General features: G+C 38.7%; 1 protein-coding gene across 4 annotated transcripts; it reads left to right on the top strand.

Moving 5' to 3' along the window:
• Positions 1-32,410: 32,410 nt before the first annotated feature.
• On the top strand, positions 32,411-244,054 carry LOC136886332 (cyclin-dependent kinase 12). Of its 4 annotated transcripts, none has more exons than XM_068230699.1 (13): positions 32,411-32,753; positions 106,092-106,220; positions 133,657-135,529; positions 151,536-153,091; positions 162,155-162,451; positions 162,812-162,975; positions 168,361-168,557; positions 176,682-176,886; positions 184,363-184,634; positions 197,792-197,971; positions 209,606-210,062; positions 224,808-224,940; positions 242,242-244,054. In XM_068230699.1, exons 3-13 carry the CDS (start codon positions 133,662-133,664, stop codon positions 243,075-243,077), a joined length of 6,165 nt encoding a protein of 2,054 aa, XP_068086800.1. In that variant the 5' UTR covers positions 32,411-32,753; positions 106,092-106,220; positions 133,657-133,661; the 3' UTR covers positions 243,078-244,054. The 4 variants fall into 4 exon arrangements, with proteins under 4 accessions (XP_068086800.1, XP_067015166.2, XP_067015168.2 ...); XM_067159065.2 differs by having other exon boundaries at positions 162,149-162,451; XM_067159067.2 differs by lacking the exon at positions 32,411-32,753 and adding an exon at positions 105,032-105,088 and having other exon boundaries at positions 162,149-162,451.
• Positions 244,055-273,028: the final 28,974 nt, after the last annotated feature.

The following is a 273,028-nucleotide window of genomic DNA, read 5'->3' as shown; positions in this document are numbered from 1 at the left end:
CAAGCCATTGCTACCTCAGACATCCAAGTCATTTCCCATCTACTTGCAAAGTAAAACCAGTCCCTGCCACTGTTGCTGCTTCTGCTTCTGCCCAAGGCACATGCCCATACAAGCTTAGAAGAGTTTTTCTCGCCACTCCATATTGCCTGCGAACTTTGCCATTTGTGATATGATTATGAAGTGCAGGCCTTTAACCCCATGTTGGCATGTCCCCAGATGGTGCATGTGTGCCAAATATGAGCAACTGGAGGGAACGGACCATAGGTGGATATTGGCGTATCAACAACTAGGCCCACAACTTAATACTTTGGATCGTCGACAGGCCAACTGATATACAACTTCCGTCACATCGTTCTGGCTCGGTGTCGAAAAACAAAATGAAACGTGATAAAATCCTTCTAGCCAGTCATACAATCTATTTTTGCTAGGATTTCTTTCACTCATATTTTAGGCCTAGGCAAATTATATGCAATAAAATTTTGTTAAGACGTTTCTGCAGGGGACAACAAAAAAGAACTGTTAAGCGAGAAAACGTACTACTGAATATCTGAACAAAAACTATCCAACAGGGATATGGAAACACTAGATACAGTTTTTTTCCCGACTTGAGAGCATTTTACGTCCTGTGTCTGCAGGTACAGTGAGAACTGTATCTATCATTTCTAAACATGAGAGGAAAGGTGAAAGGTGTGAACCGAGCTCGATAGTTGCAGTCGCTTAAGTGCGGCCAGTATCCAGTATTCGGGAGATAGTAGGTTCGAACCCCACTGTCGGCAGCCCTGAAGATGGTTTTCCGTGGTTTCCCATTTTCACACCAGGCAAATGCTGGGGCTGTACCTTAATTAAGGCCACGGCCGCTTCCTTCCCAATCCTAGCCCTCCCCTGTCCCATCATCGCCATAAGACCTATCTGTGTCGGTGCGACGTAAAGCAACTAGCAAAAAAAAAAAGAAAGGTGTGAAAAACACGAGAGAACACATATGAAAACCTTTTCCACTGGGGCTTATAAAATAACAAGTGCACTGAAATGTGTGAAACACACCAGACCACATGAGCACGGGGGCCAGTAAAAATATCTGAGCATTATTGCAGATCACACTCTTTCTAAAAAAATGTTAATAGAAGTCTTTTATTTCAGAGCAGTTCGTTATTAAGCATTATTTTCTGGTCATACTCTTAGACAATGAATTGGAGGTTACACTCTACCATGTGCGACTGGGAGGAATGACTTTGGCTGCCATTTTGCATAAACTTCAACCTGGTCTTGTATTGTAGTTGACTGGGCGAGTTGGCCGTGCAGTTAGGGGCGCGCGGCTGTGAGCTTGCATCCGGGAGATAGTGGGTTCGAATCCCACTGTCGGCAGCCCTAAGATTGTTTTCCGTGGTTTCCCATTTTCACACCAGGCAAATGCCGGGGCTGTACCTTAATTAAGGCCATGGCCGTTTCCTTTCAACTTCTAGGCCTTTCCTATCCCATCGTCGCCATAAGACCTATCTGTGTCGGTGCGACGTAAAGCCACTAGCAAAAAGAAGTATTGTAGTTGGTCTTGGACCAACTTGAAACTCGAAGGTGTGAGTTCAACATTCGCGACCTATGCGCTCTTTAAGATGCGGACACCAGTCCACTTTCTGACAGATTTTAATTTTGTCTTCATTAGTAAGGGATTTCACTGTACCACTCTACGCAAAATAAATTTCTAACCAGTGAATGGAATGCGATATACAAGCACAAATAGGCTCACTGTGTTATCCAGCCATATCACTGTTAACCGGCAAGCAACACTGAACATTCCTGAGGCTAACAGCTTGCTCCCCAAGGGTGAAACTTATCCTGTGAAATTCAGGAATTCAAGGCCTTTTCCTGCAATCACGCAACTGTGGCGATGGCTATTACCCGAGTTGGAAATCACATTTCTTTCATAAGGGATGACAAATCAGAATGGAATGCGAAATACAAGTACGAATAGGTTCACTGTGTTAACCAGCCATCTTCCTGCTAACTGGCAAGCAAAACTGAACATTCCTGAGGCTAACGGCTTGCTCCACGAAGGTGCAACTTGCCTTGTGAAGTTTAGGAATTTAAGGCTTTTTTCCATATTCATGCAACTGTAGTGACGGCTCTTACCTGAGTTGGAAATCATATTTCTTTCAGGGCTAGGAAAACATGATCGTACTAAGCGGTAATAGGAGAAATTCGTGACGCAATAAGTGAGGTATTTTAATATGGATTTAATATGATGAGAATCGAGACTTCAAATTTATGCTGTGCTAAGCGGGAAAACGTGTTAATGAGGAATGCACCAAGGAGGTTTCGCTGTATAAAAAATTAAATGTAAACTACACTTATGCTAACAAACATTCACAAAACTGGCTTATAAACATATAACAACTCCGAAGTTCAAGGCAATCATCAATTATGTTGGGCCAGTTTTTAACTTATCCATTTCCATAGCTGAGTAATCCTCGAGGCTCCAGGTTCTATTCCAGGCTGGGTTGAGGGATTTGAATCTTAAAATGTGACTTCCCTTGGCTTAGAGACTTGTGTTCATACTGCCCCCAACTTTCTGAACCTCATACACCACACACAACACTATCCTCTGCAGCAAATACACACAGTTCGCTACACACGGCAGATGCCGTCCACCCTCGCTCGAGAGTCTGCCTTACAAGGGTTCCACCAGGCTAGCAATAGCCACGTGAAATTATTATATTATTATAGTTCACTTGGTTTTTCACATATGGAGAATCAAAACTATGGATAATATTCTGCAGTGAGTTTTCTTATACCTGTAGGAACTCAAAATAGGGCACTCACGCTATCTGTTAGCAGGTATTAGTACCTAAATGAAAATATGGAAATGAATGGGTAGGTCGACATTGCCGGTAGAGAGCGGGGTGAAGAGTTGATTCATCAATGGTTGCTGGTTCCTGGGTTAGCCCAGTAACTGCTGTATGTGGTGATGAATTATTGAAATGGAAGAAAGGTTAAAAGTTACTCAGCGTATAATTGCAGTCAATTTGTCTCTTCATAAGACGAGTAGCATGTTTACTCATGTGTTGAATCCACATTCAAGTGCAGTAAATAGAAAACTGAGTGCTTTGTTTGAGCCAAATATATTTTTAAAGACAGGATTGAAGTAATGTTGACAAACTGAGAATGTGTGTATATGTGTGTGCAGTATGAAGTTATATTGTTACGGGAAACTTCTTTGTTTATGTTCCAGTTGTTTCTGAGATTATGATAAATCCACCACTATGTTTGTTACAGAATTCAGTAGCTCATTTGTGACTTACATACACTGGAAGAATGACATGACAGCTTTCTTAACTTTGTAAAAATATCTGAAATGTGACTCTTCAGACTGAGTGAATGGCTGCACGTTTTGGGTCATGCAACTCGATTTGCGTTCGGGAGGTGGTGGATTTGAACCCCACTGTCGGCAGCTAGTCTAATTTAATAGATATCCATCTGATGATGGAATTATGTTTTGTATTGAATTAGGAGGATACATTTAATTTTTCGTTTGTATAGCCCTGAAGATGGTTTTCTCTGGTTTCCCATTTTCTAACTTGGCAAATGTTGGGGCTTTACCTTAATTAAGGCCACGGTCACTTCCTTCCCAATCTTAGCCCTTTCCTATCCCATCGTTGCCATAAGACCAATCTGTGTTGGTGCTACATAAAGAAAACTGTTCTGATTCTTCATCCTTTTCACAGCTGGATTATCAGAGCCCCTAGTACTGTTCATAAAATCTGTTAGTTACGTCCACAACATTAGTTGAACTTTTCTCGTTCACAATGTTTCATCAAGAATGCTCTTTGAAAAATATTGGGTTAAGAATGAAACGGTTATAGTTTTATTCTTAAGAGAAGTAATTTAACCATATAGCATGTAAGCACTTATGGGAATGTCTGAGGTGTAAACAAGTGCATGTGAGTTAAACAACTCTATTGAAATAAAGAGCTGTGTTCCAATTCAAGGAGGCAGGTCAAGCTATCAAGGGCGGAGTCCAGCAAGGAAGTTGTCTATCACCACTTTTCTACCCTATGAGGGCTATGCTGAAAGTGTTCAGCAGAGTGTGAGAAAAAGAATTATTTGCAAAACAACAATTACAACTTTTCAAAATACTCTCCATTAGCACGTATACATTTTCCCATTCTCTGAAACCACTTAAAAAATGTCTCAGTCCAAGCTTCTTTCAGGATGTCACTTAGTGCACTCTTGTACGTTGCAGTGGCCTTTTCATCTGATGAAAACCACTGCCCACAAATTTTTTCCTTGGTCTTAGGTAACAGAAAGAAGTCGCATGGGGCCAGGTCAGGTGAATAGGGAGGATAAGGTAACACTCGCACTTTCTCCTTTTCCAAAAATCCATTATTCTGGCAGCCCTGTGTGCAGATGTATTATCGTGATGCAGCAGAAGGTACTCTTGGACTTCAGGTACTGTGACCTCCATGTGACGAGGACTTTGAGAAGATAATCATTCACGTACCATTCAGCATTGACTGTATGACGTGTGTCCAAGGTCACAGAGGTGAGATGCCCCATTTTCGTTTTAAAAAAAAAAAGTTGCCACCATCTTCTTTCCAGAGCTCCGACTTCGTTGAACTTTTGTGGGTGGTTCCTCCCCTGGAACGGGCACATCTCTTGGTAAGGCCTAAATAATTGTGAACAATGGTCTGCGCTGCTGTTGACCCAATATTTAATGTCCCTTCAATGTCACAAAATGTAAGATGTGGATGTTCTTTGATCATTTTCCCCACGGCATCAATGTTTTCCTGAGCTGTTGCTGGGTAACCAGGATGAGATTTATCTTCAGTTGACTGCCGACCCCTTGAAAACTTGCAAAACCAATTTCCAACTGTGGCCCCAGAAGGAAAAGCCTCACCAAAAACTTGCAGCAAAGAAGAATGGCATTCTTCGGCACTTAAATTATTTTTATAATCGTAGAAAGTCATTGCGCAAAAATTGCGGCGCAACAGATCCATCTTGCACCGTGTCCAACTCAGCACTGCCTGTGCTTTCTTCCCGTGCTGTGGAGGAACCACCACTCGGAGGGGTTTAGTGCGCATGTTCCAAGGTCTAGAAACATCACTCTTACAATTGAAAAGAATCCCCTTGTCCTCAGAATTACGGTTTTGAAAAAAAACTTTCGGCATAGCCCTCATATTATAAGGGATTATAAGGGGTTTTAAAAGCAGTATAAATGTAGGATCGGATGAGTGCACTCGTATTTGCTAATGATGTTTTGCTATGGGGTCAGATAGAAGGAGAAATACAGAAATACAAGCTAAACTAGGTCTTTGGCAAGAAGGATTTGAAAGAACGAGACTGATCATCAGCCAAACTAAAACAGTTGGTTTGATGACGAGTTGAAATCCCAAAGCAGTCCCCCTGCGAGTACGAAATGAAGAAGTAGATATTATTATTGTTGGTGTTGTTTGAGTCATCAGTCCATAGACTGTTTTGATGCAGCTCTCCATGTCACCCTATCCTGTGCTAACCTTTTCATCTCTACGTAACTACTGCATCCTGCATCTGCTCTAATCTGCTAGTCATATTCAAACCTTGGTCTACCCCTGTTATTAACTTCAAATGCTCAGGGAGCTGTGGTTCTTCTGACAATACTATAAAGCAATAAATAGGCAATAGGATACATGCTGCATCAAAATTTGACCACCCCCATTCGTTAATTATCATGGGATGACGCATTTCCTCAAGCTTCCAAGACCACATTGTACAAAACATATCTTGTACCAGTTCTAACTTACGGACTGAAAGGGGGGGAGGGGACGTATGCAAAATAGCACTTCATTAAAAGAATTATTGTAACTCCCAGAGTTTTAAAGATAATGATAGAATTTGATATGCATGGTTATCAGTGTTCTGGACATATGTTTGTTGATTTTTATGGTGATCACTTAAATGGTTCCTATACTAGGAATATTTGAACTTTCTGAGACATGTACCCTAAAAATGTACCCTGTTTAGAAAACCATCGAATTCTAAGTTCCCAAATTTGGCACATAATATCTAAAGAATAATTTGAAGATATGTGTGTAACAAATGTGTGATATCTTGTTTATTTTTAGAGCACCGGGAGAGTTGGCCGTGCCGTTAGGCACGCGCAGCTGTGTGCTTGCATCTGGGAGATAGTGGGTTCGAACCCTACTGTTGGCAACCCTGAAGATGGTTTTTTGTGGTTTCCCATTTTCACACCAGGCAAATGCTGGGGCTGTACCTTAATTAAGGCCATGGCCGCTTCCTTCCCACTCCCAGACCATTCCTATCCCATCATCGTCATAAGACCTATCTGTGTTGGTGTGACGTAAAGGAAATTGTTGTATTTTTAGAGCAATTCAAATTTGGCGGACTAAATTTGGAAAAAATATAGCGACTTGTTACCCCATAAAATCTGAAATGAAAAATGAAAATCCACAGCCTGTTTCCAGTCATTCAACCCGGTCAGGAATGGAATGAATGAAGCCCCTATCTAGCGGCGAGGATAGGAAATATGCCAGCTGCCGAAGCCTGTCACACTCCTCTGGGGCAGTTATTAATGACTGACAGATGAAATGAAATGATATTGGAAAATGTTGCTGGAATGAAAGATGATAGGGAAAACCAGAGTACCCGGAGAAAAACCTGTCCTGTCTCCACTTTGTCCAGCACAATTCTCACATGGTGTGACCGGGATTTGAACCATGGTATCCAGTGGTGAGAGGCCGGCACGCCTGCCGCCTGTGCCACGGAGGCTAAAATCTGAAATATATTCTTAAAAAAAATGGTTTTTTTTTCCAGGAAGTTATTTATAATAATGGTTTATAGCAGCATACGGAATTTCATCACTGTATTTTGAAAAATGTAGTAGGAAAGGTACATTAAACTTACAAATATGTAAGTTACGGAAAACTTGATCAAAGATTTGATGTTGTTTATATTGTTTTACCATTCATCTAATGAATTAGTGCAGACCATATCCATATTCCTCGGTTTCCTCTTCCTCCTCCAGCTGTTCCTCTTTGAATTTCTCCTTCGATGAGCCTTAGTTTCCAATTTCATCACTGTGGAGTCAGCTGTAGCGATTCGCCTGTCATCTATGTCCTTTAGTATTGACACTGTGAAAGCTTCTGGCTGCAACCCTAATCTCTTTAGAGTCTTTATCCCCTTACATTTCCATTGTTAAACACTAAACAAGCATCATACACTGCTATTTTCTCCACATTTGAAGAGACAAATACAGTTTTGGGACATCTCTTCCATATAAGGGAGTTGAAACTTTCGTGAGGATTCTGGGTTCCGCCATGCAAACACGTATGTGGCTGAACATGAAGTACAGGTTTGATGGTTGAACGTGCTGACGACTCGTTTCTCTGATGTATTGAACTAACTGACCAGCATTTTCTATAATTATTTCTTGTGATATTGTGTGCGAGAAAAATTGATTTCCTCTGACTCTGAAACATTGTATAAAAAAAAAAAAAGGTCTCAAGCAAGGAAATGCACTGTTGGCATCATTGTTTATTATAATGATGGACAAAATCATAAAACTTGGGAGTATCAGTAGTGATGAAGTGAATGCTTTGGTATTTGCAGATGATATGGTGATTGGGGGAAAGGGAGAAAAGGAAGTACAAAGGAGACTGGACGTTTGGAATGAAAATCTGAAGGAGTTTGGAATGGTAATTAGTAAAAAGAAAACTGTAGTCATGCACTGTGGAAAAGAGAAAAAGAAAAGCCAAGTGCACATAGACAGAGAACGGTTAGAGAATGTAGAACAGTTTACATATCTAGGTAGCATCATTAATGGAAGTAATGAAATTCAACCCTGAAATTAATAACAGACTAAGTAAGAGTACAACATTTTATCATCAAGTCAGAGAGCTTTTATGGGATGACAAAGTACCCAAGAGAACGAAATTAACATTATGTAAACAGTGTTTCATAAATTATAACATACGGACTAGAAATGCTGGTAATTAATAAAGAGACAAGATAGTAAGATCCAAGTAGCAGAAATGAAATTTTTAAGAACATAGGTTAAAAGACAAGAAGGGATAGAAATCAAAATATTAAAATCAGAGAAGAGCTAAATATAGAACCGTTAGTACAGAACATAGAGAAAGCAAGACTGAGATGGTTTGGACATGTAAAAAGGAATGGGAAAGGAACGGGTAGCAAGAAGGGAATCAGAAAGAGAAGTTGTGGGAAAGAGACCAGTTGGAAGACCGAGAAGAAGGTGAGTGGATCAGATTTGGAAGGACATTAGAGAAGCTGGATTGGATGTGGCGGAAGTAATGGAGCAGGAAAAGTGGAAGGACAGAAAAGAGTGGAGGCGGCTTGTTAACCACACCCAGGGCGACTGGAGTGGGACATTGATGATGATGACAATATTTAAGCAAACATTCTGACAGCATAGATCATCCAACTCCTGACATATCAGGACCATTGATATTCAACTGAAGAACCAATCCTGTGTTGCAGATACAGGACTAATAGTTAGAGATAGTGACTTTTCAGTAAGCAAACTGCAGATTTCATTTGAAAGATATTGCAAATTTTGATGAATATCTTGTCACAAAGTGTAATTTTGTCATTATTTTGTATTATATACTGTAATGATTTCTTTTCCTAATTGCTTTACGTCGCACCAACACAGATAGGTCTTGTGGCGACGATGGGACAGGAAAAGCATAGGAATAGGAAAGAAGTGGCCGTGGCCTTAAGTAAGGTACAGCCCCAGCATTTGCCTGGTGTAAAAATGGGAAGCCACGGAAAACCATCTTCATGGCTGCCGACAGTGGGATTCGAACCCACTATCTGCCGGACGCGAGCTCGCAGCCCCTAACCGCACAGCCAACTCGCCTGGTCTTTAATAATTTATCCTTCAAACTGGTATGTAAATATAGCCCAGCCCTGCAATTAAAAAAAAAAGATAAACCTCCACATCCAAAATAACAGATTTTTCCCAAATTTATTCAATTAGCAGTGAAACAGTGATTTAAAACTAGAAATATACGTTCAGCTTATTAGTTTGTGGTGTTGAGTATATTCAGTACACGCCAAAGAGATGTTGAGTACAGAATAAAAGTAGTCAGCCTTATTTCACCAGGAACCAAATGTACACCCACCCAATTGAGCTACGGTGGCCAGGTCATGTTCAGTACATAATAGTAAATGCCAGAGTGACGTTAAGTACAGGCCACCATAGCTCAATCGCAAGAGCATCCGGCGCAAAGTCAGAAAGTTGTGGGTTCAGTTTCACCCATGTCTGGTTGGTTATTTTTGTTCTGTGCTTAACATCCCTTTGTAGCAGGGAGGCCCAGCAAAAGTTGGACAGCATCTGGAGAGGATTGAGGGGATTCACCTTTGACCACTGTACTATACCCCAGTACCTGGACATCAAACTGGATCACACCCCTCTCTCTCAGAAATAGTGCCAAGAACTGAAAGGCAAAGTCAGTTCAAGGAACAGTATTGTGCAGAAGCTGGTGGAAGCTGATGGGCTTAACAAAGGGAGCAGACTCGCAGGTCCAGCATTCATCAGCCTTGGGACTCTGCTTCGCAGCAGGATAGTATGGGGCACCAGTTTGGAAAGCATAAGCATCTGCTCATGCCTAGCTAGTGAACTTGGCTCTGAATGAGTCGCTGGCTGCTGAGATCGACTTGAGTGCAGAAGATATACCTTCTTGCCAGTATCGTGCCTCCAACCATTTGTCGTGTTGTAGCAGGGAAGTTGTCCATCTCTTTCCACTTGTTAATGAACAACTCCTGCATAAAGGAAGATCTCATACTCACCACAGATGGAGGGAAAAGAGCTGCTGAGTTCTGGACTGGAAAAATTTAGTGTGTCACCCAGACAAGGGAAGTAAATATGTCTTTGGCTTGTTCTATGTGTACTCGACTAGATCTAATAAGCTGAAAGTATGTTTTAATTACAATGCAGGTGTGATAGCTAAATATTGATCATGAAACATATTGGGCCGATTGCAGAAACGATGACTGCCTTTAAGCCTTGGACAACGTCTAAGTTTCATACGATGTTCCATTGCATGAACAATATTCAGCCAGTGTTTAGCTGGACGTCTTTTAAAGTTTCCATATTGGTTTGAAATGGAAGTAGAAGTATCTTCCTGGCAACTCTTTGCTTGTCGCAACCAATGAAATTCGTCGGGGCACGCACCAAACGTTAGTCAGCTGTCGCCTTGCTGCACATTACTAAAATGTGGCTAAGCATGAGCATGACTTGCCCACAGATAAGAATATTGCTTTCGGTGGAAATGAATCTCATGTAATATTATCGACACTAAAGCGACATACCACCGTACAAGGAATTGTAGCTTTGATTATAGTGTTGTTATGGTGAGTGTAATCTAAATAGCTTTGGCGAAGTGAAGATGAATTGGTTTACGTCCCACTAACTACTTTTTTTAATGGTTTTCGGAGGCGCAGAGGTGCCAGAATTTAGTCCTGCAGGAGTTCTTTTACGTGCCAGTAAATCTACCGACATGAGGCTGACGTATTTGAGCACCTTCAAATACCACCGGACTGAGCCAGGATCGAATCTGCCAAGTTGGGGTCAGAAGGCCAGTGCCTCAACCGTCTGAGCCACTCAGCCCTGTGAAGATGAAACTATAGTACTGTGCAACCGAATGAGTTGTACGGGCAATATAGATGTAGCTTGCATTCTGGAGATGATAGGTTTGAAACGCACCATCGGCAGCCTTGAAGATTGTTTTCTGTAGTTTCCCGATTTGTACATCAGGCAAATAATGTGGCTGTTATTATGTCGCTTTTTAGACAGTGTCGCAGTCATAAATAACGTCTTTGTAATACAGCAGCCATACTTAGACATTGTTTAACCGTAAACTTTGTCTAAGTACCATTTCATAAGTCGGCCCATTGTTGATAAAATAGGTTAAACATTTTTTTTCTAGCTTCACTTTCCTTTAATCCTGTATGTTTCTTAACAACTTTTTCACTACTTAGGAAAGCTTCCCTATCCATTTTAATGCCTAACAAAAACAAATTTACTACACTAAACTGAGAAGCAATCAACACAGTGCAGGCATCTGTAACAGCATGCTTCATATACAGATCACACAGAGTTGCAAGGTGGTCATGAACCTAGCACCACTGCCATCAGCTGTTGTACTTTAAAAACAGGAGGCAACCCTGAAGATGGTTTTCCGTAGTTTCCCATTTTCACACCAGGCAAATGCTGGGGCTGTACCTTAATTAAGGCCACGGCCACTTCCTTCCCACTCCTAGCCCCTTCCTGTCCCATCGTCGCCATAAGACCTATCTGAGTTGGTGTGACGTAAAGCAACTTGTAATAAAAAAATAAATAAATAAAAAAACAGGAGGAGAAAACATGTCACTTGCACTGCAAAAGTTTCTTCTGGAGATTAATTTGTCAAATTGACAGAAAAGGAACTATCCCGTTATGTTGCAAGTGTAAACATAGTCAAATCTCAGTATATTTCAAATCTTGTGTATGTATGCCCTTTTAGGAGATTTTGTGCTCTCTGATAACTCGCTACATATATTAAGATATATTATTACAAGTGATGTGCCAAATATGGATTCATGATCTAAACGTGATAACATGACATGTCTCGTGCCATTAAGGAAAGACTAGTTTCACTGTTCTATTGAGATTATGATACAGACGAACCTCCATATATAAAGGATCGATATAGTGATAAGTCTGCAATAAGCAATATTTTTGTATGGTCCCGGCAAATTGCCTGTCTTAATTTTTAATTGTTAGTGATGTAGCAACTTCTGAAATACCCTTTGTAACGATATATGTATCTTACGTAAATGGTTCTTCAAAAGCAATAAGCTGGTTCCTGTGGATGGTAACTACAGATCGGAGGATGGGAATTTCTGTGAATTGGAGGAAGCGTGTAATACCCACCTTTAAAAATAGCCAGCCTTTCCAGTTATTTTCTAATGCATGGATGCAACATGGGTATGCCCTTTGTTGATTGTATGGTAAGTCAATAAGTTTGATTGGAAACAAAATTAGCAGCTTTTCAAAGTTTTCATGGTGGCATGAAACAGATTAGTAGTGTAAAAAAAAAAAAGTGTGAATTTTTGCCATCTACATTGGCAGCATTTAGAATTACCTGGACAAATAAAACATATTGTGTCTTGCAAGTTCATTTTCATGTGTTATAAATGAATAGTTCTTTAGAATCTATAAGGCCAGTATTTATTAAAGAGGCCATCAATCAAGAACATAAAACAACAGAAGTTACTGATTTTTGTCCAAAATCGATGAGTGTGGCAACAGTTTATTTCAGTGCTATTGTGTGATGCATTTATATATTTTATTAATGTAGTTACAGCAGACTAGATAAACAGTACAGTACGTCAGTACCTATTTGTGTTTTTTTGATTTCGAGCCCCTTTACATGTTACCTTGAATTAACCTCTAGGTCAGACATAATCTACATGCAATTTCCTAATCCTCGGTATAACAATAACACTGATATAACAGTATGTTCTGCTTGGGCCCAAAAATATTGTTATACAGAGGTTCGACTGTAATATATTCTTTCGGGACTTAAACCTGAAACCATCTAGTTGCTAGACAAGGGTGCCAGCTTTCAATTTAAATTTAACATGTAAATTTCACCTCATTAGAGCCCACAGTCTTTCTCCTAACAAGCAATAATAAGGCACAAAGAAAGCTCACCAGTCTAGCAATAAGATGAATTCTGGTGCATTTTTCAGTCCACCATTTCCTACTGAATGAATTTGTAACTTTAAAAGCTGATGAAAGTTAAACTCAAAAATTGATTTACATTCTTAGATTCTATTTCAGTCATTTGTGTCCTCGCTCTGAGGTGGTGCAACTCTTTTCTCAGGCACATCCCCAATGGAGGTGAGTTGCATGTATAATTCTAACCACATACCAGCCCTCCTGCCATTCTGACAGTACTGGGAATCGAACCTGACCCATACAGGACGGCAGCTAATAGTCCTAACAGTTATTTACAATGAAAAGTCAAGAGTACTTTTATTTAATCAGTCCTTTAATTACCATGTTTGTTTGTGTTACTCTCACACTTTTTCCCTGAATATTTAAGTTTAAAAATTGAGATGCAACATGTATGCAGAGAATTAGAAAATCAAACTTGATTAAAGCCAATGTGCTTTTTAAGAATCATAAAGATTTGCACTTTGACAACTGGCCTCAGTTCCGTACAGCTAATAACACCCTGTTTCATCGCTATCTCATTTGTTTTAAAATATTGCATTTCTTGTGAAACAATATTTCCATGATCTTGTATAAGATTCACATTTTCGATCTCGAGAAACTTACCCCTTCTCGTCCCCCAAAATGCTTTCCTTGATATGTAGGTACTTTCAAGAGCAACTTTATGTTTTTGCCAGTAGCATACATTAAACTCCATCACGTTAAATTGGTCTTACATCTTAGCACAGGACTGCACAACTGGCTGATAATGGACAATGCGGCCCTTGCGCTACCGAGGGCAAGCTCAAGGCAATTTCCTTCTTGCTATACTTTTGCTTTCACAACTAAATCAATCCTTCCCTCACAGTTGTTGCTGCCCCTCCCTCTCTGCTGACTAAATGCAAGCTCTTCAACTCTACAAAGATCAGCAAATCCAAGAAAAATATTGTGTATCGTGTGAAAGTCTTTACACTTTCTCCCAAAACTTTTTCAGAGAATATTTTCTGAACTTACACGGACTGGCTGCCAAAATCTTGAGAATGTTTGATGCTACATATGTGTGTGAACAGCTGTTTTCTAAAATGAAATGATGTAAAAGCCAGATCCATTCTTCCATGTTCGACGTTCACCTCAGAAACTGCCCGAGACTAACTAGGGTGCAGAACATAACTGAAAAACTCATCCACTAAAAAAGATTCCAGATATCTCGAAGACTCCATGAATAAATGTGACAAATACACCTGTATTTAAAAAGTGTGTTGTGTTGCAATTTTTTTTGTTGTTGTTGTAAAGATTGATCAAACTTTTACAAATATACGTATGTTCATGGTTTTTTTTTTTTCCCATAATGTTCATGTGTTATTGAAATGTTATTATAGTTATAGTTATTTGACTCCTCCATCTCCTGCTGATCTTCCCTGTTGCCCTAGCACAGCCGAGTTGCACATACTGCGTTATACTGAAACTTTAGACATTTCGACAGCATGATATTCAATCTTGCTCATCACACCAGGGAATCATGCAATACTTACGTGTATTTCATCCAAACAAGGGGAGACTGCTGGACTTTCTGCACACAAGCATGCAGAGTAAAGTGTGTAAATTATGTCAGATTTATACTGACACTTGATGATCAACCAATGCAAGATATATAATGGGATTATTTTTCTCTGACTCCTTAACTGAATGGACAGCATCGAGACCTTTAGTTCAGAGGGTCCTGGGTTTGATCCCGGCCTTATCGGGGGATTTTAATCACACCCGGTTAGTTCTTGTGGCTTCGGGCCCTAGGTGTTTGTCCTAACACACTTCTCTTCATATTCAGACAACACTATAGAAACATGCTATAATGAATACATCCCTCCACATAGTGTTGGCATCTGCAAGAGTATCAGGCCATAAAACAGGGTTAAATCCTCATGTGTGACACAGTTTACACCAATATAATACCAATATAAATGGTCCGTTATTGGATATTATAAATTTTCCAGCTAACTCATTCCTGGTTCCCAGCGTTTTGTCCCCGTGTGCTAAGTTGGGCTCATCAGTTGGTACATAGCACACCCACCAAGACGCATGGCTAGTGCATACCGTGGAGGCCACTTGGAGCCACCGGCAGTGCCAATGCACTATGAGAGACTGTGTCTCGTTACCAAAAATTGATGCCTGCTTGGCCATCAGATGATATAGATGTTGATTTCCATAGGGAACCTGAAATATTTGTCCCCGAATGAGTAAATTTATAATACCAATATAAATGGTTTACACCTACGACCCCGCCAGGGAAAAAGCGGTAGAGGAAGATTTTTCTCTCCTAATTCCATAACAAAAATTGGAGTGCACGATAAATACAGTGGTGAGATATGTGCGAGTAAATATCTATCTTCTCCTTCATCATCATCATCATCATCATCATCATTTTACAGTTCCAGTTTCTCAGGTACTTTGATGAACCTCTTCCTCTCCAGCTTATCAAGATAAGTTCTGTTGGTAATGATGTCCTCTAATGTCCTTCCCTGATTTGCAAGGTCCATCTTTACGATGTCCATCCAGTAATTTCTTGGTGTCATCATCATCCGTTTTCCTGCCAAATGCCTCTCCAAGTTGTCATAAGCTGTTGTCGTTGGCTCCATCATCAATACATGCCCAAACCACCTCCATCTGGACATGCTGACCCGATCCCAGCTTCCTTTCTCACCATGTCATTCCTGAACTTGTCCATTTTGGTTTTTAAATTGTGGATCTCAGGAACTTCATCTTGGATGCGTGTAACCATGACAAGTCCTTGTTAGGAAATTACTTTTAAATGCTGAAAAGTTAATGAAAATAAAATGAAGTTGATAATTAAGAGGAGGAATTGTGGAAAATTCTCCTGTTTTGAAGAGGGATAAGGAATGGTGAAGTTTGCCAGGGTAAATCTGTACACCTCCATTATTAGCAAGAACATTTCGAGGAGGGTGGGAAAGTTGAACAGAATTTGAAAAATAATAAAATATGGTAAAAATATTTAATTCTTGAAAAGGATTGGTTTAAGATTTTAATCAGTTTCTCTGTAAAGTAGTTACGGGAACAGAGACATGTCAGATCCTATAAGAATACCAGATATTTATGGGTAGCTGCAGTTTTATTGTTGAAAGGGGCCAGTTCCACAGTAAGCGCTGTAGAATAATATCAGTCTGAAGTGGAAGCTTACGGTACAAGTAGGTTTATAATGGGGAATGAAAGTTATAATCTTACCTTATCTATGACTTAGCTTAAGCTATACTGATCTGAGGATTAAGCTGAGGAATGACCACATTTTCTGAAAATGGTAATGATGAAGAAAAACATGTTATTTAAGCTCATGTCCAGAATAGAAGAAGACCAGGAATGTTTAGAATGGATCAATATCTTTTCTTGTATGGAATGTCAGAGAATTCTGTGAAATATTTTGATCAAGTAAAGAGTCAGCAATGGTTGTACAGAAATTATAGTGATGCAATTAAACATAGAACTGATGTATAATTTAATATTAACATAAATGATTATGGTTGAAGGTTTTTTATTTGGTGTCCCAAAATCGGCGGTATACAGAGCTGTGAAAATTGTTTCACCCCATATTGTTCCGTTGAGGCATAGATTTTATCAAGTTCCCCATGACCCATGAAAGAAGGATTAAAATGAAAATTTCTGTAGAACAGCCCAATTTACTTGTCATCAGAACTATAGACTGTACATATGTTAAATTGTATCACAAGGTATGCATTATGTTAAATTGAAATTATGTAAGAAAATATTAGGTATACAATTGATAATCTGCTACCTAGGCAACCACCCTAAATGCAGATCATGTGATTATTATTTTTCTATTCAAATACATTCAGTGCCACTCATGGGTTTGAATTTAGGTTGTGCCCAGCTCAACAGCTATACAATGAGTACATCAATACACACATTCAATTCGTTTACTTAAGACTAAATTCGGGACTTTAAAAATTTAATTTCCAAGGTTGTACACGTGTAAGGAAGGCTGTGGTAAAGAGTGAATTTTACAGTTAATATTACAGTGGTGGTGGTTATTGTTTTAAGATGAAGTAGCATCCATCATCTATTAACACTAATCAGAGAGAAAAAATGAAGCTATATCGGCCAAAGAAAGGCGAGGGTCACAAAGGGCGAGAAAATGAAAAGCAATGCGGTATGGCGGATTCCATAAGATATCGGAAGCGTGGGAATTTGTACTGTTCTATGACCACTGCACAGCCTTCCATAATACACCGAGATTGTTCAGAGCAATTTCAACAATGCACGCATCTCTTGACAGCATCCTAGATGTGCTCGGTAGGATTGAGGCTGGGTGACCTTAAGAGTCCAGGAAAGCCCAATCTCCATGGAATGTTCATTGAACCAATTAACCACAATTTGGGAGCAGCTGGATAGTGCATTTTCGTACTGTACGGACAGGTCTCCTGCAGTGTGCTGACAGCAGGTCCCTGTATCATTTGTCGGTGAGGGATGTTATGTACGATCCCCTGTGAACAGTCTCTATACGATGATACAGGGTGATTAATTTGAAAGTTCAGAGCGGAAGAGCAGGCATAGTCGGCTCAAAGAAGCGGCATGATTACACTTATAGAAACTAAATGAAACTGAACTCACCGGCTACATAAATGCTCTGGACAAATAAGTAAATGAATAAACAAATAAATAAATCAACTAGGAAATTAAACTGAACTCACCAGTAATAAATAAATAAATAGATAAATAAATAAATAAACTAGGAAATTAAACTGAACTCACTAGTATTTACAGACGATGCTAAAAGTGATCTCCTTCAGCTGCAATGCAAGCTTCACATCTCATAATGATATTTCGAAACACACTTTGTGCGTTCTATCGGTGTCCATGAACTACAATGTTCCTAATTTCAGTTTTTAATTCTTCTGCAGTTTGAGGATTATTCCTGTAAACTTTTCCTTTAAGATTTCCCCTTAGATAAAAATCACATGTGCTTAAATCAGGTGAACGAGGGGGCCATAAGCCTTTACTGATGATCTGATCATCATCGAACATTTCCCGTAACCGTTGCATAGAGCTACGCGCCGTATGGGCCGTTGCACTATCCTGCTGGAAATAGCCGTACCTTTTCTCTTCTTCAATCAGTTCAGCAAAAAATGGTTCCAGAATGTTGTGAATATAACGGTCAGAAGTAATCGTGTCCTGAAAAAATATCGGACCAATAATTCGTTGGGCACTGATGGCGCACCACACACCCACCTTCACGTCGTGCAGAGGTCTCGGCTGTAAAATGTGTGGGTTGTCTGTATCCCAGATTCGATTGTTCTGTGAATTGACATATCCACTCAAATGAAACCAGGCTCTGTCGCTCATAAAAATAAATTTTGGATCCACAATACCATCGTGGACACCATTCATTAGCCAATTGCAAAATCGTATCCTTGCATTGAAATCTGTAGGCAGTATGTTATGGACTAAATGAATCCGATAAGATCATAAATGTAACAATTTTTTTGCATTACGTGCTGAAGAAGGTGAAATACCACTTTCCTGAGCTACTCTCCGAAGCGACTTATGTGGACTGACCTGGAGTCTTGCCTGTATATCTTCTAACCTCTCCCGTGTGAGAGCTGTTCTCCTTCGCTTCTTTTTCTTATTGCTTACGGAACCAGTACTACACCACTTGTAAACGAGCTGATGTACGTAAGGTTTTGATGGTACTGTCGCACCGGGAAATTGTCTACGGAATTTTCGAAGGCACCGTTTAACTAGTTTCTTCTTCTTGTGCAAATAACACTCGACTAAAAATATTCTTTGCTCTATAGTGTATTTAACCATCGTGATAATAACCTCACAACACACCTTAAAAGTCCAACATTTTCTAGCAAACTGAGGGACAGAGTGCTTAACAGCTGCGCGCTGGCAGTGAACACTTCTTATCTCGCTAGTGTTGACAGAAGCCATATGGCGCTCACTCGGGACTTCCCACGGCATGCGAGAAGTCTGAACACTTAAATTATTCTCCCTGTATAACCAATACAACCACGTCCGGCCTGAACTGTACCCTGCTGACAAGAGACACTCCAATGTCTCAAATGCTTGCAGGTGCATTTGTACCCTGCCATCGGCGTGTATAAACTGGTACCATGTCTAATTTGTCCAGATGATCTTTGTCTATGCTTCACAGAATTGGTGGTAGTGTTCCTGTACTAGTGCCATTCTTTGTGCCTTGTGCCATACAGTAAGCATTGGTACCCAAGTGGAATGGTGGCTTTTGTACCTCATTGCAAGGAGCTGGTCCTGAGTGGTATGACTGCTTGCACTTCATTGTTATACAGCATTGGATTTGTGAGCAATCTGTTCTACTGTGACCTGTCTATCTGTTGTTACCTTCCTTAGCAGTGACCCCTGTCAACAACACATTGTACCCCATGACATTTGGCCCTAGTGATGGTGATTTTGCCCGAATCTATGTACTCGTGGTACACTCTGGACATGGTGGCCCATGGAAGGGCCATTGCCTGCATGACTTTGGAGACTGAATAGCCCATACGCATAGCATTGACAATCTGGCTGCGATCAAACGTGTCGAGATATCATGTCTTACATCACCTGTGCTCACCTGATACATGGCCAGTATGAGGTCTGGTGACATTGGAGTCACGTACCACATAGCATTATTACATTTGCTGGGCTGACCACAGTGCCATTGGGCCTGAACGGCAGCTATCTCTTATTCAGTTGCTCGTCAGTGTATATAAATTATGCAGAGAGGTTTTATACTTTTTACCTTGCTTGCTGGCAGGAATACCATTGGTTTAATGTACTCTGTTGCTGAATACCATGCCTCAGTCTCACTAAAAGTCCTCTTCAGAAAAGAACTGACATCCAGCTTGACAACACCACACAGATGATTTTGGAAACATTCAGGTGAATCCCATTTTAGTGGCTTCCAATACAAAGCTATATTCCTCCACCACACCTATGGAGATGCAGCACTGTGATGAAGAAAGGTTTAAATATCCTAAATAACCACCTACTGCCCATTCATGTAAACATTGATCACACATATATTGATAGCCTTTAATCTGTATGGCAGAGAAACGAGCAGCAACCACTTGGATCGCTGCGATGAGTGGTCACATGAATGAAGATCGTTCGTGCCCTCAGTGTGTTGTGAAATACAAGCTTTGAAGATGGTGAACGAAACTGGGTAAGGAGGTGGAAGGAATTGGATGGGGCCTGGAACAGTCCCTGTATTTGCCTGGAAGTGAAAATGGGGAAACCACAGTAAACCATTCTCAAGACAGCCGATGGTGGGGTTCGAACCCACTTGCCTCCCGAATGCAGAGTTTGGCTCCATAGCCATAGCACATTAACACTCACAGCTATTCCACTGTGTAATAATAATAATAATAATAATAATAATAATAATAATAATAATAATAATAATAATAATAATAACTGGTAGATAGATTGGTGACTGGATTGTTAGCTGAATACTAATCTTTTTGGTCCTTAAGTTTCATTCCTTGGTGTCATGTTAGAACAAATTTCCAAACACAAGTTTAATTTCTTAGTTGGAGTGCATCATTGACATTTGTGTCAATGAAGTTCATTAAGGCATTAAGCCATGGTATTGAAGAAAAATCTTTTACAATTCCAATGTATTAAAGCTCGATTATATTGATTGAGTTCACTAGCTGCTAGTAAACTCGCCCAGTGAAATCATGTTTACTAGCTAACTAGCAGACTGTAAACAATCTGTGAGAAAAGTTGAAAGCCGGGCTACTGTGTAGGCTTGAAAGCTAGTAAACTAGCTGTGTGCATCATAGTTCCTAGTGGACTAGCTGCGAGTATCCCGGTGGTTCCTGCAGATGGTAGATGGAATGCTTAAAAATACAAAAATGAGAATGGCAATTCCATTAGCCTCCAATTAACTGTTTTTCATTAAGTTCATTATAAAGATGTTGGGAAATATTACCTTTTAGTTTTGTTGTAATAGTCTGTCTTTTATATTCCATAACACAAGGTACTGCTGGTAGACGTTAAGAAATTCCACAATATTATTTACGTTCCACTCCATTTTTAATGCTAGAATGCCCAGAAAAATTCAGCAAATAAAAGAAAACAACAAACAACTTGCTAGCTAGTTGGTGACTGAGCGAGTGAAAAGTTTTGTGTCACTTCACTATCGCACTAGCTGACTCGCCCGCTTCTAAACTTGCCGGCTAGTTGCTACTAAACTCACTCATTGTAATCGAGTCTTTAACCTTGTCACCGAGCTTGATAGCTGCAGTCGCTTAAGTGCAGCCAGTATCCAGTATTCGGGAGATAGTAGGTTCGAACCCCACTGTCGGCAGCCCTGAAAATGGTTTTCTGTGGTTTCCCATTCTCACACCAGGCAAATGCTGGGGCTGTACCTTAATTAAGGCCACAGCCGCTTCCTTCCCACTCCTAGCCCTTCCCTGTCATATCGTCGCCATAAACCTATCTGTGTTGGTGCGACGTACGGCAAAAAAAAAAAAAACCTTGTTGACTTTGCTAGCAGCTGTAGTCTGGTACTTGAAAGAAGGAACATGAAAGATATGTGTGGGTAAAACAGCTGAGCTGCAATGCCAAATTGGATCAACTGATTTGGGAAGTACTGTTTTCATGTAAAAAAGCAAAGTTATTTCCATGCAGGCCCTTGGACTTAGTGGGGTAGAGTGGTTATCTCTATGCTCGGCCGCCAGCTGTTAACCCAGTACTTGGTGTAAGCTGAATGAATGTCAGGGCCATGTATGAAAATCTAGTTTCTCACTTTTTTTTGTCTTCCTGACGGGCCAATCAATCCCATGTCCTGGGTGAACTGAGTACAACTTTACTGCCTCAGTCAGGCAGCCCCTACTGTTTTCACGTGCTGGTACACAACTCAAGCATATTTTAATAAGTATAATGTTTCAATTAATAAAAAATCATGACCCTTAGCTAATTAAATGTATGATAACAGAAAACTACATAACCATTATGAGTCTATTACACTAGTACAGGGAGAGGCAGCGTAAAATTACCGGTGCTGCCGCACAGGTGGACTACAAAAATGCTTGCTGTGTTCCCAAGTAGCAAGGATGGATTGTCTGATCAGGCAGTGCAGCAAGCATGGTTAGCAGTGTATGTACGGAATGAATATTTAGTTTACAAGTGGAGTTTTTATTGAGCGTGTTATTGGTGTTGCATTCCTGCACTTGTTGAACATTATTTAGCTATCAGTATGATGATGTACAGTATTAGACAACGGGTATTTCTAGTCGAGACATTTCTCCTAAAGAAGAAATCATATGACAGAATTGTTATCTGATTTCTACGGCTTCTGTGTCACTGCAATTCCTTCAAGACAGTACATACCAAGTTATTCATGAAATGGCGGAAAACAGTGTCTGTTTTAAACAGGAAGAAAGAATGAATCACTGGCCATGCAGCTGATCAGTCCATGCATGCATTACAACACTTGTTTGATGAGCAAATAATTAGTCACGGACTTTGGTCCCCCTCATTCGCCTGGTTTAAGTGTCTGTGATTTTCATTTATGGAGAATTTTGAAACTGAAAGTATACAAGAACAAACTATGTACCCTTAAAGCCCTGGGGAAAGAAATCAGACAACTGAAATTTCATGGGTGGAGATAGGATTGTTTCAGAACTTTTTACGCCGATGCAACATTTATATTGAGAATGATGGGCATCATTTGCAACAGCTGCTTTGATGAAAGGTAAGATCTACATTAATTTTGAACTTCATTCATTATTTCCTCTGGGCTAATAATTTAGGTCCTCTTCTTCCTCCATCAGCCTTATCCAGGGAGCTCCTGCATCGAGCTGAGGATCCTTGGTCTCAATCCACTTCTCGCCCCTCCCTGAAGATGTAAGAGATGCGCATTGCTTCACGGGCACTCCTTAGATCATTTTCCTGATCCACTTTGATGCTTCATATAGGCTGTTATTATGATGGGCACCTAAACGCCAAGTTTCAATAAGGCTGCCCCAACCTGGAGAACAGATGTTGCCTGCTGAGTTTTAGTGACATTTCTTCTGCTGTAGGACCAGCACCCAACTAAAGGATCTCCTCCGTCCAAAGCTGTTGGTCTCTTTAGAGAGTCGGGTAGTGGCAAATAACCTAACACTCGGCGTTGAGTCACTGGCTGCTTGGTCTCCATCCCGCAGCATATTAATCCAGGCCAGACAAACAAATTCAGGCTCACTGTAATGAAACTGGAATACCCGCCGATGCTGCTACAGCATACCAGTGAGCCTAGCAATAGTTTGCGAGCAAGCTGTTCCTCTGGCATTCTTGGCATCGTGTGATTACTCCTTGCTGCCTGTATATTCACTAAATACACTAATGGAAAAATAATTACAGTCGTACAGCCACAATTTAGACATAAGACATATAATGGGGGTAGAAATGGGTCCACCTATTCAATACAAAATGTTCATGTATTTATAGCCTTTACTGTTATTAAAAGTTCCTGGGACTATTTTCGACCCTTAGTAATACGGTGGATATCCGACAACAGCTTGGATTGGAAAGCAGCTTGATTTAATTTGGATGATAGTTTGTTGGTAAATTATGTTGCTGTGGTGGAAACGAATGATGAAAGCAGCGATGTTAGCGAGGTGTCTGATTGTGAGCCACATGCTTGCATGTCAGGAATATATGCATTCTAGTGGGAAGGTATGTCTAATTCAATGGCTTAGAGGGAGGTATTTTGTAATGTGGAGTAGGAGTATATTAGACTGTACCAAAATGTTGTGTATGTGCCGAAACTACTGAGTTACAATTCCAATATCTCACAATTTAGGAGGCAAGTAGCAGCTGCCTCCCGCGTTAATGAGTGAGCGATTGAGTGACGCATGCTGCGTCTGTTCCAGCAGAGGAAATATAGAAGAGGACTGACTAAAAGAATGGAGGTATAAGCAAAAGGGAGGGAAGGGCCATGAACTACCTAGGCTTTAAAAAACTAATACTTCAAGGTCAGAAAAGAACGAGTTGACCAAGGGAGTAAGCTAGCAAAGATGAAGCCAAGGAGTCTGGCACAAATAAGCAGAAGTAATAGCAGTCTCTTGGCTTTGGGACCCGTGGTTGTCAACCTGCCCCTGGGGCTCTTTTAGCTGCCTGTAATGAATAACAAATAGCTTTCATAAGCAGTTAGGTTAGGCCTATTGCAGTTCGTGAAAATAAATTTTAGTAAAAAAACCTCTGCTATGCAGTTTCATGATATTCATGCCACCAGTCCACTATGAATAATGAGTAAACAAAAACCTGCCACCGGGCGAGTTGGCCGTGCGCATAGAGGCGCGCGGCTGTGAGCTTGCATCCGGGAGACCGTGGGTTCGAGCCCCACTGTCGGAAGCCCTGAAGATGGTTTTCCGTGGTTTCCCATTTTCACACCAGGCAAATGCTGGGGCTGTACCTTAATTAAGGCCACGGCCGCTTCCTTCCAACTCCTAGGCCTTTCCTATCCCATCGTCGCCATAAGACCTATCTGTGTCGGTGCGACGTAAAGAACTAGAAAAAAAAAAAAAAACCTGCCAACGACACTTGAAATTAAAATACCCCTGTAGGTTTGGGCGGTAGAATATGTCCATGGTATCTCGCGACTGTTATAAGAGGCGAATAAAATAGGATTTTGACCTCGGGACAGCAAGCACGGGGCCCTGGGAGAGTCTGACATTGCTTCCACTTAATTATGCCAGTCTCCTATCTTTCCTATCTCACCTCCCATAGTAAATTTTTTTTTTTTCTGCACCCAACAGTATTAGGTTTTGCAAAGCCTAGGGAGTCTCATTTTCATGTCCTTCTCTTTCTTTTACGATATCTTCATACTTTAAAGAATCGGGCCTCTTTGTCATTTCTCTTCTGGTAGGTGTTCAGAGAAGATGGTTGCCCAGTTGTACATCCTCTTGATAAATAATTGCAACTGCCACTGGAGATTAAAGCATTTCATCTTACAATTTTATTCTGTTAAGTTCCATATTCTGACAGATGCAAATCTCTCTTGTCATATTGTATTGAATATTTTAATAATAATAATGTTATTGGCTTTACTTCCCACTAACTACTTTTATGGTTTTTGGAGAAGCTGAGGTGCCGGAATTTAGTCCTCAGGAGTTCTTTTATGTGCCAGTAAATCTACTGACACGAGGCTGACGTATTTGAGCACCTTCAAAACCAATGGACAGAGCCAGGATCAAACCTGCCAAGTTGGGGTCAGAAAGCCAGCGCCTCAACCGTTGAAGCCAACTCCGCCTGGCACAATATTTTTTAAATAAAATTAAAAAAAACTATGGTTAAAATTCAATTATGCATTATACTGACATGCAGAGTAGAATATAGCTGCCTAGTGCCACACATCACAGGAGAGTGATCAGATGTGAGGTGTATCACTTGGAGGTTGTATGTTGAAAATCTGGTATTGCAAATGTCAGATTTTTCCTATGCATGCTCCGTGAATGTTTAAATAGGCTGTTGTCGAATGACATCACCATGGTGGCCGCAGGTCATATCCCAACCAATGCAGATGAGATTTTTAAAATGAAAAGTTGTGCGTTTGAGGTTCTGATTTCCTATGAGGCTGGAAGTCTCTTGTCTTTGGTCACAATCAAGACGTGTAAAATTACAAGTTTGTTCATTTTCTCTGTATTGAACTATGGAAGACATTATTAATAACCCTATTCCAGTTTCAAAAGCCTGACTGAACATTGTACATATAGGAGGGGTATAGGCCTAGATGTTGATATTCTCTTATAATTCAGAACTTTCTAAATTGTGAATCAGGTCAAGAATTTTGCAGTCTTTACATCTGTCTTGAAGGTTCTGTCCATGAGTCCATGGGATATCTAATCCATAAAACTGATTGTAGCCTACATAACAATTTTATGTTGGGCAGGCTCTATACTGGTAATGGAAACTGCTATAAGTACGATATAACTATTTCCCATTCTGGCAATGGACCCACTATTGTTACATACAAATGTCTATAGGCAAACGGGTAAAAAAATCTGGAATACTTAATGCAACCTAGTCTTTGCAAGGACTTTTGTACACAGTTGTTCAATATGATCATTATTAAAATCAAAGTACTAGTGATCTATACACTAAAGTAATTTTTTACCTGTTCTGCAGAATTTACAGCAGTGGGCGCAAAATATGGATTTCAAGTACGTGCCCCTGGACGCTTGTGCATAACGATTGTATCGCAACTACCTTTCCTTTAGCTAGCTCCCACTCCACACACAGTGAAGGGTTGCAGTTACTTTAGCAGGAACAGATTTACTCTCTTACTCTTGCTTGTAATATGTTATATATTAATTGCTGTGTGATGGCTCCATTAGAAATGTTTGTTTCAAAGTGTAATAATAAAAAAAGATCCACCAAAGTGTACATTTTGGGCAAAATGACGGAACACATACTTATTTCGGGCTCATGGTGGAAAATATTATCAGCAAAATGTATGATTAAATTTTAAGTAATCATGACATTATTGCATGACACTTATGTTCATGGTGTGGGTTACTGTAGTAACGTCCTAGTTCGTGAACCATGGGCAATGGCTGAGTGGCCTAGTAAGTGGTCCTGAGAGTCGGGATACCAGTTGCTATGGAATGGGAGTGGGCATCTCGGATATATTCCGAGTCATGGCCCTCCTTGTGCTTAGGCGGCTAGGACTATACAATCCACTGGTGGTCCATAACCTATTAGAGGAGAGATCCTCATTGGACTATGGGTAAGTAGGGTAGCATCCTGCTTCATGAATTTACCGCGCTCAGAACATTTTAAGCAAGCCTCGGACCTGTGGGAGTAATGGAGTCCCACTCCCATTTGACAGGCAAGGGACTCCTTGGAAACAACTTGGCGAACAAAATGGAATTCAATGGGGAGCTATCAATATTAATGGGGCTTATGGAAGAAAGAAAGTAGAACTGGCTGAGTCAGCAAAGAGAATGCATCTGGATGTGCTGGGAGTAAGTGGTATTTGGGTAAGGGGAGATAACAAGGAAGAGATAGGAGATTATAAAATGTACTTGGCGGGTGTTAGAAAGGGAAGGGCAGAGTATGGGGTAGGGCTGTTTATCAGGAATACCCTTGCACGCAACATAGTTTCTGTTAGGCATGTAAATGAGCAAATGATATGAGTAGATTTGGCAGTTGGAGGAATTAGGACGAGAATTGTCTCAGTGTATTCACCATGCGAGGGTGCAGATGAGGATGAAATTGACAAGTTTTATGAAGCATTGAGTAACATCATGGTCAGAGTCAACAGCAAGGATAGAATAGTGCTAATGGGCGATTTCAAACCGAGAGTTGGAAATAGAACTGAAGGATACAAAAGGGTGATTGGTAAATGTGGGGAAGATATGGAAGCTAATGGGAATGGGAAGCGTTTGCTGGACTTCCGTGCTAGTATGGGTTTAGCTGTTACGAATACATTCTTCAAGCATAAGGCTATTTACCGCTACACATGGGAGGCTAGGGGTACCAGATCCATAATAGACTATATCTTAACCAACTTCGAATTCAGAAAGTCTGTTTGGAATGTACAAGTTTTTCGGGGATTTTACGATGATACAGACAACTATCTGATCTGTAGGTAGGCCTAGGGTAGAGAAAGTGAAATCTATCTGCAAACGAATAAGGGTACAAAATCTCCAGGACGAGGAAATTAGACAGAAGTACATGGATATGATTAGTGAGAAGTTTCAAACAGTAGACAGTAAGCAGGTTCAGGATATAGAAAGTGAATGGGTGGCATACAGGGATGCTGTAGTAGAAACAGCAAGGGAATGCCTAGGAACAACTGTGTGTAAAGATGGGAAAAGGCGAACATCCTGGTGGAATGATGAAGTGAGAGCAGCTTGTAAACGTAAAAAGAAGGCTTATCAGAAATGGCTCCAAACAAGGGCCGAGGCTGACAGGGATTTGTACGTAGATGAAAGAAATAGAGCGAAACAAATAGTTGTTGAATCCAAAAAGAAGTCGTGGGAAGATTTTGGTAATAACCTAGAAAGGCTTGGTCAAGCAGCAGGGAAACCTTTCTGGACAGTAATAAAGAATCTTAGGAAGGGAGGGAAAAAGGAAATGAACAGTGTTTTGAGTAATTCAGGTGAACTCATAATAGATCCCAGGGAATCACTGGAGAGGTGAAGGGAATATTTTGAACATCATCTCAACGTAAAAGGAAATCCTCCTGGTGGTGTTGCGAACAGTCAAGTTCATGTGGAGGAGGAAAATTATGTTGGAAAATTATGCTTGAGGAAGTGGAAACGATGGTAAATAAAGTCCATTGTCATAAAGCAGGAGGAATAGATGAAATTAGAATTGAAATGTGGTTTCAGACCACAGAGGGGCTGTCAGGTTCAAAGTTTAGTACTTTACAAAGGTAAAAAATTTGAGTGTATCCTCCTAATTCAATACATCATATAATTCTATCATTAGATGGAGTAATCAAATTCAAAGATGTTTCGGCTTGTTTGAGCCATCTTCAGTGAAAACAGGGGAGGGGTTGAAATAATTTACATAATACAAGCTAAAAAATGCCAAAAAACATAATGAACAAATGAAAAAACAAAAGAGAGACATGACGGAAACAAAATTAGCACAATATACAATATTTACATCATCATGTGGAGCAAAAAACAACTCGCTGTGATAAAATACAGTGAAAACAGTGGTTAATACAAAACATAAATGAAACTTAAAACTGTGTTAACCTAAGAAGAAAAGAAATGAAAACAAAGGATACAGATGGAACTGAACAATAAGTGCACATAGTAAGGTTGCGGACCTCTTAGTTTACAAAATATTGGTTTTATAACAATTCAAAACAGGATGAAATCACTGTGTCGAAAATTCAGGCCGAAAGTCTGTCTTTGTGGAAACACTTTCACATCAAATGGCTAGGAGGGGAGCGGGAGCGAAAAAATTTGAGAAACCAAGCCTGAGATAACGTGCAGGCAAAATGCTTGTGACAAGCGATGGAAAAACGCCAATGAAATTTAAAACTTTAGAACACCAGCATTCTCAATATCTTCTCAATCTAGCGGTCCCCTTCTTGATTGTTGTTTCATAATGTTGGCTGGTTGGTTTGCCTTTTTATAAAAGGTCGGAAGGGCCGTGACATAAAATGGAGAAGCTGTGTTAGAGGAGATGACAGATGCATGGTAAACTGTAAGTGACCTAGTGGAAACCGAATGAAGTTCCAATCTGTAATGGGAAAAAATGAGGTTGTGTGAGAAACTTGAGCTAATAAATAAAAAGTGTGAAATGGGTGTAAAGAAAGTTTTAAACTTACGGTGTTTAGAAGGTGGTTGTCCTCCCAAACCGCCTGGCCTTCTCAAAGTAATGGTGTCGTTCGCACGAGCAAGTCTATTGTTGGCTCAGCTGTGTTTGTGAGGATGGAAGGAGCGGACGGAGAATGGGTGGTGCAGGGTGGGTGGGGAGGGTAGGTGGGAGTGGTGGTGAGTTGGAGAGATGGAGGCGGGTTTTTTTAATATTATGGAAGTTCTGACAAATATATGGAATGAATGTTTCAAGTAGAATGTTCTTTTTTTCGTTGACTTCATTTAAATTGTGAGAGGTGTTCATAAACTGATTTAAATCGATGTGGATGCTCTCGAGAACGTTGAGCAAGGGGCCTTTTTGCTCATAATGCAAGATCTTAAGATCTTTATCTATTGAAGTGTATTCATGGCTGGATGTTTTATGATGTTCACTCATAGCTGGAAAACGATTATATTTGAGAGCGTTGCGATGTTTGGCGTACCTTATGACAAAATTGTGGCCTGTTTGACCAATATAGCTGAAATTACAGGATTGGCATTCTAATTTGTAAACTCTGGAGTTCAAATATTTACTATTAATGTTGTTATTGTTAACAGTGTTTGGATTGAAAATGAGTTTGGAGTTGGTGTAAGGGTTTTATTATTAATGTTGTTATTGTTATTGCTGGAATAAGACTTTAGTATGCGTCACGTAATTTAAAAATGCTACGAGAGAAGTAACCAGTCGTGTTTGTTTCGTAGATCTAGAGAAAGCATATGACAGGGTACCGAGGGAAAAGATGTTCGCCATACTGGGGGACTATGGAATTAAAGGTAGATTATTAAAATCAAAGGCATTTATGTCGACAATTGGGCTTCAGTGAGAATAGATGGTAGAATGAGTTCTTGGTTCAGGGTACTTACAGGGATTAGACAAGGCTGTAATCTTTCACCTTTGCTGTTTGTAGTTTACATGGATCATCTGCTGAAAGGTATAAAATGGCAGGGAGGGATTCAGTTAGGTGGAAATGTAGTAAGCAGTCTGGCCTATGCTGACGACTTGGTCTTAATGGCAGATTGTGCTGAAAGCCTCCAGTCTAATATCTTGGAACTTAATAATAGGTGTCATGAGTATGGTATGAAAATTAGCCTTTCAAAGACTAAATTGATGTCAGTAGGTAAGAAATTCAACAGAACTGAATGTCAGATTGGTGATACAAAGCTAGAACAGGTCGATAATTTCAAGTATTTAGGTTGTGTGTTCTCCTAGTAATATAGTGAGATTGAATTAAGGTGTAGTAACGCTAATGCAGTGATCTCGCAGTTGCGATAAACAGTATTCTGTAAGAAGGAAGTCAGCTCCCAGACAAAACTTTCTTTACATAGGTCTGTTTTCAGACCAACTTTGCTTTACAGGAGCAAAAGCTGGGTGGACTCAGGATATCTTATTCATAAGTTAGAAGTAACAGACATGGAAGTAGCGAGAATGATTGCTGGTACAAACAGGTGGGAACAATGGCAGGTGGGTACTCCGAATGAGGAGATAAACTCTATTTTAGGAATAAACTCTATTGATGAAGTTGTACGCATAAACCGGCTTAGGTGGTGGAGTCATATGAGGCGAATGGAGAATGATAGGTTACCTAGGAGAATAATGGACTCTGTTATGGAGGGTAAGAGGAGTAGAGGGAGACCAAGATGACAGTGGTTAGACTCAGTTTCTAACGATTTAAAGATAAGAGGTATAGAACTAAATGAGGCCACAGCACTAGTTGCAAATAGAGGACTGTGGCGATGTTTGGTAAATTCAGAGAGGCTTGTAGACGAACGTTGAAAGGCATAAGAGTCTTTAATGATTATGTATGTACAAATGTTAAACCTTAACTGTACATAAATAAGCTATTTAATGAGTATAATTATTATAATTGAAAAAAATGTTGTATTTGTGCCATGTTCTAGAGGCATAATAACAATGTTTTAGATTTAGTACCTATGCGATTTAAGTTGTCTTATGCTAATTTAAGTACACCTATGCCTACTTCTGCCTTTGCTGGCAGGACCTAGTGTTTACAGTGCACTATGTCTTCTGGTATAGGCTAGAGCAATTTTGTTACTTTCATAGATCTGTCTCTGTCTTATCCTTGGCTTTGACAATATGAAAGTTACTGAAGTACGAGCGATGCTAGTAATGCCAATCCTTACGCAGCCAGTCCCTGCTATGAATAGTGTGAAAATGTTGCTCATAGGGTCGGTTGGTGTATGCATTTCAGTGGGCTTGGCAGACTGATATATAATAGCAACTCTGGCTCGGTGAGGAAAGCAACGGGAAACTACCCCACTCCTCATTTCTGTAGTACACCTCTTCAGTGATGCCTAGGCCATCTATGACAACTGATGGCAGAGCTGTTGAGGATCCCACCAGCGTTATCACTGACGGACTGAACATACATACATACATGCCTGCTTGCAAAAACGTGCGGGGAAAAAAAAATGCTGTCAGAACCGGAGCTACGTTGTGGGAAAACGTTATAAAAAATAAAATGACTTTCATTGTTTTATTTCATGATCTGTTCCGAACAGTATACCTACTTGGCCTCCCCTACGATGCCATTTGAGACGTATGCAGCCCCTCTTTTACTCCATTGTGTTGTGCGGGCAGTCTTCTTATTACGTCACGAATTCTTGCCGTTTTGCGACTACAGATCTACACGAATTATGCAATCTAATTTACAGCCCGAGATTTTTTAACTTCCTCTTCTAGAAAATCAGATTACCGCTTGCATTTCCCTTGTTTGAACGTTAAACCATTTTAAGACAAACTTCGAAATTCTTCCAGTAATTTAAGACAATCACTATAGTTTTTTCCTAAAACATCTTCCGCGAGCATTAGAATTTACAAAATCGTCGTACAAAATTATTTCATCATTGCGCTACAACCTTCTGACCACACATCAACTCTTCAATGTTTCATAGCACCATTTTTTAGCTCAGTCCGGCTCAGTGTCTCACCTACCTGTCGATTTGTGTAATAGACGGGTTAAGATAGCTTACTGTACTTCTTCCTTTTTTTTTTTTTTTCCTTTCTTTCTTTTCCCCCTAGTCCCTTTAACAATACAGCAGTAAATTGCCTTGTAGTGATCGGCAAAAAAAAATTCGTCAGATTCCCTTATCAAGAAGTAAAGCCACAAGTATTTTCACTTCGATAGCAAATGTATTAGTGATTCTTAGAAATCACGTCAAAATATTTCTTACGTTATAGATATAATTAATTAAGATGGTCATGAGCTATTTCTCATAGCCTTTACAGGAAAGTATAAGAAATATTTGAGTAGTCGACCATCAATAGTATCTAAGAGTAAACAACAACCACAACCAGCATTTTTACTCTTATACTTCAATGAATGATAATCTGTTGGTGTCAGCGAGCATGTTTGTTTATAATTATATTAAACACATGGCACGGCCGTTTTCCCATTGGATTGTATTAGCTATTAACAAAAACTGAGATTTAGTAATCACACGGAACCAACTTATAGATGTTTTATAACCCGTAGGCGTTGTATTTTGCGTATGTATTGTATGGTACGGACATCGCAAAGAGCATTCGATTACCAACATAAAGGCGAAAGTAATCGTGTGAAGTGAAGTTATCGCCCATTTATTTGCGCGAATTCTAAGTTTACACTTCAAAAGTGAAATCACTCAAGACATCTACACTGGGTATTATTGGAAATCAAGAAAATCTGAACGTAAGTAATATTATAACCTGCTTTGGTGTATTTTGTGAACTGTACCTAACCTATTAAATAGAGAGATGAGTTTAGAAATGTGGGAAGACAAAATGTTCGTTTCCTATGTTATTACGGCGTACCTTTATACATACAAATACTACCAATTACTGTCACTTCAATTTAATTGTACGGCTGTTAACGTTTGAGTAGTTTAGGCATACACTACCAAAAGACTAAGCCTAAGTGGTGGGGGAACACTTGTAAATTGGAGATGAAGGATTTGTAATTGAACACTTGTATGTCACTCAGCTTGTTTACTTTGACTCTCTGTTCACTTCACAGTAGCAGCCACAAAACTCTTATTTTTATAATTTATAACTTTACATGTGTAATTTTCTTCCAACTTGAAGACATGTAAGTGCATTTCTTTACATAATTGATAATCAACAGAAAGAAGTTCTGCACTTTAGTGCTGCTGATCCGACTTAACTACTGTTAAAAAATCAATTTGCTCAGAAGATTTCAAAACAATTTTTCAATTGTCTTCAACCCTGCACTTTCAACAGTATATATATCGATGTAATAAAACAATAATGATTGTATCATAAAATCATACTACTTCACTTTTAATTGACTGACAGAATAAAGGTTTTATAAATTGTCTCTATATTTAGTTCTTGGAACTGATTTGAATTATCTTCAAAGAAAGTATGGTGGGCCTCTGTGAGTATATAATATTTTAATCACCAATTAATTATCAAGACATTGATTGGCATGTCTATCAATGCACTTAGAAATTCTATTACTGTGCTGCTTTGGATGAGAAAGTGTTGCTCTGCTTACAAATTAGATAACAAGGTTTCAAAACGTATGAAGGTAAAGCAATCCCGTTAAGTGGTCAGGTAGTGACATACTTGTGACATTTTCATCTTGAAAGAATACTTCGTCCTTTTTCCTAATGGAACATGCACTGATTGTACTGTGCCTACTGTTTCAGTTTGTTAATCATTAATAAGAGCCATATGGATGTACATACATGTACTGTACTTGTCAAAATATCTTTGTCAGGCATAGACACTTTTTAAATTTATTTATTTATTTACTCTTTTGGTGAGCGTTTCTTTAATTTCAATGACTGTGAAGACAGTAAAAATCATGGATTGCATTTAGTACCTACTGCTGCTAGCATTTGTAAGGTGTTAGTTGTACAAATCTTCCTGTTGATAAATTTTCTTTTGTTGGACAAACGGGTGATTAATGAAGGAAATTGTTTACTTTTAGAGAGGAAGAGATTTAGTGTATATCTTAATCATAGAGTTAGTAAATAATACACTAGAGGTAGCATTGGTGCCACCCTCTACGAGAGAATCACTGTAGCGAGCGGATCATGTTGAAATCGTAGCTGTTTGGCAAAAAGCTCACTCAGCTGTACTCATCAGTGTAAAACTTTTAAAACTGTGTGGATATAGGCCTAGATAAGGTTTAAAAGTGTAAAAATTCTCAGATACTACAGTATAGGCCTACTTGTGATGATTCTCTCTAGTAAAAAAGCATAAATACAGGAGAAATGCATGATGAAAGAGGACGGTGTTCAGGTGCAGTTAAGTAACACAAAATCAATTTACTGTTCATATTAAGTCTTCTAACAACATACGTTTAGAAGGAGGGCATGAATATTTTGCTATCTTTTGTGTAAATGACCAGGACTTTGCTATAATTCTGCCCAACGACCGAAAATCTCCTCTCTCATACGAAGTGGATGACTGAGTTTTTAGGCCTAAAAGCGTTGGCGAGATTTTTGGGTACAGTAGGCAAAATATTGTCATTGCCGGTTTAGACGCTGGCTTTCTGAGCCCAAGTTGGCAGGTTCGAGCCTGGCTCATTCCGGAGATACTTGTAGGTGCTCAAATATGTTAGCCTCTTGTAGATAGATGTAACGGCACATGAAAGAACTCCCGTGAGAAAAAAATTCCAACATCTCAGTGTCTCCGAAAACCGTGCAAGTAGTTTCGTTGGACGTAAAGCCATTATTATTATTATTATTATTATTATTATTATTATTATTATTATTATTATCATAATCATTAATGTTTTCTAAACGCGATCACAAGTGGAAATATGACACTCAGTTGTGGTTTCAGCCTATTATGGAGTTTTTATTTAGTTTTTTCCTGAAATGTATGATTTGCTTTTTAAGATTTTAACTTGCAAAATGATTTCTGTTAATGGAAGGGAGAGTGGTAAATTATATGATTGAAGAGAACTGAAAAAATACAATAATTTTTACAATTTGCTTTACATCGCACCGACCGAGATAGGCTTTATGGCAACGATGGGATAGGAAAGGACTAGGAGTGGGAAGAAAGTGCTGTGGGCTTAATTAAGGTACATCCCCAGCATTTGGCTGGTGTGAAAACGGGAAACCACGGAAAACCATCGTCAGGGCTGCCGGCAGTGGGGTTTGAACCCACTATTTCCCAAAAGCAAGCTTAGAGCTGCGTTTCCCTAACTGCACGGCCAACTTGCTTGGTCAATAATTTATTATGCTTCTATGTAGTCCTAGGTATAGGTATATATGACATTTAAGGGAATAATAATGAAAGTAAAGGACTCAGATGTTCACACGGTGTATCACATGTAGTCTCTAAATATTAAAATCTGGTAAGGTATGAATGGGGAGTTACACGTATTGTACGAAGGGGAAGCAACAAACTGTATATACAGAACATATATTCAGTAGCTTTTAATATTATAAATACACACAGAAAGTGAAAACGGAGCACAATTCCAGGCTATTGTGCACATCTTTTCTTATTTTATTTTTTTTGCACCAATTTGCTTTACGTCGCACCGACACACATAGGTCTTTGGCGACTGTGGGGCAGGAAAGGGCTAGGAATAGGAAGGAAACGACTGTGGCCTTAATTAAGGTACAGCCCCAGCATTTTCCGGGTGTAAAAATTGGAAACCATCTTCAGGGCTACCGACAGTGGGGTTCAAACATACTATCCCCTGAATGCAAGCTGACAGCTACGTGACCTGCAGTCACTCGCTCGGTATCATGCACATAATTTTTCTGGTTATTCGCTTTCAAAGGCATGGCAATTCATTGAAAGGAAAATGTCATCTCTTATATTTCCTAAAACATTAACTTCAATCTTCAAGGGAAGATCCAAATAATCTTATTCATGCCGACAGGGGAATCAGTCACAAAGTCAGCCCAAGTAGGCCAATTCACATGACACGCAAAGTGTTATTTTATACGCACAGAAATGGATTTTAAGGAAACATGCTTGCGAAATTATACGCCACTGCCCTTTATGAACCCCTCTATGCAGCCATAAGCTGCAGAGGAGACTGGCATTTTCCTTCAGGGAAGTATATACTTCAATTTATCGGGAAGCTCCAGTAGTGACAGTGCCAAACAATCCGGCTTTTGCCAAACAGCACACTCGTTCAACTTTGCATGCGACTGTGGCACCAGTGCTACCTCTAGTGTATTATTCACTAACTCTTTGATCTTAATGGCTTGAAAACTAGTTAATAAAAACAACACAGAGGTAAGGAATCACACGAATGCTAGGGTTAATCAGATAGCAGTTGTGTATATGAATGATCTCTCCACTTTCTTCTGTTTGCATAGATCAGAATTCAATTCGGGAAATGTCGATCAATTAAAACTTTTGTGAGTCATGTCTTGGAAAAGCTGAATATTGTGAGAATTTATGAAATTTATTCTACATAACTTGTCAGAATTTAAGTTTTATATTTTGTATGAACTTCCGCAGTTCACTTCCCACAGGGAACTAACAAGTAGGCCTCTAAAAATAAGCAGTAACAGTGTCATTGTATTTATCTTTTGTGCATCCTATCCTGCTCTTCCCTAAACTTCTTTTATGGTTATTTTAAAAACAAGGATATTTAATTGGATAAGACTATATTTGTAATATGCAGTATGTATAGGACTTACATGATGAATAAGAAGTTAAATAAAAGATTTAATAATTATTGTAACCTTTATGATGTTAAAAGGTTTAAGTTATGCCTAAGCTGTCCTCCCAATACTTGTTATGCATAGGACTTGCAAATGTGTTTAGAAAGATATGGTATTGGCTTGACAGGGAGCCCCAGTTCAACTCCTTTGAAAGTGGGTTTTGTGTGAAGTTTCTTGCTTTGCACACTTATTACAGAACACGCTAGACTTAACTAAACTTAAAATGTTGTGCGACAACTTGAAACATTCTTGTCTATAGACTCAACAGGGAATGTCAAACAACAGTTTCACAATACGGACATGAGGTGGTGGCACTTAACTAACGGGTCTGCATGTTTAGGAATGAGAAAAATCATGTGAAAAGATACCTGAAGTAGCAAAGAGGAAAGAGATTATGCTTACCAGGGACCTGCCAACACGCCTCTGGAAGTATTCTTACTTTAATGGAAAGAATTGAAATGAAGACTATTCCAGCCTAGGAAATGCGACTATTTGGTGTGTTCCTATTGACCGGCTGTGATGATGGGAAGTTTGCTATTCTCTCCGTGTGGCCACAAGGCTGCCAAATTATATGAAAATATTGAAACCGCAGAGTATGAAAGTATCATGGCGAGTGCTAAGATGCAAGTGCTGTTATCCATGACATAAATATATCAACAAGGAAGAATTTGATAGAGTTTTCCTTCCTTATTAACACAGTTCTATTTACATAAATGTACTTTATTCAGTACTAAGTTTGGCTCTTTTAGAGCATACCGTTATACACACAAATACTACCAATTACTGTCCCTTCGAATTTAATCGTATGTCAGTTAAAAGTTTGAGTAGTTTTAGCCAGCTAAGAGTATTGTCACTAGCCAGTGTCTAAACAATTCAGACTAATAACCTTGTCACTAGCCAATGCTGCCACAGTGGATACTAGAGGCCTATGGGCTGCTCTGCAGTTCTAACCTTGGGGCTTTTCCCTTTGCTTGCTCCCAGACCAGTGGCTAACCAATCCAGACCAATGGTCGTGTCACTAGCCGCATCCAGCTGGCAGCCTTGTGCAATGCGTTACGACATCGTGTGAGCCGTGCCATATTGGATTCCTAATCTCTCTTTTGCACCCCACTTAGTCAAGTTTTACCCATGAGGTTGATTACCCATAGTCCTTAAACTGCAGCAAGAGTTCTATAAAATTGAGAAGGTAAGTGCACGTAGAGTACGAGTGCTGTCTCAACCATTTTCATGTTCAATTAATCCCAACCTTTCAAATTTAGCAGTTCCATTTTAAACAAGTACTTCCAAGAAATGGATGTAAGATTACGGTACTTATTAACGTGAATATATATTGCCTTTTTAAACAAGTACTGTACTTCTAAAAAAAATACTTATTCACATAAATATTACCAGTGTTAGCAAAACTATTGTAGGATGATGGTCGAACAGTAAAGGTATCTGGGATTAAAGATAGGCTATTAATTTGACAAGTGGTAATGAGTTATAGATTAGGTGAACAGAGTTGTTTTTCTGTTGTGATTACCCTTTGTGATCTAATAGTTGATTGCTGTGAGAAAAACTAGGAATGGCATTCAATCGAAATGCTGTATTAATGTTTTGATTGGCTGGAAGAGGATGATGATGCTTGTTGTTTAAAGGGGCCTAACATCTGGATCATTGGCCCCTAATGGTACAAAATGAGACAAAATGTAATTACAATTTAAAAGTCCAAAATCATCCACTGACCAGAATTCGAAACATAGCTGGAAGAGGACGGAGATGGTTATTTTTCAACATTATTGGAGCTTATTGCAGTAGCCTACTGGAGGCGATTACCAACCACTTTGTGTGCATGTCTTCATACTAAGAAATTCTCTCATGACTTTCTGATAATTATTGTTCTCATACCTCTTGTTGAAAGTTCTGGGTTAATCAATACTGTGTGTACATACTCTTCTTTCAGCAACTCATTCGTCTTAAATCAGAATATCATTTAACAAGGGTTGCCAGGAATGGTATTATTTTCAAGTAATGCTGAAAATAACATAAGTTCATTCTCAGCTTTTCACCCTGGGCAAACCTGAAACACAGTAGTAAAAAATTACCATTAAAAACATGAAAAGAAAAAAGCCTTCGTTCTTTCAAGTGTACAAAAATAAAATATTTTAAGCATTCAGCTGTGTCCCATAAGATATGAAAATGTCCCATAAGATATGAAAATCTGTTATTACATTAACTCGGTCTTGAATGTTCCAGAAATCTTTCAGTCTGAAGGAAGTGCTTGTATGCAATGTGTTTTACTAATTTCAAATTAATATTTTTAAAAGTGTTAAATTGACCAAATATTTTGTCCTGCAGAAGTTCATCTACATGCCAGTAAAGTCTGGCTTATTGAGCACTTTCAGATATCGCCAAAGTGAGGCGGGTTGAACTTTCCAGCTTGGGCTCAGAAGGCTGGCACTCGACTGTTTTAAACATTCAACCTGGCAGTTAGTAGTGGTGCCAGATTTTCCAATCATAGTTGGAAATAAAAATATAACTCTTTGACACTGATTTGTGAAATCAACTCCTTCAGGTTGTGCCCCCCGCCCCCACACACAGTTATTCTTGGCATGATAAATTAAAGGAAAACGACTTGAACATTCCTAAAATACTCTGCCTCTTTCTGCAGTAGGTTAGTTTTATAAATATGAGCCATCAACGTGCACTCAATCTGTGACTTCATACTGGCTCTGCTTAGCTAAAAAGATGATTTCTTTTTGTTGGCGACAGTAAATCAACAGTCAAGCAATTATTCAAGAAAAAAACAAACATGTTAAAGTAATACAGATTGACGAGGTTTTGGAAATGTATGTTTGAAATGAAACACGGTCGTATCACTAATAACCGAGAAATGTTATGGAAGGAATAGTTGGTTTTGTTTAATATATGCTGAGTAACAAGGAAAGTATTTTGTTGTAAAAAGTCTTTATTGGAAATTCCATCTTATACATTTCTTTACCTTGTATAGTCACTGTAGTGAGTCTACTTTGAATGGTTCTGTCTTGCAAAGGTGGAGGCTAGATAGTTGACTGTACTTTCTACTTTGTGAGTGAAATGGCACTGAGGCTAGGGGTGCCAACAGGTCTTTTTGAGTACTGTACACCAGGCTCTGTTCAAGTACATAAGGGACTCGATAATCTGCAGGACGCAGTAGTTCGAACAGGTTAGAGAGACCAAAGATGGCTAAACATAAAAGTTTTTAGTTTGAAAGATAAGGTAGGAATTACAGATATGATCAAGAAAGGTACCAGTTACTCTGTGATTGACGTTTGTGATTGGCAAGTTAGTGATTAGCGACATCAAGAGGAACACAGGTGACATAAGGAAGTTCATAACCACAAGGGAACATGGTCCTGGTAGAAAACAAAAAACCTGAAAATGTCAAGGTAGACAGGCAATGCTGTTTTAATGTGGTTCATTCAAGAGAGACTGCTATACATTCCCACATTTCTGAGAGTGGTGAAATGCTTTGTGAAAAATCTTGAATTTTCCGCTGTTATATGATTAAGAACAACATCAGTTTTAGTGCAAGTGAAGGTTGGTTAGGCAGTTCCGAAAACTGCTATGGCTTGAGGCGGCTCAAAATTACATACATACGTTATCATTATAGACTGTTATGCCTTTCAGCGTTCAGTCTGCAAGCCTCTGTGAATTTATTAAACATTGCCACAATCCTCGATTTGCAACTAGTGTTGTGGCCTCATTTAGTTCTATACCTCTTATCTTTAAATCGTTAGAAACTGAGTCTAACCATCATCATCTTGGTCTACCTCTACTTCTCTTACCCTCCTTAACAGAGTCCATTATTCTCCTAGGTAACCTATCCTCCTCCATTCGCCTCACATGACCCCACCACCGAAGCCGGTTTATGTGTACAGCTTCATCCAAAGAGTTCGTTCCTAAATTAGCCTTTATCTCCTCATTCCGAGTACCCTCCCGCCATTGTTCCCAGCTGTTTGTACCAGAAATCATTCTTGCTACTTTCATGTCAGTTACGTCTAACTTATGAATAACATATTCTGAGTCCACCCACCTTTTGCTCCCGTAAAGCAAAGTTAGTCTGAAAACAGACCGATGTAAAGATAGTTTCGTCTGGGAGCTGACTTCCTTCTTACAGAATACTGTTGATCGCAACTGCAAGCTCACTGCATTAGCTTTACGACACCTTGATTCAATCTCACTTACTATATTACCATCCTGGGAGAACACACTACCTAAATACTTGAAATTATCGAACTGTTCTAGCTTTGTATCCCCAATCTGTCATTCAAATCTGCTGAATTTCTTACCAACTGACATCATTAGTCTTCGAGTCTAATTTTCATACAATACTCATTGCACTTATTTTCAAGTTCCAAGATATTAGACTGCAGGCTTTCGGCACAATCTGCCATTAAGACCAAGTCGTCAGCATAGGCCAAACTGCTTACTACATTTCCACCTAACTGAATCCCTCCCTGCCCTTTTATACCTTTCAGCATATGATCCATGTAAACTATGAACAGCAAAGTTGAAAGATTACAGCCTTGTCTCATTCTACCATCAATTCTCACTGAGGCCCAATTGTCAACATAAATGCCTTTGATTGATTTTAATAATCTACCTTTAATTCCATATTCCCCCAGTATAGCGAACATCTTTTCCCTCGGTACCCTATCATATGCTTTCTCTAGATCTATGAAACATAAACACAACTGCCTATTCCTCTCGTAGCATTTTTCAATTACCTGGCGCATACTGAAAATCTGATTCCGACAGCCTCTCTATGGTCTGAAACCACACTGGTTTTCATCAAACTTCCTCTCAACGACTGATCGCACCCTCGGGGTAGACAAAGTGAAATCTGTCTGCAAACGAATAAGGGTAGAAAATCTTCAGGATGAGGAAATTGGACAGAAGTACATGGATATGATTAGTGATAAGTTTCGAACAGTAGACAGTAAGCAGGTTCAGGATATAGAAAGTGAATGGGTGTCATACAGGGATGCTGTAGTAGAAACAGCAAGGGAATGCCTAGGAACAACTGTATGTAAAGATGGGAAAAGGCAAACATCTTGGTGGAATGATGAAGTGAAAGCAGCTTGTAAACGTAAAAAGAAGGCTTATCAGAAATGGCTCCAAACAAGGGCCGAGGCAGACAGGTATTTGTACGTAGATGAAAGAAACAGAGCGAAACAAATAGTTGTTGAATCCAAAAAGAAGTCATGGGATGATTTTGGTAATAACCTGGAAAAGCTAGGTCAAGCAGCAGGGAAACCTTTCTGGACAGTAATGAAGAATCTTAGGAAGGGAGTGAAAAAGGAAATAGTGTTTTGAGTAATTCAGGTGAACTCATAATAGATCCCAGGGAATCACTGGATAGGTGGAGGGAATATTTTGAACATCTTCTCAATGTAAGAGGAAATCATCCTAGTGGTGTTGTAAACAGCCAAGCTCTTGGGGAGGAGGAAAATGATGGTGAAATTACGCTTGAGGAAGTGGAAAGGATGGTAAATAAACTCCATTGTCATAAATCAGCAGGAATAGATGAAATTAGACCTGAAATGGTGAAGTATAGTGGGAAGGCAGGGATGAAATGGCTTTATAGAGTAGTAAGATTAGCATGGAGTGTTGGTAACGTGCCTTCAGATTGGACAAAAGCAGTAATTGCACCTATCTGTAAGCAAGGGAACAGGAAGGATTGCAACAACTATCGAGGTATCTCGTTGATTAGTATACCAGGCAAAGTATTCAAAATTACAGACAAAAGAATATGTATCAAAGAGGAGCCAATTGAAATGTTTTGAAAAGAGTTTGAAGAATTCATGAGAGAGAGAAACTTGAATGCATAACAGCTCTATAATGCTGATAAATCTGCCCTGTTTTGGTATAGGGGATTGCCTGCTCTCACTCTAGTTTCAGCTGCAGAAAAGGCTACCCCTGGAAGGATTACCATCAAATCTTGCACTAATACAAGAAGCAACCATTAACTTTGTTTGCTTATGGGAATGGTCAACAAACCATACACGTTCAAATCAGTTGCGCTTCCTGTATGGTATCAAGAACATAAGAATGCATAGGTGACAAGGGATTTATTTTTGAACTGGTTCAACAACAAATTCATTCCTGCAGTTTGCCATCATCATTCGCCTGGAAGCTGTCTTGTTGCTGGATAACTGCCTTGGTCACCTATTTGCAGAACAACTTCATAGTCAAGGCGGCAACATTTTCGCGACGATTATACCCCTTAAAAGGCTTCTATCATTCAACCTATGGATCAGAATGTTATCCGAAAGATAAAATAGCTTCATCGCAAAGGTCTTCTAAAAATAAATTTTGCAAACAAAGGTGATGTTAACCTTCTGGCAGCTTTAGAAAAGGTACATTTAAAAGACATTGTTTTCAGTTTAATTTTGCCACATTTGTCATGAAAGTCATAGAAAAATCTTTCTCCAGAATTGTTGTCAGATAATGACATCCCCAGTGTCCAGGATAAGGAGGTTAGTTTCATCCCACTTTTACTTAAATTGGCACAAGAGAACAAAACCGTCACTGAAGAAGCTGTGATGATGCGATGCACTGAGGAGAAAATTGTGCAAGCTCTCAACAGGTAGCAACAAGACAATGACAACATGAACGTCGCTATGAACATGTCTGCTTCAGAAGCTGTGAAAAAAGCTTTGGATATACTGTAGCTCTTCAATGGGCTGAAGAAAACAGCAAAGACAATGTTAAAATTATATTGTTGCAAAATTTGCTAGATTGTGCATTCAGTCAAAGGCTGACTGAATAAGTGTTTTAAAAAACACCTTGCAGACCTTTTTTTGGTAGATAGGAACTGTACATTATGCAGTAAGGAATATTTTGGAGTGTTTTATCATACATAGGCATATATGTGTTATATATACTGTTTTTTTAATAATCATGAAAGGTTTTCCACTTTAAAAATGTAATTCAGTAATCCAAACGATACACTAATGTGCTCGGCCTCTTTCCCCAGTCTGTTTACATTATCAAGAAGCCACTGAACAGTCATTCTTTCTTGTGGCTCACGTTGTTAGATTTCTTTCTATATAGCGTTATGGTAATTTATTGTAACGGTGAAATTTTTCTATGAAGTATCATAACGCTGTTAAGGTTTGGCAATACAGGCTTAATAATGAAATTTATTTTTTGTATTTCTTTCTATATTTCAGTTGCTCTTCAGTTTAAGTATGCAAGCATGTTGCTGTCAGGTGTTAGTCAAAGTATCAGTGTCCTCAGAATTATTTTTATGCTCCAAATTTTTTTAAACTGGCAATTCCTCGCTTTAGTTGAATTGACAGTGGTATTTCAGTACTATGTTGTTTGTCTACATCTTTTCCAGAAGTAAAGATTGTGGTAAAGTCTGAAGCTGGAAACAATGTCTCATGGATCTTTCACTTTGCTTAATTGTTTCATTTTCGATCATTACAATGTTGTACCTATTCCCAAGAAAGCCGGTGCTGACAAGTTTGAAAACGACTGCACCGTTAGTTTAGTATCCCATGCCTGCAAAATTTTAACACACATTATTTACAGAAGAATGGAAAGATAACTTGAAGCTGAGTTGGGAGAAGATCACTTTGGCTTCAGAAGAAATGTATGAACACGTGGAGCAATCCTGACTGACTTTATGTCTGATCTTAGAGGATCGAATTAAGAAGGACAAGCCCACGTACACGGCATTCGAAAATCTAGAAAAGGCATTCAATAATGTTGATTGGACCAAGCTTATTTAAGATTCTGAAGGTGATTGGGATCAGATACCGAGAACGAAGAATTATCTACAATCTGTATGAAAATCAGTCTGCAGTGATAAGAATCGAGGGCTTTGAAAAAGAAGCGGCAATCTGGAAAGGAGTGAGGCAAGGCTGCAGTTTGGCCCCCCCTTCTTTTCAATGTTTACATAGAACAGGCAGTAAAGGAACTCAAAGATGAATTCAGAAAGGGCTCACAATCCAAGGAGAGGAAATTAAAACCTTGAGATTTGCTGATGATATTGTTATTTTATGCGAGACTGCAGAAGATGGAAAATTCTAAATTCCCATACAGGGAATTAGATATTTTTCACCAATAGAGCATTTCAAAAATGTCAAAAACATATCAGATGTAAGGCTTTTCAGGGGTTCGCTCTATTAACCAGCATTTCGTCTTAGGTCTGACACTAGACTCATCAGAGTGGGATGTGTCAGACCCTACCCACTGAAGCTGGAGTGTATGCAGGTGAACTTATCAGAAGCCCTTATAAGAGGCACAGTCTGATAACTGCATACGGGAGATAAAATCTCCACAATGGAATTAGGCCCTATTGCCCGCCTAGCAATTCCGAATGGAAAATTCTAAATTCCCATGGAGGTAATTAGATATTTTTCACCAATAGAGCAAATCAAAAATGTTTAAAAAAGCCTTACATCTGATATGTTTTTGACATTACTGCAGAAGATCTTGAGAAGTTATTGATTGGTATGGACGAAGTCTTGGGTAAGGAGTACAAGATGAAAATAAATAAGTCCAAAATAAAAATAATGGAGTGCAGTCGAATGAAGGCAAGTGATGCAGGAAATATTAGATTAAGAAATGAAGTCTTAAATAACGTAGCTATGAATATTGTTACTTGGGTAGTAAAATAACTAATGATGGCAAAAGTAAGGAGGACATGAAATGTAGACTAGCACAAGCAAGGAAGAGCTGTCTTAAGAAAAGAAGTTTGGTCAATTCAAACTTTGATATAGGAACTAGAAAGACGTTTCTGAAAACTTTCGTCTGGAACGTGCCATTGTATGGAAGTGAAACATAGATGATAACTAGTTCAGAAAGAAAGAGAATAGAAGCTTTTGAAATGTGGAGTTACAGAAGAATGCTGAAGGTGAGGTGGATAGATCGAATCACGAAAGAAGAGATACTGAATCGAATTGGTGAGGGGAGATTGATTTGGCTAAATTTGACGAGAAGAAGAGATATAATGACAGGGCATATCTTAAGACACCCAGGCTTGCTCAGTTGGTTTTTGAAGGAAGTGTAGGCAGTAAGAATGGTAGGACTAGACCAAGGTATGAATATGACAAGCAAATGTAGGATGTAGTAGTTACGTAGAAATGAAAAGGTTACCACAGCATAGGGTGGCATGGAGAGCTGCATCAAACAGGTTTATGGACTGATGACTCAAACAACAACAACATAGAAGATAACATTTTCTTTAGCACTGAAGATCTTTGCTGATTATAGTCGGAGGCTTTTTTTGTTCCGATCTAGTTTGGATATTCTGTAAGGGTGTATGCGGTTGTACCATTTCTGGTATATCCATTTGCTTGAACTTCTGTTGAAAATGTTTTATCTTTTCCACTAAAGATTGAAAAGCGTCATGATTGTTGGGTTATGAAGTCCCCTGTTTAGGTACCAATCTGTACTTACGGGTTTTATGTAGATTATTATGAAAGCAGTCAAGCTCCTTAGCTGAGTGGTTAGCATAGTCTCCTTCGTTTCAGAGGGACCTGCGTCCAATTCTTGGCCAGGTTGGAGAATTTTACCTTAAATGGTTATTTCCCCTGGCTCATGGCCTGTCCCCAACATTCCTGAAACTCTCACAACACACTATCCTCCACTACACCACCACAAAGATCCCATACACGGCAGATGCCGCATAACCTTGTTGGAGGTCAAATAGACCGAAACGTGTTCTTATATATGTATTTGTATCTTTTTAAGTATTGAATGGTGGAAAATATATCATATTCCACACAGAGGAATAATTATTTTGTTATTCAAAGTCAGTATGGACCAAGATGGTATTTATCAATTGTAAGGGCTGCACTACATGACCCGAACATGTCCTCGGACATTCCTGGTACAGAAAGCCATACGATAAATACTGTGAAAGCAGCCCTTGCATCTAATATGAAAATCTCTTTTTCTCCATCCTTGCATATAGCTTGTTGCCTTGGCTTCTGCCATTTGTCTTGATCCAAGGTGTCCTTGGGACCTACACTCGGTGCACTCATGTCTTCAGCGAGCCAGTCAAGCTACCATGCGACTGTCATCTTCGCAACTGTACTTTCATTGCTTCTGGTAGCATGGTCGTACAGAGATAGTCGCTCATCTTGTTGGTAATAGGTGCCACCCCCAATCACTTCTGTATGGCATTATTCCTCGCTATCCAATCACGTGAGGCCCAGGTACCTGCACAGCATCATTTCCATAACATGAAGTGTTTGCTCTTGACTGGCGGTTATAGGTCGGCATTCTGACCCATATCGGGCAGTAGGGTGAACAAGAAACTTGCAAACCTTATACCCTTAAGTGCCGCTGGGATCTTGCAGTTAAAAAGCATTCCTGCAGCTTGTCTCCATGTAAGCCAAGCCATACGACGCATATAGACATCTGGAAGGGACTTGCCATGACTCTAGATAAGTGACCCAAGGTTCTTGAACTTGTAACATTATTCAGTTGTTTCCCACTGAATGTCAACTGCACCATTAGTTTGAGGCCCACATTCCATATCATATACCGTTTTCACTACATTTTAACTACATCCTATATTCTTCCAATCGTACAAACCACTCCTTTGCTGAGTCTCTTTGTTGAGAAAAACATCATTTGCATACAAGAGCGACCATGGATGTTGAACTTTAATGCTATCAGTGACTAGAGACCGTACAAAGAATAAAGAAGAGTGGAGATAATGCTGAGGCCTGGTGTATGCCAAGTGATTGACAACGGCTTGGACAGCCCAGTTGGGCACCTCACAGTGCAAGAAGTATTAGAATAGAGGGGCTGAATCCACTATACATATGCTCCAGGGATGCTGTGAGAGTGCCGGAGGGAGCACTGAAAGTCCTTCTCAAGATCTGGTAATGTCATGTGAATAGGCTCATTCTTCTCTTGGTGTCATTCCAGGAGTAAGCGGATGGTGTTGATAGCATCTTTTGTCCCACTGCCCTTGATGAACTCGCACAGGTGGGACTAATGGAAAGAATCTCTCGGAGTCAAGCGTCGGTCATTCATTCAAAGATCTTTACTGCGTGACTGACACAGCAACCAGATCGTATATTAGTTGATACACCAGTAATGTCACCCTTGCCCTTCCATATTGATACTGTGGTATGAGTTGTCCACTCTTTAGGGTCTGCGTTTTCGGTGATGATCATGTTGAAGAGTTCTGTTAATACTTTGATGCCTTGACTACCAAGCTGCATCTCACATCCAAGTACTGATCGTGCGCAGTATTGCTTAACTGCAGTGATCAGGCGAGATATGGTATATCCTGGTGGCTATGTTTAAGGTCTTTGTGATCTGACGCTGGGGCTAAGCTGATTCGAGTACCAGTGGTGATGGTACCTACTCACTTGGTAAATGTTTGATATATTATTGTGTCAACGTGAACACAAGCATGATTACGTGGTAAATTATATTCCGCTTTTCTTCCTTTCATTAATGCCTAAGGCAAAATAACATGTATTGATTAGGTGGAACAATTTCTCTGCTCAATTTATTGAAGCCTTTAGTCTCAATCCTCCGACACCATAAAGCAGCACCAGTAACACACAAAACTTCTGACTACCCAGCAATTTTCGAATCTGATGTTACAGTTGGAGCAAGGTGTTTTAATTTCTGAAACACAATTCTTGCAGTGCCGATTCTTGTTTTGATTTCTACATCTGGATTCCATTTGTGTGTTTGTCAGCATCGTAAGTACCCGAAATGCAACACCCTTTCAAAGGTGTTTTCGTCTGGGGTGATAACATCAGTGATTTTCTGCATGCCTATTATCCGAATGACAATATCATCAGTAAGTCCTCTCCTTTAACTGCGACTACTTTTCCAAATTTCTCTTTGATGTCCATTACTACATTTCATACAGACACGTTATAGAGTAGGGGAGCATTATGCCTACCCCTGCCCTACCTTCTTTCTTGACAGTTTTGCTTTCATTTGTTATGATCACTGTTTTGACTTTTGTACAGATTGTACAAAAATCTGTCTTTCACTCTTCTTAATCTGAATCTCCTTCAAAACCTCAAAGAGCTAGTGTCTATCAACATTATCAAACACCTTTTTCAGACATGTAAATGCCATCTACATGGGCATACTCTTCTTTATTCAGTCTTCCAAGATCAGATATTTAATACATTTAATTCTGAACAAAAGAGTGTCTTTTATGTGACCAATGGAACAAGTATGCCAAAATAATTTTCTGCTCAGATATTTTTTATGCTACTGGTTTAACATTGCACTAACACATCAAAGTTTTCAGCGATGCAAGGATGGGAAAGGGCTAGGATTGGGAAGGAGATGACCATGGCCTTAATTAAGGTACATCTTCAGCATTTGCACAGTGTAAAAATGGGAAACCACAGACAACCATCTTCAGGGCTGCTGAAGATTTAACATTTATGCTAGTCCACACTCTCATATGTCCATCTCCATGGCTAATTGGTTAGCGTGCTGGCCTTTGGTCACAGCGGTCGTGGGTTCGATTCCCAGTAGGGTTGGGAATTTTAACCATCATTGGTTAATTTTGCTGGCACATAGGCTGGGTGTGTGCATTCTCTCCATCATTACATCCTCATCACGACGCGCAGGTCGCCTATGGGAGTCAAATCGAAAGACCTGCACCTGGCAAGCCGAACATGTCCTCGGACACTCCCGGCACTAAAAGCCATAAGACATTTCATTTCACATCCTCATAAGTGTACTGTCCAGTCAGCTGATAATGTTTACCAAGTTCCTAAACATTCATGCATTCAAAGTTATAAAAATTTGGAGCACTGTGTGAGTTGCGATTGATAAAGTCTTAATCCATTAAAGAAACTATTTAAAATACAGGATTATTACAAATGATTGAAGTGATTTCATAAATTCACTGTAGCTCCATGAATAGACATATGGTCATGAAACTCAGCTGTCATGTAGAAAAACTCAAAAAGTTTTGGTCTGCTGAAGTCTCACTTCAGATTTCTGCCACAAAAGTGTAGCAGCAGCGAGACAAGATAGTGACAGGAACCGAGAAAGCGCTTGTGCTTGAAATGCACTTGCATCAGTTTGCCATAACAGTACGACGACACTTCAGGACGAAGTATCACAAAGATCCACAAACTGCTAACTCCATTCGGTGATGGCATGTACAGTTTAAAACTTCCTTCCGGATGCCTCTGTAAGGGGAAATCAATGGGTCGGCCTGCAGTGACTGAAGAAACAGTTGATTGCATGTGAGCAAGTTTCACGCATAGCCCACAGATGTCGATGGAGATAGCAAGCAGGGAGCTGAACATACCACAGCTGACCGTTTGGAAAATACGGAAGCGACTAAAGCAGAAGCCTTACCGCTTACAATTGCTACAAGCCCTGACTCCTGAAGACAAAGTCAAACACCTTGAATTTTCGGCGCGGTTGCAACAGTGTATGGAAGAGGACGAGTTTAGTACGAAACTTGTCTTCAGTGGAAGCAATTTTTTTTAATGATGCAGTGAACAGACACAATGTGCGAATCTGGGGGGAGGTGGGGTTGTAGAGATTCCTCACGCCATCGTGCAGCACATTCGAAATTCACCAAAAGTTAATGTGTTTTGTGCAGTCTCACGGTTTAAAATATACAGCTCCTTTCTTCTGCAAAAAATCCGTTACTGGACAGGATGGAAAATTGGCTCATGCCGCAACTGGAGGACAGTGCAGACTTCATCTTCCAGCAGGATTGTGTTCCACCCCACTTCTATGGTGATATTCGTCAGTTCTTAAACAGGAGATTGCCAAACCAATGGATTGGTAGGGGTGGAGCTGATGATCAGCAATTTCACGTCATGGCCTCCACGCCCTCCTGACCTAACCCCATGCGATCTATTTGTGTGGGGTTACGTGAAAGTCTCAGTGTTTACACCTCCTCTCACAACAAACCTGCGAGCTCGCATCAACTGTGCTTTCATGTCCTCGGACACTCCCGGCACTAAAAGCCATACCCCATTTCATTTCAACTGTGCTTTCGAATCCACTGATAGGGACATGCTGCACCAAGTGTGGTACGAACTTGATTATAGGCTTAATGTCTGCAGAATCACTAAAGAGGGACATATCGAACATTTGTAAATGCCAAAGAATTTTCTTTTGAGTTTTTCTATGTGTGTGCAGAGCCTTGTGACAATATGTCAAATTATAAAGTTATTGTAGAGCTTTGGAATCGGTCAAATCATTTGTAATAACCCTGTAGTTGGGGTCCGTCCTGTCTCTACAGGATCAAATAAAATACCTATTATGGTTAAGTTTATCAACAGGTTTGTCATTGTGTGATCGTCTTGTCCCTTGAATAGGGTAATGGATTATTGACCTCCATTTCCAGGTGTTTTTCTACCAGTCCTCTCTGAATACTTGCTCTCGTTTCGTCAACTCTTCCTTTCACTTTCTGTATTCTTCCTCTTGGTCTTCTTCCAGTTACTGTCCATTGCTTTTGGAATTCTTATTCCGATATCATCATATGTTTTCAGCCTGTTTCCCTCTGTTCTATTTTGTAGTTTCTCCATTCCCAGTCTATCCTATATCTCTGTGTTCTTTACATGATCCTTGGTTTTTTTGTAGCGTGCTTTGCAGAAACTTAATTTCATTTCTCTACATTTTGTTTTCCTCACTGGCAGTTGTAAGCCTTGTTCCTGCTTCATATGTCAAATTTGGGATAAAATAGGTCTTGTACAACACTTCTTTGTTTCATCTTGGTAGCTGTTCATTCCACACTAGGCCTCTCTCGCTCTGATAGAATTTTCCTGCAAGTTTTACTCTGTTATTGTTTCATTCCATAGACAGTACATTTCCCAGAAAGCTCATTAACTCTTCTAATGGCTCTTTATGTCATTTTGTCACTCCTATTCCTTGTCACTATCATAATTTTCCTCTGGTTGCTGCATAATGTTGACACAAATATGGCGAAGAATCAGTATCATCATTCCTTAACTCCAGTTTCCTGGGTGTGGTATACAAGCGCTCGCCACTTCTTGGTGCATTTTTTGTTTTTGGACAACTTACCACATGAATTTCTTTTCCTCCACCTTCGATTTCATTGTTTCCATTTTCATAGTCTTCCCCTTGTTCTTTTTCCTTCTACTTTGAGGTTGTTGCATTTTCATAAAGTTCTCTTGTATCAGCCTTGTGGGCACTGACATAACAAAACAAAACAATAAAGCAAAGATATAAGAAACTGCTACCAAAATCAAGGATGTGGAAGAAAACAGGCTGAGGCTGTGAGGACTTGAATTTGTAGATTAAGGTGTTCTGCAAAGTAGTCAAGATTTGTGGTATACTAACTATACTAATATTATAAAGAGGAAAAATTTGTATATTTGTTTCCAACGGATAGACTCAATAACTACTGAACCGATTTTAAAAATTACTTCACCTATATAAAGCTACATTGCCAGTAACATGGACTGTATTTTATTTTCAAAAGAATTCGAGAGGGGGGGGGGGTGACGGGGGGATATAAAAATAATAGGCTAAAATAGGCAAAATCAAATTTGTCGTACAAGGACGAGACAAAGCTCATTTTAAGCCCCTTGACGCAAAGAACAAACCTCAGTAAGCCATACGGGCCTTATGGTTTTCAGGCCCTAAAACCAACCGTTACGGAGATGTTGCTCTAGGAATCGGATAAAGAAATGAACCGCCGTAACCATGGCAACGTCAGCTCCAGTATTCTTACAGCAGCGAGATTATCTAAATACCGTATTTACGTGAATAATCCCCGCACCCTAACTTTAGGAAGGCTAATTAAAAAAAAAAAAAATTGCAAACATTGACTCAAAACCCGCATCCCAATTTTATGCATCAATTTTTAAAAAAGAATATGCAGGTATTATTCGGGTAAATACGGTGCATCACAAAAACCTAGCATGTTACAGACATGAAAATTGGTATTTGAAATCTCCTTTAAAAATAAAAGAACACATTTTTTTGTTTTCAGAAAATCCATTTAAGGGGTGATTGAGGGGGGGGGGGGGGGGGTGAAAAGAAGTGAGGAAGGATTTGAATTATTTATACGAGGATACATAATCTCAGAAACTGAAGATGTTACAGATGTTAAAATTGGTACTTGGAATCTCCTTTAAAAATAAATGAACACTCTTTTTTGGAAAATCCAGTTAAGGGGGTGAAATAATAAAAAAAGCGGGTGAATTTTAAAAGTGGCTATCTTCTTCTTCTACTACCGTATTTCCCATACCTGTGGGGTCGCAGGTGCGAATTATGTCGCAAATGTGGATTTTACCCTGTTTTATGGGTGGATACCCTTCCTGACGCCAACCCTATATGTAGGGATGTAATTATTGTTGCGTGTCCTGTTGTGGTTGGTAAAGTGGTGTCGCGATTTAATTCCCCGACTCAGCCCGGAATTGAACCCGTAACCCTGAGAACCGAAGACCTCAACGCTGACCACTCAGTCAAGGAGTGGGGCAGTTTTTAAAATAAGTATATCTCACAAACTATGTTACAGACGTGAAAACTGGTATTTGTAATCTCCTTTAAAAATAAAGAAACACCTACTTTTTGTTTATGGAAAATCAACTTAAGCTGGAGATCAAAAATAAGTGAAGAAGGGGTTGAATTCTCTTTACGAGGATACTTATATCTCAAAAACTAAGATGTTACAGACGTGAAAATTGGTATTTGGAATCTCCTTTAGAAATAAAGGAACCTTTCTTTTTTTCGACTTAGAAGAGGACTGTTTCTCACATGTAGAGTTCCATGTCGCATGATCTAGATTTAGCTCTGCCAGTAGCTGGTCATCTTAGCCCCAAAAGGCAATGCCACAAACGTGGTTTACAAAGTGGTCCTGGGATAAATGAAATGCAATTTTTCAGCAAGTTTTTATACTTTACGGGATTTTTGAATAATGTCTTAGTGCAGTACCGAGGAACAATTATTTTTTATCAACTTACGAAATCCTCGCCAGCGAATCCGTTGGTAACAGCTATTAGAAATGAGCCGCTGAGAGGCAAAGTGGTCTAAGTCAAGAAATGTCATTTTCTGAGTTATACCACTCAGTGCACTCATAACGCATGAAAATTTGTTGTGAAGAAGTGGTATAATGATAACTCCCATGGGAGACGCTTGAGAGCGCTAGATGCGTTCTTCCCATCACGCCAGAGTGGAGCGCATTTACAGGAATAGTGGTATAAGTCAAGCATCACAGCCGCGTGGTTGTGTTGTTCTGTGTTCATTATCATCGTTATTTACGTTCTAAAATCAAAAAGTCCTTGTAACTGTGCTGGTAAGTATCGGTATTGTTTTCATTTAGATTTTTAATATTCAGGTGTTATTAAAGTAAAAATAGTCTTTATAAGGGAAATTTGCTCATAGTTCACGCCATCAGGACACTCCTTTCTTCCAAACGATCAGGATTTTGGAGATATCGAGAGAAAATCGAGAACTGCTCAAATGTTCACTCCTGATGATTGGTGTAATACCATTAAAAAGGCAAGGAGAAAATAACCCTTTGCCGTTTATAGAATGGCTCTGAATGACTTTGTCTAAACAAAAGACATAGAGAAAAGTGTAACATTTAGAAAGCCAAAATGAAAAGTTCAATTGGCTTCATGTTCGATGGCTTCGTTTTCAGAAAGACTCTCCTCATCTCATTCTCTACAAGGAATCCCTTTCAAAACTTTGGACATTACTCCTTCACATCGTGTTCGTGGCTGTCCTCTTTGTCTGGTGTTCAACTCATCCCTCTCAACAACACTGTGCCACCTGTCACCGAGGCTAAGAAGAGAGGCATGATGACCCTTCGCCCATACATGCGTCCGGTACACCACACTTTCTTCAATCAACTGATACTGTGAATTCGGCTGTGGAGTATGGACCTGATTATGTCGACCTATTACAAGAGGAACATGATGTAGATTGTGAAATTGAGTAAAGTGGCATCTTCCATTATTAAGTCTGTTTAAAATTTCAGCATGATAATTTAATTTTCAGAAATTTTTACATTTGGGCAAAAAAATTATTTATAATTCGTGAGTGTCCGTACTGCTGAACTATTAGACCAGATTGCGTAGCTAGCATTTAACAACAGAGCAATTATTTTAACGCAATCTATGAGAGAAAAAGTTGTAATGGAAGTCGTATGTGCAGTTTCACATCTACTGTACAACATTATGTATCGTTAAGAATTATTTTATAAATACATTGCCATATTAGAGGTTAAAACACAACCTATACATTTTCCTTTTATTCAACTTCGCCAAAACATTTATCGGAAGAGTGGTACAACTCTTGATTTGTACCACTTTACCTTTTGCTATGAGTAAACTGCTGACAGGGAAAGTGGTACTCCAAATTTAGGAACGATAAAAAGCAATTTAAGGAACAAATAACTAAAATGTCTTTATTAAATATAATTTTAATATATCATCTGCATATTTCATGAAATGAATCATGAATTCTTGCAAAGCCTGAATTTACATGAAACGAAACGCAAAACCTTTAATTTCTCAGAATTGGAAAAAAATGAACTTAGACCACTTTGGCTCTAAGCAGCTCAAATAAAAAAAACAAGTTTTTTTTTTTGACTTGAGAGAAGACTGTTTCTCACTTGCACAGTTCTGTCACACGGTCATCTTAGCCCCAAAAGGCAATACTACAAACGTTGTTTACAAAGAGTTTCTGTGGAAAATGAAACTCAATTTTTCAGTGAGTTTTTATACTTTAGGGATATTCAGATGTCTTGGTACAGTACCGAGGAACGATTACTTTTATCAAATTACAAAATCAATGCGAGCGAAGCCGTGTGTTACTGCTAGTTAAACTTAAACAGAACAGTAATATCAAGAAACTGAGGTGCATGTTTGCACTTAATTTATGTTATGGCTTCAAAGAAAACGTGGTTAGCTGAAAATGAACAAGGGTGCCTTCAAGGCTAAGTTAAAATACATTAAAAAACAGAATACTTTAAACTATATACAACACCAAGAATATAAAACACTAGAAAACTGAAAGGAAATTACAAAAAGCGACCATCCTTTTTACAATACCGGTATTTATTAAGCCACGCCAGAGTGCATCTGCTTACTATTGTCGTGCTCAATGAAATATCACAAAAGGTTAAACAGAAATCAAAAGGTCGAGAAATGTAGCCTGGAAAAAATGCAAGTTAACAAAATTCTAAATTAGAACATGAAGTCCAAATAATGAAACTCTTACCCATGGAAATGGCTGGCTCTCATTGGAGCCAGAGCCCACTCAGACAACATGTTGCATTTCAACCAAAGACCATCGGAGAAGTATGCCAAGAGAAACAGTGCCTCAGATAAGCTTGCTGGCACAAAGTGTAAACCCTTGCGTCAACAATCCTGGTCAAGGACCAATCAAATTACTCGGTTTTGAACAGGTTGTTTCTCATATATCATTATGGACCGTTATGCCTTTCAGCGTTCAGTCTGCAAGCCTCTGTGAATTTACTAATTGTTTCATGACTAATTAATTTTAAATCATCTTACTCTATGATGTTCTCAAAAGCTCACTTTTACCCCCAAAAGGACCACCGAGAATCTCGAGGTAGCTCGGCGTCTCAGAATTAGTTACATTATTATAAAATACACTTAGAAACTTGTACACTCTCATTGTCCATTCTGATGTGTCCATACCATTGAAGTCTACGCTTCTTAATAACAATGGCATTTAGAACCTTGAGGTCGGCTCCCATCCTGTTCACCTAATTCTGATCTTGTTCTTTCTGATCTTTTGATTTGTAGTTGCAATGAATCTCATTTCTGTTGCTTGAATTCTGCTGAGGTCTTCGTTTAGTAGAGTTGATGTCTCCAAATGTAGTCGATGAAAGTTAGTACAAGGTAGGTTGATACATTGTTATTTGGGCTTTCTTAGGTGTTTTGCGGTCCCAAAGTAGATTCCTGACTGTATTATAAAAGTTCAGATACTTCCTTGCTTCTGCTTGACTGTGCTGTCTTTTGAGATTATACTTATGAGTAGAGACGAGAATTATAGGCACTAAAAACAGTTAAAATAGGCAGGCATATAGGCTCTTAAATTAGCCAAAATAGGCATGTAAATAGGCACTAACGTGTAAAATAGGCAACAAAATAGGCACGAAAAAATACTTGTAATTCAATAACACGCTCAATTACTATAAAATGAATTTACAACAAGCAACGTTTCAATGTTTTCGGGTAACAATCCTGTTCTCCTGTCGAGCAGAATGTTTTGTACTGAGAGAAATCTCTTAACATCACAGGAAGTGATTGGACAAAACTTCAATGAAGCCACTTCATCTGGTTTTAGTTCAACTGCTTCATCTACCTCACCTTGTAGCACCCTGGCTACTTTTGCTATCGTTTTCCATCATGGATTCTGCTGCAGGACTCTTATGGAACATTTTACTGACAGCGGCTACCTTCTCAGAGGTTCGGTCAACATTTCTCCTGACTTCTTCCACAACCCTAAATGACTCCACCGGGGGAAAACCACTCGTCTCCTACTCGGTGATTGCTCCCGGCAGCTTGTTGAAGTCTGAAGATACTCCAGTTTATGCAAGGGGGATACTAGCTCCCATCATTGCAGCGCACAGGTCTATAGAAAATTGTTGTTGGTCGCTGTTCACAGTGGACTGGTAGAAAAGCTGCGATGACAATGCTTTCTGTACTCGTGTCAAATGCATCGCAGTATTTCTATGTAGATCTATATGGTATTTTTTCAAATTTGATCTGAAAAATAATAAAATTGACTTCAGTTACAATATTCTTATATTCCTAAAGCTGGGTTAATTGGCAATAATGCTTAGCATAAACATAATAATGGTGTATGGCCTCCGGAGAGACCTGGTGCGGGTCTTTTTCTCGTAGACATCCTATTAGGCGACGTGCATGTCTGTGATGATTTCTAATGTTGAGTATGCCACACACACCCAGCCCCGGAGCAATTGGAATTAACCAATTAAGGTTAAAATCTCCGACCCGACCGGGAATTGAACCCGGGACCCTGTGAACCTAAGGCCAGTACGCTGACCATTCAGCCAACGAGTCGGACAGTATAACCATGCATTTGTTTCATTAAAAAAAAAGAGAAAGACTATTAGAGGTGATGTTTCTAGAAGTACAAAACTTTAAAGTAGGAACAAGAGAATTCGTAATTTACATGGAAATATGTCCTCAAAATGTTCAGTTATAATCTGGCAGTTTCCTGTCGAGTTCACCGGGTGAAAAAATCATGAAAATGACGTGAAACGATACCTGAGAAGAGTAGAGGAGAGATCCTTCCTACATGCTTGTCAGAAACTCACCAAGCTGCCTCCAGCGATATTCTTACTTATATAGAAAAATTAAAACGGAGACACTATAAATCTCAGACTTGTGAACATTTTATATTTTTCTATTGGCCTGCTTTGGTCACCCGGGTCAGCTGTCATGAAGACTATTTTCTGTTGCCTGCAATAGATCCTGCATCACGTGTGCCCATCTTGTACGTCTAGCCTCTCTGATGTCGTCCTAGCTGCACCACATTCGATCTTCACCCTATTTTTCGCGAAGGCATAGCGGAAGCGTAATAGAGTTTACTAGAGCCTACACATAGTGCTGGTGAAAGTTACTCACGATTTTTAAAAATTACAATTCAGCTGTAGTCCGCTTCTGTGGTGTAGTAGTTAGCGTGATTAGCCGCCACCAACGTAGGCTCGGGTTGGATTCCCGGCTCTGCCACGAAATTTGAAAAGTTGCACGAGGGCTGGAACGGTGTCCACTAAGCCTGGGAGGTCAACTGAGTAAGAGGTGGGTTCGATTCCCACATCACTGGGCGAGTTGGCCGTGCGGTTAGGGGTGCGCAGCTGTGAGATGCCATCCGGGAGATAGTGGGTTCGAATCCCACTGTCGGCAGCCATGAAGATGGTTTTCCGTGGTTTCCTTTTTTCACACCAGGCAAATGCTGGGGCTGTACCTTAATTAAGGCCACGACCGTTTCCTTCCAACACCTAGACCTTTCCTATCCCATCGTCGCCATAAGATCTTTCTGTGTCGGTGCGATGTAAAGCCGCTAGCAAAAAAAAATTAAAATTCCCACCTCAGCCATCCTCGAAGTGCTTTTCTGTTGTTTCCCACTTCTCCTCAGGGAAATGCCGAAATGGTACCTAACTTAAAAACGTGGCCACTTCCTTCCCTCTTATTTGCCTGTCCCTTCCAATCTTCCCATGCCTTCATAAGGCCGCTGTTCAGTATAGAAGGTGAGGCTGTCTGGGAAAGGTACTAGTCCTCCTCCCCGGTTGTATTCCCCGACCCAAAGTCTCACGCTCCAGGACACTGCCTTTGACACGGTAGAGGTGGGATCCTTCGCTGAGTCCGAGTAAAAAACCTACCCCGGAGGGTAAACAGATTTAGAAAGAAAGAAAGACAGACAGAAATAAATTATTTCAGTTGTAAATCTCTATTTTCGCGGGAATTGAATCAGAGTTCAAATGACCGATTTTTAATTTTCATCCACACTATGACAAGAGACTATCGGCGCTCTAACTCCTCATTCAGTAATAAAATGATTATCTACATTTTAGTAATATAAATTATTGAAAATTCCCGACTAATATAGCATTGTAACAAAATTAACTTTCCACAATACTTCAATTAATAGGCCTATAAATGCTACAATGAAATGCGATCGTAGTTCAGTTAAAAAAAAAAAAAAAGGAACAAACGAACTTTCCAAGCTTGGCAGAAGACTACTTTTCCATCCGTAGTGAAATTGGGATCGCCTGTGATCCACCGCTTCAGCCAGTAGGACTTCCGAGATTTTTCTTTGCAGTTACGTTTTTTACGTCACGCCGACACAGATAAGTCTTATGGGGATGATGGGATGGGAAAGGCCTAGGAGTGGGAAGGAAGCGACCATGGCCTTAAATAAGGTACAGCCACAGCATTTGCCTAGTGTGAAAATCGGAAACCATAGAAAACCGTCTTCAGGGCTGCCGACAGTGGGGCTCGAACCCACTATCTCCCGGATGCAAGCTCACAGCTGCGCGCCCCTAAGCGCACATCCAAATCACCCGATGATTTTTCTTCGGGTATTGTCACAGACACCCTTCTTCTTCACAATAAATCGCAACACATTTTGAAGATAAAGCGTACGCGTACAACAATTAACATCGAGAAGGAGGTATAAGGGTTCGACGTTGATTGGTTCTCGTATATGTCTTAGAAAGTTGGAGGGGTTGAAGGCTTCGAGGTCAAATAGTTCCTTGTTTCTTCTGACGGAAATTTCCCAAGAACTATTTCGGGTGACTTCGAAGAATTCCCATTTTTGTTCGTGGGGTAAAGAGATCTTGAGAAATGAGAAGATAATACTGTCGAGCGCATCAGTTGCAATATAATGCACTGGAGGAAAACCGGCTTCTTTAAAATAGATTTAAAAGGCATCAAGTAGGCAATTATACTCCAAATAGGCACAAACCCCTGAAATAGGCATTTATAGGCACAATAAAACCAACTAAATGTAGCTTAAAGGAACCTGAAACGGATTTATATCTCAAAAGCCTACGTTTCTGTGCACAGGAATAAAATAGGCAAATTCCCGTCTCTACTTATGAGATACTTGAAGTGATAGCTGATTTAAATTTGTTTCTCTCCAAGTCGTCGTTTGAATTTGTTTCTCTTTTGTTCATAGTAATTTTCTACATTTTTGTTGTACTTGCTTTCAGTTCAAATTCTTTAAAACTGTTCTTCCTGATAGCCAGTTTTTCGTGTACTATTATTACTACTGCCTCTCCCCATATCCACAGATCATCAGCAAATACCAGGTATTTGGTTCCTTGTCAGTTTCCTTGATAGATTTTATGATTTGGTCACTATTTTGATGAACAGGAGTGGTTATAAGGCACTTCCTTACTGAACTGCATCTTAAACAATTCAGATATTAGATTGCCTTTTTTGACACAGAGGTAACAATTCTGTTAAAGCATGTACACTTTTTCAACCTATTATTTTGGGACCAGAAGACCTTCAAGGCATTCCCAGGCCATATTCCAAGGAAGCACTGTCCTGGGCCTTTCCAGTGTCCTAAGATAACTATGTGAGGTTTCTCTTCATGTTCCCAGAGTTTTTTTTTGTCAGCATTCTCACTGCAAAAGTGAGATCTGTAGGGCTTCTATCTCTCCTGAAACCATACTTGTACTTCCAATGAAGGTTCAGCTAACAAGAGACCAGATGGTAGAACAGAAAACAGCTTACAAACAAATTAAATTATTTTATGATCTGTGGTATTTAAAAGAGAGAGAATGGAGCACTTACAGTTACAAGTGAGATATCCGTAACTTAATTTATATGGATTAATATATGTTATCTTGAAATACTGAAACTGCAGTAGACGAAAGCAAAGCATCGATAACAATAGGAAATACGAATGAGAACAGTCTTAGTAGCAGAAACTACATGGTTACTTAGGAAGTGAATTAATGAAGAATTCTGAACTGGATGTAGAAAAGGGCAAGCATGCAGTTTTATGTTATCATTGATATTGCCTTAAGACGACACTCCTGAGATAAACGGATATTTTTACCTAATACATGGATTTTTACGAAACTATGGGAATGTCACTTATAGAAAAGTAGATATATCACAAACATTTCTAATTGTTGTAATTAGGTAGATACCGGTAATACTTTAAAAAGTGCTACGTGTTTATTTTTCTGTACATAATTTATATAAGAAGATATATAGTGTAATTTTTATGTTCTAAAATTTTGGACTTAGAAATCCCTACTACTAAAAAAAAAATCTGCAAACAAAAATTCCACATGTAGGTTTTGTAATATAGCTGTCATACATATACCATACAAATTTTGTTATATTTGGCAGAATGTTATGGGAGAAAATGGGATTTAAATGTAAAATTACAATTGGCAGGAAAATTAAGCAAAGTTCAAGTGATGTTTTCTTCCAGATTCATTACATAAGAGTCACCAGAGCCATATGTTTTTCCTTCCTTTTCTATCTTAGCAGCTTCTGTACGAATACTGGTAACTCTGGAAGCTTGTCTCTTCTTCTCCAAAGAACGGAAAATGATTCACGTGCATTTTGTTTTTCACAATGCAGCTTTTCCTGAGTCGAAATCATGGGGATTGTATGGCTTGAAGTTGATACGACACTTTCCTGATGAGAACAATCTGATTACGATAACATTTCATCACCTTTTGTCCCTGGTTTCTTCAATGGAGACTTCTGTTTGGTAATAGCTGATGCTCATCTCTTTGCTATAAAAAATTCAGCAATTCGTCGCTTAGCTAAGGCTGATTAATGTTTAATCCCTTGGATACAAGCTATCAGTTATTACAGCACACTATCTTTCATTAATAATAGTATCTTGGTATGCAATTACAAGACGTTACTTGCGCGTGTACAAAAGTCAACAGACTGGCTACCACCACAGAATTCACAAAAGAAGATTAAACATACAATAACAAAACTCACAGTTGTTGGCACTATTGTAGTATCATTAGGAATATCAATACAAGCATACAGTGTTGCTCAATGACAGCCGAGTACTGAAATATTATTCCGTAACAGGCAAAAATTCATTCAGAAATATGGTAGATCTTACAGCTGGATTCTGCACAAATATATCGGGAGGGGGAGGGGAGCTGTTGACCAATCCCATGGATGCGTAATTGCAAAGAACAGGCATATTTGACTGAATGGAAACAAGACAATGACATCATTACCTAACAAAGCAGTTCAGCAGATGTCACACAGTTTCTGCTGTGTGTAGACTGAAAAACAAAGCATTATTAAAGTGATAAATTGTTTGAATTCAACGGAATAACTTTGTGACAGGAAAGAATAAACTCAACTTTCAGTTTTGTCAATAAAAAAATTCCCCAAAATGACCAAAATATAAATTTTTATCTCCAGAGTGTTGCCTTAAATGAATCTTGCATATACTATCTAATCTTTTTGTTTTGTTATAATGGAAGGATCTCACAGTTATATCTTGAATTTTTAACATAATAATAGTTGAGGGGGCCTAAAATACTACTAAGTTTATTTTGATCTGCCTGTATGAAGGGATTTAATTTCTCTAAACATTGGTGATTATTAACAAATTATAATATTCACAGTAATAACATTCATAAGCATGCACATTATTGTCTTAAAATATGTTCACCAGTATGAAAAACAAAATACTCAGTTCTTAAAAACAATTCCAGTCACTTTTATAACCTAATGTACCATTTTTTGATAAAATATTGTGGTACGGACTCCTTCATGTGTGTGACAGTGACAAATAATGATTTCTCATAAACAATTTGATCAAATTAAATCAGAGATTTGGAAGTAACACACATGCATTTACACTTAAAGGAAATTTTGAGGAAGCTCATGAAGTCAATTCACGTTTGTTTTGGTTTTCTACTCTTCGCAGACTTCTTTTCTTGTTCTCCTCATGCTCTAATCATGGCATGCTACTGATTAACACTGCAATGTCCTCTTGAGGAAACATCTTCCATTCCTCCAAGATGGCCTGTAGGGTGTCTGGATAGTGCTTCTTCTCCCCAGGTGGTCCCATGGATGCTCAGTAGGATTCAAATTGGGGTTTCGAGCAGACCAAACCACAGCAGGAATCTGCACTTCATCCAAGAACTGTTGTAAACATCTTGCAACATGCATTACTGTGAAACCATTACCAATAAATGGGGCGGAAGGCACATGCTCCAGAAGGATTTCTTCCACATACCGATGTGCTGCAAAGGTCCCAACCTCCACGAAGATTCAATGTGTCCTTGCAGTCGTGCTAATTCTTGCACAAACCAACAGAGAATGACCCTGAAAGGGCATCTTAAGGGGAGTATGTGCAAGGAGAATACCTCTCTCCAGACCTTTCCTCTGCCATCACGTGATAGCAGGTCAGGTCGCGATTCATCAGTGAACAGCACTTTGTTGTACTGTCCAGCCGCGATTTCCCTTGTGAAAGAATGCAGTCAAGCTGCGCTATGCTGTTTGGCATGTTCTGGACCTTTAGCCGGTATTCTGGATTGAAGATTGGCTTCTTCCAGTCTTCTTCGGACAGTTCTCTCATGAACATCGACCCCTTGAACTCAGTGGAGTCAATTTCGTACTTCAACAACCGTGGTGTGATGGTTGCAGAGAACTTTAAGCCGTAAGAAGAGGTCATCTCGTGCTGATATGCTCTTCTTGGGCTGATTGTGGTCTGCTCAAATAGCATCCAGTTTCCCTGACCTCCTTAAGTTTCTGGATATAGTGGAAGGTAGAGTTACCAACACTTCTGCAATGTAATGTATATTGTGACCGTTTGCCCACAAAGCAACAGCTTAATTTACAGCATCTTCAGGACTTAACAGCATGTTTAATCCCCATTGTGAGTGGATGTGATAAAATATACCCATGGTATCCCTTGCCTTTTGCAAAAGGTGACTGAAAGAGGGACCAGGAACTGAATTCTGAAGCATGCATTGGCAACCATGGTTTCCTTAGCTGAGTCTGGCACTGTCTCTACTTGTGTCAGGCTTTTCATTTTCATCTTTCCTTTGCACAAACTGTCATTTACTTGCCAAGATTTCAAATGTTGACTTCACTAAATCAAACCTGGAATAAAATGGAAAAAGCCATGAGCATTTGCTTTAGGAATGGTCTTGAACTCAGAAAAAACATTTACGTAGCAAATAGATATAAATGATACTCACCAATTTCCAGAATTCCAGAATTGATGTTTGTGCTACTTTGGCCATACAAGATGTTTTGCAATCATAGCAGCAGTTAATATTGGCTTTGAGACAAGTCTGCAGGTCTTCAAGCTCATTTGTGTATGTTTCCAAGGATACCACTATGTTAACCCTTAAATGTGATGATGGTGTGAAACAAATGTTTATCCATGAAGAAGCACATACAGTAAAGTCCGTTATAGTGAGAATTCATAATGGCAAAAAATTTACTTGCTATAACGGATTGTCGTTATATCAGATTCTCCGTAAAAGTCGAGAAAACCTCCATGCATGTCAAAATAGGTATGAAACAGCAATCAGTTTATTCAAAACTTCAGTTTTCGCACATGAAATCCATACTCCGGTTTGCTCATTTGTTATTTTACAAAATCCGATACGAAATGAAAGCATATGTTTAATTTAATTCTGAAAAAAATTGTAGTATCACTCCAGAGGCCTCTGTGGCAAATGTTCCAGTTTTATTCTTCAAACAGTGTCACCTAACCTAACCATATATGTATAATGAAAGCGGATTTCAAGCGCACGTAAAGAATTGATTACCTCCTCGCTACAAATTTACATGGGAACAGCCTTTCCGAAATGTAACTAGACGCAAGAAAATATAAACTATTCTCTGAAATCAGTGATAGAAGTTTAAAATTGGTTTCCCCTGTTATAAAACTTCCAGGAAATACTAAGATATATTTAATTTTCAGCATAAAAATTAATCCATTTATGGGTCCAAGTGTGGGTTTTTTTTTCTCTTTTTCGTAGAAGCAAACTGGTTCTTTTGGCATATCTTCTTTTAAGGCTAGTACACACCTAGCGACAAAGTCGTGGGACATTGTATGGGGACAGTTGCGATACATTGTCCCGCGTCCACATCTATAGAGCCAGTTACACCAACTTAATCGGAGCAAAATGGCGCAAGAAATTGCTTTATGTGCTTTTAATGTTGTGAATCCTTTTCTCCATCTCCTGAATGGACATGGTGAACTTTTTAGCCAGAGACTCCTTTGCTTCCCTCCTTCTGTCTCTGTTTTTATAATCGGTAGACATAACACCCCAAAGACAAGGGAGGGTGTGTAAATTTTCAATGATTTTTAGATTAGTTTCCATCGCAAAACAACAGAACATGAAACACAACACCAACACGTGGCAGCTATCTGCACACTGGCATCGGCGTGTCCCAGGACTTTGTCTCGCGACACGTCCAGACTACATTATGTTGCACAACATTTGTATCATGTATCCCATTTCGAATGGGAGACCAGCGACATACAACTTTTGTATCGCGACAGTCCCAGACACAGAAAAAATGTTGCAGGACATCCCTGGGACTTGTCGTGATACACGTGTTCCGCAACTTTGTCGCTTGGTGTGTACTAGCCTTAAGCAGTCTTCAGACCTTAGTGTAAATATTCATCATTGATTTCCGTCCACACTTGCTCTTTCTTTGAGGGAATGATTCCACATCAAATTAAATTTTCTTCTTTATTTACTTCACAGACGATTCCGATACGCGTGATCTTTGAGAAATTTCCCGTATTGAATAAATCTGGGGCCAACCAGGGTTTTTACCGCTGCAATCTTTCGAGGTGCAAGATAACGTTTTACCAATTATGTTTCATAAACCAGAAGAATATATCATACTCAGTTAAAGATCAGTTTTAGACGAGATTTTAATAACACGGCTATCAAACACATCTGCTCTTGTTATTCCCAGTAAATTTAATTGACACTTGTTCTTAAAAGAATACCCTCACAAGAATGATACATCTCAACAATAATAACTCTCAAACAGTATTCAGCCCACTGCAACAATGATATGGGAACCATATTACAAAGCAAGCCCTCCAAAGGCAATGAATTGTAAAAATATATCGGTTGCGTCTAATAACACGGTCTGGAACTGTTGAGTGTTTTCTATAATAGTCATCATCATCATCATCATCAATGTCCCACTCCAGTCACCCGGGTATGGTTAACAAGCCTCCTTCACTCCTTTCCGTCCTTCCACTTTTCATTCTCCATTACTTCCGCCACATCCAATCCAGCTTCTCTAATGTCCTTCAAGAGCTGCTCCATCACCTTCTCAGTCTTCCAACTGGTCTCTTTCCCTTAACTTCTCTTTCCAATTCCCTTCTTGCTACATATTCCTTTCTCATTCTTTTTACATGTCCGAACCATCTTAGTCTTGCTTTCTGTATGTTTTGTACTAACAGTTCTATATTTAGCTCCTCTCTGATTTTAATATTTTGAATTCTATCTTTTCTTGTCTTTTTAACCGATGTTCTTAAGCAGCGATGGACCGATATTATTGCTACTGCTTGGATCTTACTATCTTGTCTCTTATTAGTTACCGGCGTTTCTAGTCCGTATGTTACAATTACTATGAAATACTGCTTATATAATGTTAATTTCGATCTCTTGGGCACTTTGTCATCCTATAAAAAGCTCTCTTACTTGATGATAAAATGTAGTACCTTTACTTAGTTTGTTATTAATTTCAGGGTTGATTTCATTACTTCCATTAATAATGCTACCCAGATATGTAAACTGTTCTACATTCTCTAACCGGTCTATGTTCACTTTGCTTCTCTTTTTTTCTTTTCCACAGTGCATGACTACAGTTTTCTTTTTACGAATACCATTCCAAACTCCTTCAGATTTTCATTCCAAATGCCCAGTCTCCTTTGTACTTCTTTTTCTCCCTTTCCCTAAATCACCACATCATCTGACAATACCAAAGCATTCACTTCATCACTACTGAAACTCTGTTTTACATGTTTTATGATGGTATACTATAGTTTTATAATAGTATGGAATTTATTATGAAACAGTTCCAAGGGAGGTCAGGTATGCAGGGAAATGCCGCTATTATGAACGCTGAAAATACACCATTCCCTCAGATTGTGGCTGAGCGATTTTATGATTGGCTTATAGTATTTTAGAAATACTGCCAGCATCTTCCTAGGTTTTTAGGGCCGAGGGGCAGGAATTTCCTATCTCAAATCGCTATGGTTTACCCAACAATACTCAGGTGGCTGATTTGCAGTGGTTTTCAACTGGGAGACATATCCCTATGGTGTCACTAAACTAGATTGCATCTCCAACAAAAACATCAGGGAGAGATTTGGCATTGTACCAATTCAAGATAAAATGCACAAGACCTGTCTACGATGGTTTGGACATGTACTAAAGACAGAAGCTGATACTATTGCAAGGACAGGTCATGCGTTAGAAGTTGTTAGGAGACCACAATCAAAGCAGCAATGGACTGATACTCTTCACAAAGATCTGAAGAATGTCAGTCTCCACCTTGACAGGACTTGATAGAGACAACAAATCTATATAGGCGACCCTGCCACCAGGAGGGACAAAAGCTGAAGAAAAAGATGATGGTAAGGCCACCGAGCTCGATAGCTGCAGTCAGTTAAGTGAGGTGAGTATCCAGTATTCGGGAGACAGTGGGTTCGAACCCCACTGTCGGCAGCCCTTAAGATGGTTTTCCATAGTTAGCAAATGCTGGGGCTGTACCTTAATTAACGTCACAGTCCTTTCCTGTCAAATCATCGCCATAAGCCGTATCTGTGTCGGTGCAATGTAAAACAACTTGTATAATAATAGATTTTAAAAAAAGTTGAAGGCCAAACATACAAATTTATATATCTATATGTGCTAAAATGTTCAGTTTAAAGAAATCCAAATTAACAGAATGTTCAGTTAAACATATGATTGTAATTCATCCTGCTACGAAATGAAAATGTCATTTAAGCAAAATTAGAACTAATAAGCAGTTAAAATGTACTTAAAATCACTTTGGAGGTTGACAATTACTTTCATAGATGCAGTGAATAGGACACGAAAGCTTCAATGCTTTGTCATGAGCAAGAAAGATGTGCCAGACTGTGTGCTTGAAAGCTGTGAAATACTCTAGGAATGTTCTGGAAAGAATAATCCAACAATTGACACAGAAGAAACTTGGAACTATTTTACTACAAACTATTAAAATCACTTAAAATAATGTATATGTTTAATCTCGGCTCTCCGGCTCCATGGCTAAATGGTTAGCATACTGCCTTTGTAACAGGGGTTCCGGGTTAGAATCACAAGGTCGGGAATTTTAACCATCATTAGTTAATTTCGCTGGCATGGAGGCTGGGTGTATGTGTCATCTTGATCATCTTTCCATCATCATGACGTGCAGGTAGCCTACGGGAGGCAAATCAAAAGACCTGCACCTGGTGAGTTGAACATGTCCTCGGACACTCCTGGCACGAAAAGCTATATGCCATTTCATCTCGGCTAACATTTTTAGTTACTGACTTGAGAACTCTATCTCGTAATATTTTGAGAAATCTATCTGACAAGATGGCTATCAGACTTTCTGCCATGTAGAACTTTAGTTTTAGTTATTAAAAAGGGCATGAGTATGAAAACTGTTGTAAGAATAATATTCAGTTATCAAATACGAATAATTAACATCATGTGACTGATTCTTATTGAAATTGCACTATAATATGGATACCTATACCATATAACTTAACCCTGGTACAGTAATTGTTATTCCTTATTATAGGAAACAGTTTCTAAGCAAATTTAATCAATTTTCGGTTTAACAAAATTTCACAATGTCAGAAAACCTAACAAGTGCAACAACTCAAATCAATCTCTTGGAAGAAATAGCCAACAAGACAGGTTTGAGAACGATAAACATCAGATAGGTTTGAGAACTTCCGTAGAAGAAAAACAAAATTTATTACAAACATCAGGAATGCTCCAAAATTTTTGGCAACAGATATTGGTCCAGTAGAAAGTAACAAAATTCAAATATCTGAGAGAAATAATTCAAGAAAATTGTTTAGACAAATCTGCAGTAGAAGAAAGATGGAAAGAGCTTATGGTATCACAAAGAATTTTTATAACAAAAAGTGTCTATCTAAAAATCTTAAAATAAGGCACTACACTACAGTGGTGAAACTGGAATGCTTATATGCAAGTGAATGCCTGGTACTAAACTATAGATTAGATAAACTTGAAGTACTAGAAATGAGAATCATGAGAAAAATCTTAGGCCCTGTGAAAAACAACAGAAGTATGGAAATTAAGATCTAATGATGAAATATACATGAACATAGAAACATAACAGAAACCATAAGAAAAAGGAGATTGCAATTTTTTGGACATATTTACAGAATGTATGATTCCAGATTAACAAAAAGGATTTTCAAATACCTTTGGGACAAAAAGGCAACAACTAGCTGGATTCAAGAAGTAAGGAAAGATTTAGAAAGAAATAATTTAAGAGAATAAGAAACTATGGACAGAAATTTTTAGAAAGAGGGTAGTAAGTATGGAAGAATTCCAAGGGAGATTGAACAAGAAGCCTGGTGCGAAGTGGTCCGGGGATAGGAGGAAACAGCATAGTGAAAGGATTAAAGAATATTGGAAGTAGCGGAAGAGAAAACACAGTATGAAGAACTGAATTGAAATTTGCACGGGGTCCTTAGCAGGCCTCATCGGAAAGAAGAAGAAAATAATATTGATAGATTTTGTTATACTGGTATTTTGTCATCACATGTCTGAAACTACATGTAACCGAGGCCTAGCTTTTTACAAAATATTCAAATAGAATATGACAGCAGAGATGACTAGAATTCAAGACATAAGGTCCAAAAATAGGGGGTGTGGCTATTATAAGGAATATTTTCAGATAGCATTTTTAAAAGTCCTGAGGACATATTGTAGCCATTGAAACTACAGGGTTTCCATAAAAGAACTCCAGGGTTTTGAGGCAAAATATTGTAATGAAGTAAGAAACTTATATTAACGTTTAATACATGGTTGGAAAGGTTGCATTTTCAAGTTTTTTTTTGGTAACAATTTAAGAAAGTTCACTATGAGCCCCGTTAGTGGCACGGCACACATTGTAACGGTATTCCACTTCTTCCCATGTCCTGGCCAGCATGTCTGGGGGACGGTTGCCACACAATTGATAATTCGTTCCCTGAGATGACCAACATCACAAATTTTCTCTGCATACACAAGATTCTTGATATGCTTCCAGAAGAAAAAGTCCAACGGAGTGATATCAGGGCTCCTTGGAGGCCACGGAATAGGTCCTTCCCTTCCAATCCGTCTGTTGCTGAGACGAGCGTCAAGTGCCTCCCGCACACGCAAACTGAAGTGTGGCGGTGCCCCATCTTGTTGGAAGTAGACTAAACCCTTCTCCGCCTCAATGTCATCTCAGGAAAAACATAGTCCTCTAACATGTCACAATAGACATCACCATTGATATTTCTGTCAACAAAAATGAAGGGACCTATTACTCTATCATGCATAAGACCACACCAAACATTCACTTTTGTCGTGTCACGTTCATACTCTACGATCTCATGGTGCGGCTCTGATCCCCAAATTCTGCAATTATGTCTGTTTACAGACCCATTCACAGGAAAAGTTGCTTCATCACTAAAAATAACATTTTTAAAAAAACGTTATTTTCATCAATTTCGTGTAGCATAGAAACAGAAAAGTCAAATCTCTTAATCTTGTCTGTCGGTTTAATGTGGTGAAACAGTTGAAGTTTGTAAGCAGTTAAACGAAGTCTTTTATGAACTGTTGATCTTGGTAACCCCAACTCCAGACTGCGTCTTGTTAGTGATTTCTTAGGGCTTCGAAGGCATGAAGCTCGGATTCTGTCCACATTCTCGTGACACACGCGGCCTACTCGGCGACTTTTGTTTTTAAAACACTTCCTGTTTGTTTGAAAGCACTTAACCATTGGTGAATGGTTTTATCCGTAGGCGGGTCAACACCATAATTACGTCGAAAGTTTCTTTGTACCGTAACAAAAAAATGAGTTTCTATTAGCCAAATAACACATTGAGCCTTTTGTTGCGGCGTCGCCATAGCGCGGCAATCCAGACAGCACTGACTGCCACTACGTTGTTTCAAGGTCAACGCTCCGCAGCGCTGCCAACTGTTGATGAAAACATTCCCAATTGGTATGAGTAAAACTTGATGAGCTACTCGTTTCAGAGAAATTAACTACATTTTGCTATCTTCTACAGTTATTAAGATATGAATTTTTAAAACCCCGGAGTTCTTTTACGGAAACCCTGTATTATTAAAGAGGTATTTATACAAGAACAAAAGGTGCCACACTTGCCAATATGGCTTTTGATTAGTACATTATAATAGGCCAAAACCAATTCCTCCACCGTCAGATTAAGCCTGGTAAATATCGCACTAAATCATAGTTAAACTGAGCAGTGATTTCAATAAAGGCCGTAGTGGCATTTAATGGTCTATCGTTATGTACAGCAGACTTGATGCTGTTGCTTTTTAAATCACGTGCTGTAGAAATATTAATTGTAATTTCATAATATCCAGCCCGTTGTGATCAGTACAATTACTTGAAACAGTTACCATGTGCCTTTAAGGCAATAATAACTGAAGGCTACTACATGCCGAAATAATAAGTCGAAACTTACGTTACTCAGGGTAAATGCTCAAAGGACAACTTATTTTGACCACCCAACACTGTGGGCCTTCCACTTGCAGCAATGGCCAATCTCACTGTGCAGTGTAACTTTTCGTTGACCGTAATTTTAATTAGAACACTTGCTGCTTCTTTCTCAGAAACAGTAGTGTTCCTTGGCATGTTAAAATACACAAGGGTTTGGTCATTATGGCCAGTCTACGAGAGGAGATAAAGAGTTCTGCTGCATCAACCTGATCACATGCCAGTGAGACTCAATCTTTATAGCAGTTTTTAGACAGCTTTTGGCACAAAAGATGTTTCCCTGCCACAATGACAGGTTATTACGCCACATAACCCGAGTAACCCACCTGTGACTTGCCCTGAATAAGTTTCCTGGAATATTGGGGGATTGCACAATTTCCTGTGCTTTTAGATGTAACATATTGTGAGAAACGCTGCAACTGCTGTTCCGCATATCTTTTACCCGTTCCAGCAATGCTTCCTCAGTACCCGGGACTTTGCCCCGTTTTGGGCCATGAAATGCCACTTCCAATTCCTCACTTGTTTTTCGTGAACAGAAAACTCGTGGCCTGTTGCTCTGTTGTCATTTTTTCCCCATAAATTTCACCACTTTTAGCAAATGAAGCTGTGTAACTGTTAACCCAACGGCAAGTATTTACTAACAGTGGTTGAGTTCAGGCTGTGCGCGGCAGTAGCCTTTTCCGTTCGTTAATGCAGACGTGCACTCTTGTGACAAACTCACGAATAGGATGTGAGGCTCTTAACCCATTCGCATCATTTGACGACCCTAGCTCGTCATAGTTATTCGTGGCATGTGAATCAAATGACGAGCTCTGCTCGCGGCGATGCACAGCTCTACATCAATCCATGTAGTTCAGTTACTAACCCACAGATGCCACTTGTATGCATTCTGAGCTGAAGTTTGCACATGTGGCTTCGGTTTTTTCCCTTTCACCAGGTTGCAAGTATGAAGAATGAGATTTCCACCTAATCAGTACTTTATTACAAAATGTTTAAAGTTATCTACATTGAAACAGTACCGGTTTCGACCTGTAAATAGGTCATCATCAGCTGTTGGTGAACCTGCTTAATAGCGATAGTACGTAAAACATTACTAAAACTAATTTAACAAGAATGCCTTATTCTAATATAATATTACTTAAGATATATACATATGGTACAATATGGGGCTTAGACTCATTGGAGTTCCATTCAAAAATCTGTGCTGTTGCCAACATTATGTCAAACAATATACATATATACATATATACATATGGTGCAATAAAGGGCTTTGGCTTGCTGGAGTCCCTTGAATGCCACACACTCCAAAAATTGTATAACAGAGGTTGAAAATACAGTTCCTATAGAATAGAGGATCACTGAGGTTTCAGTGTTAAGTTGAAACGTCTTTGCGGCATGTCGGCACTGAGATCAACCGTTGTGAATACACAATCAAGGTGCTTTGTTGGGCCGCAATTTTGCGGGGAGGGTAATCGATTGAGGTTCTGTAGCTTGTTCATTCTTATTGTATGATGTTGCTGATAAATACTAATTTCCAGGTTCCTTGTTGAGGTATGTCATGCTATGTATGAAGTTTTGAAATTAAAGAAAGGTTGATAGAATCCCCTCTTCACACTTGCATTTGTGCTCAGGTAAATTCAAAATGTGTGGGCTGGATATGTCTTCAAGTGTAGCACTTGCAGCACACTCCCGGCTACACTTGAAGACATATCCAGCCCACACATTTTGAATTTACCTGAGCACAAATGCAAGTGTGAAGAGGGGACTCTATCAACCTTTCTTTAATTTCAAAACTTCATCCATAGCATGACATGCCTCAACAAGGAACCTGGAAATTAGTATTTATCAGCAACATCATACAATAAGAATGAACAAGCTACAGAACCTCAGTCGATTACGCTCCCCGCAAAATTGCGGCCCAACAAAGCACCTTGATTGTGTATTCACAACGGTTGATCTCAGTGCCGACATGCCGCAAAGACGTTTCAACTTAACACTGAAACCTCAGTGATCCTCTATTCTATAGGAACTGTATTTTCAACCTCTGTTATACAATTTTTGGAGTGTGTGGCATTCAAGGGACTCCAGCAAGCCAAAGCCCTTTATTGCACCATATGTATATATGTATATTGTTTGACATAATGTTGGCAACAGCACAGATTTTTGAATGGAACTCCAATGAGTCTAAGCCCCATATTGTACCATATGTATATATCTTAAGTAATATTATATTAGAATAAGGCATTCTTGTTAAATTAGTTTTAGTAATGTTTTACGTACTATTGCTAAGGTTCACCAACAGCTGATGATGACCTTTTTACAGGTCGAAACCGGTACTGTTTCAATGTAGATAACTTTAAATATTTTGTAATAAAGTATTGATTAGGTGGAAATCTCATTCTTCATACTTGCATTCTTAATTCATCAATACGGACAATGAAGCTGATAGATTATAGTAACTTTCATCACGTTATCGCACACTTCTGGAACAAGAGATAAGAGAATCTTTTTTCATATAATTTCGCTCGTCAATTGCCATCATGATGATATAGATGTTGATTCCCATAGGAAATCTGAAATACTTGTCCTGAATGAGCAAATTTATAATACCAATATAAATGGTCCATTATTGGACATTATAAATTTTCCAGCTAACTCATTCCTGGTTGCCAGCGTTTCGCCCTCGTGTGCTAGGGTGGGCTCATCGGTTGGTACCTAGCACACCTACCAATACGCTGGCTAGTGCATACCGTGGAGGCCACTGCGTAGGCTAACTGGAGCCACCGGCAGTGCCAATGCACTAAGAGACTTTGTCTCATTATCAAAAATTGATGCCTGCTTGGCCATCAAATGATATAGATGTTGATTCCCATAGGAAATCTGAAATACTTGTCCTGAATGAGCAAATTTATAATACCAATATAAATGGTCCATTATTGGACATTATAAATTTTCCAGCTAACTCATTTAATTTAATTTAAATAAATTTGCTCATTCAGGACAAGTATTTCAGATTTCCTATGGGAATCAACATCTATATCATTTGATGGCCAAGCAGGCATCAATTTTTGATATTGAGACAAAGTCTCTTAGTGCATTGGCACTGCCGGTGGCTCCAGTTAGCCTACGCAGTGGCCTCCACGGTATGCACTAGCCAGCGTATTGGTAGGTGTGCTAGGTACCAACTGATGAGCCCACCCTAGCACACGAGGGCGAAACGCTGGCAACCAGGAATGAGTTAGCTGGAAAATTTATAATGTCCAATAATGGACCATTTATATTGGTATTAATTGCCATCATGGCGTCAAGCAGATGTGCTGGTGTTGATGAAGAAGGAATACAGAAGCTAATAGTGTTTTAGAGAGTGATACTGAAGGCAGTGATGTTTGTGACGACGAAATAGACCCTGCAGTACTTAGTTCGAGTACTAGCGATGCGTATAATAGTTCTGATGACACGGAAAGTGATGGAAATAATGACGGTGTGCCGATTCTTTCTAAACGAGCTCGTACCTCGGCACAGACTAACTTGACTGACTGGAGCTGGACAAAAAGTGACAATAAACCTGTTATACATAAGTTTAGTGAATACAGGGGTTAGTGAAAACTTATTGAAAAAGTTTGAAATGCAGCCACTATCTGAACTCTCAGTTTTTTGTGAATACATGAACCCTTTGTTTGACAAAATATCTGTCGAGATAGATTCATATGCAGCAAAACAGTTGAGCAATCCTGACAGAAAAAAGTTGAGACGATGACAAATGGTTTGAGACTACACCCGACGAAATTAGGGCATATTTTGCGTTAGTTATACTGATGTCACAAGTGCAAAAGTCAAGAATACAGTTATACTGGAGTAAAAACAGGTGTATAAACAATCCTATTTTTCATGAAACCATGAGCAGGGGAAGATTTATTATAATTTCACAATTTTTACATTTTGTTGACGATGAACAAGTCGATAGTAGTGACAAATTAAGAAAGATTAGGCCTATAATACAACATTTCTGCTCCAAATTTTCAGAATTATATTTACCTTCACAAGACATTGCTCTAGATGAAGGTCTAATGAAGTTCAGAGGCCGCCTTTCATATGTCCAGTGTAATAGGTCTAAACGTTCTAGGTTTGGAATAAAAATTTACAAAATTTGTGAATCAAGTTCTGGTTACTGTCTGTCTTTCAGAATTTATGTAGGTGATGATGTAACGGATCCAAGTCTGCCAGCAAGTACAAACGTTGTGCTCAACATGTGTGAATCCTTATTAGGCCGAGGACATATATTGTTTATAGATAACTGGTATTCTTCCCCAGATTTATTCAAAAGGCTACACGACAAGCAGATGAATGTAATTGGAACTGTTAGACAGAAACGAAAAGACATGCCTCGCAATATCAGTAAGACGAAACTAAAACGTGGAGAGTATGAGACGAGGGCTGCCAACAGTATGTTGTGTGTGAAGTGGAAAGATAACAAGGATGTTTGCTTTCTCACCACTAAACACAAATCAGCTGACATGACAGGGACAGGCAAACTCAGACGAAAGAGAGGACAAACCCCGAGGGAAGAAGTGATAAAGCCCAAGTGTGGCCTTAAATATCAGAAAGGGATGGGTGGTGTTGACCTTCAGGATCAGGTTACAGTTCCGTTTCCCGTCATGCGACGCACAGTGAAAGGGTATAGGAAAATATTCTTTTACCTCCTAGATATGTGTATTTTCAATTCCTTCATTGTGTATCACAAGATCGCTGCTAACAGAAAGACGAGCTACACGGACTTCCGAACTAGCATTGCACAGCAGCTACTACAGACTGTTCAGTTGCCGGAGTACTCGGTTCGAGGTCGACCTTCAGCGAGCCACCACACCAACCAGATTACAAGCTAAATCACGGGCCCACTTTCCCATGCATATTCCCCCTACAGAGAAGAAATCAAAAGTCACAAGAAGGTGTGTTGTGTGCTACAGCCAGGGTAAAAGAAGCGAAAGTTGCTGGCAATGCAATAAATGTCTCTGCCTGATCTAAAGGCTGACATACAACGATATGTAGCTCTGATTTCACCCAATTTGCTGCAGGCAATTGTCAGCCGTGCTGTGTTACCACACCCAGCAGACGTACTAAAATAGCGGCATTGGTAAGTTTATTACTTCGTTATCATGCATGCAAATTTTCAGAAAGGAATATTGACTGGTTGCTTTTGTATGATTTTCTAAATAATAGTGTGATGATGACGGCCGTAGAGTGGTATTTAAATGTGATTTTTTAGTGAACTCCTATGGTATTTAAATGTGAGGCGAATGGGTTAAACGGCACAGTAATTTATGTCAATATTAGGTCAAAAATTAGGGGTGCAGCTGATATACCATTAAATACGGTATTAAATGGATGAATGAATATTAAAAAATTTGTCTCGAGGTAGTATGGAAAATTCCACAGGAATATGAAGGTCTAAATAGTCCATCAGCACCAATATTTCAAACTCACAACTCCAAACAGTGCATTGGTAAAGGGTGATTTAATGCTCTAGAGTATGAAGTTAGACTCTGTCCAATGAGTAATCTAATAGTGTTTCGTATAATCGGATATAGTAGCAGTAAAATGGAATTAAATGCCAATTTTTATGAGATGAATTTGATGATATACATGCAAGTTACCAAATGTCTAGTCTAGATGATAAATATTGATAGTAAACTTTAGGGCTTCCATCAGAATAAACAGAAAGAGAACTCAAGGTTTGAGATGGGGTAAAAAGAGATTGTAAAGGTAACTGGGATCAAGTACTATGAAGGAGGGAGAGTTTTCTACAATCACTACAAAATTTAGCCTACACTGATAAGAATCGAGGACTATAAAGAAGAATCAGCTAACCAGAAAAGAATGAGGCAGGGTTTGAGCATGTCTCTGCTCCTTTTCAGTGACCGGGTGTCCACAATTAAACTGATGGTGTTTAGCGTGACACAGCATGGGCTGTAATGATCGTGGGAGTCTGAAAATTCGTAGATATCTTAACAAAGAAATGCACTCGCGAATTATGCCACAAAAATTATTAGTTCCATCTCTTGCCACCAGACAAAAATATGGCGCTGCAATTAGTCAGAATGTGCAATTTTCCGTAACTGATGTCAGAATGTTCTTCCGGCGGAATTTCGTTGTGTTGCAGGAACAACCACTGCTTTTAGCTTATGTGACTATTTGAAGTGGTTTTACAAGCTCCTTTATTCTTGGTCTGCTGGGCTGAGTGGCTCAGGCGGTAGAGGTGCTGGCTTTTTGACCCCAACCTGGCAGGTTTGATCGTGGCTCGGTCTGGTGGTATCTGAAGGTGCTCAAATACTTCAGCCTCATTTTGGTAGATTTACTGGCATGTAAAAGAACTCCCGTGGGACTAAATTCAGACACCTCAGCGTCTCTGAAAACCGTAAGAAAGTAGTTAGATGATCATACAGCCAATAACATTATCAGCATTCTTCGCCAATTTTTTTTTGATGACCCTTCATGAGCCTGTTAGGTATTCAGTCGGGGACCTCCTTGTGAAACACATGATTCCAGCTTCGCAAGAACAAAACTGTGACTACACAGTTATTTTCATGCGAGGTGTGGAAACACCACGTCGGTCACGAGGTGAAAGATTTGCCACGAGAAACCTTTGGTAACGACTGCGTCATCTCTGGGCATTTTCCAGATGTGTGATCTTCAATATCCCCCCCGACTTAAATCCATGTGACTTCTGGTTGTGGGGTTATTTGAAGGATCATGTCTATCAGGGACATATCCGGTCTCTGCCTGATCTAAAGGCTGGCATACAACGATATGTCGCTCTGATTTCACCCAATTTGCTGCAGGCAATTGTCAACTGTGCTGTGTTACTGAGTTGGGAGGTCATATCGAACAGTGTTTGTAACCATAAATCCTAATAAACATCCAGAATCACTGTTATCATGCGTTTGATCTTTCCTGTCTTTTTCTGCAACCATACCACTGATTACAGCATCATTCTTTCTGATTATATTAGACATGTTTGCGAAATTACCAACTGGTTTGATAGAAGGCAGTTCGAGTTTAGGAAAGGTTATTCCACTGAAGCTCAACTTGTAGGATTTAAGTAAGATATAGCAGATATTTTAGATTCAGGAGGTCAGATGGACTGTATCGCTACTGACCTATCCAAGGCTCTTGATAGGGTAGATCACAGGACATTATTGATAAAAATGAGAGCAATTGGACTAGTGTCGCAGCCACCAAATTAGGTGGGTGAAGAAAACTGCGCTGTCGTCAGATATGGGAACGGCGAAGCGACAGATGGTCGATAGTTGCTTACCTCTGAGCACGGATTGCCAACACTGATCGTGCAGTGCTCTCTTGCTGAAGCCCATCCACTTCAGGCCACCTTACCCGAGTCATTCCCTGTCATGCAGCTGTTGAGCTCGCACCGTAAGTGCAGTTAAAGATGGATAGTGAAAGTGAATTGATTTGGGCTCAAGTCAAGAGAGAAGTGGCAGAGAGTAACAAGACATTCAAAATATCACATCAGAAGCCATCGACTGTGTGATTGCTACAGATTAGTAAAAGTGCTTCAATCGCACGGAAAATCTTCAAACAGACGATTAGGCCAAGGAAATAGTAAGGGACGAAAGAATGGAGCCAATTCATCATCAGTGTAAATGACGACTCGACAGATAGTGAGATGAGTAATGACAGTGACTAAGAAATATTAGACTGCCTTGAAAGTAGAAACCGATTCTTAATTCATTGTAAATTATTGTAAACCTATTCATTAAAGTAGTTCTTTTTCTGTATTACTCAGTACAATGTACAGTATTCAAATATTTAATGTTATAATGCAATAAAACTGATACAGATGAATATGTAATCCGAAAGTATTTGCGGCGTCCTGCAGCCTGAGCTGACGCGCGCCCCCCGAACTCTCAGCTAGCGACATTTACATGATTGCTTTCCGGACAGTTTTCCAGGAAAACTGATACAGATGAATATGTAATTCGAAAGTATTTACGGCGTCCTGCAGCCTGTATGTTTCAGATAAAAAATATAAGTCAGGCAATTTTTTACATTTTCCCCCACAGACACAATTTTATTGGCTGAAGAAATAAAAACTTGGCCGCTTACTGACATGATTCTACGGACTTAAATTTACTTGTTCAAGATTTTATTTTTAATAATTATTTAAAGTGGTTTATATGGAAAATAGTCATACCACTGAAATCAGCAGTCTTTTCTGAACCTTGTAGTATATAATTTGTTTTGAAACTTTGTATGAAGTAACATCAGGAGCTTGAGAGAGAACAACTTGCCCCGCGCTCCGAAATGATGTGTTCAATTAGACATTTCTTCGCCAGTTGCTACATAACCTTGGCAACAGCGTAATTTCTCTGACCCGCCTAATTTGGTGGCTGCGACAATAGACAAAAGAGTGGTTAAATGGGTGGCTACCTTTCTAGAAAACAGAACTTGGAGAATTAAGAGAATGTGAAGCATTATCTGATCCTGTAATGATTAAGAGGGCGGATCCCACAGGGCAGTATTATTGGATCTTTATGTTTTGTTATACAGTGGAACCTCGATTCTACGTTTTTGGAGGGACGACCGAAAAAAACATACAATGTGGGAATACGGGAAATCTGGGAATGAATGAACCATGAACAATTTGGCTAAACATTACAAAAAAAGAAATATGTATATTTAAAATCTTACAAACGCCCCTAAACCAAACCAAACTACAGCCCCAATGGGCCTTCCGCCTACCAAGCGACCGCTGCTCGGTCTAAACGCCTGCAGATTATGAGGACGCATGGTTAGTGTGATGAATCCTCTCGGCTGTTATACCTGGCTCTCTAGACCGGGTTGCCATCTCACCATTAAATAGCGCCTCAATTAAAGGTAATCGTAGAATGAGTGAACCTGGAACCAGTCATCATATCCAGGTGAAAATGCCTGACCTGGCCGGGAATCGAACCTGGGTCCTCCGGGTGAGAGGCAGGCAAGTTCGACAGCGGGGCCGGCTTCAAACATTAATTACTGGTACGCGACTTAAAGGTCTCGAAACTTTACATTCAGTTTTACCGGGGAAACTTCGTCGGTTTCCTCTGAAAACTTATTTCAGTTCAGTAACTTTGATCGGTCAAACTGTTCGAAAAACCTAATAACATCAAGCCAAACAATCGACCACAAGTATTTTTCAATTCCCTAATCTAATAAAATAAAGCATATTGGATACCAAAGCGCCCAACATGATGCGAAATCCCTTTTTCTTTAAATCTTCCATTGTAATTTGGTCACCGGTATACTGTTTGTAGTTAGTTTGTGGAAATCTTGTACCGCGCAAATTAGGCCTACGGCGTACATCGACTTTTAAAGGTTATGTTGAACTCGAGAATACTGTTTTGAATGTAAATATAGATTCTCAAGTTTTCGAATGCATTATATTCAGTTATGTCCGTCACTAATAACGATTAAATTGGAAAGAGAAAAAATATCATCAAAACTTCCAAATTTGCGGTTATTCGCGACCTTGACCTCAGCTGGAAAACGCACTCGCTATCGAAGTCGGTACGAGTGCGAAATGATGCAAAGGTTTTTACATGTAACGTGCGCAAATAAAACGACTGTAGTTTTAACAATTTAACACAATAACGTGAAATTCCTAGTCTTACATTAGGACCAAAACAGTAATAGGCAATCCCAAAACCTCCCATGGCTTTATGTACGTAAGAAGGTGCAACATCTGTTCTGGTCTTGATAACGTAATAGTATGAGATAATATTAAAATACTAAATTTGCGTTACTTAAGAAGGAGCAGTTTAGATTCCTGCCTGAAAGCTCGGTGACTATACAGTGCCCTGAGGGAAGTGCCGAAAACCTGTTCGGCGATACACTCGGAGGAAAAAACAAAAAATTAAACCTCTAACCCTGGACATAATGTAGATGCTTTGCAAGTATGAACATTTGATGAAACTCGTTCCGTCTTCAAGTAGAGCTGTCGAAATGCGCTCTGTCTCCTTCCAATTGTTGTGGACACTCTCTGCTTTCTGATTTCGATTCTCTAAACAATACCACTCGAAGATGCCCATAATTAAAGGGCGAAACATGTCCCTATAATTTTGTTTAATTCATTATCTTTTTTTATGTATTGAACAGGTGGAATAAATAAACGTTAATATTTATTTGACTTCATACCACCCGAATGCAATGCTAAGACGGTCCCTTATGCAAGTTCACCACCGATCGCTTTTCCGCTTCCTCGGATTACCGCAATGACTGGACGTTAACACGAAGATCCGCAAGTATGCGTTGCCGTCCTTTTGTGAGATACACTTTCTTTAAAAATGTGTGATCGAGGATTTAGCGTTGATGGGACTGAAATTTCTGAACGGTTGATACGGGAAATCGTTTCTTCGAGGAACGGATAATGCAGGATTTTTACGACGGATAATGCAGGATTTTTACGACGTGATTTAATTGGGATGCTCACGGGACCACGTAATTTGAACGGATAATACGGGAAAACGTAGCTTCCAGGAACGTATAATTGAGGTTCTACTGTATATATAAATGATATAAGTAAAGATCTGGAATCATTGATAAAGATATCTGTGGATGATGTTATACTGTATAGTATAGTAAATGAGTTGCAGAATTGTGAGCGACTGCAGGGGTACTTAAACAATGTAGTGAGATAGACAGGAGATAATGGTATGAATGTAAACGGGATGAAAAGTCAGGATGTAAGTTTCACCATGGGGAAAAGTCCTTTCAGTTTTAAGTATTGTGTTGATGGGGTGATAGTATCTCATGGGGAACAATGCAAGTACCTAGGTGTTAATATAAGGAATGATCTTCATTGGGGTAATCATATTAACAAGGTAGTTAAGAAAGATTAGATCTCTTCATATGGTTATGGGAGTATTTAGCGTTGTAGTAAGTCTGTGGTTAGACCGCAGTTAGAGTATGGCTCCAGTGTATGGGACCCTCACCAGGACTTGATACGAGAACTAGAAAAAATTCAAAGGAAAGCAGCATGATTTGTTCTGGGTGATTTCCGACAAAGGAGTAGTGTTACTAAAATGTTGCAAATTGTGGGCTGGGAAGACTTAGGAGTATGGAAACAAGATTCTCGACATGTGGTGGCTTTTAAAAGTAGGAAAGATTATAATATGAAGATGAATTTGGAATTCAAGAGGACAGATACCCAGTCCCCGAGCCAAGGGAATTAATTATTCATTTATAGGATGAGGAGTAAGGGATTGGAATAAATTATCAAGGGAAATGTTCAATAAATTTCCATGTTTGTTGAAAATATTTAAGAAAAAGCTAGGTAAACAATTATAAATGTACATATGAGGTAAACAATCGGTAGGGAATCTGCCACCTGGGCAACCGTCCTAAATGCAGATCATTGATGATATTTTTGCCTGGTGGCAAGACTTGGAACTAATCATTTTTGTGGCATAATTCGCGAGTGCATTGCTTAGGTAGCATGTCCATAAAATTTCAGACTCCTACGACCATTATAGACCGCGCTGAACACAATCAGTTTAATTGTAGACACTAACTGTGTACGCTTCTTTGGCAGACGCTCTGATGAGGTTGGGTGGCATTATTGTGAATGGCAAGCTGTATGTTAATGTGGTGGAGGATGGAGTTTTGTCTAGTTGCACAGATGTTCTGAATAACACAAATACCCAGTCCCTGAGCCAGAGGAATTAATTAAGATTTAAATACCTCTAACTGTCCAGGAATCTAACCCAGGTTCCCAAGGACTGGAGGTCCAGATGCTGACCATTCTGTCATGGAGCCGGGCAGTACATACAGTATGTAGAAGTAGAGGAAAATAAAAGTGGAATTCAGGAAAGGAATCACAAGTCAAGTAGTGGATACCAAAGCCGTGATATTTGCTGCTGATAGTATTTTATCTGAGTCTACAGAAGGTCTGGGAACTCTGCTGAATGGTAAGGACACGGTCTTGGAAAATGAGTACAAGATGAAAATAAATAAATCTAAAACAGCATGGTCAGATGGCTCGATTGGGTGGCAGATGAAGAGATACTGAATTGACTCGATGGGAAGAGAACAATTTGGCAAAATTTATCCAGAAGAAGAGATAGATTGATGAACTTGCATCAAACCAGTCTACGGACTGATTATCCTAACAGTATTATGCAAAGTTACTACTGAATTAAGTCGGGTTATGCAGGAAGTTTTCAATTAAGAAATGAAGTCTTACAGGAGGTATATGAATATTGTTACTTGAGTAGCAGCACAACTAATGATGGCAAATGTGAGTACGACATAAAAAAACAGACTAGCTCAAGGGAGAAAGGCCTTTCCTAACATAAGAAAATGCTCACATCTAACATACAATAGATATGCATTTAAAATGTTTTTGTGTGAAATGTGGCACTGTATGAAAGTGGACCATGGGCAATAAGTAGAGAAGAAAGATAGATAGATAGATGTTTTTGAAATGTGGTGTTACTTTTTTTGTTGTAATACCTGAAGCAATTTTTTTTGACTCGGTTAATTTTTAATTGTTCGGTTCTTCAGTCTGCTGAAACTAATTTGAGGAATAAATTTATGAACTACCTGAAAAAAAAAAAAAAAAAAAAAAAGAAAGAAAGCAAGCATGTGGTAACAGTCTTCTCTTCTTCATCCATTCCCTTTTCCAGATTCTCTCTTGGTAGGGTAGTGTAGGTATCAGTAACAGTATGATATTTAATTTAGTTGTTTCTTTTTAAAGTATAATACTGTTACCATATGTTTTTCTTTTTGAGGTAGTTTATAAATTTCACCTTCTTCATCATCATCATCACCACCACCACCATTTTCATTTCCCCTTGTCCAACTCCTGCCAGGTCGGGGTGTTGATGGCACTTCTCCATTGTTGCCTCTCCTTCCACCACTCCACTTCGGTAATTGTATTCCAGTCCAGTCTTCTTTTTCTTATACTGTTCTTGACAAGAGTCCGTCGGGTCTTGCTCTAGGTCTCCCTTTTGCCCTCTTTCCTTTTATCTTGACCTCCAACACTTGTTTTGGTATCCCTCCCTCCCTCTTCCATCCTCATAACGTGTCCAAACCGTCTCAATCTAATCTTCCCCATCCTATCACTCAGTTTTTCTACCCCTATTTCCTTTCTGACCTTAACATTTCTTACTCTGTCTCTCAGTCTTTCCTACCATACTCCTCAGGAACTTCATCTCACTGGCCTGAATTTTACTCTCATTTCTTGCTGTCAAGTCCAAGTCACTTATGCATATGTTAATACAGGGCTACAGTACATCTTGTACATTATCTCCTAACATTTCTTACGAACTTCCCTGTTCCACATCAAGAAATTTATAAATTTATTACTAAAAATTAGTTTCGGCATACTGAAGAACCTAACAATTAAAAAGAAAAAAAGGTGGGGTTACAGAAGAATGCTGATGGCCAGAGTGGTGGATTGGATCACAGATGAAGATATACTAAATTGTGTATATGAGAGGAGAATATTTGTCAAAATTTGACCAGGAGATAAGAGATTGATAAACTTGCATCAAACCAGTCTATGGACTGATGATACAAACAGCATTAAATGAGTTACAAATAAAAATGGGATTGTAGGATGTTGAGTGGTTAAAGAAAGATACCTTATTCATTAAGCGGGTGACTCAGCATTTTTGACAAATAAGGAAAATTGTCAATTTCTAGTAAACCAATTATCATGAAATAATCTGCATAATAAAGTAATTAAGTCACTGATTTCTTAGGCATTGTTATGGATACGAGCTTTCATCAGTTACACATTTTTCAAGCACAAAGCACTAGAAAGATGACCACGAATTTTTAATTGGCTTTAAGCCTCTTATATGTCTTTGGCCAGAGATTTCACTACTCTTGAAATGTAGCTTCTTGGATTGTAATTGGTTTACCCAGAATGAAATTCAACCCCCAGGCAAGGCACACATCATGTGCTGATTATTCTTCATCTTTCAAATTAAATTTCAAGGGGAAGAGATCGTTATTTGCCTAACTGCAAACGAATACAGTATCTCCAAAAGTGGCTCTTATTATGAAAAGTGAATAATGAACACCGGACCGGCTGTTGTCTAGCTGATGTATGCTAGAAAGACGAGTCGCATCTTCCAACGATTTCTTGGAGTAAGTAGTCATTCTTGTGATTCAGCATACTCAATGTTGCTGGCTGCTGATTCTTGCAGAATTGTTGAAAGACGTGCTTCTAGAATGGTCAGAATCCTCAACACCTGAAAGAGAGAAATTACAAGTTTAGTACTCACTATTGTTACTAGATGCCAGTTATTGATCATGAAAGGGAAAATTCAGGCAATGAATTAAACTGGATGTGGATTTATCCCTCCTCAATGGTTTCAGTGAAATTTCATTCCAGATTATATCCACCAACCATAGGTAATATCTCCCCTTCATCAATTTTCACCCACTGTTTGGTAAATGCTCTCTGCATTAGAGCTTAGCTGTGTGGTACAAGCAGCTCTATTCTATCTCCATAGCCTTGCAGTGTACTTTTTTTCTAGCAGTTTAGCGAGCTCTGTCAGCCCTGTGGTCTAGCGATAACGAGCCTACCTTTTAATCGGAGGTCCAGGTTCGATTCCTGGCCAAGTCAGGGATTTCTACTTGGATCTGAGGTCCACTCACCCTATGTGAGAACTAGTGCTGAAAACCTTATATGTAAATGCAGATTTTTAATACAATTACGTATCTTAATAAAACTTGGTAGTTATATGTTTCATGTTAAATTAAGACACTTGAAGCATATTTGTTTGTTCACGTATCTGCAGATTTTGTTGTTAAGAGCATATTTAGTGCAAATATGTATTTTCTGGTGGCAAATACCATTTTTGAGTTTTTTTGGACTTGTAACATGTAACAGACTATCTTTAATTGTAAGGTATGTTGCTAGTTTTCTATATATGTAATAATAATAATACAAAGCTTGCAGACTCGAAAGTTTTCAGTGCATTATTGGGGTATTTGTACATATAATTCTCAGCACTAGTGAGAAAAATTGAGGAGCTGCTTCTGCCTTTAGCCTCTTGTTGCATTTCCTCTAGAAGTTTTGCCAACCTATAGCATCACCTAACACTTGGAATATTGTTCTTCACTGATAAAGAATGGATGGAAAGTCTTTGAATACCGTATGTAAGAACACAGTGTGCACAAGTTTTTGTTTGTTTGCATATTCTGATTTAGTGTACTTTTTATTTTGCTATGTGTATGTTCATACATTACACATTACAAAAAGGTACATGCAAAGGAAAACAACATGCCATCAACTGTGGGAAAGCAGCAGAAGTGCAACAACAGCACGAAGTAGGTAATGTTGGATTTTGAACACAAAATTATCATTCATTGTGTGGCAGATCACTATAGTGCATAGCTATCTCCGGCCCCAAGGCATAGTTGAACATGAACTTCACTGAAGATTGTCATAGTCTCTTTGTATTTTCATATTTGCCCTAGTCTTACAATACTGAGTCATTGTGTATTTTCCTTTTGTATAGTATACATATATATCTTTCTGTATGAGATATGAAAATGTATGAGAGTTAAGAGCATCTTAAAAACATAACAAAAAAAAATAATTATAATTCATGTTAACATGAAATCTGGTGTAACGGTTCTATTGTCTCTTTACAGTTTATCAACTCACAAAGAGAATTCTTGGTTTGATAAACTTTCATATATGAAATAGTTTGAGAGAGTGGTTATATGTAATTAGAACTTATACAGACTACATTTGGGATCTCTTTCATTTCATTTTTTATTTTGGTAACCTTTTACTACCTTGTAATTTTAGCAGTATATATGCATCAAGAGCTTTAAAAAAGCATTTTTATTAGGATTGGAAGGTTGTTAGAATATTTATGTATAGATCAGTATAGGACATTACAGTTACCACAAGCATCTTTAATTGCACCGTTCTTCTGCACTTGGACCATTATCTTCCTGCTCACGTCTACAACATTGCCTCTCCTTTCAGTGTAATACTTGTTTTGTGTTTCTTCATCCTGATGTTCTCGTTGAGTGACACAGGTATAAAATATCTGAAACATGAAGCAAATTACAATATCACATTCTGTTGAACTATGCAATATATACACCGTCTGATCAGAAGTACCCGGACACTTCTTTGTACACATACACTAGAGCCTAGATGACTGCTGCTGCTACTATAAAAGATGGCTGTAGGCTCAATGTTTTCAAGTGCTACGAAGTACCTGCAGAATGGGTGGAGCAAGGGTGCTTAGTGAGTTAAAATGTCCAGTTGTTTTTAGTTGTCACATCAGTAAGCAATCCTACAGGACTCAAGTATCAAAAAATATTGACTATTAAATAAAGCTATTCTTTAGTTGGAAAAAATATGTTAGCCTACATAATAAGTATCATAAAATTGAAATGGCATTTTCATTGTAAATCTTAACTGCATTAAAGAATGAGAGTTTTTTATTTGGAAAGTATGGTGATATGTGATGGAAAAATGAATATACAGGTATAGTTACGTTGAGGTTATACAGTACATATTTTGTACCCAGAACAAAAATAATCATGTAAAAGTGAAATGTAAGTTGTTATTATTATTTATTTTCCACTAATTGTAGTTACAATTTAGGGATGGTGAATGGAGAAAGGGCATAGCCCCACATACACAAAAGTGCCTCCATCACCACTTAAAATTATAATATACAAATATACAATTATATTCTACATGGTGTTTTTATATACAGTTACCGTATTTACATTGTTAACGAATTTATATAGCTTAAATATTATATATCCCAAGTTCAGCTCAGTTCCAGTAACACACTACTGGGGCAATGTGGGCCTTGAAATTTCAGGTGTCCATGTTGAGGTTTACTAAGATGCAACGCGATATCTGGAGTTTTAAAAGCTGTTAATGGTGGTTACATTCAAAGGTTGAATTAATGCATTGTGTGCCAGTTATGTGAATGGAAGTTATACCGTTTTTATACTGATGTTCTTGTAGGTGGCAGGGTTTGTTTTTTTATGACGAAGAACAACTGGGCAACCATCCTCCATGTTCTTGTAGGGTAAGATGAACAATCTCAGATGAAGTTATCAGCAGTGAACTCAATTTCTTGTCGGACATCTTAAAAAAAAAAAGTATGTAACCGGGCGAGTTGGCCGTGCGCGTAGAGGCGCGCGGCTGTGAGCTTGCATCCGGGAGATAGTAGGTTCGAATCCCACTATCGGCAGCCCTGAAGATGGTTTTCCGTGGTTTCCCATTTTCACACCAGGCAAATGCTGGGGCTGTACCTTAATTAAGGCCACGGCCGCTTCCTTCCAACTCCTAGGCCTTTCCTATCCCATCGTCGCCATAAGACCTATCTGTGTCGGTGCGACGTAAAGCTCATAGCAAAAAAAAAAAAAAAAAAAAAAAAAAAAAAAAAAAAAAAAAAAGTATGTACTTCATTGAAGAATATAATCTACAAACTAAAATATTGTAGGATATTTGGTTATTTTTATTTAGTGCATGGCTTTTGGTGCCTGAAGACATGATTAGCTTGCCTGGCACCGGTTTTTCTACCTACGACCTGCATGTCTGGGTGAAAGTTAATGGCGATAATGAGGCAGGAGGAGGGTGACACCTGGCGTTAGCACCATTGCCTAGTCCTGTCAAATAACACCAAGGAATTTGCTCAAGGTTTAACGTCCCCATCCAACGGACGAATCACCAAAAGCATCAAATACCCTCACTCTATATGAACACTGCAGAGAAGTTTGGAATTTAATCTAGGCTTTTGGCATGCAATCTAGTGATTAGAAATTGCTAGCTGATGTACCCGTGCTTCACTACAGAATTCTACAGTGCATACAGAATTCTAGGTTACGTAGCAAACATGTTACGAGTAAGATTGTACTAAATTGCTTAGCTCTTAACGTTACCCCAGAAACGTGACGTGAAAGTCACCATACATCTTTTCTCATATGAAGGCTGGGTTAGGGAATTTTCAGTTTATTGGCTGGCCCCCTTGCCTACTATCAGTCACAGTCAAGTTGGGAAGTTCTCATTATGATGGCAGGCCCACTTGCCTACTGCCAGTCAGTCGAGTTGGGCACTTTTCATTATAATGGCAGGCACTCACACTCCACCTGCCTTTTTACATTCTCAGAAAAACTGTCTGTGGTTTTTCCCAACTGAAGTCAACTTAGGTAATTTTACAATGACGTCAGTAGGAATGTCACGATTAAAAGCAATGCTATCATATAAAATACTCAAGGAAATGAAAAACCACACATTTTCTCACTTTTAATGAACAGTACTACGCTGCCGATCTAACTGTTCAAAGTTCCAGAGCTGGAATGACCAGGCCGCAGACAGCCGTAACCCATTGTTCCGTTAAGTGTGCACACTGCTCATTCCAATCAGTGCCTCAGAGCAAGAATCAGATATCCGGAATAGTATGATGAAACAGTGTGTTACGTACCAGTAGTAATAGAAAATGTATGAACCTGAGGAATGGCAAGCTAAAGAAGGGTGTTATCTACTCCTCAGCTACTTCCCGCCAATATACATGCAGGCTGTTATACTCGATACGCAGCAATAATCCCATGTATCGGAGTTGAGTGGCAGCAGAAGACACAAAGCACATCACAGCAAACACTGCTAAATGTAATGTTATTGTTGATCAATTTTATGAGCTTTGTATATTGTAGGCCTTCACATTGTGATAATAGGGCATCGAATGTGAAGTGAGTCGTCCTTCCTTTCATGACTCCCTCTTGCCTTATTATTCAAGCGATCGTTCACAATCATCTTCACAATTCTCCTTGTCGATATGGACCGATGACCATAACTTTTCACACCTCAAGACAATCATGACAAAATCCATCACCATTTAACACTATAGAACAATATTTCCATGCCAGCAATGCTCGGTGTTGATATGGACTAAACAAAAGTCTAAATTCTCTTATTATAGTCGTCCCCCTGTAGTGGTGGCAGTAGCACAACACCCACGGTATCCCCTGTCTAACGTAAGAGGCAACTAAATGTGGCCCCCAGGACTCTATACTTCGGAGGGTGGGTTGGAGACCACGGAGCCCTTTGCCGAGTCCGGGCATTGCTTCCACTTACTTGTGCCAAGCTCCTCACTTTCATCTACCCTATCCGACTTCCCTTGGTCAACTCTTGTCTTTTTCTGACCCCAACAGTATTACGTATGGAGGCCTAGGGAGTATTTGATCTTCATGCTCTTCATGGCCCTCGTCTTTCTTAGACCGATACCTTCATTCTTCAAAGTGTCGGACCTCTTCCATTTTTTCTCTTCTGATTATATAGTGAATGGTTGCCTAGTTGTACTTCCTCTTTAAAAAAAATACCACCACCACCAATCGTATCATAGTCGGTACGGTAATACTGAACGAGACATAAATGATTGGAAATTGTATTCTCTATAACTTTTGTTATGTAGTACTTTTCAATAGGACCCATAACATGGGTGAATTAAATTATTTACAGCCCAGACTGTAGTTCTTTATTTCCTGACTTTACATACCGATTTTCATTAAATTTTGTTTTACCCATTTTTTTTTGGTTCAGCGTTTGAAATGGACTTGGCAACAAAAATCCAAATTCATGAATATCTCTGTTATTATAGCCGGTACGGTAAAGATGTATAAGACGTAAACAATGGAATTTAATACTACATAACTTTAGTTATGTATTATTTAGCGAAAAGACCACTAATAACATAAATATTCAAGATTAAAGTTTAGTCCTTCCCCCTAAACTACCATTTCACTCAGCATGAATAAAATTATTTGTGGCCTAGATTGTAATTACTTATTCCCCGACTTTACACACCAATTTTCATTAAATTCTCTTCAGCCACTTTCTTGTGATGCACGTCCGTACATACCGAGACAGGATTTACGGAAAATTCAAAAGTGCATTTCCTTGTTGCTGTGGACACGGCCGATACAGAAATTACAAGTAACTATTCTCATTTTGGTTCCGTATTGAAGTTGACGTATGTCTCAAGTATTATTACAATATTATAAGTCCACCTGTTCAATACAATACAATATGATCCACTATTTCATATGGTCAAATATTTTTTATACATAATACATAAAAGTCAAAGGTACATGTTTCACCCTCCTTACGGGCATCATCAGCCTATATCAATCTTAAAATAATACATATACTTATAAATTATAGGTTAAAATGTTGAAAAATGGTTTCGTAAAACATTATACAATAACATCTAAAACAACGATAATACACCAAAGTATGTTAAAAGAGAGTGAAATTAACAGTTTTGAAGATTAAAACGTGATTAAACATGAAATTTTGAGAGTCTAAAACTAAAATGGATCCATATTTTTATAATATCATTAAGACTGTGAAGGCCTTGAGTATAAATACAATCATCAAAGGGGGGATGTTTCTTCAATTCCCAAGTTGAATCCAAGGTGGTAAAATCACTTTCAGTTATTTAAAACGGAAGTGTGAATGTAATAAACAAGTTTAAAATGTATATGATTGGGAGATCTGAAAGTCGAGAAGAAAATGGAACTTCTGTAGAGGCGTTGCTTGTGATAAAACGTATGTCAAAGCTAGCGGAGTTCGGAAATTATGGTAGTCGAATGGATCTAAAAGATATAATTCCGTTTGAAACATTTGTTGGAAGAAATGTTCAGGATTTTTCGTACGGAGCGTTGCTGTAACAACCTGACGTAATTAATACGCTCCGTACGAAAAATCCTGAACATTTCTTCCAACAAATGTTTCAAACGGAATTATATATCAACTTGACTATCTTTTAGATCCATTCGACTACCATAATTTCCGAACTCCGCTAGCTTTGACATACGTTTTATCACAAGCAACGCCTCTACAGAAGTTCCATTTTCTTCTCGACTTTCAGATCTCCCAATCATATACATTTTAAACTTGTTTATTACATTCACACTTCCGTTTTAAATAACTGAAAGTGATTTTACCACCTTGGATTCAACTTGGGAATTGAAGAAACATCCCCCTTTGATGATTGTATTTATACTCAAGGCCTTCACAGTCTTAATGATATTATAAAAATATGGATCCATTTTAGTTTTAGACTCTCAAAATTTCATGTTTAATCACGTTTTAATCTTCAAAACTGTTAATTTCACTCTCTTTTAACATACTTTGGTGCATTATCGTTGTTTTAGATGTTATTGTATAATGTTTTACGAAACCATTTTTCAACATTTTAACCTATAATTTATAAGTATATGTATTATTTTAAGATTGATATAGGCTGATGATGCCCGTAAGGAGGGTGAAACATGTACCTTTGACTTTTATGTATTATGTATAAAAAATATTTGACCATATGAAATAGTGGATCATATTGTATTGTATTGAACAGGTGGACTTATAATATTGTAATAATACTTGAGACATACGATACAGAAATACCATTCTCTTTAAATTCTGAACAATGTACAGACAAAACTCTTATTTTATATATATATATGTAGACAGGGCCTATAAATAGCTATATCACCACCTCTCCTACCCTGCCAGCCAACTTTCAAATGGTGATTTTTTTTCCCCTCCACCAATAGGACTTGAAAAGGCTTAACTGCAGTGTCAGGCCATAAAGTCTTGAAGCCTATTTCCTATATGGTACACTCTCACAATATGGGTCATTTTTGTGCAATAATTTTTCTGCTGAGAAGATAGATGGAAAAGTCATTCAGTACATAACTTTCTTCTATCACTTGGGATTAGGTACATGCAAATAAGCAGTATACATTTAGGAGTAAAGGTCTGTAATCAAAGAACCATGTAAATTCACTTTGTAGGTGAGCCATCAAGATTTGGTTGAATTTTCTAAACTGTGGCCAAAACAGGAGATATTTTGGCATTGGACTGTCTTAATGAGTTCTTGACAGACTTTTGCTCATTTGAGCACTTGTTCATTTGTCAGCTGATGAACCCACAACATTTTGCATTGGGTTCATATTTCCAAGGCTTCCAGGCATTTAATTGAAGCATTTTTGAGGGTCCTTGTTTCCATATCAAGCAACCAGATGGACCAAACATATCCTTTGCCTTACTATTAGGTTTAGATCATCATTACAGAACGACTTAATTTATGTGTTGGTGTTTTGTGGCATTGCATATCTCACTTCATTTCCTTTTCAGGATCTAGTTAATAATTGCTAGTCTCTGCCTCTGGATCCGAAGATCACAGGTTCAAACCTGGCAGCAGTATTAAAATTTTTATAGGGCAGGAACAAGTCCATTCTGCACTCAGTGTAGTGCGGTGTTGGTGTCTAAAAGATCTCTGGTGACAAATTTGGTTTTTACCTGACAAAATTAAAACTCTGCCATAGATTGCCCAATAGAGATTGTTTCTTTTCCATATGGTAGAGTAAACTGCAATGTTGGAATTGACAAGCAGGCACCCTACACGGTGTCAGATTAAAATGCCTGCACTTGGTAACTGAGATCATATTATTATTGTTATCATCATCATCACCATCTGTTGATTGCCTAAGTATAACCAATGGTGGTGGCAATTACTGGTTTAAGAAATTTGACTGGGTAACTATCCTTTCTTAATACCAGTCTAAAGAGAAAAAGAGGTGGTTCAATCCTTAAAAAAATTGAAGTATCAGTAAAAGACAGGAAAGGGGCACGAAGGGCACGATAATGAAAAACTCGCGTAGCGCAAACCATATACTGTCTAGTCAGAAGGTTTTTTTTTTTTTTGCTAGTGGCTTTACGTCGCACCGACACAGATAGGTCTTATATCGACGATGGGATAGGAAAGGCCTAGGAGTGGGAAGGAAGCGGCCGTGGCCTTAAGGTACAGCCCCTGCATTTGCCTGGTGTGAAAATGGGAAACCATGGAAAACCATCTTCGGGGCTGCTGACATTGGGATTCGAACCCACTATCTCCCGGTTGCAAGCTCAAAGCCGCGCGCCTCTAACCGCATGGTCAACTCGCCCGGTTCTAGTCATAAGAGAAGACCAAGTGAGCTTGGACAGGGAAAGTTAAAAGTGACTGGTCTGATCTGTGGAAGCAATGCCAGAGTTGGGTAGGAGTCCCATGGTCACCAACCCATGCTCCCAAGTTGAGAGCCCCTGGATATTTACCCCTTTCAGTTACCTTTTGAAAAAGGCAGGAGATACCATAGATGTATTCTATGCTTCCAATACACTAGCATTGAAGTAAGTTTGAGAAAAGGCAAAGACTCTTACATAGCCTTTACAGACTTTATAAAATCAACTGGAACCAATTATTTGTAGTACCGAAAGAAGCGTACATCTGTGATAATGATAGTAGGGTTGTATGGAACTTGTACAGCAAAAAAAAATGTGGAGAACACAATGCGACCAATATCAGATAATGAGCGAGTTGGACACATTCTCATATATTTGTCCTTTTTCAGGATGTTCAGAGAAGATTGGACAACTTGAGAACTGTTACTCAGCTGGCGTAAAGGTACAGGATGGAAAAATAGTAGGGGGTCTTTTTCCTGCAAGTTTTGTTTCGTGAGGCAGATAATCCTGTTGATTTACTTCTCAAAGCAACAGCAAAACCCTCGTGGGCGGGGGCAAGTAGAATACATCCATTGTATCTCCAGCCTTTCGTAAGAGGCAACTGAAAGGGGGAACCCAGGGGCTGTCAATTTGGGAGCATGGATTGGTAATCATGGGACCACTAGCTTAGGCTGGCATTGCTTCCACTTGTGCCAGCCTCCTTCACTTTTAATTTTTTTTTTTCAAGTTGCGCTATGTTGCACCGACACAGATAGGTCTTATGGCGATGATGGGATAGGAAAGGGCTACAAGTGGGAAGGAAGCAGCTGTGGCCTTAATTAAGGAACAGCCTGGTGTGAAAATGGTGGTGGTAGTGATTATTGTTTTAAGAGGAAGTACAACTAGGCAACCATCCTCTATATAACACTAATCAGAGGGAAAAAATGGAAGGGATTTGTCACTTTGAAAAATGAAGGTATCGGCCAAAGGAAGACAAGGATCGCGAAGGGGCATGAAAATGAAAGACTCCCTAGGCCTCCATACGTAATACTGTCGGGGTCTGAAAAGAACAAGAGTTGACCAAGGGATGCCGGATAGGATGAATGATAGTGAGGAGCCCGGCACAAGGAAGTGGAAGCAATGCCAGGAATTAGCTGAGGGCCCCATGGTCGCCAACCCACGCTCTAAAGTTGAGAGTCCCTGAGGCCCCTTTTAGTCGCCTCTTATGACAGGCAGAGGATACCATGGGTATTATTCTACCTCCCCCACCCACAGGGGGATGTGAAAATGGGAAACCATGGAAAACCATCTTCAGGGCTACCGACAGTGGGGTTCGAACCCACTATCTCCCGAATACTGGCCGCAATTAAGCGACTGGAGCTATCAAGCTCGGTCCTTACTTTCATCTTTCCTATCTGAACTCCTTTAGTCAACTCTTCTTCTCTTCCAATCCCACCTGTATTAGGTTTGTGAGTCCTTCATTTTCACCCCCCCCCCCCCCCTTTTCTCTCTCTTTGCTGATACCTTCATTCTTCAGAGAGTGTAGTGGTGGTGATTATTGTTTTAAGAGGAAGGGCAACTGGGCAACTATCCTCTATGAAACACTAATCAGAGAGAAAAATGGAAGGGATCCAACACTTCGAAAAATGAATGTATCGGTCAAAAGAAGGCACGGGCCACGAAAGGCGTGAAAATAACGCCAGGTCGGAAAAGAACAAGAGTTGGCCAAGAGAGGTCGGATAGGATAGATGAAAGTGAGGAGCCTGGCACAAGTATGTGGAAACAATGCCAGGACTCAGCCTCAGGGCCCCGTGGTCGACGACCCACACGCTCCAAAGTTCAGACCCCCTGGGGGCCCTTTTAGTTGCCTCTTATGACAGGTAGAGGATAGCGTGGGTGTTATACTACCACCCCCACCCACAGGGGAAATGCTTCAGAGGGTCAGACTACCTCCTTTACTTTTTTTTTGCACCAAAACCTTTGAGACAGTGTGTCCATGAGAAAGAGTTCATCATCCCTGGAGCTCACTTTTGTCCAACAGATGCTTGTCTACTGGCAGTCTTCCACTGTGCACCTTTCACCAGCTTGACTCAGTACCAGCAACAGCTCTTCAAAGCAGGAAATCATGAAAGCAAGGTAACAGCAGTAGAAATGAAATAGTACAGAAAGAGTGAATAAGCAAGAAGAGATGAGATCAAGAAAAATAATAATGTTAATAGCTTTACGTCCCACTAACTACTTTTACGGTTTTCAGAGATGCCAAGGTGCTGGAATTTTCTCCCACAGATTTCTTTTATGTGCAAATAAATCTACCGACTCGAGGCTGACGTGTTTGAGGACATTCAAATACCACCGGACTGAGCCGGGATCGAACCTCCCAAGTTGGAGTCGGAAGGCCAGCGCCTCAGCCGTCTGAGCCACTCAGCCCGGCTCAGGAAAAATAAGGGAAGAAGTAGCAGTGCAGCCACTTTAAAGACACCTAAACAAGTCAGCTAAGTTGGTTTTGACATTTTGAAGGAATGGATGGTGAATGAAAAGAACAGATTCATGCAGCAAGGCCAGAATGGAGGAAATATACTGGGAAACTGAGATTTATGTATTTAAAGAATGTTGCACAGATTGGAAGGAAATAAAAGAATCAGAGAGTTGAAAATATTAGCTAGGGATCATTGGGAGTGGGTAAAATGGATCAAAGTTGGAGCCTAGACACTGTAAAAGCATTATGGGCAGAGGAAGAAGAGAAGAATGGATTAAAGTTACACGGAAAATGAGGATACTTCAATGGAAATGTGTCCCCACCTCACTCCAAAAGTCCTGGAGATTTGTTTATTTTCATCCAGGAAAAGACCTGGACTTATTCAGACAGAGACAGTAACAAGATCAACATCTTAAAATTTGTTAACTCAGTGACAGGACCTATGTAACATCCCTTCTTAATATTAATCAGAGGAAAATGTAGGAAAAAGACTTTTGACACTTTGCAGAATGATTGACACAGAAAGAGGGCATGAAATTGAAAACTGATTGACACAGAAAGAGGGCATGAAATTGAAAACTCCCTAGGCCTCACATTAACTTGATGATAATGGAGTACCATAAAGCAAAGATGAAAGATAAAATCCAGGTTCAAGAATTTCAATTTTTAGTCTTAACAAGATTTTGTATAACTCTACAAAATTTTTATTACCTGCATAGCGTTGGTGGTAGTCAGAATTTTGACGGGCAGAAAACATTTCACGCTGTCATTGATGTGCAAGCAGCTTAAATGGTATCAAATTAAAATGCCTGCACCCAGTACCTGAGGCCATACAATTATCATAATTTCTAAATGAAAAGAAAAAGCAATCAACATTTTTGAGTGCGTAGTATAAAAATCAACATTTTAAATATGAAAATTATGTTGGTAAATGATACTTCAGAATTATCGCTTGAGACCTTCTCTTATCATCTAGCAAGACATCCAGAGAGAGGTAGTAGCCAGAAAGGAGAGATCAGGCATATACAAAGGTAATCCCAAAAGTAAGGTCTCCTATTTTTTTATAAATACATAGACCTATTTATTTCTACAATGGTTTACATCAATTTACAGCTTGAACATTTAGCTATTTTCTACATAATCACCATTTCGGTCGATGCATTTTTGTAGACCCTGTGACAGTTTTTGTATGCCCATATCATGTTAGCTTGCCGCCACGCTGGTCAGGAAGTTGTGAACCTCATCTTTCACCTCGTCGTCGGTGCTCAATCGCTTTCCAGTCAAATATGTTTGCTTGAATTTCTGCGGCTTTGGTGAAGAGGGATGCCGTCACTGGCGTGATTTGCTTGGTCTCAGGTGTAAAGTGGAATGCCAAGGTTTCGTCACCCGTGACAATTGAGTCCAAAAAGTTGTTCTGTTCGGCTGCAATGTTGAAGAAATGCGCGGGAAGAATCAACTTCAACTCGTTGCCGCATGTGGCCTTCAGTCAGCATGCGTGGTACTCATCTTGTGCACACCTTCCGGTATTTCAACTTTTCCGTTAAAATTCTGTGAGCGGTGCTTCGGGAAACCTCAGGAACCAAAGTGCAGAGGCCATCCAGGGCGATCCGCTGATCTTCATGCATGATTTGCTCTCAACCTTCACGACTGTCTCGACGGAAATTGGCGGTCTCCCGCTCCTTTGTTCGTCGTGAATTACAGTCCAACCGGCTGCAAACTCTCTGCACCACTTACAAACATTTTTGACATCCATGCATGTCACCATACACTTCTGTCAATTGGCGATGGATTTTGATCGGTTCAGTACCTTTTGTGTTAAAAAACCGAATAACTGTGCGCACTCCGTGGTAACATCCAACGGGAGCTATATTCTCAAAGGCTGCCAAGCCAAGACTGAGTTCCTCAGCGTGGCGTGCGCATGTTTATATACAAGCACGGGAAACACTCTTCACAATATTGTGACCAACAGCCACAGGAACAGAGTTCTGTATTTATAAAAAAATAGGAGACCTTATTTTTGGCATTACCCTCGTACTTGCAGAGTTCACCCAGAATACAGGTATCAACCTGCCAATCAGTCTCAGCCTCAAAGAAACACCTGATATAATTAGACTAGCTTTGAGAGAGAACAGGCATGACCATACTGCTGGTACAGTTGGTAATGTCAGTAAAATTTCCATCCCAACATAAACACTGGCCAATTTTGATCTGGAGAAGTCAGGCTTTTCTTGCATCTTTGGTGTTTTTAATGTGACATTGTGCAAATCTTAGACCATAACCTATGTACAGTAGAGAATTTGATAATGCTCATGACATGGCCTAGTGTTGGTCACACCTAACCTTCAGATGCTTCATTCATGTCTAAAGAGCGGTTTCTTTTGTTGTATACAATCTCTTCATTTCTGTATCCATAAATATAAGGGTTGTTCAGCTGGAATATTGACAGAGCTGGCATTACTTCAAATAAATGACAGGGCCAGCCAAAAGACAGCAGCACTGCATGGCTTAGTGTTTGGAGTAACAGCCCAAAACATGGATCAACCCGAGATCTGCATCAAGTGAGCATAGCATCGAAGAGAAATTTGAAGTAACAGTAGCGTGCAATGGATTCGTCCGAACGAGGGCAACAGGCCACATTTCATTTCTTCTACAAAGGCGTATGTACAAGAGAAAGCTAGCTGGTTTAAGTCCCATTGGTGGAAAAAATGTTCAAGCCTGGATTCAATTCCAAATCTCTTTGTAGTTTTCAAATGGAGGGCATGATCTATGTAGCCTACAGTAGATGGCGATTCATCCGTTGGATGGAGATGCAAAGCCTTGGTGTTACTCAACAGTAGGCCATGTGCCTAGCTCATTGTCACCATCTCACCTCCCACCCAGACATGCAGGTTGCCCATGAGAGTCACACAAAGCTCTTGGTATTATACAGCTATAGGCTGTGCTGACACTGGGTTTCACCCTCTCCCCACTTCATTATCATAATCTCACGCCCATGGGCATCACACAGACCTGCACCCGAGGAGCCAAACTTGTCCTGAGACACTACTGGTACTGAAAGCCTTATGCTAAATAAATAAGCTGTAAGCTTGCATTCGGCAGAATGGAGGGTTTGAACTTCACTGTTCACAGCCCTGAAGATGGTTTTCCATTGTTTCCAATTTTTACACTAGGCAAATGTTGGGGCTGTATCTTAATTAAGGCCATGATTGCTTCCTTCTTAATCCTTTCTTCTCCATAAGTCTCTTCTGTTTTGGTGTGACGTGAAGCAAATAGCAAGCTCACTGGGGGCTGCAAAATAGCTTGTTCTTCTGTAATAATAATAGTATGGTATTGGCTACCGTGTGCAGGCATTTTTATATGATGCACTCTCAAGCTCCCTGCATGTCAAAGTTAACATTCACAGAGCAAGTCGGCTGTGCAGTTAGGGGAATGCATCTGCGAGCTTGCATTTGGGTTGAACCCCATTGTCGACAGCCCTGAAGATGGTTTTCTGTCGTGTCTCCTTTTCACATCAGGCAAATGCTGCAGCTGTACCTTAATTAAGGCCACGGCCGCTTCCTTCCCATTCCTAAACCTATCTTGTCCCATTGTCACCATAAGACCTATCTGCATCGGTGCAACATAAAGCCAATTGAAAAAATGAAACATTGTTTTACTTTACCAGATGGCAAAGTAAACCAGACCTCTGTTGAACAATATATAACTTTTAATTATGTCAGGTAAACGCCTAATGTGTCACCAGATGTTTTACATGCCATCATTGTATGATAGTGTCGAATGGACTTCTTTCCACATGTTAAAAATTCTGACTATCTCTGCTGGGTTTAAACCTGCAATCTTTGGATTCGGACACAGACACTCTAGCACTAATCCACAGAGGAAGCTGTTCTTGACCTTATGTTTATTTATGGTATCCCTACCTTTCTTTCTCTCTTGTTCTCGCACAGTCCTATCATGATTTTATCCTTTGCGTTTGTTCCTATCGTTTTTTCTTGATCTATACATTAGTTGGATGTTTTGTACAATTTCTAGATTAAGTGTAGTTAAAGTTAAAACTAGATTGTTCAAGTTGTAAGCCCACTTTTCTGTATGGGAGTAAACAATGAGTAGATTCTAGATATTTTCATATCTAAGAGATGAACAAAAGAAAGAAAAAAAGCAGTACAAAGAAAGATTACGTATAAAACTAGTAGCCAAGTGAGTTGGCTGTGTGGTACAAGCTATGTGTAGCTCTGAACTTGCAATCAGGAGAGGGTTGGTTTAAATTTCATCTTTTTGCAGTACTGAAGATACTTTTCTGTGGTTTTCTCATTTTGACACCAGGTGAATCCTGGAGCTATACGTTAATTCAGATCACAAGCCCTTTCTTATTCCATCGTTGCGCAGGAAACTAGCGAGAACGAGGGCAGGAAGGAAGTGGAACTCAGCTTACCGGATGGTTTTCATTGCCGAGTAGGTAATTTTAACAAGTGGACACTGAATGTGTTACCAGAGACCTCTGAAATTTTATCAGTTTGTGATATGGAATCCATTGTTACTACTGATGCTAAATCAGCTGCAAACCTTGAATGACACACCAACTTTAGTTGGATGAAACGACACGTACTAAGTGGAGTTGTGCGACAGACAGCTGCCAGTCAAATTGAAGGACAGGGCTTATAAATTTTCAGTCTGCTTTTCTGTATGGCCCTGAATATCAGAGCTGGGAAAGCAGCAGCATGAGCAACAAGTGGATGTGACAGAAGCGTGCAGAGGTCTACTGGAGTCACGTTGAATTGGACTGAAAAGAACACCTGCGAGGGAACGTTCAAGCTCAGCTTATCAGTGAAAAGCTTCAAGAGAAGCAGTTCGCAGTCATGTAATGAGATGAGATGAATCCCATCTTGTTCATAGTTCCTTGTACAAGGTGGGTTTTTTTGCTTTACATTGCACCGACACAGATTGGTCTTATGGCGACGATGGAATAGTAAAGGTCTAAGAATAGGAAGGAAGCAGCAATAGCCTTTAAGGTACAGCCCCAGCATTTTCCTGGTGTGAAAATGGGAAACCACGGAAAACCATCTTCATGGCTGTCGACAGTGGGGTTCGAACCCACTATCTCCCGAATGCAAGCTCACAGCTGCACGCTCCTAACCGCATGGCCAACTCGCCCAGTTGTGCAAGGTCTATTCTGCTGTTCAGAAAGAAGTATACCAAAAATCTTATTACAGAAAGAAGAATATACAGTTTCAGCACTAGTTGTGCCCATTGTGAGTAAATTTGGGAGTGCCTAATCGTAAGGTTCACGTACGACTAGTAAATAATTTTGATATGGAATACCAAGATCTTTGGTCTTCAAAAATCTACCACTGGTATTTCAATCAGGGTCAAACTTGATTTTTGGATATTGCCTCTTTTAAACCAAGGCAACATCTGCCTCCATGGCTGAATGGTTAGCATGCTGGCCTTTAGTTCAGAGGGTCCTGGGTTTGATTCCTGGTCGAGCCAGTGATTTTAACTTTCTCCTAACTAATTCTTATGGCTCAGGGGCTGGGTGTTTGCGATGTCTTCAGCATTAGATTTCATCTCAGATAGGGCTCCATCCTCACAGATGTGCAGGTCGCTCATACGACGTCACCTCTAAAGACTGCACTAAGCCTCTCTGGAGGCCACATGCCATTATTATTAACCAAGGCAGGAATCAAAAATAAACAGAAAATCTTTTAGTACCACATTTCAGCTTCTCCCTGTTTGAGCAGCAGTTGTTAGTAAAGATGATTTTAAAACCATGAGCAGATTATCACTGAAAATAATTAATGCTGAATGTATTTCATATTCTATTACAAGACTTCCAAAGACTATTTACATACAATTTGAGTCCATGTGCATGTAGTTAACCTAGCCCTAGCTCAGAAAGGCAATCCACAGCTGAAAGAGAGGAATGGACATTTCAGTTCAAGGATTGAACCTCGTTAAGTGACAGAACCTGTAGTTCCTTCTCGAAAAAGCTTATGTCATGCAATATGTTAGTATTTTCATGTGAAACAGGTGTACACATGCAGTTGGAAAAGTCTAGCATGAAAATTGCACAGAGCATCTGGGGATAGTAAAATGCATATGATCATTCTTAAATTAAACCACCGTTTTTTTTTGCTGATAGGGACTTCTGTTATGGATATAATTACCCTAATACTGAACTGCCTGTGCAGGCAATAGATGGATCGAAATGTATAGCTCAACAATAGTAGGCTAACTTTTGGAATGCTTTCACAATTCTGGAATTATAATTTAAAAATACATAGCATTAAATCTTAAAATTGCTTAAAAATTGAAGAAATGTATATTAAATTAGAATGCTACGCTGGAAAATTGTTATAAGAGTAGCTTATGCAGGAACACCGAACACATCAGTCATTATTATGCCATAGATCTGTAGAAACTAGTGAAAATTACTTGAATACAAGTTTATTAGCCAAGTGTTAATTACTTGAAATATGATGCATTTACTTTTGATTTCTACAGATCTAATTGACATTAACATTATTGACATATGGTTAGCAGAATCAGGTCTACGAGTTCGTATAGTGGTAAATAACGATGTAAACCTGGATGCTTATGAATTACACAGTTCATATTTATCAACTTCATTCATAGAGGATTTGCAATTTTCAAACTTTTTATACCTATAGTCTCAGCATTGAGTCTGTTGTTTACCTGATCGAGTTACACGGTATATCTAAATTTACCTGCTAGTATAGCATTCAGATTGAAACTTAGACCCAGTATGCTTTGTAGCACCTAGAATACAGAAAGCATTTAAAATTTTACTTTTCCCCTTACAACTCGGAATACAGACAACATGGAAATATCCATAAAATGCAGAATAGCATGGAGAATAACGGAGTTCGAGTTGGGCAATTTTAGTTCATTAGTTCATACACATGCCCTTCTGGAATCTTAGTTCCACTTAGTATCCATTTTTCTCTATAATTATTTAATTACAAGTACCGCATACTGGAAAAAGTAAAGCCCCCAAATGTTGATGTTAGCTTATTTGCATTGTTACCGTTATTTTTCCTAAGTTAATACGCAAGCAAGACTGCATTGTAACAAAACCTGGTTTAGCGATATTCCGCATAAGTTAATTCGTGGTGATACCAGCCAGTTACGTAAACCCCAAAACAAGCGTAATTTATATTATTAATCTCGAAAGGAGACAAAAAATACTTCTCCACAGCATCAGTTTCGAATACGATATTCGCCAACACAAAGAACCTTTTCGTTGTAGCTTTGTTCTGTTAGAAACGCTCAACTTAACCGTTAAAAACACCTCAGAACAAAAGTATTTTCTTCAAATGCGGCCGATGATAGAGGGTTAAAATAACGGCATAATAACCCCGAATTAAGAAACAAATCTCCGTACAAGTACTGTACTCGCTCAACGGTGACCATCTTGGATCAATAGTCGTCTTTCTTCTCCTGTCCAGTCCTGTCCTTTTGCTATTCGAGATCTCGAAGTTACTAGTTTCGATTTCAGTTGTATGCATGTTCGACCTGTAGGAGGAGGGCCAAGGTCATAGATAGGCGGTATCAAAGTCATGTATTGATATCGTTCTTTTCAGGAAATTTTGCTATATTTCTGATACAGTTAGGTACTAAATAGGGAATAATAATTAAATTCTGACCTACTTCCCAGCATATCGCCAGAATAACAGAAAATCGGGGCGAATTGTAGCTCTTGTCTTTCAGACAAAATATCAGCAAAGGCTTGCGACGCCATAACCTGGATAAAGGAAATTCTTGTACTAATGTTGCAATAAAGCTTATTTACCTACCGAAATATTTCGTTTTTGCGAATAACTTATTAAACTTGGTTTAATATTCGCTATTAACTCATCTTCGAATGGTCAGGCTAGCTCATTAAGCAATGGGCCGTTCTTCAATTTAATATTTTACATCACGGAAATACTCCATGCCAATGTTATTTGAAGTGAGCTAGCTCATTTTCTCCTTAGTCGATTTGTTGGCTATGGTTGACTAGATTTTCTAATGTCTTTCGTCCTCGCTTCGTGAATATTTATGAGGAAACTACCATACATTATACTATTTAGTAGCTGATACAACTAACATCGATTTCCTGCTCTGCTCCTTGCTACGTCATCTAAATCTCGTGAAGGAAGAATCCATTGCTACCTTTCCCTTTCACATAACTTTAAATTACACCCATTTTCCATTTTAATTGATGGCCGTGATCTTTTGCTGTAAGATCTGTATCAGGATCATAGAAAATATGTTCTTTCCGAACGACATGGGAAATAATTATCATTTGGATATAGCTGAAAAAACCTAGACTTGACAAAGAATTTCTTCCTTGAATAATCAGCCCATCAAAGCGTGGTCTGTGGTTTCTAGCCTTACTGAGAAATTAGGAAAAATAAGGCCTCCCTTTTATTAACATCATCTTATGCCAGAAAAAAAAAAAGTAATTCAATAAAATGTCTTGGATCATTTTTCACTGCTGTAACTTATCTCTCACATTTACAGAAAATTTTGACTGGTCTATACTATGCCCAAAATTAATTTTCAATACTTTTTACTCAAATGGATCATCTTCAGTCTTGGTATTAAAATTGGCAATTTTGTTTTGCAGGACTGAAACATTTTCATATCAATTGGAATTTGTGTGGTTTCACTGGAATCAGTCCAGGAGGAATGACTGTGTTTGGACTCAACATAATACATTGATTTACCTAGTTTGAAACGTGTTCATCCCCTGCCGGTAAGTAATATAATCAGATTTTTCAAAGCATTGTTTTAGAAGTACTAATCCTGCATGAATCTGCTTCATAATCATGTCTAATTAAAAGATCCTTCCCACTTGGGGGGTGTGTAGCTTTCTTAGTAGATGGTTTATCTTATTGTCTTTGCCAAAGGTTGTGATGGAACCCAAGTGGGTGCAGATCGCAAGCAGTTATGAAGTTTGAAATAGGTTTTATGCTTATGGTGCCCAACACATCCCAGTGTTTCAGTAATGAGATCTAACCATTGGCGTCTTTCTGAAGCTTTGAACCTTTTTGGTTCTAAAAGTGGTCTCATAATATATTACATCTTATTTCAGCAATTCAGTTCTTAATTTCATCATTACTAAATTTGTTTCTCAATTGTCTATTCTTGCAGGTACTTTCTTGAATAATTTTATTCTCGAGTATGTTGGAGATTTTTCATTGCATGTAAGTTTACGTGTGATCATTTTCAATCAAGTGAGAAAAGTACAACTTGTAGAAGTATTATAATATGAGAAGGAATGGGATACTTAGAAAGCAGTTTACTGGTGTCATGGTCTACATTCCATACAAAAGAAAAATCCATTCCACTCAACGTATAAATTATGTTCTAGGAAGTGGGTTGTTGGGGCATAATTTTGGGCCTTTCAGGATAAATTGCGTTCTCGTAAACCGTTCCTACTTATGCCATAATACTGTTGCGGTTATTCAGATTTAGGTAGATTGGTATGGATGTCAAGAACTGTTAGTTCTCTGAATGACAAATTTTGTATATTTGCTACCAGCACTTAATTATTAATGCCAGATAGATTTTCCTTCTATTTTGTTGTATATTTGATTTGCAGACTTAAGCTTTTGTTTTGTAGAGGGTGGAATACAGGCTCTACTGTGCAGATCATTATGTTTGTGATTATTCTTTGCTAAAAGATTAATCTAAAATTGATATTCTTGAAACATTAAACATTGCATTTAGGCCTAGATGTTTTTTTAATGCTGATTGTGATGACCTTCCCATTTTGGAAGTTCTCATTTTTGTTTGCAAGTGTTCAGTTGAAATCGTTTAGGTCAAATAGATTTTATTGAATTAAAAGGTTTAATTCCACGTGCTAATAGTTCGTAAATACTTAAGGGGCATATTTGCTGTATGTGTAGTTTGTAAAGATTGCTACTAACCATCTTAAAATAACTGTCAAAGTGGAGGTCAAGAGGCGGTTATGGAGTCTGAATCTGTTGACGAAATCAAGGAGTTGAGAATGTTATTTCAAGCATTGAACCTATTTTGGGAGATATTCTCTCTCCTTGCAGTGTGGTACACCGAGCTCGATAGCTGCAGTCGCTTAAGTGCGGCCAGTATCCAGTAATCGGGAGATAGTGGATTCGAGCCCCACTGTCAGCAGCCCTGAAGATGGTTTTCCGTGGTTTCCCATTTTCACATCAGGCAAATGCCGGGGCTGTACCTTAATTAAGGCCACGGCCGCTTCCTTCCACTTCCTAGGCCTTTCCTATCCCATCGTTGCAATAAGACCTATCTGTGTTGGGGCGACGTAAAGCAAATAGCAGTGTGGCACTTAAGGTTTATAAATCCATCATTTTTTTCTTAATCATCTTCATCCAGTTTGTTCTTGTTTATCTTGAACATCATAATTTTGTCCTGCTAGCTGCACTTACCCATTGTTGACAGGTCTATTCAGTATGCATCAGCCATAGTCTAGGATGACAAATTGTATTGAAAGCTAGTTAGATTATAACAGTACTTTCATGAAAAATAAATAAGATCATTCTTGAACACCACACATCATGCACTCATAAAACACACAAATCACCAGTATATACATTTAGGAGTAAAACTCGTACAAATTCGTGATTGAAGATAAAATTTAAAAATTTGTAGGGGAGTAGGCAACACATTCTCTTTACTTTTTTGTTTGTTTTTGTTTTACTATGTGAACAAATACACAATAAAATTAAACAAAATAACCTCTTCAATTTATTCTTTTAGGCAGATGTGTTGACTAACGTTAAAACTCTGTTACCTTGTTGTTAGCTGGACAGTGCTGCAAAATATGACTTCAGAGCTTTTCAGATATTGGGATTAATTTCTTTTTTTTGGTTGTTGTAACCTGCATAGCAATAGATGATTACATTTTTCTCTAAAATTTGTGAACCTGTAGCTTTCTTTGGCTTTATGAAAAAATTGTATTATTTGTACAATCATTGTTCAGACATATGCCCTAAGAGTTAACATGACCCTCTGATGAAGCTTTCTCAACTGAAAATGTACTTTGTACCATTCTGTCCGTCCATATACTAACAGCATGCATTTGCCCATCCAAGTACTAGCTTTGCCCTTATTAATTTTTACTTCAATGTGACTGATTTGTTAGTTGTATTGTGACCCGTTACGATATTTCAGATTCCTATGGGAATCAATATCTATATCAGCGCTAAACCTACCAGTCGTAATTAATTTACTTGATTTATAACTGCCTCTGTGGATCAGTGATAATGTTGGACTCTGGTTCCCAAGATAGCGGGTTCATACTCAACAGATGTGGTCAGATTTTTTAAGGGCGGAAAAAGTCCATGAGATACTCCATGTCACACTATGTCAACATATGAAAGATCTCAGGTAACACATTCGTTTTAATACCAACATAAATGGTCCGTTATTGGACATTATAAATTTTCCAGCTAACTCATTCCTGGTTGCCACCGTTTTGCCCCCGTGTGCTATGTTGGGCTCATCAGTTGGTATATAGCACACCCACCAAGACACTGGCTAGTGAATACTGTGGAGGCCACTGCGTAGGCTACTTGGAGCCACCGGCATTGCCAATGCTCTTGAGAGGCTTTGTCTCATTACCAAAAAATTGATGCCTGCTTGGCCATCAGATGATATAGATGTTAGATGTTGGTCATTTATGTCCTATAGAGTTTTACCATACCGGTTGTGATAATTTAGACTTTTGTTGCTTAGTCTGTATCAACGCCAAGCATTGCTAAACTGGAAATATTGTTCAATCATATTAACTGAGGATCGTTTTTGTCATGGTTGTCTTAAGGTGTAAAACCGCATGGTCATTGGTTAATATCGACAAGGGAAGAAATGTGAAGATGATTATAAAAATTAGAGAAAAACTGTGAAGGAACGATCGCTTGAAGAATAAGACAAGAGGAAGTCATGAAAGAAGGAAGGACTGCCTTTACATTAGATGCTCTAATATCCCACAGTCGGTGAAATAAAAACTAAATTTGAAGGGCTACAATATCAAAGCTCATAAAACTGATCACTGGGCGAGTTGGCCGTGCTGTTAGGGTCGTGCAGCTGTGAGCATGCATGAGCTGTGGGTTCGAATCTCGCTGCCAGCAGCCCTGAAAATGGTTTTGCGTGGTTTTCCATTTTCACACAGGGATGTATCTCAATTAAGGCCACGGCTGCTTCCTTTCCACTCCTAGGCCTCTTCTATCCCATCGTCGCCATAAGACCTATGTGTGTCAGTGTGACGTAAAGCAAATAACCAGCATAAAACTGATCAACAATAACATTATATTTCCAATGTTGTGTTGTGAGTTGTCTCTTCTGCTGCCACTGATCTCCGATATATGGTATTACTGCTGCATTCTGAGTAAAACAGCATGCCTGAATATTCGCAGAAAGTTGTTAGGGAGTTATATAACCTTGCACATTCTAAATGATTGTCTCATCAACGACAGGTACTGTAGCTAGTCAACTAATATTATTGTGAGAAAACTCCACTCTTAACATATTCCTGGTTTTCCGTGGTTTCCAATTTTCACACCAGGCAGGTGCCGGGGCTGTATCTTAATTAAGGACACGGCCGCTTCCTTACACTTCCTAGGCCTTTCCTATCCCATCGTCACCATAAGACATATCTGTGTCGGTGCGACATAAAGCAAATAGCAAAACCAAAAAAACATATTCCTGTTTGTATTTGGGAGTGTTTTTGAAGTTTTGTTGCTTTGAACACTTCTTACACTTATTAGCATTGAACAGATTACTAGGGCATATTATGACTTGTGACACAATCCCTTTGTTTGAGAAAGCTTTCATGTTTTACGGCAGGATATTGTTAAAGGATGAGCCCAGATATTTCTGATGTACGCAGGGTTTTGCAAAGCACTATGGCTTCTGGTATGGGCCAGAACAAATTTGTTACTTTCGTTGACTTGTCTGGAGCCTCTCGCCGCTGGGTTCCATGGTTCAAATCCTGGTCACTCCATGTGAGATTCGTGTTGGACAAAGCGGAGGCAGGACAGAATTTTTTCCGGGTACCCCAGTTTTCCCTGTCATAATTCACTCCAGTAACACCCTCCAATATAATTTCATTTCATCTGTCATTCATTAACCATCGCCCCAAAGGAGTGTGACAGGCTTCGGCAGCCGGCACAATTCCTATCCTTGCCACTAGATGGGGGCTTCATTCATTCCATTCCTGACCCAGTCGAATAACTGGAAACAAGATGTGGATTTTCATTTTCATTGACTTGTCTGATTCTTATCCTTAGCTTTGACAATGTCAAAGTAGCTGAGGATTGAACACCAAGCTCGATGGCTGCAGTTGCTTAACCCGCGAGTGGTCGCTATATGAGATTTTCTCTCACATTTTTTATTGTGATATTACTTCACAGTGATGAAAGGGAGTTGACTGTTCCCTTGTCTAGCTGAGTTTATAACATTCGTGAGTAGAGCGATTCACATTTGAAGGGTAAACACCCCTTCCCGTAGTCAGAACAAAGGTTCCTATGTGTCCGTGCGCGCTGCGTGAGAGTTTCTCTCATCGCACGACTAATGACGTTGGTGTTATTTTGAAGTGGAGCGGGAACCTTACTCCTGTTATACGTGTTAGTATTTGTATTATGCGCACTTCTTGTTTTTGAAAATGTTATTGTGTTCAGAAACCTTGCTTTGTATGTAAATATTACTAGATATAATGTATGGGCGAGATTTTATTTTTTACAACTTCAGGACGGAAGTTTTTTTATGTATATTCCATATGTTATTTTAAGTGGTAATTTGTGTCTTTAATAAACGGGTAATCAAGTCCGGCTCCATGGCTAAATGGTTAGCGTGCTGGCCTTTGGTCACAGAAGTCCCGGGTTCGATTCCCGGCGGGATCGAGAATTTTATCCTTAATTGGTTAATTTCGCTGACACGGGGGCTGGGTTTATGTGTTGTCTCCATCATCATTTCATCCTCATCATGACGCACAGGTCGCCTACGGGTGTCAAATCAAATGACCAGCATCTGGCGTGCCGAACTTGTCCTCGGACACTCCCGGCGCTAAAAGCCATACGCCACCTGTCTCTCTCTCACAGCTAATCATTTCATTTTATCTAAAATGTATAAGGTAGAACTTACGTTTCATTTCAATAGTAAATTTCAGCCCTTCGCCCCACAAAACAGTGAATTATGTCATATTTATTTTAACGTGAGAGAAAGTCTCACGTGCGACCACTCACATTACATTTTGGCTAGCGACCACTCGCGGGTTAAGTGCGGCCAGTATCCAGTAATTGGGAGATAGTGGGTTCGAGCCCCACTGTCGGCAGCCCTGAATATGGTTTTCCGTGGTTTCCTATTTTCACACCAGACAAATGCTGGGTCTGTACCTTAATTAAGGCCACGGCCACTTCCTTCCACTTCCTAGGCCTTTCCTATCCCATCGTCACCATAAGACATATCTGTGTCGGTGCGACGTAAAACAAATAGCAAAAGAGGATGAGTGGTGCTAATGCCATTCTCAGTGATGTAAAAGTGAAGCTCATAGGGCCATTTGGAACGTATTCATTGGGCTTGATTGATATGTAATAGCTCCTTCTGATACAGCGAGAAAAGCAATGGGAGACTACCGTGCTCATTTTTGTAGTACCTAAACCTTTCAATGATGCCTTAGGCTGCCTGCCTAACTGTTGAGGATCAAACCAGTCTTTGGGCTGTGGACTTGGCATACATTGCTAAGGGTTATAATTCTGATGATTATTTGGGTTTTCAGTGCAATTGTGAAGTTGGATCTGAGTTTGTAAGTAGTTAACAGAACTCTTTGATCTGTGGAGAAATAGTGGAGAGCAGGTGCAGCTTTTTTGGTGTGATTAATGTAATATTGGTGTATGCAACGTATGCATCTGACAGATGAATCACCATCAACAGCATCATATGCCATTTCTCCATATGTGCTGTGGATAGGTCATAATTGAATCCAGCTGGGTTGAGTGCTCAGATGGTTGAGGCACTGGCCTTCTGACCCAAACTGGGCAGGTTAAATCCTGTCTCAGTCTGGTGGTATCTGAAGGTGTTCAAATACGCCATCCTCATGTCTGTAGATTTACTGGCATGTAAAAGAACTCCTGTGGGACTAAATTCCGGCACCTTGGCATCTCCGAAAACCGTAAAAGTAGTTAACAGGTTGTAAAGTGGAAATGAAAATCCACAGCCTGTTTCCAGTCATTTGGCTGGGTCAGGGATGGAATGAATGAAGCTCCCCATCTAGCGTCGAGGATAGGAATCGTGCCGGCTGCCGAAGCCTGGCGCACACTTAGCAGGACGTTAAGTAAATAACATTATTATTGATTGAATCCAGGCTTTTGGCATGCAATCCTAATGATTAGAAATTGTCTGCCACCTCTTCTCCTACCCTTCTGACCAACCTTCTAATGGTAACATTTTTTTCCACCCAACGGTACTTGAACCAGCTAACCACAGTGTCAGACTATATAGACTTGACACCTTAACAGTCGTAGCCACCACACAAAGTATCATTGTATTAGGATTGTGAAAACTAGGTGTCCTGATCATGGGGAATTTCAAAATGATGGTTAAAGAGAGGTGCACTCTGAAAGTCTCAAAGCCAAAGAGGTGTAACAATCCTGTTGTACAAACCACAGCCTCTCTGAAGGATGTAATGGTAGTGAATCACAGGATGATGGCAATAAGATTCAACTCATCACCGGTAGACATAATTATTGTCCGAGGTGTAACAATTCTGTTGGACAAACTACAGCCTCTCTGAAGGATGTAATGGTAGTGAATCACAGGATGATGGCAGTAAGATTAAACTCATCACCAGTAGACACAATCATTGCCCAACTCTGTGCTCCAACATCTAATACTGAAAGTCAGGCAGTGGAGGTTATGTATAGACTTTCTTCAAGAACACACAAGAGCTAGTGACAGTGTCATCATTATGGGAGACAGGAACGCCGTAGTCAGTGATGGGTCTAAAAGCCCACGTGTTGGAGAATTTGGGTTAGGAAGAAGGAATGAGGGAGGTCAGAGACTGAGTGATTTCTGAAAACAAGAAGGTTATGTGAAAATGAACCCTTCTTTAGAGCCCCATGAGGACTTCTATATACAAGGTCTCTCTTATAAACCCAGACCGTCCAGTGGGGTTTCTACTCTGAGACTTAAGCAGCTGTACGGGAGGTGCATGCATAGTTCATGACCACTTTTAATCAGAGATATTTTAATGCAACATATTGCAATATATTTTACTTCCATTTTTCATTAGACATCCGGATGCTCTAACGTAACATCTTTGTAATTTTGTCTAATGACTGTAAATATTGTGTGCTAGCTGATGATGGCCAAGAAAGGCCGAAACCGGTACTAGTGCAATAATTCACTCACAATAAATAGTATTGATCTGTGGAACATTTTTCTTCTCTATTACAAAGAAGTAGGGGTTTCGGTATCTTTTGCACACAGAGCTACAAAGCTGTTGCACATCAAACCGTACGGGTTTACATGGGCCCATTGTTTAAAACCTGATCCAGCCAAAAGAGTGAGATATTGTGAGTGGTATCTTGCATCATTGAATGATCGTTTATTCGACCCACAGCTTGTGTTTTTTTCGGATGAGGCCTGGTTTCATCCTAATAGTCATGTGAACAAGTCATAACTCTCACTATTGGTGTGCAGAAAATCCTAATGGTGTTCATGAAGTCCCTCATTATGAAGGACGACACTTCCAGCATCTTTTGTAAGGTAAGATTTCATATACTGTAAGATTGTATACTCTCTTAAAGCAAGACGGCCGCACGTGACTTAAGTTGGGCTGAGTCAGCTGCTGTAGCACAGAGTACAAACACCGTGCACTCGGTCTTGGCTTATAAGAGAGACCATGTATGTGGAAGAGCCCTGGAGATTGTTATTGATTCCAAATAAATTTCATCCTGGTAAAATGAAGTGGCGTGTGGCTTTTAGTGTCGGGATTGTCCGTGGACAAGTTCAACTCACCAGATGTAGGTCTTTTGATTTGACGTAGGTGACCTAACGTCGTGATGGGGATGAACTGATGATGAAGATGACACACCCACCCACCCACCCACCCTGGCCAGCGAAATTAATTAATTAATTATGGTTAAAAGTCCCAACCCTGCCGGGAATCGAACCCAGGGCCCCTGTGACCAAAGGCCAGCACGCTAACCATTTAGCCATGGAGTCAGACATTTCATCCTGGTGAAACTTTGCTACAGAAATCAAACACGTCCATCCTGGACATGAACTCTGTGCACTCAATGTGTAGACCACCTGATAAATGGTCATTGAAATGTGTGTAATTTAGTTATTTGGTTGCTGCATCAGGAAGGCTCCATGGCTCAGGCGGCAGCGTGCCGGCCTCTCACCGTTTTGTTCCGTGGTTCAAATCCTGGTCACTCCATGTGACTATTGTGCTGGACAGAGGGGAGGCGGGACTGGTTTTCCTCCAGGTACTCTTGTTTTCCCTGTCACATTTTATTCCAGCAACACACTCCAATATCGTTTCATTTCATCTGTCATTCATTAATCATTGCCCCAGAGGAGCTCGACGGGCTTCGGCAGCTGCTAGATTGGGGCTTCATTCATTCCATTCCTGACCCGGTCGATTGACTGGAAGCAGGCTGTGGATTTTCATTTTCATCAGGAAGGTTACCCAGTAACTAGGTTGGAGTGAATGAGAGGGGGGAGGGAATACTCTTGTGATAGCTGGCAAAACTCGGTGACAGTTATTTTTCATATAGCTTTTAGTGTCAGGAGTGTCCAATGACATGTTCGTCTCGCCTGGTGTAGCCCCTGTAAGGCACACCCTACAATGAGGGTAGACGTCATCTGCTGTACAGTATACGGAAACTATGTGGTGTATGAATTGCAGGAATGTTAGGGACAGTGCATATACCCAGTCCCTGAGCCAGGCCTAAAATCTCTGACCCGGCAGGTAACCGAACCTGGGTCCCTCTGAACCAAAGGCAACAATGCTGACCATTCAGCTAAGGAGCTGGACATTCTCCGACATAGAATTGAATCATTCAGCTGCGAATTTCTGGTCAGTTTTAGTGTTCAGCCAGGATTAAGTGATCTGTTTTTCTTTTTCAAAATATCCGCCGTTACGAATAATGAAGTTGAGACTATTGACCAGTGCTTGTATATGAAGATCTTTGGTTTGTGGAATAGGGAAGATGTTTCTTTTTTCCTAGGCTGGCCTATTGAAAATGACACACAAAGTGGGCAACTTGAACTCAATGGGGATAAGTACATACATTAAGTTCTCTGATAATTAAAAATGCAACACATGGTCACAAGTTTTACAAACACTGCAGAAATAAGGATAAAACTTCAGCTTATGTAATCTAGCCCGCCTGATGAACTTTTGCAGTATTTTAGATTATTAATGCTGCTTTGTCGGTTAGCCAAGTTGTACATTTCTTCCTGTGACACCTGTGATTGAAAAGAGATACCACACGTTGATGTTAAAACAAATATAATTATTGTTTGTTTAGAAATCAGGTAATTTAATTTTATCTACATGGAAAGCTGCATCACTCAGGTGCTTTTGAGAAGAATGATGATAAATACAATTGCAGAGAAAGGAGTGCATGGTAGCCTAAAGATCCATTAAAAATGCTTCAAGCACAAGATTTAATTCAGATTATTTTCTACATTTTTCCCCCAGACTTTTTTTTTTTGGCCAGATGAGCAAAAGTATCCCTGCATACTGAAAATTTCAATATGCAGTTTTCTGATTTCAGTTTACTTGATTTTGTTTTTATATTGAACATTTTAAAAGTGGTTTATAAAAAATACACTGCTATTGAAATCTGCAGTTTTTCTTGAAGCTAGTTGAACAGTTTATTTTTCAACAGTTTGTAAAGATGAAACTAGGAGCTTGAAGAAGAACACATTGCCTTCGGCTGCGACTAATGTGTCCAAGTTGACACTTCTTCATAAGTGCGTCGTTTTGTGGCAGATGTTTTACACTCTAGTAGTAGCAGGAAGAGTGGAATGGGGAAAGTGCACTGCTAGCTGCCAGGATCTGTAAATTATTTCGTTTAATCTGTGGTCAGAATTACAACATTATTATTATTATCATCGGTGAAACTGGTGACCACTAAAAGGATATTGACAATGAATTGGGAGCGAGTGATAGGGTACCTGCTGTACAAGCCTTAAAAAATAAATTTTATACCTAATGAAAACAATCTTCTGACTATTGAAACTATCTTGCAACCAGCAGTTTGTTAGAAATGGATTGTACTGGATAAGATCTAAAATATTTCTTCCTCCTCCTACTACTTCTTGGAGCTTCTTGGCCATATGGAGGTAGTTGATAGTTTTGAGTGCTTCATGTGGTATTTAATCCTCGTTCTTCATTCTTCTAGTTGCACTGTGTTTGTGGGACAATAATTGTAGTGCTGTGTGGCAAATATTGAGATTTGTAAAAGAACAACAGTTTCTTGATGCATTTTTAATTTTGTTTAATAATTGCTTTAATTTCATTATGTAGTGCTGTCAGTTGTGCCGTTATCAGGGTGTCCAGTTATGATTGGCCCATCAGTTTGAAAACCGTTAATAACAGATTATAGATTACATCATTTGAGAGAATTGTTTTTGGCTGTGAAGTTTTATTGTAGGTTTTCTACCAAGACTTATGTGGCCTCTTTTCTGTTGATGGTTATGATAGCCAAGTGACATCAGCACTGACTTCTCACCAAGGTGGCTACAGTTTGAATCTTTACCTGTGCATGCAGCATTTAGGAAATTAAAAACCAGGTCCCTTGTGGTTTAGCTTCTGTAATGTTCTGGGGCTGTGGTTATGATATTGTTACATGTTCTTACTTGCATGCAGGCTTTTTTTTTTGTCTCTCTCTTTCTCCTGTCTCCTGTCTTCAGGAAAAACTAGTGACGATGATGATTAAATAGAGGCTTTTGTATTGGGAGACTTGGTGCATATTTCAGGCTATACTGTTTGCTTTTATTGTCAGCAAACTCCTCCTCCACTGCAGCCTTGATTTTTCTATCTTTCCCTGGAGGGATATCTTGTTTAGCATTTCCCAAACTCTCATTTCTTACTCTGTCCATTCTTGTTAAACCTGCTCAACACCTTTGAAACTTCATTTCCACTGCTTGTATTCTACTGTTATCCCTTTCCTTCATCACCCATGTTTCTGATCCATATGTCAAAATTGGTACAAAATAAGTCTTGTAGATAATTCTTTTACATCTCTGTTCCATATCAGTCCTCCCACACTCTTAAAGAATCCATTCGCACACCTTCCTCTTTCATTGATTTCCATCCTGTTTCCTCCATTTTCTTCATTTACACTTCCCAGGTATTTTAAGATTTCAGCTCTTTTCATCTGCTCCCCTCCTAATGTCGTTCTATTATACTCTCAGTTCTTGTTTCCTGTCGTTACCAGCACTTCACCCTCATGGTTTCCCTATATTAGTAGATCATCTGCAAAAAGGACCAAGTCCCTTATGTGAAGAACACCCCTCACAGTGTCACCTACCTCTACCATATTTCACTGTGGGTGATGTATATGTTGACATGTATCATTCGCCTGGCATTTGCCACATCCAAACCCTCCTATCTCACTGCCGTATGGTACGGCATGATTCATCACTCCAAATCACTTGTCTCCAATGATTCACGGACCAGAGGCGGCACTGTTTGCACCGTGGAATGTGGGGCTTAATGTTCACCAGTGAAATATACTGTTTACGGGTGGGTGCCTGAGCCTTGTGCCCCAGTCCTCATATCGCCTGGTGCACAGTTATTTTGCTAGCTGCAGAATTAGTGGCACTGTGAAATTTGCAGGTGATATCACACAACGTCATGCAGTTTTCCCATATCACCTTCTTCAGTGCTTGAAGACTCCTGTTGGTCAGCACTCGTGGCTTGCTTGATCACGGTTTTGTGGTTGTTTTCCTGTTTCCAGTTCACAATCGTGTCCCTGAAAGTGAACTTGGGCAACTTGAGAAGGCCAGAACTAGCCCTGATTCATTGAGTACTGATGTAGAAACCAATAACCATTCCATGTTTGAAATCGCTTTCCTTCTTTACCCATTCTACAGGTATCTGATAGCACTGAGCAACATCAAGCCCTCAGCCACCTGTTATAGCAGCAGCAGACTTTACACGTAAAGAACCGGGCGAGTTGCCCATGCAGTTAGGGGCGTGCATCCGGGAGATAGTGGGTTTGAACCCCACTGTCGGCAGCCCTGAAGATGGTTTCTGTGATTTCCCATTTTCACACCAGGCAAATGCTGGGGCTGTATCTTAATGAAGGCCATAGCCGCTTCCTTCCCACTCCTAGGCCTTTCCTATCCCATCGTTGCCATAAGACCCGTCTGTGTCAGTGTGATGTAAAGCCAATTGTAAAAGGAAAAACTGTAAAGAGGATATCTGCTTACTTTTGATTCAATAATGCATATTCAAAATATTCCACTAATTCACTCTTAAACGAATGGACACTGAACCTTATATGTTTTCATTGAATGTATTTAGAAAAATTTGATGAACAACATCGATGCTCTTTTATAACACTTCCTCTCATACCTTGATATATCACTTTTCCATTTAGGTACCTGTGGATTTAGTTAGTCGACTGTGTTTGTCATTCGCTATGGTTGCTTGACTCCATTTATGTATAAGTGCCTGTGAAGTGACTTGTTTGCCAACAGCATGCTAATGTTTAGAAATTGCTCTGGACACCCTGATTGTATTCTGTACTTTGTTATATACTGGTAGCTCTTTGCATGGGAAAACATTTTATTCAAGCAACAAGAACACATAGGAGGTTTCTTTCCCAACCATCATTTAAAGAGAAGAAAATTATTTTCAAGAGCATTGACCGATTATCTTACTTTGAGAGTTTTGGATAGTTCTATCAAACTAAAAGAACAAATTTTGAAAAACATTTCCAGCCTAAATGCAGTTCCAGAAAAACAGCCTAAAATTGCTTACATCTTTACTAGTATTCTTTTTGATTCAAATCCTAGCCAAATTAACTTATTTACTTAATCTTTCTGTAATGTGTTCCTTGGCTTTACAAAAGAAAATATTTATAAAATCCTCCTATCAATACAATTCAAGTCATCTGTTAGATGAAGCAAAGTCTATACATGTTTCAGCCTAATCTCAAGGCCATCTTCAGTAGTAAAACAATGATTACATAATATACAAACAAATTAAAAAACGTAATGATGTGAAGTGACAGTGATCATGATTAGTGAGTTAAAAACACATTGAGGTGCAAAATCCTCTCGTCTAATAGATCTTGCTGACTGTTAAATAAAACACTATGCTGAGGAGTGTAGTGAGACCGTCAATACTACGAATAAAACGTGTAACATCTGTAATGAGAAAAAAGGAATATATGAGTGGATGAAGAACAAGTTAAAAATGATGTACGAAAAGAAAACTCATATGACTTACTTGTAACTAAAAGTTGTCGTCTCGAATGGAGATGACCTTGTCGGTCTCAAGTCACATTGACAACTAAGCCTGTGTGTGGCTTACTGTGTATCTGTGTCGATGTGGTTGGGAGGGGTAATGGAGGGGGAGGGGCAGGGAGGGAGGGACGTTGTGATTTGCGGAAGGAGGGTGTTGATGGAAGGGCGGGTCTTGTTCTAGAATGTCGGTAGTGAAACTCTTTTTTATTAATGAACTGTTCGCAGATGAGCGGGACAAAGGTTTCCAATAAAATATTTTTCTTTTCGTTGATTTCATTTAAGTTATAGACGGGATTGTTATATTGGTCGATATCTATATATATATTCTCTAATATATTAAGTAAGGGACCTTTCTGTTCGTAATGCAGGATCTTTAAATCTTGATCAATTGTTGTGTATTTATGATTTTTCTCTCTACAATGTTCGCTCATGGCTGAGTAGCGATTATACTTTAGGGCATTAAGATGTTCGGAGTATCTTACATTGAAACTGCGGCCTGTTTGCCCAATATATACGTTGAAAGACATGATTGGCATTTTAATTTGTATATTCCAGAGTTAGAAAATATTTTGCTGTTGACAGTATGAGAATTAAAAAACATTTTTGTATTGGTGTGAACGGTCTTGAAAGCTACTTTTAACTTGTGCTTTTTAAAGACGTTTGAAATAGGATATATATTATTATTATTATTATTATTATTAAAGGTAAATGTGGTGAACTTCTCTTTATGGGAAGATTGTTTTTCTAAGGTGGTCTTGGGTTTATATCTAAATTTATTGAGAATTTTATTCACGAAAGCTTTACTGAAACCATTACCTTCGGCTATTGCATAAATGGTGTTGATTTCCTTTCTAAAATTCTTACGGAATAAAGGAACATTAAGAGCTCTGAAAATCATACTATTGTAAGCTGTCTTCTTCTGTGTCCCTGGGTGTAGAGAAGTTTGATGGATTGTGTTTACTGTGTGAGTGGGCTTCCTGTAAATATTAAAAGAAATGGTTTTATTCTGATTGCGAGTAATAGTTAAATCGAGATAATTAAGGGAATTGTTGTTCTCGGATTCTATCGTAAACTTTATGTGTGGATCCAGGTTATTAAGTAATTCAAGAACGGTGTTGCTATCAGTAATGTGAGAATCCAGGATAATAAAAGTATCATCCACATACCGAGTCCAATGTTTGATCCCATTAATTTTACCTATAATGTGAGTGTATTCGAGGAAATCTACGTAAATATCAGTGAGGATTCCCGAGGCCGGTGACCCCATAGGAAGCCCCTTCTGTTGGTATATGATGTTGTTAAAAGTAAAGAAGCCATTATTTAATGTAAACTTGAGAATCTGAATAAACTCTTCTATCTCCCCTATAGTCAATTTACTGAATTTGGAAAGATTGTTTTTTACTATTTCGATGGTTTTATTGACGGGTACATTCGCGTACATATTTTCTATGTCAAAAGAGTGAAGGGTGTAATGTTTCGGTAACGTGAGATTTTTTATTCTATTGCAGAATTCCAGGGAATTTTTAACTGACGTGTTAGCTTGAAAGGAATAATGTGTTTTAAGAAAATTGTGAATAAATTGGGATATTTTATACGTCGGACTACTTCTGAAGTTAATAACGGGCCTTATGGGGACATCCGTCTTGTGAATCTTCGGTAACGCTTTCGCCGTAGGTAACTTGGGATTCATGATGATCAGTTTTGATTTTTCTACGTCATTAAACAAAAATAAAAAATTCTAAATTAAAGCTTTTAGCTCTCTTTGTATTCTATTGGTAGGATCTTTTTTTAATGCGTTAAAGTTATTATTAGTAAAGAAGAATTGTGTTTTATTTACGTAGTCACTCTTCTCCATAACCACAGTAGCATTACCTTTATCTGCTTTAGTTACTATTAAATCGTTATCTTTAATTTTCTTTTTGAGATTGCGTATGTTGGTGACTTGTTCTTTATTGGGTTTGCCAGAACCGGTATGTTTCTGATCGAAAGATGAAAGTAACTTTCGCTTAACTTCATATCTAACCTCATTTTGAACGTCTGTAGGTAACCTATTAATCGCTAATTCAGATTCAGCCAACGTAATGATTAAATCGTCGTGGTTGAAGGACGTGTCCCAGTTATGTTTTGGTCCCTTATTTAATATCTTGAGGTCCTTAGGATCAAGGTCAACTTGACTGAGGTTCACTACCGGCGGGTGAAAAACGTTCGATTCCGCGTGATTCTGCGTGTTTGGGGTATTATGGGAAGCTATTATTAAGTTATTCCACTTCTTGTCAAGAGTGCTTTGTACGTAGATTTCCTCGAATACACTCACATTATAGGTAAAATTAATGGGATCAAACATTGGACTCGGTATGTGGATGATACTTTTATTATCCTGGATTCTCACATTACTGATAGCAACACCGTTCTTGAATTACTTAATAACCTGGATCCACACATAAAGTTTACGATAGAATCCGAGAACAACAATTCCCTTAATTATCTCGATTTAACTATTACTCGCAATCAGAATAAAACCATTTCTTTTAATATTTACAGGAAGCCCACTCACACAGTAAACACAATCCATCAAACTTCTCTACACCCAGGGACACAGAAGAAGACAGCTTACAATAGTATGATTTTCAGAGCTCTTAATGTTCCTTTATTCCGTAAGAATTTTAGAAAGGAAATCAACACCATTTATGCAATAGCCGAAGGTAATGGTTTCAGTAAAGCTTTCGTGAATAAAATTCTCAATAAATTTAGATATAAACCCAAGACCACCTTAGAAAAACAATCTTCCCATAAAGAGAAGTTCACCACATTTACCTTTAATAATAATAATAATAATAATAATATATATCCTATTTCAAACGTCTTTAAAAAGCACAAGTTAAAAGTAGCTTTCAAGACCGTTCACACCAATACAAAAATGTTTTTTAATTCTCATACTGTCAACAGCAAAATATTTTCTAACTCTGGAATATACAAATTAAAATGCCAATCATGTCTTTCAACGTATATATTGGGCAAACAGGCCGCAGTTTCAATGTAAGATACTCCGAACATCTTAATGCCCTAAAGTATAATCGCTACTCAGCCATGAGCGAACATTGTAGAGAGAAAAATCATAAATACACAACAATTGATCAAGATTTAAAGATCCTGCATTACGAACAGAAAGGTCCCTTACTTAATATACTAGAGAATATATATATAGATATCGACCAATATAACAATCCCATCTATAACTTAAATGAAATCAACGAAAAGAAAAATATTTTATTGGAAACCTTTGTCCCGCTCATCTGCGAACAGTTCATTAATAAAAAAGAGTTTCACTACCGACATTCTAGAACAAGACCCGCCCTTCCATCAACACCCTCCTTCCGCGAATCACAACGTCCCTCCCTCCCTGCCGCTCCCCCTCCATTACCCCTCCCAACCACATCGACACAGATACACAGTAAGCCATACACAGGCTTAGTTGTCAATGTGACTTGAGACCGACAAGGTCATCTCCATTCGAGACGACAACTTTTAGTTACAAGTAAGTCATATGAGTTTTCTTTTCGTACATCATTTTTAACTTGTTCTTCATCCACTCATATATTCCTTTTTTCTCATTACAGATGTTACACGTTTTATTCGTAGTATTGACGGTCTCACTACACTCCTCAGCATAGTGTTTTATTTAACAGTCAGCAAGATCTATTAGACGAGAGGACTTTGCACCTCAATGTGTTTTTAACTCACTAATCATGATCACTGTCACTTCACATCATTACGTTTTTTAATTTGTTTGTATATTATGTAATCATTGTTTTACTACTGAAGATGGCCTTGAGATTAGGCTGAAACATGTATAGACTTTGCTTCATCTAACAGATGACTTGAATTGTATTGATAGGAGGATTTTATAAATATTTTCTTTTGTAAAGTGATAACCGTCAATACGGAATGAGATTCATAACCTGCAATGTGTTCCTTGGTTCAATACCCTCAAGCAGTTTTTGACTTTTTTAAAAATGTCCATACCAAATGTAGTTATAAGGGCATTGATTCACATTAGCGCTCATCTATTACAGAACTATTTAAAATAGTATTACTTGAGTCCGGCTTGTCAATACACCTTATAATGAAAGAAAACTATTAAAGGCATATGCTTATGATCTTCTTGATTAATAAGAACAGAAACACTGAGGTGATAGAAAAGATATTGAGGTTCTTCATTCCACACACAGTCACACAGACTAATGTATCTTTGGTATATCAACTGACCATCTAGGGGAAGTTAGCTGCGAGGTGTGGACATAGTATATAGTAATATCTCCTGCGAACCATGTGACCTTGCCGCGGTGGGGAGGCTTGCGTGTCCCAGTGAAGCAGATAGCCGAGCCGCAGGTGCAACCATATCGGATGGGTATCTGTTGAGAGACCAGACTAAGGAATGGTTCATCGAAAGGGGGGTAGCAACCTTTCAGAAGTTGCAAGGGCGGCAGTCTGGATGATTGACTGATATGACCTTGTAATAATACTCAACATGGCTTCACTGTGTTGATACTGCTACAAGGCTGAAAGCAACGGGAAACTACAGCCGTAACTAACTCCCGAGGACATTCAGCTCTCTCTGTATGAATGATGTACTGATGATGGCTTCCTCCCGGGTAAAATATTCCGGAGGTAAACTAGTCCCCCATTCGGATCTCCAGGTGGGGACTACATGAGAGGAGGCGATCATCAGGAAGATGGATACTGACATTCTGTGAGTCGGAGCGTGGAATGTTAGAAGTTTGAATTGTTGTGGTAGATTAGAGAATCTGAAAAGGGAGATGGATAGACTGAAGTTAGATTTAGTTGGTATAAGTGAAGTACATTGGCAGGAAGAACAGGATTTTTGGTCAGGCGACTACCGAATTATCTACACAGAATCAGAGGAAATGCAGGAGTTGGTTTAATAATGAATAAGAAAATAGGGCAGCGGGTAAGCTACTACGACCAGCATAGTGAAAGAATTATTGTCATCAAGATAGATACCAAATCATTGCCCACCACAATAGTGCAGGTCTATATGCCTACTAGCTCAGCGGACAATGAGGAAATCGAAAGAACATATGAAGAGATAGAAGATTTAATACAAAATGTAAAAGGTGACGAGAATGTAATTGTGCAGGGAGACTGGAATGCAGTGGTAGGCCAAGGAAGAGAAGGTAATACAGTAGGAGAATTTGGATTGAGACAAAGGAACGAAAAAGGAAGTCAGCTGGTTGAATTCTGCACTGATCATAATTTAGTCCTTGCCAATACTTGGTTCAAACACCACAAACGACGGCTTTATACGTGGACGAGACCTGGAGACACTGGAAGGTATCAAATTCACTTCATTATGATTAGGCAGAGATTCAGAAACCAGGTGTTGGATTGCAAAACTTTTCTAGGAGCAGACGTGGACTCTGACCACAATTTGTTGGACATGAAATGCCATCTGAAGCTGAAGAAATTGAAGAAAGGAAAAAATGCAAGAAGATGGGATCTAGACAAGTTGAAAGAGAAGAGTGTGAGGGATTGTTTCAAGGAACATGTTCCAGAAGGACTAAATGAAAAGGCTGAAGGAAACACAATAGAGGAAGAGTGGATAGTTATGAAAAATGAAGTCGGCCGGGCTGCTGAAGAAAAGTTAGGAAGGAAGAAAAGATCAACTAAGAATCTGTGGGTAACTCAGGAGATACTAGACCTGATTGATGAACGACAAAAATACAAAAATTGTAGAAGTGAAGAGGGCAGAAAAGAGTACAGGCAATTAAAGAATGAAGTGGATAGAAAGTGCAAGGTAGCTAAGGAAGAATGGCTGAAGGAGAAGTGCAAGGATGTCGAAGGCTGTCTGGTCCAGGGAAAGGTAGATGCTGCGTACAGAAAAATCAAGGAAACCTTTGGAGAAAGGAAATCTTGGTGTATGAATATTAAGAGCTCAGATGGAAAGCCACTTCTAGGGAAAGAAGACAAAGCAGATAAATGGCAGGAACATATCCAACAGTTGTATCAAGGTGAAGATGTAGATAATTTGGTTCTGGAACAAGAAGAGAGTGTTGATGCTGATGAAATGGGAGACCCAACTTTGAGGTCAGAGTTTGACAGAGCTGTGAGCAACCTAAACAGGAACAAGGCACCTAGAATTGATGACATTCCCTCTGAATTACTGACTGCCTTAGGAGAAACCAGCATGGCAAGGTTATTCCATTTAGTGTGTAACATGTACGAGACAGGAGAAGTCCCATCCGATTTTCGCAGAGTGTTGTTATACCTATTCCCAAAAAAAGCCGGTGCTGACAGGTGTGAAAACTACCACACCATTAGTTTAGTATCTCATGCCTGCAAAATTTTAACACGTATTGTTTACAGAAGAATGGAAAAACAATTTGAATCTGAGTTGGGAGAAGATCAATTTGGCTTCAGAAGAAATGTAGGAACACGTGAAGCAATCCTTACTTTACATCTGATCTTAGAGGATCGAATGAAGAAGGACAAGCCCACATACATGGCATTCATAGATCTAGAAAAGGCATTCGATAATGTTGATTGGACCAAGCTATTTAAGATTCTGAAGGTGATTGGGATCAATACCGAGAACGAAGAATTATCTACAATCTGTATAAAAATCAGTCTGCAGTGATAAGAATCAAGGGCTTTGAAATACAAGCAGCAATCCAGAAAGGAGTGAGGCAAGGCTGCAGTTTGTCCCCTCTCCTTTTCAATGTTTGCATAGAACAAGCAGTAAAGGAAATCAAAGAGGAATTTGGAAAGGGAATCACAATCCAAGGAGAGGAAATCAAAACCTTGAGATTTGCTGATGATGCTGTTATTTTATCTGAGACTGCAGAAGATCTCGAGAAGCTGCTGAATGGTATGGATGAGGTCTTGGGTAAGGAGTACAAGATGAAAATAAATAAGTCCAAAACAAAAGTAATGGAGTGCAGTCGAACGAAGGCAGGTGATGCAGGAAATATTAAATTAGGAAATGAAGTCTTAAAGGAAGTAGATGAATATTGTTACTTGGGTAGTAAAATAACTAATAATGGCAGAAGTAAGGAGGACATAAAATGCAGATTAGCACAAGCAAGAAAGAGCTTCCTTAAGAAAAGAAATTTGCTCACTTCAAACATTGATATAGGAATTAGAAAGATGTTTTTGAAGACTTTCGTGTGGAGCGTGGCATTGTATGGAAGTAAAACATGGGCGATAACTAACTCAGAAAGGAAGAGAATAGAAGCTTTTGAAATGTGGTGTTACAGAAGAATGCTGAAGGTGAGATGGATAGATCGAATCACAAATGAAGAGATACTGAATTGAATTGGCGAGAGGAGATCGATTTGGCTAAATTTGACGAGAAGAAGAGATAGAATGATAGGACACACATTAAGACACCCAGGACTTGTTCAATTGGTTTTTGAAGGAAGTGTAGTTGGTAAGAACGGTAGGGGTAGACCAAGGTATGAATATGACGTAGAAATGAAAATGTTAGCACAGGATAGGGTAGCATGGAGAGCTGCATCAAACCAGTCTATGGACTGATGACTCAAATAACAATATCTTGGACTGGAAATCAGCATTCCAGGTTCGGCAATTATACAGGTTCACTGACTCAAAAAGGTGAGAAAAATGCCTGGATGATCACTAACTTTTAGCTGAAGATGCAGTGAAAGAATACGAAATTATAAATGGAACAATTGTGATTATTTTTTGTATAGATATTAAAAATTGCCAGACCCTGTATTTTTTTAATGTTGCTTGAATAAACTGGTTTAATATGCACAGTCATATTTTGCCTGTAGTAAGTTTTTGTCTTGTCTTTGATAGCTTCACATTTCAGGTACAATTTGCAATGTAGAGATTGAAAATTTTCACTTTGTTTTTCCAAGTTAGTGGGACCAAATCGAGTTGAATAATTTATTATTATGATTATGATTATTATTATTATTATTATTATTATTATTATTATTATTATTTTCTGATGGTCTTGGCTAGAGGCCGAGAGGATTGTCGTAGCAGTTGCTTGGTAGGCCAAGGCCAGTCAGGGATGTAGTGCCATGAGGTTTGGTTTGGATTAGTTTGAATCTTGTGATGACTGTGTGTTGCCTTTGGCTTGGTGGTTTTTAGACTGCCTGCATGTGGATTTTGACATTGTTTTAATCTGTCATACCACAGAGAAATTGGAGCTCTGTTGGATGACTTATTGCTGAGATTTAATATTAATTTTGTTGGGTAAACACCGTATGTGTTGCGAGGAATCTTTTATATGCCGACATTGTATGGCATTTGGACTTATTTTTACTCTTCAAAATCTGACTGCCTCCACTGGGTTTAAACTTGCAATCTTGGGATCCAGAGGCTGACACTCAACAAGTGATCCTTGAATTTCCCGTAAAGGAATACAATAAAAGGTTCCACGTTAGTAATACAAATTAGGTGTTCAAGAACTTTAAGAACTAGGACAAGAAATGGTACATGTTTTGGCCTTTAATTGCCTTCTTCAGCCATAGAAACAAAATTATGATTTTTTTTAAATTTGTATTTTTTTTACAAGTTGCTTTACATACACTGACACAGATAGGTCTTATGGCAACGGTGGGACAGGAAAAGGCTAGGAGTAGGAAGGAAGTGGGTATGGCCTTAATTACGGTACAGCCTTAGCATTTGCCTGGTGTGAAAATGGGAAACCATGGAAAACCATCTTCAAGGCTCCCAACAGTGGGGTTTGAACCCACTCTCTCCCGAATACTGGATACCCGGTACTAGATGCGCTTATGCGACTGCAGCTATCAAGCTTGGTTAATAAAGATAAAAGCAGTTCAAATGACACTGACATTAAAACATAACTCTGAAGAGAACTTAGTAGTATTAACATTTTGGTTGTCTTAATTGTAAAAAGTTCCAATAAAAATGAGCCATTAGCTACGTACAGAAACATGAAAAGCAATCATTCTTAAAATCTCATTCTTAAAATGTTTTTCACATATGCCATCTTCAAATCTCTATATGCCATCTTGACGAGGAGGAGTTTGTATGTAGTCATACTATATTAAAACTCGTAGATTGGAAAATATATCATTGGGATTGAAGTGCTTGAGCACATTTAATGGAGAAATCAAAGATGTAATAGCTTAAAATAGGATAACTTGGAAAGGTGGGGTGTGGATGCAAGTGATTGGATTATTTTCTAATGAGCTGCAAGCGATAGTCCACTGTATCTGATGTTTCAAGTGAGCCATGGTTTTGCACGTCCCATACACTGCAAAAGTCTGATTTCTCGCCAATGTCCACTGTTCTGTTAATGAAACGGATACTGTATCTTATTCACTGATCCCTGAGTGCACCGCTATCTGCTGAATTACGTAGGTTTCTGTGATTTGATTCACTTGAACAGTTGAGCACTCGGTATTCAACATTATTGTGGTCATCTGTCCAGTTTGCACCACCTAAATATGACTCTGATTATAATTTATTGACAAGTGTGGCTCTAGTCAAATAGGTAATGAATCGTGGAGGTGTTTGGTTAGCTTGTAGAAAGTACCAGACCTAAAGCTCCCTTTTTGGATTGGTGGTGGAGTACTGGCCTTTGGTTTCGAAATTCAACTGAAACCAAGCATAGATAGTTGGATTTTTGAAGGTCAGAAAAAAGTCCATTCAGCTCTCCTTGCCGTAGGATATCGACATATGAAAGATCTCTGGTGATACATTCAATGTTTGTCCAGCAAAATTATTAAAATCTCAGTAGTCAACAGAACCACGGTCAACTACCCTAAATCCAGTTTCTTTGTCGTCTGTTTGAACAAACTGGAACTTCAGAATTGATGCACATGCAACTCAAATGGTGCCAAATCCAAAATTTTGCATGTGGTAATTGGGGCCATTATTAATTATTAATGATTATTATTATTAATAATAATAATAATAATAATAATAATAATAATAATAATAATAATAATAATAGAAGAATTTTACTCTTTAACAAAACTTTTTTGTTCTACTTCTTTTAGTATGTTTTGCTTGTGTAGTTAGCATTCTGTAATTTTTAGTGTTAGGTGTGTTGGACCTCAGCTTTTATCTTCACTCTTATCAAACCTTGAGCTCTTGTAGTAACATCTTCCTTAATTATTGGTATTTAACTGACATGTATTACTATGTGGCATTGAATGTTTAATGATTGAATTCAAGTGGAATTTAGAAAATGTACTTTGAAGACCAGCTCAGATCCCCAGCCATGAGTATATACGAAATCTATGATTTAATGTAATTTGTTCTTCATTGCAGGTAAGTACTTTAATTTGAAAAATCTGAGGTATCGCTTTATTTCCATTTTATATCATTTTAAAATTTAAAACATGCTAATGTTCAGCTCCTTAGGTGTGTGGTCAGTGTTCTGGTCTTTGGTTCGCAGAACTGTGGGTTCATTTCCTGGCTGAGCCTCTGATTTTAACTGTGAATGGTTTATTTCACTGGCTTGGGGGTTAGATATTTACACTTCTCTTCATCTGTACATATGCTTTACTACCAGTTACCACAGAAGACACACTGGTAAATACATTCCTGCTCATAGGGTTGACATCAGGAAGGGCATCTGGCCATAAAACAGGACCAGATTTGCACGAAGTGCCGACCTTGGTAAATTGGGAAAAGGCCAGGAAGAAGAAATGAAAAATATGCTGATGCTTGATAAAAATAATGGATAGTCATAATTTTCCAACTTCAATTTCATGGAGGTGACGTACAAGTGTTCGCCATCTCCTCCTGTCTGTATACGTCTTCTGTAACAGTTCTGGCATAACATCGTTACTTTGTCAGTAGGTGCTTTGGCACCTTGAGGTCTTCCAGACATCCTTTTATCTTGTACCAAGGGACACTATTGTAGCCCTTTTAAATGTCCAAATGATAATGGATATCTCTTCAAAATGTTGAAACAATCCTGCTCTGAAATATGTTGTGCAGGGCAGTATTTTCCAACCCTTTTGTTGACGTAGGCCTACCTTTTTTCATGTTCTGATCTTTTCAAGTACCTGTTATAGGTAGCTAAAAATCAAGGGATATTATAGACGTAAAAGGAGCATGAGGCAGTCATCAATATAGTCTTCATGTGTTCACCATTACTACCTAGAAGCCTATTCAAGAAACTTACCCTTAGGCAGCCAACAGCCTGAACATGTTCTTAGCTTCGCAGCAACTATAGTTCCGTTTCCAGTACCAGCACAATTCTATACTACTTTTCTCTTCCACCTAGGCAGCGTTCCATCATCCTTAAACATAGCTTCAACTTCTTCTTATTCTGAAAATATGAGATATCTAATGTGATCCTTTTACTTACAATTAAACATCGATTTTTAAATCTTGTCATTGCCTAAAAGAAAATATGGTGAGTACGAAACACTGACTCTGGCTCAGAAGTAAAAGTTATAAAGTACGGAGGGTTTTAAATAAAAAATTTGGATAAATATGGTGTGATAGAACAGCAAGGGAGTGCCTAGGAACAACTGTGTGTAAAGATGGGGAAAAATGAACATCTTGATGGAATGATAAATTGAGAGCAGCTTATAAATGCAAAAGGAAAGCAGATCAGGAATGGCTCCAAACAAGGACTGATGCAGGCAGAATTGTATGTAGATGAAAGAAACAGTGAAACAAAAATAGTTATTGAATTGAAAAAGAAGTCATGGGAGGACATTATTAACAACCTGGAAAGGCTAGGTCAAGCAGCAGGGAAGCCTTTCTGGATAGTAATAAAGAATCTTAGGAAGGGAGGGAAAAAGAAATGAATAGTGTTTTGGGTGATTCAGATGAACTCATAATAGATCCCAGGGAATCACTAGACGGGTGGAAGGAGTATTTTGAAAATCTTCGCAGCATAAAAGGAAATCTTTCTGGTGACGTCGTGAACAACCAAGCTCAATGGGAGGAGGACAATGATATTGGTGAAATTACACTGAATGAAGTGGAAAGGATGGTAAATATACTCTGTTGTCATAAAACAGCAGGAATAGATGATATTAGACCTGAAATGGTGAAATACAGTGGGAAGGCAGTGACGAAATGGCTTCATAGAGCAATAAGGTTAGCATGGAGTGTTAATAAGGTACCTTCAGATTGGACAAAAGCAGTAATTGCACCTATCTATAAGCAAGAGAACAGGAAGGATTACAGCAGCTATTGAAGTATCTCATTGATCATTATACCAGGCAAGGTGTTCACTGGCATTTTGGAAGGAAAGGTGTGAACAGTGGTTGAGAGGAAGTCGTATGAAAGCCAGTGTTGTTTCAGACCATAGAAGGGGTGTTAGGATCAGATTTTCAGTTTGCACAAGTAATTGAAAAATGCATTACGTTATGTTTATGTTTTGTAGATCTAAATAAGGCATATAACCAAGTACTTGGGGGGGGGGGAGTGCTAGCCATACTGGAGGACTATGCAGTTAAGAGTAGATTATTAAAAACAGTCAAAGTAATTTATGTTGACAATTGTCCTGCAATGATAATTGATGGTAGAATGAGTTCTTTGTTCAAGAAACTTACATGGGTTTACCTTTGTTGTTCTTAGTTATCATGGATCAGGTATTGAAAGGTATAGACAGGGAGAGATTCAGTTAGTTTGAAATGTACTAAGTGAACTATGTACTCTGCAAGCGATGTCGTCTTAACGGCAGATTGTGCCGAAAGTCTGCATTCTAATATCTTGGCACTTGAAAATAGGAGCAGTGAGTATGATATGAAAATTAGCCTTTCCAACACTAAATTGATGTCAGTAGGTAAGAAATCCAAGAAAACTGAATGTCAGATTGAGGATACAAAGCTGGAACAATCAGATCATCAAGTATTTAGAATGTGTGTTCTCCCAGCTAATGCAGTGATCTCACAGTTGCGATCAACAGTATTCTGTTAGAAGGAAGTCAACTCACGGAAAAAACAATCTTTACATCATTGCTGTACAGGAGTGAAAGCTGGGTGGACTCAGGATATCTTATTCATAAGTTACAAGTAACAGGCATGAAAGTAGCAGGAATGATTGCTGGTACAAACAGGTGGGAACAATGGCAGGAGTGTACTCAGAATGAGGAGATAAAGACTAAATTAGAAATGAACTCTATGGATGAAGCTGTATGCATAAACTGTCTTTGGTGGTGGGGTTATGTGAGGCGAATGGAGGAGGGAGGATAGGTTACCTAGGAGAATAATGGACTCTTTTATGGAGGGTAAGAGAAGTAGAGGGATACCAAGGTGGCTATGGTTAGACTCGGTTTCTAACTACTCAAAGATAAGAGGTATAGAACTAAACGAGGCCACAGCACTAATTACAAACAGAGGATCGTGCCGCTGTTTAGTAAATTCACAGAGGCTTGTAGACTGAACACTGAAAGGCATAATGTTTTATAATGAAGATGTATGTATTGTTTACTTTGAATTAGTGGTTTATTCAACTATTTTTTTTCTCTTTTTCCTGGACCCTTCAGTTTCGAATTAATCAGGTTTTACTCGCTCTCTCTCTCTTTCTGTGTGTGTGTGTGTTGATGTTAACCAAACATACTTTGGCTTTGTTGTTGGTGATTTAAAGTGTCTTTCTTTTTGTGAACACTGTCCTATTATGAACCTTGCATGTAGTGAATTATTATGGCAATGATTATATATAATTAGAATGATTGAAATAAGAATAATTTAGATGTGTTTTTTCTTTACCAGGTGGCATGCCAAGAGAGCGCGATGCAGACGAAAGTAGGAGATACCGTGCCCGACGTCGATCTGGCAGCAACCATGCACATTCGAATTCATCGGGAAGTGACCTAGACGAGCCAGTCAATAAGGATAATGGCAATAGTACTGAGAAGAAGAGCAGACATAGTCAGGACAATGGGAGTGAAAGTGGGGAAATAAAAAGCAAAAGGGACCATGAGAGAGATGATAGTTCGGGTTGTGAGAACAGTAGAGACCCCATAGTGAAGCCTTTAGTTGAATATTCAGATGTTAGTTCGGAGGAACTGTCTGCTCACGAGGGCAATGACGTTAAGGCCGGTGAGGAGGGTGAGCACGTTAGTTTGAGTGAAGGTGAGCTTAGTCCGCAATCCGCCCGTACGTCTCACCATAAAGAGCAGCATAATCATTCAAGATCCAGTAAAGTGATAGACGTGGAGAGAGAGGATTTGTACAGGCACCATTCGGATAGGAAGTCTCGCTCTCGCCTGTCGAAGAGTCGTGAACAGCGACATGGCATGTCCCCTCCTCCGGCGATGATGAGATCGCCCTCTCCCTCGATGTATAACAGTAGTGGAATGGTTGGTAACAAGCGCAGAGAAAGGCATTCCTCGGTATCTTCAGTTGACTCGAAAACTAGTGATATGGTGCACCGTCGTATAAGGTCTCCTCCCCCTAAGAAACAGCGATACATGTCTCCTTTTGAAGAGAAACACCCTCATAGTAAAAGGAACGCTTCTCCTTCCACAGCTTTAGAAGTCTATCGCAAGATGAAGGACAAACTACATCGATCTGGCAGTCTAGAGAGATCTAGCAGCTCCAGCAAACGAAAAGAAAAGAAACATAAACGAGATAGGGAGAAGAAATCTAAAGGAAGTCGTCGGAGCCGAAGTCCCGTATCAAATAATGGCAAAAAGAAGAAAAAGAAAAAATATGTGCGTTCAAGAAGTTCCAGCTCTGAGTCTGTTAAAGGTAGCTTTGTTTCTCCTCCTGTTAGGTCGAAGCCTGCGCCTGTAGATTCAAGGCCTCCAATGGAGACGTGGAGTCAACCTGCTTCACCGGAAGAAGAAATGGTTGCCTCTCCTTCCCCAGAGCCTTGCAATAAGAGCAATGGAGGTTCTATGGAATCTTTGCGCATCATCGGCACTCCAGTCAGTCCTCCCGATAGTGAGGATGAAAACGTTTCAGAGGATGATCGCAGGACTACTTCGCAAATTAGGACTCCCCCTCATCCTCCTCCTAGTATGATGGTTCGAAGGACTGCTTCACCCCACACACCACCCATGCCCCCCAAAAAAATGGGCATGTCCCGTCTTGTAGAGTCGGAAATGAGTGTAAGCAGTTTTTCACGCTTAGCTGATAGGAGGAGTCCTAGTCCTCCTGTTAGGCGCTCTATTGCTCAGGAGAGAGAAATGACAAGAACAAAAACGCTTATTATAGATGATGATGACGATGATGATGACGACGATGATGATGAAGAAGATTGGTCGCATGGTCCACGTTCTCCACCACACCAACTGCGAAGTCATCGTTCTTCAGTCCAACTCCATTCCTCTAGCCAGCATCACTCTGTTCAGCACCTTTCGTCTTCGTCTCAGCGTCGTAGCTCTAGGCAGAGGCATTCTGCATCCGGTCAGAGACATTCCTCGAGCCAGCATCGATCATCAGTCTCCAGCCAACACCTTCCTTCATCAATGAAGCATCATCTTCCCTCCCAGCGTGGCGACACTCCATCACATCGCAAGAAGAGGAAGTCGTCGAGGACTGAAAGAGACCGCTGCTCTCACAGGAGAGATCGAGACCGGGAAAGACAGCGGAAGACTAAGCCGTTGAAGACTAGAACAAGGAGTAGGACTCCTGTCAGGTAAGATAGAAACTTACTTCTTATTAGACTATTTTCAGCTCCAGGCAATAACAGCTTTTGCTGTTTTGAGAATGATTATGTTTACAATGTACAGCAGCATATACAAGAAATTGCCTCCAGTTAATGAGCTGATTGTTCTGAAGATATTTTGAATAAAGATGTTGATGCATTTACTGAGCTACAGCTGTTCAGTTTAAAGAAAGTATTCAAGAGTATAAGTAGAAATAGAAAATTAATGTTTCAGAATTAATTTTCTTTAATTGGCTAGTATTCTGAAGATGATGTATGTTTCATAAGAACTTCATATGAGGTGTAGCTGTTAATAAACAGGATTGACATCATAAATATCATTTATTGCAGAAATCTTACAACTTTCCCTAATCACCTTCAAAAACGCCCCTTCTCTCTCTATACATTGCTGCTTGCAGATCTTCCACTGTTCATAACAATGCTGAAAGCCATTAACTGTTAACCTGTGCATTATCTGTGCTTTTAACTTATCCATGAACTGAAATCAACACACTTTTCGTTGGGGAAAACTAAAAGTGGAATCTAGTGAGAATGGAGGATGCTCTAGAACTGGAATGTGTTTACACTCAAAAATGTCTTCACAGAAAGGGCATTGTGAGCTGATATGTTGGTCCTGATCTGGAATCCATGTGTAGTTTTCCCAGAGATCTGGCTGCTTCTTTCTCACTCATTCTCTTATCTTCCCAAAACTTCAATATATTGTGTTCGTTAACTGTTTGACCCTCAGGCACCCATTCAACCATAATAGTACCCCAGATATCCAGTGTGAGATTTCTAGCGACCAGCTGTAAACACTTTCCTCTTGTTCATTTTGACAAGCATAATTTCTCGTACATCCTCTTTATCAATGTTCACCATATCTACTATCATCCTGATACTCAGTCGTCGATCTCCACACACATTTTCATTCATTTTTTGATTGTTTTAACTCTACACAGGCGTAAGCGTTTTGTGTGTCTATGCGGACCAAAAGTATGGCAAATTAAAACTCATCCAGAATTATTGAACACCGGCTATAAACATGCATATGTACAGAATATCAACCCTGGAGTGGTCGCGAGGTGTCAGAGAGACACCACACTAGTTTATTTCTGTCATTGCTAGGAAACTACCAAGGCCAGTGACCGGAAATGTCATCTACCTTTCATATAACTGTTCATAACCAACATAATAAGGCATCAACACACTTGTGTTAGTCTAATTCCTGTGGTGGTGATTCATTGTTACACAAGTATCAAAGGTGGCTGATAGACACCACACGAACTTCACCACTACATAGTAAGTTCCTGGTTTGAAGTATTATCGCAGCAATTATTCTTCATAATATCTCAGATTACATAGTTTCTTGCCAAAAGGTAAAGTTTTCAAATTTTTAGAACTGAAAATGAGTGGAAAAGAGTTGAGATCTAACCTTATCACCTTGAAGACAGAATAATTGTGCTGAGTTTGCTTGAGGAACATGAGAACGTTGATGATGATGAAGATGGTGAATTGTATAGTGATAAGGAGATGATCTAGAAACCAGAAGCAAAAATAGGCACTGAACAAGACACAGACAGTAGTGAAGAAACAGGAGAAAATGACATTATTTCCTTTGGCGAAATGGAGTTTCTAAGTTGTGTAAAGCTAATTCCCCAGAAGTGTTCAAACCCAGAGACAAAATAAAATTTAAAACACAATAAAATATCAGCACACATTATCTGGTGTGAAAGGTGTTGGAAAGCTTGCTTAAACTCCTAAAGAATGCTGGGAACTATTTGTTGATGAGACAATGCTGGAGTGCACAAACGGGAAAATTGAAGAGGTTCCAATGATTTACAGCAGAGAAAGGGGTGCGTGATCCACCAAAATGTGTGAAATAAATGCTTTAGTTGGCAAACTGTACCCATGTGCTGCAAGGAAAGATAGTCACACAAATACCAAGGACATCTGGGCTACTGGAAAGACGGCTATAGGACTGTGTTGCTTGGTTTTAGGTCCCTACTTTATTATCTAATACCCATTGTTAGTTGCTTTTATATCAATAAATTTGATTCATTAATTTATATTCATCCTTTCAAAATATTCTGAGATTAATGTAAATCCTTATTCGAAACTTGGGATAGTATAATATCTTTAGAAACAAAATGGTGTCTCTCTAACACCATGCAACCTTTATGACATATAATTGAGTGCTACCACTGCAGGGTTAATGACCTAACTTGAATATTGGATGTACTCCGTCGCAGAGGTGCATAGGATATTATCCCCTTTTTGTTTTTCGTGGCTGCATGTTGGCACATAAAAGATAAGATTCATTCCACAAATAAGTTATTAGTCATGAAGTTATCACTGGTGAACACTTTCACAATTATTGTATTCCTGTAACAACTTTCTACACTTGTCCCTGTTATTACATATTTACACTTGAGATAGAATTTAGTTACATATTTCTATAAGGGCACTAATACCAATTCGTAGAAAGTTCCACAGTTTATGACACGGGAAGATCTTTCTCTGAGTGATCGATTTTGAAACATTTGTCAGGATGGAGATATGGTTTGGCTGCGCAGGTTTCACAAAAGTAGATGGTGCATTTCCTTGCCCCTTATTTTCCTATATATCACACAAGGAATTGCACCAGTTTTCTGGTCCCTCCTATCCTTAAAATGCTGCATCCCGTTCAGTCTTTCACTTGATTGGCCCTGGCTGGATCTTTCCGGATATTTACTTGTGGCTATTCATTCTGCCACAAAGAATTCATCTAGATGTCTCATGTTTCATTGGAGTTTTGTCGGCTTCCTTTTGTACCATAGTGTAAAGCAAATATGAATTTACTCTGGATATCTCCAAAAGCCAAAAGAACATCTTTTGGTACCATTTGCGCGATTTCCTCGAGAATGGATAAGAGGCTAAATAGTGGTCGGTTCTCTCTACCCTGCCTATGTGTTTGGTGTAATCTAGTAATAGATTTGGCTTGAAAGTTGAAGGTTGATTTTAATTTAGACGGGATATCTGTGATCTCAATTTTGTTGCATTTGTGACGTGTGCTGAGGATACATACCACCCTCTTGCCCTTCCAAGCTAAAGCTAACTTTTCTTGCATTATGTAACTTGCTATATCGCCTTTCTTCATGTTTTTTTTTTAACTTTTGCAGGCTTCATATTTTCTGGTATATCTTCCTACTTGGAATGACTGTACCAGTTGTTGCCATTCTGATGTTGAACAATTCTCCTGCCATTTGAGGTGAAGAGTAGTAATATATCTATCAATGTATATGTGGAAACTTGTGGGTGGGTTATTTTGACTTCTTATGAGAGAAGAACTGTGCGGTCTTCAATAGAATGGGATCTTAATATTGAGTCTTCCCTATATAAGGCTCAAAGTTAAATAGATGGCTGTGTGCAAAAACTTTCAATCCAAACTTTGTTGGTTTATTTGGGTTATACACTTCAAAAGCCACTCCAGCCTTGAAAGAGATTATACTCCCATCCACGGAAGTTGTAGGGCCAGGTGAATAAAAGAAGCATACATTTCTCCCCGATTCTTTTTAGAACACCCTGTATAAGTTCCTCCTTAGTTTAGTTTAGTTCCCTCTGTGGGGGCAAAATGTAAATTCAGGAGAGGAGCAAAAATTCTTCAAGGGGGAAAACATCACTGAATAAAGGAGCTTTATCTACCCATGCCTATGAAAAATAGTCTTGGATGTAAGGAAGGGGCTGGAGACCCATGTGAATGATTACGCCAATCAAAGCCCATATATCAGATAGTGTTGGAGATGACCAATTTTTGATTCTGCATCTTCTAGTTGGAGGTGTTGCTTGTTGTTTCTGTTTGTTTCCTTGGATTACTGTTTCCTTGTGTAGTATGTCAAAGATTTTGGTATCGAAAAATAGCCAAAAAGAAACAATAAAACTTTTTGTATCCACCTATTCAATACATTAAAAGCAATTATAAAATTAGGACATCATCCTTATTTTATTGCTTAAATATTAAAACATAGAACATGTTTTGTTCATATTTTGAACATCTTCAGCTATAAATATTCTTACAGGGTTAATTGGTAACATTGTTTTAGATCTTACACTTATGGTTTGCCATTGACAAGCTTATCCATTATAAGCTTTGAAAAACCTCTTAAATATTAAAACTTAGTTTGTATATTACATCGTCTTGTTGAAAATAATAATTTTCAACCTATAAAACCTTATTCTAATATTTAAAATACAATGTCAATACATTTACAATCTGTTGACTTGCTTAATTTTAAATTATTCATTGTATGCACATTTGAACACTTTTTTACTAGGGGTGTAACTTTTCACATTTTATGCTGTATGGCATTGGAATCTTGACACACTCTCAAAACAGATGAGGTTAGATTTAAATATTTTACTATTCATCCATAAAAGTGACAAAACTGATGTGCACTGTTTATTGTAGGTTATGAATTTTGTCCTACATTGAATATTTAACTTCAAAATTTGTCGAATTCATACATTGCTTGTAGTCTTGACCAGATGTAGGGCAATCGTACATACGTAATCAGGGACTCTGTCAGTTGGTGATAAACAAGCTTTGGTGATATTCAGATGGTAATTTCATCAAAGTTTACGTAAGAAAGTCAGTTGACATATCTGTAGCAGGAAAGTTATTTTCATAAGAATATGCCAAATGAATTAAAAGTTGAAGAAACTAACATTGAAGGATCAGCACTTACCCTTTCTTCTCCTGCCTGCATTTACTCTAGTGCACTCAGCTGTTTGACTGTTGCTTGTCATTCTGCTTGTGCTCCTTGCAATTGAAAAATAGTGAAAAGTACTCTACAGGCTTGGGTGCCAGGTCAAAATATGAAGGTAAAATTGGTCCTTGATTAGTATTATATATCGCAATGGTACTTGAAGGTCCTGGATCTAAGTTATGTCATTCCATTCATCAGCTGTTTCGTTCTCCGGGACACTTGATTCGCTCCTGCACTGAGAAGACTCACTACTTGAATTTCTGTCTTCAGACTCTTCATATGAAAAATCAATTTCAACTACATTTGTGGAGTCTAAAACTGAAGGAATCTCATGCTCACTGATCCTCTTTTTGCTTATCATATCGCAAAATAACTTTATAAATTGCAAAAAAAAAAAAAAAAAAAAGCGGTCTGAAAACCTGCGATGCACACTTGACTGAACACGATAGCCTCTCACAGCTTGTAAAAAGCTAGCAGGGAGATAACACAAATCTATTAGAGGATTTCTCTTTCATCCAGACCTATAAGTGTCATCTGTTGATTTTTTTTTTTGAATACTACAGATGTGGCCAAAATATTATAATAAAGCACACCATCTGCAAATGCTAAACAGTCCAATTCTATGCCTTTATGTCAGATTCGGTGTATTGGTGCACCTGCTTTTCGCCATTCCCTTACAACTTTTTTCAAGTGCACAATTAAAGGGTAATGGGGACAATCAGTCTCCTTGTCGTATTCCTGTGTCTGTTGAAAAGTCACTGCTCATTTCTCCCATAAATTGTTAATATATATATATATATAATTCACTGGGGCCATCAAGGACCACGTTAAGTCTTGTTGCATTTGACACTGAACTTGGCCTTCTTTAGAGCCCAAATTTCCCTCTCCTTACGCTCCTCTGTCCAAGGGGCACCGTGTCTTCTCTTCGGTTGCTCGTCTCGGTTTAGCCCGTTCGTCAGTATTTTCTTGCGGAAGAGATCTCTGTTAAGGGCGTCCTCAGCTGAGATATGTAGCATTTGCAGGTCTTCTTTGGTATTTCTAAACCAGGGAATTGTGGTTTTGGGGTTTGAATCAAAAAAGTGAAATATTTCTTTAGTTAACTTTCTTTTGTCCATTCTTTTCAGATGACCGTAAAATCGTGCCCGTCTTTTTCTGATTGTGTCAGTAATTTTCTCTATTTTGCTGTAGACTTCCTTGTTGGATCTCTTTTGATGGATTCCATTTCTGTACTTTGATCCCAAGATTCCTCTCACAATTTTGCGTTCTCTTTTCTCCAGTTCTTCAAGGAGTCCTTCGTTGGCATTTAGAGACAGGGTTTCGGCTGCATATAGAACTACTGGCTTCAGAACTGTTTCATAGTGACGTATCTTTGTGTGTTGGGAAAGGCATTTTTTGTTGTAGATTGTGCGGGATGTTTGGTAGGCTATTTCCAGTTTGCGTACTCGCTCCTGAAGTGCTTCTTTGTCCAGTCCATTTTTCATGATGATCTCACCCAGGTATTTGAATTTGTCTACTCGGGTGATGGCCCCGTATTTTGTATGGAGTTTTGGTGGAGCCTCTTTGATGTTAAGCATTACTTCTGTTTTCTCAAACGATATCTGCAAACCAGTTTGTTCGGCAATTTCCTTTAAAATTTCAACTTGAGCTCTAGCGGTTTCTATGTCGTTTGAGAGAACAGCAATATCATCGGCAAATGCTAAGCAGTCTGTTGCGATCCCCTTGGATTTCGTTCCTATTCTCAATGGACTGTAGTCGGTTTCCTGTAATCTCACCCGCCAGGTTCTGATTATCTTTTCAAGAACACAGTTGAAGAGTATCGGGGATAGCCCATCACCTTGTCGGACTCCTGTTTTGATGTCAAAGGAATGCGAGAGACATCCGTGGAACTTCACCTTGGATTTTGTATTGGTCAGGGTGGCTCTAATTAATGCCAGCAGTTTCAAATCAACTCCAAATTCATTTAAGATGTTTAGCAGGACTTCCCGGTCAATGGAGTCGTACGCTTTCTTAGAGTCCACAAAGACAGACACATACTGCTTGGACCTTAGTGCACAATATCTGATGATCGTTTTGAGATTTTGGATCTGTTCAGCTGTTGAGCGACCTTTTCTGAACCCTCCTTGGTATTCACCTATTTGATGTTCGACTTGTGCTTCCAAACGCTCCAGGATGGCAAGTGATAGAATTTTGTAAGTCACGGGTAGCAAAGATATTCCTCTGTAGTTCTTCATGCTGCCTTTTTTGCGTAATGGATGGATCAAAGCTATTTTCCAATCTTCGGGTAGGGTCTCCTTGTTCCAAATTTCTTCTATTTGCTTTTGCAAGATATCAAGTGATTCCTCTGGGGCATATTTCCATAGTTCTGCTACTACTGAGTCTTCCCCCGGCGCTTTGTTATTTTTGAGACGGGCAATGTGGCGCTTGATTTCATCTCTGTCGGGTGGTCTGGAATCTGGGTACCTGAGTAAGGGTTCCTTGGTCTCAATGGCGCTTTGCGGTTTAGAGCAATTAAGTAAATTCTTGAAGTAATCTGCCAGAATGCTGCAATTTTCTTCATTTGACGTCGCCAGTGTGCCGTCCTTTCGCTCAAAGCATAGAGATGGTGGTTTATAGCCAGCGAGTTTGCGTTTGAAGGCTCTGTAGTACTCTCTGCTTTCATTCTTCCTAAGGTTTTGTTCTATCTTTTCAATGAGAGATTTTTCGTATTTACGTTTCTCAGTTCTGAACACCCTAGCTGCTTGGGCACATTGGGTTTTGTAGGTTTCCCAACCATTTTCTGATTTCGTAGAGTAGTACTGTTTCCACGCATTGAGTCTTTCTTGGAGGACTGATTCGCAGGTACCATTCCAGCAGGCATGCTTTTTGCTTCTCTTGATTTCTGCAACGTCTTTGGCGGCCTCAACAAGGCGACTTTTGGCGTTGTTAAAGTCACAGTCATTTGGTCTAGCCTTCTCCTGGAACTCCTCGACCCTTTGCCGAAGTTTATCATTGTCGAAGCGTGTGATCTGTTTGGTTGTCTTTTGTTTGCGGGAATTGGTTTGAATTTGATAAGAGACATATAATGATCTGAGGCCACATTGATGCCTTTCTTTACCTTGACATTCATAATCTCACGGCTGTTTCTCCTGGAGATTGCAACATGATCAATGTGCTACTCTCCGAGAGCTTGGGCGGGAGAACGCCAAGTCATTTGCTTTCTGGGTAGATGGCGAAAGTGGGTCGACGACCTGCAGGTTGTGATTTTCGCAAATGGACACCAGTCTTTTGCCGTTGGGATTGGTTCTTTTGTGAGCAGGGTAATTTCCTATAACTTCCTTGAACTTCTGTTCACGACCTAGTTGGGCATTGAAGTCGCCCAAAAGAAGCTTGACATGGTGTTTGGGGATTTTGTTTAATTTTTCATCCAGTAGGTCCCAGAAATTATCAACTTCGTCTGGATCAGACTTGTTCTTATCGTTTGTAGGAGCATGTGCGTTAACTAGAGCATAGGTTTTGTTCGCGCATTTAATTGTGAGTATAGACAATCTTGTCATTCACAGGTTCGAAATTTGCAACCGATTTAGGGATCTTGGTTCTAACAGCAAACACGGTTCCAAGCATCACAGCTCCATTGAGGATTCCTCTTTGCGCTTTGCTCTTGAAAAATCGGTAGCCTTCGGATTAAAAAATCTCTTCATCTGGGTACCTTGTTTCCTGTAGGGCCATTATGGATATCTGATTTTCGTGTGGGGATTTACCGGTTACCTCCATCGGGCGCGTCCCATTGGAATTGGGGAAGCTCGCTGGCTCTGCCGCCAGCAGAGTCAGAGGGTAGTAGGGAAATAAAATACCACCGTGAAAAAAAAACTGGTCCCTTGCCAGGGTTACGGTGAAGACTGGTAAATGACCAGAAGCCAGAAAACATCTTGAGGCAACCTCTAGGGCTAACAACCCTAGTTGTAAAAGGATGGGTACCCGTCCAAAGCAAAGTCAAGTCAAAAAGCATGATGGCACAACATTTTTAAATTGGTAATTATTATTTAATTTTTTTTTTTTTTTTTTTTTTTGCTGATCGGCCAATTAGGGACCTTGTTAAGTTTCATTATACATTCTGGCATTTATTCAATTTTCGTTTCACCCATGAGGTTTTTCTTAGATCACTGTGTTGAGCGCGGCATTCATCTGACCACCTATCACCAATTGTCCATTACTCATCTGGGAAAGTCCCAAAAGTCATGATGCTTGTTCCAAAAAGGTCTTGTTTGTGCGCGTCATCTGGTTGTAGGTCCATTTCTTCAAGGTGTTTCTTGACATTAACAAACCTGGGAATTGTTTTCGGTTTTGAGTCAACATTGTTAAAAATGTGTTCTGTCCATTGAGAGTCATCCATCCATCATAGGTGACCGCAGAAGTGAGTCCTGCATTTGTTCATTGTGTCTGATCTTCTCTATCTTGGAATAGATTTCTTGTCTGGATTTCTTACGTAGATCCCATTGATCCCATTTCTGTAGTTTGGGCCAAGTATGTTGTGGAGAATCTTTCTCTCTTTTTGCTCTAACTTAGCGAGCGCACATTTCTGAGACAGGATAAAGCATTCTGACTCATGGAGAGATACCAGCTATACAACAGTTTTGTAGTGATGAATTTTGGTATTTATAGAAAAGCACCTTTTGTTGTATATTATGTTCTGGGTGGTTTGGGAAACTAACCCCAATTTTATTTCTATTTTTCTGGCTGTTAAGGCCTCTGAATCTAATAATAATAATAATAATAATAATAATAATAATAATAATCAGCTACTTAGTTGTGTCAAGACAATGTAGGACATCACATGTATCATGCTATATATAGTAATAGCCAACCAGACACTGGTTGGACATGAAATCGCAGCCTTTGGATTTTGCGTCCAATGCTCTGCCCGTTGTTCTATGATGGTCTTACCATTTTCGCTCTCCAGACTAAATCTTAGCTACAGGTGTGACACTATTGCCAGCACAACTGTAAATTTGTACTAGTTGCCTAATGTGAGCTATTGTGAAGTTCTTCAAATCTCTCAGGATCCAGCCACAGTTTTGCCAGGATTCTGCGTTCTGAAAAATGAAGAAGTTGATCCAGATGCTGAGGAATTTCCTGTACATCCTGTACAAGAGTCGATGCATAGCCTATAAATCTTATGCAATTGTCCCATTCCTGTTAACTTGTTACTTCCACTTTCCTCTTGCATATTTTTAACTGTAGTTTCAATCTTTAAACAATAATGTATATTAGTATACTTTGTTCTAGTCAGAAACACAAACTGTTTAAATAGTTACAGTTAACAAAACATAATGTAGTTTGTTGTGTTACACATTTTATAAATGTTATTTTCACAATCCTATTTCGATTTAACTTGCTTACAGTGAAACTTGGATGTTTCAAACTTCTATAATTTGAAGTCGTCTTTAATTTCAGTTTTGTATGTAAACAGTGTTCAGAAATCATGGGTATTTCAAATTTTATTTTGGTTAATTTGAATTATTTTACCTCAACGATACAGTACAGTATTGTATTTCACAAGTTGTGTTTTCTCAACAATAGGCTAAGACTATTTTGAAATGGATTTAAAGTGGGAAAGTTCCGTCTCCTTACCTCTCTGGGGCCGCCTGTGAGGTCAGTGTCCTTTCCTCCTACCCATCCTGCTCCTCCCGAACTTTCCTTCACCCTTGTTTTGAATTGACTGATGCATCACAAAGTCAAGCAGTCAAGTATGCTTAGTGATTAGGGCCCCGTTAAGAGAGACTGGATTGTTTGAGCATTTCTGCTTGATCATGTGTGTACAAATCATTAACATACATACATACATACATACATTATCATTATAGACTGTTATGCCTTTCAGCGTTCAGTCTGCAAGCCTCTGTGAATTTACTAAATGTCGCCACAATCCTCGATTTTCAACTAGTGTTGTGGCCTCATTTAGTTCTATACCTCTTATCTTTAAATCGTTAGAAACCGAGTCTAACCATCGTCATCTTGGTCTCCCTCTACTTCTCTTACCCTCCATAGCAGAGTCCATTATTCTCCTAGGTAACCTATCCTCCTCCATTTGCCTCACATGACCCCACCACCGAAGATGGTTTATGCGTACAGCTTCATCCATCGAGTTCATTCCTAAATTAGCCTTTATCTCCTCAGTCCGAGTAACCTCCTGCCATTGTTCCCACCTGTTTGTACCAGCAATCATTCTTGCTACTTTCATATCTGTTACTTGTAACTTATGAATAAGATATCCTGAGTCCACCCAGCTTTCGCTCCTGTAAAGCAAAGTTGGTCTGAAAACAGACCGATGTAAAGATAGTTTCGTCTGGGAGCTGACTTCCTTCTTACAGAATACTGTTGATCACAACTACGAGCTCACTGCATTAGCTTTACTACACCTTGATTCAATCTCACTTACTATATTACCATCCTGGGAGAACACACAACCTAAATACTTGAAATTATCGACCTGTTCTAGCTTTGTAACACCAATCTGACATTCAATTCTGTTGAATTCTTACCTACTGACATCAGTTTAGTCTTTGAGAGGCTAATTTTCATACCATACTCGTTGCACCTATTTTCACGTTCCAAGACTGCAGGCTTTTGGCACAATCTGCCATTAAGACCAAGTCGTCAGCATAGGCCAGACTGCTTACTACATTTCCACCTAACTGAATCCCTCCCTGCCATTTTATACCTTTCAACAGATGATCCATGTAAACTATGAACAGCAAAGGTGAAAGATTACAGCCTTGCCTAACCCCTGTAAGTACCCTGAACCAAGAACTCATTCTACCATCAATTCTCACTGAAGCCTTTGATTGATTTTAATAATCTACCTTTAATTCCACAGTCCCCCAGTATGGCGAAAATCTTTTCCCTCGGTACCCTGTCATATGCTTTCTCTAGATCTACGAAACATAAATACAACTGTGGCAATGAGATACCTCGATAGTTGTTGCAATCCTTCCTGTTCCCTTGCTTATAGGTGCAATTACTGCTTTTGTCCAATCTGAAGGTACCTTACCAACACTCCACGCTAATTTTACTACTCTATGAAGCCATTTCATCCCTGCCTTCCCACTATACTTCACCATTTCAGGTCTAATTTCATCTATTCCTGCTGCCTTATGACAATGGAGTTTATTTACCATCCTTTCCACTTTCTCAAGCATAATTTCACCAATATCATTTTCCTCCTCCCCATGAGCTTGGCTGTTTGAAACACCACCAGGATGATTTCCTTTTACCTTGAGAAGAAGTTAAAAATATTCCCTCCACCTCTCCAGTGATTCCGTGGGATCTATTATGAGTTCACCTGAATGACTTAAAACACTGTTCATTTCCTTTTTCCCTCCCTTCCTAAGATTCTTTATTACTGTCCAGATAGGTTTCCCTGCTGCTTGACCTAGCCTTTCCAGGTTATTACCAAAATCTTCCCCATGACTTCTTTTTGGATTCAACAACTATTTGTTTCGCTCTGTTTCTTTCATCATCCGGGAGATAGTAGGTTCGAATCCCACTATCGGCAGCCCTGAAAATGGTTTTCCGTGGTTTCCCATTTTCACACCAGGCAAATGCTGGGGCTGTACCTTAATTAAGGCCATGGCCGCTTCCTTCCAACTCCTAGGCCTTTCCTATCCCATCGTCGCCATAAGACCTATCTGTGTCGGTGCGACGTAAAGCCCTTAGCAAAAAAAAAGTTTCTTTCATCTACGTACCAATCCCTGTCTGCCTCGGCCCTTGTTTGGAGCCATTTCTGATCAGCCTTCTTTTTACGTTTACAGGCTGCTTTCACTTCATCATTCCACCAAGATGTTCACCTTTTCCCATCTTTACACACAGTTGTTCCTAGGCATTCCCTTGCTGTTTCTACTACAGCACCCCTGTATGCCACCCATTCACTTTCTATATCCTGAACCTGCTTACTGTCTACTGTTCGAAACTTCTCACTAATCACATCCACGTACTTCTGTCTAATTACCTCGTCCTGGAGATTTTCTACCCTTATTTGTTTGCAGACAGATTTCACTTTCTCTACCCTGGGCCTAGAGATACTTAGTTCACTACAGATCAGATAGTGGTCTGTATCATCGGAAAATCCGCGGAAAACTCTTACATTCCTAACAGATTTCCTGAATTCAAAGTCGGTTAAAATATAGTCTATTATGGATCTGGTACCTCTAGCCTCCCATGTGTAGTGGTGAATAGCCTTATGCTTGAAGAATGTATTCGTAACAGCTAAACCCATACTAGCACAGAAGTCCAGCAAACGCTTCCCATTCCCATTAGCTTCCATATCTTCCCCACATTTACCAATCACCCTTTCATATCCTTCAGTTCTATTCCCAACTCTCGCATTGAAATCACCCATTAGCACTATTCTATCCTTGCTGTTGACCCTGACCACGATGTCACTCAATGCTTCATAAAACTTGTCAACTTCATCCTCATCTGCACCCTCACATGGTGAATACATGGACACAATTCTTGTCCTAATTCCTCCAACTGACAAATCTACTCATATCATTCGCTCATTTACATGCCTAACAGAAACTATGTTGAGTGCAATAGTATTCCTGATAAAGAGCCCTACCCCAGACTCTGACCTTCCCTTTCTAACACCCGTCAAGTACACTTTATAATCTCCTATCTCTTCCTCGTTACCTCCCCTTACCCGAATATCACTTACTCCTAGCACATCCAGATGCATCGTCTTTGCTGATTCAGCCAGTTCTACCTTCTTTCTTCCATAAGCCCCATTAATACTGATAGCTCCCCATCGAATTCCATTTCGTTCACCAAGTTGTTTCCAAGGAGTCCCTCGCCTGTCAAATGGGAGTGGGACTCCATTACCCCCATAGGTCCGAGGCTTGCTTAAAATTTTCTGAGCTCGGTAAATTCATGAAGCAAGATGCTACCCTACTTGCACATAGTCCAAGTAAGGATCTCTCCTCTAACGGGTTATGGACCACTTTAGCCGAAAAGGTAGCAATTATTAGGGACGTGGAAAAGGATCCAAAGAAGAAAGCTGACATTGCTAAGGAGTACGGAATCCCACCTAACACACTATCGACTTATTTGAAAAATAAAGAGAAAATTTTGAGCAGTTGAACTGTCAGTGGGAAAGGCCAGAGAAGGACATAATTCATATAGATTCATACATCACAGGAAGAGAGTTAAATCAAGAAAGCACTAACACGTATGTTATATTCAGTACCTACGTAATGTCTAAAGACTAAATTCTGTATTTTATCTATAAACAAATATAGATTGTAAAATATGTATTTATAAGCCAATAATATCTAAGATGAAGTTTTTGTAAAATCTAATGTTAGAGTTATTTTTGTAACGTTTTTGTTTAATTCGAATTTGTGGATAATTCAAATTTTTTAATGGTCCCTTGAGGTTCAAAAATATCCAAGTCCCACTGTTTTACTTATATTTTTCTTTTAAATTTTAGTTTGTTTCTGTTTACCATATACGTTTTCTATTACTAGGCCTTTTTAGCCAGTAATCAGAATTTACTTGGTGCTTCTATTCCTACCGTGTTTTCTTGGGAGGAGGATACTTATTTGTCATGAAAATTTATGATTTTTATTTTTTTGAATTAAAAAAAAGTGTATTCTATGTTTGAAACTGAACTTTCAATTCTCCTGATGTTAGACCTCAGAAGATTATCTCATAATTTATTTCCACACGATCAGTTTTCTCCCTTTGTTTTCGTGGCTTAGACTTGTCATTTTATCAAATGAGAAGGTCCACCCTTTGATGTCATAGTCAGGACAGATATTGAAACAGATTAAATTAATGAGTTGTGGTCTTAGGCATGTCGCAAGTTTGACATCATTCCTGCTTGTTCTGTTTGTGGCATTTGTATTGATTTTCACACTTGTGTGTATAGTGAGAGGTCAATCAATAGGTGAATCTAACAGGTGGAAATCAATGTGTTCGTGAGTTTAAAGAAAGAAAAAGAACGTAAATATAAGGCTTTTATTGCCTATAGAAATTTAAGGTGGTAGTTATGGGAAACCTTTGTAAACTGATTGGGTCCTCTGTAGTGTTAGACAGCTGTAGTGCCATTCCTGGATGATTTAAAAACCACAGTCTAGTTCATATGTGGAAAGTGTTCTGTGGAAGGTAGGAGGTAACATAATTATTGTAAAATGTTAACTGGAGAAATTTTTTAAAATTGCTGAATTCTCATTGCATAATAGGACTATTCGAAGTAAACTGAAGGGATTTTAATGCATTATGAATTGATGATGTGTCGTAAAAGACAACTAATATAATTGACTAATAATAAACATCCAAATTATTCATTGTCTCCATTTTTGTGGTCACTGAGCACTTTATAAATGCTCAACTCTACTTGTCCTCCATCTAGTCCAAAATAATGTCTTAGATTTTGTGACTAGCTTTAGATCTGGGGCATTGTGATGGGGACTCATGTGGTGCTGTCTTTTTGTAGAGACTTTGAGGGATACTAAAGGTTGATCTCTCTATTCTCCTGCAAACAGACTTGCACCAATGCCTTGTTAGTCGAGGTTACCCAATACAGTGCATCTGTCTCTAAACTGTCTCTATTATGAATATGCCATTTTCTTCTACCAATAATAAATTATTATTATTATTATTATTATTATTATTATTATTATTATTATTATTATTATTATTATTATTATTATTATTATTATTATTATTATTATTACTTTTACCAATTATCTTTCTTTCACTCCTACATTGTTTGTCACTTGGTACCATATTGAATGTTTTGTATTAACAATGTTATTGCTGTAAAACTTCAGGGTTAGTACTTACGAACAAAGTATGGCTTCCCTACAATTCAGCTTTTATTTCAAATATGGATGTCAGCACATTAATTAAAATGTTGATAAAGTTACATTTTTTTTACATCACTGTTTGAAAATGCCTTAGTTTGCTGTGAATTTTAGGTTATTAGGGGGAAGCCTTTATGAACTCTGTATATCAGGACCTGTTATCAGTTGTACATCTTTCTGCTTAAAAGGCTTAAATTGTTTTATTTAGTAGCCTTAGATTAAGGAACTTAATTATCAAATTGCCATCATGATGAAGTGGTGTAGTGGAATATTATCCATTTTACAGTGCTATATAGTGTTCATATTGATTTTGAGTTATGTCCTGTTGTTATTTCCTTATGTGAGTTTGCAAAGGGAGAAAATATTAACAATATCCTTTTCCTTTTTTTTTTTTTGTTCTTTTCTTAAATCAAGGACCCGTCGAGGGCTGAGCCGCTCCTTCTCGAGATCACGAAGTCGCAGTCCTCAAAAGAGCCGTCGAGTGGTTATGTCAAGATCCCATTCCCGATCACCCATCCACGTACGTAATCGACGCCGAAGTCGCTCTCCAAGCTACCATCGACAAGGTCGACGATCACGATCTCGTAGTCTAGTTAAGTCATCCAAATGGATGCGGCGATCTCGCACCCCACAGACTCGCCAACGGTCTCGTAGTATGTCGTTACGTCAGAGATCTCATTCACCGAAACAATCCCCTATGCCCAGAAAGTCCCAGAGGCACATTTCGAGAAGTCAGTCCAGAAGTCCACCTTCATCATCGATCTCTTCAAAAGAACTTAGAGTAGCTAATATGAGTGAAACAAGTTTATTTGCCGAACTAGTAAAAGATAAGAACACTCGACAGCTGGCTATGAAGAGACTTGCTGCCATAAAGGAGAAGTCTGCAAATCGTTATGAGGAGATTGAGGAAATTACAATTCTGGACAAAGATGAAATAGTTGTGGAGTCTTTGCCTGATGCTGCACCCATCCCTACAGTCGATGTAAACAGTATTCCAGTGCCCTGTGATAGTAAGTCGCCCCCTAGTAGTCCGCTTCCTATAGCAACCGTTCCACCGCCTCTCAGTTCTATTCCTGTTCAGACAATTTCCCTCCCTACTCCAAGCACTTCAGATGCTCCTAATATGGGACCACCTGGGCCACCTTTAATACCTCCCCCTGAGGCTGTTCCTGTACCGTTTCCAGCATCCTCGATACCTGTTGATGTTCCATGCTCTTTGCCTGGGCAACCTTTACCATTATCTGTACCCCAGATGCCTGCACCACCTGTTATTCCAACACAACCTATCCCATCCTTACCTCAACCTCCAGTGCCACCGATAAATTTGACACAAGGTTATCCTCCACCAGTGTTTGCTGCACCTCGGAGTAGTGCCCCAATGATGGATCTCACCCAGGGTCAGATGCAATCGGTTGCCCCTATTGCTCAGAACTCTATACCAGTTATTGGTATGTCACAGGCTCATATACCAGTTGCTCCGGCAAGTCATGGACCATATCCAGCCATACCCCCAGGTGGAATTCCTGTCGTTAACCATACTCCAGTGCCAATGGCACCACACAATCAGGTGCCTGTGATTCCACCTCCATTTCAGGAACCTCCACCAGCAGTTGTACCAACATTGCCTAGGCCTGTGGACAGTAGAGCAGTACAAGAAAGGTTAGCTCCTCCAACCTCCTTGGTAGCACCTAGTGTTAAGCCAGAACCTAAAGAGGGTGAACAAATTGCGCTGAGGACGAGATCGCAAGTGGAATCAATACCAAGTGTTGGTGGTAGTGTTAGTGGTTATAGTGCATCAGATTCAGCCACAAAGCCAAAGACAAAGCACAAGGATCTCACCAAATTACCCATGCCTCCTGGACTTCAACAAAGTGACTTTGAGAGCATTGATTCTCCTCCTGGATGGTCTCCTAGTCCTGAACCTGTTAAACAGAAAGCACCAGGAATAAAGGATCTTCCAATGCCTCCTGGTGAGTGCAGATAGACTAGAATCGTTGTAATAGATTAAGACTAGAATAGTTGTAATAGATTAATGTTTATTTACTTCTGTGAAATTTTGTTGTTTTCTGTTTTATTTGCTTGGATAAAAATCATGTTTGTACACATGGCTGTTATCAAGGATTAGTACCTCCATGCTCTATAACAAATTTTTCTACCATGCAATTAATAAGATCTAGAATTTACTACAGTCAAAACTGGTTAGGACGCTTTTTTGGGGACTGATAAAAATATCATAAAGAGGGAATGTGCTAAAAAATGAAAAGCAATTTCGCTGTTAAATTTAAGGTTAGGTTTGAACGTAAAAATAATTACAATGAAAACAAAGAAACAAGTGTTTACATTATAATTAATGAAATAAATAAAGAAATAATACATTTTAAGAACACCAACACAGTAAAACAACAAGGAAAAACGTTCTTAGAAACGTGAACTATACACATCGCTTATATTTAGACTTGCCATAGGAAAGTCTTAACACCTGGGCGATTTGCATACATTTCATGGATGCTAATCCACTTTCTCAATAAACTTGATTCATTTTTCATCATCTATAAACTATCTAGCTTTCTTCTCCATAGCTGAATGTCCTGCAAGCCACACTGCATAAAAATACAGTAGGCCTAATTTACGTACGTTGTTAACTTGTTGCACATGTAAGTACAACAGGCCTAATTTACGTACATTGTTACACAAGTCACTCAGGCCTCATTCAGACGGTGCGGAAGTAAAATGCGTCCGTCTGCATGCGCAGGTGCACCCGCTTCCGCTGACTCTTACACACACTGTGGGTTGAGTGATGCAAAACTCCCCACACTTTCCAGTGGATCCTTTCAACACTCTTTTCAGTGTAGGTAATAAATATGGACCATCATCATCTTTGTGTACTTCTACACTTAAGAAAATACAAAAGTAGTTCAAGCATGCTTTGTCTTTCACATTTTGTTAGAGAAGAAGATGGGTACAACTTTGAGGATACTCTATCTATAACGGGTCTAAATGATGCCACACTTTCTCAAACACAAGACCACTGGTATTTCCAACACTAAAGTTATTAGTTCTCAATGTCGTATTTCAGGTTACATAACAACCGCTGTAAATCACATAGGAAAATAAAAAAGCACACAAATAACTTTTAAATTGAAAATGAGAAATAAATATGTCAAGTAGGTGATAGCGGGCCTACATTTTTTAACGTCTAAATCCATTTCTACTTCCTTATAGGTACACTAACGGGTTCTGATACAGGTCACAGTACAGTACTGATGTCGCGAGCATAGTTGATCTGCTGTGTAAGATGGCTTGCATACAAACTAATGTTCAATAACAAGTAACTGCGACCACGGGACCGCAACTCACTACGGACTGCCCGCTCAAACATTTCTCCTGCGCACGGTTACTCTCTGAGTCAACTGCAAGATTCTATTTGAACAATCAGTTCTTAGTTTAGGCCTAGGGGGTTAAGCGCGGAAGTGGGTCGAACTTGGCGCCGTTTGAAAGAGGCCTCACGAATGTAAAGTTAAGCACCAACACATCAGACGCAAAATGGCTTGAGACTGATGCTCCCTGCAGCTGTAGGCCAACATGCAACCACGCTCCAAGGCTGTTGTCACTGGCCTGTCCTGCATGCAACGTGGCTGGGAACGCTAATTTCAATTTTTTATGGTTGGAGTTACGAACGTAGTAAAGAGTGACGTAAATGTACTATCCAGGTTTCTTTAACATGTATTTAATAGGACACGTCTAGGGACTTCAGAATCATGGCATAATAATGAGGAAAATACGCTAGAGAGGGACATCTTAACTAGTTTTGACTGTTCATTTGGTTCTAGTGGGATGAGATCCTAGCTGGATGACTGAAAATTTGGATAATTTGGAAAATTTGTTAATAACATAAGTAACGCAGTTGATATACATTTTACAACAATATTAACAATAAGAAGCAAGAGCCGTATAAATTTAACAGTAAATACAAGTACAATACTTCTTCCCTTCGAATGTTGGCAATCCAATTTATTATGATTACTCGCAAAACAGCAGCTGGAAAGATTTCCATAGAGGTGTGTGCAGACCAGTGGCGCAAGTCTTTGAGCCAGGAATTTCTCCATCTCTCCACAGATCGTCCTTCAATTTTCCCCTCAATGTTGAGTTGGAGAAGTTCTTATCGTTCACCTCTTGTGATGTGCTCGATGTATCTGAGCTTCTACTTCTTGATGGTTATTAGAAACTTTTTTTTTTTTTTCTCTCTTTCTTATTTAACAAGTTGAGGACTTCTTCATTGGTCTTCCTTTTCTATCCAGAATATTCGGAGCATTCTTCTGTACAAGTATATTTCAAAAGCTTCAATCCACCTGTCTGGCAAAGGGCTGAGTGTCCATCCTTCAAAACTGTACAGAAGGACAGCATCGTAACATCCTAACTTGAGTGGAAAGTTGAGATCCTTACTGGTGAACAGGGCCCTCACGTTTGAACATATTTTTGGATTGCCTGATTCTGGATAAGATTTCATTTTTTGGAATTGCAATGCTCATTCATTGTAGTCCCAAGGTGTTTCAAGCATGACACTTGCTGGGAACAGTTATGGTGATGTGAGAGCAAGCTTAATGATGAGTAGGATGATATATACACCATACCAGCATTTATGCTGATATATAGAAGCACCTGTTTTTCAAAAAGTGCGAAATCGCAATATTTTCACAACATTTTCCAAATTTGACTCAAAATGTGAAACTGGACCTTAAAGCAAAATTGCAAAATAATTCATGAAATCATGTGCAATCACTCTTTGATTCAAGAAACATAATTTAAAACATTCTGATGAAGTCTCTCAGCAAATTCCCTTCCTACGAGAATTTTCAACTTCCGAATATCTTGAACCATACGCAGTGTTTAGGGATCTCTATACAGTGAAACCTCGTTAAGATGTTTCTGCAGGGGACAACAAAATTGAACATGTTAACCGAGGAAACATACTACTGAATATATGAATAAAAACTATCCAACAGGGATATGGAAACACTAGATACGTTTTTTTTCCAACATGAGGGCATTTTACGTCGTGTATCCGCGGATACAGTGAAAACTATATCTACCTTTTCTGCTGGGGCTTATAAAATAACAGAGCACCAAACAACCAATGTGAAAACGTATCCATGGGGGCCAATAAAAATATCCAAATATTATTGTAGATCACACTTTTTATTGTAATCTAATAGTTTCATTTCCGTATTCATATTATACACAATTACAATGAAAAGGAAGCTTCCATCTAATAAATACTTTATTTTATCATATTTGATCTACAGGACCAGTTTTGACCTTTCTTAGGGCATCCACAGCTGGTCACACAATCTGATATTAACACACATGCACAGTGTTCCCCCCAGAAATTTTCGTCAGCTGCGTGGCAGGACTAAGTAGCCAGGTGGGGAATACTATGTAAAAAATGAATATAATAAAATTTTAATTTAGTCTTTGCAGGGCATTAACAATAATATTAATGCCGAAATTGAACTATTTCAGTGTTGTTATTACGAACAAGACATAACGGAGTATTTTCAACTTCTAGCGTTCTACTGCTCATTCACAATCATGTAACACCAAAACTTACCACTCGGTTGTTATGGAGTGCCATACGGGTTTGTGATGTCGGGCGGAATCGGGTGCTCGCATGCGATCCAAGCTAATACAGACACCGCTCGTGCATGACGCTATGTGATAATCAAGCTAAACATTGAAACTCCGATGTAATTGATGCAATTATGCTGACAATAACGAAGTTTCATCATTTAAATAAACAATTTTGCAGTATTTACATTTATATTTGGAACACCTAATGACTCAAATAGGCCTATGTATTAATACTGTGTAACTAGCAAAAATACATATCTAGATTATGTTAGCCGGGCGGTCTGTAGAAACGGCAGGGCGGTGCACCCATTAAAAAGGTTCTGGGGAGAACACTGATGCAATTATAAATAATACTAAATCTGACAAGGAATGTCACATGACAATAACACCGCCAAATTTGTTGTTTCTCATGATTAGGGACAATCGTTGAATTGGAAACTTGAATTTGATATTTAAATTCACTATCTTCTCATAAATAACATACATGAAAATATTTATAAAAAGTTTGGAGTGTTCTTAAACTTGAAAAAAGTTTGTTACCTTTCTTGGCTCGCTCTAAAACTAGACTCGGAGTTGATCAACATGCGTGTTTACACAGATGAGCGTATATAATGTTCACATATCGTTAGTCATATGTGACGTTGGACTTGTGGCTAGCACTTCCTTATTTCATAAGCCATTTAGTTACACACTTGTAATAAAATCGTAATATCTAAAGTTAACTTAACTATGAGTATGTGGCAAAATTAGATCTGTTCATGAAATCTGGATAAAACAGACACTGGTGTGAACACTCAGTGTTATTTGTCAAGTTAAAACATATGTTTTTTTTTTTTTTTCGTGTGGCTATTTCTAGCCGAGTGCAGCCCTCGTAAGGCAGACCCTCCGATGAGGGTGGGCGGCATCTGCCATGTATAGGTAACTGCGTGTTATTGTGGTGGAGGATAGTGTTATGTGTGGTGTGTGAGTTGCAGGAATGTTGGGGACAGCACAAACACCCAGCCCCCGGGCCATTGGAATTAACCAATTAAGGTTAAAATCCCCGACCCGACCGGGAATCGAACCCGGGACCCTCTGAACCGAAGGCCAGTACGCTGACCATTCAGCCAACGAGTTGGACAAAACATATGTTGAAGTTAAATGACCTACATTGTGGATATAAAAAAGCTTCACTATTTTACATGTGATGTTTAAAATGTCAGGTGCAAATTATAAAATATGGATTTTGTGTTATAACATACAGGCAAAAAGCATTAAAACACATGTCAATGCTGGAAAGCAAAAATTCGTGATGCGATAGGTATGGTGTGTTTATATGTTCCTAATCCTGATATAAGCTACCGTATCACGCGACAAACATTTGCTACACTTCACTGTACTACTCAACACAAATTTCTAACTTCTGAATGGAATTACATTACATAAAATCAGCTTCATGGTCCCTGTCACATTTACACAGATTCACAACTAAGTATTTTTTATTTTCCACTTTGTCGTTACACTAAATTGCTTAAGGCAACTTATTGGTTAAAAGTGGTACGTGTTTCATATATTATAAACATCTTCAGCCACATAACACTGTTTAGATGAAAAATTCATATAATGACAAAGTATCAGTGCTTCCTCTAAAGCATTTCCTTGTTTTCTCTACAGGAACTGTGACTCTTGCAATATCGATTATAATTCTTTTAACTATTCTCATCCATACTGTAATTTATTCAATTCTGTTGCAAAATCTCTGTGCGTTCTGAGTTTTTCTGTGTCAAACTTTTCTTGTTCGATCTGTGTTCTTGCTTTTTTGCGATCTTGGGATGACCTTGACTTTGATCTTGGAGAGAAAGTGATCTGAATTCAGGTTTGCTTCTCTCAGGACTTTGACATTTTGAATATCCTTTTCCTGAATGTTTTGAGATCACTACGTGATCATTTTGGAACTCTCCCAGGTTGAGGTTGGGAGACATCCATTATTTTCTGTTTTCTCTGAAAGCTGTCAATTTTATAACCACATTGAAGGTCGTACATAATTCTGGAATGATTCATTTTAATTACAATTGAAATTCATTTCAGAATAATCATCTTAGAATTAATTTTTTTGTTTTGTTTATGAAATCTTGTCAATTTTAACGATCATTCATCTTAGATTTAAACAATTATTTCTGAGAGTGAGTTTTAAGTAGAAATATTATATACAGACTGTAGTCAGTCCAGATTCTCAGAATAACAAGATCTGGATATACAGGTTCTACGGTATTGATTTTTTGCTATGTACGAGGCATGTTTTTTAAGTAAGGTCCGTTTGAAAATAAGTACACAACGAAAGGTTATTTAGAAAAAGGTAAATTTATTTTCAGAAAGTACATACTTCACTCTATTTTATGACATAGTTGCCAAGTTTGTTCAAACACTTATCATACCTCGTAACCAATTTTAAAATACCCTCTTCATAGAAACTTGCTGCCTGCTTCAATAACCAAGAGTTCACTGCCGTTTTCACGTCGTCGTCATTGTAATGGTTGCCGCTGAGGTGATGTTTGAGGTGGAAGAACAGATGGTAATTGCTCGGCGCAAGATCAGGACTGTAGGGTGGGTGGTCTAAAACTTCCCAGCCAAAACTGTCCAATAAATCGGGGGTCTGGCCTGCAGTGTGAGGTCTTGCATTTTCATGGAGAAGGACAATTTCCTTTGTCAGCATGCCGCGTCTTTTGTTTTGAATCGCTCTGCGTAGCTTTCTCAGGGTTTGGCAGTATGCTTCTGCATTGATAGTGGTTCCTCGTTGCAAGAAGTCGACCAACAAAACACCATGCCTATCCCAAAACACCAACGCCATGATTTTGCACTGGGACAGACTCTGTTTGGCCTTCACTTTTACAGGCGAGTGTGTGTGTCTCCATTCCATGCTCTGTTGCTTCGATTTGGGCGTGATATGCGAAACCCATGTTTCATCTCCAGTTTTGATCTGACTCAAGAAGCCGTCACCTTCTTCGTCATAACGAGTCAAGAACTCCATCGCACACTCAAATCTTTGGTTTTTGTGGTCCTCTGTTAGGAGTTTCGGGACCCAACGGGAGCACAGTTTCCTAAACTTTAGGTGTTGAGAAACAATGTTGTGAAGCACTGATCTCGACACGTCAAGAAATTTGTTTGAGAGACCTGTTATTGTGAAGCGCCTGTTCTCACGAATCTTCTCTTCAACTGAAGCCACCAAATCATCTGTAATCAAAGAAGGGCGACCGGAGCGGTCCTCATCATGGACGTTGTCACAGCCATCTTTGAATTGTCGTACCCACTTACGCACTTTGCTTTCACTCATAACAGTATCACCGTACATGTCGCAAATCTGTAGATGAATTTCTGCAGCAGACAGGTTCCTTGCTGACAAAAACCGTATCACTGACCGAACCTCACGCGGCGGGCGAGTTGATAGTCTTAAACGTTTTGAAAGCACAGAACAGAACCGTACAGGTTAGCAACAGAGCTGCAACTGAGCACAGTTGTTCTCGAGGCATGCCGGTACACGACGCACACGCTCATTGCGATATGCACGCGAACTACTAGTGTCTACAACAAAACAGACCTTACTTAAAAAACACGCTTCATATATTCTTATCTCTCCTTCATATTTTATCTTTTGTAGAGATCGTTGGTATCCATTTGTAATTTAAGAAAAAAAAGCTATATAATTTTGAAAGTTTTTGAGAAACAACAAGAATCCTTTGTTTCTGGAAATATTGTGATTGCCAAAATTTGTTTTGCCATCCTGTTATTGCTACATGTTATTTTCTTAATACCTCACTTTGGGAACTACTACTACTACCACTACTACTACTACTACTACTACTACTACGAGGGCCATCCGGAAAGTAGTACCCGTTAGCGCCGCACGAACCGCAGACGACTCGGGTAGCCGCTGGGCAAGGTCAGACCATGTCAGTGGCTTGTCGGCCTGCTCTGTGCTAGGTTGTGTGATGCTAGCATTGCCTGTGTTGTGTCTGTGATCTTTTAAAATGTTTAGACAAATTGAGAACCCCGCCAGTTGTGAAGTGAGGGCCGTGATTAAATTTTTTAACACACAAATCATTCGACCTTGTGATATTCATCGCCAATTAACGGAGGTGTATGGAGACAATTTGATGGACGAGTCGTCTGTTCGGCGCTGGTGTCGCAACTTCAACCTGGGGAGGGCGAATACCCACGATGAGAAGCGATCAGGGAGACCATCTGTCATTACAGACCAACTGCTGAGCGCAGTAGACGAATGCGTGAGCAACGATTGGCGCGTCACAATTGATGAACTCTGTGAACATTTTCCTAATATGTCTCGGACAATTGTTCATGAAATTGTCAAAGACCATCTGCATTATTCAAAAATCTGTGCAAGGTGGGTCCTTCACATGCTTACAGAGGAGCACAAAACCAAGCGTATGGCTGCAGCACTGACGTTTCTGGGACGTTATTATGATGAAGGAGACTCTTTCCTGACTCGTATCATTACTGGGGACAAAACATAGGTTTGTTATGCATCACCTGAGAGTAAATGACAGTCAATGGAGTGGCATCATGCTCATTCACCAACCGAACCAAAAAAAATTCAAGACAGTTCTGTCCATCAGGAAACTCATGGCAACCGTTTTCTGGGATCGCCAAGGTGTACTGCTCATTGATTTTATGGCCCGTGGAGACACAATTAATGCTAATGCGTATTGTGAAACATTAAAGAAATTACGGCGAACAATACAAAATCGACGGGGAGGTCTATTTTCTACAGGCGTCATTCTCCTTCATGACAATGCCAGGCCTCATGCAGCTGCGATAACACAACAACTTTTGCAGCAATTCAAGTGGGAAACCTTCGACCATGCCCTGTATAGCCCGGATTTGGCCCCTTCGGTTTTTCATCTCTTTACGAAGCTTAAAGACTTTCTGGCGGGAAAAAGATTTGACAGTGATGAAGAACTTAAACGAGCCGTGACTACGTATCTCAATATGCTGGCAGCGGAGGACTATGACGCTGGAATACAAAAACTCGTCCCACGTTATGACAAATGCCTAAATTTGATTGGAGATGTGGGGAAGTAGTATAAAGTATGCTCTTTCCAATAAAAATGTGTTAATATTTACTCCTGTGTCTTTATTGCGCAAACGGGTACCACTTTCCGGATGGCCTTCATACTAATTAGAATATGTATTTTTTATTTACTCATAATGAGCACCTGTGTTTATTTTTCACTTTTTAAAATTAAATTTGAGAAAACACGAATCAAGTTTGTTGTGTTCAGCAATTTATTTTCAAATTAACTTTTCAGGTGTAAATGTAGTTGTATACATAACCAGCTTAAAAGTGTCAGTATAGTCTGTTTAAAGAGTAAACAGTCTGATATTGGTGACTGCCTTTAATGCAGTGGCAGCTGACTCGGAAGGCCACAGCCCTGATGAAGATGTCGCAATACCATCTCCATCCCCATCACCTCCTCCACCACCAGCAGTCCTCCCTGAAAAATTAAAGAAGGCTACAAAGAGTGTACCGCAGCCTAAACTGAAGCGTCCCAGGATCTTCCAGTGGCGGTATGGCCTTCGAGATAAAGGGAAGAAGGCTCCAGGTGGGAAGGAGTGGGGCGAACGTTGTGTTGATGTGTTCGAAGTGATCGCCCAGATTGGTGAGGGTACATATGGCCAAGTGTATAAAGCCAGAGACAAGGAGTCAGGTGAGTTACGGCAGATCAAATACAGTCAGTCAGGCACTTTCAGTTGCCGTATTAATTACTTTACCTCTGTTAACCTTTTGCAATTTATGAAAAGATATTAATCATCAGTTGGATGTTGTTCTTAAAATTGTTTGGAGTAATATAAACTATATACTTGTTTGAAAATAAATATTAAATTTTAGTAATTTTTCTTGTTTTGAATACTCATCTGAAGAATTCATATAACTTTACATTATTTGTTCTAGCATCTTTTTACATTGCCTGTGTTGAATTGCTTTTTTAGTTTTCTGTAGAACACTTTTCAATATATCAGAGTTGTCAAGAGACGTTATAGTAGTTAATGTGGATTTTGGAATGCAGGGGAACTTGTTGCGTTGAAGAAGGTGCGCTTGGAGAATGAAAAGGAGGGATTCCCCATCACTGCTGTTCGAGAGATTAAAATCTTGCGGCAGCTCAACCACAAGGATATTGTGAACTTGCGAGAAATTGTTACGGACAAACAGACTGCGCTGGACTTCAGAAAAGTAAGTTTTAGTTTCTGTAGGTGTTATTGTAGTACATTTGTACAGGGTAGTTCTCGGGCCACGTAGCTGTGAGCTTGCATTCACAAGACGGTGGAATCGTACTCCACTGATGGCAGTCCTGAAGATGGTCTTTGGTTTCACATTTTCATACTAGACAAATGCTGGGGCTGTACCTTAATTAAGATGGTCACTTTCTTTGCAATCGTAGCTTACTGTTGCCATAAGACCTGTCCAAAAAAAATTACTCTTCATCATCATCATCATCATTATCATTGGTTTGCAGTTCGTATATCCAAGGTCCTGTTGTTAGCCTCTTCCACTCCTGTCTTTCCTTGAATGTCTTCTTCTTCATCATCACATCACATCAACCAGTGTCCTTCCCTGGTCAGTCGTGACCATGTCCATCCAGCAGATTCTAGATCTTCCAACCACACATTTTCCTTCTCTCTCTCTTTCTAAGTGCATTCAGGTTGTTATCCTAGGCTCTATCATTATCATGAGTCCCAACCCCCTTAGTCTGAATGTGCTGACTCTGTCTCGTAGAGGTATCTTAAGGCGACACTCCGAAGATAAAAATATATTTTTACCTAATGCATCGATTTTCACGAAACTTTGTGGGAATATCACTTACATAAAAGTAAAGATATCACAAACATTTCTTTCATATAATATTAATAGTTTCTTCCAAAATAAATTTTTAATTTTGAAATTTTTAATTCCAATTTTTCATGAAATTAAATTAATATGTTAATGTAAATTCATAATTAGGTAGATAATACTTCTTTTAAAAACACTATGTGTCTATTTTTCTGTACATAATTTATATAAGGAGATATGTCGTACTAAAGTTGGTGTATAATTTTTATGTTCTAAAATTTTTGACTTAAAAATCTCTACTACTTGAAGAAATTCTGCAATCAAAAATTCCATACGCAGGTTTCTTAATATAGCTGTGATACATATACCATACAAATTTTGTTACATTTGGCAGAATATTACAGGAGAAAAATGGGATTTAAATGTAAAATTACAATTGGTAAACAAAGCATCATTACAGTAGTAAATTGTTTGAATTCAGCGGAATAACTTTGTGACAAGAAAAAAGAAACTCAATCCTTTCAATTTCAGTCATTAAAAAATTCACCAAAATGACCAAAATATCAGTTTTTATCACCGGAGTGTCACCTTAACCCTTTGCCATTCACATTTTCAATCCACTTATCCCCAGGTTTCAACCTACTACTTAGGAATAATTGAAGCAGAGTACATTCAGAAAAAAGTTAAATATGATAAAATCTATTGACCACAATGTATTCAATTTTTCAATAATATTAGGAAACATAATGTCACATCCATATCTCTATTCATGAATTCATAAGGTTGTTGGTTCAAACCTCTACCCCTTTCTCTTTGTGATACTGGAGGAAACATCCTACTCGACACCGAGGTAAGCTGCATTTATCACATTCCTATGTTGTCTGAATCCCTCTCCCTAATGCTGCTTTTCTTCCAACAGATGCACAATATGCACATACCTTCTTCCTTCCTGATATTTTGGTGATTTTTTGGATGTTTTTGAGAGAAAGGATTGACAATGGTAACTATCGTTTGTGACCAAGGCACTTCTTTGATGAAAAATTATTTATCATTTATGTCTGTAAATTGCCAGTCTAAAGTTTCTTTGAATGTGACCCTATCTGGAAGGTGCTGGTTGATTAGTGTCATTGTATGGTATGAAACTATTCACTATTGCAGTATTCAATGCAAATCCAAAAATATACCTCCACCATTTCACAGTTTTCCTTCCCAAACTATAGTAAGATCGTTTTTGATCTGACCCATCTACACCCCGCATCTAGCCTACTTTGTGTATGTTAACTGTTAAAGGGCATGGAGCAGTAATTTGTTTATTTCTCTTTTAAGGTGTTTTTTTTTTTTTTTTTTTTTACTGTGACATTTGGATCACAGTTTGAGGAAACAGTGCAGATGTTGTCACATCACCCATTTGAACTCTCTTACTTTCTCCCCTTTTCAGTTTCAGGTATTTGGGATTCTTTAGTTCAGCTGGCCAGTCTTTACGTTTGGTTTTGTAGTTGCACAAACATAAACTTCATTGTTATGTAAGTCTGTGGGGTTACTACAACATAAACATACATAGTTTATGTTGTAGTAACCCCACAATGTTTATGTTGTAGTAACCTCACAGATGAAAAAAAAAAAAATGTCAAAAGAAACATAATGGTGTGACCCTAACCTATCTTCTAATAAATTCATGAGAACCTGGTTTCTCAACAGCGTGTCCTTGTTCCTGGGTTCCCTTTTTACCCCAATAGATATTGCTTTTGAGAACATAGCCTTTCGGAGTGGCAAGAATCCATGCTTTGAAACCCCACTTTACCGGTTTCTCTTTTATTTACTCCTTCATGACATTGCATCCTTTGAATGGGATCATTGCCTCATCAATGGCTAATTCTCTGCCTGGATTGTATTTGTACTGGAAGCTGTCCGTTATTTGCAAGAGTGGGAGAACCCTTTGAAGCATGTCGTAAGAGGGATCATCTCTGGCTTTTAGCTTACTTAACATCCACAGTATGAAAATATTCTGTGAGAATCTTGTATCTCCTAAAAGTCATACAGCTTTTTATTGGAGTAAACCTATAATCACATGATTCTGGAAGTGGAAAGTTGTCCATGTATATAAGAACTGCAATGTAAGCTTTTATTTCCTCAGAGCAGGTGTCTTCCCATTCCGAATCTATTTTACCGGGATGTGCCTGTTTGAATGCTGCATTAATATTTGTGCAATTGACATCTCTTTGTTATGTACTATATGTACTGAACACGACCTAATGCATCGAAAGTTTATTTCCAATAAGATCTGTAAGTGATCTATTACCGTATTTACTTGCGTATTAGACCCCTTTTTTTTTTCCACTTTTACAGCCAAAAATAAAAAGGGGGGTCCAATATAAGTAATAATAATAATAATAACTTAAATGTTTCCACCTTTTCAATACAATATATTCACAAGATTACAAAATTATACGGTACTAGTTTCGACCCATCTAGGGGTCATCATCAGCCGTATTGGAGCAAAGATCATTTGTGCAGTGAACACATGACTTCTAGGTTATAAAGAGCTTACGTGTAAACATTCTATACTATTATTTAACAAACTTAGAATATATTTAAGTTATACTGGCTATTTTCGTCGGAAGGCAGTGTTTCTAAACGTAAAAAGACAAAAAATGGTGAACACGACTCTTAGGCCTACGATACATATAAAAGTCCGTTTTAGTTACTCATATCACGTCATTCATTACATCTCATTAATTCCTCTGATGAGATTGACGTCAAGAATGGCATACGGCCGTAAAAACTCGCTATGAAGATTTGTCTCACTTCATACTCGATCCCGTAGAAGAAAGGGATAAGGGTATCGTGTTATCATATAATTAAATATTGATACAAAAGAACTTAATGGCCAGTCATTTGTCTGTCAGTTCAGCAGTAGGCCTACCACACAGTAAACCTGATCACTGCTTTCATTTGAATTATCGCCTTGTGTCGCCAACTTCCCTGCCTTGCTACCGGCGTGTCGGCATTCTAAGTGACGTCATCTTCACTGCTATCTCTCGTCAGTCGTGTTAGCCATGCTTCATTCTTTTTGAGCCATGCACTGCAATCAAGAGGATACGACGTCCCATCTTTTTGAACCTTTTAAAAATAATTTTGTTCCCGACTATAGAGTCTAAACAGTGTAAATCTATTCCCAGATGGTCTCTGATATTCCCAGTTGGTGAATATGTAGCAGAAGCCACTCCTTCCGAATAAAGCCGTACTGTAGAAGGCATGCCAAACCATCAGCTGATAAAAAGCATATGTTACGAGTTGTACTTCCGAATGTAATACATAGTAACTGGAAACATTCTTTTGATAACTGCGGCTGTTGAAACACAGACCCTTATATTTGAGTATATTTCATGCTTGTTCTCTACATTTATACCATCAGGATTTGCATAAACAGCTGCCCATGAGATAAGACAGACCACATTGTTTAGGTTAGGTATATTATCGCCCTAATAGTGCCAAAATTTGACGGAAAAAATAAAAATAAATAACAGGAAAATATACCGCATTTATGGATATCTACAGGTGTGGCGGTAATGAGTTTTATTATCATAATGTTTAATTTTGTACGTTCGTTGTCTCTTTTTCGCATACCCTAGTATATTTTGTTTGGCATCTCTGAAAATCTTTTAAAGTACGTCGGGACATAAAATTATTATTATTTGTTAGGTACGTTGGCGAGTAAAACGATTGTTTTAATTGGATAGCTTTTATCATGTTTTAAACTTACTTCTCTCCAAATATGTAAATATAATGGCCCGAGTTACGAGATATTAAAGGACCACTTTGTTAATGATCTCACCTGCTGTATAAATAGCAACAGCCACGAATATTTCTCAACTAAAGTAAACTCGTTTCCTCATCCCGAGGTGATACAGTTCTTTTTAGACATGCCCAGTGGAGGGGATTTAGGCCTACAGGTACTGCTTTCACCGCATGTCAACCTTCCTGCCATTCGTAAATCTCTGGCAGTACGGTACCAGGAATCGAAGTCAGACACCCGAAAACAGCAACTACTTCTGCCAGCCATTATGCTGGCAGACATTATTAACTACAAACACAGACATATAGCATGACTGATGCATGCTTGCAATGTGCGGGTTGGACACGAAGCTAGGCCTATTCATCTATTTGTGCGACGTCATCAGAGCTGCAGTAGACCTACGCTACAGAGGCGGACATTTCTTAACTATGAAACACAGATGTACTGCATGGATTCGACGCGCTTTTCATTGCGTAGGTCGTACGGACGAAAAATTTGTGCGATGTCATCAGAGCTGCAATAAGACTTGTACCCACTTCGAAGCGGAATCGTCATCATTCTCTGACAAATAACGTTGGGGGGTCTTATAGGCGAGATTTTTTTTGTTTCATTTTCTTCGTCTCGAAAAGCCAGGGGGGAGTGTAATAAGCGAGGGGGTGTAATACACGAGTAAATATGGTATCTCTCTAGGTTATGGAATTTATTTGGATTATATGCTTATTTGTAAGATTTTTCATGCTGTTTTCTGTATTTGTATTTCCATTGTGAAAGTAAGAGATATATTTAACTGTTCAGATGTTAAAGCATGTTTAATGAAACATGCCTTAAAATGGTGCACAGAATTGTCAGTTCCCAATTATTCTCAATGATTAATATCTAAACCAGTTCCTGATTAAGTGGGTGGAAATCTAGATTTACTTGATACGATTTATTTCTTGATGTTTTATTCAGGCGAATATGTCATGGTTTTGTTTTGCTTATCTAATCTCCAGAGTAAGGGCTCATTCTACCTGGTGTTTGAATACATGGACCACGATCTTATGGGTCTGCTCGAGTCTGGAATGGTGGAATTTAGCGAGATTCACAATGCGTCTATCATGTGTCAGCTGCTCCAGGGCTTGAACTACTGTCACAAGAAGAACTTCTTGCACCGGGATATCAAATGCAGCAACATACTCATGAACAACAGGTAAATAGTATTTTGCCTTTATTATTTGAGTTGCTGAGAGCCAAAGTGGTATAATTCAATTTCTCTCAATTCTGAGAACCGAAACGTTTCACATTTCCTTAAATGTAAATTCATGCTTTACAATATTTCATGATTCATTCTATGAAATGAATGAAATATTAAAATTACGTTTAAAAGACATTTTAGTTATTTGTACCTTGAATTGTTTTCTGTAGTCCCTAAAGTTAAGGTACCACTTATTCTCTCAGCAGTTTACTCATAGACATAGTTAAAGGTAAATGAAATGACGTATGGCTCGCCAGATGCAGGTCTTTTGATTTGACTCCTGTAGGCGACCTGCGTGTCTTATAGTTAAAGTGGTATAAATCAAGAGTAGGACCTCTCTTCTTATAAATGTTTTGGTGAAGTTCAGTACAAGGGGAGCTTATGCTATGTTTCACCTTCCAATATATATATTCCAGTTTATTTGTAAAATACTGCTTAACGGAAACATAATGTGCTGCAGTAAATGTGAAATTGCACTTACGGCACTTATGAAGTCTTTCTATTCACGGATTAAGTTAAAATAATTGCATTGTTGTTGTTAAATGCTAGAATGCTATCTATTCAGTCTGGTCTAGTTCCGTATTTCTCCGAATCCAAGATGACCCTGAATGCAAGATGACCCCCACTTTTCCCTTAAAAAATTAAATAAATCAGGCTTAAAAAGTGCTTTATACAGTACGGTATAATACACATTTTTAGACTATGTTCATCTTCACGTCAGCGTCGAACATTGGCTTTAGTTATTCTGAATTTTCTTGGGGCTGCTGCTAGATGCATGTCTCGTTTGCTGGCTTCGGCCGTCATCGGCGGCTAGCGATGTGTAATGAAGACGCAGACGTTGGAAGGTCAATGAGTTTATCGCGCTATGGTGTGGCCATCCTGCACTTGCGTTTCACACGCACTTACCTAACAATTTCATCTTCGACTTCTTTAAAGTGTCCTTGTTGCGGGCCACTGAATGCATTTTTTTTTGTGCATTATGCTTTTTAAAGTCATCTTTGTCTTATCCTAATGCGGAACATTGGCTTTAGTTATACCATATTTTCTTGCGGATGCACAATTATTCTTCATTTCTGCGTGTGCAGTATAATAACCATTAACTTAAAATTGGCATCATAATATCGAGGAGAACCGATTGAAAATTTGCCGGCAATACCTGTTCCACATATTTTTACAATACGACGATCCATCACGAAAATATTCCTGCTATAATCTATTAGTTTCATGGTCCGTATTGATAGTTCAAGTACAAGTATGAAGGATCAGTTCTCCACCTAATCAATACTTTATTTTACATAGTGTCGATATTATTTACATAAAAACAGTACCGGTTTCGACCCGTAAATAGGTCATCTTCAGCTGCTAGAGAACCTACTTAATAGCGACTGTACAGAATAAATACTACTAAAATTAAAATTAAACAAGAATGCCATTAAATAAACATACCACTATTCTAAAATTACTTAATGTTAAGATGTATACATATGGTGCAGTTTTGGGGTTAAGGGGGTTATTTTCAAATATTACATTTACTGAGGCTGGAATCGGATACAGTTCTTAGAGTTAATCAAGAATCACTGATATTCGGATGTCAAGTTATCTGTGTTAAATGCCACTATTATGTCCAACGGTTTGAGATCTTTGAAGTGCATTATTATGCCGAAAATATTACGGGGGTGTCGTGTTCCTTAGAATAAGAGGTTCAGTAACCAGTTCACGGACACATAGCTTATACTCAGTCCATATCACTGCTGAAAAATATGTTAGTGAGTGCCACTATTCTAAAAAATACTTAATATTAAGATATATACATATGGTACAGTTATGGGGTTGAAGGGTTTTACACTGGCCCCATGATTACCACATATTACAAAAGTTCCGTTTGCTGAGGTTGAAATTGGATACAATTCTTAGGGTTCATGGAGAATCGTTGACATACTAGTGTCAGGCTCTGATATCCAATGTTAAATGCCAGTACCATGTCCAACGGTTATTCAAGATGCATTGTTGGGCCGCAAATATGCGGGGATGTCGTGTTCATTAGAATAAGAGGTTTAATAACCTGTTTACAGATACATGGCTCTTACTCAGTCTATATCAATGATAAAAAACAGGCTAGTTTATATTAGACTTCCTTATTGAGGTTTACGTTGCTGTGCGTGACATATTGAAATCAGTGAAAGCTAGATGTGGGTGCTCCTCTCTTCATACTTGCGTTCCCTCATGTAATTTTTAAAAAATCTGAGAAAGAAGAAAAGGGAGGTGGGTATTAAAATAACTGATAGAGAGTGCCTGTTAAATAGGTTGTATATACGGTATGTGTGTGTGTTACGTGTGAGCTGGATATGTCCTTGAGCATGGTTAGGAGCGTGCTGCACATTGTTGCGTGTACGTCGTGTGGCTATCGTAGCGCTGAGAAAGAAAGGTGGTGGGGAGGGGGGAGCGGCTTGTGAAGGGGTGGAGTGGAGTGAGGCATGTATTATGGGGCGTGTATGGGCCCTTGTTTGCTGATTCTTTTTAAATATGTGTCTTTTAGAAAGGGTATGGCTGTGTTGAAAAGGATGTTTGTTTTATCTGCGACTTCGTTTTAAGTTGAAGTTGGGATTAGCGTATTGGTCCATGTTGATGTATAAATCTTCCATTATATTGAGCAATGGGCCTGAGGGGTTTATATTTAAAATTTCCATGTCATTCTCGATATTGGTGAATTTATGCTTGTGTTCCTCAACATGTTGCCTTGTGGATGAAAAGTGATTATATTTAGTGGCATTGATGTGTTAAAACAATGAATCTAATAAAATAAAGCACATTAGATACAAAAGTGCCCAGTGTGATGGCGAAATCCTTTTTTTTTTCTTTAACTTCCATTGTAATTTGGTCACCAGTAAACTGTTCATAGTCAGTTTATGGAAATCTTGTACCGCGTAAATGAGGCCTACATCGACTTTTAAAGGTTATGTTGAACTTGAGAATATGGTTTCGAATGTAAGTATCGATCCTCAAGTTCTCAGATGCATTATATTCAATTCTGCTCATCACTAATCACAATCAAATTGGAAAGAAAAAAAAAATCATTAACACTTCCGAAGTGACAATTATTCGTGACCTTGAGCTCAACTGGAAAGCGTGCTCGCTGTACAAGTCGGTACGAGTGTGAAATTATATAAAGTTTTTAAATTTAACGTGCGCAAATAAAACTGCTGCGGTTTTTATAACATTTTAACACAAAAACATGAAATTCCCATTCTTGTATTAGGATGAAAACAGTTATAGGCATGGTTCCCATGGCTTTATGTACACTATGTAAGGTGCAATATCTGTGCTGGTCTCGATTACATAATTGTATACGATAATACTAAAATACTAAATTTGTGTTACTTAAGAAGGAGCAGTTTCAGTTCCTGTCAGAAAGCCCAGTGACTGTTCACTGCCCTGAGGGAAATGCCGAAAACCTGTTCGGTGATACACTTGAAAAAAGTAAAAATAAATAAATAAACATCTAAGCCTGGGCATAATGTAGATGTTTTGCAAGTACGAACGTTTGATGAAACTCGTTCCATCTTCATGTAGAGCTGTCGAAATGCACTCTATCTCCTTCCAATTGTTGTGGACACTTAGCTTTACGATTTCCGAGGATTCGCTAAGCAATACCACCTGAATGCGATGCTAAGACGGTCCGTTATACAAGTACACTGCCGATCGTTTTTCCAGTACATTACTTTCTCAAATTAGCGCAATGCCTGGACGTTAACACCAAGATCCGTAAGTATGCCGTAGCTGTCCTTTCGTGAGATACAGTTTCTTGAAAAACACATGATCGAGGAATTAGCATTGATGGGACTGAAATTTCTGGACGGTTGATCTGGGAAATTGTTTCTTCGAGGAACGGATAATGTGGGATGTTTACAATGTGATTTAATTAGGATGCTCACTGGACCACATAATTTGAATGAAAAATATGGGAAAACTTAGTTTCCGGGAACGTATAATTGAGGTTCTACTGTATAAAAGAAAGAATTATTTTTATCTCAGATATGATTACTAAAGATAGGAATTGAAAGGTCAAATAAAATGTTTGATTTCTCTGAAATTTAATTTACATTGAAGTTAGGATTGAAAAACTGTTCCAGATGGATAAAGCAATTTTCCGTAATATTGAGCAGGGGCCTTTTTGTATAACTTTGAGAATTTTCATGTCTTGGTTGGTATTAGTGAACTTATGGTTAGTATCACTCGTGCTGTCCCATGGCCAAAAATCTGTTATATTTCAGGGCGTTAACATGCTCTAAGTATCTTGTATGGAAGCTCCTACCTGTTTGACCAACATAAGATGCGTTACAATTATTACAATTGAGTCTATAAACACCTGACTTGGTGAACTTATTGCTATGATTAATAGAATTGGTATTGTGTTTCTGTTACAAGTTTTGAAAGCTATTTTGACGTCTTGCTTTTTAAATATGTTTGTGATTTGGTAGACTTGTTTATTATTAAACGTAAAAGTAGATAAAAAATTGTTTGAGTTTTTTCTTTTGTTAACCCATGAACGCCTAGCGTTGCATATGTGCAACGGCGTGCCGGTGCTCCTTTCTTTCAATGTATGAAGTTGTTTTCCAGTAAAAGAATGAAAATTGCGCGCTTATTAGGTAAAGGGAAGTGTTGTGCTTTGTAACGAGTCGGTTAATCAATAGTCACCACTTGATTGTTGACGAGGTGTATGTTTGAAGTTCGCCGTGTGTTCCAGCTATCACAGTGGCATACCGTAAGAGGTAAGATTCGCCATATAATTTTATGATTTAGAAATAATTAACCTCTTTTAGGAAATCCAGGAAGTAAATTCATCGGGGTTTGAATGTAGCACGATTCCTTTTACAATTAATAACTCGTGGGCGAATGAGATCCACATATTCCCGGCGTTGCATATTCGCAACGCTAGGCGGATCCGTTGTCAAATCACTTCCTCATGTACCAATTTGTTATTGAAGGGTTTGTTATTGACGTAACAACCCTTCGTTGCTGTGCATGCAATTCAAACTCATATACCAGTTTTGTGATGCATATTATCTGGTCAAGAGGTTTTCTAGGGCAGATAAGAAAGTCATCATGGTAGAACGCCCTGTACTATTAGGAATAATTTATAATACATGTATGGGAGGAACAGATCTCATGGACGAGAGCATCAACAGATTCTGCGTGGCAGTTAGGAGCAAAAAATGGTGGTGGGCAATTTTTTCCTGGATTTTAGATGTCAGCCTGCAAAATGCTTGGTACTTCGGCAACATGTCACGGCCTAAAATGACGCAGCTTCAGTTCAAGCGGGAAGTGGCGTAGTACCACGTCAAATCCTACGGCACGGAGCCCAGGGGAGCGGGGCGCCCATCGCTCTCGCGTGTGGGGGAAGGACGCGTACATGAAGTTGTACGGTACGACGGGCTAGACCACCTTTTAATGTATATCCCAGACAATAAAAGAAGACGGTATGCATATGAGAAATGCTCTAGTATAGTCCGTACAGGGTGTGTAAAGTGTGACATTGGGCTCTGCATAAGTTGCTACATTCCGTTCCACATAAAGGGACATACAGATCACTGAGTCTTCAGAGAAACCCACAGCAAATGATCACACCAGTAAACTGAAGAATTCTGAATACCCAGTCACTTTTCAATATCATTTTCCAATAAATATATTTATTTTGATTACCATATGTATATATAATAGGTACTGTGAATAATGTCTTACTGTATATAAACTATTTTATTTTATCTCTTAGTAAATAATCAACTCAGCAATAACTTATATCTTCTTCTCCACACTCACTGTCCTCGTATTTTCATTATTTTCTTGAAGAAAACAACATGTGTTGGTACCTTGCAGACTACTACTTAAGCGCCTAGCGTTGCATATATGCAACATCCTATATTTCCGAAACTAAACACGTTTGCTTCAAAATAATGGATATTCCTTGTATAATACCCTATCCTAAGAATGTTTATTAAGAAAAATTGAACATTTCAAAAAATAAAAATTTTGGGCGTTCAAGGGTTAGGGTGTTTGAAGGTTGGTGTTTATGTTTAATAATGATTTTCTCTATAAAGAAGCTGTTGTAGCCATTAAATTTAGCTATACTGTGAATGGTGTTTAATTTGTTTTTAAGTACTTTTTTAGACAGTGGGATGCTAAAAGCGTGGTGTACCATACTATGGTATGCTGCACATTTATGGGCATGTGGGTGTATGGAATCTTGATGGATTGTGTTAGCGGTTTGTGTTTTTTAGAAGTACTTTTTAGAAAACCAATACATATACATATGTTATACATATGTTTTAGTTATCACATGATCTGTTTAATTTTATTTGGCTGAAGATGGCCACTAAGTGGCTGAAACTAGTCCAAAGACTTACGTAATATCATTTACTGGATGTACTTGTCATTTTATTCTTATCATTGCACTTTGGTACGGAACAAAAATGGAATTTATATTGTATAATAATTGACTAAAGTCGTCCAATGTAGTCCATAAAATGTAAAATGAAATAAATAAAATGAATTATTATTATTCACTGCTGTCGTCATAGGTGTTCTCCATTCCCATCAATCCTAATTCTATCAGACCTAAAGTATTTCTTTTGAACTATCGAAGAGCTTATTGCTACTTCTCAAGCGCATCATGATGTGTGTAGTGCAGGGTAAGGAGGAAGGTGGATAAACGAGAAAAAAGAGATACAGAAGGAAAGAAAATTTATACAGGTGATAGGGCAAGAAAGAACAAATGAAAAACAAAAAAAACACTTTAATATGTACCTGAATAACACAGAAGAACAAAGAAGTGACAAATCAATATCGTCAGAGGCTGAGAAGAAATGGTTATAGAACAACTGGGTTTGATGAGGACAGAGCCTATCAACTTTGAGAAGACTGTATATAATGATGTGGAGATTGTCCTTGTCAATTTTTTTGTTTTGATGTTTGTCCTCCTGTCCTCTTTCTGTTGCCTCTTCTTCCCACACTGACCTGTCGTGTTTATTGTATTACGTGTTTCTTTTCATGTTCCTTTTTCTCTCTCTCTCTCTCTCTCTATGACTTTAGTTTCATATAGATGTTACGCAGAAAGAACAAGCTAGTGTAAGAATATTACTGCTGTTTTTGTTAATTGTTATTGCATTAGGCCTAGCCTGTTAATAATACAGTATATAAAAAGCTTACTTGCTGGAATAGTACATTATGCAGCAAGCCTATAATGGCAATAATTTAAGACAGGAGTATGTTTATAAAAGTCGCTTCGTTCGTTTTATAATTTCCATACGAGTGTCTTAATTACCATTACATTATAGGCGAGTTGCATATGACTGTTTATGCTCGACGATAATTATAACGCTATTTTTTTCTGTCAAGATGTTGCTTGACAGTTGGGTGTACTGAAAGTATTTCTTTTGAACTATCGAAGAGCTTATTGCTACTTCTCAAGCGCATCATGATGTGTGTAGTGCAGGGTAAGGAGGTGCTGGGTTATTGATTTTCCGTGAGTGGATCAGAGACCTTGACAAAGTCATATGTTTTCAAAGCTTTGATAGAAGGTTATCATAACCTAGCTTTATTTCAAATACAAATTGTTTATTGTACAGTTGGTGAAGTGAATTTGCGGGAATGTGCCGTGTGGTTGTGGAATATTGGAAGTAGAAGGTGCATTGATGTTAACATGTGTGTCTGACATGTTTGATTTTGGAAACAAGTGCGAAGCAAGTGTGTTGAGCGCAGGTGCGATGCTATCCTTACCTAATTGGTCAAACAGTTGTATCATAATGAAAATTTGAACTCCGATTGGTGGAGAACCTGTATCATAATGAAACTAAAACTATAATGAGCGTCATTAAGATACAGTTTTCTGGGATGTAATATTTATATTTCGGCATTGTTGAGCATAACATTTATTACAGTTTCATAGCAAATGTTTCCTTTTACAGGAAGAGTTGTTGCAGGGATCTTTCTTTGTGATGACTTTTTCCCAATTTATTGGGATTGACACATGTTTGTCTTTTATTCTTATCCCTGCTATTTATCATATTGTCTCTTGTGTTACAGGGGTGAGGTGAAGTTGGCAGACTTTGGTTTATCACGTTTGTACAGTGCTGGCGACCGTGAGCGCCCTTACACCAACAAAGTAATCACACTTTGGTATCGTCCACCAGAGTTACTACTAGGTGAAGAGCGCTATGGTACAGCCATTGACGTCTGGAGTTGTGGTTGCATTTTAGGAGAGCTTTTTGCCAAGAAACCCATGTTCCAGGTAAGTTTCATGTTATTGCTACTTGCACTAACTGTGAAGTGAAATTTATTTACTTGAAACCTTGTTCTTTTATCGATAACTAAACACGTTGCATTAACTGTGCCTTGTACAGATCAGTTTTACTGTCAAGTGTTGGTGTTAAGTTCTTTATAAAATATTTTGTGATATTTTTTAAAAAAAGTCACAAATCTTTACATTTTCACCGAATTTAACTGAATAGAATTAAAGGGACACCGACCTGTCTTATTTCATGATCTGGAAATTGAACGTTTTCTTGCTGTCACTGACCTCTTTCCTCACACTAGTAATGTGTTTCAACTACTGGCAATGATGCAAAACTCCATACATTTTGGCATTCTGTCCTCCACAAGGTCCTGGATTGTTTCCTGGGGAATGCATATGCACTCCTCCATTACTGCTGATCTCATTTCATTCAGGGTGTCAAAATTCCAACGCCAGACATTTTTACAATTAACAAATTTCATTATATTCGTCTGTATTGATGCAACTTACTTAAGAACATTAATTTATCTTGGAAAGGTGTAGCAATCCAACTAATGAGCCCACTGCCAGACTGGGGTGAAACTCTGGTAATTTCACTATTGAAAAGGCCTAAAGAGCTTAATGTTTTTAACATTAATTTAGTTTACTATTCCACCTAATCAATACGCCTCACTTTACAAGAGAAAATAAATTTATTCTTGAATTATTTACTCATAATTTGTTACATGTTCCGTCTTCTTTTGAAGTCCTCCTCAGCCGTAGCATCTCTATAAAATATCTAATTAAAACACTAATATCACTGTCCAGTGACTTAATACTAATTAGTACATACCGTTTCAAGGATATTTAAAAACATTTTTGTCTGTTCAAGCAGCTTTGTTGTAGTTCTATTCTACCACTTTCTTGGATTAATTTAAAAATTACATGTTAAAAAGAACATAATATAATCCTTCTTTATACATATGTTGATAGACATTTGGTTTAGCTTCAGTGTACAGATAAAAAGTTGAAAGTTGAGCTGTGGCTTCAGAGGTAGGAGAAAAATGGAACCTGGGGCCTGTTCCACAAACAAACTTTGCGACTTGTCACTTTGCACTTTTCAGTTCAGATTTTTTTCCACCATCACTTTTCAGATTTAGCTTGCAAAGTGAAAAGTGAAAAGTTAGGAATCTTTTTTCACTTTTCAAAGCTGTTATGTTCCTCCATTGGTACAGAAATGCAAAGTGCAAAGAAAAGAAGTGAAAAGTTATCAGAAATCTTGCAAAGAGATGATTCCCTTTTCATCTGTTAATTAATAAGTATGTACACGAGTTTCTCGGCATAGAATTTGGTTTAGTGATATAAACACGTTACGACAAGAGCTTTTGTTAGCATCACGTGAAGACAGTGATAAAAAATTCAACAAGAGAACGTGCAAAGACAGGATTAATTTCCATAACCTCACTTCGATGGAATTTCGCGAGTGATTTCATATTACCCCAACACAGGCTGACTATATTCTTGAAATGATTGGCAATTTATTGAAACATGCAACAAAAGGAAGTCGATCCCTTTCCGAAAAAGAACAAATTCCTATATGCTTACATTGGTTAGTAAATGGTGCCCAGCTGCACAGTGTAGCAGCAATGCATGGGACATTAAAATCAGTTATTTGCAGAACTGTTACCAAAGTCGAAGATGTTATAGTAAATGTAATATTTCCTAACATAGTACGTTGGCTTGATAATCCACTTAATATAGCGACAGGATTTCTGATGAAGGGTGAATTTCCCTCTGTGTGTGGATGTGTTGGTGGTACTCTCGTTAATATTGATGCGTTTCATCATTTGAGAGGTTATTTTAAAAGTTGCCAAAAAGGATGTCCCGTTTCTCCTTGACAACTTCCAGCATGGCCAGCTTTTTGTAATAACTTTTCTTTCCGATGGTAAAAACTTTAAATCTAATGGTACCACATTTATACCGTCAAGTTCGCCACAAAAAGTAAAGAATAACCTTTCTTTCCCATGGTAAAAACTTTAAATCTAATGGTACCACAATTATACCGTCAAGTTCGCCACGAAAAATAAAGCATTAAAATCGTAGAGTATTAGGCCTATACGGTTTGCCCATGGAATAAACTCTATCGGATCACTCATTCACAAAGACTTTTCACTTTGCGAAGAAATTGAAAAGTACAACCTAGATCATGGTGGAACAGAAAGACTTTGCACTTTGCAAGAATTGAAAAGTGCAAAGTTGAAAAGTTGCGAAGTTCGTTCGTGGAACAGGCCCCTTGTCGGCTTTTGTTTGATCAAGAGGAGAGCGCTGAAGCTTTCAAGTAATATAATAATGCAGTTTCAGTTCCATAATAAAATTCACTTTTATGTTTCCTCATTTGTGTATTATTTTAGCCATCTCCTTTTTAAAACATATAACTGAGTCTCAATTAAGTATGTATTACGTTATTTTAATGGCAGCCTGTAAATACAGGAGGTTGGTTCCTTAATGAGTGGAATTATATATACAGTGAAACCTCGTTAGTGCATTCCTCATTAACCCTATAGCCAGTAAACGTCGCGATTTTGACGTATTTCCGTGAAGCTCTACTGCTAAAGTCGCAATCAGCGCTTACTAATCTCACTCCTTTACCGTCAATGTATTGATCAGATATTGTACACCCTTTTAAAGAGGAAAGTCTGTTTATAATTATAACGAGTAATTTAGAATCATGGAGAAAACTGGCTTATGCGCGGAAAAATAACATATTGCAGACAGCCATCTTCTTTGTTGTGGTTGCCTAGTGCGTGTTTCCATCAACAAGAATGGAGTATCTAGCGTGCTGGTACATACAGCTGGGTGTGAAAAACAGCATTGCACTGTCATGCTAACAATAACTGCAGATGGAAGAAACGTGCCACCGAATGTATTTTCAAACGACAAACAGTGCCTAAAGCGAAGTTTCCCAAATGCATTCATGTACGGGTTCAAGAGAAAGGATGGATGGATAACAGCTCTTGTCCAGGACTGGGTCCGTACGGTGTGGGGCACTGCTTCGACGCCCAGCAATGCTAGTATGGTACAGTTTCCGCGGACACTTAGTGGAAGACATGAAGAAACGTCTTCAGGAAATGAAAACTGATCTCGTAATTCCTGGTGGAGTCACATATTGTCTACAGCCCTTAGAGGTTTTCCATCAACAAGCCCTTCAAGGACAACATACGTAAATTGTACGCCGAATGGATAGCAGCAGGGAAGCATGAGCTGACGCCAGCAGGCAAGATAAAGAGGCCATCAGTTGAACTCTTGTGTGATTGGTTTATGCGGGTATGGGTTGTGGTTGACAGTCGTTATTGTGAAGAGTTTCTTGAAGACGGGCTTCGCAAATGCGTTGGATGGAAATCAGGATGATGCAGTATTGATGGTGACCATAATGATGCACACGAGAATAGCTTGTAGACTGAAGGTAGTGACAATGAATAGAGTAAGAATGCCAGTTGTCTTGTTTCAATAGCCTAATGCAAATTTGACGGGTTTTGTTTCTTTTTGGGAATACGATCTTTTGCACACAAGTTCCTGCATATATCACGCACTGAAAATGTTCACACTTATTTTTTGTCAAAGAAGTGCAAGTTATATGCGAGCAAATATGGTATAAACAGTAACAACACAAGACTTACCCAAGACACTTCAAGCAATCTGCTGAAAACCCATCAAAAAAAAATAATTGGACCTTATTTACTCAGGAAGTGGCTATCTGCTCGAAGAAAACTCCTTAGATAGGTAAATAAAGAATATTTTAGTAACAGTATAGTCCCACGAAAGGGGTATAAAGGAGTGTAACACGAAGAATAAAATTATTTCACCAACTTAACAATATTAAAATTTGACGTAGTCAAGTGAATAATGAAAACAGCTTAAATTAGTGTCTGCTGTAAAAGATCTTCATTGTGCTAATCACATAAATGGGTTTGTAAAGAAAGGGTACAGATCTCTGCACAGGGGTAACACATTGGAGACCGAGCCCGAGTGTGTATCGGTGTGGGGTAACAGCTCAGACTGGCCGCGCGCAAGGCTAACTCAAGCCCGCGTATTTGTTATATTGTCAACACAGCCAGGATGAGAATTGGGTGGAAGGTATTCATACCACTTTAAAGAACTTTTATAACAGCTATACCGTGCGTTCGTGTCCTCTGTCGTTGTTTTCTCGAACTTATAGCAGCTTATTTTTGCTCAAGTTCACTTCTACACTTCATGCTGCCAGACTTGCTTCCAGCTGCTCAAGGCGTGCGCTTTCAGAGTTTTGTTTACATCGTGCGAAGTGTTTAGACTGTGTTTTGTTTTTACTATAATGGTTGGATCATTGAATGAAGGTGGGATTGTAGAGATTTTAGAAGAGATTTTTGATGACAGCGGTTCAGAAGAAGAGGTAGATGATTCAGATCTAGACTCCGATTTTGAACTTCATGTTACTAATGAAGTTATTTATAACCTATTCTATCATATTCCACCCAGGTGTGATTTTGCACTTTGTAGTTTATTTAGCTAATGTTTCATGATTTTCATATGACTGGATTTTCATTTAGAAGGAAGTGACGCAATCGATGATAATTCAAAGGCAGGTACTGATTCACATTCGCTGATTACTTTTGGTGATTTGGATGCACTTGCAAAGTTTGTGCAGATGAAGGAAAAGCGGAAAATTGAAAAATAGCGAGAAAAGAGACATACTGGTGGTAACCAATGTGTTCTGTAGCACTTTGTGTCCCTGAATGCTTCAAACAATTCTGCACTCAAGCTCATTATATGTAAGACATTGTTGACAGACCTTTCTTTTATTGTTGCAAAAGGCATACTGTTGGAAAATGTGTAATGTGAAAAGTATTCAATAGATCTTAATACAACTGTTTAATCTGTAGAATAGAAATTTTAATTTTTTGATGATGTATACATGTTACAATTGCAACCTACCTACTGTTTTCTACAATTTTTTAAAAACCTTCAAAATATGGTGGTCTGCCTGCCCATATGCCACCTTCAAACATGGTCTCCAATGTGTTAAGAGAGTGTTTAGGGGTCGTAGTAAGGATGTAAAGGAGAGGGCATACAAGTCTCTGGTAAGACCCCAAATAGAGTATGGTTCTAGTGTATGGGACCCTCACCAGGATTACTTGATTCGAGAACTGGAAAAAATCCAAAGAAAAGCAGCTCAATTTGTTCTGAGCGATTTCCAACAAAAGAGTAGAGTTACAAAAATGTTGCAAAGTTTGGGCTGGGAAGACTTGGAAGAAAGGAGACGAGCTGCTTGATTGAGTGGTATGTAATTAACAACAATTATAATAGGAAATTATTTATTGTCCACTTATTCAACACTATCCTTGTTAATAACAGTATTCAATATGGATTAACCATGAAGATAATGACCTGTAATGAGTGGTATGTTCCGAGCTGTCAGTGGAGAGATGGCATGAAATGACATTAGTAGACGAATAAGTTTGAGTGGTGTCTTTAAAAGTAGGAAAGATCACAGTTTGAAGATAAAGTTGGGATTGAAGAGGACAAATTGGGGCAAATGTTCATTTATAGGAAGGGGAGTTAGGGATTGGAATAACTTACCAAGGGAGATGTTCAATAAATTTCCAATTTCTTTGAAATCATTCAAGAAAAGGCTAGGAAAACAACAGATAGGGAATCTGCCACTTGGGCAACTGCCCTAAATGCAGATCAGTACGGATTGATGATGATGCAGACGGTCGAGGGAAGCCTCCAATTCATTGTCAAATAGTGTGACCAGAGAATAATGTTTAATTACCCACTGTTCCGAAATAAAAGGCTTCTACTAACATTTTTTTAGAAAGAGTATGATCTGCAATAATACTTCGATATTTTTATTGGCCCCCGTGCACATGTTTTCATATTTGTTTTTTGGTGTTTTTCACAACTTTCAGTGCAGTTATTTTATATGCCCCAGTGGAAAAGGATTTCATATTTGTTCTCTCACGTTTTTCACAACTTTAAATACTTAGCTCTCATCTTTAGATATGATAGATATAGTTTACACTGTACCTGGGGATACATGACGAAAAATGACCTCATGTCAGAAACAATCGTATTTTGTGTTTCCATATCCCTGTTGGATAGTTTTTATTCATATATTCAGTAGTAGATTTTCTTGTTTAACATTGTTTTTTGTTGTCCCCTGCAGAAACGTCTTAACGAGGTTTTACTGTATATGGTAAGTGACTTCTTGCATATTGTTAGACAGAGTGAAAACTGCTGGTTTTGTCAGATGCATTGAGATTTAATGAAGAATTTCTTCTTTACCTGCACATTGAAGGCTGATCTGTTTGTGATGTCAGAAAAATAAAACGTCCTGGAATACACTGTGTGACTTTTTCAAAGATTCAATATTGATCAGGCAGATTATGAGAGACTGGAGATTGAATTGGTGAGACTTCTTGCCATGTGCATGTGATTGAGCCACTTTTCATGCCAGCATTCTCTTTAAACATAAACAGTGCAATCATTTGGGGAATGGGCAACCCACTCATATCTTCTACAACCAGCAGTGTAACTCTTAAAGTGAACGTGTGGCGTTACCTCCCCCATCTGAAATTGTACAGCCGTCTTTCAGGAAGATAGTTTGTACCACCACTTACCTTGGCACATTGGAAGAATTCGTTATACTGCATTTGGACCAAGATGGTCTTTTAAACAGTATCTATTTCAACAAGGTGGCGCTTTACTACACTGGATAGTCTATGTGCAGGTATTCCTTAATGAAATGTTCAATGACTGGTGTGTGGTCATGGTAGACCCACCCTGTTGTCCCCAAATTCACTGGAATTACCGCCCCCCAGACATTTTCATGGGAGGGTACGTGAAGTCATACTCGTATGGTTGAAAACCAGTGCATTTACAAGACCTATGACAAAAAATCACAGTGGTGTTTGGACAAATCATGCTAGAGAACCTCGAGGTCAGGTGCTGTAACCTGCCTGGCAGGTGCGAAGATTGTCGAGTCTGATATGGTTTCACAAAACTCTTGTGACCTATGTATGCAAGTGTACCAAGTTACAAAGTTGTAAATACATTGGTTTATATTCTGTACGCATTTATTTATGACATTCCAAACACATCACCCTGTACAACATACTTTTGTGGGAATATCTCAAACTAGTGTTTAAATTTCATTTATAGCATTGAAACTTCCAGTTCTAAGGGTATATTTTAGAAGTATTGAATGTAATTTTTGAATAGTTCTATTTGTACTGGATTCCTGCTACACAGATTTGAAGTGTTATATTCTTTATTGACTAAATTCAAAAGCATTGCAAAGAAAATAATTATTTGATTATTATTAAAGGTTTTAGAATGCAAGAGAATAGAACAACTCATTTCTAGAAGTGTTTCGCTGTGTTACTAGATTTATTTTCTGTCTGTGTGGGTGGGGGCAATGTCTAAAGGAATATTCATGTTTTAATGTTTGGTTATTAGGGTACTGTGGAAATGATGCAGTTGGAGATCATCTCCCGAACGTGTGGTACCCCCACTCCTGCTGTGTGGCCATCTGTGATCAAATTGCCATTGTGGCATATGTTAAAGTTGAAGAAGGTGCATATCCGGAGACTACGTGAGGAGTATGAGCACTGCATGCCAGGTCCTGCACTAGAGCTGCTTGACAAGATGCTGAGGCTTGATCCTGAGAAACGGATCACTGCTGAAGATGCCCTTAAGTCAGACTGGCTCAAGAATATTTGTCCTGAAAAGTGAGTGCTTTATTCTTTTTGTTTGGTTTCAAAGAGGTCTTGTTTTGGTTAATTTTCAATAAATTCAAATTGTGGATTTAAATGACTGTATATACGCGAATACTCCATGTCATCGAATAATCTGCTCATCCTGATTTTGGGACAGAAAATTTAAAAAAAAGAAAATTGGCTTTAATTTGTGTTTTATTTACAAGAGATTAATTCTACGCAATTATGTACTCCAAAACTAAAATATACATGTGTTTCAAAAACCGCATCATAATCTTCACATGCTGTTGTAAAGCATCCGGGACTCTTACCTACAATAGCAGAAAAAGAAGGTTATGAACAATTTTTATTAATTTAATGTGTGCAATAAATTATTAACTCAGTTGTGCGCTTGCATTCGGGAGGTATTGTGTTCAAACACCACTGCCGGCAGTCCTGAGAATGGTTTCTCTTGGTTTCCCATTTTCACACCAGCCTGGTGCTGTACCTTAATTAAGGCCACTGCCGCTTCCTTCCCACTCCTAGCCTTTTCCTATCCCATCATTGCCATAAGACCCATCTGCGTCGGTGCAACATAAAGCAGATTGGAAAAGAAATTACTGTAGTTGGTACATTAATTTCTCAACACCAGAAGAATCATATTTGTCATCGCCATCTTCCCATAGAGCATTATCCTCAGTTCCATCAAGTGAGCAACATTGTTTGGCCTCGGTGTGTGTGACCCACGACATAGTGAATTCATGACGACAACACTAAGCCGGATACTAACGGATTACAAATATTCGGGGAAGGTAAGCAAACTGCATGGCAATTCTGTTAAGTGGGTTGCCTACCCATCCAATAATATAAGGGGTCTCTGAGGTGAAGCTGTGTCAATTAACCCTTTCGCACTCAGCGCGCCGATCTATCGGCGCGAGAGGTTATGGCGAAAACACTCACGGCGCCGATATATCGGCTCTGTCCTATTTAGGCATTTTCGTCATTTCCGTGGCTGTTAAATCGTAACAGTGATCGTGACGGTACCTTAAAGCGTTGAATTTGCGTTTTACTCTACAGATATATCCACCAGCCCTACAAAATATTTTTATTTTCGACAAATGAAATCTGTTGACCGTGAATGTTTATGTTGTGGTTATTTGAAGTTGTTAATTGCGTGGATCTGTTTTGGTTGGCTTATGAATACAACAATTTGATCTTGATATGAGTTTAGTTAAGAGTATATTTCGTTTCTTTGGTATATCGTGTGTTCGCTGCACTTCGCAAACTGTAACTTTACTCCATTTCATAACTCCGTTGTTGCACGTGCTTGTCTCATCTTTTTATCGTAATGGCTAGGCCATATTCAAGGCCGAAAGAGGCCGATATCCTTGAATTTTCAGATGATTTAGACAGTAATAATTACCTTCTTTTGCCGAAAGTGATTCGCATTATGTGGGAAATGACAGAGTCACAGCTGCTCAACGTGCATCGGACCGCGAGGACCTGACATCGATGACCGTTACATGTACAATGAATAACTATGTGCCATGCTTCATGAATGAATTGCAGCACACACATCATATTGATATCAAATTAATCAGAAATAAATGTTCTTTCTTTCACGTCTAAGAGTAAAGAAGGAATACGCAATAATGTCTGATTTTTCAGCCATTGAAAATCAAAAATTATTTTTTTAAATTTATTTTCAAAATTTAATAATTTTTTCTGGCTTTACCAATAACAATACGTTTTAGGTATGTTCATTTCTGAAATGCTCATAGTTTTCTGTATTAGTGTGATTTATTTTATTTTAATGTGTGTTAAACTCTTTACGTGTTGATTTTTTGTAAGTCGGTTTGGAAAATGACAGAAATTAGTCTGAGTGTCTTCGAGCAAACTTCTGTATATAGGCTGAGTGCCAAAGGGTTAAATATGCGTGGAGTATTCATGTGTATGAGGTCCTTTTCGGTAATCTCAAGTATCTGGTATAACGTTATTTTTAATAAAGAACATCATTTTTCAACCCAGTACCTTTATATTATCAGCGTGTCCAAAACCTCTGTGTCTACCATACACCTCAATATTCAAGACTTCTTGTTGAGAAAAAGTTAGACTAATGTATTGTCTTAAGGATGCCTAGATGTGAAACTGCATGTTTTAAGGCCCATTTTAAGGGGTCATATCCGGAAAACTGTTTGTTCTAAGAGAACCAAACCGTCCGTGCCTTTTAATATCAACTAAGGCAAAATGCATGTCTAACATCAAGTTAATTGAATAATTGGGATGTAATTAGCAACTGATCACATTTAACCCCCTTGATGCCGACCTCCATACGTCACATAGTCCTCCTTTTCTTCACATATTGCTGACGTCCATGCATGGTATAGACCTCTCTAGGCCTAACTTCATTCGGTTGTAGCTTGTAAAGTTTTAAAGTTGTCGAGATGAAAATGGTATATCCTTAAAGGTGATGATCTCTGCCCTCCTTGTTTGTATGAATCAGCCCAAGTCAATGTTTCTTCTTTTTCTTTCTAAGGAGTTTGAAATAGTCTGAGTATTGACATAATCTGGTGAGAATTCCTGCAATTCTTTCAATGCTTTCATAACTCTTATGACTTGTAATTACTTCACTTACTGTCACTTTAAAATATGATATTGCTTGGTGCAAAAACATGGCACAGTGCAGTTTCAGTGAAAGAGAATTAATTAAATTTTAATAAATCTGACTATAACAGCACTAGACCAGACTGAACTGACCAAAGCAAGAGTGGACACACAACATAAGGAATGGGAGAGCATAGTACGCTCTACCACGTAATGGACAACAAAACACACCAAAGTATACGCCCTCCTTCTCATGAACTAATCGTCCCATTAACCTGGGACTTGTACTAAACAAATCTTAGAACTATTGTTACTGGTTCTTCCACTCACAGTTCCTGAGACGATTACCCTAGTTTTAATTGCATTGCAAAACAACCCATGCAAATACAAGAACGTCACTTTCATTCCATATAAAATGTGGAAGGTCTTTTCTCCATTACTAGACTGTAAGGTAAATATAAAGTCAGTGACTGTAAACCACTTTCTTTTGAGTTTCTACTGTAAACATTCGAAAATAATCGGAGCTAAACTGTTGTAACAGTGAATTTTTAAAGAGATCTCTGCATTTTCTTTGCGCTCGCATCTGAATCACCTGTGTCCACTGGGTAAAGCGGCATTCAAATGTTCCCTGTCTGAGGGGTTAAAAATCCAAATTACTGCCACAACTTTAAGTACCTTACAGTTTTCATGGAAATTAGTTAATAAGTTATACCGTATTTTTTGCATAATTAATGCACTTTTTTGATGAAAATACAGGAATTCAGATGTTTAAAAAAATATTTACAGTTTATTTACATTTAAAAGATACACCAAATATAATCTACATACAGTTGGTTCAAATAATTTATGATTAATCGTCATTTGGTGTAAAATTTCGGCATGAGATTTTTTCTGAAAAGTCAAATAGGGTACATAGTTGGACACATGGGTTTGAAGTACCGACACTGGAAAAAATTCTTCCAGTTATGAGCTGACAGTACAACCTAAAGTGAAATAAACGTACTAATAAAAGTACAATTCATGTAAGTACATAATAAGACATACCAGCAAAAAGAGAAAACTGTCCTACAGGAGAAGGGCCGGGCATCGAAGGATTTGGTTCATTTGTCCAAATCGGCTGCTATATTTCCCCAAACCTTTTGTATCCCATCTTGTACGAGTGATGTGTCCATCTACCCTTTTTCTTGGATACAAACGTGGATCCCTCGCGGGAATTTTACTACCGAGCTCGATAGCTGTAGTCGCTTAAGTGCAGTCAGTATACAGGAGATAGTGGGTTCGAACCCCACTGTCGACAGCCCTGAAGATGGTTTTCCGTGGTTTCCCATTTTCACACCAGGCAAATGTTGGGGCTGTATCTTAATTAAGGCCACGGCCGCTTCCTTCCCAGTCCTAGCCCTTTCCTGTCCCATCGTCACCATAAGACATATCTGTGTCGGTGCGACGTAAAAAAAAAAACCCACACATCTAACTTAACACGTTCCGTGCGGTTCAGGTCACCATGTGCCCCGAAACATGTTACTCTTCTCCGTCGGTGCGAACTTCCCAGAATTGCGAAGTGAGTAACTACGTCCTAGTTACGAATTTCCGTTAACTAATGGCAACGTAGTGTTCCAATTGAAGTAAAGGATCGAGGCATACTGCTAGTTTTGATCGGCCCACCGGTGACCCGAAGGAAGTTTTTTCATCTTCCATTCATATCGCTTCGGGTCACCCTGAGTCCCGATTGTTGTCTGACCTATATTTTTACGCGGGAATGCTTAGCGCGGTTACGGTGAATGAAGCCTAGAGTGTTGCTTCCCGCAGATGGTAGATTGTTGTTTAAGGAGTACCACCCTTCTGATATCTGCTTCCTACATTGCCTATAGAGGTTACTGGAGTAGTTATTGATATATTTATTATCTTCCGAATATAATATTTACAAGCAATTTCACGTCCTTTTTAGGTATGGAGTTTTCACATTCTGACACACCGGTGGAACGGAAAAGAAAGAGGGTTAGGACAGCACTGGGGTAGGCTTATATCACGTTCCGTGTGGTTCGAGACACCATGTGCCCCGAAATACAGTATGTTACTCTTATCCGTCGGTGCGAACTTCTCAGAATTGCGAAGTGAGTAACTACGTCCTAGTTACGAATTTCCGTTAACTAATCGACAACATATTGTTCCAATGGAAGTAAAGGATCGAGGCATACTACTAGTTCTGATCGGCCCACCGGTGACCCAATTATTTCCGCGGTCATTTCTGTTTCACGCAATTGTTGAATAGGAACACTGTCGCACAGGTAAATACGCTGGAATGTCTCCTCAACAATAACGCACACAACAAGTGCACATGCATGGTTTAGGATTCATACTAGGGAGTAAACAAAGTCAAATTCGTCAGGTCACCGGTGACCCGAACCGATAATAACTAAAGGCAGCATCGGGTCACCGGTGGGCCGATACGACGTAACATTAAGTCATCAAAATTCACTGCCGCAGGGAACGTGTTAAGAGACTTTTAGAAGCACAGTGCCGATCTACTCTTCAGGAACTTGCTCCATAGTACAGTACATGTGCGTATTTGGTCGGCAACTTCTTCATAATTTTTGGATCTATTGACAGGCAGTACTAGTCCCTAAAATTATACAGTGCCTTATAAACTGCAATTGAACTCTTCAAGAATTTGCTCCGTACTACATTGGGATATGTATTTGATTCTGGACTTCTTCCCATACAGTACTCTCTAATGCTTATGTTTCACTAACGTTCGTGATCCATGACTTCTTCATGATTGACACGCAGTGCTGATCCTTAAAATTATACAGTGCTTTATAAACTGCAACTGATAGATACGTATTTGATTTTAGACTTTTTTCATAACATTGTGTCATAGTGCTTCATAAACTGCATCTGGCTATCATCTAAACTTCATATTTTTACCTGTGCATCTTATTTGTGATTGACTATATTTCAACGCACAGTACTCCCTAAAGATTTTGTTGCTTCATTAACAGCAACCTTCCGAATTCTTTATACTTCGCAATTTATTTATCTGTGCATTGTTTTACACTTATTTGTGATCAGCTGATGATGACCAAATAGGAATGTAAACTTACATTTCTTATTTTAATAGTATTGAAAGGTTGAACCATTTTATACTTTCTTTTAACTTATTAATAATATCTGTTGTCGTTATGAATTTCTCCTACTCTAAAGCTTGAAAATCATCTATATTTGACCCCTTCTTGGCTTCTCTGATAACGAGTTACCTCACGGTCTCTAACACCAGGGTGATGCGTTGTGTAAAGGGGGTGCCTTTGGGCTCCTAGCCCTCTTCCCATCCTGCATGATGTAGGTGTACTGGCTTGCAGTTTTGAAATTAACAATGTTTTCCGGGTGTGTTAGCTCCTGTGTGTGAGTAGAAGTAATGTACAATTGGCGAGTTCTTGGTGGGATATTCTTCTCTCGAGTGTGATGGGCAAGTATTCAAGCAGTGCAGCTGTATTTAAACTCTCAGTTGTACTGTACGTTAACAGGACAGCAGGTTGTACCATATTGTACCATACTGATGTAAACTTGTTTTCGTTTTGAAAGCAACAAAGCAACTCTGTTCAGCTGACTTGCTAGGCCTAACTGTAGAGGATTTTCTGTCGGGTGAAAATGAAGTAGAAGTATGGGAGAAACTAAATCTTTGGAATGCCAAATTCAAAGAATATGGACTAAATATCAGTAAAACAAAAACTGTTGAAATGACTGTCAACAGGAAAGGCACAGATTCAAACATTTTCCTGGAGGGAACTCTATCGCAGTCTGTTTCTAACTTCAAATACCTTGGAAGTATTATTTCCAAAGATAACACAGTAAACCAAGAAATACTAAATAGGACTCAGAAAGCTTCTCAATTTTATTTTCAAATGGGAAATTTGCTCTGGGATGATAAAATACTCCAGAAAGCAAAACTGACCATGTTTTATACCTAGTTCATTCCAGTTCTCACATATGGACTTGAAACATGTACGCTGCATAACAAGGCAAATAGTAAAATCCAGTCAACAGAAATGAAATTCATCAGAACAATGAACCAAAAGACCGGGAAAGACAAGTTTAGAAATGAAGCAAACAGGAAGGAGGCTGGCATCAAAATAACTGTTACCAAGTTTTTAGGAAGACACAGGCTACAATAATTTTGACATATTATGAAGATGGACGGAACAAGAACACCAAGCAATTACCGTACTTGCTCGCTTATAACTTGCATTTTTTTGACAAAACATAAGTTTGAAAATTTTCGGTGCATGATATATGCAGGGATTTGTGTGCAAAAGATCGTATTCCCAAAAAAGAACGTAAACTTTGCATTAGACTATTGAAACAAGACAACTGGCATTCACTGCCTTCAGCCTCCGAGCTAGTCTCGCGTGCATCATTCTGGTCACCATCCCATACTGCATCATCCTGACTTCTGTCCAACACATTTGCGATGCCCGTCTTCAAGAAACTCTTCACAATAACGTCTGTCGACCCCATAACCCACGCCCATATAAACCAATCACACACAAGTTCAGCTGATGGCCTCTTTACTTTGCCAGCTGGCGGGAGCTCATGCTTCCCTCCTGCCATCCATTCGGCGTACAATTTATGTATGTTGTCCTTGAAGGGCTTGTTGACGGAAACATCGAATTGCTGTAGACAATGTGCGAGTCCACCAGGAATTACAAGATCAGTTTTCATTTCCTGAAGACGTTTCTTCGTGTCTTCCACCAAGTATCCGTGGAAAGTGTCCCACAGTAGCATTGCTGGGTGTCGAAGCAGTGCCCCACACCGTACAGACCCAGTCCTGGACAAGAGCTGTATCCATCCATCCTTTCTCTTGAACCCGTACATGAATGCATTTGGGAAACTTCACTTTAAGCTCTATTTTTCTTTTGAAAATAACGTACGGTAGCAATTTTCTTCCGTCTGCAGTTATTGCTAGCATGACAGTGCAACGCTGTTTTCACACCCAGTTATATGTACAAGTACGTTAGATTCTCCATTTTTGTTGATGGTGGTGTTGCATGGCATGTCGAAGTTTATCTGGGTTTGATCTGCATTGCCAATCTGAGATAAGAGGTAATTGTTTTTCTTCCACATTGCTATCACATTGCGATGAAACTATTATTTTGTCACTGAAATCATTTGGCATTCTCTGGCAGAGAGATATGCACCTTTGCAGACACAAGCCGTTTTGTGTCATGAATCTACGGATCCAACCCCGGCTCACTTTCAGATCCGAACAGCTGATTCCTCCTTTTATCGCTAGTTCGCACGCTTTGAAATGTAGCATCTTGTGCGAAATACTAAAGCCATCATTTTGAAACTCTGTAACGTTATGAAGCAACTTATATTCCAGCTCACTTACCAATTTTTGGCCCCCTGAATGCCTTACGTGTTCGGTTGGTGATTCCTAGCGCAGCCTTCTGTTTACGCCAATAATGAACATTAAACTCAATCACACTGAATTATCGACCAGCAGCTTTATTACCGTGTTCTTCAGGATATCTTATCTCTTTACGTTTCTCCATAACTTATAGTTTGACCTACACAAGGAAACTTAATTGAGAAACTAGAACAAAACGTGAAGACAGAATACTGGCACTTGTTGACAATGCAACTGATGGACAATACCTAATATCGTGATCACTTGACTGACTGGACAGGGAAACATTCCCAGTTCACGTGATTTCCCGGATGGGTAGCGATAAGCATATTGACAAAGACGGAAAAGTGAGAGGGATGGCTGAGTGTGACTGACTGGCTAGGAAAGCGGCCTTGGGGCGGGGGTTTGCGAGTTAGGTATTTTTGTTACAAGAGCTAGCCTCAACCGTTCTGCAGGTAGAAAGAAATGCAGCTTCTTCCTGTACTGTCACGAACAAAGTATCGTAACAACAATTGGTACAGTTCTGATATTTAACCCTTACCCCTCAAATTCAAGTTCTCTGCGTTGTCTCTACTACTCGTATTTTAAATGTGAATTTCTATCTTATATGACCTGTATTCATCTTCCATGAGTTTGGAAATAGCACTAGCTCTTAAATGATGTATTTAGGCTAAAAACATTTACAGCAAGCTATACTGAAGCAAATAAATTCAATATGTGCAATTTAAGACACATTATATTACATCTTTTTAATTATTACTATCGTTATCACATACCGATTGGTTTCGTTAGTAATTTCACTGAACATATTATTGGTAAAAGCAATTGAAAAACTCTAATTCAGTCTCTGGTTTCACATCTCGTGGTGGTTTGTAGCCTGAAACTACTGTAAACGGCGATTACTTGAAATCAGGGTCTGTTGATCTATAATTGCGCCAGCCGTCAACATCAGCTACATGTTGTTTACGGTATACAAGCTGACCATCACCAGTTCATTTGTAGATATATTCTTTAGGGTACAAGGAAGGAGTAGAGGTGCAAAAATACTGGGGTTTTGTAGAATTACCTGACATACAACATTGAACAGTACACTGTATATTACTAAGGGAGAAAGTGGCGACCATATTTGTTTACTATCATTTGAGCCTTCTCGTACGTGAGTGGACTGGACACAGCTGACATCTACACACTGCCATCTAAATAATAGATTTTTGACTGATTGTCAAATAGTATCTGAATTTTACAAAGTTCCACACTGAACCAAAAGATGGCAGTACAGTATAGCTCGTGTATTTTGTCGGCTAAGAGTCAGCAGACATGTGATGGCTGATATAATGTCATGTCATGCGACCGGAAAGGGAATATCATAATGTTGGGCCTCACCCGACAGACGAGGGGTAGGGGTTAACCTTTGAACGCACAAATTTTTTATTTTTTGAAATGTTCAATTTTTCTTAATAAACATTCTTAGGATAGGGTATTATTCAAGGAATATCCATTATTTTGAAGCAAACGTGTTTAGTTTCGGAAATACAGAATGTTGCATATATGCAACGCTAGGCGCTTAAGTAGTAGTCTGCAAGGTACCAACACATATGTTGTTTTCTTCGAGAAAATAATGAAAAGAGGACAGTGAGTGTGGAGAAGAAGATATAAGTTATTGCTGAGTTGATTATTTACTAAGAGATCAAAATAAATATATTTATTGGAAAATGATATTGAAAAGTGACTGGGTATTCAGAATTCTTCAGTTTACTGGTGTGATCATTTGCTGTGGGTTTCTCTGAAGACTCTGTGATCTGTATGTCCCTTTATGTGGAACGGAATGTAGCAACTTATGCAGATCCCAATGTCACACTTTACACACCCTGTACGGACTATGCTAGAGCATTTCTCGTATGCACACCGTCTTCTTTTATTGTCTGGGATATACATTAAAAGGGGGTCTTGCCCGTCGTACCGTACAACTTCTTGTACGCGACCTTCCACTGTGTGCGAGAGCGATGGGCGCCCCGCTCCCCTGGGCTCCGTGCTGTAGGATTTGATGTAGTATTGCGCCACTTCCCGCTTGAACTGAAGCTGCGTCATTTTAGGCTGTGACACGTTGCTGAGGTACCAAGCATTTTGCAGGCTGACGTCTAAAATCCACGAATAAATTGCCCACCACCATTATTTGCTCCTAACTGCCACGCAGAATCTGTGACGCTCTCGTCCATGAGATCTGTTCCTCCCATACATGTATTATAAATTCCTAATAGTACAGGGCGTTCTACCATGATGACTTTCTTATCTGCCCTGGAAAACCTCTTGACCAGATAATATGCATCACAAAACTGGTATATGAGTTTGAATTGCATGCACAGCAACGAAGGGTTGTTACGTCAATAACAACCCTTCAATAACAAATTGGTACATGAGGACGCGATTTGACAATGGATTGTCCTAGCGTTGCGAATATGCAATGCTGGGAATATGTGGATCTCACTTGGCCACGAGTTATTAATTGTAAAAGGAATCGTGCTACATTCAAACTCCGATGAATTTACTTCCTGGATTTCCTAAAAGAGGTTAATTATTTCTAAATCATAAAATTATATGGCGAATCTTACCTCTTACGATATGCCATTGTGATAGCTGGAACACACGGCGAACTTCAAACATACACCTCGTCAACAATCAAGCGGTGACTATTGATTAACCGACTCGTAACAAAGCAAAACACTTCCCTTTAGCGAATAAGCGTGCAATTTTCTTTCTTTTACTGGAAAACAACTTCATACATTGAAAGAAAAGAGCACCGGCACGCCGTTGCACATATGCAACGATAGGCGTTTATGGGTTAATGTAGGCACGTCCACAGAATACCCAAACTTTATTTTGTGTATGTACCGTATGTCTTTATGACTACGTCAGAAATGAATACGAGTTATTTGTGGGGATTTTTTTCTGTAATTTCAGATGTTAAAAAATGGGGTGCAATATACGCGGTGGTGAGTTATATGCGAGCAAATATGGTACATTGACAGAGAAGTGAAAGGGGAGAGGTCAGTTGGGAGACCAAGGAATAGATAGATATACACAGTGATATTGGAGGTCATGCAAGAGGAATGCCAAGTGGGAGGACATAGAGGAATAGACTCTATACTTTGACAGGAGGAAGTGGCGAGCGCTGGAAAATGATTATGATGATGATGAGTAATGTAAGGAAAAGAATGAATTTCAAGGAAAAAAATCATTAAAAGCTTTCAGAGGTTTGAAGAGGGGAAAGTTTCTGAGAATTGAGGAACTGTTTAAAACATTCAGGTTCTACGTAGCAATGGATGTGTAGTTACCCATGAACTGATGCAATTTAAAACGCCTGGTAGCCACAGAGCACGGCATCTGTTGCTCAGATTTCAGAGTGAACAGTGGCTGGATGACTGGATTTATGCTAGTCAGTGGATACATTTTAAAATGTAATTATTATTACTTTCCGCTCCACCTTGTATCATTAGGGGCCAATGACCTAGATGTTACGCCCCTTTAAACAGTCGTCATCATCATCATCATCATCATCATCATCATCATCATCATCATCATCATCACTGGATTTATGGAGCAAAATAACCTCATTGAGATGCTGAACATTATTGTGTGAAAGAATGCCAGAAGACAGCAATAAAAAAATTATCATCTTCCATCAATACATTATTAGGAAGAGAAAATAGAAGGCATACTTGTTTTCACAAATAGACCAACAATATGCCAGTGAATTTCAACGAGCCTTAGACTCAAACCATTGAAGCAAAGGGAAATTGGAGCGTTACTTTGCAGACTGCAGGAAGTGAGAAACAAGATACACGGTCATGCTTGCGGTAACTCCACATGTAAAGAAAGTACCTCCGTATGTTATACTGAAATGAAAAACAATGCTGAAGGTTAAATTTTCATGGGGATACATGTTGCGTTCAAGAGAAAGGCTGAATGGACATATCTCTGGTAAATGATTGGATTTGTACAGTTTGAAGAAATTGACCTAGGTCATTGCTTCAACTCGCAGATCTACTTGTAATGGACATTTATTTAGTACATTTAACAGATAATAGGAAGCAGATGTTGACCAACATGAAGACTGATCTTATAGTAATTCCTGGAGGTTTTATGTCCATACTGCAGCCTTTGGATGTATCCATAAATAAGCCCTTCAAGGACAACCTAATTGGATGGCTAAAGATATGCACGAGATTACTTCGGGAGGCAAGATATGTAGACTACCAGTGAGAATTGTGTGCGACTGGATTTTATGTGCATGGACCATGATTTCATAAGGCATTGTTTCCAAAAAATTTCCAGAAAACAGGAATCTGAAACGCGCATGATGGCAGTAAAGATAACTGCGTGTCAAAAGACGTAGATTCGGGTGATGATAGCAATTCTTCCAATTCCGATAGCATTGATGATGAATGGACATGGTAAGTCATGCACGAGACTTTAATATTACAGAATTTTAATTTGCCAGTATTTTGTTTCCTTTTGTCCAGGTATCTATGACAGGCCGGCTGTAGAGGTGAGCTGAAGGTTCACTGCCTCATTCTTCATGGGCTTCACAAATCAGCTCAACTGAAATATTGTGCATTAACTGAGTGTATTTCTTAAAAATATCATGTAATAAATTTAAAACATGCAATACCATACTTGATTTTATACCATCACCCAAGCTGTATGGAAATTGTTACCGTGTAAAATATTCCCCAGTCCATTGAATTAATGGCGTAATTCTTGCACCTGAGTTTTTGGTCATAATATTCAAAGGAAAAAGTGTGAGAATTATGCCAGTTAATACGTAAAATATTCCCCAATCCGTTGAATTAATGGTGTAATTCTTGCACCCGAGTTTTTGGTCATAATATTCAAGGAAAAAAGTGCGAGAATTATGCCAGTTAATACGATATTTGATTGCAGGCTTTCAGATTAAGTTGTTGGTGTATGCCAAACTGGTATAGTTCCACCCAGCTGAATCTCTTTCTACCATTTTATACTTTCAGTAAATGATCTAAGTTAAGTATGAACAGTAAGCATGAAAGATTCCAGGCTTGTATTAATAGTAAGGAAAGCTCATTGTAGAATCTTCATTTCATCTGCCATATTATTAAATAGTTTTGTGTCCATTGTCTGTCTGTTAAGACTTGGTATATTATTTCAGACTTCCATGTCCCAAACTGCCTACATGGCAGGATTGTCACGAGATGTGGAGTAAAAAGCGACGGCGACAGTTGCGTGAGCAGCAGGGAACGCCCCCGCAGAATGTCCATCCTGCCAAACCTGTGCTGCCTGTGGACAAACAGTCGGTCTCCGCCAAGGCATTAGAAGAGGACTTGGGCGGGTGTGTGTTGTGAAGTGGTACAAGAAAGTTGGGGGCGCATTTGCTGTGAATTTCCGAAGATCCTCTCTTTCAATGTAGGAAGGGACAGACCAGTTGAAAGTAACTGCTCACCCTAGTGCACATCTTTGTATTTTGCTAAATGATTTCAAATATTTTTCTGAGACCATGTTCAGTTGTGTGGCCAGCTTTACTGGCCAATATCAACAACATCTTATCCAGCTTGATTTGTTGACATTTTTTTTTTTTTTTTAACTGAAGCCTTGTCTGTTCCTCACTGACTAGCGTTTAAGTGAAATATTTGAAATCATAAATATTGTTTATTTAATGTTTTCTGCACATTCACTCAGCATGAATGCCATAACAAAATTAAAAAACCCTCCCTAGTTTAAAGACTTATTACTTGTTAACCTTTGTTTTATTTTATTTTTCTATTACTATTTATCCAAAAGGTAAGAACTATCTGTCTCCAAAGTAATATACTTAAGAAAAGAAAATAAGGATAGTTCCTGAACCAAATTTTTCCCTACCTTACTTTTTCTCCATAAACAACTCTGCTGAATAGAAGTAAAAGCTGACTCCATTTACAATGGTTACTCTAAAAAATGCAGATTTTTAAATATGATTATATAGATAAAATAGATCAATAAATCACACTCTAAAGGCAGCTTTGTTGCTGCAGCTGTAGGTTTCTGTCCTGAGCTAGTCATTTAAGCTCTTCACAATATGTGCAGTTCATGGTTTTCAGGAAGTTCTTGAAATACGACTCTCTTGGTCATTCTCTTCTTTTATTCCCAGCAGCTATTCCTTCAAAGATGTTTCAAAGAAAGTCGTGCTGCAGAATTGGGCTAACTATTGCAATGCCAATTATATTTCTACACCTTTGTTATTTACAAAGTTCATATAACCACGCTTTCTGCTTGTATTCAAATTTAGTTTAACCAGTTTCCCTTGAATGGTGCATTTGTAATGCTTGTTCAAAATGGCTGCTGCGCTTGTTGTCAGTCAAGAGCAACTGTTGTAGAGTTCCTGTGTTCTGAGAATGACAATATGGGAAACATTTGCAAAAAGTTGAGACAGATATATGGGAATAGCGCTGCTGATTGCAATACAGTAAGTTTCAGAGCACAGAGATTGTCGGACAATAGACACATCCAAGATTCAAGATTCTCATCGCAGTGACAGACCACATATCACACTTAATGTCTGACAATGTGTCTCTCAGAAAAGGAACTTTGTCGAACATGCAACTAGGGCATACCTCACCCAAGCAACTCATTTGACAGAAGATCATGAAGGATGAAAACTTGTACAGAAAAGTGTCCTTGGAGATCAAGATTCTCAGAATTCAGTGAACGAGAAGAAGTGGAACGGGGAGAGAAATAATAAGAATTTGGTAAAGAGTTCAACTGTAGAAAATAGAGAATTAGAGGGTGATAATGAAATTTGGAAGGTGAAGTTGAAGATAGAAACAGCCGTCTCTCAAAACATGGTCTTAGATTGAACAAAAAGAAGACTGAATGCTTGGAAACCATCTCGAGCAACGGCTCCACCCAAGTTGATGGAGAGACCTTACAAAGACCATAAGCTTCATGTATCTAGGATCATGCCTGCAGACTGGTGGTGGTATAGGTTATAAAGTACAAAGTAGGATAAAGGCAGCATGGATGAACTAGAGGGTAATTACAGGCATACTATGCGACAAAATGATGCCACTACATCTGAAGTCCAAAATATCTGCATGATAGTACGTCTTGTTCCTTTGTACGCTGTTTAATGTTGACCAGCTGACAAAGCTACGGAATGCCAATTACACGAAATGGAAATGTGTATGTTCCGTTGATCGATGGGCATGACACTCCTGCATTATGTTAAAAATACCACCATTCGCCAGCAAATGGGTATCGCACCCATCACTGAGAAGGTACAGGAAGAGCATCTCCAGTGGTATGGTCATGTCCTGCTGGAACAGTAGCCAAATTTTACCCATTCTTTTGAAATTAATGGGCAACATCCATGTGATTGGGTGGTGGTGATTATTGTTTTAAGATGAAGTGCAACTAGGTAACCATCTTCTGCTAACACGAATCAGAGGGGGAAAAATGGAAGGGATCAGACACTTCAAAAAATTAAGGTATGGGTTAAAGAAAGGCAAAGATCACAAAGAGTTTGAAAATGAAAGAGTCCCCGTGTCTCCAGTGCTCTTAATACTGTCGGACCGGGCGAGTTGGCTGTGCGGTTAGAAGCGCGTAGCTGTGTGCTTGCATCCAGGAGATAGTGGGTTTGAACCCCACTGTCAGCAGCTCTGAAGATGGTTTTCTGTGGTTTCCCATTTTCACACCAGACAAATGCTGGGGCTGTACCTTAATAAAGGCCACAGCTGCTTCCTTCCTACTCCTAGCCTTTTCCTATCCCATCGTCGCCATTAGACCTATCTGTGTCAGTGCGACGTAAAGCAACTAGCCAAAAAAAAAAAGGTCAGGTCAGAGAAGAGCAAGAGTTGACCAGGGGAGGTCTGATAGGATAGATGAAAGTGAGGAGCTTGTTACAAGTAAGTGGAAGCAGTGCCAGGGTTCAGCTAAGGGGCCTCATGGTTCTAAACCCACACTCCCAAGACAAAAACCCTTGAGACTCCTTAGTCGCCTCTTGCAACAGGTAGGGGATACTGTGGCTGTTATTCTGCCGTCCCCCTGCCCACAGTGTCAGCGTCCACATGGGTGGCGTCCAAAGCAGCGCTGACATGACATGATAAATGCTGATATGAAGACTCTCAACTTAAGACCGTACGATGCCCAAGATCGTGCAAAATGATGAGCCAATATTAAGGATCTTGCATCAATGGGGAAATGCTAGGAGGAGGAGGAAGAAGAAGAAGAAAATTTCGAAACTATGGAAGGAAGACAAAGGTGATGATTGTCGATTAACAGAAGCCAACCAACCCTCTGTGAGGCAGATAGCAGGTTTCGAGGTCATCAGAAATTTGTCTACTTGGATTCCATGTTTTCTTATACTGGAGGATAGTCGGGTGAAATCAGCCCGGGAGTGGTGGTGCAGGGTCTTTTGTGACCTGGCAGAAATTTATTTTGTTCGATTGCACTTATTTTTAAAATTAGAGACCTTGGCAGCCAATACCTCTCCCCCTTATTCCTTGCCATATTTCGGACGTCAGTGGCATTGTAGTGGAGGGTGTTCATTCTTAAAAAGAGGGATTATTGTCAAGCAATGCAATAAAGTGTCCCGTTGAACCTCACACCACCAGTCCCGTTCATTGGAAGAATGCCAGCAGCATTGTTGGATGTACCCAGTGAATTACTTGTGTAATCATGTTAGGAATTCATTCAGGCAATCCCTTATTGCTGAAATGAGTTACGAAGAGTATGAGGCAAGCATGTTATATTTACAGTCTCTGGAGGAGGGAGATGTTTTAGTGAGAGTGAGGATGAATTGGAAGTAGTAGACTCTTAACAAGTGATACGGGACAGACCGCTAATGAAGAATAGTAAACATTAGTGGTGTTGATTTACCTCTTTCTCAACGGTTTTGTACCACAACAGGAAAGGATGGTGTTACAAAATGGACAAAAATTCCTTCTCCTAAAAACTCACACACTGGAACCCACAATATTGTCACTCATTTACCGGGAGTGAAACTCGTAGCAAGAAGCTCATCACCGCCTGAAGAAGCTTGGGAGTGTTGTTTTCACGAATGATAACGTTGAAACTCATTGTAAACTGTATGAACCTGGAAAATGAAAGAGTCAGAGGAAATTATACTCGCAAACAAATTACTTATTATGATATAGATTGTCATAATAATAATAATAATAATTTTGTGTGGCCATTTCTAGCCGAGTGCAGCCCTTGTAAGGCACTCTCTCCGATGAGGGTGGGCGACATCAGCCATGTGGAGGCTGTGTGTTATTGTGGTGTGTGAGTTGCAGGGATGCACAGACATCCAGTCCCCGAGCCAGGGTTGAAATCTCCGACCTGGCCGGGAATCGAACACGAGACCCTCTGGACCAAAGGCCAGCACGCTAACCATTTAGCCATGGAGCTGGACATGGATTTTTCATGAAGGGGATGCTTATTTCCAGTAGCGTAATCATTTTGGAAGGACCCCTCCCCACCACCTAGGAATATACTGCACGCACGAATAGCATAACGTTGTTAGCAGAATTTGAGCCTGTCGGCTGAAAGATTAATAGAGATTATTTCTGTGCATGTCAAGTTTTTACTTTTATAATATTCATATGCTTTGAAGCTAATTAATATTGGATGTATACCATTATTTTTGATGAAACATCATGCTATTGAGTTAATAAACCTAATACATCAATATATATGATACATAAAAATTAGTAATTGTGTTATTAGAACATGGTTAATCCTAGTGGTCAGAAAGTACCCCACGCCACCTCTCACGTTGCATCAACGAGCGCCACCTGTCCATGGTTAAGAAAAAAATGTGTATAGCCAAAGCAGCCACCACAAAGCGGAGCAGAATATGAACGGACCTGACAATTACAAAGAACACAGAACTGCACTCGTCTGACTTTCTCATGTCTCCCATTGCCATGTGCGCTGCTGAGACCTGGACAGTCGAACAGGCATATAAGAGAAAAATGGAGATCTTTGAGTTGTGGGTTTACTGATGCATATTCTGCATTTGTTGGACTGAACACGGAACCAGTACATCCATGCTGAAAGAACTAGGCATCCAAACTAGAGTTCTCGAGCAGGTTAGCCAGGCTTCAGCATTCCTTTACTGCCATGGTCAGGTAGTCCCGCTTGTCTAGCATAGCTGTAATGCTGGGTGCAACAAAACAATACAGTAATTTGAGGCCCTGAAGAAATAGTAGTAGATGATCATTGATTACACAGGCAATGAGGAGCAGGGAGTGAACGGTAACCATTTTACTGTAATGGCATTGCAGAAGATAGTGAGGACCTGCCGCGAGTGACAAGATTCAAGTATCTTGGCTCCACGATCACTGATGATGGCCAATTTGTTGAAGAGGTCAATGCAAGGATATCCGCAGCCTGAATGAAATGGAGAACAACAACTTGCAACTGGAGGATGAAAGATAATCTCAAATCAAAAATCTATCATACAGTTATCTGACCTGTTGCTCTGTATGGTTGCGAATGTTGGCCGACTACGACTGAGACAGAGCGTCAACTGGGTGTCATGGAGGCTAACATGCTGAGATGGACAGCTGGCATCACTAAACTGAATCGCATCTCCAATGAATCCATCAGGAAGAAATTTGGTGTTGCACCAATTCAAGAAAAAATGCACAAGAGTCATCTACGATAGTTTGGACATGTACTAAGGGCAGACATCGACACTATCATGAAGACGGGATACATGTTAGAAGTCACCGGTAGGAGACCAATAGGACGACCAAAACAGCGATGGGCCGATACCCTTCACAAGATCTGAAGAGTATCAGTCTCTGCCAGGCTGAGTGGTTCAGACAGTTGAGGCACTGGCCTTCTGACCCCAATTTGGCAGGTTCGATCCTGGCTCAGTCCGGTGGTATTTGAAGGTGCTCAAATACATCAGCCTCGTGTCAGTAGATTTACTGGCACATAAAAGAACTCCTGCGGGACTAAATTCCGGCACCTCGGCATCTCCGAAAACCATAAAAGTAGTTAGTGGGACGTAATGCCAATAACATTATTATTAGTATCAATCTCCACCTTGAAATGGCCCAGGACAGAATTAAATGGAGACAACGAATCCATGTAGTGGACCCCGCCAGCAGGTGTGACAAGTGCTGAAGAAAAAGAAGAAAAGTGTTGCAGAAGTGAAACAAGAATCCAATGGAAATATTTAAACTAGTAGTTTGTGCAAGTAACTGGCATATTTGTATAAAAAAACATTAAACAATAAAACTAGTCTTCTCTGTCGACAATAGGCTAGAAGTGGGCAACTATGGGAGACAAGGACACCAGAAGCCATCAAAATGTTTCCAAGAGAATGTGAAGAAATCCGTCTGCAAGCAAAGAATCATAGCATAGGAAATGAATCTCCTTCCACCAACAAACCCATGCCTCATTTAAAATATCTTAGGCTTGAGGCATGTGAATGCAACTGACAGCTGCTTTGCATCAAATAAGAGCAACTAGAGTCAAAAGGCTATAGAGAAAGCACACAAATGATAGTTGCCATCAAATTGTCATTATAGACATGAACATTTTCTCAAAGGAATAAAAACTGAGTTGGGATGCCACTGTCAACTTCCCAGAAGTGGAAGGAGGTCCATCACTCAGTGCTGGTGAAATTTTTTGTGAGAAGTGTCGATGGGCTTCATATCACTGCATTTCTGTGGCATGGGGGGGTGATAATCTGTACCAGCAGCTATCAAAGTTACATTCAGGAAAAGGCCGTGAAGCCCTTGAACACACCCTTGTAGTGGAAATGCACTGGATATTCCAAATGGACTTAGTGCCCACTTACAAGACAATGTTGACACAAAGCTGACTGGAATGCACTGGTCATTGCCACTGTCGATTGACTGTTACAAACAAACTTGTTTAGTTGTCGTTTCTCTATACACTAGCCACCATTGTATGAGGAACAGAACATAGAGTATGACTAGGTGTTCAACCATTATTCAGCGGTTTGTATTAATTTGTTTCACTTCTCATTCTTCGGCTCTAGACTATTCACTTCGGTGTATTGTAGAAAGTGTATGGAAAGCCGTGTAGTAATTTTATAGGCAGCTTGCGGTTTATTTTTTGTCCCATATGCAAAGAAAGTAATAATGATGACCAAATGATCTGATTATAGATATTGTTGTATATTTTGGTAATTTATTCATTGTAAAATGTTCAGGTAACTGCCCCTTATAATTCAGTTTAATTGAGTTTTCATGTTGGAAAATGTTTATTGGGAGAAAATCTGTTTGTTTTTATTTTAATGTAGAAGCAAGGGTGATTCAGGTTCAACCCTTTGTGTTGTCAGTTTAAGTCCTGCGTCTGGAGAAGACGCTGGTTGCAAGAGTTTTTCAGCCATTTGGTTCTTACCTTTGGGATATTATTCTGTTTGTGTACATGTGGTACAGTTGTGTGAGTGTGATTTACTTACATTCCTTGATTATCCCACTTTTGTGTGTATTTCTAAACCCATGTATACCTGAGTGTGCTGATCTTAACCTCGCATTTCTTATAAATACCAGACAAAATTGTTAGGCATTATATATGAATTTGAAATGAACAGGGAATAATTTGTCTGGTACTTTCCTCATTAGAGCATGGAAACTATTCGGGAGATGGTTACAACTCTGCCTTGTGTGCTATATTTGATTTTACATTTTGTGACCAGTTGATTTTCTGCAAAACAACTCCGTGATCAACATTTGTTTGCTTATTATGATACAGGTTTTTCAGTCTATAATTAATGATGGTTTGATTGATAAAGTAGAAAGTAATCAGCTGAAAATTAGTGGCTCTTATATCTAGCTAAATACACTTTTCTCTCATCTTCTGTGTGGCTGTCTGAATAACAGTTTCTGTTTCACACATTAGATTAAACATAGTGACAGATGAGTGTGGAAAGGTGGAGGAGACTAGGACAAATGTGGAAACACAAAATGATAATTTCCACATCTTCATACACTGCCATTTTGAAGTCGATGGGATCTCTCCCCATCGATCTTGGCTCTCCTACATCCATTTCTTCATAGCCTTCATCGAGCTCATTTCTGCTTCTCATCTTCTTCACTCAATCGTGAGCACTCAATGACAAACCTTCAGTCTTGATTTAGAAAGTGTAGTTTTAGAAGAAACCTGGATAAACATCGGAAAAGCGAAGAAACTAAAAGATAAAGATGAATGCAGGTAGTAAAAGACTAAGAACACAAGGAGAAAAGGCTGTCAGTGGATCACTATAAGTAATGGAAAGAAACTGCGTCGAACCAAGACATATAGGGAGATAGAAACACACAATAGAATAAATACAATGACAGGTCATTGAGGGAAGAGGGAGCAGCAGAAAAGAAGACAAGGACAAACACATCTTTATGCTTTGCCGTCTGCTACGTCCATTTCTTCTCAGTCCCCAAACACCCCATTTCTGTTTCCCGTCTTCATCAAATTAATGGCACCAGGTTGATGATATTCTAAAATTAACTGTGCTTTTTTTTTTTCTGGTCCTCAGTATTGACTTGTTGACTCGTATTAGAGGCTTGGGATATCTGTGGACATCTTCTACCACCTTCCTTCCTCTGTCTCTGTGATTTAATCTCTTACCACCTCTGTATTTTAGTCTTTTGTCATTTTCTGTCATTCTGCAGGGTGGGCGAAAAGTCTGCGTACTGCTGTTTTCACTCCTGGATGTAATTGTTGCCTGTACAGATATTTGTAATAATAGATCAGTCTGACAGTGGAAGCTATTATGAAACTAACGATAGTAAATGTAAATAGGACATTTATGATTTATACAGAACTGGCTGGACAAACAGTTGCACAGCCAACAACCAACTTTCAGTTGTGTTTTTAGAAGGTGTCGCCTTTGAGGAGAACATTCTTGACCTGGGAATGGAAGACTTTTATGACAGGATTGTAGAGAATGCACTTCAAAGTGGGAGACTATGAACGCGTTTGGGAACTTGTGCCGCTGTTGAAGAATCAATAACCTGATCTCCAGTGAAGCCACCCTTCGTGGCCCTAGTCTTTTTTTGGCCAATACCTTCATTGTCAGAACCCTTCCATTTTTTCTCTCTGATTAATTGCCTAGTTGTACTTCCTCTTAAAACAGTAATCACCACCACTGCCACCACTCAATCCATAAGCATGCTTTTGAATTGAATATTCTGAATTCAACCATGAGAGACCATATGTGAAAGAATTTGAAAGTCAGCCCTGCTTTTGTCCCTTACCACTGAATATCAGATGTGGATTTAACATGGCATCAAGAAGCATGCCAGTTCCCAACAAGAGAAGACAAAACAAATAATCTTTCTACCGATGAATGTGCTATTTTTCAAATTTCTAACCATAGGAATGTTTATTTTGGGTCCAAGGAGAATCCATATTTATTTCTAGAAATTGAACCATAATCCACCTCACAGTATGACTTTGGCGAGGGTAACAAAAGAGTAAATGAGCAGTTACTGACAAGGGTGAAAAATGTGTGTGATGGAAGTGAAAGTAAAGAACTGGATGGTTGAAATTGGCAGCTGGTATAAAGCAAGGAATTGCCCTCTTACCTCTACTACTTATAGTGGTGATGGATGATATAATACCAGAAGGTAGCTCGGACCATTGGGGAGTGAAGAATGAAAGCAGTGTTGTTTGCAAATGACCTACCCTAATATGGGGAAACAGTGAGAGTGAAGTGCAAGAACAGCTAAATATATGGGAGGAAGTTGTGCCATCTTATGGAATAAAGTTCTCATCACAAAAGAGTGAAATGCTGGTTACGACACAAAACAAGAACCGAGCATATAATGGCATGACATTAGGAGCTGAAACTTTTAAATAGAAGAAAATGGAGGAAACAGGATGGAAACCAATGAATGAGGAAGGTGTGCAAATGGATTCTTTAAGAGTGTGGGAGGATTGATATGGAACAGGGATGTACTAGAGAGATGTAAAGGAATTATCTTCAAGACTTATTTTGTGCCAATTTTGACATATGGATCAGAAATGTGGGCAATGAAGGGGAGGGATGAAAGTAGAATACAAGCAGTGGAAATGAAGTTTCAAAGTCGTTGAGTAGGTTTAACGAGAATTGACAGAATAAGAAAAGAGTTTGGGAAATGGTAGATGAGGAAAAGATAGAAAAATCAAGGTTTGCAGTGATATGGCCATTTTAATACAATGGAAGAAGAGAGGATACCAAAAAAGATGTTAGAAATGGAGTTGAAGGGAAGGAGACCTGCAGGAAGACCTGAGGGACAGATGGTGGAAAGGTGTAAAGAAGAGTATCGAGGCAAGAGGAGGGAACTGGGCGAAAGTGACGAAAGAGAAGTGATGGATAGACAGAAAACGATGGAGAGGCTAATGTTCCAAGCAGACCCAGCCTGTGGTTTGAAACTGCTCCAGATGTTGATGATGATGATGATGATGAACGGATCATCATCTCCTTGTACCGTAATGTCTTGCTTATGATTAATGAATGGTTGTGTCTTGAACTCACTGTGTGGCTTCAACAAGACCAGCCCATTTTGCCATCAGCCAGGTTGAATAACTCAGATGGTAGAGCAATAGCCTTCAAAACCCAGCGTGGCAGGTTTGATCCTGACTCAGTCCGGCAGTATTTGTAGGTGCTCAAATACGTCTGCCTCATATTGGTAGATTTACTGGCACGTAAAAGAATTTCTGTGAGAAAAAAAATTCTGACACCTCAGTGTCACCGAAAGCAGAAAACATATTTAGTATAATGTAAAACCAATATTATTGTTATTATAATTATTATTTCATCAGTGTGCGATTGCATCACAATTAGCTTTTCCTAAATAGATAAGACTAGTTGGGGATTTGAGAACCTTACTTCACTTTTGCCATGGTCACCATGACCAAAATTCACCATGCCAGACAGTTCTTTTTGAGGCATCACAAAGCAGGATATCTGCTAAAGGCACCAAATTACAAACAACGATTTAAAGAATGCTGTGCGCAGTGCCTTCATGACTGTGCTGTTACAAATGGACCTGGAGACGCATCCATCTATTCAGAGTTCATGCAGAAATGCATTAGGATGTTTTGGATCTATCAGAGGTGAATTTATTTTAAATCTATATTGAAAACAGGGGTATACAGACTTTTTGCCCATCCCTTTCAGAAGTATACAACATGGGAAAGTTGTGATAAAAGTGCTGGATACACATTGTACAATATGAAACAGTGTTACTTGATGAGGAAGTGAATGATCTTTGTGATCAGTGAACTTTTCTTGGTTTTCTTATAGATCATTTTGTCTCTTATCGTTGCCTTTGAAGGAGTCTGTTGGGAAAAATTCATATTTTCTGAATAAGGACTGTCTTCAAGGAAGCGCATTTCCTTAGTTCCCAAGAAGGTCATTAACCAGAAATTAAAATATTTTCGAATTCTTGGACTTCCTTCGAAGAATATTGGAATTTGTTCAAAGAATGATATCAGAAATGTGGTGACCCAAAACTGGACTATCAGGGACTTCCATTGGAGGCTTTGCAAATTGCAAAACAGTTGTGAGACGAAATACTGCAAAAAGGGTCGAGTTGTAACGAAACCTCTGATAGCGTAATGTTGTATCTGTATTTTTGTTGTGCAACCACCACTTTCCTTTTACTCAAAGTTATGGCTATTTGAGTGATCTTCCTTTAATTGCAGTCACTAGGGTTAGTTTGTACTTTTTATTTGTCTGTCGTTCCATTTCTAACAAAATTTTGACTTGCAGATGTTTTGTGGTAGATAACCCCTCTAGAATATGCAACATGCTTTTTTTTTTCATCTGTCATTGTAGCGACAGGTGACTGGGGACTTGTATCCCAAGAAGAATTTTAATCCATGGTGGATGTGCGCCTTTTCTTGTATTGACCTCACTGTAGACTAATCCCTCACTGATGTTAACATGAAGTAGCATTTTTAGATTGAGTAGATAGCTTTGTGTTCGTCCTTTCCTGCAAGTGCATCCTTATTCCCTCCCCAGCTCATCGAAGGCTCTGAAAAAGGAAGCTGGAGGTTCTTCACGATCGGCATCGAGGAACTACGACCAATCAATATATTCTGCCGTGAAAGCCATAACGGGTGGCATGCCATCAGCTGTTCCCTCTCCTGGTGCCATGGCACAGACATCTACTTCGTCTTCCCCTGCAGTTCCACCACCCACTGAGATGGTAGGCAGACCCATCCCACGTTTAGGATCCTTGGAGACAGCTGCTACGCCGCCACCGCCACCTGTAGCCAGAGGAAGGATACCGACAGTCTCCAACCATGCAGAAGGATCTCACACTCCACCTGCCATGTTGAGGGCAAAGGATCCTGGTACGAGTAACATGGGTGAACCAGTACCTCTCCAGCAGCAACTGTCTGTGCTTTCACATGCTTTGACGAATAAGCTGCCCATTCGTGTTGAGCAGATAATGTCCCTCCACTGCGAAAAGGAGGTGAGTCTGTTGAAATTTTGGCATGTTCTTTACTTACATAGTCATCTACATACATAGAAATACCACCATTGCAGAAACTGAGAAAAATAAATTAGCAAAAATCATTACCTGAATATTTTTCTCTTGTAATTTTTTGTGTACTCTCATTAACTACTACTACTACTATACAAAACAACACTTCACTGTTTAATTTTACATCAACTTTCACTCTCAAACCTGTACAGTAAAATAACATTAAGATGTTTCTGCAGGAGGTGAGGAAGGAGAACGTGTTAAGTAAGAAAACCTGCTATTGAATACACAAATAAAAACTATCCAACAGGAGTTGATAAAAAAAATCTGACACGAGTGCATTTTTCATTGTATGCGTGTGGCTACATTGAAAGCTATAGCTATTGTTTCTTAAGACCAGACGAGAGTGTTAAAATCAGTGAAAAACACCAGACAACAAATATGAAAACATTTTGCAGAATAAAAGTATTAATGTGTTGTTGCAGATTACACTCTTTCTAAAACAAATGTTAGTTGAAGCCTTATATTTTCGACCAGTGGATTATTAAACATTGTTTTCTGGTCACACTCTTCGACCATGAATTATTTGGAAGTTACACTGGGTCATATGGGAGAAAATGACTGGCCACCATTTTGAATGTGGCAAAACTTGACTGACGAGCCTAACTTAGCACACGAGGGCGAAACGCAGGCAACCAGGAATGAGTTAGCTGGAAAATTTATAATGTCCAATAACGGACCATTACATTGGTATTATGACGAGTCGAAACTCGAAGGTGCGAGTTTCAACATTTGCGCCACCTGTACTCGCTTAGAGATCTGATGTCAGTCCACTTCCTGAAGGATTTTAATTTTGTCTTCATTAGTAAACAATTTCACGACTCTTTCCATGTCCATAACTAGGCTACAACATGACAAATATCATCTGATCACCACACTAATCTGTAGGTTGCCTATCACACAGTAAACATTCGCTACCCTTCACTGTACCACTCACCACTCACCACAAAATAAATTTCTAACTTCTGAATGAAATACAAGCACAAACAGGATATTGGGTTATTCAGCAATGTAACTGCTAAGTGGCAAGCAAAACTAGACATTCCTTAGTCTAACGGCTTGCTCCCAAAGGTACAACTTACCCTGTGAAGTTCAGGAATTCAAGGCCTTTTCCTGTTATCTTGCAACTTTCCTCTATCTGCCTCCTGTGCCAGGAGCTCTGTCTTTGTTGGAAATCACTTTTTTCACAAGGGATGACAATGAACAGTTTCAGGGCTTGGATAAATGTGATTGTTCTAAGTAGTAATAGCGAAAATTCATTATTGTTGATAAACTTAACCATAATAGGTATTTGATTTGATCCTGTATTGACTTGTCTAAATCTATTAAAGAAACTAATTAAAATAGTTAATGATTGAAAATTATTTATTCATTCATACATGTTTCAGGAACAATATGAATTCCCTTCATCACTGAAGTCAAATCAAAGAATAGAAACAGTATAACAGTCTTTTGTTTAGCCCACAATTTAAAGTATTATATCCTAATTCACCATATCAGTGAATAAACAAACATTAGTGAAATATTATGAAAATTATCATTATATAAAATTTTAATATTTTGATTATGTTGAATGAGAATACCTAAATAAATTTAAGATCTTAAAGTTTTCTTCCTTAAATGATTAAGCGATTAAATGCTAGTTTATACAGTGGGTTCTCATCTGTACTGCTTTCATTAAAACTTTATTCAAAGTTTTTTTTGGAGCAGGATAAATTTGTAAACTTTCCAAAACATTCATGAATTTTTCCCTTTATGGCCGAATGTATTAATTCCATATCATTATAATTGTGTATTGACAAAGTGGATCCAACATAAACTGTTTTACATAGTTTCTCTGGTAGAAAATTCATGACTTGATAAGTGAGGTATCTTCATATAGATTTAATATGATGGGAATTGAAGTTATTCAGTGGGTGCATCTAAATAATATGGGTCTGCAGAAGAAATGTTGATGTATATAAGGGATATAAAATTGTACAGTTCAGGTTAGAATACTGGGAACTTGTCTAAAATAATTAAATTTTCCATTACTTAAAGACATCAAAATGCTAAGCTATTAAAGTGCTGTTGTGTGAGATGATCTGGAAAATAGTTTATTGTAGAACAATCAAACTAGGCATTTGCTGATTTTAAGTAATCATTGTTCCCAGGTAGGAACATGTGGTCTGGAAATTAGGACAGCTATGCCTTAGGAAAAATATTCAGGTCTTTGTGAATGAACTCTGTGATTTAATAAAAATTTCCCAGCAATTTCGTGCCACTCTTTGGAAATAAACCTGGTTTCATTGTGTGTAGTTTTGCTTAAGACAGATAGATCTCTTTTATATTCAGCATACATACGATGAATAGGAAACTCATCATGTTATAGTTAAGGTAAACCTTTAAGGTTTTCATTCTGTCGTGAACACAGCATAAATCTTTGTAAAACACTAGTACTGTACATACCCAGAAAAATGAAAAGCAGTTTATTAATAATACAACAAAAATATAACAACTAGAAATTATAGCAAAAAAAAAAAAATTTAAAAAATGGGATTACAAATTTCATTTGAAAAAACAGAAATGATGCCAACTTTTAAAGTTGATGTACCAGTTATTCAACTGAACAGTAATAAATAGATTAAAATTGCTCAGAAATTCAAATATCTTGGGGAAATAATAACATGGAACACAAATGAAAAAGAAGCAATAGAACACTGAACAACTAAATTTAAACAAGCACGAAGACTTACCTGGCCAACCTATTAAAAAAAGAAATCTCTTTCGATAAACGCTAAGCTGAAACACTATAATTCCATAGTTAAACCAGAGGCAACATATGCTAGTGAAACTTTATTCAAATTAAATGTAAAATTTACAACAGACAAATTACAGAAAACTGATAGAAGAATTCTTAGAACAGTTACTAATAAAAAACACCAAGTTGATGGACAGTGGAGATTGTTGCCTAACAACATTGTCTATCGTGAATGTGAATCAATAATATCTACAATGCATAAAAGAAGAATTTCCTTTTTCTGTCACTTATCAAGATTATCAGACACCAGGATATTGAAACAACTATTTGATTACTTTTTGAAAAATAAAATCAATAATAATTGGTTCAAAGAAGTTCAGGATGATTTGGAAGAATTGGGTATAACTCGGCAACAAATCAAAGACAGAAACAAGAAGAGGGTTTTGAAGAACAAAAGCATAAGTCTCAAACTAAAAACAGTTGAACGAAAACAATATACTATATCGGACTCACAAAGGGCTTCCCGGTTGGAGAGGATGAGAAAGTTCTGGCAGAAGAAAAAGAAGAAATTAACTCAAATATATTGATTTAAGTGCTCCAATGTGGGTGTAAAATATGTAAATAAAAATAATACAGCGTTTTCATTCTGTAAGAACATTCTCAGATTTTTTCAGCTCAGTTATATTGCCTCATTTATACGTAATAAGATTGTTTACATTGCATAAACTTGTCGCTGATAATAAATGAGTCTTATTACGAATAAGTGTCTGGCTCCATGACTGAATTGTTAGCATGCTGACCTTTGGTTCAAGGGGTTCTAGGTTCATTTCCTGGCTGGGTTTGGGGTTTAACTTCCATTAGTTAATTCCTCTGGCTTGGAGACTGGGTGTATATGAGGCGTATAGTTTCAAACAAGGCCAAGTCCGTTGAGCTGGTTTTTTTTTTTCAGGAGAAGCAAAAAACTCGTTTAGGGTATTAATTCATATATATTCAGACACTTTAACTTTTATGTTGCTTAGTAGAGGCTTCTGATTCGTTACCATACAATTTTTACAGTCTAAATATATTACATGAATTGAAAAATGTATTTAAAATTTGGACTTTACCATGTTTGAAACTAACTGTGGGACTTGGCCGATTTTGAAACTTACGTAAGAGGACTTGGACATCTTTGAATCTTAGATTAGGCCTATTTTCCAACTGCGTTCATCTTGACTTTATTTAGAACAAATATGATTAAAAATGATATAAGATTTAGTGAAAAAAAATTTAAAGACTATTATTTTAAACATTATGTTTGTCTAAAATTACCCAACATTGTAACCAATGTAGAGGCTAATTAACATTTAAATAGTGTATATTTTGCAAATATATGGATTCATGTAGCTACTTCAATGTATATTCTTCATATTATACCTATTCAATATCATCGCGCCTTCAAAACACATCACCGAGCCTTGATTAAATCACCACTAACAACACGTTGTTGATTGTACTCATCTCAGCTGTTTTTCCCTCGTGCGCTTCCAGGTGGAAAGATCACGTTGCCGCTTTCTGGTATGGCGTTTATTAATTTCTCCATTTTATTGCACAGCAAATATGAATACTATTAAAAACGACCAATTAATTATGTATATATTTATTATTTATAAAATGTTTATTAAAATACACGCAAACAAAACCACCACATATGACTCGAACAAACGTCAGGCCGCCATATTACCGGAAGAAAACATGTGACTGGATAGCGCAGGATTATTGGCCCGTGCGGGTTAACAGGGACTGGGCCGACTTGGATATGAAACCACATTCTTTGCTGCAATTTTAAATGTGATCTGGCTGGATTTGAAACCCACTTTCGTTCCCGTTGTATTCATCTTGTAAAGAGGAATCCATGGAAGTCAAAACATCAGAACGTGAAAAAGATGGACTTGGTCGTGTTTGAAACTATACGCCTCATATGCTGTCTGCAACGTTAGAATTCATCTTGGGTAATGCTCCATCCTCACTGATGCACAGGTCACCTAATCGTTGGGAGGAGGCTGGTACTCATCCAGAGTTAGAAGCATAAAATGTGTGATATTGGAATCACTGTAACCTGGTTGATTTTGGTACGTACACAAAACGTTCATAATGCATATCATGGAAAACCTCCCTCTGAACTACTTAAGTAGACATACCTTGCTACTGGAATGCATAGGTACATGACACTCAAGCATGTGGCTGAACATCACACACCACATCTCTGCCACACCGATATCATTTATCAATGAACTATCACTGGAATTAAGATCACCATCACCCATGTGATTGTAACTGTGAAGTGTTGTGCTTAAACAAGATGCTGAATTAATTAGTAAAGAGAGGAATTTCTTTATTCCTCATTAGCTGGTGTTTTTTCCTTTCGAGTATGTACTAGTGTTTTATAATTTTTGATCTGTATTCAGCAGACTGGAAAATCTTAAAGGTTATTTTAATTAATGCTGAAAATAATGGTGGTGTTTCTTGACTAATTATATTTAAGGGTTATTGATCTCATAAACACTTTCTGGATTGATCCTTCATGAACACACTGAACTTAAAAATTACAGCCTCCAAAATTCAATAAATATATGTCTGTCATATGTAGAATTCATAAAATACTCTCTATGATTGTGTGTGAAGTTGTGAGGCTTTTCACCAAAACGAATAGAAAATGCCACACAACTTTTTAATAATAGAATATTTCTTTTATTAACTGCAAATTTTGGATACTGTAAACCTTTATCTGACCCCCTTGACTAAAATAGGAATACAGCAGACTGGTACGTAGTCAATCTGGCAGCAACCAAACTCTTTCACGAATGAAGGCCACCTTCTGCAGTGCCCGAATTTGGACTCCAGCAAATAGAAGCTCAAGAACTCCAACTAATTATCAATGATGATGATCTTCTGTCATGAGAGCAGCAATAATGAACTTTGTACTATATTACTTTATTTGTGTAATCTCTTCGATTTAAATAGTGATAATAAATTAGTATTAAAACATTTGGACTGTTAAATTTTGTTTGCTATTCTGGAATAACGTTACAGTATTTCAAAATTTGGGAGACATTTCCTTTTGTTCGAGGTGAGATAAGTTTGACATGAAGAATATTTAGGGAACTATTAACTCAAGGCTCCAGTGACCAGTCCTATATAAGAATATCAGGAACTTGAACCAGAGAACAGCACTCTGTAACCACAGTTTTATCATTTTTGTTTTTTTCATTTTATCACACTTATTTGCACTTGTTTCCATTTAAATTCACTATAACAGTGCACTGTAACATCTTTATTTTATTTTATTTTATTTTATTTTATTTTATTTTATTTTATTTTATTTTATTTGACCACTGAGTACACAGCGAATAAGATGCAACTCTGGTGTTCTAATGAAGCTTACAGCCAACATATTGGGAGACTGACAGACTAGAGTGTTAAAATGCAAAAACAAAACAGTATATTTCCATGCTGGAAGTTTTTTTCTTTGTACAGGTTATAAATACCTATTATTTGATTTGTTTGATATTAGCTCACACTTTTGTTATCATTACTTACTTAATTTTGTAGTTATTTGCTAAATAGTCAAACACCTCAAGGTCCAGATTTTCTCAAAATAAATTGACTTGCAATTTTGTCACTCGTGAATTTGTCGATAAAATCAGGAGCACTTGTTTGTATTGTGTAATAAATTACATTTTCACATTTAGATTTATGCTTTCACAACTCATAATTGTAGACATGATGATAAGCTTTTGGGCAGTGTCAAGAAAACAATGTGGAATTCTTTACGTTTCGCAGAGAACTTTGCTCCAAGTCTTCAGAAGAAAATCTTGTCGGTTTGCGAGGAAGACTTCTCTAGTAATGAAGCTTTGAATTTAAGAATGAATTTCCGTTGGTCTGTAATAAGTGGTACTTTCATTCGTCACTGGATGGCTCACTGTGCTTTAGCCTTCCAAGCTCCAATTAAGATGTTTCTTGTTCCAGTTTATGTCCGTGCGAAGTAAACAGCGAGGTCGTCAGACGAATCGGAAATGGATGCGGTAGGAGAAGTAATAAATAAAATAAAATAAACTGCAACAAAGGACTAACAGAATAGAGTTGAAGATGGAAGGAAAAGTGTGTAGATGAGATTTTCTTTCTGAAGACATGGAGCAAAGTTCTCTGCAAAAACATAAAGAATTTCACCCTGTTTTCTGACACCCAAAAGCTAATTATCATATCTATATTTTTCATATTTGAAACACACTTCTTGTCATTTAAAAGAAAAATCTTTACATTTTTACATGAAAAGCAAATTATACATCATTCTGAAAGCATTCATTAAGCATTAAGCGTTAGCCTATTTCGGAAATGTTTTGAAGGACGTGTCGTATAGAAGAATAAAACTGTTGTTGATATTTGAAAATTCTAAAAAAGAAATAGATTATATTAGGGCACCCATCGTTAACAGGTCAGTTTTCATACCGTAATTGCAGCATTAATGCCATCTAGCAGAGATGAGTGGCAGCAGAAGAGACGAAGCACACCTCAACTAACAACAATAGTTAATGGATAAAATTTAGGAAATACCTGAGAAAAACTTAATTAAAATAAATTAAAATAAAATAAATTAAATTGGTTGATTCTTCATGAACACATTGAACATAAAAACAGTGCCGGGTTGAGTGGTTAAGGCGCTGGCTTTCTGAGCCTAATGGGCAGGTTTGATCCTGAATCATTCCGGTGGTATTTGAAGGTGCTCAAATAAGTCAGCCCTGTGTCTGTAGATTTACTGGCATGTAAAAGAACTCCTGCAGGGCAAAATTCCAGCACCTCAGCATCTCCGAAAACCATGAAAGTAGTTAATAGGACGCAAAAAATAGAACACAAAACTTACAGCTTCCATAATTCAAGAAATATGTCTGTCATATATAGAATTCATATAAGTATATCAGTTACGTTTTCTTTTTCAGGTATAAGATTTTGTTATGTTTTCTTTGTCAGGTATTTTCTAAATTTTATTCATACATAAATTAGTTTGATAGACTGAAGAACCTAACAGTTAAGAATTAACTGAGTCTTAAAACTAAAAATGAAAAGAAAAAAGAAAGAAAAAGGACGTTGTAATGTTACTATTGATAAGTTGTAGGGACTTAGGATGTTGTAGGCTGTTACATTTTGTTTTCTTCCAGCTCAGTGGTATTAGGTCATTCAAAGCTTAGGCTTTCAACCTCCACTTTTATAATTCCATTTTTCCTCATTTTTTTGAGTGATCATTCTTTCACACTTTTCTTGCCTACGTATCAAAGATTGCAAATTGGATTTTCTGTATTTTTAGTTGTATACACTTTGTAGATAGAACTATTATTTTCGGAGATATTTAGTTGTAAAAAATGTAATAATCATGAATATCTCCATTATTATTCCTCATACACATGATTTTTACCAGTGAAGTGAACTTTGGGGTTATGTGGCAAGATGTGAATGATGAGCCACATGCATTCGATCTGGACTTTGTATTGGTGGCTCATGAGTTAAGTTGCTGTACTCTTTGTTCAGTATTCTCAAGACAAACATCATTTCTCAGCTACTATGTAACTGAGAAAAAACCAGGTGCAGGGAAATTCTGGATAGTCAAAAAATATTGGCAAGTCTCATAAGAAAACAGATTAGGAGTTTTTGCATTTATTTAATTCAAACAGAATGACAGGCAGACAAAACACTTTGCATTCATGTGTACTGTTAAAAACTTCCAAAATTGTGATCCAAAAAAAAATACAAACACTAAATTCTTGTTAGAATGGACACCCTCTTAACTGGCCTTGGGTTAATTGGCCGACCAGGTGAATAATATTGCGTCCCGTTTCCCATGATCATGAGCATGGAATATGTTGTCTACTATAGACATTTTGTGACTTCACTTTCAAAACATTATTGGGTAAGAATTTCTTTAAAAAGCAAAAAACCATTACAGTCTACTCTAAGTTCATTCTATTTTCTTTGTTAAATTCATTTTATTGGTAGTTTAATGTTAATATCTACATTTTTTCAAAAGTTTACTGTAGTAACTATGTGCTTGTGTTGTGAGGTGAAAAGACAGCTGTTGTACCATGCAGTGTAGTACCATATCATAAAGTGCTATACAGGCCCTTTATTGTAATATTGTCAGTTTAACCCATCATTTTATCCGGCCAAAGGTCCGATCCTGAGCGAGCCGGTTGAGAGGGCAACCACGATATGTTGGTGATATAACAGTAATATTCTCGACAGATGGAAGGAGACTGGTTAAATATGTGATTTCCTATTTATGAAAAGGAAATGATAGAAATAAACTTCATAATTTCTAAATCTCTCTCTTCTCTGTGAAATAAACGTTATGCAGTTGTAATGAACATATCTCTTTGCAGCAAAATGAATTGCTACAGAGTTTCACTGAAAATTACCTTCTCTAATAAAAGGAAGCATTTATACTAAATCATGGCATAATGTGGATTCTCTCCCATTGTAATTTCAGAAGCGTATTCAAATATACTTGTCTTGCGCTAAATCCATGAGTATTATGTCTGGTACTGGTATGTGAAGATTGAAGAGGGCTTCAGGTATGTACGTCAACGTTATGTTCTTTGGCAAAGCGTTTGAAGTACATTATTGACTCTTGAGAATGGTCTCCTTCAAAACAGTAGAGAGATATGCTAGGTATGATACCTATTCTCCATCTAGAATATGTTACTTAGTTTTTTTTTTTTTTGACATTTAATATACTGAATTCTGTAGTACAATATTTTGACTTTGGTATGTAATACGCTATATAGTACCGGGAGGGCAAAATAAATCTGGCCTGAAAAATGAATGAACAATAAGACTGACTCTTATTAATGAACATCACAGAAGATGCTGAAAATGGCCTCGTCTGAAGAAATGAAAAACTGAGGATCCATAAGTCCTGGCTCCACTTCACTCAGAAAATGCTGGCAGAACTCAACACGCAAAGGTTCATCTGGACACTTTAATGCATGTGCAACAGTAAATTTATAAGGATACAGATTCAGGTCTATTTTTTAATAATGTTTCAACACAACTATCTTCCACGTGCACAGATAAATGGCATTTAAATTTTGTCACACTCCATTCCAGCCTTTCCTTCACTCAAGCAATGTTTTCTGGTGTTCTAACTCTTTTCGGATAGATATGGTTTTTACTCGCTACAGAACCCGTTTCACACCATTTTGCCACTAAGTTTTGCATTGCAGGCCTTGCTGGAGGTTTTGCCAGAACACTTCCAGTCTTAAACACATGCGCAAACAGTTCTGCACATGTTTTCCATGAATCGTGCTTCACATAACACTAGACAGTAAGCGTGCGCTGTTTTATCGTAAGCACCATTTTATGTTGCATTCAACTGGTCAGTAAACATGTCGGCTCCTCTCACTCACTCACTCACTCACTCACTCACTCGTAATGACACAGCGACGCACTTGGGAGATGCGCATGTGTACATGTGACAGCAACTGACTGGTGCTTCGAAATCATGATTTCCAGCATTTCCTCTGATGGGCACTTCTGTTCAGCAACAAGGGTCAGTCTTACAAATATTTTCTCGGCTAGTTTTATTTTGCCCATCCTGTATAATCCATTTAGAGCAGTTTCAGTGATAGTGTGCTTGAAGTTGGGCCCCAAGAACCAGGTTCATTCATGAATGATAAGTATGCATTATTTGCATAATCCTCTGAATATCTTAATGATAAGACAAAGTAGAAATCTAAAAATTAAAATACTGTGTAAGGTTTCTACAGGGAACAATTTTAAAAGAAAACTTAGGTTCTAGAAAGGTACGAGTGTAGAAATTGTATTATCTCATATTAGTTCACGAGTTTTGTTTGTTGTCGAGATTTCTTCAGATACCCCAACTATTTTTGGATCTTAGTGGGGAATATGTGAGGACATTGAAATGTTAATTACTGTACTTGAAAACCTGTGAAACATACATGCCCAGTTTCTGGAATGGTGAGATATCTTTCTGATAGCTATTGCTTTATTACAGTTGTCGACTTGATAAATCTTCGCTGCGTTGCACAGCGGAATAGCAGGTAACTTACCGAACTGTGAACTATTGGCTAATTGATCAAGTTTCATAAATACACACTAGGTGCCACCCCTTGTACTGCTTTGTTTTTGTTCACTAGATTGTCAGGCTCATGCGCACAAGTAATGCATCGCATTTGAGCCTTCTGTGCAGCTCCTATTATCTCCTCTTTGCCATGCAGCTAGAAATTGGTATTCGACTAGTTCTTGCAGACGTGGGTTTCAGTTTCGTAGTGTTTAAGGACTGCCAGAAGTGTTTGACATTGTTTGAGGATTTCTAATGAAATATGCACACCAGTAACACATGTCACGCACGATCCAGTTTGCACTGAGCCTTATAAGTATACTGTATCTCTTCCCTGTTGTTCCAAAATATGAACATTGTTTGACCACAGTATAACGATGTATATCGGGTAATTAACATAATTATATAACCTGTTACTTCCTTGTAATGTAATATCATTAGTTGAAAACAATCCACGATAAAAGTATATGCTCACTGCCAATGCAAGTATGCCTGCTGTAGGCCTATTACGATAAATGTGTAATTATCTCTTATACTCAGTTACTGGTACCAGTGCTTTTATGGACACAAATGCAAATAGACTCAGTAATACTGAGTCTTAAAGGGTATCGTAATTAATATTTGATCAACAGGGGACAGTGGAAAATTATTTGTCACAGGATGCAAATTGTCATCTGTAACCTCTACCAACTGTATTTGTTTAGCCTCAGTCTGTCTTTGAATTCATTTTCACTATACTTCATTAGAACATTAGGCCGACGATGATATAATTGTGGTCATTCTAGAATGTTGACCATTTCTACTATTTCTTCGTCGGAAGAAGATGAGAAAGCCATAGAAAATTGTAACGAACACGATGTTAGTTGCTGATACTGAAGTAGTGCACACACGCCCACCAAGTTAACAAATGGATATCTCCTGCTCAGGGCCCTCTAAGTTAGCAAGAGATTTATCGAAGTGATAGATGTATCTTACGTTGTGCAACGCCAAAACACAAGTTAACCGATGTATCTTATGTTGTGCAACGCCAAAACACAAGTTAACCATTCGATCCCACTATAGGTTCGATATCTCACATTCCAGAAAAAATGCAACAGTCAAACAGTGCTTTCTGTTCAGTTTTAGGTTAATGCTGATTTGGAATTTCTCTTTTCCTACAGTATTTATTGAAATATCACCAGTGGAACCCATTTTAAATTCAGTAGCACCAGTATTGACTTTTAGAAATTTAACCAGTTGTTTTAATTCCAACCAAGAATACATTTCTTTCAAGTGATTTAAGCTTCCAATAATACATTTCTGATAAGACCACATGAAGTATCTCTGTCAGTATTTACAGTAAATATAAGCAATTTTGAGGAAATTTTGAACTGAGAAACTAATGGACATTTCTATTTTTAAATTTTAATTTCAAGTTAAGTGTGATTTAATTCTGTTGAATTAGAATAGCAACTCATTGTAAATTTAAATTCATTCTCATTGTAATTTTGAAAATCTGTATAATCTCATATTAGTTTAAGAGTTGTGTTTGTTGTTGAGATTTCTTAGCATTCCCCAATTATTTTTGGATGATATCATTTGTAGTGGGGAATATGAAAGGACATTGAAATTCTAATTACCTCAAAACCAGTGAAACATATAGTGCGGGAATAATGCTAGGAAGAAGATTGTAAATTTGATTTTCAAGTACGATTAAATTATGGTGATGTAGTTGTTTTTACATTTAACTATTTATGGTGTTGATTCAGTGAATTACATACTGAAGAAGCCTTCAAACGAGGTGAAACGTGTATGCTTAAAATAAGTAACAGTATTGATTGACTGTAAGAATATTAACTTTTAATCAATTATTCGGTTTGGTTGATCATGACTTTCTTTTCCTATTATAAATGTCTCTGTGTCAAGTGAGCTGGCTGTACACTACAGGCTGTTTAGATATAAGCTTGCATTCAGGTACGTTAGGTTCAAACCCTGTCCTCAGCCCTGAAGATGGCTTTTCATTTACACACCAGACAAATACTGAGGCTGTAATTAAGTTAAGGCCGCAGCTGCTATCTATCAATCCTTGCCCTTTCTTAAATATACCGGGTGAGTTGGCCATGCGGTTAGGAGCGCGCAGCTGTGAGCTTGCATCTGGGAGATAGTGGGTTCGAACCCCACTGTCGGCAACCCTAAAGATGCTTTTCCTTGATTTCCCATTTTCACACCAGGCAAATTCTGGGGCTGTACCTTAATTAAGGCCACTCCCATTTCCTTCCCACTCCTAGGCCTTTCCAATTCCATCGTCACCATAAGACCTATCTGTGTCGGTGCGACATAAAGTAAATTGTAAAAAAAAATCTTAAATATAACTTGAAAGATGAGTATTGTTTACTGCACTTCAGAAAAGGAAAATTGAATGTTTTGAGCAAACTATGAAAAATGACAAATAACAAAAATTCTTGGTGAATGAAACAAGAGGCAGGTCCATACTTAGAAGTTATGCTCATTATTATGTAAATTCAAAACTATAATAATATGATTGGAATGGTAACTAACAGAGAGGTATTGACCTGGTTACAGCAACAGTGATACAGAATAAGTGATGCTGGTTATGAAAATAATGGTTCTTTTGCAAAAGGGAAGCCTTCATGTAACCATTAGGAAAAGAAAGGGAAAGTTCTTTTCGTAATTCATTACTCACATATATAAAATAGTGCAAGTTTGATTCTGCCCAGTCCCATGTTGTTATCATATTTGCGACGGAGTTCAGTATTATTTCTTCTTCTTCTTGCTGTAAGTGCAATTTTTTCAACCTTTGTATTGTTGTGGTAGAAAGACACATCTTGTTAACAGCATATATTCTGTGCTTTTTCTGCCTATTTGTCAGTGTACCACCAGTGGAACAAGATGGCTAACAGGAAAGCCAGGCATGTACCACTGGTGGTACATACTTCTCTTTCTTATCAAGGCTATTTTGAAAGATAGTCCACTTCTCTTACTAGCATTAATTCATGTGGTAATCAATAACACTGTTGGTAAGACTGCAGAGATTTGTTCACTTGTCAACTTTTCCTATCATTATTGATGATTTTGAACTTTATTTCTCATCGTTTGTCCCGTATTATGGCTAGCAGGTACACCTGATAGCCATGCTATACACTATGACTCCTTTTGGAGCCATATGACAAGAATTGCATTCCCCACTAAATTTATTGAGAAGGCAGAGGTGATATACTGTAAGTAAGTATGAAAACATGTACCATAAACCTGTTAAAGATGTTTAAATGTGGATGCGTTATGGTGGTAGGTACAGGAGATAGGTCTACCACTTTTTTCGGTACAAATTCTCAGATAGGCGTCTTATTTACGAAAATAAGTTGTAAGTAATGAGGCATTAAAACACCTGTCTTTAATAAAAAAAATTTATTTCTTATGTTAAAATTTGGGAGTATACAGTAGATGTTGCATTTAATTTTAAATCAAATGAAAGAAAGATTTTTTTTTTTCTTTTAATATTTTAAAATTTCATTTCCATGTATTTTGAACCATCAGTATGTTGCATTCATCAAACGTTGGTGTCAGAAAGGGCATCCGGTCATAAAACTCAGTTTAATCCACATGTAATGCCAACCCCAAGTAATTGGAATAAGGCTAAGAAGTAGATGATGATGATGTATTCATCAGCTTTTAAAATATTATAAGAAATTTTCATAGTTAAACCAAACAGCTTTACATGTTTCATTGTATTGTCATATTGGTCCTCTGTGTTTTGGGAATGAGATTTATTTTGTTCAATGACCACTTAATTGAAATTAATTAACTGTATGGTAACCTGTTTTAGCTGGATACACATACGGGTCGCCTCATAGAGAGCCTACGCACGGAAGTTCGACGAGCTATGGTTCCTGTCAGATTCAACAGCACCGTCCCTCCTCCCATGTTGGACCCTAAACAAATCGTCTTTAATTCTCAAGGTTAGTATTAAATTAGCAGAATAATGTGTGAATATAAAATATAGTGTTGTGTTTACATCAATTAAGAATAATTTCTAAATACTGAACATTTGTATGTAATATTTTCTATGCTTCTTCCCTTGAACAATAGTATTGCAAAAAAAACTTGAAATATTTCACATAAGAGTTGAATTTTATCAACATTTTTCTTTCTTATTTTATGGCCTTCATTGGATCACTCTAGCCAACTTTATACAAAGAATTTTTGAGAATCCTGTCAGCCCAGTACTTCTTCATTCTCTTGGATCGTATCTTCCTTTCTTCATCGCAAATCACCCTTCCTATTGTCTGTTTGTTGATTCTGGTTTGCAGTCTGATTTGCTTGTCTGCAAGTTTCCTGATTTTGTCGGTTTTGTTTCTTAGGTCTTCCACTGTAATTTTTAGCTCATCCACATCTTCCTTGATTTCTGTAATCCACTTAATGTTGCTATTCCATGAATTTTCTATTATTTTCCTGATGATCTTGTACTCTGGTGTCCTGATTAGATGTCCAAACGTTGATATGCATTTCTTCCTGATTGTGCTCATTACTGGTTCTATGTCCGGCTCCACGGCTAAATGGTTAGCGTGCCGGCCTTTGGTCACAGGGGTCTCGGGTTCGATTCCCGGCAGGGTTGGGAATTTTAACCACAATTGGTTAATTTCGCTGGCACAGGGGCTGGGTGTATGTGACGTCTTCATCATCATTTCATCCTCATCACGACGCGCAGGTCGCCTACAGGTGTCAAATCAAAAGACCTGCAGTTGGCGAGCTGAACTTGTCCTCGGACACTCCCGGCACTAAAAGCCGTATGCAATTTCATTCACTGGTTCTGTTTCATTAGAAGCTACTCTCCAGTGTCCATCTTTTTGTTATGATTTGTTGATGCATGTTCTAATGAATCTTCTCTCTATCTTGAGTATTTTGTCTTCTGTGCAGTGTTAGTTGTTTTGAAGGTGGTTTCACTTGCATATGTTATTTCTGGTTGAGTGACTGTTTTGTAGTGTTGTAATTTTGTTGCTATGGACAGGCCCTTTTTGTTTTAGATATGCTTAGTGGTATATTGTGCTCTGGTCAATTTATTTATTCTGTTATGCCATGTTGGCTTTTCATTGAGGTTATATGTTATCATTTCTCCCAGATATTTAAATTTATCTACAATTTGGATTTCTTGGTTTCCTATGGCAATTTTGTTTATGAGTGGTGGGTCAGTTAACATTATTACTGTCTGTTAAAAAGATATTCCAAGACCAATTTTTTGTGCTATTTCCTGTAGTGATATAACTTGTCTGATTTCCTGAATGTTGTTGGACAAGAGAGCAAGGTCATCAGCAAATCCTAGGCAATTTAAACTTTTGTCTTGGAGTCTTCTAGTTTGGATGTTCTTTGGGTTAATCTTGTACCATTCCCTTATTATATATTCCGAGGCACAGTTGAACAGCAGTGGTGACAGAAGTCCACAAAGGTTATTGCAAGAGGTTTGTTTTGTTTCTTGTAGTATGCTATGGTTAATTTTAAAGTGATAATATGTTCTGCACAGCTTCTCCAAAGGTCTGAAGCCTGCTTGGGTATTCACCTAATTCTTCCTTTAGTTGCTCTTTGATCCTCCTGTATAGGATTCTGGAGAAAATCTTGTATGTGCAGTCTAAGAGAGAGATACTTTTGTAATTATCTGGATTGCTTTTATCTCCTTTTTTGTGGAGTGGATGAATTATGGCTGTGGTGCAATGTTCGGGGAAATTGTCTGTTATCCAGATTTTTGTTAGGGCCATGTGTAAGGATGTTCAAACTGTATCACTGGCTATTTCCACATTTCTGTGTAAACTTGGTCTTCTCTGCATGCCTTATAATTTTTCTACTCTCTGAGTGCTGTTTTCACCTCTTGGATTGTTGGAGGGTTTATGAGTTCAGGGGGGGGTCTTGTTGGATGTGTTTGTATTAATTGCTAAAGGTTCCTGGGATTCTTCACAATTCAAACGTTTAATGAATGTCTTTGCCATGATTTTGGTATTTTCCTTGTCATTATGTGTCTTTTTCCATCCTTGCTTTTCAGCATTAACGTGGAAAGGGAAAATTTTTGTATTTGTCTTCCAAACATTTTATAAAAGTCTCTGGAATTGGTTTTGTGATAATTTTCGTCTATTGAGTTGATTAGATCATTCTGTGATTGTTTCTTGGTTTGCCTGATAATTTGTGTGAACTTTTTCCTGGTATTTTTGAGTTTGGTTGCACTTTTTTCTGGTTTGTGTGTTTGAAATTTTAACCATGCCTGATGTCTTTCTTCATGAATTTTGTCACATTCTAAGGCCCATCAGGCATGTCTTTTACGTGGGTTCAATAGGGCTAAATTTTCAGCTTGTTGCCTGAGAATTGGAACCAGTTCTTCTAAGTTATCTGTCAGTTTTATGTTTTGTGTGACCTCTTTATATTTATCATTTCTAATTAATTGGCATGGATCAAAGTTCCTCTTTTGTTTATTGAATTTTGGTTTCTTTTTTAGTGGTGTGAACTCAGTTTAGATTTTCACTGTGTAATGATCTGAACCTGTACCTACTCCTCTTAATTCTTTAACATTGTAGATTAAGGATTTGTCCATAAATACATAAATACCTTTCTCCTTTTCTCCAATCAGGATGTTTCCAAGTTTTAAGTTTGTTTGGCCTCCTTTTGAAGTATGTGGACTTCAAGATCAGTTCGTGTTCTCTGCAGAGTTCAACAAGTCTTTGACCATTCTTATTTGTATGTTTATGTGGAGCCCATTTGCCAATGATATCTTGGTATTTCTTTTCTCTTCCGAGTTGGGCATTGAAGTCCCCTAACAGGATCTTAACATTGTTAATATTTACTTGGTTTACTGTTTGGTCTAGGAGATCCCAAAACTTTTCCACTTCTTTCCTAGTCTTTTTTAGAAAATTCTTTTCATTAGTAGGGGCATGGGCATTTATTATGGTATAAATTTTGTTAAAACTCAAAGTTGCAATTCTGGGTGAGATGACTTGAAAATCGATTAACAAATGTATTATTTTCACACTGACTATAAACCCAGATCCAAATTGGGGACATTGTTTCATAACCCTTAGTCCAGGTTTCCCATTGTAAATTCTGTAGACTTGAGATTCAAATGGTTCTTCTGTAGTATTTCTCATCTCCCAGAGTGCTGCTACTAAAATATTCTCTTTATCTAATTTGTCCATCAAGTTCTTTAGTTTTCCTGCTTTAAGTAAAGAATTATTATCATGAGTTGCAGTTTAGTTGATCTGATCTTGTTTGATCCTGTTCTTATGTGCTGGGATAGGAATGGGTGACTGCCAACGCTCCAACTCGTTGACGCCTTCTAGGTGGCTACCCACCGAGTCCGATGTAGCCTTCTCCTGCTTTCTTGAACTGTGTGGTGGAATTCTTTTTCCTAAATGACCTTTCCATGGTTGACTTTCGAAGGTAGTTAATCTTGGCACACCAGGCAAATGCTGGAGCTGTACCTTAATTAAGGCCACGGCCGCTTCCTTCCCATTCCTAGCCATTTCCTGTCCCATCATCGCCATAAGACCAATCTGTGTCAGTGCGACGTAAAGCAACTTTGAAAAAAAAAAAAAAAAAAAAAAACCTTGGATGGAGCAAGCTCCGATTTACAACTATGGTTGTAAACCACAGATGGACAACCCCAGATGTTCAGGATTCTGGGTTGGCATTTCCTCCTGCAGTGGTTTCCAACTTTTGAAATTTTTAATTTTTCATGTTTTGAGAGGAAATACTTAAATATTCAAGATTATCACTGTACGTATGCGTACATTTGTAAAAAGTTAATATTTTTATTAATACAGTAGACTCTCACTGAACCGACCTTCGCTTATCCGACATTCTGTGTTATCCGACACTGGTAGGCTTAATTTGAACTTTAAGTGGAGGCAATTCTGGGACACCTGGTGTGGAGGGTGCAACCGTGGTACAAGCACTGGCAGTCATGCAGTAGGACCGGGCTTTTCTCAAGGACAGGTGCAGCGAATTTTCAGTCATTGTTCAGTGTAGTATTGGTTGGGTGCAGATGTTATAATTTTTATATCCTCTGTGAGTATCACTAAGTTTTACAATATTTAAAATTCTTCCACCGTTTTGATACTTTTTTTGCCTTTTGGCAAAAATTTTTAAAATATATTTTTTTATTTATTTGTCAACAGTACATGTTTCGTTCCTTATTTAGGAACATCCTCGGCTGTTATTGTAGCTTAGGTGAATTGCTAAGATTTAAAATACATTAATTTGCAGGTACGGTACATTGATTCATTTAAAAACTACTGAAAATACCAATTAAATTAAATGATATTAAAAACAATGTAGGGTTTAGTGTGTTAATAATGTAAGAGCGGATGATTACATAGTTGGTCAGCTTAAAAACTGTGTCTATTCATTTGAATAGTTGTTAAAAATTTCATTTTATTACATTAAAAAGTCTGTTTGCGGTTAAAAGTTTTAAAAAATCTGAACAGTGTTACGAAGTCAAACATTTTTTTAAAACTTTTAACCGCAAACAGACTTTTTAATGTAACAAAATGAAATTTTTAACAACTATTCAAATGAATAGACACAGTTTTTAAGCTGACCAACTATGTAATCATCCGCTCTCACATTATTAACACACTAAACCCTACATTGTTTTTAATATCATTTAATTTAATTGGTATTTTCAGTAGTTTTTAAATGAATCAATGTACCGTACCTGCAAATTAATGTATTTTAAATCTTAGCAATTCACCTAAGCTACAATAACAGCTGAGGATGTTCCTAAATAAGGAACGAAACATGTACTGTTGACAAATAAATAGGAAAAAAAAAAAATTGCCAAAAGGCAAAAAAAAAGTATCAAAACGGTGGAAGAATTTTAAATATTGTAAAACTTAGTGATTAAATTTTGATACGGAAAATGAAGTTGATTACTTGCAACTCTGTGAGTATGGCAAGTAAACAGAAGAAAGTGATTGTTTCTGTGGAAGATAAGTTGAGCGGGTTAAAGAGGCTGGACAAAGGGGAAACTCTGCAAAAAGTGGTTCCAGATTGTGGTGTTGGATGTGTTACGGTAGGAGACTGGAAACATAAGAGAGAAGAAATTGAAAAGTGATGCACTGAAAATTAGAAAAATGAAAAATGTGAGTATGAAAAAGTAAGTGAAGCACTATTTCTTTGGTTCTCTCAAAACTGGGAAAAAGGCCTGTCAATATCTGACCCCATTCTGCAAGAAATGGAGGTGTATTTCCAGAAGGAGTTTAATGAAGAGGACCCTAATTTTACTGCCATTGCTGGGTGGCGTGATCGGTGGAGAAACGGTACGGCATTGGGCAGCTTAATATCTGTGGAGAAAAACTGTCAGCTAAATCCAATGGGTTGTGAAATTTAAAAGGGAATTTCAAGAAATAATTCTTGCTGAAGGATTAACCGGTGATCAGATTTTAAATTGTGATGAGACTGGGCTGAATTTCAAGATGCTGCCAACAAAACTCTCGCAGCCCAAGCCAAGACGTCTGCACCTGGCTACAAGTGTAGTAAGGAAAGAGTTTCTGTTCTTGCTTGTAGTACTATTACTGGGAACTTAAAAGCAAAATTGCTTATGATCAGTAAAGCAAAGAAACCTAGGACATTTAAAAAAACATTTCTGTTCATGTTCATGTTCCTCCCTCCTAACATGACGTCATTATGCCCCCAATGGACCAAGGTGTGCTGGAAACATTGAAGAGGAAATATCGGCGGAAACTCCTTTCATCCCTGATGAGAAAATGGACAATGGCAACGACATGATAGAAAAGTTAAAACGAAATAACATAAAAGACATGGCATACTGGATAGTGCAGTCTTGGAAAGAAGTTGAAACAACATTAGAAAGTCTTGGAACATATTGTTGAGTGAGTTTGAACATCGAGAGGAGGTGGTACAAGAAGACATGGAAAACATTGTTCCCTTACTGAATTGCATTCCTGGCTGTGAGGATGCTATGACTCAACATGTGTGTAAGTGGTGTGCACAAGATTAGCTGTTTGAACTAACTGACCCTGATATTATTGGTTTTGTGAATGCTAACGAAAATGAAGATAATAAAGAAGAATGAGGCATTGCAGAACAAAAGGAGAAAACAAAAGGCCACTTCCTTGCTTTACACTGTTTGTTAACTTAAACCATTGAGTTCTTTCGGTTCTGACTTTAACACAGCTTTCGCTTTCATCATACATATTTTCCACCCTTGTCACTATCTGCTCATTTACTGCTTTTACTCTCATAGCTTCCCAGATCTTGTTTCTATGGACACTATCATATGCCTTTTCTGTGTCCATGAAGGCCATCACCAAATCTTCCCCATACTCATATTAAGTTTCTTGTAGCTGCCTCACTGTGAATATGAGGTCATAATTGACAGTTAAAACAAGCAATATTTTGATGTTGTGATCTATGTTATACTCATGTGCAGGTTATTTTTAGATATTTTGAGACATTACCAAAGGTTTTATGACGTTAACATGTCACACTGCATCAAGAATGCACAGACTCGTCTTATTTGACTGAAGATGTCCCGAAAACGGGAAGAAAAATGTCTCATTCTTATAACTTAACGTAGTCGTAATAATAAAGACGTTTTACAGTATTGTAAAGGTGAAATATTTGACGTAAAGATTTCACAAATTAATACTTATGACAATATGGGCTCAAGCATAAAGTTCATTATGTGTAACAAAACTTGAGATTTCGTGGATGATTTCCATACTCATTTTTCTAATTTCATTACTACGTGAACGCTTACGTTCAATTTCATTCTTAAAAATTGTAATAGTATCACCTCTAAGGCTTCTGTGGCAAATGTAGTTTCTTATTCAAACAGTATTGCTTAACCTAACATAATCGTATATGTACCATGAAAACGTATTTGAAGCACTATAAATTTACATACAAGCCTTTCCGAAATTTAACCAGGCACGAGAAAACATACTCTAACCTCTGAAATCGGTGATAAACTCTGCCGTATCTTGAGGTTTATCACTTTCTTACTAAGTTTCAACACATAACATTAAGATTAAGCACTCATTTTCTTCAGCCTTTATTTGTAACAAGTCAATAACTGCTATTAGCCATGTATTTACGCGTTTATTGCAAAAAACATGCTCTCCTCTTTCATTTCAAATTTTGTTTACAGTACGCTCGTTGATTACGAAATCACCTTCAAATGTCAACAAGAGCGCTTGCTAGTGCACGTAGCGAGAAAATGATACTCAAGATGATCGATCACCTTCAATACAACCACTGGAGTGCATAAATATTGATATCAGAAAACTTAATGAGCGCTTAATCACTCATAATAATGGATGCATGAGTGACTGGGTTCTCACTGTAACCAAAGGATAATACACAGTTTAAGAGCCTATAGGAATTTTCAAGGGAAAAATAAAAAACTGTCATTACAACGGGGTTCTCGATATGTGCCATACTAGCTATAGCAGACTTCTACTGTAACCATAAAAACAAAAACTCACACACTATCAGCTAAAATTTCAACATATAAATCACGGTTTTGTAAGGGTGGAATATTTTACATAAGGATTTCACAAGTTAACTCAAGTTTTGCACAACCTGATTGCCGCTTCATACCGATTTTAATGTGTGTAGATTTTTCCGACTTTTATCAAAAATCGTATATAATGACAATCTGCTATAGACAGTAAATTTTTCGCTGTTATGAATTCTCGCTATAACAGACTTCTATTGTATGTATGTATCATTTATGAATTACCTATAAAAGAACCCATTATAACAGAACAACATGTTTTCTAAATAACATTCTCAGATTCTATTAAATCACATTTAAACATTCATATAAATATATGTACAATATTGTTTACATTGCATAAATGGGTAGTATTACATGGCTGTATTCAAGTACAGAAAGCTTTCTCAAATCTATTTTTATTTACAAAACATCCCTCAGTTGAAGGTTGCCGTAATGGACAAAGCATAATGAAAGAAATGAAGTTATAACTTTGACTCACAATAAATAAACAAGTGGAAATAAAGGGCTTCAACCTTCATATAATTTGTCACACTTGTTCATAATATCACACATTCACGATCATTGACAAGTTTACACAACATAAACGTTGTACAGGGTCTGGCAGAAACTAGCTACCACTTTCAATGGTTGGTAGCAGTAGAGGTAAAACAGAGCAGGGTAGCATGAAGCAGGAAGGATGCCATTTTAGTTATCATGGAGCGTTGGACTGCGACGCATCGCGCTTTTGTGATTGAAGCATATTTCAAACAATGTAGTTAGCCACGCAGCGGAAGTTTCGACAGCAATTCAACATTGGGAGACACGGAAGAGTAACAGAACGGCACGCAATTCGGTGGTGGGTTGAGCAGTTTTGTGCTATCTCAAGTGCCACGAATAAGAAGCCACTGGGAAAGCCAAAGACAGTGCAGATGCCAAAAAACATTGAGAGAGTACGGAATGCTGTTGACAGGAGTCCTAAGCGTTCAGTAAACAAACTCACTGCAGTTTTGCATATGTCAGACAGAAGTGTGCATCGCATTCTCCACAATGATTTAGCTTATCATCTGTACAAAATGCAGGTGACTCATAAGTTATTGCAGCGTGTCTACACCTCCCAGAAACAATTCTGTACTGACTTTATCAACTTATTGGATGAGAAAAGGGACATTCTTCCCAGCGCGATAATGTCGGATGAGGCACACTTTGAACTGACAGGCTATGTCAACAAGCAAAACATGCGATACTGGAGAAATGTGAATCCACAAGAACTCCATGAAAAATCACTCCATAGTGCAAAGGTCATGGTTTGGTACGGTGTTTCGGCTTCCAGGATTATTGGATCCTACTTGTTTGTGGATCAACACAGAAACTCACTCACAGTGAATTTGGAATGTTACAGAGGCCTACTGACGACCTTCCCGATTCCTGAATTACAGAGATAGGGGTTAATTTTACATCACTTCTTGAGACACGATGGTAACGTTACGTACGGTGTTCGCGGGAAGAATTATCACACATTTCGGGGACATACCGTGGTCGGCTAGATACCCTGATTTGAGTACTTGTAATTTCTTTCTGTGGGGGTACCTCAAGAGCCAAGTGTTTACATTGCGTATCCCCAACTTAAGAGACTCTGAGGCGACGCATTTCTGAAGAGGTCCACGCAATTCCATCTGAAATGCTGTGGAAAGTAATGGACAGCTTCTTTCATTGACTCCATGCGTGCATTGCAATAGATGGTGGTTATCTAAAAGATGTGATTTTCAAAAAATTAAAATAAAACATGACTTGTGTTATTGTGTCATAAAATGGCATTATGTTACATATCAGTTACCACTCTAGTCATTTACATTCCCTATTTAGTGTTACTGTTGGACCTATACTAAAATGGTAGATTGTTTCTGCTGGACCCTGTACGTACATTTATACACACATTTAAAAGTGATTTGATAAAATCTGAATATGTTCTTGTAGAACACAACGTGTCATTCTGTTAACTGTTTTCTTTTCCAGGTATTACAGTGTTTTCTTGTGCTCGACAGACTGAAAAACTTAAAGGTTATATTACTTAACCTGAATGTAAATACCAAGTTTAATGAAAATCCACCCATCCATTTTTCTATGATGCTGTAATAGACCAACAGAAGAAAATAAAACTGAACCTGACATAGGCCATTGCTTGGCCTGTCCAGTATGTAAACTAAGTATCAGGTTAATATATAAAAATTTTACTAATAGTATATTGATAAAAATCTACTTTTCTGCAATTCCTATTACTTGCTGCTGGTGAATTGAGAAACTTAACATGTTTGCAAGTGTACTAACTTGGAAATATTTTTGTAGATAACTTTAGAGCACAGTTTTTGGCATAGCTTGGGACACAAAAAAGCACAAACACACAATGAGAAAATCAAAAACAAGAAAGCAATGACTTACATTGATAAAAAGTGTCCCATTATGCCCCAAATAATTTGCAGGCTTCAAGGTCATGCGTGCAAGAGGTCTAGATGAACAAGAGCTACCAAGGAAATGAAAAACTAAAGCAATTAAACTGACTGTAAAGGTGAACATAGATTAAAGGAGAAGGAAATATTTAATAGAGTTAAAAGAAAAATTTTACAGTTGATCTTGACTAGTTGAGATATCATTTTTAAATAATAAAAATTATTCAATTAGGGTAAGGTAATTTCTTTCCTTACATAACTTTTTAAAAGTTAAATCTAGTTCACTATCAATGAATAATAATATAGTGGCTTTGCTCTTTGTCATGAACCCAAACAAACTGAAAGCTAAACTTCAAATTCAGTTAATATTGATAACCAAGACTGGTGAACTGCAAGATGAAATCAGTAATGAAAATCATAGAAATAATCAAATTCAGTTAAGTAGAGTCCAGTTTAGGCTGTGTAATCAGAAGTCATTGTCATTCACCATTAATATTTTTTACAAAATAAGAAAGTAAAGACCCCTAAATAATAAAGGGTTACAATGACAATAGGTTGGGGACCCCCTTCTAGCAACAGCTGAGCACTGAAAAAATTATCATGGATAAGGTAGAAAAATGAAGGTCTCAACAATCACAGGCAAAACATGAACTGAAAATAAAATAAATTTATGGACCTATTTTTCAATTTATCTGGACTTGAGACCCATTGTAAGACCAACATCTTAGAAATAAAAGGTGACTTAAACAGGTTACAAGCATTAAAATTAAAAACAAAACAATAAAATGGAAAGTAGTCACTTAAGGCATTAACTTGGCGTTGTGTATGTTAGTTTATGGGAAAGACATCAATCATAAACAAAAAAAAGTAGACTTTCATACATAAAAGGCATTACAATGTAATTGAAATCATTTGGTAGGATCATTACGTTGTAATATTTTGTAACACCATGAAAGATGGCGGCGAGTGAGAGTAACTGTGTGTTTTTCCTCTGTGTTCTTTTAGGAGTTTTAGTGTCAAAACAAATAGTGTGCGCAAAAGAATATAGTGATGTTCATCTAGATGATCCAGCCAGTGATTCCATGTGTTGTGAAATGCTCGGAATTAAGTCTGTTCAATATAAACGGCTTTGTTTTTATTCCACGTGCTACGGCGGCTGCTGGCGTACCCAGGCCTCCCTTGCCGGAAGTATACGACTCGCCGTCTCAAGACTGAATATACCTCAGGTTGGAAACTGGTTGACTGCCGTTTGTCAGTTTCATTTTCCTTCACTGCCGACTACAAACCTCCCTTGCATTCTTGTAGCACCAGCTTCGATTCCAGCCTCCAGTAAATTATCTCGGTTTTCTACTCGGTCTACTTTAAGTTTGTTCTTGACATTCCTACTGTTAGCTGGTGATGTGGAGATAAACCCGGGACCCGCGGCGGATAGTGCGATCTCAGTTTACCATCAGAATATCTGCTCTCTTAAAAACAAAATTACTGACTGTGAGCTCTACCTACAAGAACTATCTTCTTTCGATATTGTCACCTTCTCTGAAAGTTGGTTAACTGACTTTGTTTCAGACACGGAAATCCCTCTTTCTAAAGAGTTTTCCATTTTCAGAATGGACCGTGGATCTCGGGGCGGGGGAGTTCTCCTGGCCGTTAAATCCAAATGGCATGCTAACCAACGTACTGATTTAAGTAGTGACTGCGAAGCCATTTGGGTAGAAGTGAAATTTCAACATTCCAAATATCTATTTGCTTGTTTTTACAGGCCACCTCGATCAACCCTCAATTATTCTGAAAATTTTCTCTCTTCTGTAATGAAAGCCATTAATCTGAATCCTAATGTAATTATATTAGGCGACTTTAACCTCTCTATTTCTTGGAATTCCCCTACTCATGGTGTCCCTTCTAATAGCCTTGACAAGTGGTATCTCGACCATTATATTACGGGCCTAGGCCTCCAACAGTACGTCCTTGAGAACACCTGCGGGGATAGTCTTCTTGACTACCTGCTCTGCTCCGTGGAGCCTTCCGTTATTTCTGTGGGACGAAATATTTTTAAATCAAACCACAAGTCTGTAGAGGCAACATTCTCTGTTGCCCCTCCCCGCCCCCCGAAATGTCATCGACCCTTTACCAGGAACTGTGTACCCTTGTGGCGGAAGGTTGATTGGCAGGCTGTCAATCACACCCTCTCTCTTCTACCCTGGCACTTGCTGCAAGTGGGTGAAGTGCAAGAAGAAGTGGACCTGTTCTATGACTGGACTCTTGCTGTGATCCGTGACCTTGTTCCCACTCGTAAAACATCCGCCAGATACCCACCTTGGAAGCAAAGTGACACCAAAATTGCAGAAATTAATAAAACGAAAGCCTGGAAAGACTGGAAAAGGTCACCTTCTGAAGCCAGGTCTAAAACTTTTTCTGACCTTCGCAAACACCATAAACAGCTTCTAAAACGGGATTACCAGGACTACATAAACTCTGCCTGTCTAGAAGTGAGAAGTAATAGCAAAAGATTCTGGTCTCTGATAAACAGCAGGAAAAATACAAAGCGTGTGCCAGACACAGTGACTTGGGGTGATAATCTAGCCAGTGGTAGTAATAGACCGGAAATTTTCAACGATTACTTTGCGTCTAATTTTGTTGCACCTGTTCAGTTCACTGATTTTCCGTCTATTGAGTCTGTTCCTTCTCATAGTCTCAGTAATCTTTCCACCTCTGAGTCAGAAGTCTATTCGTTACTTTCCTCCCTGCCAGAAAATAAACCTACTGGTCCGGATGGTCTCAGTCCTGTCTTCCTTAAGAATACCGCTACAACTCTTGCCCATCCTATTGCTGTTATATTTAACCGTTGCTTCTTAGCCGGCTACTTTCCTGACGACTGGAAAATTGCTAACATCACTCCGGTTTTTAAAAGTGGAAAGAGGTCTGATGTCAGAAACTATCGTCCGATTTCTATATTACCCACTCTGTCACTCATCTGTGAAAAGATTATCCACCAGCGCCTTCTTTCTTTCACACTTCCTTATATATTGTCCCAGCAGCATGGTTTTCTTCCTGGTAGCTGCTGCCTAACTAATCTGGCTGTTGTTCTCCATCGTGCAACATCTGCTCTTAACGCCGGTTCTCAACTGGACGTGTACTACATTGATATTGCTAAGGCTTTTGATACCGTAGACCACGCACTTCTTTCCTATAAACTCTCAGAACGTTTTAACATCCATGGTCGCTTGCTAACTCTCCTGCAGAGCTTCCTCAATACCAGAACTCAGCGTGTGGTTCTTGACGGGTTCAGTTTGACTCTTGTTATGGTACATTCTGGCATCCCACAGGGCAGTGTCCTAGGTCCGCTTCTTTTTGTCTTATTTATTGACGATCTCATTAATTCTATATCCTCCGTTTCTTGTGAAATTCTACTGTTTGCAGATGACTGTAAAATATTCAAACAAATCGATTCTTTATCTGACGTAAACTCCTTACAGAGTGGGCTTAATTCACTCTCTGAATGGTGCTCCACATGGCGTCTTAAGCCTAATCCTGCCAAGTGTTCCTCTATTTCGATCACGCTTCATAAATCCCCTATTCTCAGTAAATACTCCCTCCTCGGTAACCCGTTCCCAACTCTAGCAGAACAAAATGACTTAGGAGTGATGTTTGACAGTAAATTGTTATTTGTCCCCCATATACAAAAGATAACCGCGCGAGCAATGTCACTTCTCGGTTTGTTGTATAGATTTTCTGACATCACCGATATCCGCGCCCTCCGAGCCTACTATGTATCTTGCATCCTACCGATTATTGAATTCGCGTCTCCCATTTGGTCTACCTCTTCACCCACTAATCTGAATCATATTGACGGCGTGCAGTCATTCTTCTGTGCCATTGTTAGAGCCAGAGTATCTGATTGTCGAAACTTGAGCAGTAATCAGATACTAGACAAGTTAAACCTTCACCCGTTATCTAGTCACAGGAATGTAGCCGACCTTAGATTCCTATATAACGCTGTTAACGGTTTATTTCGTTCTCCTGAACCTGCATCCTTCTTTTCCTTACATGTTCCAACTCGCAAAACCAGGATTACTCCGCCCCTTCATATTCCGTATTCCCGCCTCTCTCTCGTTCAAAGAAGTTTATTTATCCGCATACCAACCCTCCTTAACTCTTTATCTTCTGACAGGAACTTGGACGTTTTTTCTTCGTATGCCTCCTTTAATGGATTCTTCCTTAACTTAACCTAGTTCATTTTGTTCATATTCCTTTTTTCTCTTCTCATTGCTGTCCTCTCTTTTGTACATAATATAATATTTATTTATTTTTTACTGTACTATACAATTACTTAAGTGTTATATCTGTATTTATCTTACTGTGCCTAGCTATAAGTTCTTCTCTTCGTTTTACGTTCAGCAATTTTTCTCGTTGTTTCTTTAGCCCTTATTTTTTGTTTTTATATGTTGTGTCTCTAATTTTGTTAGTTTTTAATTTTTTCCTCTATTTTTATCGTTAGATGTTTTTTCGTCATTATTCTTCCACTTTTCTTTATGCTTTCCTTGTGCTACTCTATTGTAAATATGTATTTCATTGCGGAACTCTGTAATTCGGCTTCTCGCTGTTTTGGTTTCCCAAATAAATAAATAAATAAAAATAAATAACACTCAAATCAGCGGGTAAGGATGAAAAGTAATCTTCATGAAACAGTCATTGACTACAAGAGATAAGGACAATTAAACAGAAGTAATGTATAACTAGTTCACCTTGAAAACGTAGAATTCATACAAAGATATTAATTAAATGAAGTACATATTAAGATAATGAGATTTCAATGAATAAAATGTTACAAGACTAAAATGAAGACCATTACAAAGTTCTAAAACTAGAATCCCATATACAGGGACATTATTTTATCTGTTTGGGGGGATTCTCACTCGCCCGGCTGCCTGCACTGCAAGCCTGTCTCCCGCCAAGCCCTTTGCCGTATTCAGCCGTGTTTTTGCATAAGATTTCCTGAATTTTATGAAGGTATTTTGTATATACACACTCGCTCATGTAATACAAATGGCATTGGGACAACACACTGAGCACACTGAATACTTGACAAAACTGAACTTTACGCTGATAAAGCTCTCAGCAGACTGCATAGGAGTGGAGCTTGTTGTGCGCTGAGAACCGCATAACAGCAAAGTGCTTGGCGGGAAACAGGCAAGATGCCTAGGAAGGGGCTATGTTGATATATTTTTAAATCCATTAAATATTAGGTTATTTAAAATGCAGAAAATTTTAATATGATGAAAGTCCAAGGTGCTGAAGATATCAATTATTTCTTGAGGTCTGGATCAAAACTGGAAATCATCTTAACACTTTCAGCTCCTTTGGGTCACTACATCAAGTAATAGCATAGGAAGACATTAATTAAAGGAACACAGATTAGAACAACCACAGAAATCTTGTGGTCTGAAGTGGGAAAAAAAAAAAAAAAAAAAACAGACTTAAATTACTTTTTGATCCAGATAAAACTAATGAACTACAAACATGCTTTGAAAAATCATCTCCCCCAGGAGCACACATCACGAGTATCCTGCTGCTGATTAACTCACAATCAACTGACTTGTTTTCAATTCTTGGTAGCACTGAACAATGAAATCAGGTGACTTCTTAATGCCTAGTTTACACGGTGCCAGTTGATGACATAATTGTCAGAAGACCAGGAGTGTTGGCTGTGCGGTTAGGGGTGTGCGGCTGTGAGCTTGCATCCGGAAGATAGTGGGTTCGAATCCCACTGTCAGCAGCCCTGAAGATGGTTTTCCGTGGTTTCCCATTTTCACACCAGGCAAATGCTGGGGCTGTACCTTAATTAAGGCCACGGCCACTTCCTTCCAACTCCTAGGCCTTTCCTATCCCGTCGTCGCCATAAGACCTATCTGTGTCGGTGTGACATAAAGCCACTAGCAAGAAGGAAAAAAAAAATTGTCAGAAGACATTTGACTGGCTTAAAATTATTGGCTACGTGTCAACACTTCGGTCCAGTTATCTAGCGAATCGCCCTCGCAGTTGCCAAGGCAGTCGATTGTCTCCAGGGCCCAGCTGCAACCCCCACCACTCATAGCTCAGTAATGTTGGAACCGTGTGGAAAGTGACAGACCAGTAGCTGTATATTTATTTTGTGGCAGTTCACTTGTATCAACCGAGAGGTGCAGCTGCCTGCTTGGTCATGATAATTTAAATACTTTAATTTTTAAATTATTTGTAAGCTGTTCGCGTAGGTTATGGCTCCAAAGTAGGATGACTATACTAACGTAAAATTCGTTGAGCTGTATAGAGAACGATGATGTTTGTGGGACCAGCATGAAGACCTGTACAAAGACAAAAATGCTCATCAAGTGGCACTTTCTGAGATTACCGATAAAATTAACATTCAAGGATTCAGTGTGATTGAGGTCAAAACTTTGCATGACTGAGCAATGAATTCTTCGGACATATAATTACAGAATAAATTTAATTCCTCACGGGATACTACAGATGCTGCACACTCAGCCATTTCTCATCATTACAGGCGTGGTAATAACTTCCTCGTGTGAACAGGTTCTCGTTCAACTGGACTGACCAGAGATTGTCCCACAATAATTAGAGGACATTGTTGCCAGCAATTGTCTCACCAACTGGCATCATGTAAACTAGACATAAGCGATTATTAGAAGTTCCAATGGCAGGCGATAGGAAGTAGAGGAAATTAACAGGGCATAGTAATTAAATAGGAGGGCGGGTCAAATGACTTGCACAAATAAACGAACACAGGGTTCAAATAAAAAAAAAAATTAAGAAGACCCACAAGGCATATTTATATAAGGTTATTAAGACCGTAAATTTCTAAAAACTGTTTAGGAAACCTTAAACATCAAACTGAGGTTACAGTTATTAAGATGAATTTGGTTTTAAAAACTTCAATATTGCTGTTAAATTTAGTTGAAATACCAAATTTACATCATTTTAATACTAACTTAAGCATAAAGAATGGAAAAAAGATATCACATTTGCACATCTCTGAGTCGTACTCAGTGCCTGTTGTGTTATTAGCTTGTACATTAAATTGTGAACTTACTGTTATCATATTTTTTATTAATTGTTTAAATATTAGAAATGTTTATGTACCTTTCATCTTCCACTGTGAATTTGTACACCTTTTTTTTATCTTATTTATTTATTTATTTATTTATTTATTTATTTATTTATTTATTTATTTATTTATTTATTTATTTATTTATTTATTTATTTATTTATTTATTTATTTATTTATTTATTTATTTATGTTGTTGTTGTTGTTGTGCTGCTAGGGGTCAACTCATGGGGTCCTGGTCCTAGTCATGATGCTTTTGGTGGCCACAGTGCGACGGGTAACAGTTCTGCGTCCAATTGTCAAGAGCTACCACCATTCGCAACGGAAGGTATTCGTGGCTTTTTGGCAGAGCTCTTCAGGTGCCATGGTCTGTCGGGTGCAGCTGGTATCTTGACGAGGATGCAGGATGTTGGTGGCAACAATAACACCAACAACAAGGAACTGTCAGGTCCAAAAGAGGAAGTGAAGTTGGAGGGACAGCCTATAGCAACAACGTATAGTTCAGAAAATACTGTACCAAAGATGAGAACTAATCTAATGCCCCCTCTTGAAGAAAGGCTTCCGCCGATGATTATGAGCCCTACAGAGAGGATGTACAATCCCCTTCCTATACCACACAACAGCAGGTCGGTTCCGCCACACATTCCGAGAAATAGACTTCCTCCGCCCGGCAGTATGCCCACCTTTATTCCTGCAGTAATTAATCAACGTCCTCGAGAAATCCTGCCACAAGGTCTAAGACCACCACCCAACTTATATACACCCCCTCCCATCCGTATGCCAAGGCCTCCTTCCCGGTGGATGACACCTCGGCCAGGAGCAGGAGGAGGACCACCTCCACGACAGGCAGGTGGACTACCTCCACGACCGGCAGGAGGACCACCTTCGCGACAGACAGGTGGACCACCTCCACGACAGGCAGGTGGACTACCTCCACGACAGGCAGGTGGACCACCTCCTCGACCGGCAGGAGGACCACCTCCACGACAGGCAGGAGGACCGCCTCCACGACCGTTTCCCTGGATAAGGCCACCTCCTAATTTTGGTGACTGAATTAGTGTGTATGCATTGCGTGAGCAAACGTAAAACAAGTGCCTGTTGGGCACAACTCGATGTGCAATGTCAAGTGTTTTTTGTGAGTAATATGCTCCAGCAGTTCCTCCAGTGCTAAGACTGCAAAATGTTCCTTTGAAAAGAGACATAAGAATGACATAAGCAAGACAGGAATGTACTTTGTTGAGGCAAAACTGTGTTGAATTTTCTAATTGTGCTTGAATATTTATCATGCGTGCACTCACGAACATGGTCATATGAAGGTATATAACCGGAAAACACTTTTTTAAACGGAAAAAAATAACGTGTTAAGACGAGCAGTAACGTAAGTTTGTTACGTCTGACTTTAACGAAAGTAGTTTGCTATTAAAAATGAATTAAGTTATAAAAGTATATAAATGTAGCATACACAAGTGTGTGAAAAGATTTATTTGTATGTTACTTGTGATGTTTTCCTTTTTTTTTTTTCTCACGACTCATAATAGGTAATGAGATGATGTGTTGTTTGAGAGTTGAGAGCTGAAGAAAACAAGAAGTGGCTCTCTGCTAAAGGAGCCTCACTTCAATGACCTAGTTACAAAGTGAAGGTAAGGAACAGTGAGTGTGGCAGAGAAATCTTGATGAACGGAGAATTCTTTTGGTTAATGTACATTTGCTGAAACAGTTTTATAGAAACCATTTATTAAAAAACACAGTTCATCTCTGCCTTGTAATAATGGTGCTATATATATTTGGGTAAATGCGTTTGTATTTGTTAAATTATTGTGTGAAATGTTGATGTAAATTTCTTTACATGGACTTTGATGACTGTAGTTTATAGGATCTTTGAACATTCGGATGTGTACAGAACTTCAGTGTAAACATTGAGTGTGTGTATGAGTGCTTTAGCAGAGAGAATAGTACAAAATCATGACGTTTTAGTAAACTTTTGTTGTCAGTTCTACCTGTTGGATTGGTCAATCCTCTGATCTCTTGTTCAGCTAAAAGACCATCAGATTTACAGCAGTAGAAGGAAGGAAGCAAGCAAGCAGATCAAGATGATGGGCACTTCAACACACACTAGCTGTTGTATACACCCTTGCCAGTTACACATGGTGCAGTTATGCGAGTTGCTCAGGATTTGGCTAATTGTGACTCACAGTCTCTGAAATTTGGAAGGTGGGAGGAGACTGTCTTTGGTGAGAACATGGTTGTAATAGAGAAAGAAATTGAAAAGAGGGTGGGGTAACCAATTTAAGTACAAAGTTTCATTGCAGGACAAATTAGGTTTACTTCCACCTTCATACAAATTTTTAGAAAGGTAAGGTTGTGAACGCACTCATGCAGTTACATTAGTTGACAAAAGAGGATGGATGTACCCACATTTTGTTGTTTATAACTAGCAACTGTTCACATTTTTTATCCTGAGTTTTACTGCCAGCTTCTGTGCTATAAATCGGTCTGTAAGAAACTCACGATCTGATGAAAGTTGGATCTTCCCATCTACAGCTTATGCTGGAGGTAGGGTTTTAGAACCTCACAGTAACAAACATAGACACAGTACAACAAATACAGTATCACAGTCAACTTTCAAAAATTAGGTCTAATGATATTTTTAACTGTCTAACTCGCAACTCAAATAACCGGTTAGTAAAACACTTTCAAGTAAATTTATAATTTTCTTTCCAAAACAGGAACAACTATTCCTTGTCTTTGTAATGTGGTGTGATCTAGTTTCAGAATCCTTGATGCCCTATGAACACAGAAAGAAACGCCTCCCCCCCCACCCCCTCCATTTTTTAATTAAAAACTCGTATCCTAATATACCCTTTTCGGATTTTAAAAATTCTGGCAGCATTACTTATTTCTTCCTTTCCATGAAGTGGGAAATAGTATAGTAGTGGTATCTTGTTAATACGTTCTTCATTACCTCATAAATAGGGTCCGGATGTTTATGATGCCATATTTTTTTCTTTATAGTATTTCCGTGGAAAATACAACTTAAGAATGATTTTATCTACGGTGACTAAAATTATGTAATTTTCAAGAGTCATATAAAGCGATATTTTGGCTCTGTTAACGTTTTTCTTTATTTTCCGGTAACTTTTTAGATTATGGCCATATTTCCCCATGAATTTTTGTATTTTTGTCATACTTTTATCTTTGTATTCCATTTGCGCATACCTGCTTGCACTCGTCCCAAAGACAGATTTTTCACACATCCTAATTGTTGTCTGTAATTTCTTATGATTATCTTTCTTAGAAATATATATTTATGTGAATTAGGAGGGTAATCTGTATAAAAATAGAGATGCGTATATAGAGACAGAAGTCAGCTTCAATTGAACTCTAATGTTTTGACGTATTTCAAATGTGCCCCAACAACAGCCTGCGATATTCAGCAGTCTTTTCCCTGTTACAAGACAATGTTGCCTGAAAATAGAAGATCGTTCCTATTTGAAAACTTAAAAATATATGTAATTTGCTATTGTAATTCATTCTGATCGCCCATCAGAATGTGACATATTTCATTCGGTGCAGAGTCGAGAGTTACCTCTGGTGTGAGTAATTAAAGAAATTCAAAATATAATAATAAAATTAATATTCTTACTTATTTATTATCATTGAATGTTCTAGTATATTTCCAATATAATGTTAATTTAAATAGCAGCAAGATTTTGAAGATTTGAAAATATTACCAACAAATTTTGAAGTCATATTTATTGTCATATTTGAATACATTTTTAGGTCATGAATACTTGCATATTTCTAACATTTTTATGTCATAAACTTCTGGGCCCTACTCATAAAGTATGACAATTTCCTTACATCTAGAACTCATTTTTACTAATTACATGTCATCCTGTCCTTTTTCTGCTTACTTTGATCAAATTTTATTGCGCTTACTATGTGGGAGTTCATCATTTCTTCGCTCCAGCAAGCCGGGTGCAGTTGTGTACGAGCCTCCTCCACTTTGTCCTGACCATCCACAGATGTTGTTCATATACTGTATGTGATGCCAGTTTACGTCTCTGATTTCAACATCCTTGAAAATCTTGCTTCTTCCAAACATCACAAGGTCTTCCTCAGGGTCTCTTTCCAGGAACACTGCGTCGAAGTATGCTCGAGGAGTCCTATAAGGATCCATTCTTTTCATGTGACCATACCTTTGTAATCTCTTCACTTCAAGATTCTCCAGCAAGCTTCTTTCCAATCCAAGCTGTTGTTGGATATCTACATTCCTTATTTTATCCATTTTTGTTTTTTGTAGACAGGAAGGGAGGAACTTCATTTCTGTTGCCCGAAGACTACTGTTTGTTGATCCACTAAGTGTTGCTGCTTTCAGACAAAACGTCAATATAGGTACCAGATATATTTTGTACAAGCTGATTTTAGAAACTAACGGAAATGTTTCATCCTGAAGTATTTGACGTACAGCATGATAGACTGTGGAAGCTTTCTGTATTCTGCTGCTAATTGTCTGAGGACAGACACTACCTAAGTACTGGAAGTTGTCTACAATATCCCTCATTTCCAATTCTTAGATGAACAGTTGGAGAGTTTCTACTCATCACCAAGCCACCTGTTTTGGTTTTGCTGATTTTAAGACCTAAAGTTTCCATCTCTTCGCATACTATTACATCATCAGCAAAAAGCAGGGCATTAGTTGTTGGATCCTTTCTTTTAACTGCTTTTAAAACTTCATCCATTATGATTATGAAGAGTAGTGGTGAAAGACAACTTCCTTGCTGGACTCCATTCTTCGTTTTGAACCAACCTGACCTTCCCTCCTGGACTTGGACACAACTCTTGGTTTCATAATATAATTGTCGTAACCATGCTGTGATGTCGTCGGACACTTTCTTACGTCTTGAACATTCCCACGTATGCGTGCGTGGTACATAGTCATATTCTTTCTCATGTCCAGTACTTCTCATAGAGCATTCTGGTGGGAGTTTTTTTTTACTAATTTGTAAGGAAGTTTGTAGAACTGTTGATATTATGGTCTTAGCCACACAACATCATGTTTTCCGAGGGTCATGATTAAGAAAATGTGCCATCTGGTGATGTAGAGATACTAAACCGAACATTGACTTAGTACAACACATACAATATCACAGTCAACTTTCAAAAATTAATCTTAATGATATTTTTAACCCTCTAATTCGCAACTCAACGGGTTAATAATAATTATTTTTCAGCAAACATTGTAAAAACTTTTGAAGTGAAATTTCTGTTCAAGATATTATCTATGACGATGTATGTGGATATGTCCCATGCCCACGAGGTCACATGATAGCAACATAACTGAAATATTAAACTTGGTTTGAGGCATTACAGTGGTGCATTAAATGATTGATGCTTGTAAAACAGGAATGTTTTTCTTTCATCTTGTGGCTGACCTAAATTCTAGAATTCAAAGATGGGAAAGGTCACAGTTGAAATTGGGTGGCATCTGATTGTCAGTATTCAATATGGGGAAGTTCCTGTCAGCAGTTAGAACAAGCATGATGACACATAGAAGTTTCTTGACACCAGCTTACCCTCTTGAATTATCTGGTGAATATCATCATCGTCGTCGTCATCATCCGTTTCCCTCGTCCAGGCTCCCGCCGGGTTGGGAAGACTTGGTGGTTTTCATATCGTCTTCTTCTTCTTGTTCTGCTTTTACGGCCTCATTGGACCACTTCAGTCAATCATTTTCTGGTCATCTTCTTTGATATGTTTTCTTTCTGAATTGCCCAGTAGCTTTTCATTCATTTTGATGTTCATCTGTAAATACCCTATTCACTGCATGTTGTTTGTCTATTTTTTATTTAAATCTTATTTTATTTTTCAGTTTCTGTAAATTTTCTATTTTGTTTTGCAAATTGTCCAGAGTTATTTCTAGTTCTTCCATCATCATCATCATCATCATCATCATCATCATCATCATCATCATCATCATTTCCCTTTATTAAGCTGTAGCCAGGTAAGGGCAAATATGGTTCCTCTCCACTTTCTTCGGTCTTTCCACCACTCCTCCTCCAACACTGTGTCCCAGTCCACGTTTCTTTCTATAATACTGCGTTGGACTGTATCCTTCCATCTCAATCGTGGTCGTCCACGGCCTCTCCTTCCTTGCATTTGCATCTCCATAACCTTTTTTGGCATTCTTTCATCACTCATTCGCTTTATGTGCCCAAACCATCTTAGTCGGCTCTTCTCTGTTCTATCATTCATTTTTCCACTCCAGTTTCTTCCCGGATTTTCTCATTCCTTATTTTGTCTCTTCTACCCTTCTGTATCATACTCCTCAAGAACTTCATTTCGGCTGCCTGTATTCGACTCTCATCCTTCTTTGTCATTGTCCAGGTTTCTGCTCCGTAAGTTGTTATGGGTACGTAATACATCTTGTACATAGTTTCCTCTATCCTCTCTTTTATTTTTTCCTTAATCCATCCTACTTGTTGCTTCAGATTCCAGAGTTTCTCTATAATTTTTCTTGATAATCTGGTTTCTGGTGTCCTCATAATGTGACAAAAAGAATAGATTATCTTCTTGTGTATTGTATGGTATCATGTTTTATTATATCCTGTAGTCTTATTTGCATAGACAGTTGAAGAAATATTCAACTATTTTCATTTATTTGTACTTCCTACAATGATAGGCTGCCTGAATCTGACAAAGTATAATAATAGATTTTATTGCAGCCAGTGGCCATACAGATGTAAGATGAAGCCTGTTAGTGAGGTTCGTCCGTTTTTGCACCACATTACATGGCATTGGTTGCAATTTGATCGACATAGCTTGCACTTCCACTTGTCTTGTGTGCATATTCGGTGGTGAAACCCATGGGCTGCTACTCTCGTCATGATGTGTCGTAGGTCATATCTGGCTTCAGTCCAGTCCCTGTAGATCATCGCATTCGTGGCCAAAGAACTCCAGCCATATCTCTTGTTTCTTCTTGATGAGTTCTCTTAGTAGATCTTCTGTAGGCTTCAGTGACTGGCAGGAGCAGGTCTAGGCCTTCTATATTCCATAGTAGTGTCATTATTTCCACTTGTTTTTCCTGGTTCTTATAGCGTAGCATTTGTGCTTTACCTTGAGAAATGAAATGGCTGTACGATTGCTCCTTTGGGCCAGAAGGTTGGGTCCTCGGCGAACTTGTAGTGTTTAAACTCTATTCCGATTCTGTATGCTTTGTTTCTCCCCTTGACAGTTAACTCTTCCACTTATACCACCATCTCTTTTACCATATCTGGTGTGGTGGATTTGAGTAGCTTTCCTACATAGAGCCATGCTCTTTTCTCAGCCACCTGTAGTTTATTTTTTCCTCCATTTGTTTGTTTTGTCCCAACTTGTTTTTCTTGGATGTTGTCTTCTTATCATTTGTGTGAATGTTTCCTTTCTCTCCTGTTCTTCATGTGTCGAGTCTGATGTATTGCTTGTCTCATCTCTTGTGTGTTTCGGTCGCTCTAGTGAGGTTTGCCCCTTTATTTTTAGCTTCTCTTTTGTCATCCGTTTTACAGTCCAGTCCCTGTAGATCATCGCATTCGTGGCCAAAGAACTCCAGCCATATCTCTTGTTTCTTCTTGATGAGTTCATTTACCTTTCCTATAATGCTCTCTTCTATGACATCATTTGTGTGTGATGGGCAGTTTTGTGCTGCTCTGTTGCTTAATTTCTCTCGGTCACCTTCCTTGTTCCGCTCTTCTCCGCTTGGCAGCAGTGGGTACTGGGTTCTGTTTGTCTCTCGGTGCGTTCTTTCTTCCGCTCGGCTCCGCTTGCTGGTGATGGGTGTTGGTTGCAGTTTGTCGCACTTTGCATCTGCGTAATAGGCATCGTTTCTTGTCTCTCTGGGCCGATACTGTCCTCACCCTCATGTAGTGTTTCGTACGGTGGTCCGGTAGATGGGGCCACTTGTCCCTTGGGGCTGCTGTCTTCTCCCTTGTGTAGAGCTTCTGTTTCATTTGCTGGCTTTGTAGATCGCACCACTTGTCCCTGTGGACTGCTGTCTCCTCCCTTGCGTAAAGCTTCTGTTTCGTTTTCTGGCTCTGTAGATCGCGCCACTTATCTTGCTGAGCTGCTGTCTTTCCCCTTGTGTGGGGCTTTTGTTTCACTAACCTCACCCCCTTGTTTTTGAGAGAAAGCTGTCCCTTCCTTTTAATGCATATTTCATTTCTAAAAAACTGTTTTTGATCTCACTCACCACTCTCTGGATGACTTCTCTGTTGTCCCTTTTCAGGTATCTGCCTTCTTCTGCTGTACTGATTATAACATTGAGAGCGCTATTTACACACTGCTCTGTAGTTTCTGCTATGTTATCCTGAGTCCTCTGACTTCAGTATTGAATGTATGTGTAACCATGAAGAGTTTTCTGGAGTTAATCCTTCTCATATGCAGTACTATAGAGGTGATTTCTAACAATTTGGGCCAAGCCCTTAATGGCCAAGATGGCTAAATCACAGCACAGATTTTTGGCAATGCCTATACTTTTGAAAAACTCAACTAAGAATTTTGATATGGTTCCTCTTGCTCCGATGAAAAGAACTCAACTAAGAATTTTGATATGGTTCCTCTTGCTCCGATGAAAAGTCCTACAACGCATTTTTCAGTAGTAAACTGTTTCCTAACTACCACCTTACAGCAGTCTTTATGTTGTTTTCCAGATAGGTTGTTGATGATCTGCAGTTTACCATTCAAATGTTCTTCAACATCAGAAGTAGATTGTCTTCCTCCCATTTGAACTTTGTTGCATACTTCACCAACCAACCCATTGATCACCTGTTTCCGCATGGTTTTGTGCGATGGAATGTCCATGTGATTCATGGTGCAATAATCGTTATAGAGCAAAAATCTGTCAACTACTGCACTTACAATAACCAGAAGTAAAATTTCCGCCACCATTTCAAGCTTTTCACTATAAAAGCATAGCTCGATGTATAGTGGTCCGAGCGATCAATGCCTTCCATCTTTGATGTGTAACCAATAATTAAGTTTGATTTCTCTAATTGTTCAACACAATTTTGCTTCTTTCTGTCAATAACTGAGGTTGAATTGTTTCCAGATGTTGAAAGCATCAGTACTGTCTACTAACTGTCCTAAAATATCCATTTCCTTGAGCGAAGATGAAGCAGAAGTCATGTTTACATTCAGTCTATATCGTCAGTAAACTGTCATGTCGAGTGGGACTCTACATTGGAGCACAAGTCTAATATTTTAATGTTGAGTCCCACTCGACGTAGAAGTGCAAAAGTTTAATAAAAAAAAAGTTAACATTTGCCATGCAATTCATTTAAGTGATTTTTTAAATATGGCTACACATTATTTTGTAATAGTGGTCACTGTAGAACCAGTAATTTCTCTGACCTCCTTCTGTCGATTAATGTCAACATTCACTTTGTTTGTTGCTTCCATTGACAGCCAGACAGTGAACCTCTTCATGGACTACCGATCCCGCACTGCATTGGCTAGTATCTCTTGTGCAGTGTTGTGCCTTTTAATCTCAGCGTTTCTTCCCCAGAACAATTCCCCAGTACGGTGAGGAAGAGTTTCATATTCACCACAGTGTCTGCAGTGGCTTATGCCAATGGAATGTCCAGAAAGAGATCGTTCAGGTGCGGCCATGGCATTAATTAAGATAGCCCTCCTTTCAGAGCTTGTAAGGTGTTTTAGAACCCATGTATTGGCAGACAGAACTTGTGAAAATATTTTTAAACCTTTTCGTTTAAGGAAAAAAGAAGACGGTGCGAAGCACTCTTTCTCTTGCACTTGTTTCCTAAATTGCTGAACTTTCTTTTTTTTTTTTTCTGCCACTAACTGGTTAACTTGAAGTTCTGTAAGGCAGTACTTATTGGCATACTCTAGTCTCGAATAGCATCAACATGGAACTTTCTAGTTTTCTTAGCTTTTCTGAATCGTACATGCTTGAAGTCAACTCCCTCCCCCATATCAGATTCCTGTAAAATAGTTAAAAGGACATCATGAAACTTGATTTTACTCGTTTTTAAATTGTACTTTTTTAACAATAATAATGATGTTATTTGCTTTATGTCCCACTAACTACTCTTTTACGGTTTTCGGAGACGCCGAGGTGCCGTAATTTTGTCCCGCAGGAGTTCTTTTACGTGCCAGTAAATCTACTGACACGAGGCTGACACCTTCAAATACCACCGGACTGAGCCAGGATCGAACCTGCCAAGTTGGGGTCACAAGGCCAGCGCCTCAACCGTCTGAGCCACTCAGCCCGGCTAGTACATTTTTACTTAAGAACTCTACAGATTGCTTTCTGTAGACTAGCTTTGCAGAATTTAGAAAAAGAGGGTTGGAAAAGTGGGAAAGGCACAAGTTCCCCTTCTATAGGCCATGCACAGTCAACAATATCATCACCCTTGAATAAACCTCGGAAGATTAAGAACTTTTGCATTCATGAGCAGTATTACTTAACCCATTGAGGCCTGCATATTTGTTGGATTGAAACTGCATTGGGGCTGGGATTATTTTGGAGGAAATATAGTGTCGCATCATCATCATCATCATCATCATCATCATCATCATCATCATCATTTCCCTTTATCCAGCTGTAGCCGGGTAGGGGCAAATATGGTTCCTCTCCACTTTCTTCGGTCTTTCCACCACTCCTCCTCCAACACTGTGTCCCAGTCCAGGTTTCTTTCTATAATGCTGCGTTGGATGGTATCCTTCCATCTCAATCGTGGTCATCCACGGCCTCTCCTTCCTTGGATTTGCATTTCCATCACTTTTTTTGGCATTCTTTCGTCGCTCATTCACTTTACGTGCCCAAACCATCTTAGTCGGCTCTTCTCTATTCTATCGTTCATTTTTTCCACTCCAATTTCTTCCCGGATTTTCTCATTCCTTATTTTGTCTCTTCTACTCTTCTGTATCATACTCCTCAAGAACTTCATTTCGGCTGCCTGTATTCGACTCTCATCGTTCTTTGTCAATGTCCAAGTTTCTGCTCCGTAAGTTGTTATGGGTACGTAATACATCTTGTACATAGTATCCTTTGCTTCCGTTGGCACATCTTTGTCCCATAACATGTTTCTTACACTATGATAGAAACAACTTCCAGCTTGAATCCTTTTACTAATCTCAGCATCCAGTCGAGCATTCTCCATTAATTCACTCCCCAGGTATTTAAACGTTTCCACTACTTCCAGGGGCTTGTCTGCAAGTCTAATCTGACCTTTCCCTTCTTTCTCCCCTCTAGTCATAACAAGAGTTTTACTCTTTTCTACACTTATTTTCAATCCACATTCTTCGATCTTCCCATTCACCACATTCAACTGTTCTTGAACCTTCCTGTCGTCTTCTCCCCAAATCATAATATCATCTGCAAATAACATCATGTTCATTTCTCTTCCTCCATATGCTGCTTTTGCTGTTCTCATGATGTCATCCATTAGTATTGTAAACAGGATTGGTGATAGAACACTTCCCTGTCTCAGCCCACTAGTTATTTTGAACCAACTTGTCCTGCCAACTTGTGTTTGCACGCAACTATAACATTCCTTATACAATGCCATGATCATCTTTATTAATCCCTGTCCAATTCCTTTTTGCACCAGACTGTCCCAAACTTTCGTCCTAGGGACACTGTCATATGCCTTTTCAATGTCAATGAATGTCATCACCATATCATTCCCGTACTCCCAATGCTTTTCCATCAGTTGTCTCATAATGAAAATGGGCTCTATTGTTGACCTTCCACTTCTGAAACCAAACTGATTTTCCTGTATCTGATTCTCAACCCTCAACCTTATTCTACTTTCCAGTATCCTTTCCATTATCTTAGCAACATGGGATATTAGAGTAATTCTCCTGTAGTTCTTCAAAACTTTCTTATAACCTTTCTTGAAAATTGGGATGATTATTCCTTTTTGCCAATCCTCAGGGATCTCCTTATTCTCCCAGACATTCCTGAGAACCCGATATGTCCACTGCAGGCCTACAGCTCCAGCTGCCTTTATCAACTCCACTGAAATTTCATCTATTCTATCTTTCTTACTGCCATTTCAATTTCATTCATTGTAATTTCTTTATCCATTTCTTCATCAACTAATTGCCTTTCCTGGTTGTCCATTGAATGACTGTCATCTGTTCTTATGTTCAGCAGTTTCTGAAAATACTCTCTCCATCTATTTCTTATTTCTTCTGGCTTTGTTAAAATTCTGCCACCTTCATCCTTCACAAATCTGGTGTTTACTTGATCTCTCTTTTTGTTTCTTAAGATACCATACAGTAATTTCTTGCTGCCCTGTGTATCAACTCTTAATTTCTGTGTGCATAAGGCCCAGCTTTTCCTCTTTTCTTCCTCCACTACTTTCTTGGCCAAATTCTTTGCCTCCACATATTTTCTTCTACTTTCTTCAGAGATATTTTCCATGCTTTCCATGCCATTTTCTTTTCCTTCACTTTAATCTTTACCCTATCATTCCACCAGTGTGTTTTTTTGTCTTTCACATTTCCTGATGTTCTACCACACACCTTTTCTGCACATCCAACCAGTGCTTCCTTAAATATTTTCCATTCCTCTTCAACATTCCCCACCTCTGTCCTGGGTACCAAGGGTATTATTTCCCTTTGAAATTCTTCTTGTATGCTTTTCTCCTTCAACTTCCATACTTTAATTCTTTTCTCTCTTCTTAATTGGGATTTTTCAATCTTTCCAACTTTCAATTTTCCTATCACCACTCTATGATCTCCACCAAAGGCTTCTTCAGGCATGGCTGTTACATCTACAAGGTTCTTCCGGTGTTCTTTCTCTATGATTATATAATCAGTCATGGTCTTTGTTTGTCTGTCTCCCCAACCATACCTTGTAATCTTCTGACTGTTCTTCTTCCTAAACCAGGTGTTTCCAACAATCATTTGATTCCTCATGCAAAAATCCACCAACAACTCGCCTTCTGGATTTACATTTCCATATCCAAAGGGCCCTACAACATCTTCCTTTCCTTGTCTTTCCATTCCAACTTGTGCATTTAGATCTCCCATCAATAGTACTTCCTTATCTTCTATCTGTCTCTCCACTTCCTCTAAGAAGTCCTCTAGATGTTCATCTATGCAACCAGTTTGTGGAGCATACAACTGAAATAGATCTTTCACGCCATTTTCAAACTGGAGTCTCATCATCATCATCCTATCGCTGATGTACTTCATATATTCCACATATTCTTGCATTTCTCTTCTAAGTATGATGGCCACTCCATTTTTTGCTTCAGGTCCTCCGCTGTAATACAGCCTGTATCCTTCTCTCAGAGGGATCTCCCCTGTACCCCTCTTCTTGGTCTTGCACAGTCCAAGTATGGCTATATCTTTCTCTATCATGAAGTCAACCAGTTCTTCTGTCTTTCCCGCCAGTGTCAGTACATTTACTGTTGCAATTTTGATGTAGTTTGGTGCTGGTTGCCCATTTTTCACAGTTCTCCCAGCACCTGAAGAGCTGCGCGTCGCTTTTAGCAGGGGACGCCCTAACCTTTTCTGAGGCACCATATCTGCTCTGTCCATATAGGCTATTGTTACGATGGGCTCGCCACACCCAAAGGCATTTTATACCTACTGCCACTACTGTCGCTTCATATCATGAGAAATTTCTTATTTACAAGACCATTAAAGATTTAAATATACATGAAATTAAATGGCTTTCATTCCACGAACTACGGAACAAGGAATACATTAAAAACATTTTTTATTTTATTAGCACCCTGGGTGCGTACTCATTCCGCCCTCTGAGCTGTAACACAGTTTTTCCTTGGACTTCCTCTTCGACTTACACACCTATTGTTCTTCAGGAGCATTGCTCACACTATTACTAATATTACTACTAATTTCACTGAAAAAATGACACACCTAATCATCATTACTTTCTAAAAAGGGTTATATATCGGTAAATTTCAGTTGTTTACTGGCAGCCATCTTGTTTACAAGTGAATCTCAAAGTCTAGAGATAGCCCACTTCAAACTAATATTACCAAGCACACTATTGATATATATTAGCAAAGAGCATATAACATTGCAGAGTTCCTACATAAATCACAAATGCAACTCTCTCTGCTATCTATTAAGGAAAAGTTGAATAACACAGTAAAGTGAGACAACGGAACAGTTCTGTGGTCCGGCATTTGGTCCACCAAGACGAAGCACGGAACGGTTCCGTGGCTTGAGCCCAATGAGTTAAATAAAACAAATACATTCTGATGACATAACAGCGCAAACAATATAAAGTAAATACATTATGCTTCCAGTTAGTTATATGTTGGTCTGTTATAAATGCAGTAAGATTTAATTTAAAAATAAGAACTTTAATATTTTGAAAGAAGGGGATATAAAGAAATTTAAATTAAATGACCAACTGCTGCTAATAATTTAAACATTAAAGCACACATGTATTTGTTATGTATAAAGAAAAGTACATGTCATTTACTTAAATTTTACTAAACCCATTTTCCAGATCTCTGCAATCTTTTCTTGTTTATCATTCTTTGAACTTGTTTGAGCAACATCTCATTTTGTTCCGCTACTGCACTACCACAACACTTTGTATATAACTTCACCCTGTCTTATAGCGTTAACAACCTTCCGTTCACATCAGTGTTGTCTGAAGGGATAAATGATGTAACCTGGGTCTGATATAATGACACAACTGTGTCACAGGTTTACTTGCCTGCTCTAGACTCAGGAATACAACATGCTTTGATGACATTTAAAGAGATGGCCAGTTCTTTGTCTGCCTTGACTCTTGTTCAAGGGATGCTAGAAATGCTCTTGTAGCCATAGTCGGTTCTTATTTCAGTTACAGTAAACCTGAAATTCACATTCCCCCCCCCTCTGCCTCTTATAGGCAAATAACTATGATTTTAGATGTTGACGTTTTACTCTGTAAATATGTTCAGCAGCAGCGATTGGGAGTTAGAAGTGGGGGCGGGGGCACAAAAATTTATAGACCACAAAAAGTACCCGAGTTTAGGCCTAAGGGGGCGTAAATTAAAAAAAAAAAAGCTACTAAATGGTATGTTTTTTAATGCTGTCTTAGCAAATTTCAATAGAGATGTAAAGGTTGAGTCTACAAAATTTATTGCAGTAATAATAGTACCATACAATAAAATTTTCACCAAAGGAACAATAACTACATATGTATTACAACTAAATAGAAGCTTCGTGATTATACAGTCGAAATGTAATGTAGTATTTGACTACACTAACGAAGTAACAGACACTAGATAGAACTGCACAGACACATTGACAGAGAGAAACTGCCAGACTGATGAATGCGCACCGCAAGTGGGTGAATTATACCTCAGTGTCCATGACCTTGGCAAAAAAAATATCCCTGCCACTCTTCCTCACAGCACATACTACACGCTGTTGCGCTGTATGAATCGATTAGCCACGCCAAATAACATTTTGTGCGTATTTCTCCTAAGTATTTTTCTTAATAATTAAAGAAATTAAAGGAAGGAATTAACCGAAAAAAAGGAATAGGGATTGTACAATTAAAAAAAAAAATTCTAGTTTCAGAAAAATCTTAATTAACTCTTTTAAGTTCTTCAGTCTATTGAAACCTAAAAAAAGTCATGGCTAAAATAGAATAAAAACAATTTCTCCTCAAAGAATAGAACTTCCTTTTGGAATAATTTTATGGATCTATTACATTAGAATACTATGCTACACTATGGATATGAATGCTGTTTTGGAGAAAATGGTTTAACCAAACTTGATAAAATTGCTGATATCATCAAGAAAGTACAACTCGCTCAGCTAATAGATTTCCTAACATGTACAGTAAACTTCCAGTTCTTTGTGTTAGAGAAGGGGAGAAGTTGCATGGAAAGAAAAAAGCCAACAACTTGGATAATTCAACTGAATGATAATTCGTGGGACATCTTGATGTACCAGTTATGATTACTACTCCAGCCTTTATTTTGGTTGAACTACTGTAGAAATGAAACATTTAACTCTTCATAAGTACATTTTTTTTAAATTTAATATTTTGAAGGTTCTCCGCTACTATCACTCTTCCACACAAAATACTCCAGTTTTCTTAAAATTGTGGTCAGTTACACTCATTTTTCATAAACTCGCAAACTTAGCAGCCAAATTTCCCTTCTTGATTTCTTTTTCTTTAAATTCCAACTTTGGTTTTATTGTTAAAACAGTTTTCTTGCTATGATGAGGTAAAACTGAAGAGTAAACAGACTGATTAAGAACAGAAAATTGAGCTTCATTTCAATTTTCACAGAGTCGTTAGACTGATAGCAATGGATAAAGTACTCTGTCTTGTAACACAGGTTTTTTTTTTTGATGTTATGAAAGCTACATTACTTAAGTAAACCTAGTTAAAATACAAGGAAATGTAAGCTATTTGTTTTCAGGCTCCACTAATAACCTGCAAACTAGATAATGTTCACATGAATGATGAGACTGGTGGTTTAGCCACAAAGTACAGTAAGTGGTAAGACCATTCAGTTAACAGCCAAAATGGGTTTTCACAACCAGACAAAGAACAAGATTGAATTGAAGTGAAGAGGTGTTTTTTTTTTTTATTTCATATAGACAAAACACTTTGACGACCGGCCCCGGACCTCTCCGTCGTAGTGCGGCCAGCAGTTGTTGACGGGCCCCGGAAATCTCCATTTTTATGCACGGGCTTGTTTGGAGCTTGTGCTATCTGTTGGCTATAATTTTAACTACTTCCAGTCATGTCATGGAGTAGAGGGATCGTAGATTTTAGTATCTATGTATTTTTCTAATTGTGCAATCTTTGTAGCTATGGAAACTTTATATATTCATGGGTGTTCTTACGCGCCCTGCGTGACGACAAAGTATTTCAACTTTTATATGCAGATTCATTCTCTGATGTGCCACATGGGTGACAAGCCCTGAGAATTCTCATAGTTTCTCAGCTGACAGTAAGTGACGGGCTATGAGAATTCTTGCTTTTATGCAACATGTATTTCCTCAATTATTAATGAAATTGCGGGTGAGATTAGGAGTTCCACACGGTGTAGTCATAGAATATAAATTATCGCTGCATCTTTCTTTCGTTAACCTTCCATGTATTTAACAAAATAATGTCTGATATGTACAGCTATTCCCTGGAGTTCCAGTGCGGTTGTCAACATGGCGCGGCGTATTCAGTTGCTGACAGCTACCGATAATTGTGATTATGTACAGATCGGTTATAAAAGGTACCTAGTGACAGGTAAATTAGATATTTATAATGATTAACAGCTAACACTAAACGCGGAATAGCTGTAAAGAGAAATCCTTGCATATTTCGAAAACAATAAGTACACGAAAGGCACAAACAGGGCATTCTTATTACACTGCAGTCAGAAAGACTATTAAATGGAGCCACAAATGGTACTGCTTTGAAAGGAATCACAGCGTACAGACTACTAAGCAACCTACTGAGTATACGTTCGAAGTTTGAGGTCAATATCTGGAATACTTTTCGAGTTACAGTAGTGAGTGTAGCAGTGTAATTTCTTTCTTGGAGGCTTGAACTATCCAGTCTACATGGGGTAGTAGCCTCCGTTCGGGGCCCGTCGTCAATGCGTTAAGTAACATTGAAGGCAACACACTTCCACTTCAGTCTGTTCAATGACAAGATTATCTTTCTTTTATAGAATTCTTTGCCATATCTATTTCCTGCTCCTATTACTATAGTCACAGAATGATCACACAGAATTCCCGCAGTTCTTAATAAGTGGTTATCAAGAAGACTGATAATTTTCTTCCCCACACTGGAATTTATTGGCTGCTTCTTTTTGGCAAAGGAATTGTGTAGGAGGCAAGTGAGTGCCAGTAGGTTGGTATAAATAGGCAAGAAGGTGAAATGCAGTGAACTCGGCAAGCTGACTTTTGGGTCACCGTAGCATTGCAGGTGTGTTCACAGCATTGGAAGACTTACATTGGAGCACAGCACTGAATACTGTATACTGTTAATACAGTAGAATTCTGGAGACAGTTTAGTTTTGTTGTAATGCAATGTATTTAATAAATAAAACTGAAATAACATATCTCTCCCTGTTTCACTGTTAAACTCCTGGATTGAAATTATATTTTTGTGGGGTGGTATGTAATGACCTATGGCTTTTAGTGCCGGGAGTGTCCGAGGACATGCTCGGCTCACCAGGTTCAGGTCTTTTGATTTGACGCCCATAGGCGACCTGTACATTGTGATGAGGATGAAATAATGATGCACCCAGCCCTCATGCCAGCGAAATTAACCAATGATAGTCCAAATTCCCGACCCTGCCGGGAATCGAACCTGGGACCCCTGTGACCAAAGGCCAGCATGCTGACCATTTATCCATGGAGCTGGACATGTGTATGTAGCATAGATTACATTTTATTACTGGCAAAATTAGCCATTTTCGTTGTGGAACATTGTCTCTTATATAGTGATGATAAAATTAACACTTAACTCGATTGATTTCCCTGTAATTCATAAAGGCAAACAAGCTACCTTAATGGATTTTTTAAATGGAATATGGTCATCTTCAGTTGATAAATTCTAGGACAGATTTAATGAAACTGCCGAAGAATACCATGTTGACGGAAGAATGAGAATCCAGCTCGGTTACTTGCCTGCTGTAAAAAGGTATAAAGTCAGCGTAATTAAGCACCAGTACGTGCTAATTTAAAGGTAATGTGTGCATGGAATATGAGTAAGGCACCTTGATTGGATTGAATAAAGACGTTTGCCTGTCTACAAGCAACAGGAACGGGAAGAATTGCAACAACTGTCAAGGTATTTCATGGATCAATATATCAGGCCAGGTGTTCGCTGGCATTTTGGAAAGGAGGATGTGATCAAAGGTTGAGAGTAAGTTGGATGAAAACCAGTATGGTTTTAGACCACAGAGAAGCTGTCGGAATCAGATTTTCAATATGCATCAAATAACTGAAAAATTATCTGAGAGGAATGAACAGTTATATTTTAGGATTCAGGATTTTATGTAATATCCTAAAAATATGAACAAATGTGTAACAAGAAACTTTAATATATGTACTAATTATGTACAGTAATATCAAAGTTGCACACAAAGTTAAAAATTGTTACTACCGGGCGAGTTGGCTGAGCGGTTAGGGGCACGCAACTGTGAGCTTGCATCCGGGAGATAGTGGGTCCCGAACTCCACTGTCGGCAGCCCTGAAGATGGTTTTCCGTGGTTTCCCATTTTCACACCAGGAAGATGCTGGGGCTGTACCTTAATTAAGGCCACGGCCGCTTCCTTCCCACTCCTAGGCCTTTCCTATCCCATCTTCGCTGAAAGTACGACATAAAGCAAGTAGCAAAAATTATTACTATTCAAACAAACAAAATCCCGGAAGATTGGAGAAAAGGAATCATCATCCCACTGTTTAAGAAGGGCAACAGATAGAAACGTGGAAACTACAGAGGTACAACGTTGTCACACACCCTGACACTGTTGGAAAAGATCATTAAAATGAGAACTGAAGAGGTGGATTCCAAAAAACACTAAGTCAATTTTCTGTTATTTTACATTTGTTATTGTTTAGAAGGCATAGATGTATCAGTTGAGAGAAGAGTATTGGCGAAGCGGTTCTTAGTCATGTAGATAATCAGGTGGAAAAATCAAGACTTTTTTTTTTTCCAAACTATGCTAAGGCAGTTGATGTAATATGCCATAATGTTCTTAATCACAGTCTGCTATATTGTGCATGAGCGGTAGAACACGAAGTGTCCACTTCTTTTGTTTACACATAGTTTGGTATTAGTAATATTTTACCACAACATTTATTGTGGAACAATGTGTGATTTTGATTTAGAGTGTTTAGCTGATGAACAGGAAAATGAGAAATGAGAGATTTTAATTAATTAATTAGTAGGAAGAGAAAACTGAATCCAGAAAATTGGGACAAAAACTCAAGTATGCTTGGAATAGTATTAGTGCCCATGGTGTTCCTAGCAAAGACTGCAATCTTATAATGAAGCAATGCATGGCAGGGGATTTGAATAAAGAAGACATTGTTGATTTTCACAGTAAGTTGTATGTTTTCAAAACCAAACGTGAGCAAGACGATTTTCTTGTCAAATACATGAGTGTTAAAGAACCTAAAACTCGCAGGCCAAGAAACGAGACCAAGGTTAGTTACATAAAATCAGTTTCATGGTCCGTATCGCACTTCAATAGATTCACAATTAAGTATTTATTATTTTCCACCTAGTCGATACGATTGCTTAAGGCAATTTAATGGTTAAAAGTGGTACATGTTTTGTATTTTATCAACATCTTCAGCCACATAACACTGTTTAGATGAAAAATATATAAAATTGACAAAGTAATGCTTAAGAGGAAGTGTTCTTAAAATTAACATAAGATTGACAACATTAAAACAAACAAAAACTCAAGAGAAAATATATAAATTATTACTACAATTGAAAGCAGTTGTCAAGGAAACACTTGTACAATATTCCATAGAGAGTATGTCCTAAATGAATATTCTTTTCTTAATAATTCATGAAAAAAGGTCAAATTATAAATTATACAGTTTATAGGTAATTGTCGAAATGAAGAAAACCAGATATCACAATGTGGTTCTTATTTTTAATGCAGATGAAAATATAACTAATTCTTAGTTGTCAATTCTTATTAAGCCTGCTTTCCTTTGGAACAGTAACTCCTGTCATTCTTTCACAGTCTTGTGTCTGGTGTAATATATTTTCATCTGCATTAATAATAAGAACCACATTGTGATATCTGGTTTTCTTCATTTCGACAATTACCTATAAACTGTATAATTTATAATTTGACCTTTTTTTCATGAATTATTAAGAAAAGAATATTCATTTAGGACATACTCTCTATGGAATATTGTACAAGTGTTTCCTTGACAACTGCTTTCAATTGTAGTAATAATTTATATATTTTCTCTTGAGTTTTTGTTTGTTTTAATGTTGTCAATCTTATGTTAATTTTAAGGACACTTCCTCTTAAGCATTACTTTGTCAATTTTATATATTTTTCATCTAAACAGTGTTATGTGGCTGAAGATGTTGATAAGATACGAAACATGTACCACTTTTAACCATTAAATTGCCTTAAGCAATCATTGTATCGACTAGGTGGAAAATAATAAATACTTAATTGTGAACCAAGGTTAGTAACAACTACTTCATTAGGAAGAAAACTGGACATATTATACGTGTGTGCGGAAAAACCTTTGCTTCTCAACCAAAATAATGAGGAGGAGGTTGAATGGTATAGCAAAGTATTAAATTTTCTCAGCAACTGGCAGTGGCGGCTCGTTTGGGAGGTGCTAAGGCACGCGCCTCCCACGGGGTTCCATTAAATTCGGGAATTTTAATCTTAAATGTTAACAAGGGAAATATTTTACGTACTATAAGATTATTATCAAGGGTGCGAGTGGTACTGTACTGCGGCACGATGCGCTGCTGGGCCCGCGCAGGAGGGCGCTCTCTCATAGCGGGCCAAATACTCCGCGTCTCGCTTGACTGGCCTCGAGGGAGCCAATCAGAGGCGCAGTAGAGATGTGCTGTTCTACGGAGATTCCGGCGCGTTTCTGCCGCGGGCTATTGTTGCAGCCAACCTACCCGAAACATTGGTGATCTGATTTCTAATTAATAGGTGTCAGTTTATGCCATTTCTCTCCTAAAACCAGGGACTATTTTACTGAGGTACTTACCTGAGTTAAATGTGCCGGTATATATTTAAAATAGTCTTGTAATTTTTAGGATTATTAACTAACGAAACGAGTAACGACTGTAACTACTGTCTCCTCGCACTTGACTCATGTTGGCCATACTCACTTGGAGAGCGCGATGTTTAACTTCGTGTTGATGAATGATCTCGTGAGGTGACTACAAGGTGAAATTAGGAGAAAGGTTGTGATTTGTATGTAGGCGTAGTGTTATGTTTGCACTTCGTACGGTATGATTACCGTCGAACATATTAAAGTGCTAACGTTTTCTTCTCTTTCTATCGAGAAGAAAGTCGAACTGAAGGAGTGTTTTAGGCCGACACCAGACTTCTTGTTGAAAAACCCGGAGACCAAGAAAAATGAAAATAGGGCTTTCCAAAGGCAAATTAATTCTCCTGACGTACGGTATATAACAAGAACTCGCGGATATGTGGAAGTGATATCTCAGAAACCTTTTACTGCTTTCCTTGCCTGCTATTCTCCCGTTCTAGGAAAGGAGATAAATGGGTCACCACAGGGGTGATATCAATAGTACCATGGACTTTGAAATGCTTGGTGAAGTCAATGTCGTGTCTTGTTTAAGTGATCACTACAGTGAAACTATTCGTAAACATAACTCGATCTTGTTAATAATAATGTATGTGTATGTATGTTCAGTGGTGGTGGTGGTGATTATTGTTTTAAGAGGAAGTACGGCCAGGCAACCATCCTCTATATAACACCAATCAGAGGGAAAAATGGAAGGGATCCGACACTTCAAAAAATGAAGATATCGGTCAAAGAAAGACAAGGGCCACGAAGGTCGTGAAAATGAAAGACTCTCTAGCCCTCGCAAACCTAATAGCGTCGGGGTAGGAAAAGAACAAGAGTTGACCAAGAGAGTTCAGACAGGATAGATGAAAGTGAGGAGCCTGGCACAAGTAAGTGGAAGCAATGCCAGGACTCAGCTGAGGACCCCGTGGTCGCCAACCCACGATCCAAAGTTCAGAGCCCTTGGGGCCCCTTTTAGTCGCCTCTTACGACATGCAGGGGATACCGTGGGTGTTATTCTACCGCCCCCACCCACAGGGGGATGTATGTTCAGTCTTCAGCCCTAAGGCTGGTTGGATCCTCAACAGCTCTGCCATCAGCTGTCATAGATGGCCTAGGCATCACTGAAGAGGCATACTAGGGAAATGAGGAGTGAGGTAGTTTCCCGTTGCTTTCCTCACTGAGCCAGAAGTTGCTGTTACATATCAGTCTGCCAAGCCCACTGAAATGCATGCACCAACCTACCCTATGAGCAACATTTTCACACCATTCATAGCAGGGACTGGCTGCAGAAAGAATGGCATTACTAGCATCGCTCATACCTCATTCACTTTCATATTGTCAAAGCCAAGGATAAGACAGAGACAGATCAATGAAAGTAACAAAATTGCTCTAACCCATACCAGAAGACATAGTGCACTGTAAACACTAGGTCCTGCCAGTAAAGGCATATAATAATAATAATAATAATAATAATAATAATAATAATAATAACAATAATAATAATCAAAGCAATTGCATATGCATTGCACCGTATAGTGTTCGAAGTGTGTGTCTTGATAACATGGTTTGAAGAACTTGAGATATTTGTGGAATTATGAAACTAAGGTCTGCCCCCCACTGCTGATATCCACGAGCCGCCACTGGCAACTGGTGAATGTAGACGTGAGAGGAGAGGGGGCTCTCGAATTGGACCTAGGATGTGGAGATTTCACAATCAATATCTGATTTTCTGAAGAAACTGAAGTAAAGGGAAAGTCACTATGGTCGGGGGAAAAGTGTACGTGTTTACATGGACCCGTCTCTTTCTGTTAAGAAATGTTGGCAACTTTGGAAGATCAAAAAAAATGAAGGAAATCCAAGTGCATCTTTTAGTAAGTTTTTTAAAATTTTCCTAACCAAATTTAACATAGGATTTGGAAATCCAAAAACAGATATCTGCTCATTTTGTGAGGATTATAAAGTTAAAACAAGAAATCCAGAAGCCCAGGTGAAAACATGGAATGGATGACAAGATATATTTTACACAAGCTTTATGAGATAATGAAGTCTGAGGAAGAGGGTATTGTGAAGATTGCCTTTGATATGCAGCAGAACCAGTCCCAATGATCAGGATATCTGAAACATTCTATGCACGACAGATATAGTTGTATAATCTTACCTTTGTTATTCATGAAAGAAAGAACAGTGCACGTACACTTCCACTGAAGATCAGTCTGGACGTGGATCGAATGGGGGTGTCTGCACTGCACAGCTTCCTACAAATCCTTGAAGAGAAAATTGTTAGAGAGAGTGTGCACTTCCTCATACCGAGACTCTCTTCAGATTCTGCAAGCAGTTGGAACAAAAATGCAACAATGTTGGGTTTCCTTCTGAACTATGTTAACACCAGTCATGTTTTCAATGTAATAGAGCACTGCTTCCCAATCAGGGGGCACAGCTTTATGCCTCCTGATGGAGTGTTTGGGAGAGTTGAGAAAGAGTACAGGTCTCAGCAACAGAGACTTCATCCAGATGACTACCATTCCATCCTGGCTAAAAATGGTACTGTAAAAGTTCTTGGTAAAGACTGGAGTCTTCAAAACTTCAAAAATTCCTCCGATGGTGTTTTGAAATTGAAATTGCCATTTCTGATGAGGGAGCAAATGGTGTTTATTTACAAAAAGGGGTACAGCAGCATATAGGCCAAAAACACCAGGAGACCCAAGTACATACAGTGTTCTGAAGAAGACAGCAGGCTCTTTCTGGAGATCCTGCTCAGAAATCTAAGAGAAGAACAAAATAAGCGAGTTAAATGTGACTGTGATGCTCCTTTTCAAACCATCGAACACATTGTAAAGGAGTGTAGCAGAAGAGCCTACCCTGGAGATTGGTTTGATTTTCTAGAGGCCAATACAGAGGCTCTAGAATGGATAACATCTTTGAACATTAAAATATAATGTACTTGCTTTCTTGTTTCTGTATATATTTATATGCCATACGATAAATAAATAAATAGTGAGTTAAAGAAGAAGGATGTGGAGAAACTATACATATTTGTGCAGCTTAATCGAAAGGACAAAGCCTTTTATGAAAAAGCTTTGGGCCACCGCACATCGCCAGCTAAAGACAGTGACGATATTAACTGGGATGAAGAAGAACCTTTTCTCTAATAAAACCCTGATGTCAAGCTATAAGATTACTTTAGTCATGTTCCAATGAAGTTAGCACTCAGGAATGCTTTTGTTTTTATAATTTCATACTATTTCCAAAATGAAAAAAAACCCGGCATTAAAATCCAGTACTTTTCCGAGAATGGGTGTTTGTATTATAAAAATAATAATCATTCTACCTTTAAGAGGCAATTAAGAAAGGCCATGGTACAAACATTATGAATAATACCTAAATTTATAAAAAAATGCTTCTCCAGAAAAATACTACTTTTTAACTTAGTGTGTTCGGGAAGCCACCTCTTCAATTAGGAAGATGGTGGAACCTTTGCTTGAGGAAGAACAATGCAGATTCAAGAAAGATCAAAGTACTATGGATCTCATTTTGCTGTTAGAATGCTTAGAGAAAAGTACTGGGAACATGGAAAGAATCTTGCGATTACATTTTTGGACACTGATAAGGCCTATTAGAGTGTCCCTCGAAACAAGATCTGGGAATGCGTGGAAGACCTCTAGGTGACAAAGTGAAGTTGCCAGAAAATACTTCAAGGGTTACTGTCCAAGAAAAAACACCCAGAGAAAGACCTAGACAAACGCTGGATAGGCACAGGTCTCAAATGGAAAGATGTCCCAGAATAGATGATGTATGCAGACAGGAAGAGATGGCAAGCATTTGTGCACCTCACTCGGGAAACTATAGTTGGCAAATCAATCAATCAATACTGATCGGCATTTAGGGCAGTCGCCCAGGTGGCAGATTCCCTATCTGTTGCTTTCCTAGCCTTTTCCGAAATGATTTCAAAGAAATTGGAAATTTATTGAACATCTCCCTTGGTAAGTTATTCCAATCCCTAACTCCCCTTCCTATAAATGAATATTTGCCCCAGTTTGTCCTCTTGAATTCCAACTTTATCTTCATATTGTGATCTTTCCTACTTTTATAGACGCCATTCAAACCTATTCGTCTACTAATGTCAATCCACGCCATCTCTCCGCTGACAGCTCGGAACATACCACTTATAATACCAATATAAATGGTCCGTTATTGGACATTATAAATTTTCCAGCTAGCTCATTCTTGGTTGCCAGCGTTTCGCCCTCGTGTGCTAGGGTGGGCTCATCAGTTGGTACCTAGCACACCTACCAACACGCTGGCTAGTGCATACCATGGAGGCCACTGCGTAGGCTAACTGGAGCCACTGGCAGTGCCAATGCACTAAGAGACTTTGTCTCATCACTGAAAATTGATGCCAGCTTGGCCATCAGATGATACAGATGTTGATTCCCATAGGGAATCTGAAATTTTTGTCCTGAATGAGCAAATTTATAATACCAATATAAATGGTCCGTTATTGGACAATATAAATTTTCCAGCTAGCTCATTCTTGGTTGCCAGCGTTTCGCCCTCGTGTGCTAGGGTGGGCTCATCAGTTGGTACCTAGCACACCTACCAACACGCTGGCTAGTGCATACCATGGAGGCCACTGCGTAGGCTAACTGGAGCCACCGGCAGTGCCAATGCACTAAGAGACTTTGTCTCATCACTAAAAATTGATGCCAGCTTGGCCATCAGATGATACAGATGTTGATTCCCATAGGGAATCTGAAATTTTTGTACTGAATGAGCAAATTTATAATACCAATATAAATGGTCCGTTATTGGACATTATAAATTTTCCAGCTAGCTCATTCTTGGTTGCCAGCGTTTCGCCCTCGTGTGCTAGGGTGGGCTCATCAGTTGGTACCTAGCACACCTACCAACACGCTGGCTAGTGCATACCGTGGAGGCCACTGCGTAGGCTAACTGGAGCCACCGGCAGTGCCAATGCACTAAGAGACTTTGTCTCATCACTAAAAATTGATGCCAGCTTGGCCATCAGATGATACAGATGTTGATTCCCATAGGGAATCTGAAATTTTTGTCCTGAATGAGCAAATTTATAATACCAATATAAATGGTCCGTTATTGGACATTATAAATTGGTAGGTGTGCTAGATACCAACTGATGAGCCCACCCTAGCACACGAGGGCGAAACGCTGGCAACCAAGAATGAGCTAGCTGGAAAAATTATAATGTCCAATAACGGACCATTTATATCGGTATTATAAATTTGCTCATTCAGGACAAAAATTTCAGATTCCCTATGGGAATCAACATCTGTATCATCTGATGGCCAAGCTGGCATCAGTTTTTAGTGATGAGACAAAGTCTCTTAGTGCATTGGCACTGCCGGTGGCTCCAGTTAGCCTACGCAGTGGCCTCCACGGTATGCACTAGCCAGCGTGTTGGTAGGTGTGCTAGGTACCAACTGATGAGCCCACCCTAGCACACGAGGGCGAAACGCTGGCAACCAAGAATGAGCTAGCTGGAAAATTTATAATGTCCAATAACGGACCATTTATATTGGTATTATAAATTTGCTCATTCAGGACAAAAATTTCAGATTCCCTATGGGAATCAACATCTGTATCATCTGATGGCCAAGCTGGCATCAATTTTTAGTGATGAGACAAAGTCTCTTAGTGCATTGGCACTGCCGGTGGCTCCAGTTAGCCTACGCAGTGGCCTCCACGGTATGCACTAGCCAGCGTGTTGGTAGGTGTGCTAGGTACCAACTGATGAGCCCACCCTAGCACACGAGGGCGAAACGCTGGCAACCAAGAATGAGCTAGCTGGAAAATTTATAATGTCCAATAACGGACCATTTATATTGGTATTATAAATTTGCTCATTCAGGACAAAAATTTCAGATTCCCTATGGGAATCAACATCTGTATCATCTGATGGCCAAGCTGGCATCAATTTTTAGTGATGAGACAAAGTCTCTTAGTGCATTGGCACTGCCGGTGGCTCCAGTTAGCCTACGCAGTGGCCTCCACGGTATGCACTAGCCAGCGTGTTGGTAGGTGTGCTAGGTACCAACTGATGAGCCCACCCTAGCACACGAGGGCGAAACGCTGGCAACCAAGAATGAGCTAGCTGGAAAATTTATAATGTCCAATAACGGACCATTTATATTGGTATTATAAATTTGCTCATTCAGGACAAAAATTTCAGATTCCCTATGGGAATCAACATCTGTATCATCTGATGGCCAAGCTGGCATCAATTTTTAGTGATGAGACAAAGTCTCTTAGTGCATTGGCACTGCCGGTGGCTCCAGTTAGCCTACGCAGTGGCCTCCACGGTATGCACTAGCCAGCATGTTGGTAGGTGTGCTAGGTACCAACTGATGAGCCCACCCTAGCACACGAGGGCGAAACGCTGGCAACCAAGAATGAGCTAGCTGGAAAATTTATAATGTCCAATAACGGACCATTTATATTGGTATTATAAATTTGCTCATTCAGGACAAAAATTTCAGATTCCCTATGGGAATCTACATCTGTATCATCTGATGGCCAAGCTGGCATCAATTTTTAGTGATGAGACAAAGTCTCTTAGTGCATTGGCACTGCCGGTGGCTCCAGTTAGCCTACGCAGTGGCCTCCACGGTATGCACTAGCCAGCGTGTTGGTAGGTGTGCTAGGTACCAACTGATGAGCCCACCCTAGCACACGAGGGCGAAACGCTGGCAACCAAGAATGAGCTAGCTGGAAAATTTATAATGTCCAATAACGGACCATTTATATTGGTATTATAAATTTGCTCATTCAGGACAAAAATTTCAGATTCCCTATGGGAATCAACATCTGTATCATCTGATGGCCAAGCTGGCATCAATTTTTAGTGATGAGACAAAGTCTCTTAGTGCATTGGCACTGCCGGTGGCTCCAGTTAGCCTACGCAGTGGCCTCCACGGTATGCACTAGCCAGCATGTTGGTAGGTGTGCTAGGTACCAACTGATGAGCCCACCCTAGCACACGAGGGCGAAACGCTGGCAACCAAGAATGAGCTAGCTGGAAAATTTATAATGTCCAATAACGGACCATTTATATTGGTATTATAAATTTGCTCATTCAGGACAAAAATTTCAGATTCCCTATGGGAATCAACATCTGTATCATCTGATGGCCAAGCTGGCATCAATTTTTAGTGATGAGACAAAGTCTCTTAGTGCATTGGCACTGCCGGTGGCTCCAGTTAGCCTACGCAGTGGCCTCCACGGTATGCACTAGCCAGCGTGTTGGTAGGTGTGCTAGGTACCAACTGATGAGCCCACCCTAGCACACGAGGGCGAAACGCTGGCAACCAAGAATGAGCTAGCTGGAAAATTTATAATGTCCAATAACGGACCATTTATATTGGTATTATAAATTTGCTCATTCAGGACAAAAATTTCAGATTCCCTATGGGAATCAACATCTGTATCAACATACCACTTAGTCGAGCAGCTCTTCTTCTTTCTCTCAATTCTTCCCAACCCAAACATTGCAACATTTTAGTAACGCTACTCTTTTGTCGGAAATCACCCAGAACAAATCGAGCTGCTTTTCTTTGGATTTTTTCCAGTTCTTGAATCAGGTAATCCTGGTGAGGGTCCCATACACTGGAACCATACTCTAGTTGGGGTCTTACCAGAGACTTATATGCACTCTCCTTTACATCCTTACTACAACCCCTAAACACCCTCATAACCATATGCAGAGATCGGTACCCTTTATTTACAATCCCATTTATGTGATTACCCCAGTGAAGATCTTTCCTTATATTAACACCTAGATACTTACAATGATCCCCAAAAGGAACCTTCACCCCATCAACGCAGTAATTAAAACTGAGAGGACTTTTCCTATTTGTGAAACTCACAACCTGACTTTTAGCCCCGTTTATCAACATACCATTGCCTGCTGTCCATCTCACAATATTTTCGAGGTCACGTTGCAGTTGCTCACAATCTTGTAACTTATTTATCACTCTATAGAGAATAACATCATCCGCAAAAAGCCTTACCTCCGATTCCACTCCTTTACTCATATCATTTATATATATAAGAAAACATAAAGGTCCGATAACACTGCCCTGAGGAACTCCCCTCTCAACTATTACAGGGTCAGACAAAGCTTCACCTACTCTAACTCTCTGAGATCTATTTTCTAGAAATATAGCAACCCATTCAGTCACTCTTTTGTCTAGTCCAATTGCACTCATTTTTGCCAGTAGTCTCCCATGATCCACCCTATCAAATACTTTAGACATGTCAATCGCGATACAGTCCATTTGACCTCCAGAATCCAAGATATCTGCTATATCTTGCTGGAATCCTACAAGTTGAGCTTCAGTGGAATAACCTTTCCTAAAACTGAATTGCCTTCTATCGAACGAGTTATTAATTTCACAAACATGTCTAATATAATCAGAAAGAATGTCTTCCCAAAGCTTACATACAATGCATGTCAAACTTACTGGCCTGTAATTTTCAGCTTTATGTCTATCACCCTTTCCTTTATACACAGGGGCTACTATAGCAACTCTCCATTCATCTGGTATAGCTCCTTCGGCCAAACAATAATCAAATAATTACTTCAGATATGGTACTATATCCCAACCCATTGTCTTTAGTATATCCCCAGAAATCTGATCAATTCCAGCCGCTTTTCTAGTTTTCAACTTTTGTATCTTATTGTAAATGTCATTGTTATCATACGTAAATTTTATTACTTCTTTGGCCTTAGTCTCTTCCTCTATCTCGACATTATCCTTGTAACCAACAATCTTTACATACTGCTGACTGAATACTTCTGCCTTTTGAAGATCCTCACATACACACTCCCCTTGTTCATTAATTATTCCTGGAATGTCCTTCTTGGAACCTGTTTCTGCCTTAAAATACCTATACATACCCTTCCATTTTTCACTAAAATTTGTATGACTGCCAATAATGCTTGCCATCATGTTATCCTTAGCTGCCTTCTTTGCTAGATTCAATTTTCTAGTACGTTCCTTCATTTTCTCCTTACTTCCACAGCCATTTCTAACTCTATTTCTTTCCAGTCTGCACCACCTTCTTAGTCTCTTTATTTCTCTGTTATAATAAGGTGGGTCTTTACCATTCCTTACCACCCTTAAAGGTACAAACCTGTTTTCGCATTCCTCAACAATTTCTTTAAACCCATCCCAGAGTCTGTTTACATTTTTATTTACCGTTTT

The sequence above is a fragment of the Anabrus simplex genome, chromosome X, assembly GCF_040414725.1.
Source record: "Anabrus simplex isolate iqAnaSimp1 chromosome X, ASM4041472v1, whole genome shotgun sequence".
Classification (NCBI taxonomy): Eukaryota; Metazoa; Arthropoda; class Insecta; order Orthoptera; family Tettigoniidae; genus Anabrus; species Anabrus simplex.
This window is presented reverse-complemented; position numbering and strand designations above follow the sequence as displayed.

Coding starts and splice junctions, on each gene's coding strand:
- LOC136886332 (XM_067159065.2), top strand. CDS start 133,662: ATGCCAAGAGAGCGCGATGCAGACGAAAGTAGGAGATACCGTGCCCGA. Junction 162,452..162,811: donor AGCCAGAGACAAGGAGTCAG/GTGAGTTACGGC, acceptor TTTGGAATGCAG/GGGAACTTGTTGCGTTGAAG. Junction 176,887..184,362: donor CCAAGAAACCCATGTTCCAG/GTAAGTTTCATG, acceptor TTTGGTTATTAG/GGTACTGTGGAAATGATGCA.